This window comes from Ursus arctos, unplaced genomic scaffold, assembly GCF_023065955.2.
Source record: "Ursus arctos isolate Adak ecotype North America unplaced genomic scaffold, UrsArc2.0 scaffold_8, whole genome shotgun sequence".
NCBI lineage: Eukaryota > Metazoa > Chordata > Mammalia > Carnivora > Ursidae > Ursus > Ursus arctos.
Genome location: NW_026623100.1, coordinates 52,065,767 through 52,270,600, shown reverse-complemented (window position 1 = coordinate 52,270,600; position 204,834 = coordinate 52,065,767). Strand labels below are relative to the sequence as shown.

General features: G+C 42.9%; 2 protein-coding genes across 9 annotated transcripts; one reads left to right on the top strand and one right to left on the bottom strand.

Annotated features, from left to right (window-relative positions):
* Positions 1-1,154: 1,154 nt before the first annotated feature.
* MTA3 (metastasis associated 1 family member 3) lies at positions 1,155-155,254 on the top strand. 7 transcript variants are annotated; one of them, XR_003311738.4, is made up of 18 exons: positions 1,155-1,231; positions 2,914-2,981; positions 10,842-10,935; positions 53,437-53,563; positions 75,817-75,880; positions 79,371-79,488; positions 89,053-89,155; positions 92,418-92,517; positions 107,841-108,029; positions 118,920-118,994; positions 121,211-121,269; positions 126,166-126,290; positions 130,118-130,269; positions 131,270-131,492; positions 139,138-139,224; positions 141,887-142,033; positions 153,696-153,769; positions 154,561-154,588. XR_003311738.4 is itself a non-coding variant. In XM_026479712.4 (17 exons), the coding sequence occupies exons 1-17, from the start codon at positions 1,204-1,206 to the stop codon at positions 154,584-154,586; spliced, it is 1,782 nt and encodes a 593-aa protein (XP_026335497.1). In that variant the 5' UTR covers positions 1,155-1,203; the 3' UTR covers positions 154,587-155,254. The 7 variants fall into 7 exon arrangements, 6 of the variants coding, with proteins under 6 accessions (XP_026335497.1, XP_026335492.1, XP_026335543.1 ...); XM_026479712.4 differs by lacking the exon at positions 153,696-153,769 and having other exon boundaries at positions 126,169-126,290; positions 154,561-155,254; XM_026479707.4 differs by lacking the exon at positions 153,696-153,769 and having other exon boundaries at positions 154,561-155,254.
* A 22,653-nt stretch (positions 155,255-177,907) lies between these two features.
* On the bottom strand, positions 177,908-190,138 carry ARID5A (AT-rich interaction domain 5A). 2 transcript variants are annotated; one of them, XM_026479770.4, is made up of 7 exons: positions 190,030-190,138; positions 182,969-183,084; positions 181,378-181,516; positions 180,970-181,022; positions 180,389-180,486; positions 179,911-180,070; positions 177,908-179,518 (listed from the first exon to the last, which is right to left on the bottom strand). In XM_026479770.4, exons 1-7 carry the CDS (start codon positions 190,031-190,033, stop codon positions 178,283-178,285), a joined length of 1,806 nt encoding a protein of 601 aa, XP_026335555.2. In that variant the 5' UTR covers positions 190,034-190,138; the 3' UTR covers positions 177,908-178,282. The 2 variants fall into 2 exon arrangements, with proteins under 2 accessions (XP_026335555.2, XP_026335565.2); XM_026479780.4 differs by lacking the exons at positions 181,378-181,516; positions 190,030-190,138 and having other exon boundaries at positions 182,969-183,072.
* Positions 190,139-204,834: the final 14,696 nt, after the last annotated feature.

The window sequence follows — 204,834 nt, the reverse complement described above, 5'->3', positions numbered from 1 at the left end:
CCACCAGGGGCCTCATCCCAGCCCCCTGAGATCATGACCTGAGCCAAAATCAAGAGTCAGATGCTCAACAGACTGAGCCACCCAGGCACCCTGGATTGGCTTTTTAAAAAAGTTGTTTGCGTTCATTTGGGGGATTGCCAGACAAGATTCAACTCAATTTGGTGTTTTGTTTGTTTGCTTCTGTGAGGGAATGGAGGCTGAGAACACAGGGATTGCCTAGAGCGTTAGCCTGGGAAAATAATGATTTAAAAGCTTTAGGCACAGAACTAGTTAGCAGTCCATCGATAGCAAGGTGACTGAAACTATCTCCCCCTTTGTGTGTGGAGGGGTTGGTAATGGTGAACAGGTAGGGTCCTGTTCCCCTGTAGGCAAAAAGGGCCTCTTTTCTTGGCAGGGCAGCTCTGTATATAGGGCCTGTCTAGAGGCAAGACCTCCACGTATGGGGGAGTGTGTTCTGTTCAGCCCAGTTTTGGGGTGAATGCTGATAGACCTGTCAATGCAGTTGGGGTGAACTTGGGAAAGGGTCAGTTTTTCTAGACCTGTCCCCAGCTGGGGCTCTCTCCCGGGAAGCTGGTAGCACCTGGGGTCCTCCAGGCCCCAGGGCATGCAGGTTCCAGGCCCTCTGCATTAACATCACCACGAGGAAGGTGCTCTGCTGCGTGCACTTATTTGTTTCCAAGTGTTCGCCCCGAGGCAGGCATCCACGTGCTCAAGGTCTCGCATTAAAGGGCTCCCCAGGGACAGAGCAGGGAGGAAGACCTGTTTGGGGGTGGCCAGGTGACAGGGTACTCTGGCTGGGGCTCTATGGGCTCAGGAGAGCCTGAGCTCCTGCCCCCACCTCAATTATCCAATAGCCCCTGGTCCGCATTTGCCAGTACAGGCCTCCGCTTCGGCCACGACCCTTGCCCTAGGGGTCCTCCACTTCCAGCAAGGGCCCCCGAGCCGCCGCCCTCCCCAGGTCCCTGCTGGCCCCGCAGCGACCTCCCCCGGCCCGGCCCGACCCACTCGGCCTTGCTGGCCCGTCGCTGGGGGCGGGAACCTGCCCCCACCCCGCGGCGTCCCCTCCCCTTCGCTTCCCCCTCCCCTCGGTCCCTCCCTCCCCTCCCCCCCGTGGCGAGGCGGCGGCGGCGGCGGCGGCCGAGGCTGAGGCGGCGGCGGCGGCGGGCGGGGCTCGGCTCGGGCTCCGCGGGCGGGCGGGCGGACATGGCGGCCAACATGTACCGGGTCGGAGGTAGGAAGGCTCGGCCCGACCCGGCCCGTCTGGGAGCGGGCTCCGGGAGTGGGGGACCGGGGCGAGTTCACCCTAACCGCCGGGAGCTGCGGGCGCCCGGGCCGAGGGCGCAGGGGGCGGGGGGCGCCGGGGCCCGCAGAGGGGGCCGGGACTCCCCACCCCCCCCGCCACCCGCCCCTCCCCCGACCGTGGCCCGCCGGGGGCCGGCGCCCACCCTCCCCCTCCGCTCCCACCCCCGCTCAGTTTTCTAGGGCCAGGCCTGTACTTGGGGGTGTGAATTCTCAGACGCCCCCCTACAGGACGCCCCCATTGGGTATCGGCCGTCGAGCCCCCAAATAGGGTGGTCTTTCCCCGCGCGGCTTGCAGGCAGTAGGGGTTGGAGAGGATGGGGGGACATCCCCCCCCCCCGGCTCTACTCCTCCCCTTCAGTAGGAGTGTGAGGTGGGGGGGTGGGGGCGATGGGGGCAAAGCCAGGGGCACAGCTGGACAGGCCTGTTTGCGGGGACAGGGCCCTGCACCTCGCCTTCCTCACTCCCCCTCCCGTTTCTTGCCCAGCCCCCCAAGATGGGGCATAGTGGGGCCGGGGCACCGCAGCCAGAGGTGGGGAGTTGAGCTCTGCCTGGACGTTTGCTCTGGTGACTGCCTCCTTCCCAGCCTTCTGCAGAAGAGAGAAATAAGGTCAAACAAACTTTCTCCCTACTCACGACGCCCTCCTCCCTCTTTCTTGGTAAAATAATAATTCAGATAAGTGGCGTGTTTGTGTGTGAGACTTGCTCTTCTCTGCTCATTAGCTGAGCTCCTGATGGATGGTGGTGGGAATGGCCTGGCCAAATGAGGCCACTTTGCAGAAGAGAGACAGGAAAGAGCCACTAAGATAGACAATAACAATGCAGCCCAGCCTTTCAAATAAACACACAGTGGGAAGTTTCCAGTGAACCGATTACATGAGAGGAAAAGCCACACTTGAAAATTTTTATCTTTTTTATTGAAAGCCTGCAGTGATTTCTTTATAACAAGACCCTAAATTGATCTGGATTAAATATGGTAAAGAGCATAACAAAATCCTGATATCTCCGGAGACCTCTGTCTTTCAGAAAGGGAACCCCCCCTTTTATGCCCCGCCCCCCATCATCCCAGATAGAGCTGTGGAAAAGTTTGTCAATGTGTTTCCTCTTACCTGCTCTGCTCACCTGACGTGTTTTTTTTTTTAAGTTGGTGATTGAAATGTACTTTGGGCTGCTAAGCTTTTCAAGATGCTCTGAATTTGTCTTAGGTCAATAGTTTTATGTGAGAAGCGTACTCCAGGGTAAATTGGATTGGAGGGAAAAGATGTGGAAGCAGTTACAGCATGAAAGACACATGTTTAGTCAGCCCTGACTACTCGATGATGAGGAGAGTCTTTTTGTTAGTAAAGAAGTGATGTGTGGCCCGAAAGACTAGGAGAACTTGATAAAACATTAATTGAAATGAAAATGCCAGGAAAATAAGGGTCTGTGAATAGTAGGCATATGAGAAAATATATTAAGGTTGAATTGCTAAATACATTAAGGTTGTATTGCTTTTACCGGGGAATGAATTATGCGCTTCATGTGGAATGTGCTTTGCCTGATACAGAAGTCATAGATTGACAAATGCGAACTTTCTGTTGAAAAGATTAAGCTCTTTACTTCCTTTAATTACAGATTATGTCTACTTTGAGAATTCCTCCAGTAACCCGTACCTAATCAGAAGGATAGAAGAACTCAACAAGGTATATGTACACTGAGTGTTCTCGATTTTAATGTTAAAAAACAATTGTTTCCCATTGAAGGGTAATTAGGTAAAGGGCATAAGAGGTGATTTTACTTTCATTCCTAGACTCTCTGAAAGTAGAGATTGCAGATTAGAGAGTTATACAGGATTCTGAATAATCTTTGGCTTTGTATTATTACCTGTGATATTAAATGTTACTGAAATATTTAACATCTGCAGATTTCTTCAGATTGCTCAGAGCTTCTCAGAGCAAGGCACTCCTGTCACTCAGTCCCTTTGTGTATGTGTATATATATATATTTATATTTATTTATTTTTTAAAGATTTTATTTATTTATTTGACATGGAGAGACAGCCAGCAAGAGAGGGAACACAAGCAGGGGGAGTGGGAGAGGAAGAAGCAAGCTCCCAGCAGAGGAGCCCAATGTGGGGCTTGATCCCAGAACGCCGGGATCACGCCCTGAGCCGAAGGCAGACACCTAACGACTGCGCCACCCAGGCGCCCCTCCCTTTGTATATTTAGAGTCGTAATTGTATTTCTCCCTTTTCGGGTGAATTATTTTTTTCCTCTTCCAGCTTTAGAAGGAGATAGCTAGGAAATAAAGTATTGAAGGGAATTTGTAAAATTTTGGATTAGACTGACTAAGAATACAGTTTTGGTATAATGTAGAGTAGCTTCCTACTTTAGGCCTTCAGTAAATAAAACTTTTTATTAAGGTTTGTCTCTGATCGCTTGTGTCCAGGACATCAGAAGCATTGTGACTGTTTGCAGTAGGTGACATATGAAAAGTCATAAACTGTATGAACCATGGATTACTAATGGTGCTCTGGTTTTCTCCAAACCAGCTTTGAAGGTTATTTATATAGCTTATGAGAATTCATAGTGTTAAAATGTTGGGGGCTGTCTAGCTAATACCTTCCCCCAAGTACCATCTAGAGACTGGGCCAGTTTTGAGTCCCAGGAAGCAAAGTCTGGTTTAGGGCATTTCTGGTTTATGAACCCTGAGATCTTGATTTGCTTCTGGAGACATCCCCATGGACCTTGCATTTCTAAAAATTCCGTTGTATTTGAGACCACCACCACCAAATGAAGAGAATGGCCTCAGGATTAGATCAGTCTGTGGGTGGGAACTTTTGGGGCATTATTCTAATCTTCTCTTTTATGTTATTGATGTATAAGAGTGTAAGCAACTCGAAACTGTTTTTCAGTCTATTTAGAAAATTAATTAGGATACAAAGAGAAATGTTGGCCTATGAGACGTATTCTCTGACTGCTCCCTGTCCCTCTGACCTCCACTCTTACTGCTTTCTGCCTTGCTCATTTGGCTCCAAGCACAGTAGAGTCTTTCCTGTTTTCACATGCATGTACCTTAGGGCCACCAAGTTGTTTCTAATCCCCTGTACCTTGCTCTGCCTTGCTCTTTTCACCATATAATTTATCACCTTCCAAGATACTTCATTATTGTGTTTATTGTCATTGCCCATTTTCCCAGACTAGAATGTAAGCTCTGTGTGTAGTGCGATCTTTTCTGTTTACTAATGCATCCCAAGTGCCTTAGAATAAGTGACTGGCACATAGTTAAGGCATTCAGTAAATATTTGTTGAATTAATGAATTTCTCAAATGTCTGACGTTAATGCTTGCATATAGCTTTACTGTTTGCAAAGTATTTTGATTCATTCATTTTACATATATTTCTGAGGATCTGCTACCTGCCAGGCATTTTTAGATATGTGCTTTTAGGAATTCAGGGTGAACGAAGTTAGGTCCAGTAGTGGAGACAAGCATCAGTTAAATAATCCCACAAGTTGAAGGAAAATTGCAGCTGTGCTAAATTTGCAAACATCAGAGCATGGTGTTCTGGAAGCATATGATGTGGGGATTCACATTTTTACTTTTTTCGAGCCTCAAAATAACCTTAAACCTTTAAGGCAGATGCATCCTGGAGTTGTTGTGAGGGATACAGTGGTTAAGTGCCTGGGTTGCACATCTAGCTTGAACCTGGCTCATTTCACACTCCTTTTCATTATATTACTGTTCACTCCAAAAGTATCCCTTGCTCTCCATCCTCACCTTCTTCCTGGCCCTCTGCTTTCAGCAGAGAGTCGTAATATAATAATGGTTTTTTGCGGGCTGGGGATGACTGAATTGTGAGAGATGAGTCTGTAATTTCAGACAGTGGCAGTTTGAATGGATGGAATATTGGTAAATAAGTCAGATTGGCTAAATAGGGCCTTTCTTTTTCTTTTCCTTTTTTTTTTAAGATTTTATTTGAGAGCGAGAGAGTGAGAGAGAGAACACGAGCAGGGGAAGGGGTAGAGGGAGAAGCAGACTCCCCGCTGAGCAGGGAGCCCGATGCGGGGCTCGACCCGAGGACTCCAGGATCATGACCTGAGCTGACCGCAGACACTTAACCGACTGAGCCACCCAGGCACCCCGTGCATAGGGACTTTCTTCCTTTCTTTATCTCTCTCTCTCTCTTTTTAAAAAAAATTTTATTAATTTTATTTATTTATTTATTTTTAAAAAAGATTTTTATTTATTTGAGAGAGAGAGAGAACAAGCTGGGGAGAGAGGCCGAGGGAGAGGGAGAAGCAGACTCCCCGCTGAGCAGGGAGCCCAGTATGGGGCTCGATCCCAGGAACCTGGGATCATGACCTGAGCCCAAGGCAGGTGCTTAACCAACTGAGCCACCCAGGTGCCCCTTGCATAGGGACTTTCTTCTTTTCTTTTCTCTTTTTTCTTTTCTTCTTTCTTTCTTTCTTGATTCTATTTATTTATTTATTTATTTATTTATTTATTTATTTATCAGAGAGAGAGAACACAAGCAGGGGGAGTGGCAGGCTCGCCACTGAGCAAAGGGCCTGATGCCAGATTCGATCCCAAGACCCTGGGATCATGACTTGAGCTGAAGGCAGACACTCAACTGACTGAGTGTCTGCCTTCCAATAGGACATCCAATAGGGCCTTTATTTCTGAAGAATGTGGAAAAGATATCTCATTTTAAATAATTCATTAAACAAATATTTTCTGAGTACCTGTTATGTACCAGGCACGAGGCTAGGCTCAGATACACAACAGTGAACAATATGGATATGTTTTCTGCCCACACAGGGTTACATTCTCATGAGAGGGGCACATGAAAAGGCAAGTTAATAAGCATAAAGAAAATAGCAAAAATGATGTTAACTCTTTTTTTTTTAAGATATATTTATTAGAGAAAATACGAGTGGGAGGAGGGGCAAAGGGACAGGGAGAGAGAAACTCAAGCAGATGCTGCACTGAGCAGGGAGCCTGACTTGGGGCTTGATCTCATGACCCGAACCAAACCAAGAGTCAGAGGCTTAACAGACTATGCCACCCAGGCGTCCTGATGTTAACTTTTAAGAAAGAAATAAACAAGAGCCTTGACATGGGGGATAACAGAGGTTACTTCTTTTGGATAGAAAGGGAAAGGATTTTAAGGACATTGAAGTTGAGGCCTAAAGGGTGAGAAAGAGGTAGCCATGGGAGAGAGGCCACATGAGTGTTACATATAAAGGCCCTGAGAGGATCAGAGGTCAGATTGGCAAAGTGAGGAAAGTTAACATGATGGAAATCCAAATAATGAATTTAAGAATACTTGATATATTCTAATTGATAAGTCAGGATAGGAAAGGACATTAACCTAGAGGTGCCTGGCCGGGTCAGGTGGTAGAGCATATGACTCTTGATCTTGGGGTCATGAGTTTGAGCTCTATGTTGGGTGTAGAGATTACTTAAATAAAAAAAAAAAAAAAGGACATTAACCTGTTTTATTAACTATCTTCTTGAAGTTTGTTTATTTATTTTTAGAAATCTCTACACCCAGAGTGGGGTTCCAACTCACAACCCTGAGATCAAAAGTCAAAGACTGAGCCAGCCAGGAACCAGGTGGCCCCTATTAATTATCACATAGAATGTGTTTTTGTAACAAAATTCCTAGGGTAAGCTGTCAATCACCACTGTTAATAGACAAGTCACTTTTTTTTTTTTTTTAAGATTTTATTTATTCATTTGACAGCAAGCTAGTGCACACAGGCAGGGGGAGCGGTAGGCAGAGGGAGGGGGAGAAGCAGGCTCCCTGCTGATCAGGGAGCCTGATGATGCTTTGGGTTCCTCCTGGGGCTCCACGTGGGGCTCGGGGGCTCTAGGGCTCAATCCCGTCATGACCTAAGCTGAAGGCAGATGCTTAACTGCCTGAGCCATCCAGGCACCCTGAAAGTTCACTTTTATAGAATGGATTCTGGTTTTTAAAAAAATCCCATTTGAAATGTTACTTGTTCAGTTTGAAATCTGGGCTACAGTATGTCATTTTTTTAAAAAATTAGAGTAATAGATTTTTTTTAAGATATTATTTTTAAGTAATCTCTACACCCAGCATGGGGCTCAGACTCAACCCAAGATCAAGAGTTGCTCGGTCCACCAACTGAGTCAGCTAGACGTCCCCACGAATAGATTTTTGCCTCAATTTTTTTCCCTAAAGTTTTGGAAACTTTTAGGTATAAAAGTAAATATCAGTTGATGAACACAGTTCAACATTATCTTATATTCCCGTTTTTCCTCTCTCCTAATTTGTACTTAGATATCATGAAGATGATCTTTTGGAGGACGAATATAAGATTAAAATTATGAAAACAACTTTTGGTAAATTTTATTTAGTCACTATCTAGGTTGGGTGTTGTACTTCTAAAGATTGTGTCTGCATGGATGTCGAGAGAAAGCTATGTGAACGTAGTAATGGGATAGCCTCAGGAAGTTTTGGAAGTTAAGCTTGTGGAAAAATTAGCATGTTACTTGCTATTTTTGTTTTGTTTTTGGTGTGTATGTTGTATAATTTGTGTGTACCTTCGTTTTCTGTATATTTTATTAGCTGTCTGACTTGTTCTGAGATTCATTTTACTGTTTCGTGTCTTCCGTCTTTTTGGTGGGGAGAGGGGAGTCACTGATTTCTTTGAGTGTCTGATGATACCCTCTGCCTCCATCTACATTTGCACATATAGGAATTTGCACATAGTTTCAGGACATTCCCACATGAAACCCAAGGTAAGACCCCTCCTACTATTTGGGATCTCTTGGAAATAAGGACAGAAATTGGGAAAGCAAAGTCGATTTTCAGTTGTAATTTAGGCAAACCATGGACTTTCTGAAATGGAACGTGTGTGTGTGTGTGTGTGTGTGTGTGTGTGTGTGTGTGTGTGGGGTGGGTTTTTTTGTTTTGTTTTTGTTTTAATAATGTACTTACTAAGTCTGGGATAGAACCAGACGTGAGTATGAGGTTGACTAAAATGATTTTAGAGCTTAAGAAAAGCCCTTCATCGCTAGAGGATATTTTAGTAAATGTACTTGACAGAATAGGGATTTAAGAGGCTGCAACCTAAATGGAGAAAAGAACACAGCAAAGAAATTGGCGTCCATTGTGGCTTCTTCTTCTTCTTCTTTTTTTTAAGGATTTATTTATTTATTTGAGGGAAAGAGAGCTCTCAGGCCCCTGAGTGGTGGGGAGGGGCAGGGGGAGAGGAAAAGAGAATCGCCTGCAGACTCCCTGCTGAGTGTGGGGCTTGATCTCCTGACCAACCACTTAACTGACTGCCCCATGCAGGCACCCCTTTTAAAATTTTATTTTATTTTTTATTTTTTTAAAGATTTTATTTATTTATTTGACAGAGACAGCCAGAGAGAGAGGGAACACAAGCAGGGGGAGTGGGAGAGGAAGAAGCAGGCTCCCAGCAGAAGAGCCTGATGTGGGGCTCCATACCAGAACGCTGGGATCACGCCCTGAGCCGAAGGCAGACGCTTAACGACTGCGCCACCCAGGCGCCCCTAAAATTTTATTTTTAAGTAATCTCTCCATCCAATGTGGTGCTCGAACTCACAACCCTGAGATCAAGAGTCACATGCTCTACCAACTGAGCCAGCCAGGAGCTCCTAACCTAGGTCTTTAGAGCAGTGCTTGGCAAACATATTTGTGGTGTAAGATTTTTTTCTTTTAAGATTTTATTTATTTATTTATTTGACAGAGAGAGAGAGACAGCCAGTGAGAGAGGGAACACAAGCAGGGGGAGTGGGAGAGGAAGAAGCAGGCTCCCAGTGGAGGAGCCCGATGCAGGGCTCGATCCCAGAACACAGGGATCATGCCCTGAGCCGAAGGCAGATGCTTAACGACTGAGCCACCCAGGCACCCCTATGGTGTAAGATTTTTAAGAAGGTTCACTAACTCAGACTGCTTTTATAAAATTAAAAAAAAAAATAGTAGAAAAATGAAGTTTAAAATAGGCTTATAAAAACACAAGCCTTCATTTTTCATTATTAGGTTCAATAGATTAAAATTAACTACCAAATGCTCTAAGACACACACTCAATTGCTGTTCTCATTTCATCACACGGCAGGAGTTATAGACTGGGCCTTAGACCACAGTTTGAGTAGTTTAACTTTAGAGGCATACTTGAAAGGGTGCGTGTGTGTATTTGTAGAGGGAAAGAGGAATACTATAGTTATAAAATACCTAATAGCCGAGTGTGTGCATCGTTCAGAAGAGACTGTTTTATTTTGAACTATGCCCCTCCACCTCAAGCAGGTTTAAAATAAGAATTTAATTAGTTTTGTAGAGTATTCCTAGTGGAGGAACTCACTAGAGAGGCAGAAAAAAATACCCCTTTAAATGCTTGCTTTGGATTTTGAACATGCTTTTGTCTTAAAACTGGTAAAGAGCTTGTAAATTGTAGTCATTGATAGATTTTATTTACAAGAAATATTGGCCTGTTCATTTCTTAGATTGCCGGATCGTTACTTCTGGAGGATGTATTTGATCACAATATTGTGACATGCAGAAGCACTTTGGTTAGGATTTAATATGATTTCAATTCAAAGGGGCAATATTTCTCCACAACTATTTTTCGCTCTAAAATACTGCCGCTGAACTTCATAAAATCGACACATTTACTGCAGCATATATATATACATATATATATGTATATATATATTCTTATTTCTTGATGTCTGAATATATCTGTAAGCACAGAGAAATTCTGAAAATTTGTTGTCAAATTTTTTTGAAATTGGAAATCACAGTAGGATTTTACTGTCATCTATGTGTTTTTACAAGGAACTTTGTAATGAATGATTGACCTTGAAAGTTCTCAGAATTCATAAGGAATAGGAGACTAGGAGCCTGGGCCCCCAGCTGCAGTAAATTACAACCTAAATGAATATTGGTTATATTCTAGAGTGTAGTCAAAAATAAATAAGAGCTTCAGTGTTCATAACTCAAAGTTTCTAATACTTTCATATGTGAAGGTAAACTAAGTACTACCGAGAACATTGACTATTATGGATTCATAGATTACCTGGGGTGGAGAATGCTTTTCGAAGTTGTCTGCTCCACTCTGGGTAATGGCTGCCCACACGCACAGAGCTTCACCGTCAGTCAAACGTGGAGGTATATAGGAGAGGGCTGCATAATTTTACTCTTAGCCTACGCTTCTGGAAGTGGGTTTGGAGGATATGTTAAATAAGTTACGTTGTGGCTTTTAAAATTTGGGGGATTAGTTTCTCAAGGCCAATCAGATTTCACTCTCTGGCTCATTAAAGCGATCTGATCACTTTAGTTTAATTGATGCCAGTAAGTTATTGTATGTTTGACATTTCAGTTTCACTTGGAACCTTTGCAAATGCTGCTTATCCTCGTTTGAATTTTTTAGCTCTACGATTATCCCGCAGTTGCGGTTGGCACAGTATAAATGAGAGTGTTCTTATAATTGTATTGTATTTAGTTTTGTTTTATAAACTATTTGAGTCTACTATTCAGTACAGATAACCTCTATTTTTCTTATTTCTTAGACTGCAACTGGCAACGTGGAAGCAAAAGTAGTGTGCTTTTATAGACGACGAGATATTTCCAACACGCTTATAATGCTTGCAGACAAGCATGCTAGTAAGTTGTCTTTTTTTTTTTTAATTAAAAAATGTTTTAAGGTTTTTGTTTTCCATGATAGGAGGAAAAATGCCTTTTGTTACCTGTAGCTTTTTGCTTTCCCATTTGTCTTCCTCTTAGTTTAGATGAGAGTAATTTCTTGGGTGGTGTTCGGTTTTAGTATATATTTTCTTAGGTTGCGTCACATGTGTATTAGTCAATACATTGAACTAGAACTCTTTGCAAGTAGGCTTCTGCAGACAATCAGGGTAGTGTTTTGCCATCTGCAATTTTCAGGGGTAGTTTTGAAAGGATTTAAATATGAGAACATTTATACTTTATTGGTATTTTGGAGGACATTTTTTTCCCCTCTAAAGCAACTGGGCAATATTTACATTTTCAAAAATTCTGATTATTTATTATATGTATATAGAATTAGGTATGTGTGAAAAAAGGGTTTTCAGGAAAAGAAGTGCAAAGTGATAAGATACGGTGAACTCCTGCAGAGATAGCAACTCTGAGCCCTTCTTTGTAGATTAACCTTTATTGTATGTTTTTACCCCCTATCAACAGCTTTGACATATTTTAACCCCTTCTGTTATTTTTTTATTTTAAAATTTTAAAAATTTATTTTTCATTTTATTTATCTTTTAAAAGATTTTATTTTTAAGAAACCTTTACACCCAACATGGCGCTTGAACTCACAATCCTGAGATCAAGAGTCACATGCTCTACTGATTGAGTGATTTAAATTTAAAGATTTAAATTTTAAGAAAAGAAACATATGGAATATAAGTACTTTATTTTGAAGCCATTTTCATTTCCATGATGAATCAAACTACCTCACTATGACTTACACAATGAAGCCATTTTCATCCTACAAAATATATGAGACTAGGACCACATGTATGTGTGTTTTTCAGTTTGACACTGAACTATTATGCTCTGGTCTTGGAGACCCTGAAGCTTTTGAAGTGTTTTGGTAAGGGAGGCTATTGTGTGCACGGGTTTGTTCTGTGTCTGTTTGATAATCATTTCCCCACTGGGTCACTGGTTTGATCAGGCGGACTGGTTGTTGCATAAGTTAAATTCCTACTATATTTTCTGCTGTAGTTCATAGTGTGTTGTTTTTTTTAAAGATTTTATTTCTATTTTTTTGTATAGAAAGACTGATATGAGTTCTATAATATTTACAAATTATATATTGACAGATTTAGGGCATTCGTATTTGTCCCTCCTCTATGAGGCCAAAATACTACTTTTTATTGTATTTATTTATTTTTTTAATAATAATATTTTTTTATTATATTATGTTAGTCACCATACAGTACATCCCTGAAAATACTACTTTTTAAAATGACATACTAATCAGTTATTTTAGCTGTAGCTAAAATCTATGAATTCAGTGTGTTATTAGAGTGGCTCTGCAAAATTATTTGGATTTTATTTACCATTTATAACGTAAGCATAAGAAAGATAAAATGTCTCGTTAATATTCATATACTTCTGGCTTTAATTTAGCTTCTAACGTAGCTTCTAAAGTTGCTGCAGCAAAGGTAGTGTGGTATAAAGATTGTTACGGGGTCGGCTGACTTCCTGGAGGGTCTCAGCATGGCTGCATTTTGGTGCTATTTTAGGCTGGTAAATGTAGAAAATCAGAAGTGATTAGGCTCTTGGCAATGACTCTTAGAAACCAAATTTAAGAGATTTAAAGGAGTCAATCAAATTATATAATGGCGATCATGTAGTTTAGAGTAAGACCCGGGTTCAGATCCTGCTTTGCTAGTTGCTGCTTGTCTTGGGAAAATTTCTTAATTTCTTACACATTTCCATTTTCCTCATGTGTAAAATAAGACTGAAAAAAGATCACCTCATTTTGTATTACGTGTATTTTACCACAGTTAGAAACAATTAAGGGAAAAAATTATGCCAGCATTGATGTGACGATTAAATAACCTAAGGTCATAAATAGGTGCTTAATAAATGTCAGTTGGTTTTCTACCTCCTCAGCAATTTGTAGATCACTTCTTTGGGTGGGTTACTTCTACTACATTTGCCAGGTTCTTCCATCATTTATTGAGTTTACTCTCGAAGGTGGCGTCAGAAGTATCTTACTGTATTGCTGTTTGGTATTGGCTAAAATTTCAGGTGGGGAGAATAAAATTGTCTGGATAGTTCTTGCTATATGAAGAGGTTTTAAGGGAGGATTATTGGAGAGAGAGTCATACATTGGAAAGATTTCAAAACTGGACTCCTGGGTGTGGTTGCCACTTTGAGCCTCAGTTTCTCCATTTAAAAACCTTTCCATTATGGACTCCTTTAAAACTTTTTATTACAGAGAATTTCAAACATTCAAAAGTACAGAGAATGGTATAATCCACCTGATGTTTCCATTCCTTTGCTTTAACAGTTATCAATAAACGACCAATTAATTCATCTGTGCCCCTCCTCCATCCCCTTATTTTGAAGCTCATCAGAGAAATCTTACCATTTCATCTATAAGTATTACAGTATGTATTTCTAAAAGATACGGCCTCATTCAAACTTATAGAAAGGGCCAAGAATATAGAGGGAACTCCCGTATACCCTTAACCCACATTCAGCAATTAACATTCTGTCCTATTGACTATCATTCTTTTTATATGTATAAACTCATTCATTTGAGAGTAAGTTGGAGACATGGGTTGTGTTTTTCTAAATGAAAGGAAATTGTTTTACATAATCACAGTAGAGTAAACAAGTCACGAAACCTAATATTCACACAAAACCATTATTCATGATCCTTAATCAAATTTCATGCACCAATGGTGTTCTTTATAGCTATATATATATTTTTTAGTTTAGAATAAAATCCAGACTCATTGTATTTTATTGTCCCTTCTCGTTGTTATGGAACCAGTTCCTCAGTCTTTCTCTGCGTTTTCTGACCTTAACATTTTTGAAGAAAACAAGCCAGTTATTTTGTAGAATATGGCTCAATTTGTGTTCCTCTGATGTCTCCTCATGATTAGATTCAGATTATGTTATTTTTTCTTATTTTGCAGGTTATGTTTTTTTTTTAGTAGGGGTGCCACAGAAGTTGTATTGTGTCCCTCTCAGTGCATTGTATTAAGAGGCACATAATTGGTTTTGTCCTAATATCGATTATGTTAGGTTTGATGACTTGACCAAGGTGGTGTCCCTTTCTATTTAGGAAATTATTTTGGGGGAGATACTTCGCAACTACATGAATACTTTGTTCTGGGTCAATCTTTAACCTACTCATTTTAGCATTCTTTGATCATTTAGGAGTCTGTAAACAGTGTTATCAAATATCTACTTAGTTTTCATGTTTTTTCTTTCATAAATTTTTTCTTTTTTTAGTTTATTTTTTACATTTAAAAAAAATATTTATTTGACAGAGAGGGAGAGGGCATGCACACACAAGGAGGGGGAGCAGCAGAAGGAGAGACAGAAGCAGGCTCTCCGCTGAGCAGGCAGCCCGATGCAGGGCTTCATCCCAGCACCCTGGGACCATGACCTGAGCCGAAGGCAGGCACTTATCTGACTGAGCCACCCAGGCGCCCCTATAGTTTGTTTAAATCAAGATCCAAATGAGGTTAACAGATTATGATTGGTTGATAGTACTCTTAAGTCTCTTTTTTCCTTGACCATCCATTTTTTAAATTGATATATCATCCACATAGCATAAAATCCGTTCTTTTAAAGTGCACAATTGAGTGGTTTTTAGTATACGTACAAAGTTGTATGAGTATTACCACTATCTTAATTTCAAAATGTTATCACCACCCCAAAAGGAGACCAGTTACTTCTCATTCCCCCTTCTTCTCAGCCTCTGAAAGCATCCAGTATGCTTTTTGTCTCTATAGATTGGCCTCTTCTGGACTTCACACCAAGGAATCATATAATGTGTGCGTGTGGGCTTTTTTGTTTTTTTAAGTAAGTTCTTTGCCCTACCTGCGGCTTGAACTCAGGAGATCAAGAGTCGCATGCTCTACCAACTGAACCAGCCAGATGCCCCTAATAATAATAATAATAATTTGTGTCTGGATTTTTAAAATTTAGCATAGTGTTTTCCAGTTTTTTTCCATGTTATTGCCTGAATCCCTTCATTAGTTTTTATAGCTGAATGATATTCCGCTGGATGTATATACATTTTGTTTATTCTTCAATTGACGGACAATTAGGGTTGTTCCGCTTTCTAGTTATTTTGAATACCTAGCTATTGTGAGCATTCATGTACAGATTTTTGTGTGGATATTGATTCATATTCTCTCTCTCCGTCCCTCAGTATCTTGTTGAAGATAACTGGTTGTTTATCCTGTAGTTTCCTTTGGTCTGGAGTTGTTTATCTAAGTTGTGTCCTTTACCATGTTTTTTTGTAGATGGACACTTAGGTTCAGGTTCTAGAGGATCTAAAGCTACATGGTTTTTGTAGGGGAGAGGTGAGGTCGTGGGTGCAAGAGGTAGTATTGTGCCCTTCTCCCATGAGGTCCATACGTATTGTTGCCTGTCTCTCTCTTTTTTTTTTTCTTAACATTTTACTTTGAAATAATTTTTAGATTTACAGAAAAATTATTAAAAACATTACCAAAAAACCCCATTTGCTCTTCATCCAGAAGACTCACATTTTACTCTGTTTGCTCTATTATATTTATTCTACTTGCTCTATTGTGTATTTATTACTGTTTTGAGCCATTTGAAAGTAAGTTCAAGATGTATTTCCCCTAATTCCTAAAGATACTTCAGTGTATATCTTTTTTTTTAAAAAAAGGAGAGTTTCTTACCTAACCAAGTATGATGGTACACTGATCTATAGATTTATTCAAATTTTGCAAAATTTCCTATTTTAATGCCTTTAATAGCAAAGTATAAAAACAATTTTTTTTAAGATTTTATATTTTAGTAATCTCTACACCCAGTGTGGGGCTTGAACTTAGAACCCTGAGATCAAGAGTCACATGCTCTACTGACCTAGCCAGCCAGATGCTCCTAGAAACAGAATTTTTAAGCTATCTTTTTGTAATGTTATCATTGTTGATTGATGATTGCCTTGATTAATTCATTAAAGTTGTGAAAATTATGCTTTTTGTTCTGTCATCCCCTCATTTACTGGGTAGACTATTTCTGTGAAGCAAATATTCCCTATGTCAGCCATCAGGTTAATCTTCATGTTCAGGAAGGTTAAATTAAAGGCTTGGATGTGCTTTTTCTTTTTTTTAGTTATTACCCGTTTTAAAAATACTGAGATGGTTCCTGGCATCCTCCAAAGATCACCAGTTTCAGGGGTGCCTCGGTGGCTCAGTTGTTAAGTGTCTGCTTTTGGCTCAGGTCATGATTCCAGGGTTTGAGCCCCACACTGGAGCGGGGAGCCTGCTTCTCCCTCTCCCTCTTCCTGCTGCTCTCCCTACTTGTGCTCGCTGTCAAATAAATAAATAAAATCTTAAAAAAAAAAAACCACGAAAAACGATCACCAGTTTCATCATGAGCTCAAGGATTTGGACATATTTCATATTTATTATCAATTATTATTCTTTTTTTAAAGATTTTATTTATTTATTAGAGAGAGAGAGAGCACGCGTGCGTAAGAGAGACCACAAGCAGGGTGAGGGGCAGAAGGAAAGGGAGAAGCAGACTCCTCACCGAGCAGGGAGCCTCTCCCAGGATTATGACCTGAGCTGAAGGTGGGCGCTTAACGGACTGAGCCACCCAGGCGCCCTTCAGTTATTATCCTTACTGATGATACTCAAAAGTTGTCCTACGTTCAGCCAGAGGGCTTATTTAGGTTTGTTCTTGAGTCATTTTGAAATGATCTTAAGATATTGTCTTACTTGCTTTTCTGATACAAGATGTTCCAGGCTCATCTTTTGCACTTCTTGCCTCACACCTCATCTCTGTGGAGTCCTGGCTCGTTTTACTGGGAAATGGTCTTGGAGACCATAGTCATCTGACCACAGGGGAGAGACTTTCTTTTGAGACAGAGCAGTGCAATACCTGGATTGCCATGTACTTTTAACAGATTGGATATGTCATGGTTTTATATATATATTTATTTATATATAAAATATATATTTTTAAAGATTTTATTTATTTATTTGAGAGGGAGCATGAGTAGGGGGGTGGGGCAGAGGGAGAGGGAGAAGCAGACTCCTTGCTGAGCAGGGAGCCTAACCTGGGGCTCGAGCCCAAGACCCCGAGATCATGACCTGAGCCAAAGGCAGATGCTTAACTGAGTGAGCCACCCCGGCACCCCTATCTCTATCTCTATCTCTATCTCTATCTCTATCTCTATCTCTATCTCTATATATCTCTATCTCTATATCTATATCTTTGTTTTTGTTTTTGTTTTAAAGATTTTTTCATTTATTTGAGAGAGTGGGGGGGGTAGAGGGAGAAGCAGGCTCCCTGCTGAGCAGGACCCTGGGATGATGACCTGAGCAGAAGGCAGACACTTAACTGACTGAGCCACCCAGGCACCTCTCGTTATATAATTTTAAAAATTAAAAGAAATCTGACTTTAGTGAGGTAATTTCACAAAAAGCCAGAGTCCATACTTTGTTTTTAAAAGCAATCTTGGGGGCGCCTGGGTAGCGCAGTCGTTAAAGCGTCTGCCTTCGGCTCAGGGCGTGATCCCGGCGTTCCGGGATCAAGTCCCACATCAGGCTCCTCTGCTGGGAGCCTGCTTCTTCCTCTCTCACTCGCCTGCTGTGTTCCCTCTCTCTCTGGCTGTCTCTCTGTCACATAAATAAATAAAATCTTAAAAAAAAAAATAAATAAAAAAATAAAAGCAATCTTGATTCTCTTAATCTATTAGAAATGGAATTTTGGGTTTAAGAAAAGATGCCCGTTCCAAATGGACATGGTTCTCAGGAGTGATGGAGTTTTGAGAAATAAATTTCATCACTGCTCTTTATGGCCTGCTTCACATGTTTTAGATGCTTTTTGACATATTGTATACTTTTATATTGTGATTCCTAAAATTTAAAGCTTTATTATTTATTTATTTTTAAAAAGATTTTTAAAAAAAGATTTATTGATTTATTTGAGAGAGAGAGAGAGAGAGAATGCACACAGAGTGAGAGGGAGAGGGAGAAGCAGGCTCCTGCTGAGCAGGGAGCTGGATGCAGGACCCTGGGATCATGACCTGAGCAGAAGGCAGACACTTAACTGACTGAGCCACCCAGGCGCCCCAAGATCTTGTTTTTAAGGGTCAGTTAAGCACCTAACTCTTGATTTCAGCTCAGGTCATGATTTCAGGGTTGTATGACGGAGCCCTATGTGGGGCTCCGTGCTCAGCATGGAGCCTGCTTAAGGTTCCCTCTCTCCCTCTCCCCTTCCCTCCCCACTAGCACACTCTCTTTCTCTCTCTCTCTATCTCTCTCTCAAAAAAAAAGAAAAAGAAAAAGATTTTATTTTTGTATAGTCTCTATACCCAACAGGGGGCTCAAACTCACAACGCCGAGATCAAGAGTCACATGCTTTTCGGACTGAGCCGGCCAGGTGCCCCCCCTTTTTCCTTTTTTAAGATTTTATTTTAAAGTAAAAAATGTAAAGCTTTAGCAAATTAAGTTTTGTGTCACCTTCCGCTGTATATAACCTGTCAGGCACAAAGTAAAGTGTTCACTTAACAGCTCTTTTCTTTCCTTAGAATTTTCTTCCCAGCTTTTCAGTTGTTGTGTCACTCATTGGGGGCTGAAGTTGGGATGTAGGGAAAATGAGATGAATGAGAAGTTATTTTCTGACGAATGTTCATTCTGTTTGCCCCTGTGTTTCCACTACAACACGCACACACTTGGAGCTTTGTTGAAGAGGAAAGAAGATAGGAAGATTTATTTATTCCTACTCAGAATTATAAAACCAGAATTAACTCTTGGAGAGAATTGGGGAGAGACTGATCCTGCCTTCCTTAAGTCCTGTTGTTCATATTGTTTACCAAGTTATTGATGATTCTGGCATTTTTGTGTTATTATTTTGAGTAGAATCAGAAAGTAGTGTTGGCATCCTTCTTTTTCAAAATTAGTTAATTAACTAATTAATTATTTTTTTAGTAATCTCTATACCCAGTGTGGGGCTTGAACTCACAACCCTGACACCAAGAGTCACATGCTCTTCTGACAGAGCCAGCCAGGCATCCTTGATCTTAAAATTTTAAATAAGACATTTCAGGATGTGGTGATATTATGAATCAATAAGGTTATGATTTGTTACAGGTAAAAGGTAAAGTGACTTCTATACCCAGTTCTTATCACATCCTGGTCTGAGTCATGTTCTTGTAAAATGTCTTGGTGTCAAAGGGCATATTGGGAACTTTATTTTTTTAAGATTCAGGTAGTACATGATTTATAATTATTAAAAAGATTTGGAATGTTTGTTGTACTTTATAGGATTTTTGGACTTAAATGGGATTTTATAAAATAATTGGCACCTTTATTTAATTATTTATTTTAAAGATTTTATTTATTTGAGGGAGACAGAGAGCAGGGGTGAGGAGGGGTGGAGGGAGAGGAAGAAGGAGCAGCAGACTCCCCGCTGAGCAGGGAGCCCGGCTTGGGGCTCTATTCTAGGACTCTGAGATTATGACCTGAGCCAAAGGCAGGGGCTTAAGCAACTGAGCCATCCAGGTACCCCTTTTATTTATTTATTTTTAAAGATTGATTTATTTACTTTGGAGAGAGAGTGTGGCGGGGATGGGCAGAGGGAGAGGGAGAGAGGATCTGGAGCAGATGCCCCCGTGAACACGGAGCCCGATGTGGGGCTCCATCCCACGGCTCAAAGATCGTGACCTGAGCTGAAACCTAGAGTTGAACGCTCAACTGACTGAGCCACCCAGGCGCCCCTTGGCACCTCTTCGTAAATGATTTGTCACCAGTAATCACAATTGTTAAAGTACTGAAATCAATACATCTGCTGTGTCCTCTCCAGCTTTCTTTCCCGGCCTTAGCACACAGTTTATATATTCCAAGTGCTGTTAGGTTCTTGAATGCTGGGGACCTGGTCTTGATCATCTTTTGAGTTTCTGTGTGTCTTGTTCATTATATTTGCTTGTACACCTGTGTGTAGCTTTAAATTTAGCAGGGGAACAAATCTGAAGAATAGCCAGGCTACCAGTGATTTTGTTTTAGCATGTTGGTTGTCTGAGAACAAACTGCAGTGGTTTTAAAATGTGGTCCCCAAATGCTTTGACATTCCTTCTATTGCTAGATGGGGTCCATGCTGTTGTGACCAGTACAGTATAGTGGAGGCAATGCAGTGTGACTCCCAGGACTGGGTCATAAAAGGCCGTGCAGCTACTGCCTGGTTCTCTTGGAATGTTTGCTCTCCGGGTGTTCCTGCTGGGAATTCAGCCACCATACCGGGAGAAGGCCAAGCCACATAGAGAGGCCGTGTATGGGTGCCGTGGTTGACAACCCTAGCTGAGAGCCCAGGTGCCAGACCTGGAGCTGAAAAGGAACCACCAGCTGATCTAGTCTCGGCCATTTGAGTTCCAGTTCAAGCCCTGGTCATTGTGAAGCAAAGGCAAGATCGCCGTGCTGTGTCTGACTTCCTGACCCACGGAACCTGTGAACAAAATATAATAGCTGTTGTTTGTGCCATTAAGTTTTGGGGTGATTCCCAACTCAGCAGTAGTTAACTGGAACAGGATCATAACAGATTTTGTTTTTGTGTAATTTTAATGACATTTTAAGATCAATATCAAAGCTCTGACTGCCTACTAAAAGTATTTAATGAACTTTTAGTTTTCTTTAAATAAACCTCATTTTCTTTTCTTTTCTTTTTTTTAAAGCTTTTATTGATTTATTTGAGAGAGAGCGTGAGAGAGAGCACTAGAGGGGGGAATCTCGGCATCCCAGGGTCACGACTTGAGCTGAAGGGAGACGCTTAACCGACTGAGCCACCCAGGCGCCCCTGAACCTCATTTTCTTTTGATAGATTGACTAAATGATCTTGCACTGATGCCTTATGCTGAATATTTTCCTCATACTTAATTTTTGGCCACAGTGAGAACAAGTCAGGAAAAATGCTCTCTTTATTATTCTGAAGTGAAATTCATCGATAGTGTAACTTATGTAAAAAATAAAACTAAAACAGTATTATGTTCTAACTGAAATATAAAATAAAGTAATTTATAGTAGAACATATAATACAATATATAATATATGATCATATGTACTGTATTTCAATGTGTGTAAATTTTAGGGCATGTCTATAGTGGAAGACATAATGAAGTTGTGAAATGTCTGCATGGGATGCCTGGGTGGCTCAGTCAGTTAAGCGTCTGCCTGTGTCTGAGGTCATGATCTCAGGGTCCTGGGATTGAGCCCCATGTCAGGTTCCCTGCTCAGCAGAGAGTCTGCTTCTCCCTCTGCCCCTCCCGCCTTGTGCTCTTGCTCTCTCTCAAATAAATAAATAAAATCTTAAAAAAAAAAAAAAAAAGAAATGTCTGTGTTTACCCGTGGAATTGCTAGCAATGCAGCAGTTAGAGATTAGACTGAAATGTTATATTGGGAATGCTAATATTTATCGAGACTTTTCAGAATGGTGCTCTTGGTAAGTTCTGAACAAAACAAAATAGACTTTTCTCTTTTTATATGATGGCTGCATTCCTGGAAAAGTCAGTTATATTAAAACCACAATCAAAGTATTTCTGTTCTCCTGCATAAAATGGAATTAACTCTAGTTTCCAGTAACAGAGTCATGTTTTTCACCTATATAAATGTTCAGAGGGACATTGAAAATCACGTGAATCAAATTTCTCTGGTACCGGACTGCCTTCTGCTATATATTGTGTATCTATATGTTGTCTAGCGTTCTTTTTCTTTTTTTCTTTCTTTTTTTTTTTTTTTTTGGTATTAGTTTCAGACGTACAGCATGGTGATTTGACTATTTTTTTTTTTTTAAAGTTTAGGTTTTTTGTTTTTTTTTTAATTTTATTTATTTATTCGACAGAGATAGAGACAGCCAGCGAGAGAGGGAGCACAAGCAGGGGGAGTGGGAGAGGAAGAAGTAGGCTCATAGCGGAGGAGCCCGACGTGGGGCTCGATCCCATAACGCTGGGATCACGCCCTGAGCTGAAGGCAGACGCTTAACCGCTGTGCCACCCAGGCGCCCCTGATTTGACTATTCTATACATTATGTAATGCTAACACGATAAGTGTAGTTACCATCTCTCTCCATACAATATTATTACAGTATTATTGACTGTGCTGTACTTCTTCAGCCTCATGACTTACTTATTTATAACTGTAAATTTCTACCTCTTAATCCCCTTCACCTATTTTGCCCATCATCCCATACTGGCAACCACCAGTTCTCTGTATTTATGAGTCTTTATTTTTTTGTTTGTTTATTCATTTTGTTTTTTAGATTCTACATATGAGTGAAATCATATGGTATTTGTCTTTCCATTCATTTGTCATTTTACTTAGCAAAATACCCTCTAGTCCACCCATGTCACAAATGGCAAGATTTCATTCTTTGTTATGGCTGTGTAATAGTCCAGCGTGTGTGTGTGTGTGTGTGTGTGTGTGTGTGTATGCTGCATCTTTATCCTTTCATTTGTCAATGGACACTGGGGCTGTTTCCGTAATTTGGCTACTGTATATAACGCTATAGTAAACATAGGTGTGCATATATCTCTTAAAGTTAGTGTTTTTCTTTTTTGGGGTACTAAATGCCCAGTGGTGGAATTATTGGATCATATATATTTCTATTTTTAATTTTTTGAGGCACCTCCATAGTGTTTCCACAGTGGCTGCGCCAATTTACATTCCTACCAGTGGTGCACAAGAGTTCCCTTTTCTCCACATCCTTGCCAGCACTTGTCATTTCTTGTCTTTTTGATTTTAGCCATTCTGACAAGTGTGAGGTGATACCTCATTGTAGTTTTGATTTGTATTCCCCTGATGATGAGTGATGTTGAGCATATTTTCATGTGTCTGTTAGCCATCTGTATGTCTAATTTGGAAAAAAATCTATTCAAGTCCTCTGCCCATTTTTAATTGGATTATTTGTTTTTTTGGTGTTGAATTTGATGTCTAACATTCTTTTATATGTGAAATATTAGTACCACTCCCGTTGTGGTACCTCCTCCCCACCCCCACAGACCCACCATTTCCAAAGCACTCCTTAGGTTGAAGACTAGTATCCATTGAAAAACCACTGCACCTAAACATAGTATCATAGAACAACAAAGTATGTCTTTTTTGTTGACTTAATATATGTGCTAACATTCACCATAATGCTGGGAACGCGGAAGTTACTTGGTATGTACAAATCAAAAAAAATTCTTGGAGCCTTGCTAGCTTAGTGGGTAGAGCATGCGATTCTTGATCTCGGGATTGTGAGTTCAGGCCTCATGTTGGGCATAGAGCTTGCTTAAATTCTTCTTTTTTCTTTCTTTCTTTTTTTCAGATTGTATTTATTTAGTTGAGAGAGAGAGAGAGAGCAAGCTTAAGTGAGCAGGGAAGGGGCAGAGGGAGAAGGAAAAGCAGACTGAGCAGGGAGCCCGATGCATGACTTGATCCCAGGACTCTGAGATCATGACCTGAGCTGAAGGCAGATGCTTAACCAACTGAGTCATCCAGGTGCACCTAAAAAAAAATTCTTAATATTTCCTTAATTCCCGAAAATTAGAGATTAAAATTATTTATTTATTTTTTTTTTTTAAAGATTTTATTTATTTATTTGACAGAGATAGAGACAGCCAGCGAGAGAGGGAACACAAGCAGGGGGAGTGGGAGAGGAAGAAGCAGGCTCATAGCAGAGGAGCCTGATGTGGGGCTCGATCCCATAACGCCAGGATCACGCCCTGAGCCGAAGGCAGACGCTTAACCGCTGTGCCACCCAGGCGCCCCTAAAATTATTTATATTCGGGTAAGGTTGATGCTGTCTTGACCTGGAATTTAAGGGAGAATAAAAATAAAATCTTTAAAAAAATTTTTTTAAAAATAAAAGTGATATTTGAGGGAAAGGGAGGATTATAGGTATTGTTCAATTATGTTTGGTAGTTCACCATATTAACTATATCTCAATTTAGGGATAACCAGTGGAAGGATACAGATAAATTACTTGATTTTACTTCACTTGTGTTACTAGATTAATAGATAAATTAAAAATGGCCCCAAATAGACCCCAACTCAAGAGAAGAGGGAAAAAGAACAATAAGGTAAATATAAGATGGCCAGAATGAGGCCAAACATATCAAATGATAAAAAATGTGAGTGGGATAAATTCTCCTTTTAAAAGACAGACTGTTATTCATAACATTCATCTATAAATGAGGCACAAAGAAAACCTTTAACAAGTACCAAAAGCAGGAATGCACAAGTAACATTTTGTCTACAAGGCAACAGAGTAAATAATTAACAGTAAAAGGGTAACAAGCCATGTTAGTATCCAATTTAGAAATTTAAAAAATGCTTATAAGCAACTTTTGTGCTAAAAGAGAAATAAAGTTTTTAGTTGCGGGGCGCCTGGGTGGCTCAGTCGGTTAAGTGTCTGAGTCTTGATTTTGGCGCAGGTCATGATCTCAGGGTGGTGGGATAAAGTCCCATGTCTGGCTCTGTGCTCAGTGGGGAGTCATCTCGAGATTTTCTCTCTCCCTCTGTCCCTCCCCCTGCTTGCATACTCATTCACTCTCTTTCTAAAATAAAGAAATCTTAAAAAATAAAATGTAATCTTCAGTTGCAAATGATTCCAAAAATGAATGACGGTGAAAGTACTACGTCTTAAAAACCTGTAGGATGAGGCCACAGTGACTTCAAAGCAAACCTTGAAAAAAATGACTTCAAGTAATTTTTAAAGCCAGGCATTCAAGAAAGAAGAGAAAAATAAAATCCGAAAGAAGGAAGGAATTAGAAATAAAAGCAACAATTACTGAAATAGGGGAAGATGTACTGGTTATGAAATCAGTGCTGGTTCTTTAAAATAGTATTCAATGTTGTAAACGTTTTCCCACATCTATAAGGTATATGAAATCCCAGTCAAAATCATAATAGAATTTTATATGGACCTTGGCAAAGTGGTTCTGACATAGATTCATGTCATAGGAAGAAAATGAGGAGAAAAGTCAGGTTCATTTGTTTTCTTTCTTTCTTGTTTTCTAGTAAATCCTTTTTTGTTTAAGTTGAGATAAAATATATTTCTTTAAAGTGAACTCTGTGCCTGGTGTGGGGCTCGAACTGAACACCCTGAGATCAGGAGTTGTACACTCTACTGACTGAGCCAGCCAGGTGCCCCTCTAGTAAATGCCCTTAAGGTTACATATTTTTCATTGAGAACCTGTGATCATCTGCTGTAGGTTTCGCTGTGTATGTGTCATTTCGCTTCTGAATAATCTTGTTGTTTTCAAATAACCAGAATGTAGAAGAGTACAATGAACCGCCATTTAACCTTCATCTAGCTCCAACAATTAATCAGCATAGTCTTACTTCATTTACACTTTGCTTCTTCCTCCACCTCAGACCCTAACTGAAATTTCAGTTGGCACAGACTTCCCTCTGTAAATACATCCTTTTTTTAAACCTAATATTTATTTACATGAGTAGACTTTGATCTGTCCATTACTAATCTGCTGATTACTTCTATTAAGTATATCTTTCCATTTTCCCTTACATTTTAATAGTTTTTGGTTTTGTTTTAAGTTTGTTTGTTTGTTTGTTTGTTTGTTTAAAATTAATCGTTATACCCAATGTGGGGCTTGAACTCATGACCCCAAGATCAAGAGTCTCATGCTCCACCAGCCAGGTGCCCCCCGGATGGGTGGGAAAAATCTTTCTCTGATGGCTTTTAACTTTGAATTCTTTTTTTTTTTCTTTTTCTTTTTTTTTTTTTTTTCTGATGCTGTTGCTTGCTAGTCCCATTTTTGTGGTGGTTAACATTTGTATAGTTTATACATTTTTTTAAATCATTTTATGTTTAGTCTTTTAGGTTGTTTTCCAGAGTGTCCTGTTAGCTGGAAATTTTTTTGTTTCCATTGTTTGGTCTTATTAAACCCATTCTGAGGATCTTTAACTTCAGGATAAGGATATACATATATATATATATTTTAAAGATTTATTTATTTATTCGACAGAGATAGCGACAGCCAGCGAGAGAGGGAACACAAGCAGGGGGAGTGGGAGAGGAAGAAGCAGGCTCATAGCGGAGGAGCCTGATGTGGGGCTTGATCCCAGAATGCCAGGATCACGCCCTGAGCCGAAGGCAGACGCTTAACCGCTGTGCCACCCAGGTGCCCCAGGATAAGGATATTTAATTCTTTTCTATTTAATCATATTTTATTTAAAATCCTAGGTGTGTATTTTCTCCTTCCTTCCTTTCTTTGTGTTGGTTTTATCAGATTTTCTATTTTTCAGTAAGACATTCATCCTATTTGTAGTCTTAAAATAGTTACCTTCACACTGTTTATTTATTTTAGTTAAATGTTAAAAATTTTTCATTTTTGAAAGGTAGTTATTTCAGTATGGATCAACATTAAAAGGTACAAAAGTATATTCCCCACATCAGGTCCCTAAAAACCCTCTTCTCCCCCACAGATCACCATTGTTACTAGTTTCTGGTGTCTTTTCTAGAGAAAAGTCAATGTATACAGATCAGATCCTACATATGTGTATATGTGCATTTCCCCTAGCTCTTCTTTTTTTTTTTTTTTTTTTTTTAACAAAAATGATGGCATAGTATGGTGGTTTTCATATTTTGTGCTCTCGAAATTCCCTTAATAATTTAAAAAACATTTACTCTCTTATACATTTAACGTTGACATCTAACCATGGTACACTGTTGGTGGGAATATAAATTGGTGCAGCCACACTGGAAAACGTTTTGGAGGTTCCTCAAAAAATTAAAAATAGAAACACCATATTATCTGATAATTCTATTGCCTGTTTACCCAAAGAAAACAAAAACACTAATGAAAAGGATATATGCACCCCTGTTTCTTGCATCATTATTTACAATAGCCAAGGTATGGAAGCAACCCAGTGTCTATCGATAAATGAATGGATAAGGAAGATGTAGTATACACACATGCCCTGGAATGTTATGCAGCCATTAAAAAGGATGATTTCATGCCATTTGTGACGACATGGATGGAGCTAGGGAGTATTACGCTAAGTGAAATGTCAGAGAAAGACAAATACCGTATGATTTCACTCATGTGGACTCTAACGAACAAATGAATAAACAAACAAAAAGCAGAATCAGACCTATAAAAATACAGAGAACAAACTGATGGGTGCCAGAAAGGGGTTGGGTGGAGGGATGGGTAAAATGGGTGAGGGAGAATGGGAGATCCAGGTGTCCAGTTATGGAATGAATGTGTCATGGGAATAAAAGACATCATAAGGAATATAGTCAGTGATACTGTAATAGATTGTATGGGGGTGGATGATAACTACACTTGTGTTGAGCTCAACATAATGTGTAAACTTGTTGAATCACTCTTTTGTCAACCCGAAACTAATGTACTGCTGTGTGTCAACTATACTCAGAAAAGTTTTAAAAAAAAGATGGAAGTTGACATCTAAAGTTTTTCGTCAAAAATTAAAATAGTTGTGGGGGCACCTGGCTGGCTCAGTTGGTAGAGCATTCAACTCTTGATCTCTGGCTTTTGAGTTCAAGCCCCACATTGGGCGTAGAGCTTACTTAACAAAAATTAAAATAGTTGCAAAGAGGTAATATCTGGTATGTTGTAAATAGTGACATTTAAAAATAAATTGTTGTATCACACTTAAAAGTATTCTGGTAGAAAAGAAATGTTGTAACAGTTTGCCCACCATCACAGGTTAAAAAAAAGAACAAGTTCTACTCTACATTTTGAAATTTCATGGGATCTTTTTTTCTCATTGAGCTCCTTTCCATTTTGTTTTCTCCACAGAATTTCAGCCTGATGTATTTTATGCCAAAAAGTTTTGTTTTGTTTTGTTTTTTAGAGAGAACTCCAGCGGGGGTTGGGGGGTGGAGGGAAAGGGAGAGAGAGAATCTTAAGCTGGCTCCGTGCCCAGCATAGAGCCCAACCCAGGGGTCAGTCTCACAACCGTGAGATCATGACCTGAGCCGAAATCAAGAGTTGGGCGCTTAACCGACTGAGCCACCAGGTGTGTCCCATGTCTGCACATTTTATTCATCATCATATCGTTCTTTGCAACAAAAGTGTATAAATAAATTAAAATTAAAAACATTTTGTATTTCCTGAGTCCAAACGGCACAGTTTTGTTTTGTTTTTTTAGATTTTATTTATTTATTTGAGACAGACAGAGGATAAGTGGGGGAAAGGGACAGAGGGAGAAGCAGACTCCCTGCTGAGTAGGGAGCCCAACTCGGGGCTCCATCCCAGGACCCTGGGATCATGACCTGAGCCGAAGGCAGATTCTTAACCGACTGAGCTACCCAGGCGCCCCTGAAAGTCTCAGAATCTTAAGAATTTATTTGTGGATTTATTACAGTTCAAGTATTTTAAAAAATAGGATAATTATTGGGGTGCCGGGGTGGCTCAGTTGGTTAAGTGTCCGACTCTTGATTTTGGTTCAGGTCCTGATTTCAGGATTGTGGGATCCGGCCCCACACTGGGCTCTGTGCTCAGTGGGGAGTCTGCTTAGGTTGCTGTCTCTCCCTCTCTCTCTGCCCCTTCCCACCCTGCTCTCTCTCAAATAAATAAATCTTTAAAAATATGATAATTACTAAACATAAAAATACATTTTTACTGGAAATCATCTCTTAATGAGATAGATGAGGCTTCCTCTTATTCCTGATTAATGAATCCTTGTGTTATGTAACTCATTGCTAGAATGAGACAGGGTTTGGCATTTTCTTTCTGATTTGGGGGTTTGTAGATAAAACTGTTGACAACATATTTTCATCTAAGTAAGTGGATGAGAATGGTGGAGGTTTGCGCTTTCATTTATCAAATGTATTTTGAGCTCCTACTATGTTCTGCGCAGTCTGCTAATCTCTGATGATAAGCAGTGAACAAAGCAACAAATCTCTGCCCTCAAAGTTTGCAGGTGTCTCTTTCTTTGCTCTTCTGAGTTGTATGTGGAAAATCATAGAGCAGGTTTTCATCAGAAGTGATTTTTAATGATTTAGCAGCTGACAATTCAATTAGGCCCTCCTTCAGTTTTGCTGAAACAGGATTTGAAACCACCACACTTGGAAGAGGTTGTTAACCAGTCATTAAAGTCCTTCATGGTCTCATTTTCTGAGAGGCATGGTTAAAAAGCTTAACTGACACCTAACAAATGACTGTTAATTGTACTTCTTACTGTTTTACCTATGGGGATTGTATCATTTAGTTCTACCAGAGAAACAGAAGCAGCTGGGATTTTAAATACATACATTCATATATATACATATACACACACATACATACATATAATCTCCTATGTACATACTCATACATAATCTCCAACTGGTTTATATAAAAATGTGAAGAGATTTATTGCAAGTAATTGGTTTATATGATTGTGGGGTATGGTCAGGCAAGCCTGAAATCCTCACTAGTAGGCTGGTTGGTGGAATCTCTTCCTCAGAGCAATACAGTTATGCCCATGAGTGCTTTTACTGATTAGATGAGGCCCACCCAGATTATTGAGGATAATCTCCTTTCCTTAGAGTCAGCTGATGTTAATCACATCTATAAAATTCTTTCATAGCAACACCTAGATTAGATTTTGAATAAGAGGAACTGTAGCCTTGCCAATTTGAGACACAAAACTAACCATCATAGGGACCTTATTTAGAGTGATATACTCAGGAATGTTTGGGGAAATTGAAATAATGTTCATTTAAATAACACCTTTGGGGGCGCCTGGGTGGCTTAGTTGGTTAAGCGTCTGTCTGCCTTCAGCTCAGGTCATGATCTCAGGGTCCTGGGATCGAGCCCCGCATCGGGCTCCCTGCTCAGCAGAGAGCCTGCTTCTCCCTCTCTCTCTCTGCCTGTTGCTCTGCCTACTTGTGGTCTCTCTCTGTCTGTCAAATAAACAAATAAAAACTTAAAAAAAAAAGTATACACATTAAAAAAATAAATAACACTTTTGCATTTTAAATTTATGTCTTTTTTTTAAAGATTTTATTTATTTGTTTGAGAGAGAGAGTGAGCAAGAGAGCAGGAGGAGGGGGTGGGGGCGGTAGGGAGGGGAGGCAGACTCCCTGCTGAGCAGGGAGCCAGATGTGGGGCTCCATCCAGGGACTCCAGAATCATGACCTGAACTGAAGGCGGATGCTTAACTGACTGAGCCAATACTATGTATGTATTTAAATATATTTTCATCAGATTGTTGGAAAAACAGATTTCATTTATTCAGTCATGAGAGATGATCACCAGTAAACCTTAATGGTGAAGCCGGTCCTTATTGACAAACGAGGTAGTTAAATCGCAGTGACTTTGTTGGAAAGTCTCTTTTTTTCAATTTTAATAAGCCAGTACTGTGCATCCCCAAGGCAACTATCTCCTTCTGAATTGTTGTTGTTGTTTTTTAAGATTTTATTTATTTTAAAGAGAGAGAGCACAAGTGAGGGGAAGGGCAGAGGGGGAGGAAGAGAGAGAATGCCCAGCAGACTCTGGGCTGAGCGAGGAGCCAGTCGCAGGGCTTGATCTTACAACCCTGAGACCATGCCTGAGCTGAAACCAAGAGTGGGACTCTTCACCAACTGAGCCACCCAGGTGCCCCTCCTTCTGAATTCTAAGATAGACTCCTGGATAATGCTTGGAGCCTTGCCGTGGTGGGCTAAGGCCTTCAGTATCTTTTACGGACTCTACTTTTTTTTTTTCTTTTCTCTTCTTTCTTTCTCTCTCTTTTTTTTTTTTTTGTAGTTTTTTTTGTTTTGTTTTCTTGGGACTGTTTTCTCAGGAGTGGTTTTTTTTTAAATTTCTTTAAATTTTTAAAAAAATTTTTATTAGAGGGAGGGAGGGAGAGAATCTTAAGCAGGCTCCATGCCCAGCATGGAGGCTGACACAGGTCTTGATCTCACATTGCTCAGATCATGATCTGAGCTGAAATCAAGAGTTGGTTGCTTAACTGACTGAGCCACTCAGGCGCCCCCCCCCCCAATTTTTTTTGAAGTATAGTGAACATATAATGTTATAAGGAGTGATGGTATTTTTTCATCACCATTCAGGGGTTGGAAAAAGTGAAGTCTCGAAGGGAAAATTGTTCATTATCTGTCAATTTGATAGGTAGACAGATGCCATAGTCTCAAATCTTTCTGAATTCCTAACATCCTCATACTAGCCAAACACCCCAGTTTTAATACCACACTTCTTTGTAACTGAAGTATATATAAGACACAAAACCCTACTGTGTGTATTTGTGATATTTTGGTTAAAGAGGCTTCTTAGAGATTATATTGTGTTTCTCTTTTGTCACCAGTGATCTCTTTGTTTTGTGCCCTGGAGGGTTTTACTCCCCTGGGTTGTGCTTCACTATAAGATTTAGGGGGGTGGAGGGATGGGGGGGTAGAGAAAAGAAGGGTTAGCCAGATGCCTCTACCCTCTGCTAGTTCTCAGAAGGGTCAGGAACTAGTGTCTGAGGAAGTTGATCTAAACATTGATCTCCTTTGGGGCACCTGGTTGGCTCAGTCAGTAGGGCATGTGACTCTTGATCTTGGGGTTGTGAGTTCAAGCCCCATGTTGGGTGTGGAGCTTACAGACAGATCAGTCCATCTCCTTAAACCTGTGTTTCTGTAGTCCCTTTGGGTGTCTTCATGTACTCACAAAGGGGTTCAGGTTCACCTTGTGAAGACTTCTGATGCGCTAGGTCACTTTCCTGGCCTTTGCTTTTTTCTTTTTATCTTGGAGATCCTTCCAGTTTAGTGCTTGCTTTTACTGACTGCATTGTATTCTGCAGTTTGCCGTATTTTTATTTAACCACTCTGTGCTGGTGGAGGACTGGGTTTTTCATCCTTTACTGTCACACAGTTCTGCAGAGTGCATATCATTTTTTAAAGGTTTTATTTATGTATGTATTTGAAAGAGAAAGAGGGAGAGATCACAGAGGAGAAGGAGAAGCATGCTCCCCGCTGAGCAGGGAGCCTGATGAGGGGCTCCATCCCAGGACCCTGGGATCATGATCTGAGTGGAAGGCAGACGCTTAACTGACGGAGCCATCCAGGCGACCCTGCCTGTTTTTTATTGAGTTTAACTTTTGCTAAAATAATTTGTAGGGGGAAAATCTTTAGTTAACTCAGTAGAAAAAAAAGCAGATACCCATTCATTTAAACAGACATGTTTAACCTTGTTTTCCCACTGTTGTCCCCTTAGAATAAGGAAATACGTTGAGCTCACATTTTCTTCTTTCCTTGTCCTCTACCTTCCAGTGTTGCAGCTGTACAGCTTTAGTTCTAGAATTTACTAAATAATAGTGGTGATTTAATAATATTAATAGTCCGTCACACCAGATGCTGTTCTCAGCGTTCTCCACATGACAGTCCATCTTACATTACATACCTGCTGCTTAAGGCTCATAGCTCGGTTTTACTCATTCGATTTGTTCCCTCGCTACTGTTTCTTGTATCCAAGTCATCTTTATTTTTGAATTACATTTGTGTTTTGCTTTGCTGAAATATGTCGCTATCAAAGTTTTTTTCAGAAAGCATCTGTGGGTGGTGAACTTTCTAAATCTTTGCCTGCCTTAAAATGTCTCTATTTTACCATCACACTTGAGTGCTAGTTTGGCTTTTTATAGACTTCTAGGTTCAAAATAGTTTTCTCTCATAACTTTGGAGCAGTTGCTTCATTGTCTTCTGGAATCCAGTGTTGTTGATAAGAAGTCTGATGTCAGTCTGATTCTTACTCTTTTGTAGGTAACATGTTTTGTCCTCTGGAAGCTTTTCTCTTTTAGAATTGGTGTTCTGAAATTTTACCAGAATATGTCTGCATGTTGGACTTTTCAGTAACCATTTTTTAAAAAGATTTTATTTATTTATTTGAGAGAGAGAGTGAGAGAGAGAATGAGTGGGGGGAGGGAGAGGGAGAAGCAGACTTCCCACCGAGCAGGGAGCCCGACACAGGAGCCCAATCCCGGGATCAGGACCTGAGCCTAAGGCAGACACTTAACCAGCTGAGCCACCCAGGTGCCCCTTCAGTAACCATTCTATGCATTTTTTGGTAAATTTGTTGGAGTGAGAAAGGACCTTTATTTTGTTTTCAGCTCAAGGGTATTTTCTTCTAAGATTGCTGTTCCTGTGTTTCCTATTCGCCATTCTGTTTGTGGAATTCCTAGTAATAAATGTTTGTGATTTCTGTTCACGTGGTGTCATTCTTTCATTTCTTAGTCCCTTTGTGTTGCTTCCTGGGAGAATTCCTTGATATAATCTTTAGCTCACTTATTTCGTCAGCAGCTGTATCTATTCTGAGATTCGTTCAGCCCATTCGTGGAAATTGTAATATAGTTGACCCTTGAACAATGCAGAGGTTAAGGGTGTCAGTCCCTGCACAGTAAAAAATCCGTGTTTAACTTTTCTTTTAAGATTTTATTTATTTTTGGGGCGCCTGGGTGGCACAGCGGTTAAGCATCTGCCTTTGGCTCAGGGCGTGATCCCAGCGTTCTGGGTTCGAGCCCCACATCAGGCTCTTCCACTGGGAGCCTGCTTCTTCCTCTCCCACTCCCCCTGCTTGTGTTCCCTCTCTTGCTGGCTGTTTCTATCTCTGTCAAATAAATAAATAAAATCTTTAAAAAAAAAAGATTTTATTTATTTTTATTGTTATTATTATTTTAAAGATTTTATTTATTGACACAGAGAGAGAGCACAAGCAGGGGGAGCAGCAGGCAGAGCGAGAGGGAGAAGCAGGCTCTCTACTGAGCAAGGAGCCCTATGCAGGGCTCAATCCCAGGACCCTGGGATCATGACCTGAGCCAAAGGCAGATGCTTACCTGACTGAGCCACCCAAGCACCCCAATTGTTATTATTTTTAAAGATTTTATTTATTTATATGACAAAGAGAGATAGCACAAGCAGGGGGAGTGACAGGCAGAGGGAAAGGCAGAAACAGGCTCCCCACTAAGCAAGGAGCCCGATGGGGGCCCACTCCCAGCACCCTGGAATCATTACCTGAACCGAAGGCAGACGCTTAATGAACTGAGCCACCCAGGTGCTCCTTAAGATTTTATTTTTAAGTAATCTCTTCATACAACCTGGGGCTTGAACTCACAACCCTCAGATCAGGAGTCGCTTGCTCTTCTGACTGAGCCAGCCAGTTCCTGTCCCCATCCCGCCCGGGGGATAACTTTTGATTCTCCAAAAACTTAACTACTAAGAGCCTTCTGTTGGCTGGAAGCCTTACTGGTAACATAAACAGCCAATTAACACATATTTTGTATGCTATATGTATCATATATTGTACCCTTACAATAAAGTAAGCTAGAGAAAAGAAAATGTTATTAAGAATATCATAAGGAAGAGAAAATACATTTACGTGCTGTTTTTATTGAAACAAATGCACATATAATTGGACCCCTGCAAGTCAAGCCATGATGTTCAAGAGCCAGCTGTGCTTTGTACCTGCAAGAGGAATACTAAAGAGAAAAGGGGAAATACAACAGAAGGTTGGCCTGGCGTTTGAAGAACTGTTTCTTCATTCCAGTTTTGGTAGTTTGACCACAAATTTTATTAGCAGGGATAAGGCTAAACATATTCAATTTCTAGATGTCCGTTGTAATTTCTTATGAGAGTGTATAGCCCATATGTCTGTTGTTTCTTAGTCTATTACATGTATAGGTACATAGATGTCAGCCTGACACTGTCCTTTTCTGGATCCAGGGTCAAATCTGGCTAATCTGAGCCTAACTCTGTCCCTAGAGACCCTCTCAGTCCTTTCCAGGCATCTACTACCAGTTGATTGGAATTGGCACAACAATCTATTTTTTGTTACAACATTAAATGTAATAAATGTTCATTTATAAGGATATTTTTCTCTTGCTGTTTTATAATGTTTTTATTTTGGGGGAATGACATTTTATAATTAGCAGTTATGGCAAGTTTGTGTCTCATTAACCAGATTATTATCAACTGTAAATATTACAGAGGCTTATTATTTGACAAGTTAATTATGTTTTATGATACACATTTTCTTATTGATCCATTACTTTGAATGTTAATGGTTGTTATTATCTTTTTAAACAAAGCTGGTACTATATTAATATTTTAAAATTGATGTCACATTGTTTATTGATTATTAAATGAGGCATTCCAATAATTAGATCTTCTTAAGTTTCTTTAAAGGTTTTGTGTTACCTTTAACTTAATTTGTGGACTCATGTTTTGAATTTTCTTATGACTAGTTGAATGAAAATCATTTTTGTTGCCAGAGTAGCTAATCTGAAATTTTCCACAGATAATCTTTTATTTATTTTTTATTTTTTAAATTTTTAAAAATATTTTATTTATTTGACAGATAGACCGCGAGAGAGGGAACACAAGCAGGGGGAGTGGGAGAGGGAGAAGCAGGCTTCCCTCCAAGTAGGGAGCCCGATGCAGGGCTCGATCCCAGAACCCTGGGATCATGACCTAAGCGAAAGGCAGACGCTTAACAACTGAGCCACCCAGGCGCCCCTCCACAGATAATCTTTAAAAAAAAAATTGTTTCACTGAAGTATAGTAGTATACACACTGAGTTCTATAGCTTCCTATAAGGTGCCTGGAAGGACCTTATACGTGATCTCTTTAAACCCTCTGTAGTTTATTTATTTTATTTTATTTTATTCTATTTTATTTATTTATTTTTTTAGAAAGGGGGGGCGGGCAGAGGGAGAGGGAGAGAGAGAGTCTTAACCAGGTTCCACGCACAACATGAAGCCCTGCCTGGGGCTCGATCTCACGACCCTGAGATCATGACCTGAGCTGAAATCAAGAGTTGGATGCTTAACCATCTGAGCCACCCAGGCACCCCTAAACCCTCTGTATTTTATAGCCGAGTCCTTAACCCAGGATTATACAGCTGGGCGAATAGTCTGTCCTCTGATTGCTGCTTTTCTGTTCTATTTATCTCTTTAAAATTTATTTTGGAGAAGATAAATATGCTTATACCCCATTTTATGTTTGTCCAGTTTGGCAGAAAAACAGGTTTTGGAGTCAGACACGATACTGGCATTAATGTTGATTCTGTCAGGTGCCTTGGGCAGATTAATTAATCTTTTTGAGCCTTAGTGTCTTCATCTCTACAAGGGGCTTGCTAATACTTTCTACCTAGTAACCCTCTCTGTCTTGAGAGCTGGTGTAGTGATTAAATGAATGAACTGCCTGGCAAATCATGAGGTTTGCAGCAAACGGTAGCTTCTCATGTCAGTCGGAATCAGTGAGAGAAACAGAAACCACCCTGGGTGCGATCTGTTACTGGGAATTAGGTGCTTACGAAATGATGGAACAATTGAAGGTCAGATCCTAGGCTGGGCCCCGGGAGGACTCCCAGAACAGTGCAGAGAACTGAGCCACATGGGAAGCTGCTCCCTCTGAAGCCTCTTCCAGAGCCAAGCTGCGGCATTCTTTTTCAGTTGTCCTGCAGAGCCAGGAAAGGGAAGGTTGGCAGTGCTCACCTGAAGCCTCAGGCCAAGGTTTTAGAGGTCATATCCAGAAGCTGTTGATGCCCATTCCTTTTGTGACACCTTGGGACGTTGATGCTGCATAAAAGCCTCACCTTTTCAACCTTGCTGGCTAATGGCTAAAGGTCTTAGGAAGGTGACCCCAGCCTCATCAGGCTCATAGCCTCTCAGTACTTTTATGCCAGTTCCCATGCAGAACTTGGGGTGCATGGAAAGCTAACAACCCTCTTTATGCTTTCAGATCTCTTTAAAGGGAAGGAAGGAGGTTGAGAAATCCAAATATTTGCTGTAGTGGTATTATGATGGATGGTAGTGATGCTGGTGGGTAAGATTATTATTGCTGTGTTTAATATACCTTCTTCAGAATTACACATCAAGTGGGTGACATTCTAGAACCAGACCTGGAAATCTCAAATCCATTTCTTTTCAGTGGGTCATGTTCCTTCCAATATCTTGTTCTTATTCATTCAGTACATAAGTCACTGAGCATCTCAGTAGGAGCAGGTGCCTGTTCTAGGTTCTAGGTATGTTAACCGTGACCAGACACTGTCCTGCTCTCAGAAAGCCTTTAGTCCTGGGCTGTGCGCACAGGTTGCTTCACTACAGTATAGTAAGTGCTGTGGGAGAGGTGAAACACCCAGGCAGGACACCTGACCCCTGCCAGGGGGACTTCTAAAGTGACACCAAATGCTTTTATTTAATTTATTATTTATTTATTTATTTATTTTTAAAAGATTTATTTATTTATTTGGCAGAGAGAGAGAACACAATAGGGGGAGTGGGAGAGGGAGAAGCAGGCTTCCCGCTGAGCAGGGAGCCCGGTGTGGGGCTCAATCCCAGGACCCTGGGATCATGACCTGAGCCGAAGGCAGACGCTTAATGACTGAGCCACCCAGGTGCCCCAACACCAAATGCTTTTAGGAAATGAGTTTGAATATCCTAATCACCTGTACATTTTATGAAAGAGTCAAGAGAATTGTATCATGACAATTTTTGTTAAGAACAAGATAATACAGATGGGAGAGTCTTTTTTTTTTTTTTTTTTAAATTTTATTTATCCATTTGACAGACACAGAGAGGGAACACAAGGGGCGGGGCAGGTGGGAGAGGGAGAAGCAGGCTTCCCACTGAGCAGGGAGCCCGATGCAGGGCTGGATGCCAGGACCCCGGGATCATGACCCGAGATGAAGGCAGGCGCCCAACAACTGAGCCACCCAGGCTCCTTAAGGTGGGAGAGTCTTATTGCAGAGAGATGGAAAGGATACTTAAGAGAACATTCTTTCAGATCTGGCCAGTTCTGTTGCTGAGTTGAGGTGGGAGTCATTTTGGATGGCAGCTTCTGCTTTCACCCATTTATCATCTTCACCTGTAAGGCTTCCAGGGGCTGGATTCCTTCCCGAAAGAGCAAAGTAGGCATCATGGCATAACACAAATTCTAGGCCTAGGGTCCAGATACTCTCTGTCCTTTTCCTCTGCTACCTTGTTTTTTTTTCATCCAAGATGTAAGAAGGGGCTCTTTGTTTTTATTCTGTGTGTGTAATAAACAACATTTTAAGGCATCATAGAGAGCTGGTGGGCTTAAAACATTTTCCCTTTTCATACTTAAGTTCCCCTTTTCAGGGCTGTAGTACGGAAGTCCTATTATGTCAGACAAAGTTTAAGACAAATAGAAGTATGTGGGAGGGTGTTTTGTGAAGGGCAGCAGTGTGCCCCTTGTTCCTTTGGGAGGCATAGTCCCACAAGACTAGTTGTTGGCACTGCCGAGGGCTTCTCCCTCGTACGGGACAGAGAGTCGTCACCATGTGTCTTTCCCGGGGCATGTTGCTGTTGTCCCGCCATCACCACCTCCGTCACCACCACCCACCACCACCATCACCAGCCACAGACAAGCAAGGGCAAGGATAAAGAGCTGTGGGTTGGTTGGAAGAGATATTTTACTTTGTATGTACAGCAGCAGATATTAGCAGAGATTAGTATATCGCAATAATGTGTTCACATTTTTCCTATTGAGGATGCTTATATTTAAGGGAAAGTAGTTGTCATTCAAAAGCACTCCTAGTGCCCTCTTTCCCTCAGAGAGCTTCCCCTCTACACTGAAAACCTTCTAAACTGATGCTCAGAATAATTGTCCTAGGGCTCTGTGCTGCACCCATTACAAGGCCCTTTGTAAATTCCCTTGGCATAACTTTATTAGTATTTTTTTTTGTTTATTTAATCTCTATACCCAGCACAGGGCTCAAGCTCATAACCCCAAGATCAAGAGCCGCATGCTTCCAACTGAGCCAGCTAGGCCCCCTTATTAGTATTTATTAACTTTTAACATTTCTTAGATGTAAACTTGTTTTGTAGTTTGAGTCTTTTTTGGAGGAGGGAAAGAAAGAAGTACCTAAATTCTAAGAATGTGTATTTTCAAGTTGTTTTAGTGAGAATACTTTATCCTGCCCTACTTTTGTCCTTTAACTAGTAAAAAGAATGGGGAATGAAACCATTCCTGGTCTCACACTACTTTGGTAGAATAGGAATGTTGGATTATGAGCGCTCATTATAATATAGAAATAGAATGATGAAAGATCATTACAAGTTCACTCTAATCAGCCATTGTTTTGAATCCACATTGGAATTTGCATTAATTTTTTGAAACTTCCAAAGGATGTATCATATTTTCACTGGTGGAAGACTTTGAACTGCTAAGGGCTGGGTTGGTATATGATGTCGAAGGGAGGCTTACTGTTTATTTTGCATTTTCTGTGTCTTGCATTTGATACTGCATGTCAGATTGGCTCTTGAATTTTTTTTTAATTCCCTTTAGTAAAAGATAGAGTGGAAACTGCATCTTACCCATCTAAGTTAAATAAGAATAGTTTGGAGTTCTTGCCTTGATTAAAGGCTTACTTTTCCAGCCATACCACTATGAGCCTGATATCCTCCCCTCTCCGCCCATAATAGTTTAGTGGAATAATTCATTTTCTTCACAGCCAAATTAAACCTTTCCGTTGGCCAGTATTTATAGATCTTGGAATAAAGTATAGCTTTAGACACCATCTGATACAATATCTTTGTTCTATCTAGCTTCGTTGCATAAGTAAAGATTTTTATAAATTCATTCTTCTTAGCACGATTTTTTCCCATGGTCTCTTGCTTTAGTTTTTTTGTGTTTTTTTCCCCCTCCTGACCCGGCATGTAATACTTCCATTAGTCTTTAAAGCTGCATGAATATTTTCATATTGTGGGGACTTGTGAGTCTTTATGGCAAGATTATATAAATAGCTGGTTAGCCAAACTTGCTTTACATTTAAGAGTATCAGTAATTCATACGGGTGAAACTAAGATTCCCGGCAGGAATTAATTTCAGCCTGGTAGAAAATTATTAAAGGCTAGGGATTGGAAAGATATCCCTAGAGATAACAAAAATAAAATATTTTATTTCCTGTTTTTGTAGAATTCTTTTTGCCTTTAAGATGTACTATGGTTGACTCCTTTGTTGTGTTTTTATAGTTTAAGCAGCAAATGCATTTCTTTTGTTGAGGTGGGTTTCAGATTACTCAGTACTCCATACATTTGGGGAAATGTTCTCTGTATTTTCACTTATTTGAAAAGACTTCTTCAAAACTTGCTTATGATTGTGTATCTTTTCATATAAATAACTATAAATAGGACAGGAAAGGATGACAGGATTATAAGAAATTTTTAGAAATTATGAAGCTCATTAGTGAAAGGCTCCCAGAAGGAAATATACTGCAGAAAATGTCTGGAAGAAATGTTGTAATTCTGTACCCTATGATTGAGTCTTGTTTCCATTTCGTCCCTGGTAAACTATAAATTTTCTGAGTTTTGGTTTCCATATTGCTTAAAGCTTTGCAAAAGGTTATATTCTATATTATGAGATGGGTCATATTTCTTATATTGATAATTCCTATATCATGTAATTCACAACTTTAAATAGAGTATAGCATTGTAGAATTATTTTTGATTATTTAGTAGTTTACAGAGAAAAAGGAATAGAAAAATGTTTCAGTGACTGTTGTAGTAAATACTTTCTCATGAATTTACCGTTCTTTTGGTCTTTTTTTATTGCCCCCCCTTTTTTAGTTTTAATGATTTGATCAGAGAGCATGTATATAGGTTTTTTTTTTTTAAGATTTATTTATTCTAGAGAGAGAGTACGAGCGGGAGGGGCAGAAAGGGAGGGAGAGAGAATCTCAAGCAGACTCCTGGCTGGGCTGAGCGTGGAGTCTAACATGGGACTTGATCCCAGGACCGAGATCATGACCTAAGCTGAAACCAAGAGCCCAACGCTTAATTGGCTGTGCCACCCAGGTTACCCCTGTATATACAGTTTTTAAGGTTTTTGATACATGTTCCCAAAGAGCCTTCCAGAAAGTATGAATCGATTTTACTTTTATGCTTTGCTGTCATTTATTCTTCTCTTGTATTGTAGAAGTTTTACAATTTTAGATTTAACATTTAAGTAATGACCCATTTTTAGTTAATTTTTATATCTAGTGCAAGGTATGGATCCTAAGTTCCTTTCTTTGTGGGGCCAAGTGGGCGTGCATATCTGATTGCTCCAGCGCCATTTGTTGAAAGGCTATTCTTTCTCCATGGCAGTGCTTTTGTGCCTTTGTCAAATCGGTTGGTCATGTATGTGTGGCTCTATTTCTGGCCTTTGTGTTCTGTTCCATTGATTCGTTTATTGCTTTTTGCCAATAACCAGTAATGTTAGCCCTCCAACTTCGATTTATCTTTTTCGGAGTTCTTCAGACTATTCTAGATCCTTTGCATTTCCATCTGAATTTTAGTACCAGCTTGCCAACTTGTACAAAAAAGCCTGCTGGGATTCTGATTGGGATTGTGTTAAAGCCATCGATCATTTTGAGGAGAATTGACATTCTAACAATATTGAATCTTCTCATCCATGAGCACAGTATGTCTCTCAGCATTGATGATTTGTTCCTTTTTACTGTTGAGTAGCTTTCCATTGTATGGGTGTTCCACCATTTGTTTATTCACTCATCTGTTGGTGGACATTTCATGTGTTTTCCGTTTTTGGCAATTACAGATAAAGTTGCTGTGAATATTTGTTATGGGTTTTTGTAGCATCCTCTTGGGGTGGAGTAGAATGGTTTTATCCATATGGTAGGGGTATTTTTAGCTTTTTAAGAAACCATGAACTGCTTGCCAACATGATTGTACCATTTTACATTCCCTTAGGTAGTGTAAGGGCATTTGGGTTTCTTCACTCTGCCTACAGTTGGTATGGTCAGTCGTTAATTTAGGCCTTCTACTAGGTGTGTAGCAGACATGGTAAATTTTATTTTTCTGCATCCTGGATATTTTCATATTCCTATAAATCTTCTTGAGTTGATTTCTGGGATGCACTCAAGTTACTTGGAAACAGTTTGATCCTTTTGGTTGTTAGGTTTATGACCTTACACATATATTTGTTAAGTGGATGTGGAGCTCCGTCTAGGGCTTAATTGTTCCCCATTACTTAGGCAAGACCTTTCTGTGTACTCTGCCCAATACACCGTGAATTATGAGTTTTTCCAGGGTAGCTGTTTGGTAACAGATCTGTTCATGGCCCCTGTGTGAGCTCGGGACACTGTTCCCTCTGATTCTTTTCCAATGATCCTTTCCTTGGCTTCTGATAGTTTCCTCATGTGCTTTTGCTGATGGATACTGTGCTCGAAAATCACTCCCTGCAGTCTCCAGGTTTTCTCTGTTCTCTGGTACTCTGTCTTCTGCACTCTGGTAGCTTTGTTCTCCCTGGTCTCTCAGCTTTGCCTCCCTAACTCTGGGACTCTGCCAGGCTTTGCTTCAGTTTCTCCTCCTTGCACTGTTGCCTGGAAATTCTCTTTAGCAGTATGTATGTAACGTTAGGGCTCATCTTTTATTTGTGTCCTGTCTCTCAAGAATCACTGTTCTTCTGTCACCTGATGTCCAGTGGTCCAGTGTTAAGAAAACTGATGTTTCATGTATTTTGTCTGCTGTCCACTTTTTAAGTTATTAATTTTTAATTGTTTGGCTGTTTCAGATGGGAGGGTAGATCTATCTGGTCCCTGTTAATTCGTTTGTTTGGAAACAGAAATCCTAGTTCTTAAAAAAAAAAAATTTTTTTTAAGTCAAGGTATAAAATAACAACGGAATGGGTAAAGTGTGCAGGTCAGTAAATTTTCTACAGATGTATGCATTTCTATTACTACCACTCAGATCAAGGTAGAGAAACTTTCTGATACCCTAGTAGGTTCTTTATGGCCATTTCTGGTCATTACTGCTCTCTTCCTCCTCAGGTGGTCACTGTTCTGATGTCTGTCTACCATCTGTTAGTTTTGCCGAGTTTTTAACTTCATCCAAATGGAGTACCGACAGTATTTGCCCCCTTTGCCTGACCTTTTCCCTCAGCACCTTGTCTCTAGGATGCATTGGTGTTGCTGCTTGTTACTACTTACTTTTTTCCCCGGTCCAGTAGTATTCCTTCCCCTATTAATGGACATCTGAGTGGTTCCGGTTTTTGGCTCCTATGACAAAGTTGCTAGGAGTATCTTGTGCAAGACTTTTGGTGTACTTAAAGTCTAATTCCTCTTGGGGATAAATACCCAGAAGTGGTATTGTTGGTTTATGGGGTGGGTATCAATTTACTTTTGTAGATATTGCCAAAAAAATTTCCCATAGTGGTCGAACCAACTTTTACTTCGTTTGTGAAGGCATGGGAATTCCAACTGGTGTATGTTCTTGATGAGTTTTGGTATTTTCGGTCTTTTAAATTTTCACCATTATGGGGCCATAAGTTTTCTTTCATTAGGCCAGAGCATCGTAGTGGATTGAGTAATATGAGAGCTGGGGTGACCAGTATGAGAGCTGAGGGGTTCTGAGCAGAAGACTTTCAGTTTTAAAACCAGGACAGTTCCAGTCACCCTAATTGAGGCTCTCTGCTGATGTAGTCAGCAGGATGTGAAGGTAGGAGCGGGAAATTCCCATGGTCTAGCCAAGCTCAAGTAGAGATAAGGCCTGGGCCAGCCTGTGTTCTCTAGTTTAAAAAGACAGGGACCCACCCACCCCAACCTCCTTTCTCCTTCAGGTCTCACGTAAGCTGTGTTTCTTCACAGAAGCTTTTGCTGGCCCTTTAGGCTATGCCAGTTAACTGTCATATTTCTGGAGCACCCTACAGAATGTTAAAATACTTAACGCACTTGAAATAATATATTCTTATCTGTAATCCTGGGTCACCTGTAATCCAACAGGGCAGAACTTTTTATATCTTCCAAACAGATATCCCAGAACACATTGGTAGGCACATCAATAAATTTTCTTTCTTTCTTTCCTTTCTTTTCTTCCTTCCTTTCCTTCCTTCCTTCCTTCCTTCCTTCCTTCCTTCCTTCCTTCCTTCCTTCCTTCCTTCCAGGAGTGGGGTGGGTTTGGGAGGGGAATAGGTGAAAATATGGCAGCGCTGATCATTAGGAGATTTTTCAGCCATGAAAGTTTAGATCTGATTCCAGTGGTGGTTGAATGTTATTGAGGGTGGTTGTTTGTTTGATCAAAGCAGAGGAGAAAGGTGAATTGTGTTGTAGGAAGATGCTGGCTGCTGTGTCCACAATGATTTGGTGGTGCTGGAAAATTTGGTTACTTTGAATCCTTTTATTTTGTTTCTTAAGTTTAAAAATTGATAGCAAGTGGAAAAATGCATGGTGGCATGTTAAGGCTGTATAAAATTCCAGATGGACTTTGAATATATTATAAGATTGGGCAGCCTTTGCCAGATGCAGTGTTCTTTGAATAAATAAATGTAAAGCAGAAATAGCTTAAATTTCTGATGGGATCCTAACTTGCTGTAGAACAACTTATGAGTCATTATATCATACAATGTGAGGATAAAATTTGTGACAGGTTTCTTAAACCCAATAAAGTAAAAAAAAAAACCTCTTGCTTTGGGCAGTTTCTATTTTTCTTTTCAGGTTATACTTAAGTTAATATTTTTTTTTGCAGAGGTCAGTCATTCCTGAATACCTTTCAGGGAGGCCTGGAGGACAGAACAATTTTCATAATAACACTAAGCCGTCATTTAATTGTTCCACTGATTGTCTCATGAGTATATAGCAGAGTTTTTCCAGAGAGTGTATGATGCATGATGGCACCATCACTCTCATGGTAATGGATTGTGTGCTTGTAATTGGTGTCTCAAGGATTTCTTCATTTTAATTTCTATTACAGTATTGGTAGATATAGCCCACATAAACAAAAGCTCTTTGAGGTCTTTGATAGGATTTAAGAGTTTAAGGGGTCCTGAGACTAAAAAGCTGTCATAGATGTTCTTTCAGAGTAATATTTTCAAATGAGTATTTTATAATAATGATTCTTAACTGAGGCTCAACTGGTGTGACTCACGCCACAGTTTCTAAATCAGGGTCTCCACGGGTGGGGTCTAGATATGTTTTTGTTTGTTTATAAAAAGTAAAAATGGGTGCCTGACTGGCTTAGTCAGTGGAGGATATGACTCTTGATCTTGGGGTTGTGAGTTTGAGCCCCATGTTGGGTATAGGATGACATAAAAAATCCTAAAAAAAAAGTGAAAACATTTTAATTTTAATATGATTTGTCTTCTTATGTAGGAACAGTTGTTTTAGGAGATAGTTGTTTTCCAAATATCAATGATCGTATTAAAATTCATTTAAAAATAGTATGAGCAGTTTTTTATCTAATGCTGTGTTAGGCACTGTGCTTGAGCAATTTATGTACATTATCTTAATCCTCACAGTAAACTTAAGAGGGAAGAATTGTGTACACATTTGACAGATAAAGAAACTGAGGATTACAAAGAGTAAATAATTTGTCCAAGGTCACATAACTCAGAACATGTGTTACTAGAATTTGAATTCAAGTGTGACTCTGAAGCCTGGTCTCCCATGCACCCTGTTAGATCTTGAAAGAATGGTGAAGAGTGGAGCTCCTTGAATGGTAACCTTTTGATAGCTACACTGTGCAGTCGTAACTTTTGCATCTATCCTTGCAGTCACTAACTGGAGTGTTCCCCGATAGTTCTTACCCAGTCTATTAGGAACATTTCTTGGAAGTCCCATCTCTTTTTACCCTACGAGTAAAACAGCATGGATGCAAAGATAAATGACCCGTCTTTGTTCTCAAGGGATTCTGAATCAGATGACTATAGTGTAAGGCATTATGTGACAAGTATCTTAAGCTTCTATGGGTGTTGCTCTGTGGCAATGAGGAGGGGACTCTGCCTTGTGGAGGTGCGTGAAAGTCTAAATGGATCAGGCGCCTACGTCTCAGAGGTGTCTTCCAACTTTACATTTGATCTTCTAACTTTTCATCCATCCCATTGTTCTCTCAATTATCTCATGTATTTTTTTTTTTTAAAGATTTATGTATTTACTTGAGAAAGAGAGCCAGCGCACAAGCGTGGGGAGGGAGGGAGAGGGAGAGAATCTCAAGCCGACTCCCCACTGAGCAGGAGCCTGACATGGGGCTTGATCTCAGGACCCTGAGATCATGCCCTGAGCCAAAATCAAGAGTTGGCTGCTTAACTGCCTGAGCAACCCAGGCGCCGCCCCTCATGCATTTCTTTGTAGAAGCACTGGACACTTAGTTCTTGCCTGATTTTGCGCTCCCAGGCTGGCCCACTTTTCTGTTTTGCTCTACTACTTTTTTAGTCTTCAAAACCAAAATGTATTTGTATATTTATACATATTTATTTATTTATTTATTTATTTATTCTCATGTATTTCAGAGATCGATTAATGCTAGAATGCCAGTAGAAATTTTATATTTTTGCAAGATGATAGAGATGAAGACAAGGAAGATATAGGTTAAAGAAATGATTATCAACTGTAGTGGTTGTTGCCATGAAGGATCAACTGTAGTGGTTGTTGCCATGAAGGAAAAAACCAGTTTAACATGGATTAGAGTTTAGGTACAGGCAAAAGAAAGAAGGGTTTCCCTTCTGTTGGGTCCTATTCACTTTTTATTTTGAAGTATTTTTAGGAAGCAGAAAAGAGACAATGTAGTGTAATTACGAACCTACCAGCCAGCTTTGTCTTCTCTTAATATTTTCATATATTTGCTTCAGATTTTTGTAGTGCCATGTATATCCCCATTCCCTTCCTAGTTTCTCCATAGGTGAATTGATGTCTTAACTTGGGTGTGTTTTTTCCATTCATGTTTTTATATTTTTGCTATACATGTGTGTATTTTTATAGAACACTTTTTGCGTTTCAAAAAATGTTACCGTACATATGTATCCTTCTACAGATTGCTTTTTTGCTTAACATCAAGTTTTTGAGATCCATCCATCTTGGTACTTGGATTCACTTATGCATTTTTAGCTGTTGAATAGAATTTCATTACGTGACCGTACTGAAATGTATCTATTCTTTTGGCCTTTTGCATTGTGTGTGCTTCCCGCCCCCTTTTTTTTCCTTCTTTTTTCTCTTTACTTTCTTTTTCTTTCCTTTTCTTTCTCTCTCTTTCTTTCGTCTTTCTTCTTCTTCTCCTTTTTTTTTTTTTTTTTCCACAGTCCAGAGCAAGGTCTTTTATTTGTTTTTATAACTATCATGCCATGACCTCCTAGGGAATGGGTTCCAGCAGCGCAGTCTCCTTTCCACTGGTTCTCACAAAGTGTGCTTCTCTGCGTGGGGCACGCGGGTGCTTCGGTTGAACCCAAGTGCTTTTTCTCTTTGGCTTCCTTCTTATCATTTTCCTTCATGCGGCTCTTAAGAGTGCTTTCTCTGCTCAGTATGTACCTTAATTCACTTGGCAAGAATGAGAATCTTGCCCTAACAAAGCAGTGCCCTAACAATGCCAACAGCATGCTGGGCCACACTGTAGACTCTTCCAGTATTGCCATGGTGGCATTTGGGGGGCACTGCTTTTTGAACAGTGCCTGTTCCCTTGATGTCCACAGTATCACCTTTCCCGTAGATGGGCGTATGTGTGGCAGAAGGAGCAGCACCCTGTGTTCTAAAAGGCCTAGAGAACTTAGAGCAGGCGCCTCTCCTCTTTCCCTTTGTGTTGGGCATTTTGGCACATTACCGGAAGATGATGATTCTACTGACCTTTTCCATTTTGACATTTTTTTTTTCAGGTTTAGCTTTTTTTCTTTCTGATATAGTTCACATACCATATAATTCATTTTTTCAAAAAAATGTATATAATTTAGTAGTTTTTAGTGTATTCACAAATTTGTTTAGCCACAACCATTATTTAATTCCAGGGCTTTTTTTGTCATGCTGCAAAGAAACCCATACCCATTAGCAGTTACTCCCCTGCTTCCCCATCCACCCATCCTCTAGCAACTACTTACCACTTCCTGTCTCCATGGGTTTGCTTATTCTGGACTTTCCATATAAATGGAATCATACAATATATGGCCCTTTGTGTCTTTCACTTGCGCAGTGTTTCATTTGGTATAATGCCTCAAGGTTTATCTATATTGTAGGATGAATCATCAGCACTTCGTTCCTTTTTATGGCTGAATGATGCTAGTCTATGGTCCCTATGTTTAGCTACCCGAGGAGCTGCCGAACTGTATAACAGTGCCGCAGCACCATTTTACCCCAGCAATGTACAAAGATTCCAGCTTCTCCATATTTTTGCCAATGCTTGTTATGTCTTTTTGATGGTAATCATCTAGTTGGTATGAAATATCTCACTGTAATTTTCATTTGCTTTTCCCTAGTGACTAATGATGTGGAACATCTTTTCATATACTTACGGGCCATTTGTATATCTTCTTGGAGAAATGTATTATTGAAATCCTCTGCCCATTATTTAATTGAGTTTTTTTATTGTCAAGTTGTAAGAGTTCTGTATATGTCCTAGATACTAGACCCTTACCAGATACATGATTTTCAAATATTTTCTCCTATTCTGTGGATTGTCTCTACTTTCTTTTTTTTCTTTTTTCTTTCTTTTTCTGTTTAAGTAAGCTCTCTGCCCAACGTGCAGCTTGCACTCATAACCCTAACGTCAAGAGTCGCATGCTGCTCTGATTGAGCCAGCCAGGTGCCCCATCTCTACTTTCTTGATAGTGTCCTTTTAAGTACAAAAATTTTAATATTCAAATTTATATACATACATATATGTATATGTATAATTCTATTTTATTTTTTGGTTGCTTAGGCTTTGGGGTACCATAGTGAAGAAACCATTACCTAGTCTAAGGTCATGAAAAGCTATACCTGTGTTTTATCTAAGAGTTTTATAGTTTTAACGCACGCTCTCTTTTTTTTTTTAAGAGAGAGAGAGCGTGTGCACCAGCATAGGGGGAGGGACACAGAGAGAGAGAGAGGGAGAGAGAATCTTAAGCAGGCTCCCCACCCACTGCAGAGTGTGATTGGGGACTTGGTCTCACAATCCTGAGATCATGACCTGAACCGAAATCAAGAGTCGGACACTTAACTGAGCCACCCGGGCACCCCTAGTTTTGGCTTTTAAATTTAGCCTTTGATTCATTCTGCATTAATTTTTGTATATGGTGTGAGGACGAAAGTTTATTCTTTGCATATGGATATCCAGCTGTTCTCAGCATCCTTTTGGAAAAAATTCATTCCTCCAATGAATTGTCTTGATACCCTTGTCCAAAATCAATTAACCATAAATGTATGGGCTTTTTTCTGGACTCTCATGTGTATGTCTGTCCTTATGCTGCATAGTCTTGGTTGTTGTAGCTTTAAAATCTGGAAGTGTGAGTTCTCTTAAATTTGTTCTTTTTCAAAACAATTTTGGCTATTCTGGGTCACTTACATGTCCATATGAATTTTAGGGTTGGTTTATTAATTTTTGTGAAAAGGCAGTTGTAATTTTGATAGAAGTAGCATTGAATCTGTAGATCAGTTTAGGGAGAATTGCCGTGTTAACCGTATTAGGTCATCCAGTCCATGAACATAGTTTTTCCTTTTATTTAGGTCTTTAATTTCTTTCAACAGTGTTTATAGTTTTTAGTATACAAGATTTGTCCTTTGTTAAATGTTTTTCTAAGTATTTTTTTCCTATTGGTGCCATTGTAAGTGAAATTGTTTTCTTAATTTCAGTTTTGGATTATTCATTGCTAATGATGGAAATATAAATGATTTTTCTTTATTATTTGCCTCTAAACTGCCAAACTGTTTTTCTTCATTCAGATGGTTTCCTGAAATCTCCATTGTCATAAAAATCTTTCTTATTTTATTCAATTTCCTTATACCTTTTTTGACGATTTTTTTTCTTACTAGACAAACTTGAGTTGTATCAATACTGAGCTATTTTCAATCCAATAATATGCCTTCAAACATTTGGGTACTTGTTAAATGCATCTACAGTCAAATGTTTAACTGCCTGCTTTTCTGTATGGTCTGTACCAGCTAACATCATCACCGGCTGATACTCCCATTAAAATACAGACCTAAGGGAATAACCTGTGGAGGACTCTCCTCCTGTCTGCTTTCCCCTCCATCCCTCCCAATTAATATGTAAGAATTAGAATTCTGAACTATTCTGAAAAACACCCAGGTTCTAGTCAAGAACCTAGACTCAGTAATGGCTCCTCCTTCCCTGCATTCTGTCCCTTATTGTTCAGGTACCTGAATTCATCAGTCACTGGTTCTGGTCTTGTACATGTCACATGCCCATTCTCTAAAGCTTTGCTTGAGTTCCTGATTGTAACCTACTTCTGAAAGGACTGATCTCCCATATCCCATGGCTGGATGCTCTGGTGCTGTAGGCAGTTTGGCTAGTTTGATTTGTTCTCTGATCCCCACTTCTTGGACACTGTTTGTGCTGGCCTTACCCCATCCCTTCTCAGCCTGCATGTGTAATTAGCCTTGCTGAGATTTTTAGCCATGGCTCCTTTCTCATCTTGCAGTCTAAAACCTTGAAATTTGTAGGAGCCTTGGTGGGTCATGCATTGTGTGGTATGTACTACTAAAACAGAAGATACCAGTATTTCTTTTTAAATATCTTTTTTTTTTAAGATTTTATTTATTAAAGAGGGAGAGAGCGAGCGTGCACATGCACAAGAGAGCAGAGCAGGGGGAGGGGGAGAGGGAGAAGCCGACTCCCGGCTGAGCAGGGAACCCGATGTGGGACTGGATCCCAGGACCCTGAGATCATGACCTGAGCTGAAGGCAGATGCTTAACCGACTGAGCCACCCAGGTGCCCATATCAGTACTTTCTTTATTAAAGATTTTTATTTATTTATTTGAGAGAGAATGAGAGAAAGAGAGAGAGAGAGAGAACATGAGAAGGGGGTGTGTCATGGGGAGAAGCAGACTCCCCACTGAGCAGGGAGCTGGACAACATGGGGATTGGACGATGTGGGGCTCAATCCCTGGACTCTGGAATCATGATCTGAGCCGAAGGCAGATGTGCAACCAGTTGAGCCACCCAGGTGCCCCAGAAGATACCAGTATTAAGTATAATGACATTTATATTGCTCCTTAAAACTTTATACAATCCTATTGTACAGTTTCCTTCTGCAGTCTTTCCCCCCTCCATGCCCCCAGTGCCTTCTTGCTAATAAACCGTGGTGAAACTTTCCCAGCTGTAAAGAAAGTACAGTAAATAATTTGGTATCCGTCTTTCCTATCACTGTATAGAGTGTGGGACTTCTACTTTAATAACTTTTGGAAGGTAGTAAATTTGATCTTCTATCAAGCTTGGTAAAATGGTTTTAAAAGTTATATTATTACCATGTACCCAATTTCTTATGATGATAATTATATTAAGTCTTTTAAATTTTTCATTGTCCAAATGCCAGTTTTGCCATTGTGGTTATTTAATGTTTTTAGGATGTTAATGGCATGGAATTATTTTTCTTCAGAAGCCAGTGTAAATTTATGAAAATACATAAATGAAATTTAACACTAGTAAATTTGGGAAATTTTAGATGCTGTTTGGTGATTTCTGTGTTTGGCTCAGTTGCATGTCAGAGATTCTAGTCCTTTTCACCCTGTAACTGGTTGTGTTAATGTTGGATGTCTCTTTGAGTAGTTCGTTAAAAAGAGCATTCAAAGAACTTTAAGTCGCCATATATATATATATATATATATATATATATATATATATATATATATTTGAGCTAGGTGAGTCTTTCTGAATCAGTTTTCCAGGATCGTTTTCAGTCAAGAGTTTTAAAAATTTCAAAGTATTGTAGAAAAGATCTGGTGCTTAACCCCATTCATTGCCCTCGCGCAGTTCAAAAACACTCCTAAATTAGAAAATTATGTATGTGATAAAATCTCATTTGTGGTTCTGGGTCCATAAATGAGAACTTTTATAAGAACAGCGAGGAGCAGAAATACACACACGTGTATATCTCTCTGTGTGTATGTGTGATACCCATCAGTGTCCCAAAATTAGGTCCTCTGAATCCTAAACTTAAGCTCTTCCTACCTGAAGAGCATCCCGCCCCTTCTGGTAGTCTCACAGTCTGAGTCCTCAGTGGCCCTACTGTTCCCACGCAGTCTGGCCCAGGTAGGGCTGCAGAGGATCTGTGAGCCCTAGGAGGTGTTAATACATTAAGAAATTTTTGTATCTAGAATTATTTGGAAGTATGTTTGTAAATGACACTTGGTCTTTTTTTCTTTAAAAAGATTATTAAATACAATGGGTTTGTTGTTTTTTTTTTAAACTTTTGTGCAACTTTGCTGTCTCCTGTCCCTTGCTTCCAGCCCTGTTTCTCAAAGGCAAATACTTTGAATTGTTTCTTCCTAATAACTTTTGCTCACTGCTTGTCTCCAACACCTCGAATAGTGCCTGTTTGGGCACCTAATAAATCTTGGTTGAGTGAATGAAGGATTCTTCTTACTCTGTTTCCGGACTTGATAAATAGTTTACAATTCACAAGTGCAATTCTAGGTTGACTCTCATTTTTCCTCGTGGATAACGCTGCTCCACCATCTTAGGGTAGAATGCCAATGTTGCTGTTCATATAGAATTCCACTCTCATTCTAGTGACCTATGTTTTCTTTCTGTAAATTTTTGTGATCCCATGTTAGCACTTAAAAATTAACTATGCCAGAAATTCAGTCTGGATGCACCTCTCCCTCAGTAAAGGGAAATGTTCTTGAATCTTTTCTTTGATAGGTCTTTCCTCACCCCCTGTCCCCACCAAAAGAGATGAAGAAATGTGTTTCCTCTGTTGTTTCTTTCTGGAACTTTTATTCTTGGGATGTTGGGCTTCATGAATTATTTTTATTTTCTTTTTATTTTATTTTATTTTAGCTTTTGGTTTTCATTTATTTCTTTGTCTTCGTGTTGAAATTTCTGACAGATTTCCTTAACAGTACCTTCTAATCCTTCTATTAGCTTTTTGTTTGTGTTATCAGATTTGAAAAGTGTTATCCGATTTCTTGTTTTCCAGTTATTCTCTTTTTTATTATTTATTTCTTTTCTGATTATTCTCTTTTTTAAATAAAATATTCTGGGATTCAGTTACAGTGTTGTAGATAGACTTTGAACCTTTTCTGCTGGCTTTTTCTCTCGCCCACTCCTCTTTCTCACAGCACTTGGTATCTTTGAGGGCTAAGTCACTTCAGGCTTTGTGCTTGCCTTCTCCTTGCATCTGTCTGTACATATATAGATTGTCACTTCCTTCTCTTGGCTAAGTTTGTACTTTTTTTTTTTTTTTTTTTTTTTTGCATCTGCTTTCCATCTTCTAAAACTTTTTTTTGGCTGAAAGTTTTTCTTCTATCGTTGTTTCCACTTTTATTGTCATTGAAATGTGTATGCATTTTAATTGGTATTTGGTGTGGTTTTATGGGGGAAGAGGAGATAAATGCATATGTTCCATCTGCCATTTTAAAATTGGAGTTCTTCCTCTTTGTGGCCCCAATTCATGTCATTTTATGATTGTAATGCAAATGACAAGTTAAATATGTAAATTTAAAATAAAATAATAAAAGTTGGCTTGAAGAGAATTTTGAATGAAAGGTTGATCTGTCTTAATGTCCAGGTAGATAATGTGCCCTGTAATAATGCATTCTTTGAATTTTATTTGTGTAGAAGAAATTGAGGAAGAATCGGAAACAACAATCGAGGCAGACTTGACTGATAAACAGAAGCATCAGCTGAAACACAGGGAGCTCTTTTTGTCACGCCAGTATGAATCTCTGCCTGCAACGCATATCAGGTAAGAGCATCTTAGAAGCTGATGCGAAGTATTCAGTAATATCACGGCAATTAGAAAAAAAAACACAAAACAGCCTTCTTTGAAGCATTTCTAAACTCACCTCATGATCTTGCTCAACTTAGTTTATCAAAGGCTTCATAATGGAATTTCATCTTGAAAATTTATAGCATTATTACCATATTAAAGCCCTGCAGGTGCTCTGCCCTCAAGTAACCATTTTAGCTTTCCTTTAATCCCGACTTTCCCAGTCCATGTGCATACCCGTTAGCATCCTGCAGAACAGTGTCCTGCAAACACCATTTTAGGAAATGCTGGTCACCTCTAGATTCCTAGAACGTTACAGAGGCAGGCATTAGAATCCTAGAACTAAAACACGAGATCTGCTTCCCAGGGTAGTGATTCTTGACCTTGTAGAATATATGGCCTTTATTTTCTTTTGAGGAACTCTGAGATGAAAACTTTATATTTTGTGTTACTTAACTTGTATCTGCTCTGTACACTGATGGGAAGCAAAAGCGAACAAGTTCTGTCCCTGGTTTGTAGTTTTGGGGGTTGTGGAGGAATGGTGGTGGTCTCTTATGATACGCTGGTGGTAACATTTAAGCATACATATCTTGGAGGTCTAACAAAATGTTTGAACTCAAAAGATAGGCAGTTACTGACCGTCAAGGTCAGGTAAACTTCAGAAAGTAGTTGGCGTTTACTCAACCTTGGAGAGAGATGGCGGGGCGTGTTTCACGGAGCAGCCACGTGTGAGCGTGGCTCTGTGCACGCGGCAGCCTCGGTGCGGGGCGCTGTGTGCAAAGGAAGGCAGAGGTGGTGTCCGCCTCATGTAACAGCAAGTCTTTCAGCTTTTGTTCACAATCTTCACTTCTTTAATTCACCTCTCTACTAGTCATGATTGCCTTAAAAACTGTTTATCTAGGGAAATACAGTGTATTAATTTTATTTCAAAAATTGGTCCTTCTTCTTTAGGCCCCAGTGTGGGTATTGAAGCTGTCTTTTTTGGGCTAAGACAGGTTTGGAGACTTACTTAAGCTGTGATTTGGTCCTTGTATCACACGCGCACACACACACACATAGACACACCCACCCACCCACCCACCCACCCAGCTCCCAGGACTTTTGTGCATATTTCTCTTTTCAGAAATGGATGCAGGGTTTCTAAAGCAGAAAGTGTATGACTAAGATATGGAATTCCTCGTGCTCCAGATTGTTTTAGAAATAGTTTGATCTCAGTAGTTAATATGACAGCATTGCTTTATTAAGTTTTTAATTTAAAGACATTTTTAAATTTTTATTTTTTTTAATTAAAATAAATTTAGTTAACATATAGTATATTATGAGTTTCAGGGGTAGAATTTAGTGATTCATCAGTTGCATGTGACACCAGTGCTCATAGTATCATGTGTCCTTCTTAATGCCCATCACCCAGTTACCCTGTCCTCCCACAGACCTCCCCTCCAGCAACCCTCAGTTTGTTCCCTGTAGTTGAGAGTCTCTTATGGTTTGCTTCCCTCTCTGTTTTTATCTTATTTTTTTCCCTTCCCTTCCTCTATGTTCATCTGTTTTGTTTCTTAAATTATATACATGAGTGAAATCATATGGTATTTGTCTTTCTCTGACTGTTATTTCACTTAGCTGATACCCTCTAGTTCCATCCACGTTGTTGCAAATGGCAAGATTTCAGTCTTTTTGCTGGCTGAGTAATATTCCATTGTATATGTATATACCACATCCTTTTTATCCATTCATCTGTCAGTGGACATCTGGACTCTTTCTATAGTTTGGCTACTGTGGACATTGCTGCTGTAAGCATTGGGGTGCATGTGCCCTTTCGAATCACTATGTTTGTATCCTTTGGATAAATACCTAGGAGTGCAATTGCTGGGTCACAGGGTAGCTCTATTTTTAACTTTTTGAGGAACCTCCGTACTGTTCTCCAGAGTGGCTGTACCATTTTGCATTCTCACCAACAGTGTAAGAGGGTTCCCCTTTCTCTGCATCCTCGCCAACATCTGTCGTTTCCTGAGTTGTTAATTTTAGCCGTTCTGACTGGTGTGAGATAGTATCTCATTGTGGTTTCAATTTGTATTTCTCTGATGTTGAGTGATGTCGAACATTTTCTAATGTGTCTGTTAGCCATTTGGCTTTATTAGGTTTCTTATGGGACGCTATGTTTAGATTGGCTAGAGTTAGTATATTCTGTGTGACTTGGGTCCTTTGCTGGAAAAAATAATCACGCCAGGTGGTGTAGAAACAGTCATTTTATCTACCAATGGGGGTATTTCAAGAAGTAGGAAAGTAAGCTAATTTTTGTTCAAATAGATGCAACATGAAAACATATTTCATAATTTTCTTAAAGACGTATATAACTAATAAATGCTGAAGAGCTATACGCATTTATTACTTAATTGGAAGAAGCTGGAATATAAAGATTCATTTTAAGCTCAAGAAGTAATGTGGCTAGTCATAAGAATCTTGCCAGAACGAGACTCTGACAAATGGTTTTAAAAATGTATCCAAAACATGCAAGTACATTTTTTAATTTACCATCCTGATAGCTTAGAATCTGTTTATAAGTAATGTTTCCTTTAACAGATTGCTTGGAATGGAAAAACTAGTAATGTGTTTTTCATCATCCATAAGAACGAAGACAGTATATTGAAATATAATTATCAAGACACCCCTGTGTTGAACATAGAAATTACATAGACTACATGATCATTCATTCAGTCTCTGTTGAACGTGTTTTCTGAGTATATTCTAGATTAAGGCGTTTACTAAGTGCTTGATAAATTAAGATGAGGTCCCTATCTTATAAATTTAAAGAGTTTACCAGGTGAATTTACTGGCAATTCTTTTGAATTATGATGAAGTGTTATAAACATTTGAGGCTTTTATTTTTCATTGTTTTGTTCTCCAAGTCGAGAGGGAGTAGTACAGAGCCACATTTTCTCATCTGCGGCTCTCATTTTCAAACAGCTGAGTGGGGCTGGGGCCGTCTCTGGCCAAAGCACAGAGCCGTGCTAGCCAGCCCTCATGCTGATGTAAACAAGAGCACATCGGAGTGATGGTCACATTCTGCTAATGTTGAAGTCATGCCCTATCTATTTCTGCTGTAACAGGAGAAAATTACTGAAGCCCCATTGTTCTTTGGCAGCAAAGAGGGGTAATTTGGTGAATACTGGCTTTTTATTCTCTGGGGACATTATCAAGTGCCCAGAATTTCCTCAGTGCCGTATGGAACGTAGGAGAAAACCTGACTGAGGCATTCCTGAGGTCCTTTGTAGTTTGTGAGCTACAATACTCACTGGATATTATAAGCTTTTCAGAGTGGTATGGAGGCAACTCTTTGTTCCTTCTCATTCCACTGGCAGAAAGAGAGAGTCAGCCGGGACCAGGACAGTTCTGGATTGGTAGTGATTTATTTTGTGTTCGTGAGCTACGAAGGACTTGAGCAATGAAAATATCTTTGGAATACTTTTGGGGGGGGGGGCAAGGAGAGAGGAAGTTTCCTTCATGCGCAGTGCCTGAAGTCATTAGTAATAGATTATACGCTGCATACACTCTAAAGCACTATAAAATTGTTCTGTCAGACACTAGAACTGTTATGGATATATAATACTGTATTCAGTCTCATAGACCATATTGATCAAACTTGGCTTTTAAAAATTCTAACATTCATTGAACCTTTGTGACAAATGTTATTCCGGTTGCCTTATATGTATTTTATTTGATCCTCACAATGACTTTATAAAGTAGGTCCTGTTATTATCCCCATTTTACAGATAAGACTGAAGCACAACAAGGTTAAGTAACTTGTCAGTTTCAGGACTTTTACATGGCAGATTGGGAGATTGAACCCAGACCACCTGGCTGCAGATAGACAGAATTGTTACATGTACATGACTGGAGGTGTTAAAAAGCATCAGAGATAAAAGGAAAGCTCCTGAGTTACTTGTTGGATGGGTAGGCTCTTTGATATTTTATTTTTTCATGTCATTTTTCTATTTAGATGTTCAAGTCAAATGGACAGACTAAGTTAAAAACTAAGTTAAACATGTAAACTATACTATTATACTAAAAGATGATACTACCGTGCTAGATGTATAGTAGCAACTGGGAACTACCTGCTTGATTGGGTGCCTAAGTTTATGGATGTGTCTTGTATATGGTCCAATGTCAGTTTTTCCACATCTTGAACACAAAAAGCTTGGCTTTTTAAAAGCTGCTAATTACAGCATTCTGCATGTAATGATTAATGCCTCTTCCCAGCCTCTGGTGCAGGTAGTCATTTAAAAAGAGCCAGTCCTTTCCTGTTTGCCAACCTTGGGATCTGGATCACAGCCTTTGAAGTTATGCTTCATTGTGTCTTAAAAGCATTTTCTTAGGTACCTGTTGATTATTGGCCTCAAATATTTCCTGCAGTAAGGGCTTTTGGACCTAATGGTTCGTGCTCCAAGTCTGCCTTGTTATGAAGAGAGAGGGGTGGTAGAGAAACCATTATATCCATGTTGTTAGACCTGGCCCTCATTCAGAGCATCACTGGTAAGGATCCTGTCTCCCGCATTGCTTAACCTTGTCTATGCGTTTTAAGAAGTCCAGAGAAGCTATTCCAGAACCTAAATGTGATGTCAGCAGTAGGATAAGTCTTAAAGACGTAAGTGTACATAGTGTTCAAGTGGTCCCTTAATGGCAGGTGCTACAGAGAAGTTCTTACATTCTTATCCCCTTAAACAAATTTTAGGCTAGGATTCCAGAATATAAACATCACTGTCATCATAATCACTGTTCTTGCTCTGTAGAAGACGGGCTGCAACCACAATTAGTAGGGAGCTTTTCTTGGTTTCAGCCATGCTGTGTCGCTTCTGCATGGTCTCCTCACCTCCAAAGTGAGGAGCTTTCTTAATTCAATTGAAAAAGTATCTTGAGCAGCCAAAACAAATCTTGGGGCTTATGTATAATTTGTCTAGATTCTTCTAGTCAGACATCATTTTAGACTGTAAGAATCTTGAAGGTTGGTGTCTGTATTTTTCTTTTTCCTGCGTACTATGGAACACAGCACAGAGTAGCCAGTCAGAATTTGAAGCTTGCATAGTTTTCATTTCACTTTCTGTTCTTGAAGGAAATAAAAGTCAACAGATAATAGAATAATCTCTTCTGAATTATTACTGATCATAATGAAATTTTAGATTGTGTGCCTCTCTGCTTTCATGAGAATTGAAGATTGGATGTCTGGAATCACAGGTTACCCAGGACTCTGAGGGAGAGTGAGTTATCAGAGTCAATGTCAGACTTTTACCTGGAGGGCTAGGCAGAGGATAGGAAATTGTTTTTGTGTACATACTCTGTGTCACTGAGTAGAGTGAGTTTACGAACAGTATACAGCAGCCATGAGAGAGGGAGAAATGGAAGTTTTTAGCGAGCAGGAGTTACTTGAGGGATGGAAGACCATAGTTCTTTTCTTTTTTCTTTCTTTTTTTTTTTTTTTTAAAGATTTTATTTATTTATTTGACACAGAGAGAGAGACAGCCAGCGAGAGAGGGAACACAAGCAGGGGGAGTGGGAGAGGAAGAAGCAGGCTCATAGCGGAGGAGCCTGATGTGGGGCTCAATCCCATAACGCCGGGATCACGCCCTGAGCTGAAGGCAGACGCTTAACAACTGCACCACCCAGGCGCCCCCATAGTTCTTTTCTTAATCCCCAATGTTAGTAAGGGTAGGGAAGTAGATAAATAACTCTTCTACATTCGCGTGTTAGTATAATTAGAAACATCAGATTGTCATATGTGCATATCCTTTGATCTAACAGTTCCATTTTTTTGGATTTTATTTAACTGAAGTTCTTGATGCAGATTTGTAGAGAGAAATATACTGATTTGTTTATTGAAGAATTGTTTCATTTTATTTAGTCAATAATTTTTACTTTGAGAATAAATGATCATTTTCATTAGTAAGCATGTGTCTGCATCATGAATATAAATAGGAATTTGGTATTTGATAGGTTTCAGATTTATTTTAATATCAGAAAATGCAAGCAACTTTTTTTTTTTTTTAAGATGTATTCATTTGAGAGAGAGAGAACAGAGGAGGGAGGGAGAGAGAGAAGGAGAGAGAGAGAGAGAGAGAAAAGCAGACTCGCTGCTGAGCAGAGGGCCCAATACAGGACTCAATCCCAGGACCCTGGGACCACAACCTGAGCTGAAGGCAGACGCTTAACCGACTGAGCCACCCAGGTGCCCCACAAGCAACTTTCATCTTTACAGTTTTCTGTATTTCAGGGTTTTTTTCCTGAAATGAAAACACATTAGACATAGAATGGAAAGAAGTTTATTTTAAAATTTGCAAATTTGGACATTAGAGAGAGAAAATACCATTTTGGTTTCATTTTTATCCCTTTCCTGCTGACAACATAGCTGGTTCTGACAGATAGAATAGGTGGAAATCCATTGAGAACTCCTCTTTATCCTCCTTTCCCCAGTAGTAGTAAACTAGTATCATTAACTGTCGTTACCATGTGATAGCAGACCTGTTTCTAATTTAAGGGTACATTTTTTAGATATTTTTCTTGCAAAACGCTGTTTCTTTCAAGAAATCATTGTCAGTTCAGAGGTGCTTGAGTGGTGCAGTTAAGTGTCTGACTCTTAGTTTCTGCTCAGGTTGTGAACTCAGGGCATGAGATTGAGCCCCATTCTGGCTCCATGCTCAGCATGAAGTCTGCTTCAGACTCTCTCTCCTTCTCCCTCTGCTCCTCCCCCCCTGCAGGTGCACACTTGCTGTCTCTCTTTCAAATAAATAAATCTTTTAAAGAAGAATTATTGTCAGTTTATATTCCCACCGCAGTATATTATGACTATGTCCATTTTGTTGTTCCTTCAATATTATTGCATATTAAAATTTTAAAGATTTTATTTATTTGAGAGAGAGAGAGTGTGAGAGAGAACACAAGCAGGGGGGAGGGGCAGAGGGAAAGGGAGAAGCCCTCTGAGCAGGGAGCCCAATGTGGGACCCTGGGATCATGGCGCCCCTGCATATTAAAATTTTTAAATAAACTTGTTTATTTTCTGATAATGAAAGAATTATAATTTATTGTTGAAATGTTGAAAATACAGGGGCACCTGGGTGGCTCAGCCATTAAGTGCCTGCCTTCGGCTCAGGTCATGATCCCAGGGTCCTGGGATCGAGCCCCATATCAGGCTCCCTGCTCCTCAGGAAGCCCGCTTCTCCCTCTCCCACTCCCCTTGCTTGTGTTCCCTCTCTCGCTGTCTCTGTCAAATAAATAAATAAATCTTAAAAAAAAAAAAAAAAAAGCAATGTTGAAAATACAGAAAAAGGCACACACACGGGCACACAACCTTGCCATTCCTGCATGCAGCACCACTGACGTTTGGGTGTATGATTCGTGCGTTTCTCTTTTCTAACCTTGTGCGTATTGTTGGATTTGGGCTCTGCGTTGCCAGAATGGCCTCAGAATGGCAGAGGCACTGCGTGACTTGTGTGTGACTTCCTCTCTCATTAAGTAGTGCTTACTCTTCACCACTGGTGTCATCTTTGCTCTTTCTAGGTTGGCTGGTTTGTTTTTAAATGTTTGAGCTATGTGGTTGGAAAAGGAACAATGCAACAGCAGGAGGAGGGGAGGACAGTTAAAGGCTGGAAAAATTCCATTCTTGAGAAGCTGACAGACATGCCTGATAAGTTTGATATATGTGAGGGAGCAGAATAAAACTAGAGTAAGAATACTTTGTCACTCAGAGTGCTCATTCAAAACCAATCCAAGTGTCGGGGCGCCTGGGTGGCACAGCGGTTAAGCGTCTGCCTTCGGCTCAGGGCGTGATCCCGGCGTTATGGGATCGAGCCCCACATCAGGCTCTTCCACTATGAGCCTGCTTCTTCCTCTCCCACTCCCCCTGCTTGTGTTCCCTCTCTCGCTGGCTGTCTCTATCTCTGTCGAATAAATAAATAAAATTAAAAAAAAAAAAAAAAACAAACCAATCCAAGTGTCACCGCCCTGGAGTAGGCAAAGATTCCCTGTGATCATGAAGGTACTACTCTCCTAGGTTTTCTTGAAGTTTTACTGATTCACCTTTTGTATTTTTTAACCCCCCTTTTTTGAAAAAGTAAGTTCTGTACCCAACATGGGGCTCAAACTCACGACTGGAGATCAGGAGCGTCATGCTCCACCAACTGAGCCAGCCAGGCCTCCCACCTTTTAAGTCTGTTTTATGTATGTGGTGTGAAGAGGGGTCAGTCAGAAAACTTAAGGCGAAAAGATACCTTTGGGGTGTCTGGGTGACCCAGTTGGTTAAGCCTCCAACTCTTGATTTCGTCTGAGGTCATGATCTCAAGGTCATGAGATCGAGCCCTGCAAGGTTCTGCACTGGGCCTGGAGCCTGCTTAAGATCTCTGTCTCGGGTGCCTGGGTGGTTCAGTCTGTTAAGCATCTGCCTTCAGCTGGGGTCATGATCCCAGGCTCCCTGCTCAGTGGGGAGTCTGCTTCTCTCTCTGCCCTCTCACCTGCTTGTGCTTGCTCACTCGCTCTCTCTCAAAAATAAATAAATAAAATCTTAAAAAAAAAAAAAAAGATTCTCTCCCACACTCTTCCCCTCCCCCCTAAAAAAAAAAGACATCATTTACGATGTCATTTAAAAGCATCAAACACCTAGAATAAATCTAAAGAAAGATGTATGAGAAAAGGGGAAAGATGTGTGAAAACTACATAGAAACTACAAAGGATTGCTGAAAGAATTAGACTTAAATAAATACAGGATAAGTAAATGCATGGAAGTATGTTAGTTTTCCGCAAACTGATCCAAAGATTCAATGCTGTCCCAAGGAAAAGCTCAGCAGATTTGTGTGTGTGTAAGTGTGTATAAGTATGTGTAAATTGAGAAGCTGATTCCAAAACTTATGAGAATGGAAAGGACTAAGAACGTTGAAAACAAAGTGTTTTCAGAGCATAGTTTGTGGACTCCTCTGAGTGTCACTTAGACCTTTTCACGGGCTTTGTGAGATCAAAACTGTTTCATAACAACAGTAAGATGCTACTCACCTTTTCCCTATGTTGATTTTGCAAAAGCAGTTGTGGGTAAACTCAACATGAACCAAGTCAGTGGCACTAAATTGTGCTAGAGTTGTCACTGTATTCTTCACCTCTGTGCATTCACAGTAAAACGAAAAACTAAAATGACAAGTTCCACTTAAGAATGTTCTTGACAAAATAGTACAGTTTATTATTTTAATAAATCTCAATCCCTCCTTTCTGTTTTATTTTTATTTTGGGGGGGTGGGGCAGAGGGAGAGGGAAAGAGAAACTCAAGCAGACTCTGCCCTGAGTGTGGAGCTGGAGGCGGGGCTTGATCCCACCACCCTGAGATCATGACCTGAGCCAAAACCCAGAGTCAGAGGCCTAACCAACTGAGCCACCCAGGCGGTCCTGATTTCTTAATTTTAGTTTTATGTGGGTTTTTTTTGTTGTGTTTTTTTTTTTTTTAAGATTTTATTTATTTATTCGACAGAGAGAGAGACAGCCAGTGAGAGAGGGAACACAAGCAGGGGGAGTGGGAGAGGAAGAAGCAGGCTCATAGCGGAAGAGCCTGACATGGGGCTCGATCCCAGAACTCCGGGATCACGCCCTGAGCCGAAGGCAGACGCTTAACCGCTGTGCCATCCAGGCGCCCCTAGTTTTATGTTTTAATGTATAATACCTTATAGCAGAAATTCTCAGCTCTATCAGACTCAACCTCTCTTCTACATATTTTGTAATGCTTCCTATATTATTCTGGAATGAAATTTCTAGATAACTTATTACTAGACACATGATACATAATTAGTTTGGTATTGAATTTTGGGTTGAAAATAATTTTCCATCAAAACTGTGAAGGAATTACCCTATTGGACTCAAGTGTCTATTGTCGTTGAATAGTAGTTTTATATCACATAGATTTTCCATACTTTGCATATTACCAATTTCTTTCCCCCCTCTTAAATCTTCTTAGAATTCTCTTACCAATAAGTAAGAGATACAGTTCTCTTATTATATCCTGAAATTTCAGTGATGCCTCAGTGGTGGGGATATTTGGTAGGCCATTTTAATTGGAAGATCCCTGTCTTCTTTTATAGCTGGGAGTTCTTTTTTAGGATTTTATTTATTTATTTGACAGAGAGAGGCAGTGAGAGAGGGAAGACAAGCAGGGGGAATGGGAAAGGGAGAAGCAGGCTTCCTGCTGAGCAGGGAGACCGATGCAGGGCTCATCCCAGAACGCTGGGATCATGACCTGAGCCGAAGGCAGATGCTTAACGACTAAGCCACCCAGGAGCCCCTATAGCTGGGAGTTCTTTTTCTAATATTTCTTTCAATTTTTTTTTTCTCTTTCCAGTAGTTATATTACTTGTATGTTAGCTCTCCTGGATTGTCTTTGTTTCCTGTCTTTTCTCATATTTTCTAGTTTTGGTTCTGAGCTACATCTTTGACTTTTATCTCATAGCACATTGGATATTTTAATTTTGCTAACTATATTTTAGAATTTCAGAAGCTCTTTTTCTTTTTCTTGTGTTCTGAATGTTTTTCTTCAGTGCATCATTTTTTTAAAGTTTTTGATTCATGAATTGTTTAAGTTTATTCGTTAATATCCAGACACGTGGGGGATTTTCCAGTTTGTTTCTGTTATTGATTTCTGGCTTAATTTTACTATGATTAGTGAGTCCACTCTACATAATTTCAGTCTTTAAAGATTTGTTGAGCCATGTTTTCTGGCTCAACATGTGGCCAACAGTTGTAAATATTCCATTTACTCCTGAAAACATTGCATATTGTACAGTTGTGTATAGTGTTCAAGAGTGTTGATGGTAGGGGCAACCGGGTGGCTCAATTGGTTAAGCGTCCGCCTCTGGCTTAGGTCATGATCCCAGGGTCCTGGGATTGAGCCCCTTAGTGTGCTCCCTTCACGGTGGGAGTCTGTTTCTCCCTCAACCTCTGCTCCTCCCCCTGCTCATGCTGTCTGTCTCTTGCTCACGCTCTCTCAAATAAACAAACAAACAAACAAACAAACAAATAAATAAATAAATAAAATCTTTTAAAAAAAGTGTTGATAATATTGTTTAATTTAAAAAATGTGTCATCTACACTTATTGTGAGCATGGCACAGCATATAGAATGTTGAACCACTGTGCTGTACTTTTTTTTTTTTTAAGATTTTATTTATTTGAGAGAGAGAGCACCAATTGGGTGAGGGGCAGAGGGAGAAGCAGACTCCCTGCTGGGCAAGGAGCCAGACGTGGGGCTCCATCCTGGGACTCCAGGATCATGACCTGAGCCGAAGGCAGACGCCCAACCGACTGAGCCACCCAGGTGTCCCTATGCTACTTTTCGAAACCAATACATTATATGGCAGCTGCTCAGTGCAGCCTATATTTGTTTTATGAATGCAGTATTGCGCAAATCTTCTTAAAAATTCAAATTTATGTCTTCAGAGGTCTCTTTTGTTGCTTAAATCACCTCGTTCCTCCAGATTCAGTGTTTGGTTTTTTGTATTCAACTTTTGTGCTGTAGGCTTTCCTCAAGTATTAGGTGATTCATACCAGTCTGTTTTTTAAAACTCAGGGAATAATGGCAAGGCCAATCAGGAGTTCTGTTCATGGGGTCCGACTTTGCTGATAGGCTTCCTGTTAGGACGTGGGGTGGGTTTTACTAGGACCTTTACTTAAAGAAGACTGGAACTATTTTTAGGGCTCTGCCAGGTAAATCAGTTCCATCTTTCCTAGCATCAGCTCTTCTAAGCATATGTTGTCTTAAGCTTTGTCTTATAATTATTTTTTCTTGTCTGGTTGTATTAAGTAAAACCACCAATGCCGTGTTTAATAGTAATGTGTAGGCTGGGCATTATTGCCTTGTTCCTAATTTGTGTTTCCCTGTTAAATGAAGTGCTCATCCTGAATTTTGGTTTACACTGCTCAGTCTCTTTTATCTGTCATTGTCTTCCAGAATTTTCATGAAATCTTTGAAACCATTGTGGGTGTTGGCCTCTTTTGGAGTGATGTTAGGTTCTTTTATTTCTAACTCTTTTACTTTCGTTTTAAAGGCATCTCAGAAAAGAGGAGAAAAATATTTGAGCTTTGCCTGTCATTTAATTCATTATTATTCTTTTGAGACTCTAAAAATATTACCCTCCCACCTGCATTAGAATGCTGTTAAAACTTCAATTAGGTCACTAAAAAAATGCAGTTTACAGTATTCGGACTTATCTCTTGGTGTCTCTTTGTCAAGTAGCGTTATCAAACTGTTTGGGAAATGCATGGTGACTCTGACAAGTTTATTCACCACTGAAAAAACATTTCCATCCATTTCCAAAAGTTGGAATTTGAAAAATTTCTTAATTCATGTTTTACCTAGAGCAAATGATATTTGAAGATAAAATTTTTCTTTAGGTGGTCAATACATATCAGAAACTAATGAATGAACAGAAAATGTGTATCTATAAGCAGAGTTGTTTTTTTTTAAATAAAAAATGTTCCAGAGACTGCAAAGCTATAGTTAGTAGACGGGTGTTGATGGGAATAGATTGCCATAGTGAGTTTATGAATTGGCATGGTTGAGGATTGTATATCCATATATGGTTTGAATAAACTGGTATCCAAAAGCTGTGGATAATAGAGCAAATTTGTTGTTGTTGTCAAGATCACAGGAAACTGATCTGCTCCCCTCCTTTTAAAAATTTGGCTGGAAGAACAAATATTGTTAAAATGTCTATATTGCCCAAAATAATTTACAGATTAAATGCAGTCCCTATCAAAATACCAACTGTATTTTTCACAGAACTAGAACAATCATTCCTAAAATTTGTATGGAACAACCAAAAGACCTCAAACAGCCAAAGCAATCTTGAAAAAGAAAAACAAAACTGGAAGTATCACAATTCCAGACTTCAAGTTATGTTACAAAGCTGTAGAACTTAAAACAGTATGGTACTGGCATAAAAGTAGACACAGATCAGTGGAACAGACTAGAAAACCCAGAAATAAACCCATAATTATACGATCAATTAATCTTCGACAAAAGAAGAATGAATATGCAATGGGAAAAAGTCTCTTCAACACATGGTATTGGGAAAACTGGACAGCTAGCTACATGCAAAAAAACAAAACTGGACCATGTTCTTTTACCGTATACAAAAAAATAAACTCCAAATGGATTAAAGACTTAAATGTGAGACCAGAAACCATAAAAATCCTTGAAGAGAGCACAGGCAGTAATTTCTCTGACATCAGTCATAGCACTATTTTCCTTGATAAGTCTCCTGAGGCAAAGGTAATAAAAGCAAAAATAAACTACTTAGGACTACATCAAAATAAAAGTTTTTGCACAGTGAAGGAAAAAATCAACAAAACTAAAAGGCAATCTACTGAATGGGAGAAGATATTTACAAATGACATATCCAATAAAGGATTAATAGCCAAAATATATGAAGAACTTAGCTCAACACCCAAAAAATAGATAATCTGATTAAAAATGAGTAGAAGACATGTAGGTGACCAACAGACACATGAAAAGATGTTCAACATCACTTATTATCAGGGAAATGCAAATTGAAACTACACCTGTCAGAATGGCTAAAATTAAAAACTCAAGAAACAAGTGTTGGTGAGGATGTGGATAAAAAAGGAACCCTCTTGGGACGCCTGGGTGGCTCAGTGAGTTAAGCATCTGCCTTCAGCTCAGATCGTGATCCTAGGGTCCTGGGGTCGAGTCCCACATGGCTCCTTGCTTGGTGGGGAGCCTGCTTCTCCCTCTGCCTCTGCCTGTCCTCCTGCTTGTGTGCTCTCTCTCTCTCTGATAAATAAATAAAATCTTAAAAAACAAACAACTACAACAACAAACCACTTCTCTCTTTAAAAAAAAAAAAAAAAGGAACCCGCTTGCACTATCAGTGGGAATGCAGACTGGTGTAGCCACTTTGGGAAACAGTGTGGAGGTTCCTCAAACAATTAAAAAATAGAATTACCCTATGATCCAGTAATCTCACTACTGGGTATTCACCCCAAAAATACAAAAACACTAATTCAAAGGGATACATGTACTCCTCTGTTTATTGCAGCATTATTCATAATAGCCAAACTATGAAAGCACCCCAAGATAGATGAATGGATAAAGATGAAAAAAAAATTTTTTAAATGTAAACATTTGGGGAGGATATGTAATATATTGACATGGTTCAGAATCACAGTATTGGGTTCAGAATCAAAATATGGGGTACACAATAATATTTCTCACTCCTATACAGTCCCCTAGCCCATCACTGTTTCTAGAATCTTATGTATACTTCCAGAAACAATTCATGCACATAGAAGCAATGAGGTGTGTATGTTTGTGTCTGTAGTATGTTGTGGAGTAAATTACAACACTATTAAACTGTATGTCGTGAACAGGCTGTAAAGGCATCTATATGAGTTGTGTCTTTCCACGGTAAGCTTTATTCAGTCAGAGCAAGGTTAACATAACTGTAAAGTAGGTTCGGGATTCCAGACTCAGTGGCATTTCACTATGCATTCAACTTGCCTTCATACAGGGTACACAAAGCAAGGCACAATACAAAGTCACACAGCAAAGAAGACGCAATGAGGGGTGAGAAGTTAACGAACCAGACGCAGAGCCAGTCTGTGAGTGCGCAGTTGAGATGAGCTCTTGGTCCATCCAGATCAGCTCTTGGTGCTTACTGCTTATTATGTTCAGCCAGGGGAGGGTCTCTCTTGTGGTCAGAGATCAATTAGGCAGAGCTTTCAGGGGTCCTTGCCTTTTTAATGCGCTCAGACACGGAAGGGTCAGCATCTGGAGAGCCTGATAGTTTGCTGCAAAAGTCCTTCCTTTTTAAAGGAGTGTAGTCAGTTTTGGGCCTTTGCAGAGTACAACTCTTCTAGTTGTACTGATTATCAGCTCTCAGTTCTTCCAGGCTCTCTTGGCTCTGCTGGTTATCAGTTTTGGATGCCTTCAGCCCATGCTGGTTTCGGTGATATCTGGTTTTAGCTGTAATGGCCTTGGCTGCTTACATCATTGATTGACATGAGTCACTGCTTGGCATGAGTGACTCCATTTTACTCTCTACATTGTGCTTTTTAAATGAAATTATTTTGGACATAAGTCCATATCTGATAGTAAAGATCTACATCATTCTTCTGCTGTTTCATATGTCTAACTTATTTAATCCTAATTGATAAATACTTGGTTCATTTTAGTCTTTTGCTGTTAAAATGAATCCTGCAAAGAATAAACTTGTGCATGGGTCACTTCACATGTGTGATTGTGAGGCGATGTACCATTATACCAAGTAAAATAGATTAAAATGTCCTAATTACGTTTTCTGGATTTTGTATTTATTCATATTTCTGTGTTGGTCAAAGCAGTTTCAAGTGAAAAAGGATTTGTGGTTTGTTTTTTTGTTTTCTGGGTTGTTTTACTTTTTAGGGATTTGTAATTTGCAAATTTAGGTCTGTTGAAGCCTTTTTTGTCATCTTCAGAGATAACAACAACAAAGTGTTAACTAAGCTCTATGCCCAGTGTGGGGTTTGAACTCACAACCCGGCATGCTTTACTGACCCAGCCAACCAGGCAACCTGAGAAAACAATTTTTAAGACTTACGTTTATTTATGGAAAAATCGGTAGTGCTGCTAGCATAGCACTCCACTTAAATCGGCAGACTCCCTTCAGTTTAGCTGTTAATGTTAAAGGAACTTTTTTGGAATCTAAAATAAGATTCTAATAAAGGCAGTTTTCTTCCTGTACAAATTTTTATTATGCTAATGTTTTTAAGATGTTAGATTTTTGCAATTTTATTGCTGTTTGTAAACAAAATTTAAATTAGTCAAAAGTGGGGCGCCTGGGTGGCTCAGTCGTTAAGCGTCTGCCTTCGGCTCAGGGCGCGATCCCAGCGTTCTGGGATCGAGCCCCATATCGGGCTCCTCTGCTGTGAGCCTGCTTCTTCCTCTCCCACTCCCCCTGCTTGTGTTCCCTCTCTTGCTGGCTGTCTCTCTCTCTGTCAAATAAATAAATAAAATCTTTAAAAATAAATAAATTAGTCAAAAGGGTACTGTTGATGACTGAAAGTAGTGCTGCTTAGGAAACTAACATAAGAGAGGTGCCTGGTGGCTCAGTTGGTTAAGCATCTAGCTCTTGGTTTTGACTCACGTCATGATCTCATGGGTCATGGGATCGAATCCCACATTGGGTTCCTCACTCAGCGGGGAGTCTGCTTGAAGATTCTCTTCCTCTGCCCCTCCCCCTACTCACACTTTCGTGCTCGCTCTCTCTCTAAAATAAAATAGATAAATCTAATTATAAAAGGAAACTAACGTAAGGAAGTTAATTACTTAGTGTGCCTAAGCTCATATTGCTTAGTAGAAGAATGCAAGGAAACATACAGTAAAGAGAAAAATCATATCATAATTTAACATTTTAAAGTCTACATGTTCAGCACACTTTTTCTTGAATGTTGTCTTTGTATGGTATAAGCTTTACTTTGAAATGATTTATCCTGTATGGGTTGAAGTGTTTCCTTCTTTGACCAGAATCCCAGTGCAGAAAAGCACTAGACTGGGTGAAGGTGTATTCTACATGTTGTCCCAGGCTCTGGTGTTCCACATGGTTGTGGAAATGCCTGTGAGATTTTCCTGGTAATCAGAACGATTTGTTGTACTATGCTAGGAAAGAGGATCTTCCTAATACCTACTGCCTTCTTTTGGACATTCCACTTTCTCCTAACTGTAAAAGGGAAAAGTGGCGCCAAAGAAGAATTTTTTCCCCCCTTGAATTCCTCTTTTACAGTTTGTTTCATAAAGTTTTGTTTCTTTGGTTTTCTCCACATGCCACAAACAGAATGAGCTTTCCAAAACACTACTTGTCATTTTTCTTTGCAGAATCCATTGATCTATCACATTAAACCCAGACTTCTCATCTTGACTTTGTATTCCTTTACCTTACCTATTCAAACAGCTGTTCCAGGTTTCTTTCTGTTTTGTTTTGTTTTGTTTGTTTTTGGACTTCTTTAATCTTTATTTCTTAACATCTTTTAAAGCAGTATTAACAAAGTATATCTTTGAATAGAAATGTTTAAAGTCCAGATTTCTCTCTCTTTTTTTGTCCTTTTTATAGTCTAAAGATCTATCTTTCACATATGTAGAGAGTCCTGAAGTGTTTGTTTCTTAAGATACACTTAAGAAAACTGTGGTCAGGGGCGCCTGGGTGGCTCAGTCGGTTAAGCATCTGATTCTTGGTTTCGGCTGAGGTCATGATCTTGGGGTCTTGGGATTGGCCCCACATTGGGCTCTGTGCTCAGCACAGACTCTGCTTCAGATTCTTCTCCCTCTCTCTCACACTCTCTCTGTCAAATAAATAAAATCTTCAAAAAAAAAAAAAAAGGAGGGAAGGAAGGAAGAAAAAGAAGACAAACCATGGTTTATCCACTCTACAGCAGTGGTTCTCAGCCAAGGACAGTTTTTCTCCTGGGGGCCATTCAGCAATGTCTGAACAGTTTTGGTTGTCTCATCTAGGTGTAGGGGTGCTACTGTTGTCCAGGGGGTAGAGGCCAGGGATACTGCTACACACCCTACGTGCATAAGACAGCCCGCCACAGCGAAGAATAACCTGGCTTCTTACATTAATAGTGCTAAGGTTGAGAAAACTTGGTGTAGACACATGGAAATAATCTTTGCTTCCTTGGTATATGTATTATTTATATAAATTTATGCACTTCGTTTAATTAGGCTCTCCCTTTTTATTTTAAATTGTATTATTTTTAAAAGTCAAATATATGTATATACTTCTATAATAATATCCAAGGCAGTCATAAGCCTAGTCATAACCCTCCACAGTCATTTTCAACTTCTCTCTGTGGCTTCTGTATTTATACCACTCTTACACTGCTGTTACTTTTTCAGTTTTCTAAATCTCTCTTAACTTTCTCTTCTCTTTTCCTTTCCTTCATGTTCCCAATATATCATATTTTTTAAACTTAATAATCATTTCTTGTATTTTATGAACATCTAAGGATTCCCCACGTATTCTTTCTTGTACAACCTTTTGTTTTCCTTGAACTTGTTTTGCCTTTTTTTTCGATTAGTCTTTTTTTTAAATGTTTTTTTATTATATTATGTTAGTCACCATACAGTACATCCCTGGTTTTTGGTGTAAAGTTCGCTGATTCATTAGTTGCGTATAACACCCAGTGCACCATGCAATATGTGCCCTCCTTACTACCCATCACCAGCCTATCCCATTCCCCCAACCCCCTCCCCTCTGAAGCCCTCGATTAGTCTTCTAAAATAAAAAAAATTCTTAGTCCTTGCTTATCTTGAAAATGTTTTCTGCATAGCTAGTGATATGTTTAGGCATACAATTCGGATTTGGAAATAATTTCATTGAGAATTTTGAATCTTTCCTTTAGTCCCATTTAACAGTGTTGCTGTTGTGAAATGTAATTTTCTGAAAGCATTTTGGATTTTTGAACTTAATCATTTTTTTATTTGGTTGTCCATTGTATTCAGTGGATTAAATGCTGTGTAAAACTGTCTATTCGCTGAATTTCCAATCACAGAACTTAGCTTGTTTTTGTATGAGAAAATGTTCAGAATCCAGAGCAACTGTAAGACTTATAAGGCCATTGAGAAAAATGCCTTTTTGTTTTTTGTTTTTTAAAGATTTTGTTTATTTATTTGATAGAGAGAGACAGCCAGCAAGAGAGGGAACACAAGCAGGGGGAGTGGGAGAGGAAGAAGCAGGCTCCCAGCGGAGAAGCCTGATGTGGGGCTCGATCCCAGAATGCCGGGATCACGCCCTGAGCCGAAGGCAGATGCTTAACGACTGCACCACCCAGGCGCCCTGAGAAAAATGCCTTTTTAAAAAAAGATTTATTTATTTGAGAGAGGACAAGAGAGCGCATGTGCCCGTGTGTGTGCGCGGGCGCACGAGTATGTGGGAGGGGCAGAGGGAGAGGGAGATTCTCAAGCAGACTCCCTGATGAGCCAGGATCCCCTTGTGGGACTCGATCTCACCACCTGAGATCATGACCTGAGCCGAAACCAGGAGTTGGTGGCTTAATTGAGCCACCCAAGCACCCCCAAAAATGCCTTTTTTTAATGAAAAAATATTCTTTCATTGAGCAAGGAAAGTTGAGTCAGACCCTGCATCTGTACTAGCGGTTTTCAAGTTCACTGTGCTTAGCGATCACCTGGGATGCTTATTTTCCATGTAGATTCCTTGATCCCTCCCCGGGATACTGGATTCGGTAAATCTGACTAAGGGTCACCTGGTGATACTTTTGAACCACGTGGATATCTTGATCCCTCCCCAGGATATTTGGCCTCAATAAGTCTGGTGTGGCTCTAAGAAATTTGCATTTTCCTAAGCAGGGACCCTAGTGGTCCTGCACCATTCTACAGGCTGCAGTGGTATGAAACCGAGAGTCTTCAGGCACTGGGGAAATGGATGCTCATTTAAACTTCCTCTTTCATTTATACAAATAGGTAACATCTTTAAATAAAAGAAATATATAACCTGTGTGCACATTTTTACATGTGGTGTTGGAGTCTGTGGGATGATACTGAACATCCTGTTAAGCAGATAGCAGGCCGATCAGCACCTGCTGTTAAACATGGGACTGTGTTTTGTCATGATTATTTATTCCCATGGCTCTCTGTCCCAGCACCCTGTGCAGTCTCTGAAGCAGGCAGGGTATGTTTCTAAAACCTTTTTCAGTGATCTGTGGGAAAGTATGTTGTCTCTATGGAAATTCTGTGTTGCTGGATAGTTCCTTGTAGAAAAGCAGTATGAATAATTATATAGGCCTGCAGTGATCTTTCTTTGTGTTAAGGTCATTAATGTATTTTATATTTCTCTCATCATGTTTGGGTATCTTTATTCCTCGAGGATTGAAGTGTGGTGGATGAGAACAATTAGGGTCACTGCTTCAGATTTAGATCAACCAATTGTGTTACGGTTCGATAATAGTTCCTTTGGTTTGGGGTTAGCTTAAAATTTATCATGTTTTTTTTTTTTCTGTGAACCAAGATTTGTTCAGCATAAAGGAAACCAGCACTTTAAGTCTCCTTTTAAACTACGTTTATTAACAACTCTTGGCGTGGTAGTGCGTGTGTTAATTACATATTTATATTTACTTCATAAAATAATTCTGACTCAACCTCCTGCTTTGTTAGCTGTTAGTGTATGTACTTGAATATTTCACATGTCAGATTTTCATTTTTAATTTGGGAGAAAATACATAGCTACAGTAAAGAAAATTTAAAAACGAAAATCACCTATTATTTTTACATCTTTGCATAAAAACTACATTCCCCCAAATAATTTATATTTTAGGTTGGCTGGGTATCCTCTTGATTTTGTAATCATGTTGTATCTCTAAAATAGTATACAGTCAGCGTTTTCTTATCTCCTACTGTAATTATGAAAATAAAGGTTTGATGATTCCGTCGAAATCCTCTTGTCATTTCAGACAGTATGGAGGAGACTAATGTTGTATTGTTTGTATGAATTTTCAGTGTCTATGAACCCTTAACATCCACATGGCTCTTAAAGAAAGTAGTATCTTTAAAATAACATTCAGCTCTTGCTCCTTTCCATTAAGAAAAAAACAACCAACTTTAGAGAACTGTAAAAACTAAGATTTTATTTCTTCTAGGTGATTATTAAATGTTAGGAATACTGCTCTGTCAGCTGTTAGGCAGAAAAACTAACTGAAGCCTATTTTTGGAAAGCCCATTTGGTCCGTAAGCACGCTGCCTGTGTGAGGAGCACACATACGCAGGTCACAGGAGTTCTTCCGTGGCAGCTGTAGGCATGCAGACCTCAGCAGAGCCAGAGCCATTTCCCCGCCCGTAATTCTGTCCTTCCTAAGAGCCTGTCAGGTAATTGTTGACTCTGAGTGGTGTTATATGCTCTGAAATAATAATGTTAATTTTTCTGCTTCAATGATATGCACGAATAAAATTAGAAAAACCAAAAACCTTTATAACTCTCGCTAACCGAATTAGAGACTTGACAGGATAATATGGAAAGAACACATGCTCTCAGAGTCTTTTGAAGTGATATTAACTATAGCTTATTACCAGAAAAAGATGTTTTCATGAGGGGGAAAATTTTTTTTAAATGTAAGGAATGTACATTTGCAAAATGTTTAGTAAACTGTCATTTTTGACCTGTTTGTTAGCATTTTACAGTTTTTTGCTTTTGGTAATTTTTTCCTTTGAATTGTTCTCCACTCTGATATTCCAACAGCCTGCTCTTTTAGCTTCCCGTTCAGTGTATATGTGATGTATTTGTTTTTTGCTGGTCATTTTGTGGGGAGCAAGCAGTAACTTTTGTTTACCAAATCAAATGACATTATGACATTGAAAATATATTTTGTGAGTCCTGACCAATTATCTATAACTTGAATCATCTTCAAAACTCTCCTGTCAAGTTTGTGGCTCTACAGAATTTTTGAAGCTAGTGAGGATAATTATAAATGTGTTTGCAGTAAAGGCCTCTACCTGGATAACCTTAATTTTTCTCAAGTCTAGACAAGCCTTTTTTTTCTTTTTTTAATAGACATTCATTTTCAGACTCACACCCAGGGCTATGATCAAAGGTAAATGCCATCAGACTTCAAGGTCTGTAAATCTGTAGATCTTTATTTTGCCCTTTACTTTATAGCAGAGTATTTAAATTTTAACTAGGCTTTAGAGCAATGTCAATAAAGGTAAGTTAGTTAATCTTGATATGAATGTGTATTATTTTTAGGTTCTCATATGCAGTGGCTACTTAAAAAAATCCAAAGATTATTTTAGGTACCGGTTTGCACAGTGAAGTCCATCTAAAGTCTCTTTGTATAAAATCGCCTCATATTAACTCTTTATGGATTCAGAAACTCACTTCTGATCTGAAGGTTTCATTGTACTCTTTTTTTTTTTCCTGTAATAATTAGGAAATACCTATCAAGTGTTTTATGTTATAAAGATTTACTGCCTAACACAGTTCCTTCCACAGGTTAGCCTCACAGTAAATGTCTACAGACAATCCTATTTTTTTAGGTTACTTAACACCAGGATTGTAAAGCAAGTCTAAGCATATGCGTATATGTATATTCCTAACTGCCATCTAATTTCTTAGTATCAACTTTAATTGTGCATATTCCTAACTTTGTATATGTCATCACTGTGAAGGTATGAGGTCGCCTTTCATATGTTTATTCACTTTTTCCCTCTTTCAACAGGGGAAAATGCAGTGTTGCCCTTCTGAATGAGACAGAGTCAGTATTGTCATATCTTGATAAAGAGGTAATTCACAATTACACTTGTTTTGTGTTTTTCCCCCCTTGATTTCACATGAAGCCTATACCTTTGAGTTTATTTCTTCTTGCACCAAATTATTGCACCAGGAGAGAAACATTATAAAAGTATAATGACTAGAATACATTTAGATAATTTGATTTTTCTGGGTAACTGAGATAACATTTGGCAAAAACTTCTGTATCTGTTTTTTTTCAGTTGGTAATGAAAGGCTTTATACAGTATGATGATTTAGTTGGTAGTAGAAGAACTATTTTTGGCTTTATGAAACAAGTGACTTTGGTATACTTGGTACTCCTCCCTGTTTTTTTGTTTTTGTTGTTTTTCAGATAAACAGTTTTTCTTTTAGACTTTTTCCAGATGAGATCTTAACTGGTGGTCTGCTTTCTTTCCTAAAATCCCAATAAACTTTGTCAACTAAAAATGTTTCTTTCTGTAAACTTCAACAAGAAACATTTTAAACATTTTTTAACAAGTTGAATGAGAGCATATGCCTCATTGCAGGGAGGAAATTCCTCTAAACAGAATATTCCACCATGGGAAAATTTTTACTGTTGATGTTTTAGTATTTAACCTTCATAGTTTCATGGTGTTTTTGTTTTCCCAAATCTTTATTTTTTGTATGTATGTGTGTGTGTGTGTGTATGTGTGCATATATATTTTACATATATGTGTGTATGTTTTTAAAGATTTAAAGGGATATATTTTCTTTGAAAAAAGCTTTTTTATTATACTTAAAAGTGTTGTCCCCTCATCTCAAATGAAGAGAACATAACTACAAAAGATTGATGCAGACAAGTGGAACTATTGTACATTAGGTAATAGAGAAAACTGAGAGGAGGTAAATATTCAGGGCAGAAAAAAAGGTTGATAGTCTTTATAACTTACACATGTGAAATTTAGAAAAGAACGTAGTGATGTTTTAATAATAATATGGATAAAGATAATGCTCAGAAATTAACATTAGTTCACAGAAGCAGAAATAAAAGGAGGAAACTTTGAGTATGTTTCAGTGTATTTTACTGGTATATTTGGCTGTTAAGACAATGTAATTTTTAAGTTTTTTTATTTTTAAAGAATTTTTATTTTGAACGTGGGGCTCGAACCTACGACCCTAGGATCAAGAGTCACATGCATGCTCCACTGACTGAGCCAGCCAGGTGCCCCAACAGTGTGATATTTAAAAAGTGGTATTTTTGCCCTCTAATTTGTTGTTAGCAATTTCTAAATGCTAAGGATGGTAGGAGATGAAAATTTGCAAAGGTCTTTAGGATTTTTGTCCTGTCCACTTGATTTTTAAGCACTTGGTCCCGTATCAGTCTTTGGGAAAGGAACTGACGTCTCTGGCAGTGTATTTGAGGAAAACTTTTTTTTATTCAGAGGGAGTTTAGTAAAAATAAAACTGCTTACGTTATATTCTTTTTTCAATTTGAAAAACACTTTTTTTTTTTAAAACTTTTTACTGCTTTATCTGTTATAAGACCATCCTTGAGAAAATCTGGTTTTTAAAATACTGAGATTGGCATATTTGAAGATGGTAACGCAAAGGACAACTTCCTAATCACGATTTTTTACTTCTTGAAAAACTATATTTACATTTTAAACAATCTCCCATATCATGCAGCACATATAAATTTAAGGAGTCCTTTTTTTTTTTTTTTTTTTTTTTTTTTTTTAAGAGAGCGAGAGAGAGCACATATGAGTGAGTGCAAGCAGGGGAGGGGCAGAGGAAGAGAGAGAGAGAATCTTAAACAGACTCCACGTTCAGCACAGAGCCTGACGCGGAGCTCAGTCTCGCAACCCTGAGATCATGATCTGAGCTGAAATCAAGACTCAGTCGCTTAGCTGACGGAGCCACCCAGGAGCCCCAAATTTAAGGAGCCTTAAGTCTATGTGGCCCTAAGTAATAATTTATCTCATTTTACTGTCAAGTATGCCAAAATCCTATTTTTATAGAACACTGTGCTAACATATTTTACAGAATAAAAGTGACCAGAAGTGTGTCCTCTTTTAAAACCGATGCTGTAGGGCGCCTGGGTGGCACAGCGGTTAAGCGTCTGCCTTCGGCTCAGGGCGTGATCCCGGCGTTATGGGATCGAGCCCCACATCAGGCTCCTCCGCTGTGAGCCTGCTTCTTCCTCTCCCACTCCCCCTGCTTGTGTTCCTTCTCTCGCTGGCTGTCTCTATCTCTGTCGAATAAATAAATAAATAAATCTTTAAAAAAAAAAAAAAAAAAAAACGATGCTGTGCCAGTGGCAGTAGCTTTAGTCACCTACCAACATTCTTTGGTGCTCCTGTCTTCAGAAACACATCATTCTGATAACATATTGATCACCCCAATCAACCTATTAAGCAGGTTAGGTTGATTTATATTCTGCAGATTTTTCTTTTCCCTGGGTAGCATTTTTTATATGCATTTGTTATGTCTTATTGGCAGTTTTATTGTTGAAGCTTCTCTTCTGACAGTGACCCATGGTTAAAACAGTGCAGAGTTTCTGAGTGGATGGTATCACCTCGTCTGCTTCTCTCCTTTCCCTTTATCACAGTCTGTAAGATCCGGAAAAGAGAAAGCTTTACAATCTGGCAGATTCTCTCTTATTTGCGCTTGCTCACCAGGGTCTTGGTAAAGTGCTAATGGTAGAAACAGCCCCCTCCAAGATGTAATGCAGAGAGTCCCGCCGTAGATGACCCTCAAAGTCATAGCAGGAAGCAGGGACAAGACTTTATAAGACAGCCAATGGTTTTGCAGAATTCAGCAAAGGCCTGGTGGCCTGGTCATTTTATCCTTTAGGCTTAATAACTAGGGCCTTTTTCATTTTAAAGGACCTTGGAAAGTTGGTGTGCTGGTAGTGGTAGGTATAGATATGTTTATATACCTATTTATATATAAATATGAGTGCTTCAGGATTTAAAAGAGAACTGCAGAATTAGAATTAATAGATATTTAAATAATACAATGTGACATTTAATCAGTAAACTGCATATAAGCTCAACTCTTCTAAACTTTATTTAATGTTAGATGTGTATGCATTTTAACGTTTTGATAAAATGTGGATGGACACATTTAGTTAAAAGGGTGCCTGGTCCTCCCTGTTTGTTCCGAGTGAGCTTTAGAGATTGAAGTGATTGCTCGATTTCAGGTGTCTTACTTTGACTTACAGCTTAGCTCTGCTAGCTTTTCAGAATCTTGTATTAGAGCTGTTAAATGGTTTTCTTTTAGACTAAAATGAACAACAAAACAACAAAGGTATAGTCTACCTTTATTTTAAGGTATTTAGTTTTCTTGATTTAATTTTACAATGTTTTACATGATGACATCGTTTTCTTCTTCAAGATCTATGAATTTATTCACAAAAATGAAATCTTACATACTCTCTGAAGTTTTATGGTTTCATTATCATGACATTGGCCTTATTGCTTTATAAAAAGTAGAAGGAATTAAGTTTACCTAAATATGTTCTGTCATTTTTTTTTTCAGGACACCTTTTTCTACTCATTGGTCTATGACCCTTCAGTGAAAACACTGTTAGCTGACAAAGGTGAAATCAGAGTGGGGCCTAGATATCAAGCAGACATTCCAGAGATGCTCTTAGAAGGTATGTTTTCCTTTGGGTTTCAAGTCCTATGAAAACAAGTGTGTCTTGAAACTCAAATATTCTTTTCCTCATCTGGGAAAGGAAACTTTTAGGCTGAAGTATAAAAGTTAAAAGTTCTTCCACTTGTAGAAATACAACAAATAGCAACAAAATAATTTCAGCAGTTATTTATTTATTTTACATTTTTATGAGTTTTCTGGCTGGGTTTTCCTTTAATTTAATTAAATTTAATTTAATTTTTTTAAATAGGCTCCATGCCCAGCGTGGAGACCAACATGGGCCTTGAATTCTCGACTCTTAAGATCAAGAGTCTGACACTTAACCAATCTGGTGCCACTGTGTTTTCCTTTTAAATGCAACTTTAAGAATGTTCGTATTGTTGAACTTGTGTCTTAATGTGACACATACATGCCTTGAGGTCCTGAATGCCCTTAAGTCATCTATCTGAGGTGTCTGGAATCTGGTGAACAGTTACATTTTGGTGGAGATTTGGGCTAATCTGGGTAGTTTATGTACTGGACAGATTCAGAGCTTTACATATTAAAAACATCTTAGCAGGACCTACCTTTCCTTTCTCTTGTTATGACTGTACACTAAAACCTTTATTTTCTGATTTTAAAAAGTAAAACATTCTTAATAAAAAAGTAAAACATAGCAATGTTTCATGTAGGAGTGAACACCATCCCCTTTCCTTCGTTGCCGACCCCATTTCATGCCTGTGGTTGTTTTCACTGTGTTCACACTGGCCTGCCCCCCCACCCACGACTGTTTCTCTGCCACTGCTCTTTTCAGTTAACAGTGTATCTTTCTTTAGCACCTTTGCACAGGAGTAGTGTGACTTTTATTCTTCTCAGTGACCCTGCAGGTCTTACATTTGCTCAGATGTACTGTCATTCCCTCTTCTAGTCCCCTGTTGATAGATTGTTAGGTGTTTACGTTTTGCGATGCTACAAATTGATGCTGCTAGAAAACTTACACATGTATTTGTGCTGCATAAATATTTTTTCAGGCATAACTTCTTGGAAGTGAAATGGTATATACATTTTACATATTGAAAATGCTCCTTTGTTCTTCAAAAAGTTGTGTTACTGTACATGTGAAAGAACCAGGTGCTTTCACCAACGCTGATTGTGAGGGATTTTTTTCACCTTCCATTTTCTCCCCACATTTTGATATTTCATTGTCTTACGGGTTTTTTATATGTGTTGGCAAGAGTTCTTTGACTATTAAAGGTAAGTAAACACAGAAGTATTTACCCTTTGTCTATAAATATTGCAAACACCCCTCCACACATACACTTAATTATTTCATTAAAAAAATTTTTAATAGTGATTTTAAATTTAAATGTTTTTTTTTTTTTTTGTCATACAGAAATTTAGAATTTATTAGTCTTTTCCTTTAAGGCCTTTTATGATTTGCATTATTCACAGAAAGGCCTCCACTTTTGTTTTTGCCTCTGATTATTAAAACATATGAGTTCTTCCAGGAGCACCTCGCTGGCTCAGTCAAAGGAGCGTGTGACTCTTGATCTAAGTCAGGGTTGTGAGTTTGAGCCCCACGTTGGGAGCAGAGATTATTAAATAAACACACACACACACACACACACACACATATATATATATATATATGTTCTTTCATTGGTTCTTCTCTCTTTACCTTGCCAACTTCTTAGAAAATATATGCAGAAAAGTTAAATCAACAGATAATCAAGATAGAGTTTGTGAACTGTAGTATACATTGGTGTCAGTGGTGGCTGTCAGTGATGCCAGGCTACAGACATCTTTGTTTTCACGAACTTAAATACCAGGAAAGGTCAGTCATTAAGATTCAGCTTGAAGAAGAGCACGCTGTGTCTGTGCTCACCTGTGTTTGGAAATGATTTTGAACAGACTGGGTATAGTGAACCAGTTTATTATAGGTTGAGAAATTACATTTATTGGCATTCTTATCTATACAAATCAACTTATCTTCCAGAAGTAATTTTTATATTTTTAGTCCTTAATATTTGAAGTTAGACTTAATCACTGTACCTAAGTGTTCACTAAATATTATTTTATTTTTTAAGAACTTGATTTTTAAATTTTACAAACAATGCTGTCGTGCGAATAATGGGTAATTTTGTACTCTGGATATAACTGGCAAATAAAGTAGAATTGGTGAGTCATATGGCTCGTGTTTGAAATTTTATACAAAATGCTGAATTGTCTTCCAGGTAGTCGTTTACAGGTGGGTTTTTCCCTTGCTTTGAGTAAGGTATAATTTATATGTAGTACATCCCACCCTTTTTAGTGTACAGTTCTGTGAGTTTTGAACAGAGGTATATGTTCCTAGTGAGATAGTTCAGCAAGTCCATCTGTGCACAGGCCAAAAGCCAGGAAGGTCCCTTGTGCCCATGTGTGCATGGACACCCAGCCCAAGTCCTGCATCCCCTACGCAGCCTTTGTCACTCCTCCCTGAACCCTCATTCCTCCTGTCTTTGAACTGTGTACATAGGTCACTCATACTATCTTTTATACTACTTTTTTTTTTTTTAAAGATTTTATTTATTTATTTGACAGAGATAGAGACAGCCAGCGAGAGAGGGAACACAAGCAGGGGGAGTGGGAGAGGAAGAAGCAGGCTCATAGCAGAGGAGCCTGATGTGGGACTCGATCCCAGAATGCCGGGATCACGCCCTGAGCCGAAGGCAGACGCTTAACCGCTGTGCCACCCAGGCGCCCCTATACTACTTTTTATTATTTGACTTCAGAAATTTAAAAATCAACACCTGAGATGTTGATCGTGTGGTTCTCCCTTAAGCACTGAGCATAAGCCTTGGTGTATGGAAAGCCTGGAAGTTTTTGCGTATTGCTCATGGATAAATGCTGAACCAAGTAATGAAGTTGGATGTTTCAAGTAACAGTAGGCAGAAGAATCAGATCACAAGATCCTGTTTATCTGAAAGACTATTTAAAATATGGTATTTACCCCTGAAAGGCATAAAAGCTGGTTAAAGTTACGTAATTTGGAAAGCATATCTACCTAGATTAGAATTTTAAAAAATGATTTTAGGAAACAAAATGATACATAAAATGCAATAATTTATTCTACAGTTCTTCTCAAAATGGACTTGAAGTTCTTCTGGGTAAGAGGAATGATTCTTAACAGCTTGTGGCATTTGGGGAGTTATCTGACAAAGGCATACTTTATATTTAGAAAATGTGATTAAATGTTCATTAATGTAATAGATCTTTCATAGTTCTTTAACAAGTATTAATTACCTTTAACATAGTGTTTCTGCTGGCAGTCTTCTGGGTGGGTGGTTTATAAACTTTATTTAGGTAATAGAATACTTTCTCCTAATGAAACACTACACAGCATGACCTTAAATAAAATAAGAAAAACCAGGTTGTTGTGGGTGAGGTAGGAGAGAAGGTCCCATTGGATCTCTCAAGATATCCCCGTGAACCTTAGGATTGACAGAAGGACACACTGAAGTCCGCTGTTTGGTACTCCACTCCTAGAGTCCTGTCTCTTCATCACACAGAATTGCCAGAGAAGCCGTACAAGTTAGAAGTGCGTAGGACGAAGTCCCTTTGCAACATAGCGTAACAATGGGGCTCCACTGTATTCTCTTTGCTTCTTCCCATTTTTAAGATTTTTTTTAAAAAGATTTTTATTTATTTCTTTGACAGAGAGAGAGGCAGCGAGAGAGGGAACACGAGTGCGGGGAGTGGGAGAGGGAAAGCAAGCTTCCCACTGAGCAGGGAGCCCGATGTGGGGCTCGATCCCAGAACGCTGGGATCATGACCTGAGCTGCAGGCAGATGCTTAACGACTGAGCCACCCAGGTGCCCCCCCATTTTTTAGATTTTAAAATTACTTTATTGCAAATAATAGGAATTGTGGTAGAAAGTGCAAGTATACTGAAATGGTAGAAAGTGCAAGTATACTGAAAACAAACAGGCGTAGTCCCTCAGATCATCCCTCCTTGCCCACTGTCAAACATTGTTACTAATTTAATATGTTCTCCCTGTTTGTTACATAACTATTCTATTGAGATCCATGAAATTATATTCAGTGTTTTGTTGTGTGATAGATCCAAGTTTATCTGTCTCTTATTACATGTTTCATAGTAGGGTAAGTGTCCCCTCTTTGTTCCTTAAAATTTCTTGTGTGTGTGGCAGGGTGGGGAGGTGTCTCATCTCAGAGATTTTTTCCTGACTGTTGAATTTTTTTTTTTTTTAAGATTTTATTTATTTATTTGACAGAGAGCAGGAAAACACAAGCAGGGGGAGCAGCAGAGGGAGATGGAGAAGCAGGTTCCTCTCTGAGCAGGGAGCCCAACACGGGGCTTGATCCCAGGGCCCTGAGATCATGACCTGAGCCAAAGGCAGTCACCTAACCAACTGAGCCACCCAGGTGCCCCTGACTGTTGACTTTTTTTTATCAGTTAGTCAACATTCTTCCTTCCCAGATTTCATTAGAATTCTGATTGAAATTGTATTAATATTTTCTATTACTTTGGGAGGTAACGGGTCATTTCATAATATTGAGTCTGTTTCTGTGGGTCTGCGTGGGTCTGTTTTGAGGTTTTTATTGTGTCTCACTGGTTTGGTAATGTTCTAGTAACTCACTGTTTTAATTATAGCAGCTTTGTAGTGTGTGGTAATATCTGGTGAGGCTAATTCTCCTTTTATTTTTCCAAATAAACTTCATTATCAGCTTGAATCTTCCTTACTATGTTTATTGGAGTTTCAGTTAATTTTTAAGTTAATTTAGGGAGAACAGACTTTTGATGGTTTTGAAAAATCTTAATTAGAAATGAGGGATGTCTTTGTTCAAGGCTACTTTTGGGTCTTGTGGTTTTGTTTTGTTTTTCTTAATATAGATTTAGTCATATAGATTTTATACATTTCTTGTTAAGTTTATTTTTAAGTTTATAATTTGTTAGCTGTAAGTATTCATCTTTAACAAAGAAAAACACCATATTTTTCATCATAAATGAAGAAGTCCCTTTGGATTCTTATTTCAGCCTAAAGCATTTGGCATATCCAACATGTTCCATTTCACTTGTAATCAGGCAACTAACTAGATGCAAGATTTAAAGAACCCCCTTCCTTTTTTGTAATTAATGTATTTTCAGGGGAGAAGCGTGTAGGGTGGCAAATAGGTCACCAGCAGTTAAACCACTCTTGAGAAACATGGACATTACGTCATTGAAACTCCGATCGTAGCTAGTACCTGTTTGCAGGGAAATTAAATAGTAGAAAATGTCGTACTCAAGAACAGATACTTAGGACTTGCTGCAGTCTGGGTTTACTAACCCTTTTGATGCTCTTGAGTGGGTACATTTTGACCAGTGGCCAGATTCTGATTTGCACTGGCATGGGCCATAGAACTTGAGTTAATACCTTGAGTAGGCAGCAGCATCGCACCATGCCAGAGTGTATTACAGGCTTGCTTTGTTTGTAGATGTGTCTCGATGGAGTCTAAGACATTGTGGCATTTGTCTTGCTAGCGAATACATCTTTTTGTAGCTTCAGAATTTTTAAATTCACTTATGGCTCCCCACCAGCTAACAAACTCTTGAGCTCTGGAAAGATCGGTATGTAGTTTGCAAAGGAAGGTGAAAGTTTCTTTGAGATTTTAAATCTTGTATTGAGTTTGAATAACCACCTAAAGAACTTGCCATTGAAAAAGATGTGCTGGTGGGAGTTTTGAATTATTTCTTCACTGTATTATTTCATTGTAATACTGAAATTTTAAGAAAAATCTATTTACATATTAAATTAAAATTTGTAACTGCTAAAAAGTATTATAACATTAAATTAATAAACTAAAATGACTGGATTTATGGATTTGGGTAAAACCTGGCAGTAATCTGTTTAGCTGAGTAACCTGTGGAAAGCTAACCCCGCGAAGTCCCCATTATCTCCTCTTTAACGATGGTGTATGTGATGATCCGATAAAGTAATTCCTGTAAAGCATTTCTCGTAGCACCTGACTGTCCTCGTTCACTGTTGCAGCTGCCTCTCCCCTGGCCCCCACTGCCTGCTGCTACTAATTACATAACTGTTGTGGATACTTGGGGATTTGGGGAGTTATCTGTCTTTGAGAATTAAAGAATTAGTATAGCCTCTTCAGCTACAGTATGTGCTCTTGAAACTTGGATTAGTTCATGTGCAGTTGATAAATAGGGAAATAATCATTATAGTGTGGAAGTTGGGTCAGTGTATAGGAGACTTCTCCCAGCAATCAGGGAAGCAAGTATTCTTACAGGTAAAGAGAGTTGAAGAGAAAAAAGATGGAAATTCTACAAGAAGTGCTTTCCTTTAGTGCAGGTAGTGGCTGGTTTAGTGGCCTCAAAATCGGTGGCACTTTCCACTATGGTAAAACTATATGGGGAAGCTTAAGAGTTAAGATGAAGGGAGGTTTGAAGACATTTCACCCAGTGTTAAAAAGAAACCCTACACCCTGTTTTTTTTTTAATTTTGTAGAAACCGTATACAGTGACCTACATCTCAGTGGAAGAAGTGTGAGACCGGGGTTTAAGGAGATATAGGGTCGACCAGCCTTTGGTTTTGTTGCAAGTGGTGGTGGAAACTTGACTGTGCTAGTATTTGTATTAATGATTATTCCTTTTTTTTTTAATACTCTGGTTACCAAGTTTAATAGGTTTTCAAAGTTGTCCCCCCCCCCCCATAAACCCTATTTTATTTATTTTTTTTAAGAACTCAGAGATTAGGAAGATTTTCATGGGCTGGTGTGGGACTAGATTGGAGTTGTGCAGATTATCATAAATGGAGGTTGGAAGTGAGATTATTACATTGACTAGAATGAACATGACCAGATCATGAAATTAATCTTGGTCCTTTCTGGCTCACACCACAATTACTAAGACCATTCCAAAGATTACTGCTAGCTTAACTGAAAATTTAGTTTTATAGATTCTAAATAGGTTTATAAAAGAGGTTCTTAAAAGGTTTTCCCCTGTGAAAAAGTGATCACACTGTGATACAAATGTAATTAATTATATGGTGAATCCAAAATGGGGAATTCTCATTAGCTGAGTATGGACTGTTTGATATGGAACACTTCTATATTTATTCTTTTGTTGTTGTTGTTGCTGCTATTTTTGTTCTCATCCCATGGTATTGTCTGCATTTTAGGTATTAGTATGAATGCATCCAAGAATGTTTTATTATTGTTTGCAGCAGATTTATTTGAATTCTTATAGTGAATTATATTTCTGCTGTACGCTGCACAATGTGTGGGTGGGACTGAAATGTATCAACTAACTCGAATTTGAAAGTAAAGATCGGTTTTACCATGACATTCTGGAGTATATAGTGTAACGGGCTTAATACTGAATGCATCATCATTTAATCATCTTGATTTCATTTTATCATTATCTTTTTTACCATTTTACCATGACTATTTATCTTAAGTTTTATTATTCAGAGATTACAGGGAAGTCTAAGTGTGTCGTTCTAACCTTCTCCAGTTTCCTGCAGCTTGCACATTTTTGGGGTTTTAACAGGTAATGTTGAATGTCTTGGCTTAGATGGCTGAGAATTGTAATCAAAAACAATGAAAAGTGAAATCCTTTCAGACACTTTAGATCTCTTTGGCCTAGTACTTGCTCTGTTTTGTTGGGGGTGGAGATTGGCTCTGTGGTTACCTGCCTTTGAACAAGGGGCAAGCTGGGCAAGCCCCACCCTGACAGTGGGGGCTGACTTGGGAGACTGCAGGTGGAAAGGCTGGGTCTGCCGCCCTCCCCCACCCCTTTCTCCTGCTGAGCCTCTGATACCTGCTGGCTCCTCTACCAGGACTGAGCTGAGTAGAGCCTCATAGCCAGTGTTTGTCAGTCACCAGGGATGTTTAGCTAGAGTGTATCAGTCAGTGCAGAGCAGTCTGCCTCATGTTATCGATGCAGTGATCAAAAGTAAAACACAGCACACCCAGCCCCCAGCCTAATAAGAAATCCATAGCTGTAAATCAAACTCCCAACTGCCTCCCAAGTCTCTTTTCCTTTACTATCCTTTCTCTGGACATTGCGTCCCTCCTGACAGTTATATCTCCTTGTGAGAGATTTCTAAAACAAAGCATCCTGTTTTATTGTCAGTCTTTTGCTCAGCCCTCACCTCCGCTAGCGTTCCTGCTTCCTGTTCATGCCCGCCCTACCAGTGCACTTCTCAAGACTTGAAATCTGCCCGCTACATAGATCTCTTGGCGCTCTCGTCGCTGTCAGTACCATATTTTGTCTTCATCAGGTAGCTCTGTAAAACCAATCACATACCATTGCTCACTGCGAGATGCGAAGTTTGGTTGTGGTCTTGTCGCCCTCCTACTGAAAAGGCTAGTGCCTCTCATTACCTCCAAATAAAATCTGTGTAGAATCTTCAGTTATATGTTCATAACCCTCTTCTCTTAGTTATCTTCTCCCATTCCTCTTAATGTGCTCTGGACAAAAAGAGCTGCTTTTCTCTCTCTCACATTTGAAAGCCACATGATCTTGCTCACGTTCTCATTTCTTTAAGTCCTGCTCCTTGCCAGTGCACTCAGACCCTTTGGTTCTTTTTCTTTTTTTTTTAATACTTATTTATTTATTTGAGCGAGGGAAAGTGCGAGCAGAGGGAGAGAATATCCAAGCAGACTTGCACTGAGTGTGGAGCCCAGTGCGGGCTTGGTCTCACAATCCTGAGATCTTGGCCTGAGCCGAACCAAGAGTCATTTGCTTAACCAACTGAGCCACCCAGGCACCCCTCAGACCCTTCAGTTCTTAGCAGAAATGCCACCCCCTTTATGACACCATTCACGAACTAGTCTGAAGTGATTTCTCTAATCCTCAGAATCTTACAGCCATTTCCTTCCTTCCTTCCTTCCTTCCTTCCTTCCTTCCTCCCTCCCTCCCTCCCTCCCTCCCTCCCTCCCTCTTTCTTTCTTTCTTTCTTTCTTTCTTTCTCTCTCTCTCTCTCTCTCTCTCTCTCTTCTTTCTTTCTTTCTTTCTTTCTTTCTTTCTTTCTTTCTCTTAGGGGGAAGGAGAGGAGGGGCAGAGGGGGAGAGAGGGTCTCAAGCAGACTCCCCACTGAGTACGGTGCCTGACACAGGGCTCCGTCTCACAATCCTGGGATCAAGACCTGAGCCAAAACCAAGAGTCGGACACTTAACTGACTGAGCCACCCAGGCACCCCACTTACAGCCATTTCTGTGTGTCTCTTATGACATCTGTTTCTTTTCGTTTATATCATGGTTACTTACGCGTTAGTTTTAATGTAGTGAAAGTGTCTCATGGCAGGAGTGCTTTCTTTTTGTCTTCATATCCCTCAGTATGAGGCTTGGTGCCGCACACGTGCAGCACGTACTCAGAAAATAAAGGTTATGACTAAATGAAGATCTCATGGTTAGTTTGGTTGTATTATTATCAGTTCACTTTACAAAGTGTTGTCCATTTACCGTCTGAAAGAATGTACCAGAACCACAAACATTGACCTTACATTGTGAATGCTATGGTGATCACAACCCCGTGTTTGACAGTTGCCTTGTTAAGTAACAAGACTCCATTTCCTTTGTTCTTGGACAGGAGAATCAGATGAGAGGGAACAGTCCAAATTGGAAGTTAAAGTTTGGGATCCAAATAGCCCACTTACAGATCGACAGATTGACCAGTTTTTAGTTGTAGCACGGTAAGTTTGGCACTATTGAGTCAAACAGTATCTTTTCTTTTTAGAAAAGAATTTATAGGTGTATGTATATTCCTTTCCTTGTATTCTACCTTTTCCGTTGGTTGTGTTCTTTTTCTAGTTATGTAAGAAGACCTAATTATGTATCACACCACTTCCTAAATATGTAACCTTTAGTTTTTGTTTGAGAATAGATTTATTAATTTACTAATAAAAATAATAATGCTTCCTGTAAAAATTTGAGCACTAAGGAACAGTATAAATGAAATTCAACACCTGAAATCCCTTATCTTTAATTAGAGCAGTTTCCTCCTTTAGTCTGGACAGGGATTATTCAGGTGTCAGTAATAATGTGCACCTCAAATTCCTCTTACGGTGCTTGCATATGAGTGGGGCCTATTGCCAAGCATATATATGGTTTTCCTTTGAGAGCTTTAAGTCTGGCTGCCTGAGTGGCTCCCCCCACCACCTACCCCCGCCCCCTTTAAGAAAATGAATGGGACAAAAATTTATTTTTATTTTTCAATTATAAAAGTAAATGATGCTCATGGGGGAATTACTGCAAAGCAGAAGGTAAATGCGATTATCATAGCATTGTAAATAGTGGAAAAATCGATAAGTGAATGAGGCATATTCAGTGGTGGAATATTACTTTACAACAATGAAAATGAATGAATTAGAGGGATATATAGCAAAGAGATAAATCTCAAAAATAATGTTGAGTGAGGATACACACCGTATGATCACTTATAAAGAGTTTTATAATGTACAAACAATGTCTTATTTCATGAATGGGCATATAGATGCATATGCTTATGTATGTATGTATGAGTTCTGGGAATGTGTATAAGAGGTTCTAAAATTTCTAGTATTTATTTCCTTAAAAAATGGACAAAAAATGGCAAAATATTAGACAGATATAGACATGAATAGAAGGGTCTTCATTATGTTCTCTAATTTTTATCATAACACAAAGGAAAAAAGGGCCTCAGCCCGCCTTTAACACTGTTCATAGTGCCTGTCTCCATGGAAGTCACACAACACGTTGGCGGCTAGGCGCTCAGGCTCCAGCGGCCACACACCTAGCCACTGGTCATCAGATGGACACCTGGAGTACATAGTTGGGGAAGCCAGTCCAGTGGATAGATGAGATTGAAGATTTGGGAGTGGAGATGAATCAGTGGTGGAGACTCTAGACAGGTTACCCAGATCTGGGATTATTTAGTAGACATTGCGATTTCAAGTTTGATTTTCATTGTTTTTTCATTTTCCTCATTGCCAAGGACCATAACATTTCCTTTTTTTCTTGAAGCCAGCATGAGAGACACTAAAGAGATGCACCTGTGCCTTTTTCAATTTTTGTTTAAAAAAAGATCTTCTAAATACAAATTAAGACCATAATCAGATACCATTGCACATCCCACCAGAAGGGTTCAATTTAAAAGAGTGCATTGGAATAGGGGTGGAGCGGCAAGCACTCTCGCGTCATGCTGCTGGGAGTGTGAGTTGGTATGGCCGCTTGGCTGTCAGAGACACAGCCTTTACATTCACTCCTGAATGTATACTCAGCAGACGAGCATACCTACACCTGTGCACCGGAAGATACATATACAGATGGCGTCAATGACACTACCCAGTGTAGCCCCAAACTGGACACAGACGTCCATCAACAGTAGAGCAGGGGTGGGGATGGGGCATCATACAAAGAAATGCTCCATGGCAAGGAACATGAAGGAACACAGGAATGGCCAGTAGCATGCGTGAGTCCCTAAACATATTTTGAACAGAAGAAGCTGGATGTGAAAAGAGTACATAGTATGCGCTTTTATTAAGTTCTCCAATGAGCAAAACTAACCCATGGTGTTAGAGTCCATTATGGTGGTTCTCTTTCGGGAAGAGGAAGGGAGTACAGATCAGGAAGGAGCACGAGGAGTCTTTTGGGGTTCTGTTGCGTTCTGTTTCTTGCCCTGGGTGTTAGTGACATGAATGGGTTCACTTTGCAATTACTGCATAGCTGTACAATGTGTGCTTTTGTGCACCTGTGTTATATGTTAATTAGAACATTTAGAAAATTTCTTCCTCAGCCAACATGCTTAAAATACAAGAGAAGGGGAATAGAATGAAACACAGACAACAAGCAGCAAGTTTTGTGTTCATTTCATGCTTTATCTGTGGGAAGGCCTTCTGAATCATTAAGTGAAAAAAATATTGTAATTGTTTTTTGTTTTGTTTGTTTTAATGGAAATCTGTTATATCTTGAGCCCTCATAGGAAGAGGTTGCTACAATTGATGATAACTCATTTCAAGGAAAAAAATGTCATTGGGATTCACAATTTGGGTATAAAAAAGTAGAGCTTGTTTTGCAGTAATTGTCAAACTCTGCAGCTTATTTACTTCCCATTTTTTTTTTTTTTTAGCACAGTTCAATACCAAATTGTTTACTCCATGGATTTCATAATAGGTCTTTCCCTCCTTCTTTATGGCACACAGATCACTTTTTCTCCATTTCCTTATAATGACCCATATATAGTAAATTGGCTTGTCAATGCCTAAATCTTACAGAAAATAACTTTTTATCTGATACTTGATTCCCAAACATCCACGAACTTGTTTGACTTTTTGTTTCTTCTCTCTTTCCTTTATTTTTTCTCCGTAGCACATGTCCACCTGACAGCTACGTTTGTTATTTACCTATGTAAATTTACCGGTCTTCCTGTGTAAAGAAAAGTATTGCCCAAGATGAGCCCCAGCCATAAAGACCAGGGAAAATAGTCCTCTGCAGCCTGTTTAGAGGATTACCTCTTGGAGGCTGATACACTCAGGAATGACAAGTTTCTGAGATTGCTAGATGCAGGCAGAGGTTGGTTCCATCCATGTGCCATCCCCTATCTCTGAAGTGGCCGAGGCAAATTGCCTGGTGCGGTCCACTCCAGGAGATCGTCCCTGAATGACCGCACCATGGGCAAGAAGGCAACGAGTCCGCCTGCCGCGGAAAGGAACTGTAGCAGAGACGAATGTGTAGAGCTCTTCTTGGCCAGCGCTGTTCTTTGCACAGGAAGAAACTGGGACATCTCACCCTAGGCCCAACATGCGTTGGAGACAAGGCTGAGACTCACACTCAGACCTCAGCTTGCGGCCCCTAGATCCTCACCTCCGACTTTTACAATTTGCATGCACTACCCAATGCATGGTTTTGTTTTGTTTTTTTAAACATAGAAAAAATAACAGTCTTAACGTTTCCTCTTTGTTTTGGTGGCTTATTCAGTGCTGTGGGGACATTCGCTCGAGCCCTTGATTGCAGCAGTTCTGTGAGGCAGCCGAGTCTGCATATGAGCGCAGCTGCAGCGTCGCGAGACATCACCCTGGTAAGATGCTTTTTGAAATTTAGGGGTTATTATTTCCTCTGCTACTTCAGTTTTAAAGCCAGTACCGCATGTTGTAGATGGGAGCGATTTCTGGTGAAAGAACTTTCTGGCTCTTCGCCCTGCTGACTGCTAGATTGATTTGGCTCACCTGATTGGTTAACTGGGGATAGGGTGTCCCATTCCGAAGTCCCCTCTTGTGTTTGTGAGCTGAGACAAATAAGAATGACTGTTGATGGAGTAGCTATGAAATGGGAGAAGAATATTCCGGGGAAGACAATTTAACATTCTGACCCATCTTCACTTGTATGCTTTTTTTCTTGTAGTCTGTCTATGGACTTAAATCGTTGTACATCGTATATAATGCTTTACAGGGCTTTTTTCGTGGACGTGACGACCTCTTAAAACTGTTGCTATAGGAGTTATTTGGTTGTCATGTCATTATTCAGTATCAATAAAGTTTTCGTGTCTGTTCATTAGAAAGAGGTTCTGGTTCTGTACTTCATTTCATTACATGATGGTTGCTTCTTCTAAGACTATTTCCTTTTTTTGCTTTCATGATCAAGAGAAATTTACCATATTTGGGTTATAGCACTAATGCCTGCTGTGGCCAGGCATTGAGCTTGGCGCTTGCCTTCTTTCTCTGCACCCTCCAGCAAAGTGGACCTGCAGGTTTTTGCCAGTTCGAGTTACTCTGTATTTGACTACCACAGCCCTTTGAGACAAGCATAGTAGGATGCCTATTTTACAGATGAAAAAACCAAGGCTTGGCGAGCTTAAATTATTTGACCAATAGCCATTACATGTAATAAAGGTTTCCTTTTTTTTTTTTTCCTCACAATACCATGGCTCTTTACAACCAGTTTATTAATGTAGATCTTCTTGCTTCTGCAGTTCCCTGAGACCGTTTATTAATGCTGGTTACATCATCACTCAGGACACTACATTATGCATCCTGCCTCTTCTGAATACTAGTTTCTGGTGACTTTCTTTGAAGTCATCACTGTGCTCTGTTGATGATGACCACAAATGCAGGTCTTGCCCAGAATATGCAGAAAAAATGTGAGCAATAATTTTTCTGGTCCTGTTAAATTGATCATTCAGAGATTTATAGTATAAACTTAAATACATCTTCCAATCCTGTCTTCCTTTCAGTTCTTCAGACCATAATCGCTACCAAATAAAATGCCCAGAAGTCCTAAAAACGTCTCCCTTCAAAATACATCCAAAACCTGACCACTCCTCTTTGTCTCAAGTTCTTCAGTGCTAATCCAAACCTTCACACTTAGAGTACTGATGTTCAGTACCCCGTCACAGGTTTTCCCAGGTCTACTCCTACAAGTTTCAGGTCTGTTCTCTGATGGAATGGAATACAGTGATAGGTTTTACTACTTTCTGGTTATATTCCAATTTGAAATGCCATAATAATATAAAAACAACAGTAATATAAAAACTCATACTGGAATGCACATCAAATTTGTTTCTTACACTATAGATGATGGTGAAAGCATGAATACTCTGAATATTCTGTAGCCATATGCAGCCCCTTTATGCTTTCTCAGAGACTGGACTGTTGTTTATAGGAGCGCGTTTTGTTTTCTCCATTGGTACATTAATATTTTATATAAAAGTTTAGGGGTTTCAAAATAGGTTTGTATTTTGTTTCTTAGAAATTGTAGAGTACTTTACTGAAGGAGCGAGGGTACAAGTGTCACATTTGTAAAAACCTTCAAAATCCTGTCACTAGATATTTCTGTGAACCAGATCTGTATGGAATCTAATCACCACTTGTATTTTTTTTCCTGTTCAAGGAGATTTTTCCCCCAATTCTAAAATCAGTGTATGCTTTCTTGAAAAATTGTCAAATTTAATACAGAGGCAGCCAAAAAGAAAAGTCTTGTTCTCATTACCCAGAGTAGAATTTTCTTACCATTTTGTAATATTTCCTTTCGGCCACTCTTTGTGCATTATAAACAGTAATAGCAGCAAATTACGGAATAGTACAGAGGATAATGTAATAAAACTCCACATAATGCCAGCTAAAACAAATGCTAGTATTTTAGTTCTTTGGATTAAAGAAAATTTCAACCATTATACTGTTGAGTCCCTAGTTCTGTTCTGCACCCTCCCTCCATACCTCTGATGCCCATCACCCCTGCTTCCTGTCAAGAGGCAGCCACTGTAACAGATCTGCTATGTATCTAGTCTGTGTTTTTCTAGTTTCACTGTGTATTTGTGTGTCTGAAAACAACATAAAGATTGTTTTGCATGTGTTTCAATTTACTCTGTGACATTTTGCTATTTGCTTGTTCTTGACATCTAGCTATGTTAATAAACACATACCCAGTTCACTCATTGTAGCTACAGGGTAGTATTTGTAGTTCTCCTTCATGGACTACGACACCACATTATTTATGTATTCTCTTAACGATGAACATCTGGCGTGCTTTAAAAACACTTTTCATTTGCTACTACCCATAATGCTGCTTTGAAAATTCCAGCACATATCCTTTGTGAGCATGTATGCGAGCTTTCTGCCATAACGTGAATTGGAATAGTTATTCATAGTGATTCATAGGGCTGCACTCACTTTGAATTTGACCAAATGCAGCCAAGTTATTCTGCACACTAAAATAGAAATTTATAATCCCACAAGCAGTCAGTGAATGTTTTTCTTTCCTCATCCATTTTCTTATATTGTCTTCAACTTTGTGTATTTTCAGGCTAAAATTTTTTACTAACCTGATGCTTATCTCATTTTAATGTGTTTCTTACTTAGTAAGGTTAAGCAGGTTTTCATATGCTTATTGGCTCTTGAGGGTTTTTCTTCTTTGTCTTTTAGATTCATATCCTTTGTCCATTCTTCACTTGCATTATTTTACTTTTTTCTAATAGTTTTAAAATGTTATTCATATTCAAGACTATAAATACATCTGGAGTTTATTTTTAAGACTGGAATGAGGTGTAGGAGTCTCATTGTGCTTTTTTCCCCTATGGAAAATAAACATTCCAACACCTTTTATTGAATTGGTTGTTTCCTCATGATTTTGTAATGCTTCTCCTCTCTCATTTCAGGGTTTTAGATATGGTCAGGTCTGCTTCTGGATTTGTTACCTCTTCTCTTCTGTTTTGTGGATCTGTCCGTCCCTGCGCAAGTACCACATTATAAAAAAGCTGATAAGTCCCACGTGAACTCTTTTGTTAACACATAGTGGAAGTCATTTAAATGGGAGTTTTGTACTTTGCCTCCTCCCACCATGTTTTCCCTAACAATATAAAATGAACACTCTTTCATATCATCATCGTAAGAATTGGAAGGTTTTTTTTTTTAAATGTTGCACGACCGTGCTTGTATGGACAAACTCGTTACTTATATAGCCAGTCTCTTGTGGTTTAACACTGTTCTTCTGCGAGAATGCTTTTCAGATCCTCAGTGCAGATGCTCTCCTGGTCGTAGTGCAGGAGGTTCCCTCTCCCCTGTCTGAGGAGTGAGGCGGGCAGGCCTGCTCTTGAGAAAGTACAGAGCTCCGTGACAGGGGGGCTGGTTTGCCTGGAGGTAGGTGTGAACAGGTGAAGAGCTGGTGCGTGGGCTCTGGGATCCTGCGCCAGCGACTCTCTGCTTCCCACTGGTGGTGCCTGGTGGCACAGCGGGCAAATTTTTTTTCGGAGAGGGCAGTTTTTTGGATTCAGTATTGGTTTCTGTCCGTGAAGGCTGTTTGTAAAAGAAGCGTTTTAAAGAGAGCACAACCGATGTACCTTAATTAGTCTAAACACCATTCTGTGTGTATCTTTCCCAGTCCTGGCCTGCATACTCCTAGGCGGGGGCTTTTCACACGCTCCAGTGTTCTCATTTCTTCTGTTTTGTCTCCTTTGGTATTTAGCAGTTGGGAAGCCACTTCTGTATTACATCTAGTATCTTAAATTGTTTACTACTCTGTTACTTTTTAAAGCAGAAGTGTACTCAGAGGCCCAGGGAATTGTGTTTTGTCATGTTTGTACAGCTGGTTTCAGAGATAGGGTTTGACCTGTGCTTGACTCTGAGGAATTCTCTCTCCCGAATTACCTCTTCTCTCTCGCTGTCGTTAAAATGGCGTGGGTTTAAAAATCTGTATTACTGTCTGTCTTGGATTACACAGCACCAAAGATCTGCTCTTTTGTCTGCAGCATTAAAATGCTTTGGTGTCCTGCTCTAACTACTCCAGGTTCAGCTTTACTTGGAGTTTTTCTATATGTTGTTCTTGGGTTGAGATTATTTTCAGTGCCATAAAATTGACATCTTTCAGAAGTCACAAAAGCAGGAAGAAAAAGGTGCTCTTTGTTATTTCAGATGTTGTGACCTGCACCTTTAATCCTGTTTGCCCAGTGGTATCATGCCTTCTACTTTGATGTTAACATATAAGATCCTGGGGCATTACTATAGAAGTGAGAGGGAGTGGCTGCATATTGATTAATTATATGTTGATAACATGAGCTTTACAGATTGTTTTCCCAAAAGAGCATATGAAAAACTGGTAAGTTGTTTTGTGCCATTAAATGAAAATTAGATTCATCATTCAGTCGAATTTGGAGAGTCAGATTCTTACTTTTTCTGTCATTGTTTTCAGGTCTGTATAGATATAGAGTTAGTACCTGTGTCCATCAGGTGACCAGACTGAGTATCTGTACACCTCTCACTGCAGAGAGGGCAGAGTTCTAGAACTACAGGACCTCAGGGGGCCTGTTCTACGTGATTTTCTTTATGGTTTTTCCTGTAAGGACTGCAGTTAGCTTTCAGCATTCCTAATCCGAAGCATCTGTTTATCCTAGATTCTGTATGCTACTTGTCGAGTCACCAGTAATGTTTTGGGAGGAGGTAATTAAGCTGCCTGCAGATCGCTAGGTCTGACACCCTTGTTTTGAGTTCTGTTAAAATCATAGCTAGACTGAATTTCAAACACTGCTTTAAGATACATGGTAAGATTTATAATTGTTAAAAAATTAACGTTGTCGTGGAGGCTTTATAGATTTCACCCTCGTTTCATTAAAATGTAAAGTGTAGGGGCGCCTGGGTGGCGCAGTCGTTAAGCGTCTGCCTTCGGCTCAGGGCGTGATCCCAGCGTTCCGGGATCGAGCCCCACATCAGGCTCCTCCACTAGGAGCCTGCTTCTTCCTCTCCCACTCCCCCTGCTTGTGTTCCCTCTCTCGCTGGCTGTCTCTGTCAAATAAATAAATAAAATCTTAAAAAAAAAATGTAAAGTGTACTTTGTGCAATATGCAAAGAAAGAAATGAAATCAGTTTACAACCTGCATTGACCTCTCTTCTCCCCTTTGTGGAAACAGAATTCCTTAAAACAAAGTAAACCGAGAGGTGGTCAGTAAGTGGTAGTTGGTGGAAGGCCTAGACCACCAGAGGTGGTCAGTAAGTGGTAGTTGGTGGTCTGCACCCTGTGGGTGGAGGGGCAGAATGCCACGTGCATTGGTAGGGAGCCTCGGTCTCGGAGAACAGGTAATCATATAGGTACTAGATTTCTCATTTCCTTGGACCCTGAGGACTAAAGCAAGCTGGAGGACAGGATCTGAGAAAAAGAGTTTTTTGAGTGTTCAGAGCCTAGAAATCTTCAAGGTTAGATCATATTAAAGATAATAGTGAAGTAACTTATATAAAGATTCATATTTAATTAGTGACAGAATCAGGACTAGAGACAGGTTCTGTGATGCGGAGTCTGGTTCTGAGAAAGGTCAGTCTGTGTTGATTTTGTAAGAAGGACACTGCATCCTGGAACATCTCTAGTTCTCCTATCTGATCTTTTTAAAATGCGGTTCTGATTTTGCTGTCTCCTATCTTACATCCTTTTAGTGGCTTTTAATTGCTTTCAGGGTGAAAACCCAGATCCTTGAAACAGTCAAAAAGAAAAACAAAATAACAAAAAAACCAAAAAAAAAAAAAAAAAAAAAAAAAAAACCCAAAACCAAAAACAAAAACAAAACAAACCCAAACCAACAAACAAACAAAAAAACCTGTGGGGTTTTGCCTGGCCCCTCTCTCCAGTCCCTTGCCCTGACACTTTGTGTCCTCTGGGACCCAGCCAGGCTGTAGCCGTCCTTTGGTTCCATGGTCTGTCTCCCGCCACAGGATCTCTGCCACTTCACTGCCCTTTGCCTGGATGCTCTCACAGCCCCACCTTCACTCTTCATCTTTCTTCCTGTCTTGCCTAATGCATCCGTCTAAGGCAGGTTCCTTCGTGATGTGCTCATGTGGAGAACCAGCCACATTCCTCCATGTTAGTTGTTTGTAATTAAACACTTATTTTTGCGATTATCTCATTAACGTGTGTCTCGCTGTCTTCTTCCCATTCCTTACATATCAGCTTGTGGCAGTCATTAGTATAGTGACTGCATCCTCATTATCTTCAGTGTTGAGTTCCCAGCACCAAGTGTAGTTCTTGGTTGATATCCTAGGTGTTCGGTAAATATCTGAGAATGAATAAATTAGTTTCTATCTCTGCAACATAAGACAATAGGCTTTATTAAAGTAGGTCATTGGAGTATGTTATTTCTGTTAAATGTTACTTAGCATTTTAATAAATCTTTACTGACTGCATCTCTTTGCTGAGAGTGATTATAAATTTGAATTCTAGCCTCATTGTGTCACCAGAGCTGAACATACACAGTCTAAAGACCAGGAATTATGGAAAGTTTTAGGCAATGGATATACTTGTTTAAAACCCGTGGTCAAGTAGGCACAATGTAAAATTTGCCATTTGAACCAGGTTTAAGTGTACTGTTCTCTGGCACGAAGCATTCACATTGTCGTGCAGTCATCACCGGCGTCCATCTCCAGAATGTTTTCATCTTCCCCACCTGAAACTCTGTACTCATTAACTAACAGCTCCCTATTCCCCCGCCCTTGGCAGCCACCATTCTGCTTTCTGTTGCTGTGATTTTGACTATTCTAGGTACTTTGTTTAATGGAACCATATGGTATTTGCCCTTCTGTAACTTGCTTATTTCACTTAGCATAGTGTCTTCAGCTTCTTCTGTATTGTATTATCTGTCACCATTTCCTTCCTTTTTAAGGCTGCATAATATTTTATCATGCTCATTCTTCCATCAGTAGAAACTTGGGTTGCTTCTACCTTTTGGCTATTGTGAATAATACTGCTGTGAACGTGGGGGTACAAACGGATACACTTTTATGATTCTACGGGCTTTTCCCCCTGGATGTATAGCTTATGATCCATTTAGTCTTATGCAAGTTACTTAACCTACCTGGCCTGAGTTTCCTCATCTGCATTGGGAATAATAGTGGTATAAAACCTACCTGTCCTGCTTCAGGGGGTTATCTACTGACAAGAGGGTAAACAGACACACCTCTATAAATTGCAGATGTATGTGTCCAAGCAGTGGCTCTCCAGAGCATGCCTTGGGGCAGTTTCTCCTGGGCTCCTGAATTCTCTGAGGGGCATAGAACTCTATGAAATTGGCTACCCCAGTTGGGTGGAAGATAAGTGATTTATTTATTGCTATGGCACAAGTCTTACTGAGCTTCCATCAACATTCCAGAAGAAATTACTTTGAATAGTTGATGCACCTTCGTTTAAGGTAATATTCACAAATACTGGGGTCTTCTGACTCTTGAGGCTGAGTTCTCACTGGGAGAGGGAGTGTATGATGCCTCAGTGTCCTGAATAAGATCTCTGGCACCCTCCTTCCAGCCTCTGGAAAAGTCTATATCTGAGTTACCGTATGGCATTAATTTGAGAATTAAATGAGGTAATACTTGGAAATCATTTAGAACAGTGTCTGCACAGTGAGGGCTCAGTAATACTAGTTGTTTGTTGAGATGATAACAATGATACATTTCCCCCCAATTTTGTTGAGTCTCATTTACTTTCTTTTGATTATAGCATTATCGTCTAAAAGGGCTTTTGTCATGCCATATTTACTGTCATTGTAGTAGATTATCAAGTTTGAATATGGTCATTAGATTATGATCGATCATACATTTTCATATAATTATTTTGTTTTGTTTTGTTTTGTTCTGAGAGTGAGTGTGTGCGTGCACCAGGGCGGGGGGTGAAAGGGGCAGAAGGAGAGGGAGAAGCAGACTCCCCACTGAACATAGAGCCAGATGTGGGGCTTGGTCTCAGGACCCCGGGATCATAACCTGAGCCGAAGTCAGGCACTTGACCCACTGAGCCACCTAGATGCCCCATTTTAATATAATTGTTACAAGGAAATTATATGATTTAATGTTCTTCCCCTTTAAACAAGCTATAATTTTTACAATAAAAGTTTTCCCAGCAAGAAGAACATGGAAAAAATGATTGACTTTCCTGAAAAGAGAAAGTCGACACAACCAATAGTAATTTTATTCTTCAGATATTAAGTCTATAAAAAATGCTAGCCATTAATCATGTACTTTGTTCTCTTTGTTTGTGAGTCCTGTTGAAATCACATATTCGCTTAGGGCCTTGAGAGTGCTGGGAATTTGAGGGTGGTTTGCAGATCACAGTTATTACAACATATCAAGGAACTGTACTCAGCAGAATATATAAATCTTCATTTTTTTAAAGAGTTATTTATTTATTTTGGGGGGGCGCAGGGGGAGGGGCAGAGGTAGAGGGGGAGAGAGTCCTAAGCAGACTCTGCACTAAGCTCGGAGCCCAATGTGGGCTTCGATCTCACGACCCTGAGATCACAACCTGAGCTGAAACCAAGAGACAGTCGCTTAGCTGACTGAGCCACCCAGGTGCCCCTAGAATATATAAATCTTTAGATTAACATTTTACGTATTACTTTACATCAGAAATGTAGTCTTCAAAATGAATAGAAAATTGATTGAGAATTCCTATAATTTTTTTTAAACTCAGTTTCCTTAAACTTTAGAGTACTATCCATGTTTCCAAGGCTGTAAATTAGAATTAAAACTAATAAGACTACCACTGCAGTAAGAAATATGAAATATGAAATTATTCTTCCTTCTATATATATCATTAAGGCAGGAAAGAACGTTATATAGTACTGTTATCTAATCTAGAGGCTTTAATGAGATTTTCTAGTTGTTCCAGTTATGTTCTTTATAACAAAAGAAAAAAATTCTTCTGGTCCAAAATCGACTTGAGAATCATTTATTGCCTTTAGTTGTCATACTGCTTTAATTTCCTCCAGTCCTGAACAGTTCCTCATTCTTTGTCTTTCGTGACCATGGCATTTTGAAAGTACAAGCCATTTATTTTGCAGAATGTCCCTTAGTTTGGGTTGTGGTTATAATTTGATATAATTAGAATAAGTTTTTATGCTACTTAAGTCCATTTTGATCATTTAAATCAGGAGATTTTTTATTTTACCCTAAATTTTTAAATTTATCAATGTAATTTTTCATCGTATTCTTTATTAGAATAATTTGCTAAGTCCCCAGTTATAACTAGCTTTTCATCCTGTTGTTGTTTATATGTGTCATTTCCCATTTTTTTCTTGATAGTTTTGCCAGATTTTTCTTTTTTATTGTCTAAAAGAATGAGATTTTAGTTCAGTTGATTTTTTTTTTATTGTATGTTTTCTATTTAGTTTTTTTTTTCCTGTTTATTATTTTCTTCCTTCTACTTTTCTTTGGGTTTACTCTGATATTCCTATTCCAGCTTTTTAAGACTGACTTTAGCCCATGAACTTTGTCTACTTTTCCATCATCAATATTTAAAAGACTGTAAATGTACCTCTGTATCTACTATGCTTTTATATGTAGTCTTTTTTATTATCATTTGGTTCTAAGTATTTCTTAATTTACTTTATAATTTTGCATTTAATTGTGAGTTAATTTCCAAGGAAATGAGGTTCATAAATTTATCTTAATTGCCCTGGGGGTTGTGCTCAGAGAACATGTATGATACCAGTTCTTTTAATATATTGTGATTTCCTTCAGGGCCTGGAACATGATCCTCCATAGGTTTTTGCTCCCCAGGTCTTACCCAATTTTACCTCGGCCTAGTAAAAAGGAAACTTTCTGTTTTTGTCCGTTCTGCTGTGTGGCAGTCTAGAAAATTCCTTCAAGATCAAAGCTCAAGTCGGTGTGGGAGCTTTCCTGTCCTACTTCTTCCTGAATTAGTTTAGCGTCCCCTTGCCTTCACTGGTTGTTCTTCAGTGTCCTCACACAGTTGTTAGGTATTTGTCTGGTTTGTGTCTAAAATCAGAGCCTGGGAGGGGAGGGGGAGAATTCCTAGTTCTGCTCACACAAATGACATTTAGGGCCCTGGGGTTACTGTGGCCCTGCCACCCCATAGCTGTCTTGGGATAATAATCAGAAGGTACAACTGCACACAAGGACGTGGCTCAGGGTATCTTGTAGATTGATTTGAGTAAATGACAACTTAAGTCTTAACAAATTTGATGATGAATGAGGTATTTTGATTTGAGTACTGGGCACTGAAGCAGAAATTGAGAATGGATGGCATACTTCTCTTTTATATATAAAATGTTTTGCCTTGATCATGGTTTACAGTTTATACTCATAAGAGTTTATATTCACCTTCTGCTTAGAAAAAAACCATATGCTCATTAATTTTTAAATAGATTTGGTGTTCTGAATGCTATAATTTGTGCTGGAGGTATACATGTCAAGTTTTTATAAAATGCTAACTGAGCAAATCAATAGTTAGGATTGAATATATATGTGTATCAGTTAGCTGTTGCCAAAATAATGCTACATGTTACAGGCTGGGTTTCTGAGAAACAGACTCTAAGATGGAGATTTTTATGTAGGAAGTTTATTAGGTGTCAACACCTGTGGAAGAGAAGGGAAGGAAGCAGGATTGAACAGAGGAAGAAGGTGGGCTATGGTACAGTATGAATGAAGGCCTCAGCCAACTCCATGGATACTTCGAAAGGTTGTCCCAAATCAGGGTGACAGGCAGGACCTTTATATTCTTGCATCATTGGGTGAAGACTGCCCCAAAAAGAGGGCATGACCTTGGGTGATGAATCTTTCTTAAATTGAGATCATACCAGAGATGACAGCTGAGGGCTATCTGCTCACAGCACATCTAGCATGGAGTAAATAAGTTCTTTATTCTCAAAAGGGAAAACACAGTATTTATTACACTGCCCAGTCTGTCAGTGGCTTATAACAGCAAGCATTAACTCTTACGTACTCGTGTGCAGATTGCCTAGGATTTGGTTGAACTAGACTGGGCTACTTCAGGTGCCAGGATGAGTCCAGATCTGCTCCATGTAGATCTCATCCTTGGGTGAAAAAAGCCAGTAGCTCAAGAGGGCAAGTCCAGACATGGAAACCCATGTCAAGGCTCTATTATGTCACATATCTTGAACGTCTTCCTTGCCAGTCAGGTCACATGGCCAGGCGCAGTATCCGTGGAGTAGAAGAATACTCTCCTGTTGAGGTCCAGGGGAGGGAGGGAGGATTTGCTGAATAATAATCTAGTCTACCACAGTGTGATTCTACTTAATGAACAAAAAATGAGAATTTCACTGCCAAGATTTCATTGTCAGTCTTTCTCCTAAAATACTTCTGTTTGTCATCTCCATCTGTTATGAATGAGATGAAATGTGACAACACCTTCACCACTATTTGGCAGAGAGAACAGCTTGTGCTGAGTTCTTATGATTTTTTAAATTTAGATTTGAATGGGTCTTGTGTGTATCTGTATCTCTATTGAAAACATGGTATCTTTGCAAAGTATTTATCAAAGAGGGAAGACTTCCAGTTTTTTTACATTTAGTCTTTAAATTCTTTGTCTTTAAAATTGAGGTATACATACAGTGAAGTGTATTAAGTACACTTAGGTACATAGCTTATAAACTTTTATATATGTATACATTCATGTAATTACCACCCAGATCTGGATAAAGAACACTACCAGAATCCCATTGGTTCCCTCATGCCTTTCCTCAGTCAGTGATCGCCCCCCTTCCCCCTGCTTCTGAGGTAATCATTATTTTGACTTCTCTTACCATTGAGTGTTACTTTTCTCCAAATTCATCTAAATGGAATCAGCCACGGGCGCCTGGATGGCTCATTTGATTAAGCGACCAACTCTTGGTTTCTGCTTAGGTCATGATCTCAGGGTCCTGGAATCAAGTCCTGTGTAGGGCTTCACATTCAGTGAGGAGTCAACTTGAGATCTTCTCCCGCTCGCGCGTATACTCGCTCTCTCTCTAAAATAAATAAATCTTAAAAAGAAAATAAATGGAATCAGCCGGTGTGTTCTTTTGTATTTGTAGCTCTTGGAAATTTTACTATCTTATTAATAAACCACAAGTCATATGTCAAACTCCCATGTCTTAGCCTAATTCTGAGAGTCTTCACTTGATGTTGTCTCAGTCTGTGTTTCACTTATAGTTCTATAGGGTAAGATCGGACTGTATAAAAGTCCTGAAGGAGCCACCTATGTGTGTCAGAAAGATGGAGTTAATATGGACTCCTAGCACATAATGTTATCCTTTGGTTTCCTTTGTGAAGTTGGTCGTCGATGTCAATGAAATTATTCCCTAGGAATTCCACGCTGCATATGTCTGATGGGATGTTTATTTTCTACACAGACCGATCACGATGATGCTCTCCTCTGGGCTGTGTTTCAAAAGTGGGCTTTAGGGGTTTCATAGCCTCCAGTCAGCTATGAGTTGGACCCATTCTTTCCATTTGATTTGTGGCAGAGCAAGAGTTAGTCTTCTGAAAGCAGATGCTTATTACTTCAGTGTTCAGTAACACTCTGTAAAGAAAAGAACCTTTAAAACAATCTAATCACTTCACATTTTGGTCATAATCACTTATAAAGGCTATGATATTACTTTGGTTCTTTGAAACCTTATTAGATAATAGACTCTCGTTTTAAAAAATGCCTATAAGAAAAGCCTTTTCATTCATCTCACATGAACAAAAGACTGAAAATCCTTTCATGCTTTGAGTGGCTGGTATAATATCAGCTGAGAAAAACTCATTTAATTGTGCGACTTTTGGTTTCAGAGCACCTGTTAATTATAAAAATTACTTCTACCTCCTGAGGAATCTCAGCGGCACAGTTAATTTGTGTAATTATTGATTTTGAATACCATTGAATCTTTTTCGGTTTTGTTACCCATCGTAATTTAGTTTCAAAAGTAATTGTTTATAGTAATATATTATTAATTGAAGGGATCCCTAAATGCTATTGGACTTTGTTTTCACTTTCGTAGATCAGTTATCTGGAAACAGTAATTTCAGGGACTATGTAAATGTGTTTAGCATTTTACAGTAAGTAGAGTTAAACTGTTGAATCTGTCCAGTGAAGTTAGCTAGAAAAGTGAAGTTCAGTTGATTCTGAAGTTTGCAGAGCACAGGCAAAGAATAAAGATCAATTCTAACATTTTTGTAACCCTTGCTGCAGAAAGGTGGGAAGAAATTCTCTTGAAAATTGAAGTTATTATTCCATGATTGTGACACATAACAGCAAAAGACTATACATGGTCAGTGGTCTTAGCTGTGATTGTAACTAGGGAATAATGAAATTCCTGCTTTCTTTTGTTTTGTGGAATCCAGTGATTTATTTAAGAGCGATGTTAATCCTTGTTAAAGCAGTTAGTTACTGTACCTTAAACATGTCTGTATGTCCTAAATCACGTCTTTAGTTCTGTCAACAAATTCCTATTCTAGACCCGTTTCAATGTCTTAATGTATCACAGTGTAAATGTATCTTTTTTTTTTTTTTTTAAGATTTTATTTATTTATTTGAGGGGCACCTGGATGGCTCAGCCGTTAAGCATCTGCCTTCGGCTCGGGTCATGATCCCAGGGTCCTGGGATCAAGCCCCACATAGGGCTCCCTGCTCAGCGGGAAGCCTGCTTCTCCCTCTCCCATTCCCCTTGCTTGTGTTCTCTCTCGCTGTCTCTCTCTGTCAAATAAATAAATAAAATCTTTACTAAAAAAAAAAAAAGATTTTGTTTATTTATTTAGAGAGAGGGAGAAAGCCAGCATGAGTCCGGAGGGGGGGAGGAGGACAGAGGGAGATGGAGAGGGAGAAGCAGATACCCCACTGAGCAGGGAACCTGACCCCGGGATCATGACCTGAGCCGAAGGCAGACGCCTAACCGACTGAGCCACCACCCAGGTGCCTTAAATAGGTCTTTTTTAATGCATACTGTAGCCAACAATTCTTTCTTTTTAGTAGATGTTAGTTGATATCTGAGCTAAATTTATGTTCTTGTATGAATAGGGAACTCACTTATAAGCTAAATTTTAAGAGCTGTGTTGTCGCATAGATGTGACACTATGTCCATTTTGTGAAAATTTCAGAAGATACTTTGTGTGCAAGGTGCAAGATTTGGCTTTCATGTGTTAGAAAGTTGAAATAAAACTAGTTCTCACTTGGGAATGATTTGGTCACCTTGTCAACCAAATCTGGGCCACGCCTATATGCTTATCCAGACACAGCAGAGCTGATCATCCCGTTTTCCAGTTTTCCTGCTGCACATACAAATGTGCATATATGTTATGAATGAATCTCTTTCTCCCTGGTAGAAAAACCATCTCAAGTTTTTCGAATCTTAAAGTTTTGGAACCTAAGTTTATTCACTGCTTCTGAAGGGAAGAAGAACGTTTTTAAGTAAGCTAGCCCCAAGGTACTTATGCAAAAAGCCAGGTATATTATCCTAAGCTGTCTTTCTTCCTTTCAAATTACTCTTGTTATCACTGTCTCTTGAAGTATATAGGAAACCCACGCCAGCCTAGCCGATCCAAGCAGGCCTGGTCATCTCTTCTTGGTCTTACGAAATCCTCACCAAGTTACTGTTTTTACAGGGATATGTACTTTTGTTTTGTTTTGCTTAACATGGATGTGTAGTTTTGTTTTGTGTCACCTTCATTCTCAATTCCATTGCTCTCTGTATCTCTCATTTTTAGGACATCATTCTCTTAATCCAACCTGAGAATATTTTTTCTCTCTGGTATATAAGCTATTTTTCCCTTGTCAAGGAAGGCTGTGCCAACCATGTACAATAGCTGAAGTGATTTTGGCACTGTTAACCAAGAGAATGGTGAAACTTACTGGTTCCCAGTGTAACACCTAGAGGCCCTGGCTCTTCACGGTTAGGTTACTATAACAAATGAACGCTTTTTTTTTGTTTTTTAAATACGCATCCTACAAGGTACAAATCAGCATTTTCTTAAAGCAATAAATGCTATTTTAAATAAGTAATCTGATGTTTAATTTTTCTTAATTTTGTTACTTAAAAAATAAACACCTAAGTGTATTAGTGTTAATTTTAAGCGCATCATGCATTTTAGTATTTCTGTTCTTAAATAACCTAGCAAGTTTGCATTTCTGGCTGATCTTCTCTCTCCATTTTGTTTTCTTTAGTTTCATGCTATGGATACATTGTATAGGCACAGCTATGATTTGAGCAGTGCTATTAGTGTCTTAGTACCACTTGGAGGACCTGTTTTATGCAGAGATGAAATGGAAGAGTGGTCAGCCTCTGAAGCTAGTTTATTTGAAGAGGCACTGGAAAAATATGGCAAAGACTTCAATGACATACGTCAAGACTTTGTAAGTAGAAAATTGCGAATAAAATGTTGGGGTGGGAATATTTTGTTTTTATTAGGAATTGGGTAAACCATTTAGCAAGCTCGTGGCTTGGTAATTTTTATCTGCTCCACATAGAATGAAGGCTAGTCTGACAGAGGGAGAAATTGACATTTGTTTTGGGAAGTAATTATCAGATCCTGGGTCAGAAGGCTCTGAGTTCCAAGTTTAAAATATGGATAGCTTTTCTGACTATTAGTTAGTACTAAATATTTCTGAGCTCTGCTTTTTAAGTTTGTTGCTCTCATTTAGATCTTTTATATTTTTCTAGTTATCTTACTAATTGTTGAGCCTGAATTTGGTGTGGATCTTTAATATGGAAACAACCTGTACCAAGCAGAGTAGGAAAATATGCTTTATAGGTTTTCAGCCCTTGACTCCTCTTAATGATATGTGGTATCTTACTTGGATTTTAAATACTAGATAATCTTATCTACTATTATGTACTTCCTTTTGTCTTCGTATTTATGGAATTGCTCTCTTTAATTAAGCTTATAATCTCTTTGAAATGGGGAAATTTCTATTTGAGAAGTCCATGGATGGCTTTCTATAGCAGTCATCCTTTCTGGATTATCCAATTTGTTGGTGTGTAATTGTTCATAGTAGTCTCTTGTGATCTTTTGTATTCCTGCAGTATCAGTTGTAATGTCTCCTCTGGTTTTCACTTCTGATTTTATTTCAGTCTTCTCTTTCTCTTGGTCTAGTTAGTCAATTTTGTTTATCTTTTCAGAAAAGCAACTCTTAGTTTCATTGATCTTTTCTATTGTTTTTCTAGTATACTTCATTTATTTCTCCTCTGACCTTTGTTGCTTCCTTCCTTCTGCTAACTGGATACACTGTCTTTCATTGATTTTTCTGTTCTTTCACTCTAACAAGGTAATTTCTAATGACTGACTTTGAGTTCACAGGTTCTTTTTTCTGCTTGGTCATGTCTGTTATTGATGTTCTCTATTGCATTTTTCATTTAATTCATTGTATTCTTCAGCTTTAGCATTTTTGTTTGTTTCTTATGATGTCTTTCTCTGTTGAGCTTCTATTTTGTGTATTGTTTTCCTGATTTTGGAGTCTATCCCTGATTTTAGTTCTCTCTGTATTTTCTTGCTCACTGAGCTTCTTTAAAACCATTATTTTGAAATCATTATCAGGAAATCATAGATTTCCATTTCTTTGGGGTCACTTACTGGAAAATTGCAGTTTCTTTGGTGATGTCATATTTCCTTTATTTTTCATATTTCTTGCAGCCTTGTGTTGATGTTTGTGCATTTGATTGAGTAGTTACCTCTACCAGACTCTACTGACTGGTTTTAGTGGGGAGAGACCCTTCACCTGCAGTGGATTCAAGGGTGTTGGAAGGGTGGGTATGATGGTTCCAGCTCTTGGAGAGGCCCATCAGCTTCATAAGCAGAGGTCAGTGTCAGTTAAATTGCTGGGGTCTTCAGCAGCCAGTGCTCTGGGTATCTGCAGCAGCAGTGAAGGCTGTTGGGGTCTTTGGTGGCAAAGGCTGCTGGAGACCTCCTGGTCTTTTTCTCTCCCATGGGATATATCATTGCCAAAGGGATCCCTGTTGGCATTGGACCTGGCTTTGGAGTACCCTTGCCGTGGCAGCGAGCATGTGGCGTGAGCATGCTCGGATCAGCTATAGAGCCAGGCGTGGAGCATGTAGGCTTGCGGAGTGACAGCAGCCTGGGATCTGGTGTGCTGGCTAGCTTGCAGTGTCAGTGCCAGAGATGGGAGTACATGTGGATTGGCCATGGACTCAGGGTCTGAAGTGTGGGTGCTGGTGGAACTGCCAGAATCCTGGGGTCCTGGGTGTGCACAGGGTTGGAGGTTGGGGCTGGCAGCCCTGTTCCTGGGGCGGGGACACAGCAGTGTCTTCTGGGAGGGGTGCAGCAGCATTTCCCTCTCTCGGAGGTCAGTATCAGCAATGGCTGTTGGTTACCTCAGTGGCAGAAGCTGTCAGTTTCCTCTGCAGAGCAGGCTGTTGGAGTCCACACCACCACACACTGCAGAGTCCTCTGCTATGAGCATGGCAGGGATTCTGCAGCTGTCCTGAGGGCTGGTGAGGTCCTCAGTGGCAATGGCTGCCAGGCTCCTCTGCACAGCAGGCCATGGGGACCACAATGGCACCTGCTACGTGGTTTATACTGATAGCCTCTACTCTTCTTTTTTGTTCTTAGCCATTTCCAGATAAGCTAAGCCTACCTCTGCAGTGATCCTTTCTGTGTGGTTATTCTTTGTTTTTTGCTCCACGGTTTTGCCGTGATTCTTACTTGACTCTTAATTACATCCATCCATCCAGGGCTATTTTCATTTGTCCACAGCTGTCAGATACAAAGGCATGTATCTCCTACTCCTGTGTCTTGCTGACCACTTTCTCCTTGTTCATTTTATCTTGAGTTGTCTAGTTTATTGTCATACAGTGGATCATAATCTGCCATTACCCTTTGAAAGTCTTTGGGATGAGCTGGAGTGATGCCCCCCTCACATTCTTGATACTGCTAATTTAGCTCTTCTTTCTCTTTTCCTCATCAGTCCAGCTAGGAGTTTGTCAGTTGTATTGATCTTTGCAAAGAACCAGTTTTTTGTTCGATTGATTTTTTTTTTGTTCTGTTTCATCAATTTCTGCTTTTATGTTTGTCATTTCTTTTCTTCAGCTTGCTTTAGGCTTAAGTGCTTTGTCTTTTCCTAGTATCTTTTTAAGGTTGAAGCTTAAGGTTAAAACTTTCCTTGTAATGTAATCATTTGTTGGTAGTATATGTTTGGCTGACAGTAATTTTAGCTTTTTCTCAAAATCATCTTACTGCCCTCTTTAACAAAAATGTTATTCTTTATGGAACTCATTTTTTTCTTTTTCAGTACTCTAAAGATGTCTCTCTAGCTTACATAGTTTCTGACGAGAAATTCTTGTGTATGTAAATGTTTCTTTTTCTTTGTGCTCAAGATTTTCTCTTTACTTTTTTTCTTTTTAAATTTTTTTTTAAGCAGTTTCACTACTGCAGTGCTCCTGGGTATGTTTTTCTTTGTAATTATTCTGCTGAGCTTCCAAGAGCCAGGATCTGCTGTTTGTGCATTAGCTTGTGTGATTTCTATATTGAGCTGTCTTCCAGTGCACTAATTTTTTTCTCTGCCATGTCCAGTATACTGATAAACTTGTTAAACGAATTCTTCAAATATGATAGCATATTTTGCTAACACTTATAATTTGTTTTTTATACTTTTAATCTCTGTTTTAATTCCCCATCTGTTCATGTGTGCTGTCTTACCTTTTTAAGATCCTTTAATATGTTAATCTAATCTGTCGTTGGGCCAGGTTTGGATTTGGTTGCTGTTCTGTTTACCTTCAGGGTACCACCATATCAGAAGCCCTAAAATGTCATGTATTGCCTTGACATCTTTAAGCCTCACTGGGCACCAAAAACTTAACTGTAAGTTCCACTGTTCTTGCCAGATATGGCCCTCACCCAGCAGGAAAGGCTCCCCATCTGCCCAGTTCTAGCCCCTGCCCCCCCCCCTTTCAACCTTTTGGGTTTCACTTCCGTGCCAGCCCACAGAATTACTCAGACAAGCCAGTCGCACCCTCCCATGGGAACCCTCTTCAGAACCAGGGCATACCTTACCCTCTTGCTAAACAAAACCTCACTTTCACAGCCCCTAGTGACTCACTGTGGTCCTACACGGTGTCGTCTTCCCCTGGGTTGTATTGAATAGCTGTGACTAATAAACCACTGTCGGTCTCCTCTGTTTTGTCTTCATTGTTGTGTGTTGTACATCTAGCCACCTGATACTGTTTTGAGGGGCGGGTACCTCCCTCCGTGAAGGGGTGAATAGGAAGTGATCTGAACATCCACAGACTTCAAATTCTTACCTGCGCTTGATGTGGGGCCTGGAATGTGGGAGGGCTTCGGTATTCCTGTCTCAACCTCAGCAGGCCCTGTGCTACAGGGCCTCTCTCCACATTTTGATAAGTTGTGTTTTCATTTTCATTCCTTTAAAGTATTTTTCATTTTTCATTCTGATTTTCTTTTTTGACTCATGGATTATTTAGAGGTAAGTTCCACATATTTGTGATTTTTTTCCATATATTTTTGTTACTGAAGTCTAGTTTCATTCTGTTTTGATCAGAAAATATACTTCATAAAAAAATCAGATTTTACATTTTTGACATGTGATTGATTCTGATCCCAGTATATGTTCCATTATGGTGACTGTTCCATGTGCTCTTGAAAAGAAGAGATATTTTGCTATTTGGTGGAATGTTCTATAAATGCTACTTAGGTCAAATTTATTGATGGTGTTACTCAAGTCTTCTGGAGCCTTACTGATTTTCTGTCTACCTGTTCTATTGTTGAGAGAGCAGTATTAAAAGTCTCTAGCTATGATTGTGAACTTTTCTTTTTCTCTTTTTCAATTAAAATAGGTTTTTGCTTTAATTATGTTGAACCTGTCTTACTGGGTACATACATTGAGGATTGTTATCTTCTTCTAATGAATTGACCCTTTTATCTCTACATCATGCCTCTTTATGGTAATATTCCTTGTGCTGAAGTCTACTTTTTTTCCTATTAATATAACCACTCTGGGTTTATTTTATTGATTACATGGTATATCTTGTTTCCATCCCTTTATTTGTATCTTATTTATGCCCAAAGTAGGCTTTTTGTAGACTGAATACAGTTGGATCTTTTGTTAAAAAGCAGTCCAACAATCTCTACCTTTTACTTGGATTGTTTAGACCATTTACCTTTAGTGTCATTATCAATAATGTAATTTTTGGTTTAAAACCAATTATCTTACTGTTCATTTTCCATTTGTCCCATTGTTCTGTTCTTTCCCCCTTTTCAAAAATATTTAATTTTTTAAAAAGATTTTATTTTACTTAGAGAGAGCAGGGGAGGAGCAGAGGGAGAGGGAGAGGCAGAGAATCTCAAGCAGACTCCACGCTGAGTGTGTAGTTGGATGGGGGGCTCCCTCTCACGACCCTGAGATCACAATCTGAGCCGAAACCAAGAGTCGGATGCTTAACAGACTGAGCCACCCAGTGGTTTAGTTATTTAGTTAAAGGTGTCCGTTTAGTTATTTTTTTATTCCAGTTTTATCTCTATTAGTGGCTTACTAATTAAACGTTTATTTTTTCAGTGGTTTATAATATGCATCTTTAATGTTGTACAATCTACCTTCAGTCAAATCCACTTAGATCACATAGATTATAAGAACCATGTGACTGGGGTGCCTGGCTGGCTCAGTTGGTAGAGCATGTGACTCTTGATCTCTGGGTCATGAATTCAAGCCCCATGTTGGGCGTAGAGCTTACTTTAAAAATTAAAGAAAGAAAGAAAGAAAGAAAGAAAGAAAGAGAGAGAGAGAGAGAGAGAGAGAGAAAAGGAAGGAAGGAAGGAAGGAAGGAAGGAAGGAAGGAAGGAAGGAAGGAAGGAAGGAAAGAAAGAAGGGAAAAAGAAAGGGAAAAGAAAGAACCATGTGATAATACACTTCTAGTTCCTCCCTTCCATTCTTGTGCTTTTTTTGTCATACGTTTTACTTCTGCCTATGTTCTAAATCCCACAGTGAATTATTACTGTTTTTTCTTTTAGACACTCAGTGATCTTTTTAAAGAGATTTTTAAAAATATCTTTTTTTCCCCATATTTATTTACATATTGTTATTTATTTTTTAAAATGCTACCATTTCTGCCCCTCTTCCATTTCTTTGTGCTGATTCAAATTCTATTACCACCAGTGGGGGCTTTCTCAGGTTTCCCGCTCTGGGCCAGTTCTTTCTGACGAACACCTGATGGATATCTGTGGCAAAGGTAGATGGATTCCCCTGGTGTCTAGAGCTCCCATAGATGCTAAACAGTTGCCCTAGCTCACTGTTGACCTTTAATAATTCGGTAAATTTTTGACTGTTTTCTTCTTTGTTTTTATTTGTTACCCTGTGTGTGTGTGTGTGTGTGTGTGTGCTTTGCCAAAGTAAAAATAGTTCATGCGTTTCATGAGTCTAGTCTTTACTCAGCGTGACTTTGGAATTCAGTTCAGTTGATTGTCTTGAAACTTTAGCTCTGTGATGAGCTCAAGAATTGGTGTGGTTTTGTAGATTATCTGGGTTTTTTCTTCTCATTTTTAGAGTGGGAATGACTTTCTCTTGTGGATTTTAAGGAGAAGCAGGACCTGAGATAACAAAGGAACCTGATAAATTCAAAGTGCAGAACTGTGAAGTCTGTGTTCCTTCATGCATTCAGGTCTCTTGCCATAGAAACCCCTCTTTCAGCAGAGGATATTTCCTAGCTGTTTTATCATTTAAGCTTCAGTTGCAGATAATTACAAAAGCTATTTTAAACAGAATGGGATTTAATTTTGGATAATTACTCTTTATGGTTACATATATATATATTATATATATAATATAATATATACTTTTGGAGAATTTAATTTTGGATAATTACTTTTTATAATTTTATATATATTATATGTGTTATATAATATATAATTTTGGAGAATTTAATTTTGGATAATTGATAGAGTTGGAGAAGTAGGCTCCAGAATGGACATCAGAATGTTCCACAGAAATGGTCAGGCAGGGGAGCTCCTACCTCTGCCCCCCGCCCCCCCGGAAGTGGGAAGCTGCTGGGTTAACCTCTGTTCCAGGACTACACTACTTCAACCATGGTCTTGGGATCAGGGAGCCTCTAGTGGAGCTGATGGCTCTAGAACAATCTACGCCTCTTAGCTCTGCTGCAGCTGAACAGATACCTGTGCACCATTCCCTCTGTCCTGCTTAATTCACTTCTGAATTTAGGTCTTCTACATCTGTTTGGAAGAAGTAAATCACAAGGAAGTCTCAGAAATATAATATTTCCATTCTAGCCTTCCAGTATAGGAAAGTGAACGTGAAGGAAGTTGGAAAGCCATAATTGGAGACAACAGAATCCATTTGAGTAGCTATTTTAAGGAGAGAGAGATTTATTACAGGGTGTGTTTCAGGCTAACAGAACCTCTAGGCGGGCCAGGAATCCAAGTTTAGATGCTTCACAGCCAGGACTTTTGAAGCCAAGAACAATATCTGACCCTGCAATGGCAATATCCTAGCAGAAAGTCCACTACATCTATTGCCTCTGCCACCAGTCTTGCTTGCTTTCTGCTCCAACTTGACTCTGTCAATAAATGGCACACTTTTGGGGCACCTGGCCGGCTCAGTCAGAAGAGTGTGCAGCTCTTGATCTCAGGGTCATGAGTTTGAGCCCCACGTTGGGTGTGGAGATTACTTAAATAAATAAAACAAAAAGTAAATGCCACATGTCTAGGCCCTATTCTTTGAACACTTTACCTCTGACCTTTGTACGAGCTAGAGTGCTTTTGATTACGGATAAGAGAAACTCAGCCTCACCCATTTTAGTATAAAGAATAAATGTATTGGTTGTATTGGGGTTCTTAGTTGCTGAGTACGAAATTCACTATACCTAATTTAATCAGAAACGAATATAGGATATTAGGTTCTCACAGAATCTCTGGGAAGACTAGAGAACCAAGATTGGACACTACACTTCCAGTAACAGTGGAAACACCATGCCCTCCACTGCTTGGCACCCATGATGTTAAGTATGGATGGCGGAAAGGTCAACACAGATGCCCCAGAAGAACATGATATTTCAACCATCATTCTTTTTCTTTCCTTTTCTTTTAAGATTTATTTAAGAGAGAAAAAGAGAGCAGGGGGAGGGGCAGAGGGAGAATCCTAAAGCCGACTCCCCACTGAATATGGAACCTGACCCAGGGCTTGATCCCAAGACCCTGAGATCATGACCTGAGCCACAATCAGGAGTCGGACATTCAACTGACGAAGCCACCCAGGTGCCCCTCAACCATTATTCTTGCCAAACAGTTCATTCTCCCTGCATGCAGCCTCATCCTTATGTTGCTCACTTCTCCATCTGGGTGTCATCTTGTCCCCTTGCCTGTAAGTGGCCCGTATGTCTGCGTCCTTGGTCCAGGGTATCTGGGGAAGATGTTGTTTAGAGCTTTAAGGAAGGTAAGCTAGAAGGGGGTTGGAAGTGGGTGTATAGGATCTGCCATCACTCACCTCTTCGGTTACTCGGCATCATCCCTGCCTTCTGTACATGCTTCCTTTCCGTATATCAAATTTTTAAACTGTTGTAATTATCCCTGAATCATTAGAAAATGTGGCACCTTTTCCTCACATTTAATGTCACAGCATCCTTCTCTGGTTGATGTTTATTCTTCCTCAGGTTTTAGTCACAGCCTTGTCTTTATTGCTTGTAACTTCTGCATTCAATTATAAAAGTAAAACTACCACCAACAGACCTTATATAAAAATAGAAAGGGAATTGGGCTGCTGAAGGAAAATCATTATACCAAGCAAGGAAGGAAATACAGGTAGCTTCTTTAGTCTTCCTTTCTCTGTTTCTGAAACTCATCCTGAGGTCTTCATTGGCATTCAAAATCAAATTCCTCCACTATTCTCCCCTTAGTCCCTTAGATGACCAATGTTCTTAACCTGGTAGGGTGACCCAAACCTTTTTTCCTGAGGGTTCTGAGACCTGAGTTAGAAGCAGTGTTCTGTGAGAATAAGTCATTCATAAGTCTGTGGTTGGTATTGCTAGTCAATGCATTATAGGCAGAAAAGGCAAGTCATATTTAGAATAATTGTCTATTCAACAAGAACAAGATGTCTGTTCATTCCAGGATGCTGAGAGTCTAATGTAACTGACATGTTACCAGGAATGGTGCCATGTTGGAAGCCCAGTGTACTCTGTTCCTTGCAGATTGGACACCTGGAGTAATCAGATCAGATTTGGTGAGAGGACATCCATGTGGTGGTACCCATGTGTAATCTGTCTGCTTGCCTCTGTGTCCATTTTGTTTATGTGTCCTTTGAGCAGTCATTGTTCTCGCTAGAGAAAGAGGCTGGCTGATAGCCCTAGAGGAGATCATCTTGTCCTCCTGATATTGATGAGAACCTCCTCTCCAGAGGGAGCCTTTGATAAGCATGGAGACACAAATACCCTCACACTTGGGCCCATCCAGAGGTGTATCTCCCACAAACCTCTTTCCTAAGCCTCATTGTTACCAACCTTCTAATCTGATTCCTTTCAAGTCCCCAGTCATTGTGACAGGTAAGTAACCACTCTCTACAAGTGGGTATGGATTAGTACCATACTAATGGCCAGCTCTCCTTCAACTCAAAGTAGAAAGCCCAATGGTGACTAATGCCCTGCCCTCCCAAAGGATCTCTCTTCTTCACTGTGCTTCAGAGCCACTCCTGCTCAGGGCTGAAATGCTGCCGCAGTAGAATTCTGGTCAGTGCCAGGATATCGTGCAGAGCCATCAGCCACATTCAGATTTGTTTCCTCCTCACTTGACCTGTGCTAGGGAACTCCTGTGAAGCCGTGAGGGTTGGGGGAGAAATCCTGCAACAGGAGGAGACACAATGGGATGCGTTACTTGTGCTTTCAAAACCTGTACTTCTTGAGAGAGCGGTGGTGCTGAGCACAGCTGAGTGTAGGACTTGATGGCTTAGATAAAATCTGGCTGATGGTGAAGCTTAGGTTCCCTAGTCACTTGGTTTCCTTTTCTCAGCCTTCCAGGTAATTGCACGTCAGGGGCTGTTTCTCAGAAGAAGAATAGTTAGGGGATGAAGCTTGCTTGGTTGTAGCTTGCTTGAAGCCCTGGGGGACTGTGCCCATGACTGTCCTCTGAGGTCTTACCCCGGGAGGTCTTGCCCCGTGAGGTCTTGCTGTGGGCTCCTTACACCATCCCTCAGACACACCATTAGATTGCCTGTTGGGTCATAGAAAACGGTATTTGCTTTAGCTGCTGTGTGGACACCCATGGCTGTGTGGTTTGGTCCTTTAAGGAGGCCACACTGGTAACTGCTGTTGGAGCTGCCACCCCGTTAAGCTGAAAATAATTTCCTTTCTCAAAACTCCATCTGTTTCCTCTTCAGAGCAAACAGGTGAGTGAAACGTAGAGGTGATAAGAATGGTGTGGCTATTGTACACGTGGGTTTCAAGCTGACCCCAGCTGCAGGGCGGTGTGGGAAGTACTGTTTTGACTCTCCAATCCCAACGATGCATTGGGGCAAGCTGGCTAGGAGTCAGAGAGCGCTGAGTCACCTATCCGTAAAATCTGCCGCAACAGCTAAAGATTGTGACTGTGGATAGTCACTTGTTTGAAGGTTTGATCTGTTCCGATTTACATCTTGGTTGACTGACAGATCGCCCTTTACAGAGGATCGTATGGGATATAGCCTTGGTTGTGGGTCTCGTTAGTAGGGCTCGTTTGGCCGGTTTTGAATCATTCTAGGAAAATAGCAAAGGTAAGCTTCCTCTTTCTCAAATACAAGCCATGACACTCAACTACGCTGTCTCTCAGATATTTAGGTTTTTATTTCATTTACAACAAAATAGGTCAAAATCAGTTTTGATAAAGATGAGAACCATTATGCCAGAGACCAAATGACAACCAGGTGTAGCTGGCATCCTTGGAAGTGTAAAGTAACTTAGGCTAAATCTATTTAAATATCATTTCCAAAAATTGTACTTCAATCCCACCTGCAGCCCAAGAATAACTTTCCTGAATAGGTCATGAGATATTATCAGTCGTAATGTTTATAATCTTAAATAAAATGGGAGGTGAGGAATCTGAGGTGTTGTATTAGAGTGTCTGACTGAATATAACTTGTTTGGGGTACCCTTTGCTAAGAATTAATTTTAGTTTTCTCAAACATTTCTCCTAGAATGAATCTTCCATGTGGATATTTGCCTCATTATTTTTAAAAAGTGACTTTAAAAAAGTTTCTACAGTAGCTTGTTTTCCATTATCATGTTAAATATTTTTTCAGCTCCCTTGGAAATCATTGACTAGCATCATCGAATATTATTACATGTGGAAAACTACTGACAGATACGTACAGCAGGTAATTTTCTTCATATTGCCGCCAATACAGTTGCATTAAAGTGAGCTTTCTGTTCATATCTTCATATTTCTTAGCAATATACTTAATTTTAAATTTGTTTGCTTTATCTTTTCTGTATTATTTTAAACTATATGATTTCATGTCCTTAAGATTTTAAGACTTTAGTCCTAATATTTTCTTTACTTCAGAAGTCATGGTGATAAGTATTTTGGAAAGACGACAGGGAAAGATAGCGCTAGAGAGGTGTACTTTCCTTGCAGGGGCTTGGCCCTTCATCTCTTTGTGAGTGTAGTCGACAGGAATGACCTAAGGTGTCAACGAGTTATTTTTATGGGTTATTAGAAGTTTAGACCAGTGCCATCAACCATACAGTTTGAGATACTTTGAAAGATCTTCTGAAACCTCCTTAGATGACGTTTGTGTCATATATAGATCCCCTAAGTCTTTGACCTTTACTGTAGTAGTTAGTATGACTAATTTGATGATTTGGTACTATACATGAATTTTTCTCCAAAATTATTTCTAAAAGCAGGGAATCCTTTAATTTTGAGTCCTTTCTAAATGTTCCAATCTGAGGTAATTCTCTCAATTACTTACTTTGAGTACTGTTACTTTTGGGGAAAGGTATATTTTCCTGAGTAACTTCAGTCAATACTTGTTTTTATATTTTCTAGTCACAGTTTAGAGCTGGTAAAGAAAAGAACAAGTATGTTTAACACAGACATTATTTTCCCTAAGTTATGGGTGATCACACAGTGGCAAGTGTTGGATGCCATAAAAATACATTTTAAGGGTCACTTCTATTTATTTATTTACATATTTATTTTTAAAGATTTAATTATTTGAGAGAGTAAGTGTGAGTGGGAGGGAGAGGGAGAGAGAGTATCCCAGGCAGACTCCATGCCCTGCACAGAGCCCGACTTGGGGCTCGATCTCATGATCCTGAGATCACAACCTCAGCCAAAACCAAGAGTCAGACACTCAACCGACTGAGCCGCCCAGGCGCTCCAAGGATCACTTTTAAAATGACCATAGTGAGTTGTTGAGATCATGAATAGTGAATATATACCCATGGCTTGTTGAAAAGTTTCTAGTGTCAACATCATGTATATTCAAAAGTGCTTATTTCAAACAACATTGAAGTGAAGACCATGTACTCTGGAAACTTGTTTTTCAAGGCCAAAAAATGTCCCTAAAGATGGTGGAGATGATGGCATCATGGGTGGTTGAAAAGTGGTTTTTAGATAAAATTATTTCCAAATATTTCAACTTTGTCTCTAAAAGTTTTATATTTTTTTAAGATTTTCTTTATTTGAGAGAGAGTGTGAGCAAGTAAGAGCAAGTGAGGGTACACACAAGAGCAGGGACTGAGCAAGGAGCCCGATACGGTGCTCGATCCTAGGACCCTGGGATCATGACCTGAGATGAAGGCAGATGCTTAACCAACTGAGCCACTCAGGTGCTCCTCTGAAAGTTCTAAGTTGTCTTCTTAAATGTTTTTGAGAATATGGATGACTGCCTTATACTCAGGTTTGTCTTCTTTTTGGAAATCTACCATGCATTGTTTTCCTTCCCTTTTTGTATTCATTTACTGTGTTGATCAGTTTCTGGATATGATTATGTAATCTTTTCCCCATTCCTCTTCTTATATTTGGCTCCTAATTGGCTCCTCAATCTGATGTGAGTTCAGCCAGGCTTTAAAGTTTATTGCATATCTCTTAACACTTGAGGACAAATGCTTATTTAATTGTACTCAGGGGAGTTGTTATCTCTTTATTTCTCATGGGTCTTGGAAACTAATCATTTCTGGAAAAAAAAATTTTTTTAAAGCAAAGAGTGTGTGTGTGTGTGTGTGTGTGTGTGTGTGTGTGTGTGTTCTGGTAGGGCAAAAAAAGTAAAAATGGTTATTTCTAAGTCCTGTTTATTCACTCATGGAGCAGTGGAAAATGGACTTATTCACTGCTTTATTTTTAAAATGTAGGTCTAAAATGGTATTAATACTTGCAGTTCTGTACCTCAGAATCTAGTGACTTGTCTTACAAATTAACGCAGTTTGAGAATAGGTACTTTCTCAAATGAAAGAAGGGCTTTTGTTAAAATGGCAATTTTTGAATGACGTTTTAATATTTCATTTTCTTATGAATTTTTTAAGACAGTGAAGTGGTAATAATTATTAGACATTGTATGTAAAATATTTTGTCTGTCTTTTGAATTAGAAACGTCTAAAAGCAGCAGAAGCCGAGAGTAAACTGAAACAAGTGTATATTCCAACTTAGTAAGTAACAGAAATCTTTTTAAATATTTGTCATAGTATGAATTCTGTGAAAACAAAATATGTCATTTTGGTCAGTTTCAGCCAAATTTGAATTTCTTTGTGTATCTTATTTTCTGACACTACAAAGCATGAGACTTGCTTCTATTATACCAGTACCACGATTTTTTTAGAAAGAAAAATGGCTGATGAGAGAAACCCCAAGTAGACAAACAAAAGGACGAGAGGAAAAATGCCACGTGGTATGCTTCTTTCAAAGCTGCAGGGAAAGCGTCAGAAAACTAACCTGTGAAACTCTATTATTTGAAGCAAACGTGCTTCAGAAAGCTAACAGCTTTTGAAACTTCCATGTCATAGAATGGATTTGGGGCATGTGGTGCGCATTGCCTTTCTGAGTTGGTTTATTTGGTTGCTGATTGTACATGGTTTGGGAGAAAACAGTTAAGGAAAGTAAGAAGAACCGTACTTCGTAAATATTGGATAAATAATGAATGGGTAGCAGTTGTTTCACATGTCTGGTATTCTGTCGTTATTTTGGGGGCTTAGAAACTATTGTCATATCAAAATGAATGCCAGCTTGCTTTTCATATGCTACGTTTTAAATGAATTATCATCTTTTTCTCTGAGGTCTTTAGAGCTCGATTGTTCATTTGTTCAGGAAAATGTAGTTTATTGAGCACTCTGTGTATAGTGCTATACTAGGTTCTTTGGGGAGTAAGATGAAATTTGCTGCAAAGTTCTATGTGCTGCTTCAAGATTTTTCTCAGTACAGTTGTTTTATGCCTAGGCTTTTGTTTACTGAATTTTGATGTAGTAATACATACTTTTATGTATCGGAGGTCTCGTAGACAATGGTTGTGATATTTTTAAATCATTTTTTTAATCTCAAGGCAGATAACATGTTCTTTACAGGATTCATAACTTCTATTCAGAGCTGTAACGTCCCTTCTGCAGTGGTTTCTAGTATTTTAGAACATTTTATATTTTATTTGAGTAATTTATAGAAGAGCAAGTCTCCAAAGAAAACTGTGGTGATTCATGTGTGGGGTTTTTAGAAGCAAGCGCAGCAGCTTTCTTGTGCATCGTCGTGCTGTCACAGCAGAGGGAAGGTACATCTAACCAGTTTTCACCTAGTAACCCAGAGAATTGTTTCCGTTACGTTTTGCATTGACTTCATTGGAGGCTTGATCTAAGTCAAAGACCAGCAAACGATAGTCTACAGGGCAAGTCTGACCTGCTGCTTATTTTTGTAAATCAAGTGTCATTGGAACACAGCCATACGCCTTCATTTATATATTATTTATGTCTGCTTTCATGCTTCGATGGCAGCATTCAGAGGTTGGGACAGAAATTGTAATATCCACAGAGCTGAAAATATTTATGATGCCAACCTGATCTAAATGAATGATTTTTGGAGATCAAGACATTTTCTAATCATAACTCTTTTAAAAGTTACATAAATCTTCTACATAAATAGACGGTATGAAGTTATCTTGAGTTGGATAAGAATCTGAGTCCTTTGAAGGAGTTCACAATTAACTCTGAAATCAAGTATTTTGAAACAAAGAATAGATTAAGAATTATTTTATGCTGTCATTCTTTGAGCCCAGCAGTATCCTGTATGCAGAGCACTCTGTTCAGTACTAGAGGTAGAAAGGTTAAGAAGACAGACTGCATTCTAGTGTGGGGGAGACAGATGCCAAACAGTCACCTAGTGTGACAAGAACTATGATGGAGAAGAATAGAATAGTTTTTATGAGAATTTGTACAGGAGGACCATGCTCAGTTGATGCTTTCAGAAAAGATTCTTTGTAGAAGTGAGTTTGAGTGAACTCTGGAGGAGGAAGCGAAATTAACCAGGTGATGCCCTTTCCAGTCCAAGGGGATCCTGAGATTGGAAGGGGCAGAACAGTAGTTAAGGAGCTGAGAAAAGGCAGTGTAGATGCTGTCAAGAGAGTGGTGAGCTCTGGGAGGCTGGTATGGTAGGCAAGGGCCAGGAGTTTACCCATCTGATGAACAGTGGAAGCGGATTTTAAACAAAGTGTCGTGATCAAATTTGTACTTTAAGATCACTGGCTCTATTTTAGGAAATGGTTTGGGGAAGGGGAGTAATTGGGGATGTAAGGAGACCCAATTATGAAGTTCTTGGAGAGGAAAGGTGACAGTAGCTTAACTTGGAGTTATGACCCTGGAAATGGTACACCACTTGGAGATGATTGACTTGTATGGAGGGGTTGTGGGGAGATGTCAAGCTAGAGTCCCAGATTTCTGGCCAGCACAGCTAGTGGATTGTTGTGCTCTTCACCAAGCTAAGAAACTGGCAGAGAAGCAGGCTAGGTCAGTTTGAATTTGCTCTATCCAAAAAGAGGTGTTGAGTGTGATGTTGGATATATTGGTCTTAAGTTCAGGGGATAGTTTTGCTCTAGAGATACAAATTTAAGCTTCATCAGTTTATAATACTGTGTTTGAAACCGTGGATGAGCTTTCTCAGGAGGAGCAATAAGAAAAAAGGGTCTTAGACCAAGGTTGAGGAAATCCAGGATTTACGTATCAGAAAAAGTTAGGATAGCAAGGTGAGTACATTATCACAAAAGCTGAGGGAGGAGTATGTTTCAAGGAGGAAAAGAGATTAATTAGTTATGTCAGATGTTGATGAAAAATAGCCTGAGAATTTAGCAACATAGCGACAGGTCATTGGTCATCTTTAACATAGTGGTCGAGACCTGCGTATGAGCCAAGGAGCTGCAGACAGTCAGGATGGGCAGCTGTCAACAAAACTGGCTGGAAAGGTCAGTCGAGGGAGTTCTTCACTTTGAGGGGTAGGTTGGAAAAGAATAACAGGAAGAGTTTTTTAAGCAGAATATGTTTACATGACAGTGAAGAGGGTCCAGGAAAGAACGAAATGTACAAAATTATCAAGAGGGCAGCAGAGGTAGAATCTGGAATACAGATGAGGGAGGAGAGGTTTGGGCATTAGCTAAAAGGACAGTTTCATATAATGCAGCTTTGAAAATTTTTTGTGCATATTTGTCTTAGAGTAAAAGTTTATTTGAATGGTCACATTGAAATCATTTGTCACCTGAGAATTAACCTGTAGGTACTTGGATTTGCAAAACGGATTTTAAGTGGTTCACGTGTCTATATTCATTGAGTCTTTGCACACTTGTTTTCCTTTTATGATTATTATAACTAAGGTCAGTGGTTTACTCAGTCAAATAACATGCAAAATCCAATTGAACAACTAAAGTTGTGTTTGCTCTCATTCTTTTTTCAGGCAGCTCACCTGTAAATTTGTATTAGCTCCTTTTCAACACATATATTTAACCCTGGGTTAAATGTCAGAAATTTTCATATTTTGGGGGAAGCCTTCTGAGATTCAGTCAGTCATTTGATTTAAGGGGCTATCCTTTCTATCTATATCTAGTAGATTCTTAAAGATCAGAAATATTATTAAGTACCCTCGGAAATCTTAGTCATTATACATCACCACTTCTAATCGTGTACGTTTTCAGCTGCAAACTATAAGAAGAGAAATGCATTCTGTCTTGTTTAAAATATGTTTTAAAAAATGAGTTGTCTTAAAAATACATTGTTGACACAGGTTAGAAGTGTAAATAATAGCCCTGTTACAGAATGGGGACCTCAGTGCACACGGAGGTTAAATGGTTTCTCCTGGGGTGGTGGTGAGGTGTCACCTAAGAGTTACAGTAACAATGCCAGAAAGAAATTTGCTGTCAGGCCAAGTTTGCACATTAGGCTTTCAGTGGTAAATGGAATTGAAGAAACAGGGAACAGCAAAGAGGAAACTCCAGAACCAACTCTGTGTTGAAGCTCCAAGTGTCTTGGTAGTAGTGAACTCTCATTAATTTGGTAGCCGGGGGGAGTTAGAGTATAGTCTGCTTTTAGTCATTCAGCTTTCGTGGCTAACAAACGTTTGGCTAGTTTATTTTGCTTATTTTCTGTCTAGCAAATAGACGTGAAAGCGCCTCTAGAATGAAAGCTCCTTGAGGTCAGGCACTTTTGTTTACTAGGCACTGAATAAATAAATGTTTAATAAATGATGAGTTTATTTGGGAACATGTCATGTGCACCTCAGTAGTGTTCTGGGGCATGGCACATGGGGAGAAGTTAGCCGTGTTTGCACCAAGTAAGTACTGAGGTAATCTGGGCTGTTTCTAAGGAATTATGGCCTCTGGGAAATTTGCATGTAAACACTTGATAGATGTCTCCTTCTCATCTTCCTAAAAATTTTTTCTTGAAAAACCTCAAAATACATTTGTTGGCTTTTCTAATTTCAGGTCTGTGTAATCTTTCTCATAAAAATTCAGACGTCATAGAAATTATTATCCTAAACGGTTAAGTCTCCTGAAATGCCAATGTATGTTCTAGAGATAGCTGTGGTGCCATCCACGGTGTCTTTGTGGAGCATAAAAGGAAAGGAGCCCCTCAAGAGCCAGTGCGCCGGCAGCAGCTTCCACGCCGGTGGCAGGAACGGCGCGGTGGTTTTCTGTATACACAGCACACTGCTTTTAGCTGAATTTATGTGATCCAAAAAATTGTCTTTTATTCTCAGGAGAATTCGTGATAAGTGATAGAGCTTAGGAACTTGCATCTTTCAAAAGCATCAGAGGGGTTCCAAGGAGGCTGTATTCGGGTGGAGGAGAGCTGATGGCCGTTATTTACTTGGTGCACATCACGCATGAGATCGGTTTTTCCATACCCTTGTTTTGCAAAGATGAATGGTTTGAGTTCATTTTAACCCCTTACGTTTACCAGCTGATTTCTTCTTTACCAAACATTCAGATGTTTATATGCAGTTAAGATAAAACAACAGTGAGATAGACTTCTGCCTTGTCATACAAGTTATTTTTATCACCTCACTTTATATTTCATTGAAAGCAGCAAACCAAATCCCAACCAAATATCTGCCAGCAATGGCAAACCTGGTGCTGTGAATGGAGCCGTGGGGACCACATTCCAGCCACAGAATCCCCTGCTAGGGCGCGCCTGTGAGAGCTGCTATGGTAAGTTGTTTCCGGTGGCTTTCTTCTCTCCCTGAGACCTGTGATGAGGTGCGAGGCCCTGTGCCTGCCGCCGCGGGGTGGGAGGTGAAGAGCAGCACACTGTGAGTAGATGCCCACCCTTCCCTTCGGCCTGGATGCCGAATTTTGGTCTTGGGTATCCTCTGCTCTGCTTCTGTGGGGTCCTCTGTTGAGTATCCCGCAGCAGCGTTTGCTAAGCTGCATTCAGAGTTGTTACTAGCTTTGTGCAAACCATGGTCCCACAGAACACACCAAATCCTGTCTTGGAGGTTCTTAGTATACATTGACAAAGGCTCCAGAAAATTCTGTCAGGGAGACCTGTATGTGGATGAAGTGCTATTTATCATCCTTGGACCCGGTTCTGTCAGAGCGCACTGGTTTGGGAGAAGCTGGTCTTCGATGTTTGCCTTGGTTTTCAGGGCCCCAGGGTATTTATCAGTATCTGTCCACGTCAAGATCCCATCACACATGGGCAGTATTACAGTTTATTTGACCTGGATGTTAAATTGGTTTGGTGAGGTGAAGTACTTGATAACACTTTTTAAAAAAAAGATTTTGTTTATTTATTTTAGAGAGAGTGAGCGTGCGCGCATGCGAATGAGGTGGGGGGAGCAGGAGAGGGGGAGGGAGAGAGAGAATCTTAAACAGGCGCCACGCCCATTGCAGAGCCCGATGATGGGACTCAATTTCACCACCCTGAGATCGTGACCTGAACCAAAATTAAGAGTTAGGTATTTAACTGACTGAACCACCCAGGCACCCCAATACACTTAAAAAAAATTTTTTTTGCTATTTTATTGTGTCTCTTAGCTTTTTCCCCCTACTTTTTTTTTTTTCCAAGATTTTATTTTTTTAAGTAATCTCTATACCCAATGTGGGGCTCAAACTCACAACCCTGAGATTAAAGAGTCACATGCTCTACCAACTGAGCCAGCCAGGCAGCTCTCACTTCTTGTATTTTTATACTTATTTAAAATCTCAAACAACAACATAATCTGTTCATGGATATCAATGACATTATAACCTATGTTTCCTTATAATCAAAGTGGCCTGGGGTGGGAGAGGGAAGGAAACTAATATTTATTGAAAGTCTACTTGGTGCCTGATTTTTTTCTCTCAACAGCTCTTTGGAGGGTTGGATGTAGCTTACTGCCCTAGGGCATGGAAATGAGGGACTTCCTGGCCTCTGCTTCATATTTCACACCAAGCTTCAGCATTAGAAAAGACTTTTATTTGGGGGGCACCTGGGTGGCTCAGTCATTAAGCGTCTGCCTTCAGCTCAGGGCGTGATCCCAGGGTCCTGGGATCAAGCCCCGCATCGGGCTCCCTGCTCCGCTGGGAGCCTGCTTCTTCCTCTCCCACTCCCCCTGTTTGTGTTCCCTTTCTCGCTGGCTGTCTCTCTCTGTCAAATAAATAAATAGAAGAAGAAGAAGAAGAAGAAGAAGAAGAAGAAGGAGGAGGAGGAAGGAAGGAAGGAAGGAAGGAAGGAAGGAAGGAAGGAAGGAAGGAAGGAAGGAAGGAAGGAAGGAAGGAAGGAAGGAAAAGACTTTTATTTTAATTTTCTTTTTTTTTTTGAGTAATCTCTGTACCTAGCGTGGGGCTCAAACTCACAACCCCAAGATCAAGAGCTTCATGCTCTACCAACTGAAGCCAGGCACCCCTAGAAAAGACTTCTAAAACTAGGTCACGTAGGGGTGCCTGGGTGGCTCCGTTGGTTAAGCGTTTGACTTGATTTCGGCTCAGGTCATGATTTCAAGGTTATGAGATCAAGCTCCATGTTGGGCATGGAGTCTGCTTAAGATTCTCTCTCACCCTCTGCCTCTCCCCTGCTCGCTCTCTCTATAAATTAATACAGACAGACAGACAGGTCATAAAATTATCTTACCTGAAACCAAGGAAAGTATGATCCAGGCAAATTGCTGACTTCATAGAAATGTATATTTCTAACCATTTTTCTATACCATGGAAGCACAAAGGGAAATGATTTGTGGAAAATTAGATTCTTTTGGTCATAATTGTATGTATATTGCATCATGAGTGTCTTTGAATTGGAAACTCCTAGATATTGAAGTCTATTTGTATTTAAATGAAAGTAAAAAGAATCCTGCAGACAAGTGGTGGCTTAATCTGTCTACATTTTTTACTTACCTCTTTTACATTCATATGTAGTCTCATAAATATTCTGTCATTTTTATGTGTGCATGACAAATAAGTGATTTTTAATTTATAATATTTATTTTAGACTCATTAATATCATAAAATGTATCTCATAACATGAATATAAGATTATAGAGAGATAGAATTTGGTGTTTTCTTTTTGTCACTTTTTTTTTTTTAAAGATTTCATTCATTAAAAAAAAAGATTGTATATATTTTAGAGAGAGAAAGAGAGTACATGGCGGGGGGGGGGGAGCAGGGCAGAGGGAGATGGAGAGAGAGAATCTCAAGCAGACTCCTCAGCCTGATTCAGGGCTCAGTCTCATGACCCTGAGGTCATGACCTGAGCCGAAATCAGGAGTTGGACACTCAACTGACTGCACCACCCAGGCACCCCGTCACTTTTTAATTGCATTTGAGTTAATTATGTAAGGGGAAGGATGTTTGTGGACAAATATTAAAATGCCATGTCATGGTTAACTTGGGTAAAAGGGTATATTTAAATATGAGTGAAATTTTATATTCAGAATCAAAAATAGGTCCATGCCTAATATTTAGGATTCTTAAAATTTGTATTTAAAAATAATTAAATTATTTGACTTATTGTTTCTAAATTAAAAGAGGAAAGGTTTTTGGGCTGCTGTTTGCAAGGAGTCCACTAAAAATAACACATGATGGTTGCACAGTATTATTCTCCATAAACTAAGATGCAGTTTGATTATAATGGTCAGTATATTTTTTCTTTTTGACCTTGGCTTGTGAAGTGTTCGTTGACACCTTGATGTACTGTTTGAACATTTTGACCTGACAAAGGTAACTTACAAATTGGGGAAAGAGTATTCCAAGGCAAATGTAGAGAATTATAATAATTTTTATGTACCTCGTTACCTTAATGTATCAGTGCCAGTGTTTCCTATCTTAAACTTCAGATCCATTTTGGGAATACTTTAAATGTTATATGGCAGTAATTCAAACTGCAGAACAAAACTGACAGCGGCTTGCAGTGTTTTGCTAAGTGATAAATCAGCCGGGTTATTAGGTCTTAAACATTCTGTGATCTTGGCTGCATATGCTCACTTGATCTGGACTTAAGTAGTCTTGAAAGGGATTCTGTTTTTAAAGGGAGAAATATTAAAATGATTATTTTGTTGATTTATTAAAATAAGGAAATGGAAAACAGTTGTCTATTTTTGACAGATTCCTGCCTTAATCAGTGGGGCTTCTCTGAGCGCCTTAAACTCTGAGGTAGTTTCTGAACCATTGATTTGAAGACCTAGACTTAGACTTTAAACACATTATTTAATAATAATACCTTTCTGATAACTTATTTCCAGAAGTGTACACAATAGAGGGCATTTTTAATTAACAAAACTCCCACGGTAATGGCACAGTATATTATATAGGATACTTCATCTAATAGCTTCTCGTGACAGGAGCCACGAGTACTCGATATATAGAGAGAAATACGTGGTTTAATGAATTCTGGATCTTGAAAAATACATGCATGTATTAAACTTTTATGTTGGGTGAACTGGGGAAAGAAAAGTAACATTGTAAACTAAAGATGACTTTAGAATATTTTTTAAATATGTGATGCTATGTATATTGATGTTACAAATTATGTAGCTTTCTCTGTTTTTTCATATCTTTAGCTACACAGTCGCATCAGTGGTATTCTTGGGGCCCACCTAATATGCAATGTAGATTGTGTGCAACCTGTTGGCTCTATTGGAAAAAATATGGAGGCCTGAAAATGCCCAGCCAGTCAGAAGAAGAGAAGTTATCTCCCAGCCCAACTACAGAGGTATGTGAGCAATAATCTTTTATGTTGAGAAATGTCATTTCAATGGCTAGATCACTCCTTGGAAACAGAAGTACAGTACGGGATTACTTAAAAAGCAAGCAAAGCTGTTTTTTATAACGAAACATAGCACCATAATGTTTAAGGTGGGCGTGGAGAGAGGGCAGGGACAAATCACATTTTTTCAGGTATTCAAAATATTGTTCTTGTGTGATTACTCAGACAAAAGAACAATGTGTGTGGGAAGTGTTAGCATAAGTAGAGAGCTTACAAATTAAATGTTTTAATTGCTTTTTTTGAAAACAGTTTGCAACCTTTAAACGCTGTCGGAAATATGTCTTACTACACAAAGTAGTAAATACAAATTGAACATTTTTCTGCCCCTGGGCTATCATAGGAGGGACAAGAAGGTGATATGGACTCAACCTTGAGGTGAACAACAGTTGAAATACGATTTTGGTAAAATTCTCATAGATTGCAGATATAAGCGCCTATGTCGACCAGAGGGAGACTTCTTTTTAAGGGCTAACAGGATCTCAGGACTCCTTCACTATTAAAAGCATAAAATAATTTAATTAACCTCGTTGGCAGGTTTTGTTTTGTTTTGTTTTGTTTACTATTGTGAGCGTGATTTCAATGTCAATTTAAAAACCAGAATAGAGGAAGGAGTGCACTTGTGATGAGTGCAGAGTGATGAATGCAAGTACTGAGTTACTATATTGTACACCTGAAACTAATGCGACACTGTATGTTAACACACTGGAAGTAAAAGGAAAACTTAAAAAACAAAAATATAGGATCATACACCCTCCCATCCCTACCCAGTTCCCTTCTCTACTCCCCTGCCCTCGTCCCAGAAATGAATACATCTAAATTTTCTCCTTTGGGGGTAGGGTATTAAGTTATAGATACTTCTGTGGAAAACTTAAAAATTGCCTTTTCTTTGAGCCTGATGCCAATAGCATTGTGTTCTTCACGTGTCTGTCGGTGTCTGATTTTGCAGGACCCCCGTGTTCGGAGTCACATGTCTCGCCAGGCCATGCAGGGGATGCCAGTCCGAAACACGGGGAGCCCAAAGTCTGCAGTGAAGACCCGCCAAGCTTTCTTCCTTCACACTACATATTTCACAAAATTTGCTCGTCAGGTCTGCAAAAATACCCTCCGGCTGCGGCAGGCAGCAAGACGGCCGTTTGTTCCTATTAATTATGCTGCCATTAGGGCAGAATGTAAGATGCTTTTAAATTCTTAACCTTATGTGTTGTGCTTCTGACCATTTTCTCTCTTTCCCTATCTCTCTTTTTTGTTTGTTTTTTTGTTTTTGTTGGCAATAAACATAAGTTCTTGTGTACAGCCTTTTATTTGGTTTATTTTTTTAACATTGTTTTTGTCTGCTGCCATGTGTATCATGCCAACCTAAAAAGGAAACACTGGAAGTCCCTCTGCAGAGAGGGTAGTGCTCAGCAGAGAACCGGTGGGAGGCGCTCTTGTCCAGGGAGGTCTTGTGACGGGGGTTGCCTGAGAACCCTTATGAGAAGGCACTTCACCTGTAAGGTCGTGCCGCCATGTAACCCCTAAGGACGGTGTCCCAGTGGAGCCCCATAGACGAGACATGCAGTCTGCTGTTACGTGGCTTCATTAAGTTCGAATAAAATCTGCCAATTTACACTAATTGGAAATTGCATGTCTTTGTAAACCTCTCCTTTTCCCATGAACCTTTTACAATCGTACAACTTTATGGAAATTCGCAGTGCTTCATAACAAACACTACAGTTACTGGAAGATGGAGCAAATTATAAATGGATTTTTGTGTCTTTGGGTGAATTTTTTGAAAATATGTGTTTAGTTTTTACAGGCCAGTGGCCAGATTTATGGTTGAGCATTCTTTCTATTTGTCCAGTTTGGTTTCCATTTCATATCATACATATATTACTGCAGACCATGTACATAACTATTACTCTCATTTTCAACATGCTCAGTCTTGCTTATGTTTCTTTTTTTTTTTCTCGTTAGAACAAAGGTCATATGTATCAGTGAATTGTGAGTTCTGTTTATTACCATGTACCCCTAAAATGTGTCCATACTTTGTGTGCTAGCTCTGATTCTGGTCTTGCTATGTGTAGTCACAGGCCTGGCTGCCACATTAGAGCCATGCAACTTTCTCCCCTAAAGGATGAGCAGACTTGTTGTCTGGCTGTTGAACAGATAGGAAATCTTACAGACATTTAGTAGGTGCTTTTTCTTTGTGAGAAAAGAGCTTTCTTGTTACGAGGTGTTCCATTTTGATTTAAGGAGGGTATCCATATAAGGAGTCATAATCAAAAATCATTTTTTCTTCCTAAAGATAATTTTCAGTAGAACGGTTGAAAGGCTTTACAACTTACGGGTAAAAGCTTTATAAGGAGAAGAAAAGTGCTTTGTAAAGAGAGTGGAAAATGGCAGTGCTCTCTGAGTCCCATGGAGGGGAATTTAGCTCCATTAGACTCGTGTGTTTTTGGAACTTAGGCTGATACTGATACTTCATGCTGGCATTTCCGAGTTCATGGATTTATGCTCTTATCGTTTTTTAAACCATTTTAAGAAACTGGAAAATATTTGCATTCATCCAAACTGCTTAGCTGATTTAAAACACATTTATATAGTTTCTTAACTAAACAGGATAATAAAACATATGAGAAAGAGAATGAATTAAATTCTTCCATTAAAATTGGCCAGGATCCAATATCATCTTTGTTCCTATGAATGGAAAAGAAATCATCACCAACTAAATTAGCAGCTGAGGAAGCTTCTGTTTCCCATGGCTCTTCTGTTAGTTTCTCAGTTAATATGCAAATTGCCTTTATTTTTATTATTCTTCAATGAAGTGTATTTTTCTGTTACCTCATTTTATGTAGTATTCCTCAATTGAAAGGCCATGCTACTAAAAAAAAGGGGGGGGTCAAAGTTAAATTACATGTGTTTTATTTCTATTAACATATAGCTATATAATAATAAAAGAACAGACTCGTTTGGTGTGATGAGAGTCAAGGAGCATATTTTATTTTGCATTTTGCTTCTTTGGTCAAGTTATATATAGAATCAGATTCTCAAAATAATTTTACCTTGAAATTTAAAATTGCAAAGTTTCAGCAGCCATCCACTGTTATTTTTTCTCAGACAAGCAACTAATGAACTCTTCCAGCATCTAATTGATTCTTACATCATCTTCTCCCATCTTATATGTACCTTGTTACAACCTCTTCAGCAGATCCCTTGATCTTGGCTTGTTATGGAGAAGATAAACTGTTAATAACTTGATGTCTATAGGCAGCTGTGTCTATGGTCCAGTGGGAATACATAGGTCTATTGTTCTTTAGTAAGCTTTCCTTGGTTTCTCAAGGGCACTGGTGGTCCCCCATCCCTCCTCAAAAAAGTGAATCCCTGTGATGCAGTATGAATGTATGTTCAGATGAGATGAAAGTCTGTAATTCTAAAGATACTGATGGATCAAGAGCTCTAATTGATGCATATTAGAATAATTCTTCATAATATTCAGGAAGGCAAATAGTTTTCCCTGTGAACTTGAGAGTTCTAAGCACTATAGAAGCTGACCCCTTCCGTGGCTTCTGGCCTTGTCAGCACCATCACAGTCAGTGTCCCAGCCAGAGTTCACGGGGTAACAGACTGCGTGAGAGGCAAGGGAAGAGCTAAGGAGACAAATTCTCAGATAGTGCAGAGCATAATGGTAACATGAGTGCTCGACTTACAAGTTGATCGTAATAGAGGAAATTTTTTTTGCATTATTACAACAGTACTCTCTGGCATTTTGTATTTTATTTTCCTTAAGAAATGATGTTAAAATAGTAGAGTGAAAAGGGGAAATCTTTGTATAGCCATAAAGTATCACAGAGAAAACATAAGAACAAATAATGCCCCTGGGAAGGGAAGCTGGGAGATTGAGGCAAAGGGGTGGGAAGGAGACTCCCCCGTTTATCCTTTTAAACTTTTTCAATTTTGAACCATGGGAATATATTTCTTATTTTAAAAAATAATTTTAAAAACTTTAGTATACAGTATGACCAACGTGTTGAAAAATATATACATGTAAGAAATACAGAGAGGGAGAAGGTGATTTTTTAAAACCAAATTCCCCAAGTTTCTATTTGTTTTAATAATATACCTTTATATGTAAATATATAAATTCATTACAAAAATGATTAACATCAGTACAATGCCTCTACAATGGTAGAGTCCGTTCCACCACGTGGATAGTACTTATTAAACATGGATTGGTAAATCAAAAACCAGGACATCACAGAAAGAAAGGTATTGTGTCCTTGACACAATTTGCAGACCAATAGCATGGGTTGTCAAGTTTCAGACAGCCTGTCTCTTCTCCCCCTGCCCTCAGTGAAAAAAGCCACAATGTGATAATGGTGTCCTTCCTTTGTTCTTGCCATCAGACATGACCACTGAGCTTCCCAATGACTTCATCAAACATCTGTAAGATCGCCCACCACCCGATGAGCACAGGGTTACTATTTGAGATTCAGGAACCTCAGAAACTGAGGTTAAGTAGAAGTGGATATGTTCACAGCACTCTGTAGATGAAGCTAAAGTGCCTGGAGAAGTGGGTCCAAGTGACTGACCTGCCATCTTCATATCTTGCATGGTGACTCAGTGGTTTCTGAGTTGGTAACACCAGACTTGAATGCCCTAGTGTGCAGTTCCTCAAGAGGCACCTGGAGCCACATTTTTCTGTTTGAAGATGCTAATTCAGCTTTGAAAGTATCCCAAGGGCCTGTGTTCAGAAGCTTTAAAATACGAGATTTTCTAGAGATTTCTCCGCAAAAGTTAACTATTAATAATTGTATAACGTTGTGTGAAATTTTAAGCTCTAATAGGTGAGAACGGTTTTGGTTTGGGTATTTTGGGTAGTTTGTTTTGAATAAAAACTCATTTTTGAATGGATACGTTAAATTTTTCTAAAGATAGAAAAGTGGCTATAAATCGTATTACCATTCCCTTTTTTTTTTTTTTTAAGATTTTATTTATTTATTTGACAGAGATAGAGACAGTCAGCGAGAGAGGGAACACAAGCAGGGGGAGTTGGAGAGGAAGAAGCAGGCTCATAGCGGAGGAGCCTGACGTGGGGCTCGATCCCACAACGCCGGGATCACGCCCTGAGCCGAAGGCAGACGCTTAACCGCTGTGCCACCCAGGCGCCCCTGCCATTCCCATTTTATACCCTCTTCAGAGGTAACCATTGTCATCCTGTCTGAAGTATCCAGAGATACTCTGTGTATCTATGCCAGTCTAAGTAGGTGTATTCTTTTTTCGTTTTAATACAGATGTTAATGTCCACATTGTTCTGCACCTTGCTTTCTTTAGTTAACAGATCTTGGAGGCCATTCCGTACCAGTGCATTGAGAGCTACCTCCTTTTCTTACCAGCTGCATAATAATCTGTTTCGTACTTTAATTCCCTATTAAACAGATTTTTAGGTTATTTGCAGTCTTCTCTATTGTAAGTAATGTTGCAACAAATATCCTTATACAAATAGCATTTCATACTGATGTGTGAAATGTGTGGGTAGGTCACAGGACAGACCCCTAAAAGTAAAATATCTGGATCAAGGAACATGCATTTGGAATTTTAATAGTCACTATCCAGTTACCCTTGGAAAAACCGTGATTTGTGCCCCCGTCCACAATGTCTAGAGAATGCTCATTTCTCTGGAACCTTGCCCAACAGTGTTATTCATCTTTGAAACCCTTGACTAGTTGACAGATGACATGTAAGTTATATTAGTTTGCATTTCTCATTTTGAATGAGATAGAAATCTTTGCATATATTTGGAAACCATTTGTTTTTCCCTTTCTGTCAGCTGTTTTTTGCCCCTGGCCTGTTTTCTATTAGAAGTCTTACTGACTTGTGAAAACTTTTTATATTTTAAGGACGTTAGCTCTTGATCTGGGATACGTGGTGCAAATATTTCCCCCATTTTGCCTTTGACTTTGTTTATGATGTATTTGTCAAGCAGATTTTTTAAAAACATAGTTGAATTTATCATTTTTTTAAAAGATTTATTTAATTTGGGGGGGGGGAGAGGGAGAGAGAATCTTAGACTCCCCGCTGAGCATGGAGCCCAGCACGGGGTTTGGATCCCACGACCCTGAGATCATGACCTGAGCAGAAACCAAGAGTCAGATGTTTAACCGACTGAGCCACCCAGGGACCCCTTTGATTTTTTTTTTCCATAACGGCACCTGGGTTTTGTGTCTTAGAAATGCCTTTGCAATTCCTATAAGAAAATTCTATGGATGGTTCTATTTTGACAGCAATCTTGGAAGCCCATGTGAATGTTTTTGTGAATTTTAATTCACTGTGTACTTTCTGCAGTTTTTCTATTTTATCCCCCCACACACATATTTCCAAAACATTTTAGAAAAATGGCTGTGAGTTGCAATGAAAGCAAGTGTTTTTCCAGGTTTACCTCAAGGAGACGTACTCTAGGAAGCCAAAGAAATGAGCCTGTGTGCAATCAAGTGACTTGGGTGAGATGCTCATGTTCTCGCTCTTTCTGGGCAGATTTTTATTCCTTCTGGGTTCTTTGGGCATCTCTCAGGTTGCTTGCCTTATCTGTGCACTTTTAATGCATACTAATGAATTATCTCTCTTTAATTAGAGTTAGGTGAATAATTTGATAAGTGGCATCACTGGCCTGCTCTTGAGTGTAGACCAAGATTCTGTTTAACCAGCTCAAGTGTGGACCTGATAATCCCATGTGTATCATTCCCCCAGGGCAGAAGGTATTTTTCCCATGCGTATTCAGTGCATATCATTGAAAGAGGCAACTTTTATATTACACAGTGACTAGGTAGCCTTAGCACTTTCTGTCCTAATTTCCTCGTAGCAGAGACTGATCATTCTTGCCACCAACTACTTTAAAATGTAATGGGGATTAGTGATGCTTCTAAAGCGCTTTGATCTCCCACGCAGGTGCTCTGTAAATCATCACTTAGAATGTCATGTAATTAATGCTACTGATTTGATGAGAAATTAAAAGCCGATTAGTTTAAAATGAAATATGTTTCGGTATTATGTTGGTGACCCCTTTGATAGGCTTCCTTTTGTTGATTCTGGTCAAGGTGATAGTCCTAGGGGAGTCCATCAATTGTAACCACATTGACAGTTTTCCCTTGGGCCTTATTAACTGGAATAAAGTGCAACGTTAATCTTATTACTAGTAATACAATGGCTGCCTGTGTCCAGATCATTGAGGAAATAAAAGCTGATCCAGTCACGCTTTCTTTCATTAATAGAAAGGACAAAATTTTCTCTTGTCCTTATCCTGAGTAGAACTTGAATTTTAGATGAATTAGTAATATGAGGAAGGAATTACTTAGTATCCACTCACAGCGATGTGACAGGGATTTGATTTGTGTTTCTTTTTAATGTTTATTTAGATTATTCCTCCAAAATATGCTTGGTATATTTCTTCCTTTATCTTCACTGTTAGTCAACAACAGGGGAAAAACTTTGTATCTCAGTAATTTTTTTTCCCAAACTAAATCAGCTAAGTAAGGAGGAAAAGAAATCAGATCATTTATAGTTGTCCATGTTTGTATAATAATGAGCCGGCGCTTAGGATTCATATCCTGATTCCTGTTATCTGAGGCTCTCTGCAGTATGTGCTTCGTTTTAGGTTTTTTTTTTTTTTTAATGCTATTTTCCCACCTCTTTCTGTTTAATAGTTAAAATAGTTTCCTTGGTGAAAGAGAAGGCTAGAACTGACGAAAAAGTTAATTTTTAATTTTCAGTGATTTGTGGTTCCAGACTGAATTGTATATTTTAACACTAATAGTGCAGAGAGAATTCGTATGGATGTCAAAGGAAATTTCCTGTATGTGTGCCTAGAAATGTGGTCTCAGACACAGAAAACCTGTAGGGCCTTTTTGTCAAGTATTGAAAGGTGGGGAAAAGGCATACACGTAGCCAGATAATATCTGCCAAAATTACTCTGTTAAGTTTTATGACAATATCTGCAAATTTAAAAACTTCAGTACACCTTTTTTTTCTCCCTTTAAACTCTATTTTTGTAATTTAGCTCCTCGGTCTGAGAGCAGCCGTGTTCCACATCCACTCTTCCATGCTAATGACAACTAATTAAAGCGCAGAGAGTGTGTGTGTTGTACGCCTTATTTTTCTCTGTCAGGAGTGTCTTACGGTAGCGTACGGGGAGTGTGAGGTGAACTTCGCGAACACTAACAGCCGTTCCCACAGTCTCTACTGTTCTGACTAATGGATGAGACACTCTACGTACAGGCAACCTTTTAAGTCGGCTATGAAGGATGGAAAGCGAGCAATAAAACCCATGACCCATGTTTACCCTTGTGAGGCTCTCATCTAATGGACTAGATGAGGACTTCTCAATGGAGACTCAGTCCCTCTAGGTCATGGATGGCTCAGTGTGTTGCCTTTGTCCACTTTGTCATTTTTGTCTTCTATGCCAGATGACTCTTACATGAGGACTGATCTCACCTCATCCTGCGTGGAAGTTTCTCTACTATGAGGAAGCAATGCCATGGCTAGGAAGGAAGCATAGTTCCACTGTTTTTCAGATGGGCACATACAGAAAGAAAGCACATGTGTGTAAGATGTGTGTTTGCTGCACACGAGGCTTTAAAGTGAGTGTTCTCCAGGTACCTCCTTCATTTAGTAATTCGGGGCCAGAATTAGAAACGGCTTTCTCAAACCCCACAGGACGTCATGCAGGAGTCTGGTGGATATTTTGCGGTATCTCCCACTGGCACCCTTTGTCTCTGCAGTGTGTGGAGAACAGGTAGAGAAATCAGCCTCATTGGTTGTCTCCATGTTTCCTTCTCTCCTCAGATGCAGACAGACATGCCGAACTATCTGGAAGTCCACTGAAAAGCAAAAGCACTAGGAAACCTTTGGCATGTATCATTGGGTATTTAGGTGGGTATTTTCTAATAGAAGGAAAATTTCAAAGAACAATTTTTGTACCTTACATGTATTTGGCTACTATAAACTGCCATACTTAACACTAAATCTAAGCCTTTCGAGTAGCTGAAATTGGATACTTTCACATGTATAGTCAATTTATTTTGTTTTAGAAGCTTTTATTTGTTAATACCAAAACATATACACACCACATATACACAAGGTCATGGATGTGTTTACTTTTGCCAAAAAATATCAGTCAATAAAAATGTATATTTGTGGATATAAATACAGATTGAGCAAAAAGAGGAAAATAAGAATCACTAGATTGTTAGAGGATGAATATTCTTAATGTTTTGATTTGGATCTTTCTACTTGGCTTATTTTTTTAAATGAGATAAAACTCATTCTAAGCTAACATTAAAAAAATATTTATAGTTTTGATGTACCAATTAAGGTTACTCTGAAAGGGAACGTTTGTATTGCTTTCTGGTTTTTACCATCTTATTTAACTTGGAATTTGCCAAAGATAATGACTCCATATACGTGTTGAAATATCAAATTAAGAAGAGTATTTTTAAAAAATCGCTAGGCAATAACACTCTTGGTTTTTGCAAAGTTTTAAGATAATTTACAAAATAATCATTCCTAAAATGGTTCCTAATATACCTGGAAGCTATACTGGCATGTTTTTAGTGCTTCTAATATTCTTGCTTTTTCATTTTCTCAGTAGAAGTGAAAGGTGTACTCAAAGTTGCATTGAACCTTATTGCTCTGTCAGAAAGATATACAGTTATGAAGTGTTCAGACTCTAGACACACTCAAAAATCAAAGTGTAGCCTTGAACTTGGTATATTATCTGGTCCTCATCGGAGCATCCAGAAGTCAGAAGCTCACAGCTCCCCCTTTGATTTTACTTCACCTGATTTCTTGTTTTATTTCTCAGGGCCCAAAGGGTTGCTTTGATAGCCCCCAGAATATTACCATGTTATCATAGGCAGGAGCTAGGTAGGTCATGGTGATCAAGTCCTTGAAGTTTGCTATCTGTATTCCCTTGCAGGGCCTAATCCTACAACCCCCTTCCCACTGTGCAAGGACAAGTCTCTGATCATAAGAAATAGAATATAACATTGCATATCAGTCAGTCTTTCCATGGTTAATAATTGTGTGTTCCTCCTGCTGATAAATTAGTGTCTGTGCCTACCTGGTAAGCCCAAAGCTGTGCTGTGCTTACTAGCTGAACCACATCCCTACCTAAAATATTTCTGAGTATTTACTATGTATGAGACACCGTGCTAAGTGATTTGGAGGAACACCAAGATGAATGAGACTTTGCCCTCAAAGGTTTTAGTCTAGTGGGGAAGGCACACAGGTAAGGACAATTAAGCAAACGATTAGCTCTTATAAAAGAATTATAGGTAATATTCATTGGACACTTGGAAGAAAGAATAGTTATTTCTGATGAGATTTAGGGCAGCCTGCGTGGAGAAAGCAGTATTTGATCTCAACCTTGAATGATGAGTAGTATTTAAATAGATAGAAAAATAGGAAAACAATATTTGTCCCTTTGAGGCCAAGAGAACTTGAAGAGCAAAGGCTTTTGTGAGTCCAAAGGCAGGTGGTCTGGTTTGGATGGAGCGTAGTCTGGGTAATGAAAAATGGGGTTGGCGGTTTCAGTGCCATGTTGGGGGGAAAAAAAATCAGCACTATATACTGGTTAGCACTTGATCTGTTCCTAATTTTGGCAAGTGTAGAATTTTGACCAGACTAAGATACAGTAATTCTAACAATTCTAACCGCCTTTCTTGAATTTCGGGCAGTGAGGCTGATATCCTGGCCCTCCCCTGAGAAGACAGGATGGCTCGTGCACAGGTGGTGACTCCGAATCAGGGAGCAGGTTTAGCTTTGGACGACACATTGCCCAGTAACAGTGACAGACCGAGATCCTTAAATCCAGTTCCTACTGTAATTTCTGTCCATCTGCTTTATCCAAAAAGTGCAAGTAATTCTAGACTATGTATCTGACAACAACACGCTTCACGTAAACACACACATCCCACGTGCACATCACCGTTTCGTGATCTATCCTCCATCAAAGCTTTTCTTCTACTACATCTTGAGTCTAGAATTTGGAGTTTGGTGTCAGGTTTCATCAAACGTTCTGGACCTGGGAGTGATTAACCCTGGTCCTATACCCTCCTTGCAGAGCCAGAGGAAGAATGCTGTTTTCCAGAAATCTCTCACACCCGAGACATGCTGCATACCATGTTTCTGGTTTGATAGAACACAGGGTTTTCTCTGAGGCTTCTCCAGATAACCTTTAAATCTCTAAAACCTCAAAGAGTTAGTTGCCTTATTCCCTTAGTAGATCTGTGCTTTCGTGACCTTCTGAAGCACAAGTGGCGTTTCTGTTGTTGTTTTTGTTGCTTGTCCTCCCAACGTGAAGCTCAGCTCCAGCTAGCAGAGGAAGAAGCAGCTCGCTTTTGCTAAGTAAAGCCGCGGTAACAGCACTTGAAGCTGATTCATTATGCAAGTCCTTGGGAAAGCAGGCTGGCTCCTAAGGAACTGACTCTCAGCTCATTAAGAAGTAAGATGTGTGCCTATTAGGCAATGTAAGTGCACACAGAGATTTTTAATACCATGTTCTGAGTTGAGGAACCTTTTCTCCCCCTGCCAGAGATCCATCCTTCGAAGAAACCTAATGTAATTCGATCTACGCCAAGCCTGCAAACCCCCACTACCAAGCGGATGCTAACCACCCCGAATCACACGTCTCTGAGCATTTTGGGGAAAAGAAACTACAGTCATCACAATGGCCTGGATGGTATGTAAGCCCAGGAATTCTGGGGGCTGATCTCCTAGGCCAGGGCCTCTCTGCTCTTGTCCACTCTGAGCATGTCCTCCGCCCAATCCAAGACGCGTAGCAAACAGGTTCTTCTGCCCTCTAATTGAACTGAGTGTGTGGTAAGGGGGTACGAGGGAAGGCTGCCGCGTGCCACAATGAAGACCTTTTGCCAAGTAATACTCCACCACCTCCTCAGGAGGGACCTTTTCGCCCACGTGCCCTGTGAGGAGGCTTGTTTGAAGAGGAAGTCTGTATTTATCAGGTTGTCTCTGCTGGGTGATAATGTGCTTGCTGGATGCATGCGCACTGCTCATTTATGTATTCCTGAGCAGAAGGGAGGATTTCACCTTATGTCTGAGGCAACCGTGCTCTCTGGGGGCTCTTCGGCGTTCTGTGGATCATTTTGGATTTGGCGTTTGTCCCCTACTTCTTTCACCTTATAAAATTTTTTTAATTGCTCAAGAGTGCTACAAGTCATGAAGGCAATTGCCCGGGTGATGTCTTAAATACAGAAATAATAATTTGTTTGAAATGGAAAAGCTGAGAAATATCACCTCTTATCCAAAGTACTTCCCTTGGGGTTTGGCCACATAATGACTCTTCAGGTGGAATTGAATTATCTTCCCATTTGGACTATAAACACAAGCATAATAAATCATCCAGGCAGTATATATTGTCCATTTCAATAGTCCTGGAATTTGAAGCTGTCTTGATGGTTTAAATGTTGGCATTTATTTACGAGTAAAACTCTCTCCAGGCTTTTCATGTCTTCGGGGCCTCCAAATTCCTTCAGTGACAGTAAATTAGTTATAATGAGGCCCTAGAGCAGGGATGTGCAATAGACCTTCTAGTAATAGTTTCCCATGGTTGTTTTCCTTCAGTATGACTTTTCATGGTCATGGTGATGTCAAAATGAATAAAAAATTGAGGGCGAAGAGTTTAATTTGCATTTATAGGGTATCAGTGTGTTATAGATATGGCTTTCAAGAATTTAGCCACACAGTAGTCTTGCAGAAACACTTCTTTGATAACAAGGACATTGGCCATCCTTGCCACAATATGCCCGATATCTAGACAGTGGAAGACTAAGGACAGATTGTGTCAAAATGTGGAGATTGGGTTTCTTCCCAGCTTTTCCTTGCCCACAGCCTGGGGCTTTTCTTTCTTTTCCATGTCATCACCTCCCTGGCCTCTGGAGGTATGTACTGTCCTACTGCAGGAAGCAGAAATTAAGTTCTGGTTCATACGCATACACATACAATATACGCTTTAGGGTAAGAAGACTCTTGTGGTGACTACAGCTGGAAGAGCAGCTCTCTACTATCTTTTTCCACCTGTGCTCTATGGTCACAGTCACTCCAGGCCCCAGTCCTAGCCCCGCATGACAGCTCACATTTTATCACGGGTACCTGTCTCCTTAGAATTTCTAAGAAATGCCACCTCATAGTGTTCCCTCTCTAGGGCTTCCTTGGGGTTACGTTAACTGAGACCTTCAACCTTGTTGAGGAAATGACACCCATCTCATTTTCTGAAGAGACTTAACTGTTGAAACATCTTTTTTCTTCAAACCCTTTTGTCTTTGCTTTTCCGGTGTGGTATGGAGAGGAAGGCTGATGACATGTACCTTACCTGTGTTACCTCATTTGATTTACATGACAGAAGGTTCTAGAAGGTCAGGGAATTTAACTGTTTTGCATAACATTGTATTTCTATTGCCTAGCACAGTGCCTGGAACTTAGCAGGGACTTAATAAATGTTAATTGAATAAAGGATTGAGACCTAGAGAGGTAAATTAAAATTTCCAAAGTTACCAGGTATAAATGGATTGGGATTTCCACTCAGGTGTGGCTGATTTTAGAGTTTGCTCTTTTAACCACGGTTATGAAGTTGTGGCTCTCAAATACGCCATATGAGTCAGCAAAGTAGAAAGCACAGAAATTATTTTAGCTAATTTAACATAAGAAGTCAATGGGACATGTATTGGAGGACAGAATAGGTGAACAGGAACATGGGGGGCACAGGAAGCCACCTCCATCCCCAAGGCTGGGAGAGCAAAATGAAGTTAGGTTCTTCCTTTTGCTGGAGGCTCAAGGAGGCCCGAGGAGCAAGAACTGAGGCCCCTGAGGGAAGGCGCTGCCGGCCGGCCGGTGCTGGCTTCTCTCAGATGTGACAAGGCTGGTTCCCGGAGCAAGAGGGAAAGCAGGGAACGGAGCAAACATCAGCAGCCATGAGGCTGACGGGAACAGGACGCTGCAAGTGCCTTCTCCGACCTCCTGCCTTGCAGGCTCCCTCTAGCACCCCCTGCTGGTGCATCAGGGAGCCGGATGGCAGAGGAGCAGTATGTTTGCAGGGTCGCAGTCCCAGCACGGCCCAAGCTGAGTTTAGATGGATGGATGTGGGGCTGAGAGACAAGTGTAATGCAAACACACATTGCAGAACATGTCCCCACTTTTGTATTTCCAGTGGAGCTTTTCGTTGGGATAAAGGTTCTGTTTCTTATTTCCTCGGGATATAGGATCCAGACTAAACCTGAGTTTCCAAGGTGAACTCAAAGTACTAGAAAAAAAGATTAGGCTGATAGTGAGTTTTCATGGGATAGTCAATACCGTCATTTACTGGAACTGATGAATACAAATTCATGGAAAAGCCTCACCCTGTGTGATCCGATCATAAAATCAATTAGCGTTGCTACTTAATTACCAGCATGTCAGACAGACGAGTACACCAAACAGGATGCTGACGGACAGAACTAATTTAACTGGAAACAAAATTTGATTGTACGGAAGTATCCAGGTCTCCCAGCTTTAGGGCTTCCTGTCCCCTTCTCAGTGGCTCGCCCCCTTCACTCAGCCTCTACCTTCAGTTGGAAGTTCACGATGATGGGAAAAGAGGCTCTGGATTTCTGCTGGTAGAAAGGATTTTACCTGACATTTAAAAACATGATGGCCGGCTTCTTATCATCTTCCTGAAAGTCACTGGCTTTCCACTGGCCCTGGCCCCTTAAAGGCCCTGGTGGTTCGGAGTCAGCCCTCTGTGTCCTCTGCTACATGTAACCCACAGCACCGGGCCACACATACCCCTCTGTGATGACCCTACTGGAATTTAATTTCCAAGGGTGAAAACAGAATCTTCATACGTAAGAGGCCTCATTATTTGGGGTCAGTAATGACGGAAAAATGAAATTTCAGAGCAGAGACCTACCTGGTCCCTTACCAGTCCCTTACACTTCAGTCTTTCCCATCAGGCTGTTGGTCCGGTGGTATGCCCATGCTGTCATGTGCTTTTGAAATCCTGTCTCTTTTTCTGACTTACAGATGCTTTGATGACATTTTTATTGCCAGTAAACCAGGCACCTACCACATTTGGCCCATTTGGTTAACTCCACATGGCTGTGAGTAGCGAAGGCCCTGAGATCAGTGGGGATAGAAGAGCGATTACTGGAAAGCCTTTCCATGTCTGAGAACCGAAAGAGAAGGCAGCAGGGAAATGGAATTTATCTGTACCGTGGGGGAAAAAGTACCTCCGAGTGTTTGGAATCAGATGGGATTAACCGCTGACTTCTCTGATTACTTCCTGTGTGGCCTCGGGTCGATCACTTAGTTTCCTTAAACCTGTTTTCTCCTCTGTAAAGTACAAATTTCATTTGCCTTAATGGAGTTGTGATAATGGTTAAAAATATTTCACCTACTTTATACCACTTGATCTCCCAAACTCTCCATGAGGTAGGTGTCACAACCTGCATTTTAATAATGAAAAAGTCCAAGCTCCAAGAGGTTAAGGGATTTGCCTACAGCCACACTGCTAACAACAGCAGAGGTGAGATTTAAGCTCCAATCCAGGGTTGTTTCCAGCGGGTGAATAAGGACCCAGATTTGTGTGCTGAGTGCAGCAGGTACCTGGCAGATGTTTGTTTTCTGTGTATCGGAGGTGGGTGGGTGTTTGGAAATATAGAGAGGAACATAGTAGGTATTTTTCTGTGCTTAGCCGTGAGTTGTAAGCCACCTTGTCTGATTAAAGCTGTTACTCCATTTCCTGCCTCTGTGAAGCTCTTCTGCCCATATCACACCCCCTACTTTTTCTGGAATGGAGAGCCTAAGAACTATATTCGTGTCCGAGAGAGGGGAGAAAAAAGAAATAAGAGAGAATTCACAGAATCACCTAAAGTTGAAATGTGTTTAAATTAAATAATACGGTATACCCAGCATTGACTCTGACTCATGGTAGGTATTCAGTAAGTGCTAAGATTCTATTGTCCCCTACCCTTTAAAGAAGAGCTATTACTAAAGTTTTGTTTTGAAAATTGTTAAGATATCAACCAAAGTTTTTGTAGTCATATGTGGACTGTATGTAAATAAAATGTCAACACTTTTCTTATAACTACATTTATTTCTTACCCAAAAATACGATTTTCAAAAACCGACTCATGGATTTGCTTGAAAGTAAATGGGTAGGTTCCAAAGCGTATTTGCACATTAGAAGGGCCCAGTATCTATAAAGAGACATTGCCTTTGATTAAGTTATTTAAAGGAGTATTGAAGACAGGAAATTAGTTTGATAAAGAGGGCTCATTTAGGTCCCTGGAGGCTCCTGCAATTAAATACCCTACCACCGAGGGGATGGAACCTTATCATCCTGAGACAGTGGCATCTTTTTCAGAGGAGAGGAGAGGGGCAGATGGGCTGTTCAGGCATCTCCCATCCTGTCCTGACCCCTTAAGAAAATGCCCTCCCCGACCCAGTCATCAGGTCTTCCTTCCCGAGGCCCAGGTGCCCAGGGACAGGGTGATCACCTGCTATGTCTCTGCCTTTATCAAATGGGGACCCTAGAGAGCAACTTCTGTCTTGTAGTCATACGACCGAGGGAACATCAATCGGAGGTGTGCTCTTTTCATCTTTCTCTGAGATGATGCAGCTTTTGTCCCAGGGGTACTACTGAAGCAGAATTCAGTGTCAGGAAAACCAAAGCAATGGGCTCAGGAGAGAGGTGAGTTTTCAGTGGGACAGAGTCAGGACACCTGAGCCAAGGAAATTGATGAATTGTACGGTAAACTCCTTTTTAATCTGCTTTCTTCTGGCTTATTTCCCCTGGGGTGTATGAATACACTGTAGATCTAATTTTTTTTCCTTATTTGTTTTCCACATTGAGTAATATCATTTTTCTGAGTCCCCCATGAAGAGGGTATCCAATGTGGATGCCTCCGAGTACAATATTATGATCTGGGGTGTGAAGACTGTCCTTTGGATGACTTGTTTCTGAATCAGTGATTCAGCAGCTCCAACTGTTTGCATCCCAACTCTGAGAAATGGGTGGTGATGAGGTCCATTGTACCAGTGAGAGAGCTCTGGGAATGCATCTGCTGTCTTCACAAATCCCAATAAAAATAGACTGCCAGCAACAGCTGATGGCATTCCGAGGCATGCTTGGGCCCAGGCCGCCTTCTGTCAACATTTTTATATCCTTTCAAAAGACTACAGTTTTTTTTTTTTTTTAATCTTCCAAAATATTGTTTGTGGAAGAACATCAAGTGCTCCCAGACTTGCCTCTGATCTTGTCTCAGGATGTAATGTTACAACCCGGTTTCATAGATAAAAGTGCCTTTGAATTTTCTTTTTTTTTCCCCCAGTATTTTCTAATGGGTCATTATGGCCCCAGGGTTTATTGAATGTGAATTATAGCAGAGTACCTAGTATATCTAGAGGGTTTCAGGACTGTTGAAGCATTACGTGGAGGGCACTGGACGTTCGCTCATACTGTGAAGCCGTAGGAGGGTGATGTTGTAGAGAAAAACAGACCCAAATGCATTAGGCATGAGTAATTAACAACTTGGTGTTTTGGAATATTCTGGAAGGATGCCAAATCGGCCACACCTGAGACCATTCCTGGGTTTGCTAATATCAGTTGCTCCCAGAGAATACTTTTATCCTCTTCCTGAGGGATATACTAGTGTGTGAGCCTATAAGAGGTCTCCACATGACACCCTCTGAGCAATAAAAGAGTGACAGAAGTCCATGGTAGTTGCTCAAGGGTCCTCCTCACTAAACTGTCTCTGTTTACCTGTAAGGGACATTAGAGGAAACCTTTTTAGCCAACCTCTCCCAATGTATTCCCATTCTCAGTGACATGTGGAGGGTGAATCTCTGAGAAAGTGAACCTGTAACGTGAGAGCTAGGTCCTGGGCTTTTTGTGGGGAAGGGTAGATGCTTGGGAAAGGAGAGCGAGGAAGACAGCAGAGGAAGGGGATAAAATCCCTGAGAAACAACTCTTCCATTGAAGTGTGACGCATCGATCCAAAGAGCTGGCACATATGTCTGAGAAAGCCACTGGGATATCAGTAGTAGATCGTGATACCCCGGGGAGGTAAAGACCAATCCAGAAACCAAACCAACTGATTTAGGTATCCTCCTGAGCAGTGTCTTTGGGTCCCAGTATGGAAGTGAGGAGAAGTGTTCTGAATCTGGAGGCCCCCCAGGGCAATGGAAATAGAAAGATTTGTCACAGTCTAGTTGATTCGGGGACCCCCCCACTGGGTTCATTTTAAGCTTCCCAACCTTGCTCATTATTATTTTCTTTTCCTGTTTCCTGTTTTTCCTTCCAGATGACTGAGTACTCTCTAAGCTCAGAAAACATCTGAGTTTTAATCTATGCATTTTCCTCCCGTAAGCAAATATTTATTTTTATCAACAATTATTTACATATAAATGAATGCAAAAAGTAATTAATGTAAAACTGAGGAGCAAGCTTGAAGGCAACTTTGTTAAATGGAGGTGCCTGAAGAGGATAATCTGAGAAGACTGTTTCCATGACGGTCTGATTGCAGCTTCGCTGAGTACCTACGGGAGCCCCTCCCCAGGGCAGCCAGGGAGCAAGGCCAAGAGTGAGTCCTGGGGAAACAGGGCTGACCACATTTTAGGCATCTGGAATCAGACAGCAGAAGAAAGGGTCAAGATATTGGACATTGGACCTCCTGCACTGGTCCTCCGATTTTCTTTTTTCTCTCCAGTTTTCTTCCTCTGCATCTTTTTGCTCTCTTTTCTGGGAAACTCTCAACTTTATATTCCAACCAGATTTGTCTATTTCTCCCTTTATTCTGTCAATTTTTCCCTCAGTTTTTTGAAATTCGGTTATTGGTTATACATATAATTACAATTTTTATGTCTTTTTTACCTTTTTAGCACTGTGAAATGATTCTTTTTAGCTCTGTTAATACTCCTTGGCTTAAAGTCTGTTTTGCCTGATATTAACATGATCACACCAGTTTTCTTTTTTCTCCTGTTCTTTTTAGGGTTATTTTTAAATGATTTTTTCTAGTTTTATTGAACTCAGAATGATTCTTACATAGTATCTCTAAACCCAGCACCTGTTATTCCAGCAGATTTTTTAAAAACCCTATAAAGCTATTTTCCATTATCATTTCTTTTTTAAACAGCTTTATTGAACATAATTGGCATTCAACTACATGTATTTCTTATTTTTTAAAAAGATTTTATTTATTTATTTATTTATTTATTTATTTATTTATTTGAGAGAGAGAGAGAGCACATGTGCATGCAAGTAGGGGGAGAGGCAGAGGGAGAGGGAAAGACAGAGAATCCCAAACAGACTCCCCTCTGAGTGTGGAGCCTGACATGGGGCTGGATCTCACAACCCATGAGATCATGACCTGAGCTGAAATCATGAGTTGAACACTTAACCAACTGAGGCACCCGGGCACCCCTCAACTAAAACATACTTAAAATATACAAGTTGTTAAGTTTAACGTATGTATGTACCAGGAAACCGCCATAATCGCTTACCCATCCGTTATCTACTTAATAAACTTATCCATCACCCTCAAAAATTTTCTTGTACCCCTTTATAATCTACCCTCCCACCCACTCCATCTCCCCTGCCTCATCTCAGGTAACCACTGATCCGCTTTTTATCACCACAGATTAGTTTACATTTTCTAGAATTTTAGATAAATGGACTCATGTAGTGTGTATGCTTTGCCAGTTTGAATAACTTTTAGACATCTTCAAGTTCATCGATTCTTTCTTCTGCAGTATTTTTTTAAGTAAACTCTATGCCCAACATGCAGCTGGAACTCATGACCTCAAGATCAAGAGTTGCATGCTCTACTGACTGAGCCAGGCAGGGCCCCTCTTCTGCAATATTAAATTTGCTATTAATCTCATCTAACAAACTGTTCATTTCAGATTTTGTTTTTTTCAGTTTTAGAATTTCCATTTAGTTCTTTTATATTTCTCCTAAAATATACCATCTTGTTACCCATTATATTCATCTTTTTCGTAGATTCTTTAACAAACTTATAGTGAATATTTTATATCCGTACCCACAAATTCTAACATTTGAATCATCCATTAGTCATTTTCTACTGACTTTTTTCTTTGGATGGGTTACTCAGTCTGTTAATTCTTTTTTTAAGTGGGCTCCATGCCCAGCGTAGGGCTTAAACTCACAACCCTGAGATCAAGACCTGAGCTGAGATCAAGAGTCAGACGCTTAACCCACTGAGCCACCCACGTGCCCCTCAGTCTGTTAATTTTTAATGAATACTGGTCAATGTGGATGATAAGTTTTAGGGACTCTGGATTCTGTTATTTTCCTTTGCAGACTGTTGCATTTTGTTCTAGCAAGCAATTAAATTGGGAGGTCACCTTGATTTTGTGGGGGCTTGTTTTAAAACTTTAATAGGTCTGGTTTATTTCAGTTTTGCTCTTAGTCCTGTGAGATTTCAATGGAAAGACCAAGTTGTTTACCCAATCCCTCCTACTTGGCGGAACTGAAACTCCATAATCTGTCTTCCCAGCAGTAGACAGCTGCTAAGATTGCTGCTTAGCCTTTTTTAGCTGTTCAGCTGATGTTTCCCACTGGGCTCCTTGGAGTCCCACCTCATAAATGCATAGTTCCAGAATCAACCAGTGATTTGAGAGGAGTGTATATGTAGATTTGGCAGCTTCCCTTTCCCTGTCCTCTTACTTTCCAGGATCTCCTCCTATATTTCCAGCTATATTGGCAGCCTCAAATTCTGGGCTCCCCCTGATTCCTCAGCCCAGCTAGACTGCAGTTTTCTGCTTGAGCCATATTCCTTTTGTACTGCATGGAAGTGCCCACAAAGGAAAAGCCAGTTAGGGGTGGATGTCATCGAATATCACCTTTTTTTCAAGTATCATATCCCTCCATTTTTTGCCTGATTTTTGGTTGCTTTCCAGAATCTTCGAGCAGTTGTTTCTTTTATATATTTTATCTAGAGTTTATTATTGTTACTGGCTGGAGAGTTAGTCCAATATAAATTAGCCCACCATTATAGAATGCAGAACTCTTCAATCTTTCTATAGGCTCTCTGCCAACTCCCCTTGGTTCTCTTAATTTAAAAAAAAATTTCTAAGTTTGTTTTTGTTTATTTATGTAATTTCTACATCCAACATGGGGCTTGAACTCATGACCTTCAGTCAAGGGTCATATGCTCCTCCAACTGAGCCAGCCAGGTGCCCCTCAATTTTATTTATTTATTTTTTTCAATAGCATACTGTTTGTGTTTCAGGGATACTGTATCTTCTGGAGATACTAATGATAGTGTTTTCTGTTTTTAAGTCTTCTTCTCTTTGAATAGAAGAATTTTAATTCTTCTCTTTGTTCTTTGTTTTGGTCTCTGACATTTATGTTGGAGGTTTCTCCCTGGTGACCTGTGGTTGTCTACTAATGTTTAAGAGTAGGAGACTCTAATCAGATTGAAAATTCTGCCCTGCTTGTGGGTGGAGCCTGTAATGCACTTCATGGTATGGCGATCAGGCTGGGCTGTTTGTTAGGTGGCCCAAATGCCACTATTTCCAGATCTGTTCTCATAGGCTGGTCACATTTCCCAGAGAAGATTCTTCCCATCTTTCGTCGTCCATTCAGGCTGCTATAACAGAATGCTGCAGATGGATCACTTATAAACAACAGAGATTTATTTCTCACAGTTCTAGAGGCTGGGAAGTCCAAGATCAGGGTGCTGGTGTAGTTGGGTTCTGGTGAAAGCCCTCTTCCAGGTTTCAGACTGCTGACTTCTCTCTGTGTCCTCACGTGGTGGAAGGGGCTAGGGAGCTCTGTGGGGTCTCTTTACACCCTCATGACCTACTCACTTCCCAAAGGTCTCCCCTCCCAATACCATCACATTGGGCTTTAGGATTTTAAGATAGGAATTCTGTGGGGACACAAACACCAGACCATAGACCAGTCTCTTCCCCCAGAATTTAAGGTTTAGTGGCATGCTTTCTGGGAGCTAAATGGGAAGAACACTGGAGGTCTCACCATCCATTAGGCATATGTTCACTTGATTCCTCAATTTTGGAGTAGCCAGTCCTACCCTCAGATGTGCTTGTTGCCTGGTGTCCCCTAGGACTGAGACCCTCTTTTGGGTCCTCTTCAGAGGACATACATTCAGACTTGTGGGAGGCAGGCAATCGCCTAGGAGTATGGAGTCAGGAGGGCTTCTAGGGGTCTACCTGCTTCTCAAACAGTGTTCAGCTAATCTCCATGATTCAGTCTCCCTTCTCCACTGCCAGAGGTCTCTGGTGTTAGTTCCTGAGCCATTTGAAGACCCTTTGGACAAATTGGGTTCTTGGCTTTCCTCACTGCCAGCTTCGGGTTTGCCTTTCTTGAGCGTGTAGTCTGTTATCACTCGAGTATCTGCTTTCCAGCCTCCAAAATTCTGATGGTGGTTTCTCCTCTGGGTTTCAGAAGGGAGAACTCAGAATCCAGCAGGTGGATACAAGAAGGTGGCTTTCATTGCATTAGTTAGCTAGAGTGCAGAATGTCCAAGGTCACGGACATCTCCTCCTGGGGTTCTCTGCTGTGCTGGGGCCTCGGCATCTGAGCCCTGCATGTGGTGCTTGTTCCTTGCTTCAAGGAAACATGGTGGGGCTGAGGAAGCTCCGAGCAGGGGGGATAAATGCATGGTTTAGTGATAGCCTCATAAGGACAGATGGTAAGCACTGGGATTCTTCAGCCAGGAATGCAGAGAGGTGACTTGTCTCAACTTAAAACCACGGCCAGTGTGAAGAAGGCTGGTGTCAACCTGGATGCTAGGGGGTTGCGTTTGAAATGGAAGCAGGTAAGTTTTGTACAAATAAAAGGAAGCACAATTTACCAAAACAGATCAGAAACTTGGGAAACTGTTACAAGTGGCTCTTATTGCAGATGGCTTAATTCCACAGGGGTTGGACAAAAACAGAGCATCCCCCCCACCCTTGAAAAAAAAAAAAAGAGAGAGAGAGAGAGAGCCTTCTAAGAAATCCTAGAGATTCTGACACATACATAACCCTTCACTTAGACACTGATGAGGACAGTATGCTCTTACTGGGATGGATGGAGAATGGGGCAGCTTGGTGTAGTAGGGAAATCTTGGCCTGAATTAAGAAGATCTGGGTTCAAATCCTCAACTTACTCACTGTGTGACCTTGAGCAAGTTCCTAACCCTTCTGATGCTCACAAGGTTCAGGTGAAAGTTGTTAAACGATGTGTTACATAACCCGCAGTAGGTTCAATGAAGCAAAGGTTAGCCTGAGTCCAAAACTGAATTATCTGGGTTTTTATTTAACACGTATTTGCGGAGCCCTATCAAATACCAGGCTGTGTGCATATATCTCCCCTATTCTAGAAAGGCTCATGAAGTGAAGGCCCAGCTCTGTTCCATCCTGCAGACCTTCCTCAGGATGGCGGGAGGCTGTGAAGGTGAGCATCCCTGTGTCCTCTCCTGGTTGCAGAGTGTGATGGGAGAGAATGTCCGAGCACTCCCTTGGCCGGGGCACCTGGTCCCATCTCAGCAAACAACCCCCACTTCCCCTCTAGCCACTTTCCTCATCACCAAGCAAAAGGTTTCACAACCTAGTGAGTAATACGAGATGGTAATGATACGCTTTGCAGGCCACTTCTGCTTTTCATTTACTTATTTCTATTGCGAGTCTCTAGATGACCAACTCTGGGAAGAAGAGTTGAAGGTTTTGGGGGGGGAGGATGTGGGGTGGGAATGAGGGCCACTGTGACACAGTGGGTGTTTGAGATTCATTCCCTCCTGCAGGAAAATGTGTGCCTAGCCTCTGAGTGCCCACATCACTGTGATTAATTATGGTTACCTGAGATCACGTTGTGTCTCCTCCAGGCCAGTTGTGCTCCCCATTCCTTAGTATCTGGTCAGAGATGGCCCGTGATGTAGGTTTGATAAGCGTATTGGCACCTGCCTGGTATGCCGTACGCCTTGGCAGTGACCACCACACCTGCCCACCCAAAACCTAGCTTTTAAGATACTTCATGTCGTTCACATATTTTCTTGGCCTCAATAAGAAAGACTTCCCTTTGGTCCAACCTTAAACTACCCTGTGAGCTTTTATTTGAATTAATGCCTGACTGCCTTTCCTTGATGTTTGTGACATTGTGGGTGGGAGGGCTGTCTCTGTCCTTGATCTCACCTTGCCCCCTCTGTCAGAACTGCTTTAACATTGACCCCCCATTCTCTCCTTCCCCAGAACTCACATGCTGCGTGTCGGACTGAGCTATCCCTATTTCATACTATAAGCCAAGACTCGCTACACCGTCCTGCTGATATTCACAGTCGTGCCTGGGAAGGAGGCAGCCCCATTTCCAGCACATTTCAGTGGGAGACCTACACATGTGCCCCCTGGAGACTTGGTGGGGCAGGGGAAGAAACTGTAGGAGTGCACGTCCCCAAAGCCGCGTCTCCACGTGTGAATCAGTGTCACCTCGCTTTCCCCTCAGAGACCTCACTGTCCCACAGCGGGACCTGCCTGAAAATTGAGGGGACAAGGGAGCCCCTCAGCCTCTTCCTTCTTCAGCACTCCGCTCCCAGGCACCGCGGCTCCTCAGGCAGCGGAGCTGCTGAGAGCTCAGAGCTGCTGCTGCCCTGCATGCGTCAGCTCAGCCCTCTTGTCGGCGCCATGATGGTCTACAGGAGGGACATGGCAGCTTTCTGAATGGATTTTTCTTAAGAAAAGTGCCAGTGTTTATGCAGTTCATGATATTGCCCCATCCCTGCCGTTATTGTCACTTGGCTTTTTCTCACTAGGCTTCATCTTTATTTTTTTTTAATGGGGAAGTTTTTCTCTCACCCCTGCATCCTATATTTGGCTCCCCCTTCTCTACCCCTCCTAGATACAGAATTATGAGATTCTGACAAAAAAATAAGAAAATCTTCTTCGGTAAGTCTGTGAATTCTTCATATCATCTGTATTTTATTGTTGGAGAGAGGCTGGTGTTCTACTTGGTTCTGCCTGGTCCCAGACAGCTCCAGCAAAAGCAGGTGTTGAAACCAAGCTGAGCGTGTGTATCACTGTGACAAGCCATTCGCGTCCTGCCGTATTCCCTGACAGCCAAGCCAGCCGCCGAGCAACTGTAGCCAGGTTGGTCCTTCAGCGAGTCACAAATCACCCAGGTTTATTTTAAACAGACGGAATCTGTTTGGTCTAGGAGGGTGAAATGAGAGAAGTGTGTTTGCAGGTGAGTGTGTATATACGACACCACGAGCCCCCTCCCGCTTCCAGCCCAGACATTTCTGTGAACACACGTACCTAGGCCCCAGGAGATGTGCCTGTGACCCAGTTTTCACTGGCTTGGGCTCTTCCTGTCTGCCCTCAGCACCAGTCCTTGCTGGCCCCACAGGCTGGCCATTCTGCAGTTCTGTGCACACAGCTGCAGGGGTAGGAATAACTTAGTGCCCCACGACTCCCCCGAGCAGATATGAGTCTGGCCACTCCCCTGTCCTCCATTTGCAGGAATAGGCTGCAGGGCACAGGCTCACAGCACCGTGAAAGAAAACTGGAGTCTGGCCTTCAAGCTGTCCCTGGGGTCTGCAGCTGGGTGGCCAAACAGCCAGGTTGTTGCAGGACAGAATGACTACGGTTGAGTTGACACTCCCCTGCCCCCTAAGTAGAGTGAGGTATCATTAAAATGACAATGACACCGTAGATGCCCAGATCCTCAGAGGCTGGGTTCAGCTCAGCAAAGAGAACATGATGGGTGATGGCTGATGGCAATGCTCAGAGTTCAAGCTGCCTTTTCCTTCTCTAGTTTTGCAGCCAGTGTGGCTTCTCTTCTAAGGCGTTGCTTCTCATCTTTGGCTTTTGCGAGGGTGACCTGGGGATGTTCTCACCACTGCCAACTCTTGGAGCTGTTCTGGGTCTTGCTTGGGGCCCCGACGGTGGGCCTGTATGAGAGGTGCCCAATGAGTGGGGTGGAGGTGACAGGCGTCACCCTCGGGGTTCCGCAGAGAGAAGTCCCCCTCTGAAAACAGGGAGAGGAGGCAACTGGCTCACTGCATCACACACCACATGGTGTGTTCTCTCTAAAGAAAGACAGGGAAAAGCTGTCTCTGTGTCCTGCCCTGGACTTATTGTCGCACATGGACACAGGAGGTGCAATGGCTCCCTGCCCTTCCACGCTCCTCTCCTGACCCGTGTGAAATGTGCCTGTTGATTAGAGAAAAGTCTACTTCCGTGACTCTGCTGCCAAGCTTCACTCTCCCTGCGTCTTGGGAGAGGCCCTCCTCACCCAGGTCCAGGAGATTTGGAGACTGAGGCCAAGCCCGGTCTGCAGGGAGAAGAGGGAGCCCCCACCCTAGTTGTAGTTCACATTTAGCTTTGGTGAAAGCGCATCTCGTTTTGAGCCACATGTACCAAGAAAGCTGTTACTTCACCTTGTAGTAAGAACGCCTGGTTCTGCAGCCCCATCCTCCTACAAAGAGGATGTTGACTAAGATCTTTATGTTCCCGCCTCATTTCTGGAAAGTTCCCCGGCATTCTGATTGAACACTCAAGGGAATAGAGAAAAAACACCAAGGAGCCTCTAACATTTGCCTTGGCCGTTCTGAGAAGTTGGTGCTGAGAGGGTTTCCCTCAGACACTGTTGGGGCCACAGTGTCTCCATTGTGTGGGGGCATGTCACCATGGTGCAGTGAGCTTGTGGGGTAGACACGCGGGGTCTGTCTGCACGGCCCACGGCAGATGCGCCCGGTGGCACCGTGTCGAGCCTGGTCTGTGCTCCCTTGGACATGCACACAGCAGCTCACAAGCCATCTCCCCACTCTGCCTAACCACCTGTGCACCCCTAGAGATAATGCAAAAGAGGAGCACGGACTGGTTTTTAGCCCACCTCTCACAGCTCTATTTGCCCACAGCCCAGTTTCTATCAGTCAGCATCCAGCCAGCGACACAGAAGCCACTCCAAATATTTAAAACAGGGGTTGTAATCCTGAGAATTACTGAACACAGAAACAAGAAGAGGCCAAACTCAGAGGTGGGGAACAACAACAGGAAACGGCCACCCCCAGAGGCTGGGGGGACACAGGGGAGAGGCCACGTGACCAGAGCGTGGGGACCAGGGCCACTGGGAGGAACTGGGGACCACAAAAGTCCTCTCTGGTGGGAGCTGGAGCCTCGAGCAGGCCTGGTTGCTGCCGGAAACACCGCCGCCCTGGGCAGGGGTGGGGAGAAATAGCCTGGCTTCTCCTTTCCTCGTGCCCTATGGGCTCTTCAGGTGACCCAGCTGGAGGGGGGGTTCCAGGGACAAGCACGCTGTGGTGGTCAGCCCCCACTGCTGGGGGGGGTGTGCAGATAGAGGAGCGGGTCTGAGGGCAGGCAGGCAGGCTGGGTGTGCCCGGTGTCACGTCCAGCCTGGCGTTTATGCCCCCGTGCTATCCCAGTGAGGGTAGACGCAGGAGCTGCCCCTGTGGGCGTTTTGTAGACTCACTCACCTAGAAAGGAAATGTGTTTGGAAGGGAGGGGGGTAAAGCCTTTATTCTCAAAGATTGTCCCTGTTTTCCTTTGGGGGAATTTACCCATTTAGCAGCCCCACCTCACCATTCCCCTCAGGAAAGCCATGTCCCAGTTTTCTGTCCATCCCTCCCCTCCATTCCTCTGCCCCCAATTTCCGAGTTGTCCTGCCAGAGAACACTAGCCCAGACCATGCGTCCGTGGTCATGAGTGTTTCCCCAGGATAATCCATTCAGAGCGTGATGTTAGTGTGGACTGTCTGTAAGTAGATACCATCTACTAATCAATTTGTATTGTGTTTCCAATAAATTTCTGGAGATCATGTCTGGTTTTATGCTGTCCTTTGCCGGGATGGTGGCTCTGCTGTAAGGCTCAGTGTGTGCTCGCCCTAGCCCCCAGCATCAGGTGCTCCTCGTCTTGGGTCCCCTGGCCCCCTGCGTAGCTCACAGGCCAGGCCGGTGAGGCTGATCTTTCCCAGCCACACTCAGATGCCCAGAGACCTAGCCCCAGGGTCTGCGTTTTCTTCTGCGCTCCCATAAGCTACATCCTGAGGACTTGGAGGTTTCCTGAAGCTAGGTCACTCCAGGAGGGAGGTGGCCTTGGGCCCTCGTGTCCCCTTGGCCCGGAGGCAGGAGGAGCAACCCTTCCCCATCAACCACTCTTGCACTGCCGGGCCCAGTGCTGGGCCCCGTGTGAGAACGAGGCTCCCGAGCAGGTGAAGCGGACCCAGGAGCTGCACGTCACACAGATGGAAGTCCAGCACCTTCTCCTCGGGCCTGTAAGTAGAAAAGATACTTCTGAGTTTTCTTAAAGGGAGAGGGAGCCTGATCCGAGTGCCTGGCATTCTCCACTGTTTCCTGGGTGCCCTGAGTGTTGAAAGCTGCTTGATAGAAATGATGCGCTGTTGTGCATTGTACTGCTTCCCATCTGTTTTACTGCAGTGTAGACTCTGCCTCGGGTGCTGCGTAGGTTCTCTTGGACCCTTCAGCCCCTGTCAGTGAAGTACGCCTGCTTGAGACCCTTGTTTGCTGGGATTTGGGAGAGAAGTTTTTCAAAGAGAGAGGGGGGCGGCGCCTGGGTGGCTCACTTGGTCGAGCGTCTGATTCTTGATTTTGACCCTAGTCGTGATCTCACGGTCATGGGATTGAGCCCCACGTCAGGCTCCACGCTAAGGCATTGAGGCTGCTTGAGAGTCTCTTTCTCCCTCTCCCTCTGCTTCTCCCCCCTCCCTGCTTGTGCGCATTCTGTCTCTCTCTCTCTCTCTAAAAATAAATAAATAAATAAATAAATAAAAATAAGAGAGAGAGAGACACTGAGTTTCCTTCCAGAGTTTCACTACAGAAGCAAGACATACACATGCAAGGTTACCGGAGACCAGGAGCCTTGTAATTAAAGCAGCGTCTGTTCTGGCAGGAATTCCGGCATAGAGGGCTCAGTAAGGCCGGACTCACGGTCAGGGAAGGTTTTGTGGAAGTAGGGGAACACCTCAAGACGGAACACAGAGGCCCTCGCTGAGAAATTTTCTTTTTCATTCGTCTCAAGTGTGTTCACAATTGCTCCCTGAAGTGTTTTTATGATGATTGCCTTAAAATCCTTTTAGAGAATTCTAATGTCTGTGACATCGCAATGTTGATAATCTGTTGATTGTCTTTTCTCCTTCAAGCCGAGAATTTGCTGGTTCTTGGTATGTTCATTGAATGCTTTTGATTGAAACCTAGACACCTTGAGTATTATCTGCGAAACTCTGGATCTTATTTAAATATTGTGTTAGCAGGCCTTGTGTGAGACTTTTCTGGCAGGAAAAAGGGGAGCTGCTTTGTTACTGCTAGATGAGACGCAGGTCTGGGATCCCCACCGCGCTCGCAGGACAATGCGGAGAGAGGGAGGCTCCTCCTTACTGTGAGGTGTTTTGTTTTCTTTGCTAAGTTTTCTTTATTTTTTTCTTTTTTTAATTGAGACATAATTGATATATAGCATTGTATTAGTTTTAGGTATACAACATAATCTTATGATACATGTACATTTGGCAAAATGATTACCGCCATAAGTTTAGTTAATAGCCAACACCATACCTGATTACGTTGTTGTTTTTTTCCTTTATGGGAACTTTTAAGACTTACTCTCTTAGTAACTTTCAATATACATAATACAGTATTTAAGTATAGTCACCAAGCTACAAATAACATCCCCAGGCCTTGTTTCTCTGTCACTGGAAGTTTGTACCTTTTGACCAACCTCACCCATCCTCTCACTCCCTACCTCTCCTCTGGCAACAACTAATCTGTTCTCTGTATCTATGAGTTTGGTTGGTTTTGGGTTTTTTGTTTTTGTTTTGTTTTGTTTTTAGATTCCATATGTGAGATTGTACAGTAATTGTCTTTCTCTGTCTGATTTATTTCAGTTAGCATAACGCCCTCAAGGTCCATCCATGTTCTCACAAATGGCAACATTTCCTTCTTTTTTATGACTGAATATTCCTGTGTGTGTATGTGCATGTGTGCGTGCGTGTGCACACACCCCATGTTTTCTTTATCCATTCATCTCTCAGTAGACACTAGGTTGTTTCCATGTCTTAGATGTTGTAAATAATGCTGCAGCGAACATGGGGGTGCAGATATTTTTCCTGAGAGTGTTATTGTTTCCTTTGAATATATACCCAGAAGTGGAATTGCTGGATCATATGGTAGTTCTATTTTTATTTTTAATTGTTTTCATTCATCTCTAAGTATTTTCTTATTTATCTTATGATTTCTTCTTTGATCCGTTGGTTTTTTAAAACGGTATTGTTACATTTTCACAGGTTTATCAATTTTCCAGTTTTGTTTTTGTTATTGATTTCTTTTTTTTTTTTTTAAGATTTTATTTATTTCTTTGAGAGGGAGAGAATGTGAGTGAGTACATGTGAGAAGAGGAGCAGAGGGAGAGAGACAAGCAGACTCAGAGACAAGCAGTGCTGAGCGTGGAGCCAGATGGGGGGCTCAATCCCAGGACGCATGACCTGAGCCAAAATCAAGACTCAGTCACTTAACCCGACTGAGCCACCCGGGCGCTTTTGTGATTGATTTCTAACTTCATCCTGTTGTGGATGAAGATACTTCATACAATATCTATCTTTTTAAATCTGTTGAGACTTAAGTTATGGCCCGACATATGATCCATCCTGGAAAATGTTCCATGTACACTTGAGAAGAACGTATATCCTGTTGTTGTTGGGTAGAGTGTTCGTACATGTCGGCTAGATCTAGTTGGTTTATTGTGTTAAGTCCTCTGTTTCCTTACTTGTCTCTGTGTTATGGTTCTATCCACTATTGAGAGTGGGGTATTGAAGCCTTTGCTGTTGTAGAACGATCTATCCCTCCCTTCAATTCTGTCAGGTTCTGCTTTATATGTTGTGATGGTCTGTCATTAAGTACATGACTGATTATAATTGTTACATCATCTTATGGTACAGAACCTTTTACCAATATTTAACATCCTTCTTTGTACACTTCTTTTATTTAAAAGGCTATTGCTGTCTGATACTAGTACAGCCACCCCTGCTCTCTTTTGGTTACTATTTGCATGGAATATCTTTTTCCATCTTTTCTCTTTGAACCTGTTTGTGTCTTTGGATCTCAAGTGAGTCTCTTGTAGATAGCATGTAGTTGGATCGTGTTTTTATCCATTCTGCCGATCTCTATCTTTTGATTGGTGAGTTTAATCCATTTACGTTTAAAGTAATTACTGTTGGGGGGGTACTTACTTCTGTCATTGTGCTATTTGTTTTCTATATGCATTATAGCTTTTATGTTTCTTATTCCTCCGTTACTGTCTTCTTTTGTGTTTAGTTGATTTTTTGGTAGTGAAGTATTTAATTTCTGTTTGTGTATATTCTATAGCTATTTTCTTTGTGGTTACCATGGGGATTGCACTGAACATGCTACAGTTATAACTGTAATTTGAATTTATACCAGCTTAACTTCAATAACATACAAAAAGTCTGTTCCTTTATAGCTCTGCCCCTACCCCTTTTGGTCGTCAGTGTTACAAAATTACATTTTTATATATTGTGTGCCCCAAAACATAAACTAATGATTCTTTTAAGCACATTAGTTTCTTAAATTATGTAGAAAAAAAGATTTGGAGTTAGAAACCAAAGTTACAGTAATATTAGCTTTTATACTATTAATTGTTTTTCTTTCAATGTATTAGTCTCTTTGATCATGTAGAAAGCAAACAAAAGTACAGTTACAAATGATTGTTACAATAATACTACCTTTGGGATGCCTGGGTGGCTCAGTCGGTTAAGCATCTGCCTTTGACTCAGGTCATGATCCTAGGGTCCTGGGATCGAGTCCCACATCAGGCTCTTTCCTCAGTGAGGAGCCTGCTTCTTCCTCTGCCCCTACCCCCACTTGTGCACGTGCGCTCTCTCTCTCTCTGACAAATAAATAAAATATTGTTTTAAAAAACTACCCATGTAATAAGTACCCATGTATTTACCTTTATTGGGATCTTTACTTCTACATGTGGACTTTGTGTGTTTGTTTTTAAGATGTTATTTATTTATTTATTTATTTTAGAGAGAGAAAGAGTGCACACACAAGCAAGGAAGAAGCAGAGGGAGAGGGACAAGTAGACTTCATGCTAAGCGGAGCTGAGTTACTGTCCTTTGATTTCAACTTGTGGAACTCCCTTCATCATGTCTTGCCAGGCAGGTCTTGGGGTCACAAACTCCCTCTCAATTTTTGTTTAACTGGGAATGTCTTAATTTCTCCCTCACTTTGAAGGACAGTTGCCATATACAAAGTTCTTGATTGACAGGGTCTTCTTTTAGCACTTTGAATATACTGGTCCACTGCCTTCTGGCTTCCAAAGTTTTTGATGAAAAATCTGCTTATTTTCTTATTGAGGACCCCCTGTATGTGATGATTTGCTAGTCTGTTGTGATTTTTAAGATGCTCTCTTTGTCCTTTGTCTTTTGAAAGTTTGCTTCTAATATGCCTCAGTGTAGGTTTCTTTGAGTTTATCCTTTTGGGAGTTCATTGAGCTTTGCCTCATAAAGGATTAGCTGAATTGTTTTGTCCCCACTGAGTAATGGCAATAAAATGCTTTTTAACCAAATTTTGGTTAAGATTCTCTCCTTCTCACAGGCCCTTGGACTTTGCCCCCCCCCCCCCCCACGTCAGCCAGAGCCCACACACAAACCCTCCTGAGAATAGGCTGGCCTCAGGGTGAAACTCTGATTTACCATCCTGTCATGCCACCCTTTCATCCCACTTCCTCACACCCATTCTTTTCTATAAAAGAAAAACTCTTTTTGCCAACCCATGTGACACATGCAGATCTTAGGGGTTCTCCATTACAATAGTCTCCTGTGCTGTTCCTCACCCCTTCTTGCAATCATGCCTCCTCTACTGTTGCCCTTGTAGTAATCCTTCAAATAAAATCTCTCCTCACTAAATCTTTTTTTTTGATCTTTTATTTGACACCAAGAATATGTTAAGAATATCAAGGAAAGAGGGTCTGTAAATTTGGATTTGGTCATAAATACCTGTGTATTAATTAAACCCCATGAATAAGTGATATGAATCTCTCACCAAAAGCCATTGGCCTCCAACGTGCTAGATTCAAGTCAAAGAAGTAAAGTTGCAACCAAGTTAACATTTTAAAAACAACAAATTATGATTGATAACACTTTCCTGTTTTTGTCTAATATTCAGCAAAACAGCACTAGGACTCTGATAAATAGAAATATATTATGGACAGCTAGGGCACTGACAATTCTCTAGAACTTCCTCTGCAGTATAAAATTTCTGAAGATTTTCTGTCAATAACATTTTACCCAAATGAAAGCATCTCTTGATTTAACCAACTTCCTGTGATGCTCATTAGTTATAACTTATCAGATAAACCTAATATTAAAAAGATAAACAAAAAATTCTAAGTGATTTTCTAGGGGCCCTCTGGGAAATCTCAAAAACAGTTTTAGGTGTGAAAGATACTCTTTAGGATTTTATTTTTGTATTTATAAAAGAAATGATATGTATCCATTATTATGGTATCACACAGCGTATTTACACTGCCCTAATAATCTTCTGTGATCTGCCTATCCATTCCCCCACTCTCCATCCCCGGCACCCCTCCCCTGCCCCCTGGGCAGCCACTGATCTTTTTACTGTCTCCATAGTTTGGCCTTTTCTAGAATGTCATTAGTTGGAATCATACAGTATGTAGCCTTTTCAGATTGGTGATTCTTTCACTTAGCAATATCTTTTAAGAGAGGATTTGATTTGGGGAAGACAAAATATCAAAAGCTTCTGTCAGGAGTTTTGAGCACTTAAGGTAGGATGACAGATTATTGAAAAACAATACTTGCCTACCGCATTTCTTTTTAAGTTTGTTTATTAATTTTTTTTTAGTAATCTCTACACCCAGCATGGGGCTCAGACTCATGACCCTGAGATCAGAGTTGCATGCTCCTCTGACTGAGCCAGCCAGGTGCCCCTTGGCTACACCTTTAACTAAAGTGATGGTGAAAAGATGGCTAAAGTTAACATAAAAGGAAACATGATTGTAAAGAATCTTAGCTCTTTTAAAAGTGAGAGGACTTTATTCACTTCAATAATCAAGGACATGATAAAGTCAACCTAAACCATAAGAAATTATTCTGATAAGACATAGAATCTTTGCCCTCTAAGCAGATAACTCAGAAGGTAAAAAACAAACAAACAACAAAAAACAAAACCTATAACCAAACCCTTCTTAAGAGAAGACTGATAATCCAGGAAAATTTTGTCACTTTAACAGAGAAAGCCAGATTCTAGTTTGGCATCAGTATAATATTTGACACTAAAACGTTTTTTGAAAATCATGTAAATAAACCCGTCAATCCTTAGCTAACTTTGACCACTCAAATAAAATTCCTTTCTGCAAAAGTACAACTTTCTATATCCATACACATCCATTATAACTTTTCAAGGTGCCAAAAATGGACAGGTTTATTAATAGACCCAAATATATATTTTTGTATTATAAATATATTTTATATTTATATAATATAATATATAATATAATAAAATATATAATAATATACTATATACTAAAATATTTTATTTTTACATTTATATTATAAATATATATATTTGGGTCTATTAATATATATGTTAATATATATTAAGGCTATATATATATATATATATACACACACACACAGGCCCAAATATATATATATATATATATATATATATATATATATATATGGGCCTTCAGTACCATATAAAGAGCTAAAAATTATGCTTGAAATAATGTTTCCGTATTTTATTTTACTAAAAAAGGATTTAGGAATTAAATGAGTATCAATTACTGGACCCAATTTAGAATTAGTCCAAGATTTTAGGTTACCTAAAGGTATTGGACATTATCTTCTAGTTGACACACTGCAAAATATAATTACTCCTGAAATTTATCAGAATAGTGATTCAATTTGGTTAAATGCAAACTTTTCATATTCTTACATTAAATAGAAGTGGTGCTACCTTATTTGATCAGTAAATCTGTAGGAGTTTAGGAAGAACATACCCAAATAGAATAAAATGTAAACTTCTATTATACTTAATGCTGATAACTCACAGAAGACATAGCTATTTTTGCTAAAACAGTATTAAATTAGTCTCATACAAAAAATTATATAAATTATGTGATGTTAAATTCTTAAAACATTTGAGTTAGTGTGTATTTTTTCCACATTGAAAGTATTAGAGCTTCAATTTCCTTAATTTGGGGGAATTTTAGGAATGTTCAATTTGTATAAGCTTCCATCTCTAAGATAAATAAATCTCAAACAGAATCTCTATAAATAGAGATTTATAATCTAAGTAATTTGATAATCTGAAGGTAAGAAAATACTACATACTCAGACAGAAACATATAAAAAGGGCTTATCGTTTCAATTCTAAAATTTCAGCTATAAGTCAAGAATACACAGAAAAAACTCAGTTTTTGAACATTTCATATCAATGAGCTCTTGTCTTCTCAGTGTATATGAATTCTTAACTGATCTGAGTTCAAAATACAGAAACAGAAGAGTAGCAAACTAGATGCTTCATTGTCTTTCACCAACAAGGACAAGACCTCTGTAAATCATTATATCTTTTTTCATCACCTTCCCTCATCCCTCCTGCAGATCAGTGGAAGCCGGCTCTCCTAGGGATGACCCATCTCCTATCTATCTCCTTCCCTTTCTCCATCCCTCCCTCTCTTCCTCAGTCCCCCCCCTTCCCCCCCTCCCACCCTCCCGCTCTTTTTTTCTCTCTTTGACTTAGACTCCAAATTCCACTGTGTCTGGTTTGGCTTTCCTTTGCTTTCTATACAAGCACAGGTTTGTTTGTTTTTAAAGATGTCTTTATTTATTTTAGGGAGAATGCAGGGGGGAGGAGCAGAGAGAGAGTCCTAAGCAGACTGCACATTGAGTGCAGAGCTCAATGTGGGGCAATCCCAGGACCCTGAGATCGATCGCAACCTGACCCGAAACCAAGAGTCAGATGCTTAACTGACTGCAGCACCCAGGTGCCCCCAAGCACAGGTTTGACAAGACCCAAGAGTGGGACAAAGAAGCCTGCAAAGACTACCTTATAAATTCTAGGTACTGTTGGCATATAATTGATGACTAGGTTTTTCCTAGAGAAGAGTAGTCAGATCTCATTCTTGGTCCAGTTATTTTTTAATTTTTATTTATTTTTTAGAGTGTGAGAGAAAGAGAGAGCATGAGCATAAGGGCAGAGGGAGAGACAGAATCTTTTTTTTTTCTTTTTTAAGATTTTGCTTATTTATTGGACAGAGACACAGCGACAGACGGAACACCAGCAGGGGGAGTGGGAGAGGGAGAAGCAGGCTTCCCGCTGAGCCTGGAGCCCAATGCGAGGCCCGATCCCAGGACCCTGGGATCACGCCCTGGGCCGAGGACAGACGCTTAACAACTAAACCACCCAGGCGCCCAGGGAGAGAGAGAATCTTAAGCAAGCTCCATGCCCAGCACAGAGCCTGACATGGGGCTCGATCTCATGACCCTGAGATCATGACCAGAGCCAAAATCAAGAGTCTGATGCTTAACTAACTGAGCCACCCAGGTGCCCCTTGGTCCCAGTTCTTGAATGTAGCTCAACAGTAAACAATATTTACTGGAAACTCTGGAGTGATTCAGATTCCCCACTACCTGGCAAGCCTTCCTCCGCTGAAGAGGCCTAACTTACTGTCTAGACAGAGTCCTTCACTTACCTGTGAAATGGAAGCCCAGGGGACTTTGAGTTCCTTACCCTCAGGGGTGTGTTTTGGCAAAGGTGATGGAGAAGCAGTTTTGGCCGCCAAAGACCAATATCCTTGTCTTGGCCACAGACGGCTGTTAGGCTGGCCTGTTAGATGGCCCAGCTCAGCACAAGGCCCAGGACGTCCTCTCTGCCATTACTGACTTGGCAGGGGGACAAGGCTCAGCACAACTCTATTGCTGTGGGTCTGCTGCCTGAGACCTGTGGTTAGAGCCCCTGGATATTCACCATAAAGGACACCTGGATGGCTGGTGGTGTTCGAGTAGCAAGTAGCAGAAATTGCTTCTGGCTGGCTTCTACCCAAAGAGAGATTTATGTGGAGGATTCTGGGAATTCCCTCAGACTCCAAGAAAGATTTGGGATGCCCCAGGACATCCAGGGCCTCCCTGGAGCATAGCCATGATCCTGACTCAGCTCCATTAGTCCAGTTGGATAGTGTCTGGTCCGGGCAGGGGGATAGATAGTGTTGGACCATTCTGGAGATGGCTATGGGCTGTCTGTTGCAACCACAGATGCCAGTAACTGAAAGAAGCAAAATCCAAAATCAAGGTCCGGTAGGGCTGGTTTCTGCTGACGCCTTTCCTCCTGGCATATAGATGGCTGGTTTCTTGCTAAATCCTCAAAGGCCCTTAGAGGCGGGCAGCTGGAGCTCCCTTATGTCTCTTCTTATAAGGACAGCAGTCATACTGGATGAGTGCCCCACCTGATGACCTCATTTAACTTTAATTACTGCCTTAAAGGCCCTATCTCCAAATACAGCCATATTAGGAGTTAGAGCTTTAACGTGAATTTGGAGGGGACACAGTTCAGTCCATACCAGGTCTCAATGGCCAGAGTGATGGCCCCCATCTGCAAGGAGGCTGGGGAAGCTGGGAACAGAATTGTTATGATTGGCTTACATTAATCATGTCCCACGAATCCTGGGACGACTCCCTGGACCTCGCTGGAATTCTGTTAGCAAGAGCAGAGGGGGGATGAGTGTTAGATGGACAACTGCGGGCGTCGGCTGCACCGCTGTGTGCAGGTACGCACTCCGGGAGCCCAGTAGCACAAGAGCAGATTCGTTCTGGCCACCTCCTCCCACCACCCCCAGACCCCCGTGCACAGACCTGGCCCTCACTTTCCAAGGCCTGGTCCTCTTCCGGTCCTTCAAGGTTGTCAGCCACCATCTCCTTTCCATACATTCCTTAAATTACCCAGACCGTTCCTGTTGCCTGCCTTCAAAGAGTACTGTTAAATATACATTTAAAAAATAATAGTGGGGTGTGGGGGTGGCTCAGTCAGTTAAGCATCTGCCTTCAGCTCAGGTCACGATCCTGGGGTCCTGGGATCGAGCCCACGTTGGCCTCCCTGCTCAGTGGGGAGTCTGCTTCTCCCTCCCCCTTCTTCCCCATGCTCTCTCTCTTGCTCACTCCCTCTCTCAAATAAATACATAAAATCTTTTTTAAATAGCCTCCAACTTTTAGTTTTAGCTCAGATCATGATCTCAGGGTTGTGAGGTCCAGCCCCACGTTGGGCTCCACACTCAGTGGGGAGTCTGCTTAAGATTCTCTCTGCCCCTCCCCCCATTCTCTCTCTTTCTCTCTCAAATAAATAAAATCTTTAAAAAGTAATAGTAATAATATGTGACATATATATACTTTTTTTCTGTTCTGATACATAGTCTGCCTAGTCATAATTTCAGTGACACAGATGCAGGCTTCTCGCCAGAGGCATGACTGTCATTTATGAGCCCTTTTTTCTATTGCTAAACATTCCCAATCATCTTCTATAATAAATTCCTAGAAATAGAACCAATGGTCAAATGGTATAAATATTTTTATGACTCTTGATATATACAGGAAACCTGTGATAATTATATTGTCACCAGCAATATATAACACCGGTTGGTTTTTTCAAATCACATCTCACTATATATATATATATATATATATATATATATATATATATTTGTTTATTTATTTATTTATTTAAATAAATGTTAGTTGTTATTAACTCTTTTTTTTTAAAGGTTTTATTTATTTATTTGATAGACACAGAGCATGAGCAGGGGGAGGAGCAGAGGGAGAGGGAGAAGCAGACTCCCCGCTGAGCAGGAAGCCTGACATGGGGCTCGATCCTGGGACTCCAGGATCATGACCTAAGTCCAAGGCAGATACTTAACCAACTGTGTCACCCAGGTGCCCCCTCACTATATATTTTTAATTTAAAAATATGAAAAATGTTTCCTTATTTCATTGTTTTTCACATACCTCAAGTCCCAAATTAGAAAATTCCTATCAAATCATATGTCCCAAGTTCTGGTTTGGGAAATACGGGGATGTGTTGAGAAGGGACATGGGGAAATGGGTAATATTTTATTTGCTCTCCTAGCTACACACACACATGTGCACCTTACACACATGTGTGGACATTCATGCCCACGGCAACAGTTTCCTCCTAGGTTTTGTCTTAGTCTGTTTGGGCCGCTTGAACAAAATACCAATATTATAAACAACAAAAATTAATTTCTCACAGTCCCGGAGGCTGAGAAATCCAAGATAAGGTGCCAACAATTCAGTGTTTGCTGAGAGTCTGCCTCCCAGGTGGCTTTTCGCGGTTTCCTCACAGGGGGAAGGGGCAAGGGGGCTTTCTTGGGCCTCTTGTACAAGGGCCTGAATGCCGTTCGCAAGGGCTCCGCACACACACGACCTAATCACCTCCTAAAAGTCCCATGTCCTAACACCATCTCATGGGACATTAGGTTTTCAACATAAGATTTTTTCAACATTCAGACCACCGCAGTTCCCTTGTGGAGTCCCTCGAGGGGTAATAAGGGAACTGAAGGCAGACAGAAGGGGGCAAATCCTGCCAGCAAACGGCAACTGGAGGAACGGAGAAGGCTTCAGTGTGGCCAGGTCAGCCTCCAAGTCTCTCTCTGGCTTCTTCTTTTATTCCGTTATCCTTGACTCAAAGTCCCCGCTCCCCCCAGTTTCAAAAGTTTTAACCATTGGTCCAGGAACAGAGGTTGATTCTGGTTCTGGTTGAACAGAAGTTGATTCTGGAAATGAGGCTTTAGAGAGAAAAGCCTCAGAAGTGGGTGAAGCCCAACAAAACTTCCTGTTTTCCCCGAGGCAGGGAGTGAGTCTGGCTAGATTCCGAGATGTGGTGCTGCCTGGGGCTGCTGGAGGTCTGGCTCCAGACATACAGCCCAGGTCTGGAACTTCCAAGGAGCAGAAAGACAGGAGCTGGAATTTTCAAGGAGGGAGGTGTTGAGACTCCCCAGTGGAGGGGGTGGGGGGAGGGTGGGGAAGTCCCTTTTTGTTGCTGGTAAGTGTGCCTCTAGTGGTTGGAGTGTGTATTACAAGCCTAGAGGTAAATGGGATAGAGTGGGCAAAATGCTGTGGTAATTGATGATTTTTATGGGTGGATCCCTTATGATGAAATGTTAAGAGTGATGGATAGATATCCTCATAAGGTTCCTATTAAGGGTGCCTCTGGAACTGGGTGTGACACCATGTGGGTTGGGTTGAGTAGCAGCTTTGAAAAGAAGTTACGGGTTGTGCCTCCCTTGTGTTTTTCCAGAAACTTCAATAAAATCTTGCCACTGTTCCTGCCTAGTCTCGTGGGGGGAGGGCGTGTGTGAGAAGAAGTTTGGCCCACATTTCTGAAGCAATAGTCAAGGATGGGTTCTATCCCTTCCCGAAAGCAAGGTAAGGAACTGGCCGAGGTCACTTGGGAAGAGCTGCTCCTCTCCAGGGCCACCAGCATTTTGGACTGATGAGTTGAGGAACAGTTGTCTAGAAATCACCTGGGGATGGCTCCTGAGCAAGTCCTTGGGGAACTACTCAGAGGCAGCTGGGGAACACTCTGAATGTGGATGTTTCTGATAATAATTGGGGTAAAAAATAGGGTGAGTCTAGGACACCTGTTCTATGGGCGAGGTAGAACTGGGGATTAGTGGTGAGGAGGGAACACTGACTGCCCTAAAGGAGCCTAGAGGGTGGGGTAGGGTGCAGACCATAATAGGTCCAGCAGCAACAGGATGGGAGAAACACTGGCTGCTGTGGGGCACATGGGGTGGGCACTGGAGCCAGTAAGGCTCCGTGAGGAAAACTTCTGGGTGAGGCTGGAACAGTGGGTGCAGTAGAGAGAATTTTTTCAGGTTCCTGTTTTCTGTGCTTCCAGAGCTAAGGGAGGGCCACACATGCTGGGAGCTGAGGTGGTACCTCAGGCTTAGCCCAGACAGAGGCTGGGAGGAGCAGGGAGCCAGGAGACTGGGGGAAGGACCTTCCAAACGAAGACCTTTGGGGTTTATCTTCCAGGCAGAGGAGGGCCATGGGCCAAGTTCACGCAAAGGGTGAGCTGACCAGAGTTGGGATTTGGAATGATTCTTTTAAAGGATCATCTACTGATTTCCACCATACCCACGGCCACAGGCCCCACCTCCAGAGCTCTGGCGTTACTCCACAGATGACGCTAGATTTGTTCTACTCTGCTCTGGGAGTTCATCATCAGTGATCTCTCTCCTCATAGCCCATGGGGGAATGCCTCTTTCTGGAAGGGTGGGGTGGGCTGGGGTAGAGCAGCCTACCTGGATTTTTCCCAAGAATCTGCCTCCCTATTACTACCCAGGCATTCAACTCAGTGGCCCGTGGGCAAGTGATGTCCAACCCAGGCTTCTAGGATTGGGCTCCCTGGCCCAAGCCCTTCTGCCCCACCGCCCTTGCTCATGTGCAGAGGACCTGCGGCTGAGATGTGGCACTAATTTAGCCCATAGTCATGCGTATATATGGGAGAGAGAGGAGAATGGCAACTCTGCGACAGGTGAGCGACTTCTCCTTTCTAGGTCCTTGGCAAACATTACTAATCAATTGCATCACTTTCACACTGAGTCAGCTCAAAGCTGCAGGCAACCAGGAACAATGAGAGTTGGTGCCTAGGGTGAAGCTGATTGACGATTCTTGACCCAGACGGGACCCAAAGGTCGGGTGGCTGTGTGTCAAAAGCCAGGCAGGAGAGGGGCAGTCACACACAAGCCAGTATTTCAGAAACCCTGAGGGTTGCCTGGGTGGTTCAGTTGGTTAAGCAACTGCCTTCAGCTCAGGACATGATCCCAGGGTCCTGAGATCGAGCCCCGCATCAGGTTCCTTGCTCAGTGGGGAGTCCCCTTCTCCCTCTCCCTCTGCCTGCCGCTCCCCCTGCTTGTGCTGTCTCTCTGTCTGTCAAACAAATAAAAATAAAATCTTAAAAAAAAAAAAAAGATTTCTCAAAAGCATGAGGTGGAGGGCAGGGCCGGGGGTGGTCAGGCTGGCCAAGCAGAACTGCAGAGGAGGTGATGATTCATGTGTGTCCAGAACTTTACAGAGCACTTTCACTAAATGCCCACAACTCTTGAGGTAGAAATTACTCACTTCCATATTACAGATGAGGCAGCGGAGGCCCAGACACATGTATTCGCCTGACATCGCCGGCAGCAGCTGCTGTCTGGTCTACCCGGAGGACACACTGCCTCTGAACTAATAGTTCACAGGTGAGCCGCTTCTCCTCAGAGTGTACCCATGAGCTGAGGCCCCCCAGGGTATAGCAGCTGAGGCTGAGCCGGCTGGTGCTGGGGGGCCCCAGCGTGATGAGGAAGGGGGCTGGGAGCCATTGCTGGTTCCCGGGGGACGTGAACATTCTCACTCTGGCCTAGTTCGAGCTACCAGAGAGGCCTCATTGAATTTGGAGTTGGGAAGAGACGAGCCAGGAGGAGGCCGCCCCAGCTCCCGGATGGCTGCTGCGTGGTTGTTCAGCTCTCCCTGGGGTCTGTGAGCCCCCACAGGCTCTTGCCTACCTGGGTGGGAGTTTCTTGCTGTTGCTTGCAAGTATAAAGGGCCTAAGAACCCTCACTGCACCTGTTGGTACGTCAGTCTCAGGGCTTGTGTTCTGGCTTCCAGCTCCTTGAACTTTCCTCCCACCCTGCTGCTCCCTCAAGGGGCGGAAGGGATAGCAAGGCCAAGCAGGAACCCTGGAGAAGGCTGGAAGCCTCACGCGGGGAGGGGTGGGGGTGGGGCTGGTGGTGCAGCCACCCTTCTAAGACCCCTGCCTGGAACCCCTTATCCCTGGTCCCTCCCTGGGGGGAGGGGGGCTCATAACCAGGCTGGGCAGCAGCTGGCACCTGCTGTGCACAGATGAGAACTGGCTTTCCAGGAGTAGCCAGGGGCCCAGAGGAGCTGGGAAGGCCCTCTCAGGACCAGGAGTGTGCTCGAGGTGGGGAGGTCACTGGCCTTTCGTCAGTCAGTAGACCCTATGTTCATCTCATTCTGGGTCACGGGGCAGAACCTGGAAGTGACCGTACTCATTTCACAGATGCACAGATGTGGCCCAGGGAGAGGCAAGGCTTTGGATAACTCAGGAGGTGGGCAGGACGGGGACCCACGCCCATGCCCTGCCCAGCCCGCCACGACCTGCCCCTGCTGGCCCGTGCACTAGGGGACATGCACAGCCCACTTGGCAACAACCTGACTCTGTCCTGCCTTCTCATCTGGAAGCCCGGTTGCGCTTCCCAGCAGCGCCCTTCTGGGAGTCACTTGCTTAGGAAGCTGATCTCAGGATAACAAAGAACGAGAGCTGCCGCCTAGTGGCCATGCAGCGGCAGGACTTCGGCTTGAATTGTGGGAATGCTGAGCCCGTGGTGGACCAGGTGGCCTGGCTGGGTCACTTGGGGTTGAGGACAAGTGGCCCGGGGTGTGTGTGTGTGTGTGTGTGTGTGTGTGCAGGGGGGGCTGCAGTGAAAGAGCAGGTATACCCTGTCCAGGGGGCAGCAGCCACTACTGAGCTCCAGGAAATGGTCTCCTGCAGCCAGAAATTCTGATTTGTAAAGAGAAGCCTGATATCCAAAATTTGATGTGAAATCTCTTGATTTTTAAACGCTGGCAACTAGTTACAAAAACATTTTTTTTAATTACAGGGGTCAAACTAAATCCATCTTCAGGCCACTATCTGTAGGCAGGCTCTGGCCTTGAGCTTAAATGGAAATCTCTTCCCTGGGGGGCTTCCCCTGAAATGCCCCCCGCCACCCCCTCCAGTGTGGGGCACTTCACACTCCCCTGAGGGTACTGAGCGAACCCCTGCTTCCAGACCTTCTGGCTCCCCACTGTGAAGGTCATGCCAGGAGACCCTTACTCGGGTCCTTGCTGCAGTCCCTCCTCCCCACCCTCAATTCTGGATCTTGAAGACTCAGAGGTAGGCCTTGCCCCAAACCACTGCTGGGCTTTTGTGCTGATTTCAAAGCTTCCCATACCCTGGCCTCCTCGCCCTCCCCCAGGACATGTTCCCACCAACTCACCTGGCAACACAACAGTTTGAGCCCCCCCATCCTCCCTCTGAAGCCATTAGGATCTACGATCCATTGGTCCTACCCATTTTGGGTCCCTCACTCCTCCCCCCAACTTCCACTCTGCGGCCCCCCATCATGGTCACCCGTGCTCTGCAGAATCTCTGGGTGCAGCTCCCACTGACGTGGGACCCAGCACCCCCCACTCCAACTCCCAGCTCCACAGCCAGTGGCCCCAGCTGGCAGGGAGACCACCTCAGTGCTGCTAGTCCCACAGAAACTCCTGCCACTAGCCCCTTTGGCTGGGAACTTGGGGCTTTCCAGAAGCCCCATGGCCCTGCCCTGTGCAGACTTGCCCCCTCTCTTGGAGATCTCTAGTTGCCCTTCTCCGTCCTCACACGTCCAACCCCCCAGTGCCCGGGCTCCCTTGGAGAACGAAAGCACTCTCCGGGAGTGTCCATGGCCCCCACCCACTCCAGACCTGCGCTCAGCCATGCTGCCCGTGTCTCTGTAAATGGGCCCCCTGCCACCCCTACCCCCCAGCACCTGGTCCCACCCAGAAACCACAGGCATCTTGTGAGAGCAGAGACCAGGACCCTCCTGTGCTCCAGCTCGCTCTGGGACCCAGAAGGCTCCACGCATCCAGCCTCAGCACCTGTCAACCCCATCTGTCCCCCAGCTTACTCTGCTCCAACCCCATACGTCTTCTAATTCCTCAGACACACGTGCCCACTCCCACCCAAGGCCTTTATCCTCTCCGTCCCTCTGCTCTCCCCCCAGGAGCTGCACGGCTCTGTCCCTCCTCCAACCATTGCTCAGATGCCCCCTTCTACCGAGAGCTCCTGGCCACTCTGTTTAAACTCTGCACCCCAGACGTGGTGACAGCAGCCCAACACTGAGTGCAGTTAATGCCCCTGAACTGTACACTTAAAAATGGTTAAAATGGTAAATATTACGCTGTTATATTTTACCACAAAAACAAACTGTACACTTCACTCCCAGCCCTGTTTTTCTCCCCAGTGCTGAACTCCTCTGTACTTTAGTCATTCTGTTCCCCCCGTAGAATGTCGGCAACATGAAGGCAGGGCTTGAATGTTTTGTCCACTGAGGTGTCCATCCCAACACCTAAAACAGTGCCCGGCACCTGCTAGGAATAGACGCTCAGTGTCTGTCAAATGCCTGACCCGTGGCCTTCTCCTTGAACTGTCACCAGGCAAAGGCGCGGGGATTGTGGGGATGTCCCTTCTAGAGTCGCCCCCACCCAACGCCACCATCCTTTCCATTTTAATGCACGTGCTGCCAGGGCGAGCCCTCGCCACCCTCCTCAACAGCTTGAATGCCATGGTTTGAAAGGGGTCCTCCAAATGGCCCTGTAACCTGGTTTATGCCCAAACGTGGGCTCTGGCTGGTCCCCAGGACAGAGTCAGGGACTGTCGGGACATAGCAGGAACGCAAAGGAGTGAGTCTGAAAGGGGAGACTAGCTGGAGCGCACCTGTCCATTTTGGGGGGCGGTGCAAGGAGTCAGGCTCTCCCGTCAGCCGCGCCTGAAGCTAACAGCTCTCAGCTGTTTCCCTCATTTGTGAGCGAGGACAGTGCCTTCCCCCGGAATTGGGAGGGGCGAGTGAGGAAAAGCAGGGAAAGCGGCACATGGGAAATGCGAGGCACAGAAGTTTTCCGGGAAGCATGCCCACATTAAGCTCTGGGCATTTGCTGACACCCCAGCAAGGGCCGCCGCCTCCTGCCCGGGGACCAACTCAGGCCGCGGCCGCCTCTCAAGAGAGGTGTAGTCCCCGGAGCAGCCTCCAGAGGGCACCACCATCACAGCGCTGAACCTTCCGTGCCTCAGTTCTGCCGCCAGGCGCGCACCTCCCACCTCTGCGCCTGAGCGAGCCCGCTGTGGCTTTGTGGATGGAAGGGTCCGCGTCGACCCTGCCCCATGTCAGGCAGGACCCTGCACACAGCAAGTAGCCCTTGCCTCCCCCTTCCCCAAGGGGATCTGACCCCATAGCCTGTGGCCCAGCACCCAGGGCACTTGCAGGGAGGGTGGCAGAATTCAGCCCTCCCACCCCTCCTGGTCCACCACTCCAGAAGCCTGGAGAGATGGGCAGGATGCGGGTGCATGTGGGAACTGGGGGCTTGCAACTGGAGGCCAGGTAGCTACGCAGGCTGGTATCTGGCATCGCCCAGGAGGGAGGTGGGGAACAGGGAGACCCCTTGCAGAGCCAAGAACAGTGACTACCACTCTCTGGCTACCCCACACTGGTCCCGGCTTCGAGAGCAGCTCTCTGGCCTGTGCCCATCTGAGCTCCCCCTCCACAGGTGGCTTCCAGAATTGGAGGCTGGAGGCAAGAGGAGGCTGGATGGGATGCCTAAAGCCTGGGTAGCCCACCCCCTGCTGCCAGATATGTTGTGTGCCCTGGTCCGGGTTCTGCCCTACTCAGTGGTGGCACTGGGCAAACAAAGCCCATCCCTGGCCTCAGCCTACTCATCCGTTAACTAAGTGTGTGTGTGTTGGGGGTCAGGGGTGTCATTACATAGATTGCCTCTCCCACGGCCTGAACTCCTGAGTATCCCAGAAGGCTGGGCAAGTTCCAGCAGTGGAGGTCAAAGGGCACCGTTGACCAATCTGAGGCTGGCAGCCGGGGCCCTGGCCCCACACCTACTATCCGGGCATCTAAGAGCAGTAATGCCTTTGCACTAGCGTATGAAGCTCAGAGGGCTGCTCCACCTGGCTTCTGAGAACAGGCAGCCTGGGGAGGGGAGGGAAGCCTTGGAAAGGCGCCCTCCCTTCTTCCCTCCCTCTTAGACAGATGGCCCCCACTGCTCCCCAGAGCCTTTAGGAAGGAGGGTGTTAGGCTGCAGGGTCTGAGAAGGCCGATGCCCAGGCCAAGATCCTAGCCACTTCACTGCCCTTTCCCTCTCGGTGCCTACCCACGACGGGAACCTCCTGGTCCGTCCCTGGGCAGCAGGCGAGGGGGGCTGGGATGGGGGCTTTGGGAGGATTCAGCAGTCATCCAGACAGACCCATTCAGGTTCCCTGCTCACACTCTCTGCCCCCAGGGAAGCTGCTAACAGCTGCAGGACTCACCCTACCGTTCACTGTTTGGGGTCCTGTGGCTTTGCTCTGAATACTGGAGTCACACCCAAGTGCCTAACTCCGCTCTGTCGCTTCCCTGCTGGAGGAACCAGGACAAGTGGCCAGCCCTCTCTGAACCTCAGGCCCCCATCTATATGAGGAAGGTAACAGACGGCCGTCCTGAGACTCTCCTAGGAAAGTGGGTGGAAGACACAGGACAAACGTCACCACCTGCTGAAGTATAAACAGGAGGCCAAGTTCCGCTTCGGGTCCTGCTCTTCAGTGGGGGTGGGGGCATTTCAGATCTGAGTGGGTGCTACGTAGGTCTCTGTCTTTGGCTCCCCCAGCCTTTAGCCCACCCCAGCCTCCCCTGCCCCTGGGAAGGTCCACACCATGCACACCTCAGGGCCGGGTGGATTCACGTTGGTCTTTTATTGGATTTTCCATGGGCATCCTGGATCCCTCAAGCTGCTACCCAGCCCCTCAGCCCTTCAGCACCTTCCTGGCTTCCGCTCTGGGGACCTCGCCGGGAGCCGCCAGCCGGGCACCGTCTTCTCCCGAGGCCCCACAACAACTGGGGGGGGGGGCAGGCTCAGCCTGCTTCCTTGAGACAAACCCGGTTTTCCCACGGCCTCCTCTTTGTGCCAGGCTGCCCACGCAGGGGCGCGTTCCTGCATCGGGCACAGCCACGCTCTCCTGGGGACTAGGCTCTGGCCCAGACCCTGGGCGGTGCCTTCCCAGCTCGGACCACTTCAGACCCCGCACAGCACAGCACTGCAGGCTCAGACCTAAAGCTTGGTGTTGAGGTGCAGGAAGTGGGGTGCTGCGTAGGCTGCAGCAGGTGGCACGTGCCATGCGGACGAGGCTGGGCAAAGTCTGTGGCGAAGGGCGCTGTTGAAGGACGCCGGCGGGAAGTGCATCAGACCCGTGGCCATGGGTGAGGGCGCTGTCGTGGCCAGGAAGTGGGCCGGGAAGGCAGGGATGACCAGGGGGCTGAAGGGGAGTGTGGCCTGGCCCTTTAAGTGGTCCGGGGCGCCGGCAAAGTTCAGCGGGCAACGCAGCATGGTGCCCCTATAGGCCTCGGGGAGGGCAGGCCCCAGTGCGGGGCCCAGCAGGCAGGACACGGCCAAGCCAGACCCCATGGATTTGGCCCCACACTCCTTGGCGTCCACCTCCTTAAGAAAGGGAGACACGGCCCGCAGTTTTTTGCCACCATGAGCAAAGCCCTCCTCTTCCAAGCTGCGCTTGGTGCTCAGGCCTGGGCTGCTAGGGAAGGTAGGGAGGGGAGCAGGGCTCTCGGCAGGGACCTTGGCCATGGGGGACACCCAGCAGGCTTTGGGCTTGGGGTAGGGGCTGCCCTTCCTAGAGCCACCTTTATGGAAGGCAGACGGGCGGCTGACGTCCCCGCCCCACACCAGCTGGGGCTCCTTGACCGCCAGGCCCTCCTCTTTGCCAGGAGGCCCCAAGAGCACCCCATCTTTAAAACTGGGGAAGAAGTCCCGGGGGTGCTGGCTGACGGGCTTTAGCACCTCAGTGGGGTACGCATGGAAACAGCCAGTGAAGATGGGGGCTGGCAGGCGGGGACCCGCCGGAGCCTCCCTGAGGCTGCCACCAGGGGCCTGTAACCCCTCCTGAGGGCTCAGCCGGTGCCTGGAGTTCTCAGCCGGCTTTCCTGGGCTCTGTGGACTTTCTGAGATGAGCACAGCTGGGGAGGCCTGGGGGTCCCCATTAGGGCTGGCTGCCCCATGGCGACAGCCCTCCTCCTGGCACCGCAAGGCCTCTGCCTTGCTCACCTGCGCCAGGAGCTTCTTTTTGGCCAGTGGTGACATGATGCCGTGTGTTCCTTTGCAGTAGAAGTTGGACAGGAGCCGCTTGTAGGCCTCAGGGCAGCCGCTGGCACCCACGAATGGTAGCGAGGGCCCCAGGGCCAGGCCTGGCTGCTCCGCGCCCTCCCTGGGGGGCTCCTGGCTGGGAAGCCGTGCCTGGTCAGCGGCAGCGCCAGTTTTCGTCTTTCCAGGCACCATCTACAAGGAGAAAAGGCCATGCCTCAGGGTTGGGTGTGAGCCACGTATCCTGACCTAGGGACCCCATGGCAGCAAGGGTGCAGAGGCATACCCAAGAGCCTCTGTTAGCCCTTCCAGCACCTTTGTGAGAAGTTTACCAAAGGTATCCTGTCCTCTGAGCAGGCACAGTCTGGTATCAGGACCCAGGGCCTGGTGACCAAGGTGCAGACTGGAGTTCAGACCCGACATGGCCCCTCATTAGAACTTGCACAGCCATTACCCTGGAGCCCCCCACCGATCTGCCCTCAGAGCAGGGTCTGGGTATTCTGGGCAGGGAGCTCTGCAGCCATGGCGCGGGAGGGGAGAGGGAGGCCCATGGTCCGCTCATGGCCCCAGGCAGACTCAGCAGTTACCTGGTCCAACCGCTTCTCCTCCTTGGCCTTCTTCGGCTTCTCAGGGGCCCCGTCATCCCCCCGGGTCTCCTTGGTCATCTTGTACTGCTTCCTGGGCTTGGAAGGGGGCAGCGGCTTGTCGTCCTCCCCCTTCAGATGCCGCACATAGGGGAGCACCAGCCTGAGGAGGAGGAGAGCGTGTCTGCCAGGAGGCCAGCCTGGCAGGCACACGGCACACATCCCGTCTCCCTGCACCCGGCCTCCCCACACCCTGAACACCCCTGCCCGCCTCTGGGGCCCGTGCTCTTCCTCCTCTTGTCTGTGAGGCCCGCAGCCCGGCCGCCCTGCACGGCTCTGGGCTGGGATGAGCACAGCGCGCGCTACTCAGACAGCCCATGGCATGGCCACGCTGCCCCCCACTCCTGGCCCCACCACAGCTGGGCCCTGCTCCGGGGTGAAGGCCGAGGTGTCCTGTAGCCAGGGTCTTGCCCAGCCATACCTCTCGTAGTGGCGGCGTGTGCACGTGGCCGCGCTCGTGCTGCCCGGGCTGCCCCCCAGCTCATCGTACACGTTCTTCCAGAGGCGGCGGCCGGTCACCTGCAAGGGCACCACGTGAGAGCACGACCACGCGCGCTCCCCTGGTGGTGGGGTGTCCTGGCAGCTCCAGGGGAGCAAGGGATGGGGGCAAGGACTGCAGTTTTGCAGCTGCTTCTTCAGCAGTGGCAGGGGGTGTGGGGGGGCTCCCCTGGCCGCTAGCCAGTTCTCCCTCCCAGGGGCCGCTGCCTGACTGCCGGCCAAGCAGCTTTCCCGGCACGCGGGGCAGGGGGAAGACAGAACAGATGGGAAGACAGGAAAACTGCTTTGAACAGCAAAGTACCAGTGGGCAAGGCAGGCCCTCTTCCCGACAGCATGCAGGAGAGCTGCAGAAGGGGCAGGATTTGGGACCTTCCTCTTCCTCCTCTCTGGCCGTGAGGACAGCTCTGTCCCCAGAACAGGCTCTTCCTCCCCAGGTCCCCACAGGGTACAGTGGGATGGGCTGCGGGATGCCACATGCTGAGGACTCAGAGGTACCCTCCTTACCATCTCATAGGCCCCCAGCTTCTCCACTGCTTTGTAGATTTTCCACAGGTTAACTGGAGAAGAAAAAGGGCAGGGCCGCTGTCAGTTTCTGTGGGGGGAAGGGGCAGCCGGCAGCCCATTCCCATGGACCTGTCGGGCAGGCACAGAACCAGCACACACCCGGACAGGGCCATTGCAATGGATGGCTGGGCCAGGCCCTGAGCACTGGGGGCCCGGTGGCCGGTGAGGACAGAAATCCGGCCCCACCCACCGCAGCCCTGTGCCTGGACGGGGGTGCCCTTTCTGTGTGTAACCCCTGTGGGCTGGCATCGCCCAGGGCTGCCCAGAGTGGAAGTGCCTGCCCGACACCCTGCCTGGACGGGATCCCCTGCCGGGCTCCCCCTCCCTGCCTGCACCCCAGGGACGCACTCTGCTTGAAGCCGAGATGGGGCACCCTCTCGATGGGCGTGTGTCGCTCCTTCATGAACTTGTAGAGGCTGACCAGGAAGGCCTGCTCCTCCTCCCGCTCCTGGTCCTCCTCCCGCTCCCCGCCTGCCTCGGGGGAGTCCTGGGGAAAGAACAGGAGGCATTGGGATGAGCCCCCAGTTGGTGGGCGGCTGGGGACAGGCGGAGCCACTGGCTGCTGGGGAGGAAGGTGGGGCGTGGCCCCCAACCGCAAGCTCCCACAGGAGGGAGCAGGCCCCCGGCGCCCAGCTTACAGCTCTGGGCCGGAGTGCCTGTTTCTGGCATCAGAAAGGCGTAGTTGTCAGCTGTTAGTGCCCAGGACCCCAGGTCGGGCTCCACGGGGGCCCGGCTCCAGGCCCGGCCACAGGAGCAGCCCCGCAGCTTCAGGCTCTCTCCAGGCACAGGCCATTTCTCTATCTTGCTCTAGATTTATCTGCGTCTCAGCTCCTCTACCAGACTGTGAGTTCCCGGTGGCAGGCTCCCAGGGACCCCTGCGGTCAAAGCCGAAGGAACAAAGTGCTTGGTGTGTTCTGGCACTGCAGGGCCGTGTGTCCACCGAGCCTCCGCCATGGCGGCCTGCCCCTCGGAGCCGCAGGTGTGCCTGCCTTCGGGGTGGTGAAGGCCTACCCTGGGTTCCCGACACATGTCTGTCAGATGCCCAGGACTTTCGCTGTCTGCCTCCAGAGGGGCCATTTCTGCTGAGGCTACTCATTTGTTTGGTGGCTCAGGGCAGAGGGGTGTGGGCGGGCTGGGGCTCAGGGCTTCGAGAACAGACAGCTCCTGGGTCCGAGGCCCCGAACACTGGAAGGACATAAATCATCTGGGCCGGAAACAGTACAGAGAGCCGTGCGTTCCCACAATATGCAAGTACCACTGCCGTGTTTCTGACCCCTGATAACAAATGGCACACGAACTCTCGCGTCCCCCCTAAGACACTGTCATGTGCTGGGGACCCCGGCAGCTGGTGCAACGCGGGCCTCGGAAGGAAGGCGCGCTCTCGGCCGCTCCTCCCGTGACTCGCCGCTTCCACGCAAGCTGTTAAGAACTGCTACCACCTGCCGCTACTCTTCTACGTGGATCAGGACTCTTACCCCAGACTCTGCCACCAACCAACGGCCAAAGGAGTGGCGTGGGGGCGGACGCTCTACAACGTCACCCATGGCTCCCTGAGACTACGCTCACCAGAACGGCCTCAGTGGTCTGAGGGATGCTGATACGCGCGCCGTGAACTTGGAGGGACGCACGGATTCACATGCGGTTTATCCTAAGACAGTGCTTTTACCTGTTTTATTCATCAGGGCTCCAGGCAAATCATTTGCTAAAAGGGTTCTGCTAGGAAAACTAAGTCTGGAACCCCTGCCTCGGGTGACGGGTGGGTCCTCCCTCCCTGGCTCCCAGCTCCCACACCTCCTGATGCAGGCCCGAGACTGTGGGGCTGGAGGATAGGGAACACACCCTCCTGAGAGCTGGGGGAGTCCCCAGGTTCACCTGGGAGGCTGTGCACAGGGGAGGGGGGAGGGCAGGGAAGAGACTCCCCAGGGGTCGCCAGACTCACCTCCGGATGGACGGGGCTCTGGCTCCTGCTTTGCTCACCATCGGGTTGAGGGGACACAGATGGGTCTAGGGGATCGCCCTCCTCTGACTGTTTCCTTTTCCCTTTGACAGGAGGTGCTGCAAGGAGAGAAGCAAAGGGGAGGAGAAGGGAGAGAGAGAGCGAGCACTTGAGATGCAGACCTGAAGAACTGGCAGTGAGGAGAGGTCCTCCCACCCCCCATGGGAACCTGACAGGTGGGAAGCGACTTCTTCCTTCTGCCATGTGTCCTCTGTCCCCTGGTTGCATGCAGGCTGGCCCTCTACACGCACTTACGGGCTCACCCTGGTGGCCGACTCTGCTCTCTCTCCTCTCTGTGGGGCTCACCCCCAACTGGGCCCTATGCCTGCTGCTGTTCCTTCCTCTGTTTCAGCCAGCCCCCAACGTCTTTGAAGGAAACCCTAAACCACCCCGAGGGTCAAGTCAGGAGGGTAAGGTTGGCGCCGTGGTGCTCAGGGAAAGCTTGTCTCCGAAACCTGCCCCACACACAGGCCGAAAGTTTTCACAGTGCCTCAGCCGACGTGGGAAAGCTGCTGAGGTTCCCATGTTTGTGGGTCCAAAAGCACCATGGCGGGCACTTGGATCCTCCAGGAATAATCGAGAAGACTAGAAGCTCCTGATTATGAAACCTCAGACCTTTCTATGAGCACCTGCAGAGTTCGGACTGCCCCTAATTAGGCCACTTGCTCCTCTCACCTGCAAGGGTCTGGTGACCTTTCAGGTCTCACCTGACAAGCCACTTCCTCTGGGCAGCCTTTCTCAGCCCCCAGCCAAGCACAGCACTCCTGCGTCACCTCGGCGACTCCCAGCTACCCGGACTCGACTGCCCACCGCAGAGGCCCCCCAGCACCCCACACAGTAGGTGCCAGGTTTCAGGGAGAGGGAACGACTCTCACAACCTGCATGGGACAGGACTGGAGTTTTCTGAGGGCAGCCATGAGCTGACGGCTGCAGAAACACAACGCCTGCATCCCTGCAAAAACCCCTGCACCGCCGACGGGGCCAGCGGGACACCTGAGCTCAGGAGCCCATGTCGTCAGATCACCCTTGCTCTCTTTCTAACCTGCCTTTCCTTTTTGTTAGGCGAGTGTGAACTGCCCCAGTCTCCTGGTTTGCTCCAGCCCAGGAAATCCTTCCTGCTGGGCACCTCTGAGATTCCCTGCCTGTCCTAGAGAGAAAAAGAATCTCCATAACAACCATAAACCCAGACCAGCATGCCCCCCCCCCCCCCGGGGGCCAGAGCCTCTGAGTGTCCCCTTCAGTAGCTGCTCACAGAAGCGCGCCACCGGGCTTGCCACGCCTCACTCCTGCTGTGTGGGTCCCTGGCTCTGATGTAGTCTCAGAAGGGAGCTCATTTTAAAGAGGGGGGAACTGAAGCCAGAGAGGCTAAGTTGCTTGTCTCCCTAGGAGACCCGGGCTCAAAACAAGGTCTGTCTGACAACCAGGCCAAGGGGCCTGGCCTCACCACCACGGTGGCTGCTGTTGTGCCCACCACAGAGGTCACATGTGCGGAGACTTGATGAAGAGTCCAAACAAGCCTGGAGGAGAAACCCATGCTAAGGCTTGTCAAAAAGAAAGACACCCTGGCCCTCCTCTCAGGCTGGCTTCTGACCACTCAAGACATGGTCAATAGCCAGAAATAACTGTTAACAACTGAACCCACCCCACCCCACCCCACCCTACCCAGCAGGCTGATGCCTTTCCTGCTGAGTTCTCCAGTGACTCTGTGCCTCAGTCTTCCCTTCTGTGAAATGGGAGAGAAACACCCTTGAGTCCTTTCCTCACTGTCCCCGAACTGAAGTCTCCCAGGTCACTGGCACACCTGCTTTCACCAGCTCTTCTGCTTGCCCCCTGCCCCCTCCACCTGTTTTCACACCCTCTCTGCCTTCCTTCCCTCTTGCCCAGCTTCTGGGCATCAAAGGACTCTCTCCATCCTGAGTCACTCCATGGGGTGTTACTGCTGTTTCTCACTGGATCCTGCCGGCAAACTTGCTATGTGCCCCTGGCAAGTCGTGCCCTCGGCCTCCAAAGCATAAGGTGGTAGGCCCAGGGCCCACTAGAATCACCAGAGAGCATTTTAAGGACACTGATGACTGTGTCCCCCACCCCCCACCCCAGTTTAAGCTTCTGCAGGGGGCATCAGAATTTAAAGCTCCCCAGCGGATCTCAAAGGGCAGCCAGTTTGAGAGCCACTGGGCCCGAGGACCTCTGTCCCTTCTGCTTGGTTCCAGAGTTGGTGAGCTCTGCCTGGGCCACACTGAGGAAAACCTCCTGGAGTGGGGCACTCGGGTTACCTGGAAAGGAGGTCACCAATCTGAGCTGTTGAACCCCAGAAAGGAAAAGGATTCGATCTCTTGCCTGGAGCCACAAAGGGAAACGCTCTCTTTATCTTTGTGTCCAGCTGAGTCCCCAAATGAACTCAGCCTCCCTTCTCTCCCGCCCAGGCTAGCTAGCATGCTCTCTGCCCAGCAGGGCCTTCTGGGCCCCCACTTCCATACTCTTAGCCGAGGGAGAGCCCCCTCTTTCTCCAAGAAGCCCTCTGTCCTGTCCCTGTCTCCCCTAAACCCTCCCTTCCCCAGTCATTTGTAGATCAGGGTTCCAGATAATCTTCATTTGGAAAAGGGTTCTGCTATGAAAACTAAGTCTGAACCCGTCCCACTCTCATCACAAAGCTCAGATGCCCTATTGTAACGGGGAGGTGGATCCATTTTGCAAGGAGAAGACCTCTGCTTGCCAAAAGATTGTCATTCAGACATGGCTTTTTCCATCCAGGAAGCGATAATGACAATAACAGTGATTATTATTTCATTGTTTACTTTGAACACACCTGGAATCTATAAGGTGTGAGATAGGGATCTAATCTTATTTCCCCCAGTGGTTAGGTGGTCCCAATATAGACTGAGTGATGCTCTTCCCCCAATGATTTGAAATGCTACTCTACCCATAATCTAAAGGCTGATAAGGAACACATTTGAAATTGTTTCTGGACTTTTCTGTTCTGTTTCATTCACTGTGGCATGCCGGCACTGGTGCACGCTATTTGAATTGTAGAACAGCTTACTATCCACAGGGCAAGTCCCCCATCATTAGTCTTTCTAAATCATTTTTTCTGAACTTCAGGATAACTTTATCACATTCCCTTAAAAAAGAAAACAAACCACTGGGGTTTTGGTTGAATTGCATTTAAATTTAGCAATTACTTTGAAGAAAAGTAACACCTTTCTGATACTGCTGTCTCACAGATTCCGGCCTCCCTTTGCTGTCCTCAGACGTTCCTTCTTAAAGGCCCTGCGTGTTTCCCGTGGAGCTTATTCCTCAGGTTTTGTGCAGCTAGATAATAGTGTGAGAAAAGCTTTGGCACCCTACAGTAAGACTTGGCTCCACAGCCGCTGCTCTTTCCTCCTGTCACTGTTGGGAAGGGGACAGGGGGCTTCTGGCTGGGCCAGGATATGAGCCCCTGGTGACTCAGTGCCTCGCTGAGTGCCAGGAGTGCTGGGCAGGGGGCGGCAGAGTGCTGGGCAGGGGGACTGCCCAAGGCCCTTCTGGTATTGGGAATCTGATTTCTGTTTAACTCCGTGGCTTGTGTTGAAGTCAAGCTTAAGCCCCAGGTCCAAAAAACCACAGCAGTGAAGAGGTTGGTTTAAGTCACTAACTCCCGAAGAGGACGCCCCCTGAAGGCTGCTTGTTCTTAAGCCGTCCCCTATTTCCCTCTCCATACTGGACACTCCACCAGCTCCAACCAGTGCTCCTGGGGGGCCTTGGACTAGGCAGTTTTGGACACTGCTTCACTGAATCTGCCCAGCCACCAGTGGATACTATCTCCCCTTTCTACAGACACAACACGTAAGGATCCCAGAGGTTCAGTAACTCTCCTGAGGTCACACAGCTTCCTAGTGGCAAAGCTGGGATTCACAACCACAGCAATCTGACTGTCCCAAGGCTCTGAACCCTGAGATCCAGGGTTCTGAACGGAAGCAGGGAGTCCCCAAGCTCCTTATCTGCTCAAAGGGTGTTGTGGGCTTGCTTCTCGCCCCGAGTGGGTCTGCAATCTCCCATCACACCACTCCTGTTAATCTGCTAAAAAGAGTCTGCCTCCGCAGACAAGCTGAAAGCAGATAGGAGCGGGGCAGGAGAGGGGCGAAGGGGCTCTGACTCCACAGAGGGGCGTGGTTCAACGTCAGCCTCTGCAGCTTCCCCGTCCGCGTCCGATGTTCCAAGAACAAAGTGAGGAAGAAGGCTTCCCACACAAACCACAGCCAAATGTGTGAGTGTGTACACAGACCCCCCCCAATGTACGCACCCCCCCCATGGGGAGATCTGAGGTCTGCCTGTCGGGATCACGCCCCGCCCCTCTGTGTCTCACGGTCCAGAGCACCGTGGGGCAAGGAACAGGTGCTCCACAGACAGCGGCAGGGATGAAGTGTGAGCCCCTTGGTCTCAGACGCTCCCAGTACAGAAAGGGGCGTGGGTTGTGACTAGTTCAAGGCCACAGAGCCTGTCAGAGACCTAATGCCAGACTGCACCACCTATAGCTATCTCCTCTCTCTCTCTCCTCTCTCTTCCCTCTCCCTCCCTCCCCCTTCCTCCCCCTTCTTTCTAGGCCTGCCCCGCCCCATTCACCCTTGGTGTGATGGGAAGGAAGCAACACTTCCTTTCATGAAAAGTCACCCACTGGGAGCACTGCGTCAATTACGACAATAATGGTAACAGCAGTCTCAATAACAACCAGCAGAAAAGGCCCCACCTCGCCCGAGGTTGTTGGCTTAAGTTTCTCTTCGTTTGAGCTGGAGCTGAAACAAAGAGAGCCTTTGAGGCGGCCCGTCCACTCTGCGGCCCAGGAGCCGGCTGCCTGGCAGAGTCTCGGTGTGGTGCTCGCTCCAGTGGGCAGTTTGGGGAGGGAGGAGCTGCCAAGGGCTGTGCTCCAGCCAGCACTGAGGACAGACGAGCTGGATATGGGACCCCTGAAAATACAGGGCACAGCCTCTCCCACAGCCCTGCCTCAGTGTCTCAGCCGGGGCTTGGGGGCAACAGCATTTGAGCGCAGCGGGGGCCAAGATGACAGTCTTGAGAGAAATACAAAAGGGTAGGGGGCATGGGAGCTCCAAATGTAAGACTACCAACTCCTAACGCCACTGGGACGCCTGTTCCCATTTTGCCAGCTCTGGTATGTCCTAAAAGACCCTATTCCGGACTAGGCTAACTCCCCACTGTCCCGCCTCTCCAAGTCTGGAAGGTATTTGATAACAGTAACAATTCCACTTATGGATGGTTTCCTATGTCCCCGTGAACTTGTGTTTCCATTCCACCTATGGAGAAACCAGGCTCAGTGGCTTGCCCAAGACATGGCCCAAGACTAGAGACACAGCCAGGATGGGAGGAAGGCTGCCTAACTCCTGCTTGGGGCACTCCATGGCCTACTGCTTTTCCACCCCCCCACCCCCCACCCAGAGACCCCAGGGGCCTAGGGGGAGTGTGTGCAGTACCTGGCCAGTTTTCCATCAGGTAACAGGAGAGCAAGAGGGAGGAGAGAGGTGTTGGAGGCTTGCTTCTCCCTCACAGCCAGACCTCACTCTAAGCCTCAGTTCCTCTGACTGGATACCAAAGAAAGAGGGCCTGATCCTCTGAGGTCCTTTCTACCTCTGCCACTCAAGAGTTCTAGCCCCAGGCGCGTGCCCGGGGCTCTGGTGGAGTCTGGAACTCCACTCTCTCCCGGCCAGAGTCTCTAGCCACCATCTCCCACCCCTCCTTTGTCCCGGCGGGCACGCAGGCTAGACGGGCGTGTAGGCTAGACGCAGAGACGCTGACGCCCCCAACAGTGGTCCTCCGCAGGGGGTGAAAGCACCTGTTAGCCTCCCCTTGGCCCCGCAGACTTTTCCGGCGGCTAACCACCCGGCAAACAAAGGGCCGCTGGGCCCGGCCAGCGCAGTGCCCCCAGACCCGCACCCTGAGCCCGCGCGGTCCGACGCTTGGAAAGCCCCGCCACCCCCCTCCCCACGTCGGCGGGGCTGGGGGACCCGAAACCCGCCTGAGGGCGCCCCCGGGACACTCTGCGGAGGGACCGAGATGCGGCCACTCCGCAGCTCCGGCTGAGCGAGAAGCCAAACATCTCTCCTCGCACGCTCGCAGCCTAAGCTTCAACTCTCACCCCCCATCACTCCCGGGGCCACCACCCTGTCCCTTCTGGAGACCCGAGGAAAGAGAAGAAAAACACAAGAAAGAAGACGACAGCAAAGAGGGGAGCTATCTTTTTCCTGCCGGCGGGCAGAAGAGGATGGACAGGAGACAAGAATAAGAGAACGGAGAGGAAAAGAGAAAAGGGAAGAGAAAAGAGAAAGAGAAAGGGTAGGGGGCGGGAAGCCGGTAACCGCCGAAGGATCAGAACACCCCTCTGCTGAAAGAGGAACAGTTGATTCTTCAAAGTGCATTGAGCAAGTTCTTCAAAACCCGCGCAGAGTCACTTTCAGGAAACGGCGGCCGCAGTGGAAAGCGCCCCGCGAGCGCCCAGGGACCCCGGTGCCTCTTCTCCGCGGCGCCGGCGAGTTCTGAGAACCGCGGGGATGTGGCGGGGCGGGGCGGGGGGGGCAAATGGGGGCTGGGAGGCAGAGAAACTGCTGCGGACAGCCTGTCACAACAAATTAGCTGAGACCAGCTCGAGATTGAAACCACAGCAGGAAGTGGGATGACAGAACCGTACAGGACTTGGTAAATTTCAGCCAAAAGACGACGAAAAGAGTTTCGAGATAAACGTCCGGGAAGCCCCTGGCCGCCAAAACTTTTTCTCTCCTTTTTTCGAAGAGTGTGCGCCGACACCCAGCCTCACTCCTCCCGCGCAGGGCGGAGGGCGCTGGCGCCCCAGGACGGGCTAGGTCGCCCGCGCCTTCGCCCGGGAGTCCACCCCCGGCCCCGCTCCGCCCCTCCTAGCGGCCCCGACGGCCACGAGGGCCCGGAGAGGATCCGGCAGGGCAACGTCGCCCTCTCCGCGGGGCTGCCAGCCCCGTCCCGGGACAGGCCACGGAGCCTCTTACCCATGGCCCGGCGAGGTCCCTCGGCGCCCGCCCGAGACCCTCCGCACGCCCTGCTCTCCAACCCCGCGCTCTCCGCGCAACTGGCCCGGGGCGCCGCAAGCCTGCCGCCTCCCCACAGTCCCGCCCCGCCCCTCCACGCCCGTGCACCGCCCCCGCCGCGCTCTGGGCTCCGGTTGGTGGGCCCAATTCTTCCGCGCGGGGGCGGGAGCCGCCCCCTGAGCCCGAGGACCTCTGGGAGTTGTAGTGCGCTTTTCGTCTCCCCAAGCTCAGAGACCCAGGTATCTGAAGTAGGCTCTTCGCTTAGAGGGGCTGAGGCAGGACACCCAGGAATCACTGCTGCCTGTGCCTCAGGACTAGCTCCAAAACCACTCTTGGAAAATTCCTCCTTCCTCGTCAGTAGGGCACTGGGGCTGAGTGGGGTGAGCAAAGTGCCTCTGACTTTGACTTGAACTGGGTCATGGGTATTTTCCAACTCCCACCCAGACCAGCACAGAAGTAGAGGTGGATGGTGTTAGCTAAACAAGGCCCCCTGCCCAAACTAGCAAGTAAGACCTTTGGTCAAAGTTCTGTGGGGTCCCAGGAACACTTGGGGCAGGAAGCCTGCCCACTGTGGCCAATGTCCATAGATGTCGCAAGGACAGAGACTGGCAGCTACAGAGCATTCCAACGAGGGGGCATGACCCCTGCTTGGGGAGCTGAGGGTAAGGCTAGGGTGGGGTGGGCACCAGACGAGCTGCTGAGCCGGCTGCTGCAGCTTCCACTGAAGGGAGGTGTTAGTTAGCCAGGTGCACAGCACGGAAGAGGAAACTGAGGCGCAAGCCCAAGATCTCACAGCATCATCCCTACCGCCAACAGGTGGGAACAACCATGGACCTGGACAGAGGAACGGATAAACGGTGGTATGTCCATATAATGGAATATCATTCAGCCTTGAAAAGGAAGGGAATTCTGACACGTGCTACATGGATGAACCTCGAAGCCATGACGCTCTGTGAAATAAGCCGACAGAAGAGGACAAATGCTGTTATATTCCACGTACATGAGGTACTTAGAGTCCAATTCATAGAGACAAATAGTAGAATGGTGGTTGCCTAGGGTAGGGGGAGGGAGGAATGGGGAGTTGTTTAATAAGTACAGAGTTTCAGTTTGCAAGATGAAAAAGTAGCAGTGGGTGGTGGCCTGAATGTACTTAATGCCACTGAACTGTACACTTAAAAATGGTTACAATGGTAAATTTTATGTTATGTATATTTTACCACAATTTGAAAAAAAGAGGCTAAGGTCTCAACATTTGACTAGCTAGGACTTGAACCCTGTTCCTAACGCATAGTAGGTACTCACAATATTTTTTGTTGATTAGTCCTAATATAACAACTCTAGGTACTTCCCATCATCATTGTCCCCATTTTATAGGGTAAAATTGAGGCTCTAGGAGGTTAATTGGCTCCAGTGATACAAGTGGTAAGTGGCAGAGCCTGAGCTAAATCCAGGCTCTGGGGCTCCAGAAAGGCTTCTTTAACCATTCCCCTCAACCATTCCTTGGCAGCACCATTAACAGAATCAGGGACCACAGCCTGAGTTGCAGAGAGTGTAAGGGGAAGACAGCTAGTGAGGAAATGATGGCCCAGCAAGACGTCCACCAGTAGCTTGAACTGAGTCCTGGAATCCAGGAGTGAGGTGCAGACTTGAAATTCAGATGGTTGAGGAGCCCTCATACTTGGGCACCCACCGAACTTTTTTGTACCCAATGCTGCCCACCTGTCACCTGAAACAAATGGACCAGGGCTGCAGGTTGGTGATCCGGGGATGGAAGATCTCTTCAGGGTCAGTTGAGAGCTGACAACACTGTGAGCTCCCTTGTCTCCCTCAGAATGGGGTGGTTTGTAAGAGCCAGTGCCGGTAGTAACAAACACATCATGGACAATACTTAGTGACCGCCTAGAACAATTGTTATCATGGTAATTGTCACAGTGTGCCCCACTGCCCAGTTTCCAAACTCTCCAGAACAGCTGAGGCTGTGGTGGGGTGGCAGGCACTACAGTAGAATGCTATCAGGAAGCTTAATGGCCTTTCTAGTCCCACTTTTGCCCATTCTATAAGGATTGATTGCCTAAGGTTTGGGATAGAGACCTGCCTGCTCCCCTCAGTGTCACAGGCTAGGCACATCCTCCCTCCTGGATTGGATGCCCCCTTTGACAAGGAACTCACTACCTTACAAAGCAACAGCTCATCCCACCAAGGAATAGGGTTATTCTGCTATCCAGGCAGCCGACACACTCTTACAGGCAGTGGCTGTTGTGCAAAGCCTCAGCAAGTCAACACCTGCCTCTGCCAACCTGAGAACAATATGATCTAAATTTAATTGCCTCCTGAGGCAACTGTTTGCAATAGAATGTAATTTACAATGGCCAATAAATCTTGCAGAGGAACAACATCTCCATTTGCCTCCCTAAAAGTATAAACACTTCTATTGCTCAAGCCTCTATGTCACACACCTCCACCTCCCGCCCACAGCCCCCCTCCCACTGCACCCTCTGACCACAGGATCCCAGCCCAGGACAGCCTGAGAGGAGACACCTAGCCCCTCAATGTCTTGGTGTCTCTCCATGTGTCAATAAAAACAAATAAGCAAACAAACACACTAATAAATGCATTCTTCCTGTAAAACATTACAAACAAATCACTCCTCTCTGACACCACTCCAAAATCATTTCCCTCCTTGCCCCAGAGATAAGGACTACATCAGATTGGGTAAAATCTTCCAGAACCTTCCCTATGTATTTTCATAAATATATGTATCCATGGTGTAGAAAAATATTTAGCTTTGTTTTATGTATGTTTTTAAACAAATGGTACAATTCTAATTGTTCCAGCCTTGGTTTTTGGCCAACAATAGATTTTGGAGATCTCTCCATGTCAGAACACAGATCTATCTGCCTGTCTCATAACTCCCGGGCTGCATGCCTTGGTGTGGATCCACCGCAGTGTCTTTATTTAACTTCCTCTTTGATGGCGTTTAATCTCTTTTTCAATTACATGAATCCTCTGAGAACAATCAGGACCCCCTTAGAACACTTTCAGTGCCCAAAGCTCACAAAATGTTCCCAGAGACTGAGCTAAAGCTGAAAGCTGCCTTCTCCTAACTCCTAACTTCCAGCACCCCTTGCTGGCCCAGTTCTAGGAGGAAAACCTGGCCCTGGAGGTGCTTCTCATCCTGGGGCTCTCTCAGAGCTGGAGGGACCATTCAAGATCTGTCCACCTGGCCTCATTTTAGAGAGGAGGCCCCTAAGCCCAGAGATGTTAAGTGTGTTGCGCAAGGTCACACAGCACGTCAGTGTTGCTTCTTCTGGGACCCACACGAACCCATCCCGCTCACTCAGGAAACAACACACAGCCAGTTTTTGCCCTGGGAAGCTCTGTTCCCAGGCTCAGCAGTTGCAAAAGGCCTCTAGGGCTTTGTTTTCAAAGGAGAAATGAAGCGGGAAGTATTTTTAACCGCTGGCCCCGCCTTGCTCCTGCCTTGCTCCCTCGTGCTAGCTGTCCAGGAAAGGCCGGCTTCACAGTGGCATTGCAACTCATGGAAAACAACAAACGCCCGAAATAGATGATACCCAAGCTCAGGAATGGAAAAAATTGGCTCATGCCTTCAAATGCCTCTTTTAGAAAAAGCCAAGAATAGCTTTCAGCCTTCGGGGACCTGCTGGGGGTGAGGGAGTGAGGAGGTGTGGTGCTGGGACAGGGATCCAGCCAAGATTGAGATCGCCAAGGGCCCAACTTCCAGCCGGAAGAGTTTTGGCCACTTTCCCCCAGGGCACGTGAAAACTAGCTTCCCCAGCTCTGCCCACACAGGGAGCCATGTCTACACCCAGCTGCTTGTTCCCTCTGACCCCCCCACCACACCCCCACCCCTTAGCCCTGCCCTTTAGCTGAACTGGGAACAACTTCCTTTGTTGGGTCAGGCCTGGCCTGGGAGCTCCTCCACCCCAGAGGGCCTAGCAGGGTGGAAACCTGAGATTCTGCCCTTCCTGAGCCTGAAGGGTGAAAGCCGATTCCCCTGTGTTAGGAAGGAAGGGAAGGACAAAGAGAAAAAATGGGGGCTTGCATCCCCACACAGACAGCCCAGCTATGTGGCCTTGGGCAAGTCACTTGACCTGTTGGAGCCTCAGCTTCCTCCTCTGGAAAGCAGGGATAATCTTTGATTTACTCATTCATCCAGCACTTGGTCTGACTACACACCAGCACTGGGCTAGACACTGACGACATAACCACAACCAGAACAAAGTCCTGATCTTTTGGATCAGATGATGTAGCCTTGTCAGCCTCACAGGCTGCAGGGAATTAGCCATCCCTTCTTCACACAGCTTCTGAGCCACAGCCTGGCTCTAGGAGGGTGCAATGCTTTGGACCAGTGTTCATGAGACGTTACACCAAGCATCTTACCTCAATGATTTCATTTACCCTGTGATGTGGACACTATATTTATCTCCATATTACAGCCGAGGGCGTTGAGGAGCAGAGATTTCGTGCTGGACAAGTTCGGAGGCCGGCTGCGTGCCAGGACCCTATTAAGCCCCAGGGACGGGAAAAACTAAAGCCTGGTTATCTGTGTCACTTTGTAATACAAAGTGGTAAGTAGACTGGAGGTCAGTACATAGGCACAGGACAAAGACTTCTTTAAACGTGGGTTCTGTGCAGCCCCTTTACTTAAAGTAAGATCCCACTTGTCCCTTCAATCCTATGTTGTATGACCATCTCCCGTTTGACAGAGGAGTAAACCAAGGCATGTGCAGGTTAAGTGACTTTCCCAATCACTGCACAACAGGGGTTCCTGCTGTAGGGTCCCTTATCACAGGCAAGTTCCCAAGCTGGACCCCGCCGCTCTCCTGCACTTGACAGAGACGGCGGGAAGCCCGGGGTGCGGCGCGGCAGGCCGGCTAGGAGAGAACTACATCTCCCAGGATGCTGTGCGAGGGGCGTGTGGGGGCGGGGCCGCCGCGGGCACAAGGCTGTAATTTCTTGGTATTTAAAAAAAGGGGGGGGGGTAGCGAAAGAAAAGAGAGAATCAAAGCCTCAAGCGTCATGTCTAGGAATAGCCTCGGAGCCAGGCCAAGTCATTATAGACGATGAGTAATCCGGTTAAGTCATTTCTCTAAACACCATTCCTTGTAAGAGAATTAAAATATCAGTTTACATCAGAGGGGGAGAGGCAGGCTCCAGAGGCCCGGCCGGGAGCGCAGCCAGGAGGGGGCGCGGCTGGCGCTCCTCTGCAGCTCGGCCCTGCCCCGGGGCGGGGGCTGGATGCCAGGGCCCTGACAGCTGGACCCTGGGCCCGGGCGGGCAGCCAGCTAGTGGGGGTGGGGGAGCGGCCCTCCAAGCCTCAGTTTACCAGTTGGTACGTGCTTTGGGGAACGTTTGGGGCTGCCCCCTGTCGGAAGAATTGGTGTCCCTCGTGGGGGCACCCCTGCAAGGTGAATAGTGCGGGAACTAGGCCAGAGGGGGCTAGGGTACCCTTTTCTTCAGTGTCCCCCACTTCCTCCCGGATTTTAGAGTTCATATCTCGGCAGCTGCAGGGCTACTGTCGGAGGCAAGGGTTGGGGACTGGCCTGGGGACACGGAGAGAGGAAAAGAGGGGGTCTCTGATCTCATGGGAGGTGCCGAGTTCCCTTAAACTTGCAGGCAAGTCTTTGGGGCGGGGGTGAACACCAGTGCCGCTTTTGGCGTCCTGAGGGCAGGATTCTGATGAATTGGGAGAGCGAGCTGATCAAGAAGCTGCCTCTTCACCTCTAGAGCCTGTTGTCTGAGACCCCTCCAGGCCAATCACAGGAGTTGAGGCCCAGCTGTGAACCAGACACAGGTATCCTCCCACTCTGGATCCTGCCCAGGTAAGTCCGCTGGGGCCCAGAGACTTCCCACTGGCTTCCGGCCCTGGTCCACCGAGGCAGCACAGAGTAATTGAAGCTTAGAGCTACTGAAGTTTGAGGCAGGCCAGGCCCAGCTCTAAGGTCCTTACACACATTCACTCTTGCAATGAGTTAGGCACTTTTTAAATTAATTAATTAGTTAATTAATTAATTAATTAATTTAACGAAAGGACAAGGGGAAGCACAGACAGGTTCACAAGTTCCCAGGAGGCTGCACTCACTCTCAGCCCGGCTAGTGGAACAGGAACCGCCCAGGCTCTCAAGCCAGGCCGACAGCTTTCCAATCCTGGTAAGCCTCGCTTGCAGGTGAGCTCGCAGGAGTTACTCACCATCTCTAATCTTCAGTTTCCCCATGTGTAACACGGGGTTTAGCAATACCCACCTTGCAAGGTTAATGTGAGGTTAGAAATAACATAGGCCTTCAACAAGCGATCATTCTGTTGTGTTGGGTATTACGTGAAAACAGCCTCTGACCGGGCAAAGTCGGTGTGCTGCTGAGTCTGTGCTAGAAAGTAAAGAAGTAAATAGTTAAATAACCACCTCCCCCCCACCATCCCAACTATCTCTTAGCACAACAGGCATCCTCCCCACTGGCCCCGGCACAGCCCTGCCCTGTGTGCACCCCAGGGGAGACCCAAGCTGAATTGCCCCCCAGGCTCCAGTCTTGGTGATCTGGGCTGGGCCCTGAGACTCCCCACCTGATCAGGTTTTCTAAGTTTTCAGGTAGTCGCTTCAAAGTCTTGAAGTCTCTGGTGGGGTCTCAGGGTCTAGCCAGGATGCCAGGAAGAATTATGGGTAAGGTAAGTGATTTATGTCCATCCTGAGCAGGTTCCATGAACCCCTTCAATTCTTCAAGTGTGGGCCTGGCTGGGGAAGGCTGCCTTAATCCCTGCTCCCCAGGTGAATACACAGGACCTTGCTAACATCAGAACTAAAGCTTCCAGGCTTGGAGTTGTCTGGGACCCACTGGCACCAAGAACTCAACATCCCTTAGAAGCTTCCCGCTCTCCCTGCACCTCTCGCCACACTCCATCCCATACCTGAAGACCAGGCCTCTGCAGTCATCATCTTGGAATTACCCACCCTGTGACTGCCACAGGCCTGCCCTGCCCTCCCTTCCTGACATCCCAACAATGTTTGAAACAGTGCCTGGCAGGGAGAACCTGAGGAGAATCCAGGTCCAAATGGTCTTGCCTGTACCTCAGACCCTCCTTCCTTCCCATTCTGCTAGGCCAAAGCTCAAATTCTCCCCATACACCCTGTGCATCCTTTCTGCTCCTGCATACTCAGGAGCAAGTGTACAAACCTGGGTACACACACCTGTGCATTTGCACGTGCATCCTGCATGCAGAGAGCCCGTAGCTCGCACAGGGGAACACACACGCATGTGCCCACGCCCAGCTGCAACTCACTAGAGAGATCGCAGCCCCCAAGGCTTCCTTCCCCACATCTGAGGCACCGTGCTGCCCTGCCTCGGACACCCTAAAGGGGACAGATGGTGGTCCAGCCCTCCTGCCTCTCCCTCGCCGCCCATCTGTGCCTCGGTTTCCTCAGCCATGGGGCTGGCCTGTGGGATTTTGCTGTTGCCACTGACTTCCCTCCCTGCCTTGGCCTCAGCAGGCTCTTCCAGATCTGACTATTGGCGCTAGCCACAGCTGAAGACAGGAGACTGCACGTAGGTGGCTTCTCTGGGTGTCGGGACTGGGGTAAAGCCAGCTCTTGGGCATGGCAACAGCTTGGTGTCCACCCCTCCCCAACAGATCTGGCAATATGGCCACACTTGGGAGGACTGGCTTCGTGGTGCTCTATGCTCTGTTCCTGACACCAAGTGTTTGTGTGTGCTGTTCCGTCTGTGCCCGAGTGCCTTCCCTGGCTCAGCAGGTCCTCCATGTCCACCCAGTGAACCTCTGCTCTTCTTTCAGGCTCCACCCGAAGCAGGCATCCACATCCCCTCTGGGTCCCAGTGCTCCCAGCGTATGCCTCTGCTGTGATATGTGCCACACTGGTGCTCTTGGGGTCAGTCCCTTGTCATAACGTGACTGTCCAGCAGCCACTGAGCCTCTGTCCTGCTGTTAGGAATAGTCCCTCCCATCGGCCTACACCCCATGCTGCTGGCGGGACCACAGCGCCCAGGCCCCAGCTCTTCCGGAGACACTGAGGTTCAGAGATGGAAGGAACTTGTCTGAGGTCCCACAATGGTTCAGGAGATCTTAGTCGGTGAAAAAAGGAATGGGGAAGGAAAAGGAGCAAGTGAGAGGCCACAGAGGGTGGGCACATTGCAAGTGCGCAGTAAAGATCCATCGAAGGGGGATGAAGGAGGGAAAGGGAGGGAGAAAGGGCAGGAGAGCCATTTCCACCTCCTCCCACTGCCTTCCCGCCACCACCACCGCATACCATCCAGGCCTTCCCCACAGCAGCACTTCCTAATTTTTTTTAAGATTTTTAAAAATTTTTAAGTTATCTCTACACTGAACATGGGACGTGAACTCACAACCCCCAGATCAAGAGTCACATGTTCTTCGAACTGAGCCAGCCAGGCACCTCAGCACTTCCTAATTTTTAAGGGCAGGACAGTCTATATTTTAGCCTTGAGGTCATACACGTTCCCTTCTTCTTGGAGTTCCAGGGCTGGGTAACTGCAGGTCTGGTGGTCACTCCACCCCTCTGGCCCCAGGCTGGCAGCTTGGATCAGAGCCCCTACCCTGGGTGTCCCTACCCAGTGGACCCTTGGTGGTGGTGGTCAGCAGGATCTGGGGCCCCAGATGACACTCAAGGCAGCACATCCTCAATCCCTTCAGGATCTCAGTGTCCCCAAGCTCCTGACCCACGGGTCTCGGTGATAGGGAGGTTCTAGGCACCTAGTGGCCTCACTCTCGTGAGTCTGAGGCCAGCTGTGGCCGAGCAGAATCTGCCTCAGGGCATCTTTCTCCCTAAGACAAGTGCCCCCAGGGAAGTTCTTCACGCTCGGTTTCTGCATCTGTAAACCGGGGATGGCACACTCACAGCTCTCACCCCTCCTAGTGCAGTTATGTGCGCTACCAGAGCTATTTCTTATAAAGCGCTTAGAACCGCGCGTGGCAGGAGGAAGCTTTCCATGTGTGCCAGCTCTTCTCCGCAGCCCAGAGCAAAGCAGAAGGCACGGCATGAGCCAGGGCTGCGGGACGGAGACAGGAGACCTGGATCCCAGGTCCAGCTGTAAGGAGCCTATAGGCCATTGGGTCCTGGAAGGCCCCTGCCCACCCCACCTTCCCTCCTGCTCCTGTGTGTCATATTTTGTTGGCTTTGGGGGCTTTTTAAAAAAAATAATAATAAACAAGGGCTACATGAAACCCCTAATATTCTGGTTAAGTTTTGAAACAGCTCAGAAATCCCCTCCTCCCCTTGTGAGTCACTGGCAGGAGCAGTAAGCAGAACTGCTGATGGGCAGGCGCGAGAGAAATTCTGCAAAATAACAGCTGGGCGGCTCCGTGGCCCCAGGGATTTGACTTGGGGGCTCGGACAGACTTGACACGGGGTGCCGCTGGAGGGGTCCCCCGAGGCTCGAGGGCCCTGAGGTTGGGGAGTGGAGGGGTAGAGGCTAAACCCTGAGAAAGATCGCGATGCCCACCCCCTGGCGTAATTTGAAATAAAAACAACTCTGAACCATTTAATGAGTGTAAAGAAGTCCCACAAGACTCACTTTTCCCGTAAGGCGATTTCGATGCTCGTTTGGAAATATCAAATTCTTTCCAAGCATTTTCTTTTTCTATTTTGGTGCCTTAAGCACGTGCTCTGCGAACCAGGCTCGCGCCCGGTCGTCCTGAGCCCCAGCGGGCGGGCGCCGAGCGGAGAAGGAGCCGCCGTAGGGGGCGCGGCCGGGCGGCGGGGGTGTGGGGAGTCGTGGGGGGGGGCGCCGCCGAGGGGACCCCAGGCCCAGGACCCCAGAGCCTCCCTCGGAGCGGCCGCGCTGCACCCCCACCCCCTCGCTCTGGGCTCGCAAGACCGGGCGGGGGTTTCGGAAAGCGCTTTCCTTGCCCAGCCGGATCTGAGTCAAAAGGGGGAGCTGGTTCAAACCGAAAGAATAATTCGGTTAGCCAAGGCCGCCAATATTTCTCTGGGGCCCAAATTACTGCCAGGCAGGGAGCTCCTGGGCCCGAGCGTCGCTGGCCCCTCGGGCCTCGCTGAAAGCCCCTTGGTCCCACATAGTTCTTTCTTTCCCCAGAAAAGGGGCCAGGAAGGGCTCAGGGGAGAAAGGGCTGACTGAGGGAGGGTGCTTCCTCCAGCCCCACAGGCTCTGCAGGGCGTCCAGAGCCAGTCAGCGATCCTCCTGGAGGCCCAGGTGATTGGGGCGTTCTGGCAGAAGTGAAGAACTCTCTCTACTTGCCCCAGTAGGCCCTACCCTGGGCCCACCTTTCTCAGGTCATTCAACAAGTCCCTCGTGCCTCTGTGAGTCTGCACCCTCCCTTCCCTCTGCTGTTCCCTCTCCACCAGCTTGCAAATTCCTGTACACCCTCCTGGGGATAGAGGTGTGAAGCTCCTCAGAATTTTTCCTGGAAGTCTCATATTGACACTCCTGGGGGCCTCTACCCGGTCTTCCAACAGGGCTGGCTTCCCACGGTGGAGACCAGCTTAAAACCAACTTGAAAAGAACCGCTCAAGTAGCTCCATCATTCCTGACCCTGGCCCCCTAACCTCAATGTCACTTCCAGGCCCCTTAGCTCCGCAGCACCCTACTGCACACAGTGAGGCCCAAATTCACAAGGTTTGTTTGAACCATCATTAACTAGGAGAGAAACATTGATCTGTATGCAGTAGTTAATCATTTTTTTCAGGCTGGACTGCCAGGGTGCGATGGAACAGGTGGGGCCTACGGGGTTCTCCTCCTCCAGCTTGTGGATATCTCCAGACCCCCACTCAACTACCCAGCCTTTGCAGTCACAGAAACTCTCTGGCTCAGGGACCCTGCTGGACTCAAGTTCATTCTGACCTTATGGACAGGCGTGGAAAGGAGATGCTGAGGATTCATCTTCCTGGATTCCCCAGAACACCTGGCCTGGGCCTGTTGCGCTGCTCCCTCAGCCCAGTTCACCACCTCAGCACAAAATTCGCCTTGTAAGCAGGACCATCATGAGCTCTCAGGCAGAGCCAGGAACACAGCTGCTCTCATGCAGACGGTCCTATAGACACAAGACAGCTGTGGCACGGAGGGCCTGGCTGATACACACCACACACAAGGACAAGCACAGGACATGGCCAAGGTCAGGGACGTGCGGGGTCAGCGTAGTATGTGGGGAGGACACATGCATGGACACACACACCCCTTGCAGGCAGTGCTAGTGGGTGGGGCTGGCAGGGCTGGGGCAGCATGGCCACTGACCTGTCAGAACCCCTGTCATTAGCCTTCTGTAATTGCTAAATTGCAGGGAGGTCTGGAGGGGGGAAGGCACCAAGATGGCCCTGTAGCTGGAGCCATTCTAGGCGCTTGGAGCAGCAGCTACCATTGACATTGAAGTATGTCCATATTATAAGTGGTTTAGAGCAGGGAGGTGACTATTAATCCTGAGGGCTGAAAGGAGACCCTGGCTCCTGGGAGAAAGGCGGGAGCCTCTCCATTTTAAGGAGCTGAATGAGAACTTAGGGGTAAGAAGGGGAGCAGAGGTGCTTCTGCCTTATTGTGGTACATTCTCAGAAGCCTCTCTGGCCTGCTTCCATTTTTATAGGCTTCTGTATGGTGAAAGGGTTGTTTAAAAAAAAAAAAAGGATATATGGGGTGCCTCGCTGGCTCAGTCAGAAGACTTGATCTTGGGGTCGTGAGTTTGAGCCCCACGTCGGGTGGAGAGATTACTTAAATTTTTTTAAAAACTAAAAAAAAAAAAAAAAAAAAAGAATATGTGACAGACCTTAAGCCTAAAATATTCACTATCTGGCCTTTTCTGTAAAAAGTTTGCAGGCTCCTGATTCTACGGCTGGGAAAACAAAGCTCCAGAGAAGGAAAGCTACCGCCCAATGCCACACAGCGCACTGGCGGCTGAGCACTCTCCTGCTCTTTGTTCAGCATCGCAGTGAGTCCGGGGAGGTGGCCCATCAGCCCTGGGTCAGCTGCTTGTGAGAGCCGGGGCGGGGACAGGGGACCTGAATGGCTGCTTGTGCCTCTAATGATGGTGGATGCTTCATCCCGCTTCCCTGCCATTGCCCTGAAAGGAGTATGTTTTGCAACGTGTATCTGGGGCCCTGGTGCAAGCGTGCGACTGAATTCAGAGAATACAGTGCCTCATTCCTGTACATCTTCCCCACTGTGGCCTGGCCCGTCGATCAAGAGCTCCATTAATCAAAATACCCAAGTGCGTGCAGGCACAACATACGCGCTCATGTAGGGACATTCTGGGGAATTGATTTTTCTGGGTAACTGAGGGTTAACTGGAAACCTGTGTCCTTCTGCCTTATCGAAAATTTCTCTACAAATGGCGTGCATTTCCCCAACTTAGTATTTTGAAAAGTTCCACCACTTTCTAAATATGTGACCTTGGTCGAGTTACCTAACCTCAGTAACCTCAGTTTCCTTATCTGCAAAATGCACAGATCAACGCCTCTCTAGGTGGTGACAAGCACTAGAAAGAGGAGCCATTTGTGCTCTAGACACGGGGCTGCTCTCCCCGCGGCTGGTGCGTGGCAGACGGACTGCATAGCTGACTGAGGCTCGGTGTGGGGATTTAGGATTCTGGTGTGGATGCCATTGTACGTTCTATACATGTTGACATGGAGACAGGCCAGAATTGGCTTCAATCTGCAGTTTCTGTCCCAACTAAACCCTCCCAAGGAGATGCTTTTCTTATGATTTGCTGCTTCCTTCTAAAAGCCTGTCCGGTCAGGGGTTGCCTGCAAGGACCCGAGGACGCTTGGTTTGGAGCCTAAATGCTGTCTTGATTTGAATTTGTCATGCCTCCTCTAGGAAAGGGTCAGCTGATGAAGGGTAGGGCTTGGGCTCAGGCTTCCTGGCATTCCATCCCACCCCCACCCGGTGCCATCCTCCCTGCACACAACTCCGGACCTACCTCCATGCCAGAGGGCCAGCCAGGAAAGAGACAGGGAAGGGGGAGCTTCTGGGGCCACTGAGAAGGCAGGAAGGGCTTGAAGGTCCCCCTGGTCTGGGGAGAAAGCTGGGCTGGCTCTGGATTCCCAGCAAATGTAGGGGGATTGGGAGGGAGGTGGGGGGGCTTCAGGTCTCAGTCCTGGCCTGGTGCATTCTGGGGAGCTTTTTCTGATGGCCCCCAGATGGAGGAGTTGAGGTGGCTGCCCTGAAGCAGGGAGCCCATGGGACAATTGCTGTTGCTGACTGTGGAAGGGGAGGAAGCAGCCATAGATGGGAGGGTGGCAACCAGACGCCTCCCCTTCCCTCTGGTCCAACCCCTGCTGCTTCAGCCACTTGCCCCCTCAGGGGTGAAGCCAAAGAGCACGCTGGTGCTTTAAGCTGGGGACACAGCACCTACTTCAGTGAGAGGGAACAGGCTCAGGGTCAGATCAAGTCCTAGTCCTGCCACTTACTCTGTGGCCCCCAGTACCCAATGCTACTTAGCCTCTGGGCCTCAGTCTCCTCATCTGTAAAACGGAAAGACTTACTTTAGTGTTGATGTGAAGACAGTGGGATTAATGTATGAAAAATCAGCCTCGTGTGGGCCACCAGCCTTACGACCCGCATCCTACCCTCTTCTCAGAGCAGGGCACTGTTGCATCGGGCCCAGGGCAGAGCCTCACAGACCCAGGGCCTCACAGACCCAGGGCAGAGCATGGTAGCCTTTGGTTTCGGGGGGACAAAGGCTTTCTCTAGCCCTTACCTGTGCTTGGTCCTGCCTCGGTCCCCCTCCAGCTTAGTCTGTCCTAGACTCTCCACTTCACCCTCTCCCTTGCTACAGCCTACCCCGCATCCCAGGTCTTCATACAGAAGCCTGCCAGGCTGGTACAGGATCTGCGGTAGACATCCCAGGGGCTTGCTGTGGGGCGGGGGAGTCTCACTCCCCTTGGGCTGCTTTTCTCTACCTGGAGAGGGCATCCCCAGGTACCTAGAGGCTTGCTATGGTGCCCGAGCTCTCACACACGCAGCAGAAACTGGAGGGGTGGGGGAGAAGGAAGGAGAATCGAGCAACAGAACACACATGTGCTGAACACATACATGTGCAAAGACAGAGTTGCTATGGGGAGAGGGAGGGAGATTGTGCAAAACGTGTTGATATTGATATGGATAATAAAAAACCCGCTTAGTATATGTATGGCACGGAAGATTGCACAAGTGCTTTCCTACACGAGCTCGGTTTCATCCTTGCCGTAGTCCCTGATTTCAAAAAGCTGACAATTTCGTTTCCAGGGAAAGTTGTGAATAGCTACAGTACAATGCAGTGAGGGCTATGTGAGCAGAAAAAATTCCTGATCTGGAAGTACAGAGAGGTGGGGACTTGAGCCAGGGTCCTAGAAACAGTAGGCAGTTCATGAACGTAGGCTAATTGGTTGTTAGTGGGGTACATGGCAGAACTCTGATTTTAATGGGGTTGGCAGAAATCAGTCAATCCCCAGCATCCCTTGCAGCTATAGGGGTAGCCCTGAGACCTGCTGCTGGTCCGTGAGATGTAAGGAGTCAGCTGGGGGTTTCTAGGAGAGTTCGACTTTCCTGCCACAGGCCCTGTGTCTTCCTCGTTGTCACTTCCTTTTTCCTTCCTGCTCGGAAGGTGCACTGGGTAAAGCAGCTTTCTTAAACCCATGAGGAAGAAAGCGACTTGCCAAGGAAGCAGAGCAGGAGGCTGCCAGGCTGCTGGGCCCTTGACGATCTGCGTGAGCAGCTGTACCAGCCTGCACGTCCCGCTGCAGGATTTCTCGTCCTTTGAACAAAATGAGCCCCCATGTGGTTAAGCCACCA

Excerpts from the sequence above, each read along its gene's own strand:
- MTA3 (XM_026479707.4), top strand. The coding sequence starts at position 1,204 with ATGGCGGCCAACATGTACCGGGTCGGAG. Across the intron at positions 1,232-2,913 it reads CAACATGTACCGGGTCGGAG|ATTATGTCTACTTTGAGAAT; the intron begins GTAGGAAGGCTC and ends CTTTAATTACAG. Across the intron at positions 53,564-75,816 it reads CTGCCTGCAACGCATATCAG|GGGAAAATGCAGTGTTGCCC; the intron begins GTAAGAGCATCT and ends CTCTTTCAACAG.
- ARID5A (XM_026479770.4), bottom strand. Across the intron at positions 180,487-180,969 it reads AGCTGGGGGCCTATGAGATG|GTGACCGGCCGCCGCCTCTG; the intron begins GTAAGGAGGGTA and ends GTGCCCTTGCAG. Across the intron at positions 180,071-180,388 it reads ACACGCCGCCACTACGAGAG|GCTGGTGCTCCCCTATGTGC; the intron begins GTATGGCTGGGC and ends CCTCCTCCTCAG.